General features: G+C 33.9%; 10 protein-coding genes and 1 long non-coding RNA gene across 28 annotated transcripts; 8 read left to right on the plus strand and 3 right to left on the minus strand.

Annotated features, from left to right (window-relative positions):
* Window positions 1-7595: 7595 nt before the first annotated feature.
* LOC143238182 (apicoplast pyruvate carrier 1-like) lies at window positions 7596-22260 on the plus strand. 3 transcript variants are annotated; one of them, XM_076478175.1, is made up of 10 exons: window positions 7596-7729; window positions 11624-11916; window positions 13454-13580; window positions 17560-17687; window positions 18683-18809; window positions 19419-19691; window positions 20069-20191; window positions 20563-20772; window positions 21468-21567; window positions 21815-22260. In XM_076478175.1, exons 2-10 carry the CDS (start codon window positions 11657-11659, stop codon window positions 21907-21909), a joined length of 1443 nt encoding a protein of 480 aa, XP_076334290.1. In that variant the 5' UTR covers window positions 7596-7729; window positions 11624-11656; the 3' UTR covers window positions 21910-22260. The 3 variants fall into 3 exon arrangements, with proteins under 3 accessions (XP_076334290.1, XP_076334292.1, XP_076334291.1); XM_076478176.1 differs by lacking the exon at window positions 7596-7729 and adding an exon at window positions 7738-7761; XM_076478177.1 differs by lacking the exon at window positions 11624-11916 and having other exon boundaries at window positions 7641-7729.
* Window positions 22261-37153: 14893 nt separating this feature from the next.
* On the plus strand, window positions 37154-49603 carry LOC143238168 (glutamate receptor U1-like). The gene is made up of 12 exons (XM_076478159.1): window positions 37154-37323; window positions 38832-38944; window positions 40176-40379; window positions 41851-41994; window positions 43496-43684; window positions 44125-44231; window positions 44877-44967; window positions 45308-45466; window positions 46018-46159; window positions 47653-47886; window positions 48533-48791; window positions 49251-49603. The coding sequence occupies exons 1-12, from the start codon at window positions 37248-37250 to the stop codon at window positions 49504-49506; spliced, it is 1974 nt and encodes a 657-aa protein (XP_076334274.1). The 5' UTR covers window positions 37154-37247; the 3' UTR covers window positions 49507-49603.
* Window positions 49604-54928: 5325 nt separating this feature from the next.
* LOC143240042 (uncharacterized) lies at window positions 54929-135077 on the plus strand. Of its 6 annotated transcripts, none has more exons than XR_013021531.1 (21): window positions 54929-55308; window positions 72347-72436; window positions 73570-73808; window positions 83870-84017; window positions 85204-85407; window positions 86869-87153; window positions 88337-88447; window positions 88959-89003; window positions 94847-94941; window positions 96651-96704; window positions 98059-98113; window positions 102983-103100; window positions 103838-103922; window positions 104417-104613; window positions 112814-112911; window positions 130176-130203; window positions 131290-131338; window positions 132331-132408; window positions 133294-133389; window positions 133727-134097; window positions 134180-135077. XR_013021531.1 is itself a non-coding variant. In XM_076481824.1 (20 exons), exons 1-20 carry the CDS (start codon window positions 55272-55274, stop codon window positions 133808-133810), a joined length of 2214 nt encoding a protein of 737 aa, XP_076337939.1. In that variant the 5' UTR covers window positions 54929-55271; the 3' UTR covers window positions 133811-134179. The 6 variants fall into 6 exon arrangements, 4 of the variants coding, with proteins under 4 accessions (XP_076337939.1, XP_076337941.1, XP_076337938.1 ...); XR_013021530.1 differs by having other exon boundaries at window positions 130158-130203; window positions 134180-134443; XM_076481824.1 differs by lacking the exon at window positions 134180-135077 and having other exon boundaries at window positions 130158-130203; window positions 133727-134179.
* Window positions 135078-139586: 4509 nt separating this feature from the next.
* LOC143240553 (1-phosphatidylinositol 4,5-bisphosphate phosphodiesterase delta-4-like) lies at window positions 139587-195544 on the plus strand. Of its 7 annotated transcripts, XM_076483188.1 has the most exons (20): window positions 139587-139964; window positions 149074-149244; window positions 152465-152741; window positions 156239-156368; window positions 161277-161392; window positions 161819-161888; window positions 162290-162380; window positions 166744-166861; window positions 171418-171503; window positions 173357-173477; window positions 175173-175258; window positions 175734-175816; window positions 179088-179222; window positions 179550-179640; window positions 181090-181269; window positions 181375-181482; window positions 182839-182897; window positions 183300-183435; window positions 184173-184322; window positions 194234-195544. In XM_076483188.1, the coding sequence occupies exons 1-20, from the start codon at window positions 139949-139951 to the stop codon at window positions 194314-194316; spliced, it is 2307 nt and encodes a 768-aa protein (XP_076339303.1). In that variant the 5' UTR covers window positions 139587-139948; the 3' UTR covers window positions 194317-195544. The 7 variants fall into 7 exon arrangements, with proteins under 7 accessions (XP_076339303.1, XP_076339300.1, XP_076339301.1 ...); XM_076483185.1 differs by having other exon boundaries at window positions 179088-179640; XM_076483186.1 differs by lacking the exon at window positions 184173-184322 and having other exon boundaries at window positions 179088-179640.
* Window positions 195538-207011, minus strand: LOC143240556 (uncharacterized). Its single transcript, XR_013021817.1, has 3 exons — window positions 206902-207011; window positions 202202-202276; window positions 195538-199091 (listed from the first exon to the last, which is right to left on the minus strand). It is a non-coding gene; the product is annotated as an uncharacterized LOC143240556 (long non-coding RNA).
* Window positions 206287-211248, plus strand: LOC143240555 (F-box/LRR-repeat protein 12-like). The gene is made up of 2 exons (XM_076483193.1): window positions 206287-207327; window positions 208840-211248. Exons 1-2 carry the CDS (start codon window positions 207182-207184, stop codon window positions 209264-209266), a joined length of 573 nt encoding a protein of 190 aa, XP_076339308.1. The 5' UTR covers window positions 206287-207181; the 3' UTR covers window positions 209267-211248.
* Window positions 211249-215001: 3753 nt separating this feature from the next.
* Window positions 215002-231466, plus strand: TfIIFalpha (transcription factor IIFalpha). Of its 4 annotated transcripts, none has more exons than XM_076482393.1 (13): window positions 215002-215085; window positions 215449-215503; window positions 217381-217430; window positions 219431-219503; window positions 222358-222551; window positions 223088-223258; window positions 224723-224843; window positions 227353-227594; window positions 228085-228281; window positions 228610-228692; window positions 229905-229980; window positions 230839-230926; window positions 231168-231466. In XM_076482393.1, the coding sequence occupies exons 2-13, from the start codon at window positions 215471-215473 to the stop codon at window positions 231370-231372; spliced, it is 1533 nt and encodes a 510-aa protein (XP_076338508.1). In that variant the 5' UTR covers window positions 215002-215085; window positions 215449-215470; the 3' UTR covers window positions 231373-231466. The 4 variants fall into 4 exon arrangements, with proteins under 4 accessions (XP_076338508.1, XP_076338510.1, XP_076338507.1 ...); XM_076482394.1 differs by lacking the exon at window positions 215002-215085 and adding an exon at window positions 215174-215192; XM_076482395.1 differs by lacking the exon at window positions 215002-215085 and having other exon boundaries at window positions 215092-215503; window positions 219417-219503.
* A 5190-nt stretch (window positions 231467-236656) lies between these two features.
* Window positions 236657-244696, minus strand: LOC143240251 (F-box only protein 4-like). Of its 2 annotated transcripts, none has more exons than XM_076482398.1 (6): window positions 244557-244696; window positions 243388-243647; window positions 239655-239941; window positions 237999-238235; window positions 237380-237615; window positions 236657-236947 (listed from the first exon to the last, which is right to left on the minus strand). In XM_076482398.1, the coding sequence occupies exons 1-6, from the start codon at window positions 244584-244586 to the stop codon at window positions 236861-236863; spliced, it is 1137 nt and encodes a 378-aa protein (XP_076338513.1). In that variant the 5' UTR covers window positions 244587-244696; the 3' UTR covers window positions 236657-236860. The 2 variants fall into 2 exon arrangements, with proteins under 2 accessions (XP_076338513.1, XP_076338512.1); XM_076482397.1 differs by having other exon boundaries at window positions 237380-237618.
* Window positions 244697-244805: 109 nt separating this feature from the next.
* On the plus strand, window positions 244806-247682 carry LOC143240252 (large ribosomal subunit protein eL37A-like). Its single transcript, XM_076482399.1, has 4 exons — window positions 244806-244948; window positions 246677-246812; window positions 246999-247083; window positions 247553-247682. The coding sequence occupies exons 1-4, from the start codon at window positions 244946-244948 to the stop codon at window positions 247626-247628; spliced, it is 300 nt and encodes a 99-aa protein (XP_076338514.1). The 5' UTR covers window positions 244806-244945; the 3' UTR covers window positions 247629-247682.
* Window positions 247683-248274: 592 nt separating this feature from the next.
* On the minus strand, window positions 248275-256067 carry LOC143240250 (5'-AMP-activated protein kinase catalytic subunit alpha-2-like). Its single transcript, XM_076482396.1, has 16 exons — window positions 255950-256067; window positions 255390-255531; window positions 254970-255063; window positions 254342-254486; window positions 253330-253417; window positions 252736-252805; window positions 251865-251913; window positions 251473-251578; window positions 251198-251303; window positions 250815-250973; window positions 250689-250719; window positions 250379-250453; window positions 249849-249919; window positions 249378-249443; window positions 249096-249186; window positions 248275-248832 (listed from the first exon to the last, which is right to left on the minus strand). Exons 1-16 carry the CDS (start codon window positions 256056-256058, stop codon window positions 248729-248731), a joined length of 1506 nt encoding a protein of 501 aa, XP_076338511.1. The 5' UTR covers window positions 256059-256067; the 3' UTR covers window positions 248275-248728.
* A 2219-nt stretch (window positions 256068-258286) lies between these two features.
* LOC143238029 (ribosome production factor 1) lies at window positions 258287-276460 on the plus strand. Its single transcript, XM_076477921.1, has 9 exons — window positions 258287-258471; window positions 259919-259975; window positions 260580-260660; window positions 264776-264871; window positions 265418-265571; window positions 266653-266735; window positions 267538-267716; window positions 268630-268756; window positions 275366-276460. The coding sequence occupies exons 1-9, from the start codon at window positions 258313-258315 to the stop codon at window positions 275405-275407; spliced, it is 978 nt and encodes a 325-aa protein (XP_076334036.1). The 5' UTR covers window positions 258287-258312; the 3' UTR covers window positions 275408-276460.
* The last annotated feature ends 11898 nt before the right edge of the window (window positions 276461-288358 follow it).

Here is a 288358-nt window from a genome sequence, read left to right on the forward strand (position 1 = left end):
GAAAGACAAAGAACCACAGGAGCTAAAAACGTATCGTCGTGAAAGAATGATTGACGATATATATATATATATATACACACACACACACATAATGCATATTTACATGAAAATAACATTTTACGATATCATTACACATGTTAGGGTTAATATATTTTAATTTAATCAGTTCTGCACTGTTTATTAATTCATGAAACTTCCTAATGTAAATTATAATTTATGAAAAACAAATTCAATTCAGATTGTTCACTTAATAATTTATTTTATCCGATTACTTTCACCTGAAACAAAATATAAGTTGTTGTCATAAAACCTAAATTTAGGGCAAATTACAATAACTTAATGTTCAGAAGCTAACAGAATTACATGTACTTTTTAACCTTATCCATCACTGGCCTCCTTATGTCAGTTTACTTTATTATCAGATAATATGAAATGTGACGTCATATACTTTGTAGAATGTGTTCATAAATGTTATTGAGTGAAAAGAACAGACAGCCGTTATTACTAGCAGATAGAACTGTTTGGTCTTCAGACTTCTTGTGGGGTTACTACAAGTTCTTTAGACACAAGCAATTTGGGTCTTGGTGTGTTCTAATTCGTCACTTCCTTGGTGGCCACAATGTTCTCTACTCCTTTCTCGTCCAGGTTAGAAACAGTGAAACTTTCTTCACACTTTGGTCGAGAGCATCACGTTCATCCGAGTTCTGCAATTATAAAGTTTAATTTTACCAAACTTTTGTTCGATTGAAAATGGATTTCGTACTTTGATCGATTATTTACTTCAACAAACCCCACTTACAGTTATATGCAAAACGACCTGTAATAACAAGGAGAATAAACTTATAAACAGCGACGGATACCAAAAGTAAGTTATCCCGAACAGGGTGTTAATTGTTAACATCCACAACTGGTATCTGAAGTAAACTCTCCTGAACAAGGTTTTAACTGTTAACACCAACAACTGGTATCTAAAGTAAACTTTTAAACTCTTCTGAACAAGGTATTAATTGTTAACACCAACAACTTATATCTAAAGTAAACTCTCCTGAACAAGGCGTTAATTGTTAATACCAACCACTGGTATCTAAAGTAATCTTTTAAACTCTCCTGATCAAAATTTTAAAATGTTAACTTATGGACGTTAATTTACAAACTATTTTCGTTTCACCAATTGTTAACATCAACTACAAGTTTATTTCATCAGTTAATGAAGAACTTGTAAAATAGAATCAAAACGAACTGTCGTTTCTCGGCACTGAAAAAAACAAAATCACAAACTTGTTTATTTATTTGTGCTAACAACAGAGTTCTTCGGTGAGATAACATCGAATTATTTGGAGTTGGAAGACTAAAATCCGAAGTTAGCTTTTCCATAGTAAATAAAACACGTAGGCTTTCTTTCAAAGAACAAACCAATCTAACATTGATTGTTACCTACCTCAACTCCCTGAGACTTTGGTTCATTCTAAAATAACAAACCCACAAAAAAAACACCGTGTACTCCTGCCATCAACTAAAACACAGAAGGGACTACGTCTAAAATATCAGGATCAACGTAACTGAAACACGTATAAGTATATTAAAGACAAAATATTAAAATGTGAAAATTAGTTGATGCAACAAATACATGAATATAGCATTTAGAGAAAATTTATAAATCGACCCATTAGTAAACATATAAGTACGTTGAGATGAGAAAAGATATATAAATCAACCAATCAGAAAATAAATAGCTACGTTAGCGTGAAGAAATATATAAAATTTACCAATCAGAAAGAAAAACATGAATATATCAATTATAACAACATATACTTTTTTCTGGAACTTTCCCTACACAATTCATGGTGTTAAAAAATAATAAAAGTTGCATAAAAATTTTCAAAGTAAACTTTGATCATCTCACACACTCACACCTAATAATTATTGTATTACTGTCTTGCAACATTTCATCTTTTTTTCAGTCAAATGTCTCAAATATTATTCATAATCAAGTTCTCTCATTACCATCATGAAAAACAAACAAACAAAAATTGTTATATAACCATTATAAACATTTTATACTGTGCATTTATTATGTAAACTCTTTTTAATCCGAAACACCCAGTACACCCTCCCACTCTGAGGGAGACCCAGTCCTCATAACACTAAAAAATAATTAAATTTCTTCTTTTGTTGTGGTATCGCCATTGTTACCTGTTGTATGCCTAACTACAAATATAAAAGTTGTAAGTGGATACTACTGCATATGTAGCTACTATAACCCTAAAACACTAATAATACTAAGTACATCAAGTCACAAATGAAATTTTCTCCCTGTATGTTCAAGTATCTGAATAAACAACAAATTTCATTAAAATTATACAAATTTTATAAAATCTCTGGGTCATGCCTTATCTTGAGCCTTCTACGTATTATAATTGTAGGACTATTAGTTTTATTATCGTTCTACACCAAGTGTGATATTCGTAATCAGTAGGTCTCTCTAGTAAACAAGAAAACTGTCACATCGAGAATATAGCTTATAACAATACAGTGATAAGTTTCAAAAAAATATTCAAGAAATTCTACGAAATCCTGTCCGTCATTTTTTTTGACAAACTTTCCCATCAGACGCAGGCGCAAGATTTTTAAGGTTGACAAAAAACGTTTGTATACTTTTCATTAAAATAGGAATAGCAGCATGTCCTGAAGAAAGTATTCCTATTACTATGCTTTTCTTCTCTGGAAAACACTGGATAAAAAAGTATAAAAAACGAAGTATGTATGTTATTCTTTAAAACCTAAAAAGAGCAAGCGGTAAATTCTGACAAAAAAATGCATAATAGTGTGTGCAGGACTACATCACTGCAGACATAATAATCATATTTGAACCTACGAACCTATGAAGTCCAGAAGTTTGAAGTTACGTTACTATATCAACCCCCTCGCTGGTTCTAAACAAACTACAAGTGGTCGGCTTCATGAGTACACTGAAAATAGTGCCATGATCGTGTACAACGGCAGTCAAGAGTCAGAGAAAAAAAACTATGTTCCTTTTATAGATTCCCCAAAGAATAAACTGAAGTTTCATAAATCTAGACCGAGGTTAATAATATCATTGCAAACGCATGTATGGCAATCGTCATCTAAATCATCTACGAGTTTCTTCCTTTCACACTCTTCATGAAAAATCGAATGCAATAATAATAACAAAGAGAATTGATGTTGCATCAGAGGTTTTATTTGAGCATGTTTATTCATTCTCGAATAAATAACGCAGTTGCACGTTTTGGTCATATATTAGCATTCTCTACTGTTTATGAGTAAATAATTCAGGAAATTTGCTTGTTTTAAGTTAAGCATAAGACTACACAAAGGACTATGTGTAGTCTGTCAGCCATTGGTATCGAAACTCGGTTTCTAGCATTATAAGTCATCGAGACATACTGTTGTCCCACTGAGAACCAGTTATGAAATAACAAATATGTTTAATACATTATTCGGAAAAAAATTAAACAATGTAATGTATTCAATAAGTTTAACTTTTATTTCAAGGAATAATAAATACGAAATATAATACATAAATTTTGAAAAGATTTTTAAAAGCAATTATTATGAATATGATGAATACATTAGTTTGAGGTTATCTTAGTACAAGTTATTTTCTTTCCTAAGATATTTTTCAGTGTAATTATTATAAATTAACATTAGTATTATCAAACAATAATACTAAATATATATTCTTTCTTGTATTGGCTTTAACATTTCATAGGGTGGTTTATTTCATCTGCATTTTTGTATTCCAAATCACTATTCACATCAAGCAATATCGAATCGTAGTTTACACATGAAATAACGTACTTATCTGATAGCACAGCTTGAACAACTTTTTCTAGACAATGAACGCGATATTTATCAGTTTAGCCTAAAATAATATACCTATAACTGACCGTAATAATAAATGTCTTGTTCGTCATATCTGCATGCACAGCGCCTTTTAGAATACTTTTTGCTTACTTAAAACTCGCCATATCTAACTGGTACTGATTGAAAAGTAAACAGATATTCCCCTGCTGTTTCACCAAAACTTGGTGATTGTTTAGAACCATGGGAAATGTGTGACGTCATCGCTTCTGCACTCTTTAGCGAAAGTTAAGTTTGTATAATATTTTAATCAGGAACACCTGAACAAGGACAATGTTTCAAAATAGTTAGACAAGGTTACAAGTATAAAACAAACAAAAACACCCATGCGTAAATTCTCTTGTGATTTTTAAATAAATCTGTGAATCATACAAAGCTTTCGATTTCTAAATTAAAAGAGTTACATATTGCTATACACATATAAAATACTCTCCTACCTCCATTGCAATGACCATAGGTTGGGCGTAAGCACTCACTAGGCCAAAAATGTGAAGGACACCAAACGTGAAAATCCCAGCTGTTAGGCCTGCCTTTATGCTCCAGTACGTCGAAGCGATAGCCTATCTGGCCTTGAAAACCACAAACAATAACAAAATTTAATTGGTACAAACGTACTCTTTAACCCTAAAATGTTCGAAACAGTAATTAGGTTCGTGATTTGCGTCTGTATATCAGGAAATTTTAATCGAAAATAAAACAACTAATACAGAAAACCTAGCTCAGAAAAATGGCCAAATAACTTTTGTGTTTTTGATGTTTAAATAAGAGAAATACATAATTAAAAACGTTGGCGCTTTTTGATGAACTGTTACATTTCTACTATAATACACGTTATTATAATACAATTTCATGCGCTGAATACAAAATAATATGTATTTCTTTGAAACAAACAGAAAGACAGTTCTGAAAAAGGACGATTAAACTTATTCTTGTTCTTTATAGGTTTACAGATAAAAACTTAAATTAATTTACAATGGTTACGAACAAATTTCCAGTTCGAAAAACAATTAGTACTTTTTTTGGCACTCCTTCAAAATTATAACCGAAAAAAAAGATAAAACACCAAATGAACATCAAAATTTTCTTTGACCGAACTATATAGAGTTGTCAAAAAGCAAACAATAGATATACTGTGGGGGATTTTAGACTTTTATCTCTGTGAATTTATTTGGCTTCATAGATAGAGATATTAATATCTCTTTAAGAACGTTATGCAATATATTTCCGAATTCAAGTGTTAATTTCAGTTATTTCTTATAATTTCTCCAAAGAAATATACATATTTTTCATTTCAACCCACGAAACTGAATTAAAATAAACAATATTAACATAAGAATTTAACTCAAACTGAAAAGCGCCTTTACTTTTAATATTGTGTCTTTAGTAAACCTTCCAATTATACACTTAATGATTTTTCAACAAAATATATTCTCATTAATATTCCACGTCAGATAACGAGAGAAAAATATATTTAATCTCTGTTTTACAATGTTCTCAGTTTAAATTTCAAGGGAGTTAGTTAGCATGAAGCAGGACAAGCGAAACATCATGGCTTTACGTCGTCCAACATGAAGATCTAACCAACCTCCAAAATGTACGAAAGATACACCAACGTAAAACGTATACACTACCCAGCTGACTTTTTCATAAGTTACTGTTCCGTCAACTCGGTTTTTCAGGTACGATGTCAAGTATGGATTTAAGTCACCGAAGCTGGGAAATGTACCAAGTCCAAAATGGATCAGAAAGCATCCAAATACAGAAATATACGATCGAACTTCCATGTTCTGCGTTGGATCAGATGTTAAATGAAAATTACTGCAAAAATATATATATATATAAATGAATATATTCAAGTTATTTAACAGAGCACAGATAGCCAATTGTATTGCGTTGTGCTAAGCTCCAAAACAAATAAATTAACAAAATAATTTTAACTTTTAATTATTTCTGCAGTATTGAGTAGTTGTTGTTGATTTGAATTTCGCGCAAAGCTACTCGAGCTACTGAGTGAAGGCAGCTAGTCATCACCACCCACCGCCAATTCTTGGGCGACTCTTTTACCAACGAATAGTGGGATTAACCGTCACATTATAATGCTTGCTCAGCTGAAAGAAAGAAAATGTTTGGTGTGACGAGATTCAAACCCGCGACCCTCACATTGCTGGGTCGATCAAAGTTTATTACTATAACAATACCAACATTTCAGAAAAAGTTGTTGTTGGTTTTGAAAATGAGAAACCATTAGAAAAAGATAAATATATTTTATACATCTGTCTACTATCAAATTCTGTCTATCAAGCTGTATACATCTACCTACTATCACGTACCATGCATCTATCTGCGATCAAGTTCTATCCGTCTAGACCCGGCATGGCCAGGTGGTGTATGTAATAGCCTCCTAATCCGAAGGTCGCGGGTTCGAATTCCCGTCCCACCAAACATGCTCGCCCTTTCATCCGTGGAGCGTTACAATGTGATGGCCAATCCAACTATTCGTTGGTAAAAGAGAAACCCAAGAGTTGGCAGTGATGACTAACTGCCTTCACTCTGGTCTTAAACTGCAAAATTAGGCACGGCTAGCGCAGATAGTTCTCGTGTAGCTTTGCGCGAAATTTAAAAACAAAACCAATTATTTCATAATTTCGTTTTTCCTTGTCATATTGTGCCTTAGAAGTGCCTTACTATAAAACAAACAGGATTAACACATGCCGAATTCGCGTTTTATTCAAATTTCTAACCATTAAATTTTGTTTAAAGTACAACACGTGTCAGCTTCGTTCCGATTGATTATTTTTATCACTGATAGTAAAACTACACGATATATTTTTAAATGTTAACATGAGACGACCTCCCTTTCCCCAAGACTTCACCACTAATATTTATAGAATAGTAAAACACAGAGCTGAAGTTACATAAACTGGTTTTCTGATCATGTAATCCACCAGACGCTAGACACTCTAAACAAACTTCCTAAATTTAACACACAATATTTGTACAAGAGAAAAAACTTACACACTTCACTCAATGTTTTATTAATGTTAACTAGTTATTTATTTATCTTTGAATGTTTTTGTTTAACTACACATAAATAATCTGTAAAATTCACGCGAACTGATTACATGAATACGGTATCGTATTGTTTTTGAATTTCGCGCAAAGCTACCCGAGGGCTATCTGGTCTAACCGTCGCTAATTTGATAGTGTGAGACTAGAGGAAAGACAACTAGTAATCACCATCCACCGCCAACTCTTGGGCAAGTCTTTTACCAACCAAATAGTGGGATTGAACAGTCGAGCGATTTATATGAATAAGTATCAGCTATCACTTCTGGAATTTCAATAATTGTTGGATTGTTTAATGTTGATTTAAATACTAAAACATTCTTTACTGTATAAATTTACGTATTTGATAATTATCGTACCAGTCATAGAAACGTCGTGTCCTGAAAAATAATCTTACTTATTGTAAAAGCTGTAAATTGTATTAAAATATACTTTATAAATAAGTAAATTCAAAAGGAATTTTTGTTGTTTTTTGTTTCGATTCTTTATGAGTCATCTGGGTTACATTTACCTGTTACATTTTATGAATATATTAATCCATAAAAATACATCTGGTAAAAGAACGGTTCACAAAAATTACACGTTGCTCCGTTGTTCGCGTACAGCTGACAAGTTTTGGAAACAACGTTTGGCCTTGAATTCTAAAACAGCTAAAAATATTGCTAACTTACATTATATTACGTCGTATGAGTAAGGACATTAAAGTGTTGGTGAAAATTGTAAAATATATTCTCTTTATAAGCTGGCCTGGTGCTTCCAGGTAAGGACTGAACTTATATGCTCTTAAACATTGTATGCATTGTTTTCTATATGTATACATATACAAGAAACGTCTTAACGTCTGTTACCCACATATCTGTCTGTTCTATCTATTATCCGATACATCTGTTTGTCGATCTATCTGGATATTTAATTTACTTTTGAGTTTACTTAATGATTATAAGTGTTAGTGTATTAGAAGCTACAGTTTTAAGAGTAAAGAGAAATATTAATCAGTGATGTTTTTACATATAAAGAAAAAAATAACTAAAATAGGTATCACGTTTTAATAAATGAGACGATCTTTCACCAAAACTCTTACATTTTATTTTGTAAAGGTTACATATTTGGATGGGCTTGTTGGAGAGTTTTCTTAAAGTGTTCAAATTTCATTCCATGTGTGAAACATAATCTAGTCTTTATATTAAGGTTATATTTATGTGCTGGTATTTTCCTTATTTCGGATAGAGGTATGTTAATATTTCATGTGTATGGGATAGTGCAAGTGATAGGTTTTCTTGTTTTATGGATTATTTTATAGTTTATTTGTTAAACGTGTCTTACCTATGCTTATTAAATTCATTAATAGTTTAAATAACTACTTTAGTAAAGAACTAGTTAACGTTAATAAAACATTGAGTTAAGTGTTTAACTTCTTTCTGTGGTACAAATATTGTGTGTTAAATTTAGGTCTTCGGGAGTGCCTTGCTTCTGGTGGATTACATGATTAGAAAACAAGTTTATTTAAGGTCCGCTGTGTATTTTATTATTCCATGAATATTAGTGGTGAGGCCTTGGGGGAGAGAGTCGTGTCATGTTAACGTTTAAAAATGTATCGTGTAGTTATTTCCGTTTCTAACTATGGATTGTAGAACTTTATGTATGAAATGAAAATTTGTTTGTTCATTTTAACAAGTTAAGACGCAAAACAAATCAACAACAGAAACACGTCATTTACATACAAATATGAAGGCCTATATATATGCAAGTTACTATGATGTATTATTTTATGTGATGTGAGACAAGAGTGGTCAAAGAACCTGATAATGTATTTCCCATGGCAAGTCCAAGTAACTGAAGTAAGTACGGATCTGTATTGAAAGCAGAAAAATAAGAATGGCTGTAACAGTTCTATCAGGTGTTCCTGTTTATTTTGATTCTTTTGTTGGTGTGTTGTGAAATAATTTATGTGATAAGTTGTGTTGCCTAATGACAAGGGGTTTGAGGGAAAAGATTTACGACATCACAACTGGACATAGTGTCGCTACTGTCTGAGCTATCTATTTGTCTTTCTGTCTATCTATCTATCTATTCGTCCCCTCTATTGGACGGCGGTGAGTTTATAGTTTTACAATGCTAAAATCTATACTTATAGTCTCCTCTGTGGACACAGAATATAGTCCAAAGCGACTTTGCTCTAAAACAATCAAAATCTATGTGTGTAAGTGTGACGAGTCGCCGAGTGGCCTGCAATGTCCAACGGAAAAGTCAAACAAAGCGAGTTCGCGCTTGTGCGAACATTAAGCGCTATAGAAGAATATGCATTAGATGAGATACTGGATGGTTCCATATTTGTGTCGAGCAATAAAGAAAATTTAATAAGCAAATCTCGTTAGTGTATAGGCATTTAATCACTGGCGCAGTGACGTAATATTTCCGTAATTACGAAATCTCACGCGTTCCAATTGTTCTTCGATATTTACTTACGAGCCATATTTTGATATCATTTCTTAACAAAAAGGGCAGCTAATCGTAAAAGAAAAGTTGACGACGAAAACTGACAGTTTCATGATGTTTGAACTGTGCAATACTGTTTTGTTCAACAACAGAAGAACGAGATTTGTCTGCTGTGTCATTCGACAGTAGCAGTGGTGAAGGTATCCAATATAAAGCATCATTATAAGTCGAAGCATAAAGATTTCCACAACGTTGTCGGTGATGAACGAACAGCTCGAATTGAATCTATGCGGCGGTCGCTGAATCACCAGCAGAACGTTTTCTCAAAGCAGTCAGCAGATTTAGTTGCAGCATATGAGGTCAGTTACGACATTTCGTTGATGATAGCGAAATCTGGCCGACCGTTCACTGATGGTGATTTTGTCAAGCAATGCATGATTAATGCATTGGAAAAGTTGTGTTTGGAAGCAGTTCGCAAGTTACAGACGGTGGCTTTGAATCCTATGACAGTTCAACGAAGAAATTCACACCTCTCAGCAGACGTGACAAGGCAGCTTACAAATAAAGCAGCCAACTTTGTCTACTTCTCTTTGGCAGCAGATGAGTCGACAAAAATCAGTTCAACAGCACAGCTACTAGTTTTTGTTCGTGGTGTGTCGTCATCGTTTCATGTCAAAGAGGAACTAATCGTAATTGGTTCAATGAAGGGTCAGACAACTGGGTCTGTTCTATTCGAGGAGACAGTACGACTGTGTAGTAGTGTTTCATTGGATTTTACAAATCTGGTAAGCGTGACAACTGATGGAGCACCAGTCATGACTGGAGAAAGTAGTAGGCTGCACAAAAACAACACTCGCAATCATCTGACTGATGATCATCTGGAAGCAGTCTTGCGTCTTTCAACATCAAACATCAAGCCGGACATTCCTAAGCTCGTAGATGACATGCAGCACCATCCATCACACTGACTTTGTGACAGTTGATGTATCATAACAGTTGTTAGAATAATGTGCAAACTCTTTGATGTAATCGTTATTTGTGTGTTCTCAAATGTGATGTCCAACTTGTGTGAAACAACTGTGGGTCGATTTTAATCTTCACTTTTTTGTGGCCACCAACGGTTACAAAAAGTGTGTTTGTGGCCCCTTGCTCAAAATGTTTGTGCACCACTGTTTTAGATTATATCAAACAATATTAGGAAAGAATGTTTTTAAATAGTGTGATCAAATTTTCAATATTAGCTCTTTAACAATTACACGGAAAGAAACATGAGTTATTAAACGATATTTAAGAACACTTACTACAGCAAAAAGAAAAGCAAATTTAATAAAACAATTATAATAATTTTTAAACATTTAACCTGCCATATATCATGTTCAAAAACATGTTTACTTTATACGATATTTTTCTGTCGTTGTTAATCGAAGAGCTACGCAATGGTCTATCTGCGCTCTGTCTGGATCTGGTAGGGTCGGGTTTTATGTCAGGCCTCGTCGTCCCCTCCTCAATACTGTTAATTTTGGATGCTATGGAATTCGGAACTTGACTTGAGGATGACGGTGCTTCTTTTCTAATTAATATTGTTTTTAGAGGACGCAACCTGGTGGCAAGTCTTCAGATTTACAATGTTAAAAATAATTGAATTGATTCCCTTCAGTGGGCACAGCAGATAGTTATGCGGCTTTGCCAGTCAAAACACATACACTCTTTCAAGGACCTAGTACATGAATTTCACCTGCTTACTCTTATATGTAATTTCGAGGTTCCTCTAGTGTTACGTGCGCAAACTGTCAACCTACGGTTACATGTTCCCGCCAAGTTGTCCCAAGTATGTTAAGATAAAAGTGACCCCATAGTTTCACTGATGGCTATTTGTTTAGATAAGGGTACTGAAAGAACTGCCGGTGGGTGTTGATGATTTGATGTACGGCTTCCGTTTCAGAATTATGGTCTGTCATGCGCAGATACATCTATGTGTGGCATTTTGTGTAAAAATGTTGAATTTTAAGTAATATGCAGGAATATTCACAATTAAAAATATGTAATAACAACTGTTTTTGTGTAGAAAACAACAACCTAATATCGAGGATATTCATCACTGTAAAAATAATTAAACATTAAAATTATTTAATAATTTTTTTGTTTTGGAGTTCAGCACAAAACAATACAATTGGCTGTCTGTACTCTGTTAAATAACTTGAATATATATTTTTTCCAGTAATTTTCATTCACCGTCTACCATAAACAGAACATGAAAATTCGGCCATATATTTCTGTATTTGGATGCTTTCTGATCCATTTTGGACTTGGTATATCTCCAACCTTCGGTAACTTAAATCCATACTTGGCATCGTACCTGAAGAACCGAGTTGACGGAACAGTAACTCACGAAAAATTCAGCTGGGTATCGTACACGTTTCACGTTGGATTTTCTTTCGTACACTTTGGAGGTTGGTTAGATCTTAAAGTTGGACGACGTAAAGCCATATTCTTTGGCTTGTCCTGCTTCATGTAAGATACCCATAAATCTTTGCATTTTGAACTAAGAACATTGTAAAACAGACACTAAATATATTTTTCTCTTGTTACCTGACGCGGAATATTAATGAGAATATATTATGTGAGAAAATCATTAAGTGTATAATTGGAAGGTTTACTAAAGACACAATATTAAAAGTAAAGGCGCTTTTTAATTTGATAAAATGTTAAATTCTTATGTTAATAAACTTTATTTTAATGCAGTTCCGGGCGTTGAAATAAAAAGAATGTGTATTATTTAGAGAAATTACAAGAAATAACTGAAATTAGCACTTGAATTCGTAAATATAATGCATAATTTTCTTGAAGAGATATTCAATTCCGTAACTATGAAGCCAAAAAAATTTACAATGATAAAAGTCTACCACTCCCCACAGTATATCCATTTACGTGAAGTTCATCTTTGTAAAATTTGGTACTTGTTTATTCTTTGGACCAACAACGTATAAACATATTTTATAAGGTGTTTTTGTGTGTTTTTCTTATAGAAAAAATCACATTGGAATATCTGTTGTGTCTATTGAGGGGAAATGAACTCCTTATTTTAGCGTTGTAAATCCTAAGACTTACCGCTGCCCTAGCAGAAGACTTTTGAGAAGGAGTGTTGTTCATTTTTATCAGGTTCCCTTTCTTATTGAATGTGATTCGCTTGAAGACTTGTTTGTTTGTTTGTTTATTGGCAACTCCATATAGTTCGGTCAAGGAGAATTTTGATGTTTTATCCCTTTTTCGGGAATAATTTTGAAAAATTGCAAAAAATTACCAATTGTTTTTCGAACTGGAAATGTGTCCACAACCATTTTAAATTAATTACTGTTTTTTTCTGTAAATCTATAAAGAACAAGGATAAATTTAATATAGCGTTTTCAGTACTGTATTGTTAATTTGTTGGTTTTTTTAAAGAAATACATATTATATTGTTTGTTTGTTTTGGAATTTCGCACAAAGCTACTCGAGGGCTATCTGTACTAGCCGTCCCTAATTTAGCAGTGTAAGACTAGAGGGAAGGCAGCTAGTCATCACCACCCACCGCCAACTCTTGGGCTACTCTTTTACCAACGAATAGTGGGATTGACCGTCACATTATAACGCCCTCACGGCTGGGAGGGCGAGCATGTTTGGCGCGACGCGGGCGCGAACCCGCGACCCTCGGATTACGAATCTTACGCCTTACGCGCTTGGCCATGCCAGGCCTATTATATTGTATTCAGCGCATAAAATTGTGTTATAATAACGTTTATTGAAGTACAAATGCACCAGTTCATCACATCAAAAAGCGCCAAAGTATTTAATTATGTATTTCTCTTATTTGAGCATCAAAAATCACATAAAAATTATTTGGCCATTTTTCTGAGCTACGTTTTCTGTATTAGTTTATTTTGTTTTAGATTTAAATTTCCTAATTTACAGACTCAAATCACGAACCTGACGACTGTTTCGAACATTTTAGGGTTAAAGAGTACGTTTGTACCAGTTAAATTTTATTATTGTTTGTGCTTTTCAACACCAGATGGGCAATCGCTTCGACGTACTGGAGCATAAAGGCAGGCTTATCAGCTACGATTTTCACGTTTGGTGCACTTCACATTTTTGGCCTAGTGAGTGCTTACGGCCAGCCTATGGTCATTGCAATGGAGGTAGGAGAGTATTTAATATGTGTATAGCAATATGTAACTCTTTTAATTTAGAAATCGAAACCTATGTATGATTCACGCATGATATGAGAATTTACGCATGGGTGTTTTTGTTTGTTTTATACTTGTAACCTTGTCTAACTGTTTTGAAACATTGACATTGTTTAGGGGTTCTTGATTAAAATATTATCCAAACTTAACTTTCGCTAAAGAGTGCAGAAGCAATGACGTCACACATTTCCCATGGTTCTAAACAAACACCAAGTTTTGGTGATACAGCAGGCAAGTCTCTGTTTACTTTGAATCAAAGTCAATCAATAGTGGAGAAAATCAGTACCAGTTAGATATGGCGAGTTTTAAGTAAGCAGAAAGTATTCTAAAAGGCTCTGTGCATGCAGATATGACGAACAAGACATTTATTATTACGGTCAGTTATAGGTATATTATTTTAGGCTAAATTGATAAATATCGCGTTCATTGTCTAGAAAACGTTGTTCTGGGAGTGCTATTAGATAAGTATGTTATTTCATGTGTAATCTCCGATTTGATATTGTATGATCTGAATAGTGATTTGTAATACAAAATTACAGATGATACAAACCACCCTTTGAAACGATAATAGCCAATATAAGAAAGAATATATATTTAGTATCATTGTTTTCGAAATTATACATATTGTATACATAATAATTGCTTTTAAAAACGTTTCCAAAATTTACGTATTATATTTCGTATTTATTATTCCTTGAAATAAAAATTAAACTTATTGAATACATTACATTTTTTAAATTTGTTCTGAATAATGTATTAAAGATATTTGTTACTCCCAGTCTAGTTTTCAGTGGCACAACAGTCCCCGCTCCACCAACTCGTGGCCATATAAACCTTCCAGACAACATAGACAAGCAACGGACGAATTTCAACGGTCAAAAAACGATTTATCGTTAAATCCAGATATAGCCAGGAAAAACACGAAAAGATATCCATGCAGCTCTAGATCGACGCCGCCAACTTCCACTGCCAGCAACATCTCAAGACTTACTAATCCGAAGAAGACATGCAACAAATCCTACCAAACCACATTTCTAATTTCATGTACACCCTTGTGCAAATTAATTGAAACAAATGGTCATTTTATAATACTTTCAGCATGGCGGCCGGTGTATGCTCGCTGGACCCACTAATTTTCTTTAATACTCATTTTTCACACAGACGGCATCATTAGCTGGATATATGACAAAATTTTGAGAAATATTACGTCATTCGAAATTGCGTTAGAAGGGCAAGGAGACCAGTCAAAAAACAAATTCTTACCAACTCAGTGAAGGAAAAACGGTAACAATGTGGTCTGAAATACAAGAACTGGACACAAGAACAATGGAGGAATGTGTTATTCAGTGACGAGACTCATTTCTTCGTACAGGGTTAAAGAAGTCTGCATGTTCGCAGATCTCCAGGTGAGAAACTTCGAGAATCTCACATCAATCAGTTCGTAAAACATCTCTTGAAGAAAATGTTTTGGGTCTTTTTCAGCTACTATGTTGTCGGAGGCTTACATATTGTAGAAGTTATGATGCGAGGACCACAGTACATCGAAGTTTTGCAGAGAAGAGTCGTTCCAGAATTGAAAAAGAGATTTCCAAATGGATCTGGCATTTTTGAGCAAGATCTGGCTCCGTGCCACACATCAAAACTCGTGAAGAATTTTATGACTACAACGCGAATAAAGGTGCTGGACTGGCCTGGAAACTTTCCAGACTTAAATCCTATTGAAAATCTTTGGGCGATTTGTAAAAAAAGACTTAGGGGAAAAAACTGTACTACGAAAAATAAGCTAATTGAGGCCATAATTGAGGTGTGGTACTGCGATCCAAAAATTAGTAAAGATTGCAGTCAACTCGTGGAATCGATGCCAAAGCGAATTAATGATCTTCTGAAAAACAAAGGTGGTCACATGATGTATTAATTTGTGAGTAATTTTTGGATTTAAAAAATCGTAATTGTTCGTCTTCTTTCAATTAATTAGCACAAGGGTGTAATACAACCACAAGCCAGACACAAGTCACGCAAGCTAAGACTATAGATGCATCAGTGCAAACAGAGTTCAAGATTACAAACACTCGAACGATTTAAACTACAACTACAAGGAGACATGAATCATCTCAGACAGAAGAAATACAACATACAGTGAAAGATCAACCGGTACCATCATATTCATTTAGCCTAAAAAAAAATGCCATACCGACTTAACTCGCAGCCATATTACCCAGATTCCAATACAACCTTGGACGAGAACGAGATGTCATGAACCAACGAACAAGCTAAATATTCTTTTCTACGTTAATTCAAATGCTGTTTTTATACCTAAATGTTCCACCAATCTTGTTTTTCTTTTCCAGCGACTTCCAGGCACAGACAAGGTAAATTAATTCGGCGCTCCGTCCATGAAAGTGGGCTTTCTCGGGGCACTCCCGTTTTCCCCCATAGCAAGTTCTTAGGCATTACGATTTACAGATCCCATTCGTTGACTTGCTTCTTTCCGTTCCTCGGTCACCGGCCTGGACTGCTTTCTCTCTGCCGCCTTGTACCGATCGGACTCCTGCGTTCTCTAAAACCACTCTTACTTCTTCGATATCCATCAAAATAAACTAAACCAAGCCTGATCTAAACCTTTATCTAAACTCCCAATGTTTATATCAAAATTCTATCGCGAGCAGGACGAAGGTGAACATCATTATCCCTGAACACCCTTGAAGTTCATGTTACTGTAAAACTAAATACGGGATTATTGTTTTTTTCATAAACAGAAGTTTGTTTCTTAGCTGTCTCTAAGTTAGCAGTATAAGACTAGAACAAAGACAACTAGTCATCATCACTCACCGCCAACTCTTGGGCCACTCTTTTACCAACACCAACGAATAGAGTGATTGACTGCACATTATAACGCCCCCACGGCTGAATGGGTGAGCAAGTTTGATATGACAGTGATTTGAAACCGCGTGCTTCAGAGTACGAGTCGAGTACCTTGGGAATGCCAGGCAAACAGTGGAGAATGCAAACATATCACCAAAACAAGCAGTTGTTTCACCATTCGAGCAGGCCCACTATTCGGTCAATCCCACAATTCGTTGGTAAAAAGAGTAGCCCAAGAGTTGACGGTGGGTGATGTTGATTACTGTCATCCCTTTAGTCTTGCACTGCTAAATTAAGGACAGCTAACGCGAAATTAAAACACGAACAAACAAAACAAACTTACTCGAGATCAAATAAACATGCTTAAATAAAGCCTCGGATGTAACATCAATTCTATTTGTTTGTTATCATTATTACTGCATTCGATTCTTCTTGAAGGGGGTGAATGGAAGAAACTCATGGACGATTGAGGTAACGATTGTCATACATGCGTTTGTAAAAGTATTATCCTAGGCCTAGATTTATGAATAATCTGAATGACATAACGTTATTTTGTATTAAGAAGAGTTCAGTAGCCAGAGAAATATGTGAAACCTTATATTGCTTTACTTTTGTCTGTTGTGTCTCTCCCAACGTCATGGAGACGGATTCCGGAGTCCTTTACTTTAACAAAGTTTGATAAAAGCCTATAAGTACATGTGAAATTTGGTCTTATTTACCTAATCCATCTCTTCTTTTCTGTTTATTCTTTGTGGAATGTAAAGAAGGAACGTATTTCTTGCTCTTACTGTTGATTGGAGTTGGACACAAAATACAGCACCATTTTCAATGGGTTTCTACCTATGAATCCGACCAGCTGTAGTTTGTTTAGAACCAAAGAGCGGGTGATATGGTAAAGTGACGCCTCACTTCGGGTCTTTATAGGTTCATAGGTTCAAGCATGATTATTATGTCTGCAATGATGTAGGCCTATACAGACTAATACGAATTCTTTTGTAAGTATTTATTGCTCGCTCTTTCATTATGTTTTAAAGAATAACACACATATTTTATGGGGTTTTTTATTCAGTGGTTTCCAGAAAAGAAAAGCACAGTAATAGGAATAGTTACTTCAGGATATGCTGCTACTCCTCTTTTAATGAACTATGTACAGACGTTTTTCGTTAACCCTAACAACCTGGCGCCTGCGTCCGATGGGTAAGTTTGTCAAAAACAACAACAAAGACGGACAGGATTTCGAAAAATTTCTTATATTTTTTAACTTATTACTGTATTTTTGTAAGCTATATTTTCGATGTGACAATTTTCTTGTTTACTAGAGAAAGCTGCTGACTATGAATATGACACTAGGTCATTAACAAAACTAATAGTCGTAGAATTATAGTGCATAGAAGGCTCAAGATAAGGCATGACCAAGAGATTTTATAAAATTAGTATCAGTTCAATGAAATTTATCGTCTATTCAGATACTTGAACATATTGGGAGAAAATGAGTAAGTTCAATTGTGACGTGAGGTACTTACCATTATCAGTGTTTTAGAGTTACAGTCGCTACATACGCAGTAGTATCCATTCAAAACTTTTGTATTTGTAGTTAGGCTACAACACATAAAAATGACCGGAGCAAAATCAAAGAACACATTAATTAATTTTTTTATTGTTATGAGGACTGGGTCTCCCTCAGAGTGGGAGGGGGGCACCGGGTGTTTCGGATTAAAACGAGCTTACATAACAAATACACAATATAAAATGTTTATAATGATAATACAATAATTTTGTTTGCTTGTTTTTCATGATGGTAATGAAAGAAGTTGATTATTAATAATATTTTAGACACTCGTCTGAAGAAAACGATGAAATTTTTCAAGACAGTAATACTATAATTATTAGGTGTGAGTATTTCGGATGCTCAAACCGATTTTGAAATTTTCATGACAACTTTTAACATTTTTTTAATATCACAAATAGTGTACGGAAAGTACCATAACAACTTAAACATTGTTCTCAATAAAAATTTCATGTTTTCTTTCTGATTGGTCGTTTTATGTGTTTCTTCACACTAACATACCTATATGTTTTCAGAAGTGTTTATTTATATAATTTTTCTCGCCCCAGAGTATTCATACATTTGTTGCGTTAACAATTTTTCACATTTTAATATTTTGTCTTCAATATATTTATATGTGTTTCAGATACTTTGATGATCCTGATATTTTAGACACAGTTCCTTCAGTGTTTTTGTTGATGGCAGGAGTACACGGCTGTTTTTTATTTGTAGGTTTGTTACTCTACAGTGAACCAAAGTCTCGTGAAGTTGAGGTAGGGAACAGTTAGTGTTAGATTGGTTTGTTCTGTGGAAAAAAGGCTAACTGGACAATATGTTGTGTTAACTATGGAAAAGCAAACTCCAAATTTTAATGTTATCTCACCGAAGAACTCTATAGTTAGTACAAATAAATAAATAACTTAGTGTTTTTGTTTTCTTTCAATATCAAGAAACTCACAATTCTTTTCTATTCTGTTTTACAAGTTCATCAGTAACTGAGGAAATGAAAAATCTTGTATTTGGTATTAACAATAACTGAAACGAAAATGGTTTGTAATTTAACGACCCTAAGTTAACAGTTAAAACCTTGTTCAGAAGAGTTCAAAAGTTTACCTTAGATACCAGTTGTTGGTGTTAACAGTTGAAACCTTGTTTAGCAGAGTTTAATTTCGACACCAGTTTCTGGTGTTAACAATTAACACCTTGTTCGGGATAGTTTACTTTCGACATCCGTCGTTCTTTATAAGTTTATTTTCAATGTTGTTTCATGTGTTTCTGCATATAACTCTAATTTGGGCTTCTTGTGGTAAATAATCGATCAAAATACCAGATCTATTCTCAATCGAACAAAAGTTTGATGGAAGTAAACTTTATAATTGCAGAACTCGGATGAACCTGATGCTCTCGACCTTAAAACAATCAAACCAAACTGTGAAGAAAGTTTGATTGTTCCTAACCTGGACCAGAAAGGAGTAGAGAACACTGTGGACATCAAGGAAGTGACCAATGAGAACACACCAAAACCCGAATTGGTTGAGTCTAAAGAGCTTTCAGTAACCCCACAAGAAGCCCTCAAGACCAAACAGTTCTATCTACTAGTAGTAACGGCTGTCTGTTCTTTTCACTCAATAACATTTATGAAAACATTCTATAAAGTATGTGACGTCACATTTAATATTATCTAATAATAAAGTAAACTGACGTTATGGGGACAGTAACAGATAAGGTTTTGAAAAAAAAGACATGTAATTCCGTTAGCTCCTGAACATTACGTTGTCGTAATTCGGCCCTAAATTGATGTTTCATAACAATAACTTATATTTGTTTCAGGTGAAAGTAAACGGATAAAATAAATTATCAAATAAACAATCTGAATTGAATTTCTTTTTAATAATTTATCATTCACATCAGAAAGATTCATGACTCAATAAACAGTGTCAAATTGATTACATTAAAGTATATTAACCCTAGAATAAGTAAAAATATCTTAAAACTTTATTTTTATGTAAATATATATGTATACATTTTCTAGGTATTTGGTCAATCATTCATTCGCGACGACACATTTCTTGCTACTGTTGGTTCTGTGTCTTCCGCTTTTCACGCTCTTAGTAGAGGCTTGGTAGGCCTAATTCAACAAAAAACTTCTTACAAGGTGTGTTTATATTCATAACATTAAACAATGTTAATTGTTTCAAAATTTTAGAGGACATCCAGAATATATATTTTCAAAATATTTTCTAACCTGTCTAAATAAATATTTTGTTAGTGTGTAAAATTAAATTGATGGCTGCTTTTTCGTATAGATTTTTTACGTCACTTCTAATGTGTTTGTTCGTAAACGCATAGCTACACAGTGAGTGATATGTATTCCTTCTGCTAATTGCTGGTATCGAAACCCAAATTTACAGTGATAACTCTTACTTACGACTGAGCTATTGTAGGCTTTCAAAATCAACATAATTTATTGTGTTCGATTGACGAATAAATGCATTTTAAATTTAGAATTTCTTTTTTATTTTACAGTCAACTGTTTTAACTCTGTTCGGAATGAGCACGGTGTTGTTATTTACCCTGGTCTCGACGTCTACCGGGGGTAAAGCTATGTTTCTAATATGGGTTTGTGTTTTGTACGTCACCTTTCCGGTCTGTTTTGTTTGTATCCCAGCTGTTAGTGCCGAGGTGTTTGGAATGAAGTACACCATTGTTATCTATGGAATGATTATATTTATAGCGGTAAGACCGTGGGAGCTAGAGCAATAGAATAACTTTTTAACTAAGCCTAAATCACTGCAGATCACATATGAGTTGACGTCGTTTTAATTAACAAAACCTAAAGATATTTGTTTGCTAGTTTTAATCGTGAGATATTTATCTCGAATTCTATTACAAGAAATTTTAACAGTGATTTATCAAATAGCACTTTATTAGAATAATAATAAGTAAAATTAATTTATTAACATTCTCAGTACACAATAGACGTCTTTTCCTTTTAATTACTAAGGAAAAAGAGGAAACAGAGAGATCTTGTGCATTTGACGACGTTAATAACAAACCATTTCTAAGACACTACTATTTTAAAAGGTGTTCTCATTCTAATCAAAAGTTTACTATTCTTATCTTTGTTTGGATTCAACTGGATAAGTGAACTATCAGGATAGGATAGCTCCCGTGGAAACTGCAAAAGCGAAATATTAGGCAAATAAAGTTACGTTCTGGAAGCATAAATCGTGGTTTTATTTGCATTTATAAAAGGATCGAAAACTGTATCAAATATATAGGAATCGAGATATTTTATTTCTAGTTACGACTCGTCTAATTTCCTCATTTTACGTAAAATGTAAAACATATTTATATTGGACAAATTATTTTCATTGTTTTACTTTGGTTAATGATAACGGTGTTTTTTGTTGTTTTTTGTCACAAACTAGGGTGTGTCAAGTATCGTGTGGCCTGTTATCTTTACTGAATCAATACCAATTTTAGGATGGTTTGGAATGTTTTGTATAATGGCAGTTTTCTCTTCTATAGGTGGGTAGTTTATGGTAATATAAATTATAACTTACTATTCTTCGTTTGTGAAATTTTACTATCAGTAGTAAAAAAATAAATTAGAACGAAGCTGGCATGTGTTGTACTTTAAATAAAATTTATTGGTTAGAAATTTTAATAAAACACGAATTCGGCATATATTAATCCTGTTTGTTTAATAGTACTTCATAATTTTGGACTCGAAAAGGTGTAATGATATATACTTGATTTTGTTTTTGGTTTCCAGGTATCCTGGTTACCATTCTGTTTCCAGAAACTAACCAGGCACAATATGGCGCGGAAAAACGTAACTACGGAAGTACTACTTTTAAAGAATATTAAACATTTGTTCTAAAATAAATATCGTATCCCCTTTCCCGAGACTCCCTGGAATCTCGCTCTTTGTTGTGAGCCTTATTAACTCGACGTTCTTTCATTGGAGTAAATTTTACTGATTTAAAATAAGTGTTGAGAGTGTTAAATGTAATTACCATCGAGATATATACAACACGCTGACTAGAATCATCATAATGTCTCAGTTGTATTGGACCAGCGACAGTCATGTTAACTATTCTAATAATATGTGATTTTCTTTTTGTTGTGGACAATGTGTGAATTAAAGATCTCTGCGTCATGTATCATAACTTTTATCGGCTTTCTTCCACTATGTCAATAAAAGTCGCTGTAAACATGTGAATTTGTTCGTTATTTACTGTAAACATATTAATCTTCTAAACCAAAAGTTTTTCAGGGTGTGTCCCTCGTTAGTACAGCGGTAAGTCTTCAGATTTACAACGCTAACATCAGGGCTTCGATTCTCCTCGGTGGACTCAGCAGATAGCCCAATGTGGCTTTGCAATAAAAAAACACACATAAACACAAATTTCAGGATGATAGTAAAACAATTTCTGTAGAAACATAACTACACAAATTGTACAGTATTCTGTTATCTCCAATACGTCAGCGCTCTATGTTGTACATCAATTAATTAGCTGAATTTTTCTCTCTAATTAGGAAAGTTGTTTGCTTTTTCCATTTCGAGCACAGCTACACAAGGGCTATCTGCACTACCCTTCCCTAATTTACAAGTATAAGAAACGTTTATAAATTTCGAACATGACAAACCATTCAACTTATGTGAATTTACTTCGAACGTTAGAGTTTCTACGCGGGCATTAAATATCTTAGTCGGTAAAAAGTCAACTTGTAAGCGACGTGAGGCCAATCAAGAAAAAAATGCTAGCTTGCTTAAGCTAGGTAATATAATATCAATTCAAAATTAATTCGCGTGTCGTGACCCTGAACCGTTAATAAAATAGTCAGTTCTAGATCAGACAGAAGACTCAGTATAATTTGCAAGTTTGTAGAACTTTTGTATATAAATTATTACTTTAAATACCCGTTAATATAAATTATATTGTTGTTTGTATATTAAAATATATTTGTGTTAAGAAATAAAATTGTGTAGAGTCTTGTTGGAAAATATTATAAATTAACATTTAATTAATTTCTAAATTAAAATTAATATTTCTGATATAAACTTACCACAGACAATAAGTACAGGTCAGTCAAGCATAATGTAAAGACGTAGTTGTAGCCATGTGTATCCTGTAAAGCATCTCGAGATTGTTTTAGTGTAATCTCCTCTCGAGAGTGTTATTTGACACAAACCAGTCGGCACGTTATCTCTGCTCAATGTCATAACCACTTCCCGGATTTACAACGCTAAAATCAGGGGTTCGATTCCCCACGGTGGGCTGAGCAGATAGCCCTATGTGGCTTTGCTATAAGAAAAACACACAAACACACACTTAACCACTTCGTTATAATAGTTTTCATCTATAGAGAGAAATCTGCAATGCTAGATTTAAAGTAATTGATAAGACATTTAGTCACCATGGAACTAAACAAGACCAAGTGCTAAGTTCTGTGACTAGACAAGACTTGTTTTCGTTTGTTTGGAATTAACCACAAAGATACACAATTGTGATATGCCCACCACGGGAATCGGAACCCGGTTTCTAGCGGTGTGAAACTGCAAACATGGTGCTCTGCCACTGGGGGGTGCCAAGACTTCTTTGTTTGTAGTTAAGAGCAAAGCTCTTTGTGTCTACCAAGAGGATCGAAACCCGTTTTTAAGCTCTATAAGTTCGAAGGCTTGTCATATATATATATATATACACACACACACACACACATAATGCATATTTACATGAAAATAACATTTTACGATATCATTACACATGTTAGGGTTAATATATTTTAATTTAATCAGTTCTGCACTGTTTATTAATTCATGAAACTTCCTAATGTAAATTATAATTTATGAAAAACAAATTCAATTCAGATTGTTCACTTAATAATTTATTTTATCCGATTACTTTCACCTGAAACAAAATATAAGTTGTTGTCATAAAACCTAAATTTAGGGCAAATTACAATAACTTAATGTTCAGAAGCTAACAGAATTACATGTACTTTTTTAACCTTATCCATCACTGGCCTCCTTATGTCAGTTTACTTTATTATCAGATAATATGAAATGTGACGTCATATACTTTGTAGAATGTGTTCATAAATGTTATTGAGTGAAAAGAACAGACAGCCGTTATTACTAGCAGATAGAACTGTTTGGTCTTGAGACTTCTTGTGGGGTTACTACAAGTTCTTTAGACACAAGCAATTTGGGTCTTGGTGTGTTCTAATTCGTCACTTCCTTGGTGGCCACAATGTTCTCTACTCCTTTCTCGTCCAGGTTAGAAACAGTGAAACTTTCTTCACACTTTGGTCGAGAGCATCACGTTCATCCGAGTTCTGCAATTATAAAGTTTAATTTTACCAAACTTTTGTTCGATTGAAAATGGATTTCGTACTTTGATCGATTATTTACTTCAAAAAACCCCACTTACAGTTATATGCAAAACGACCTGTAATAACAAGGAGAATAAACTTATAAACAGCGACGGATGCCAAAAGTAAGTTATCCCGAACAGGGTGTTAATTGTTAACATCCACAACTGGTATCTGAAGTAAACTCTCCTGAACAAGGTTTTAACTGTTAACACCAACAACTGGTATCTAAAGTAAACTTTTAAACTCTTCTGAACAAGGTATTAATTGTTAACACCAACAACTTATATCTAAAGTAAACTCTCCTGAACAAGGCGTTAATTGTTAATACCAACTACTGGTATCTAAAGTAATCTTTTAAACTCTCCTGATCAAAATTTTAAAATGTTAACTTATGGACGTTAATTTACAAACTATTTTCGTTTCACCAATTGTTAACATCAACTACAAGTTTATTTCATCAGTTAATGAAGAACTTGTAAAATAGAATCAAAACGAACTGTCGTGGCCCGGCATGGCCTAGCGCGTAAGGCGTGCGACTCGTAATCCGACGGTCGCGGGTTCGCGCCCGCGTCGCGCTAAAACATGCTCGCCCTCCCAGCCGTGGGGGTGTATAATGTGACGGTCAATCCCACTATTCGTTGGTAAAGAGTAGCCCAAGAGTGTGCGGTGGGTGGTGATGACTAGCTGCCTTCCCTCTAGTCTTACACTGCTAAATTAGGGACGGCTAGCACAGATAGCCCTCGAGTAGCTTTGTGCGAAATTCAAAAACAAACAAACAAACGAACTGTCGTTTCTCGGCACTGAAAAAACAAAATCACTAACTTGTTTATTTATTTGTGCTAACAACAGAGTTCTTCGGTGAGACAACATTGAATTCATGGAGTTGAAAGACTAAACTCCGAAGTTAGCTTTTCCATAATAAATAAAACATATAGCCCAATTTGGCTTTCTTTCAAAGAACAAATCAATCTAACATTGATTGTTACCTACCTCAACTCCCCGAGACTTAGGTTCACTATAAAATAACAAACCTACAAATAGAAAACAGCCGTGTACTCCTGCCATCAACAAAAACACAGAAGGGACTAAGTCTACACAAAGGACTATGTGTAGTCTGTCAGCCACATGTATCGAAACTCGGCTTCTAGCGTTATAAGTCATCCTGACATACCGTTGTCCCACTGAGGACCAGTTATGAAATAACAAATATGTTTAATACATTATTCGGAAAAACATTAAACAATGTAATGTATTCAATAAGTTTAACTTTTATTTCAAGGAATAATAAATACGAAATATAATACATAAATTTTGAAAAGATTTTTAAAAGCAATTATTATGAATATGATGAATACATTAGTTTGAGGTTATTTTAGTACAAGTTATTTTCTTTTCCGAGATATTATTCAGTGTAACTGTTATAAATTAACATTAGTGTTATCAAACAATAATACTAAATATATATTATTTCTTATATTGGCTATTATCGTTTCAAAGGGTGGTTTGTATCATCTGTAGTTTTGTATTACAAATCACTATTCAGATCATACAATATCAAATCTAATAGCACAACTTGAACAACGTTTTCTAGACAATGAACGCGATATTTATCAGTTTAGCCTAAAATAATATACCTATAACTGACCGTAATAATAAATGTCTTGTTCGTCATATCTGCATGCACAGAGCCTTTTATAATACTTTCTGCTTACTTAAAACTCGCCATATCTAACTGGTACTGATTTTCTCCACTATTGATTGACTTTGATTCAAAGTAAACAGAGACTTGCCTGCTGTATCACCAAAACTTGGTGTTTGTTTAGAACCATGGGAAATGTGTGACGTCATCGCTTCAGCACTCTTTAGCGAAAGAGTCAATGTTTCAAAACAGTTAGACAAGGTTACAAGTATAAAACAAACAAAAACACCCATGCGTAAATTCTCTTGTGATTTTTAAATAAATCTGTGAATCATACAAAGCTTTCGATTTCTAAATTAAAAGAGTTACATATTGCTATACACATATTAAATCTCTCCTACCTCCATTACTGTGACCATAGGCTGGCTGTAAGCACTCACTAGGCCAAAAATGTGAAGTGCACCAAACGTGAAAATCGTAGCTGTTAAGCCTACCTTTATCCTCCAGTACGTCGAAGCGATAGCCCATCTGGCCTTGAAAACCACAAACAATAACAAAATTTAACTGGTACAAACGTACTCTTTAACCCTAAAATGTTCGAAACAGTAATTAAGTTCGTGATTTGCGTCTGTAAATCAGGAAATTTAAATCGAAAATAAAACAACTAATACAGAAAACCTAGCTCAGAAAAATGGCCAAATAACCTTTGTGTTTTTGATGTTTAAATAAGAGAAATACATAATTAAAAACGTTGGCGCATTTTGATGAACTGTTACATTTCTACTACAATACACGTTATTATAATACAATTTCATGCGCTGAATACAAAATAATATGTATTTCTTTGAAACAAACAGAAAGACAGTACTGAAAAAGGACGATTAAATTTATTCTTGTTCTTTATAGGTTTACAGATAAAAACTTAAATTCATTTACAATGGGTACGAACAAATTTCCAGTTCGAAAAACAATTAGTACTTTTTTTGGCACTCCTTCAAAATTATCCCCGAAAAAAAAAGATAAAACACCAAATGAACATCAAAATTTTCTTTGACCGAACTATATAGAGTTGTCAAAAAGCAAACAATAGATATACTGTGGGGGATTTTAGACTTTTATCTCTGTGAATTTATTTGGCTTCATAGATAGAGATATTAATATCTCTTTAAGAAAGTTATGCAATATATTTCCGAATTCAAGTGTTAATTTCAGTTATTTCTTATAATTTCTCAGAAATATAGAAATATATATTTTTTTCAATTCAACCCACGTAACTGTATTAAAATAAACAATATTAACATAAGAATTTATCTCAAACTGAAAAGCGCCTTTACTTTTAATATTGTGTCTTTAGTAAATTTTCCAATTATACACTTAATGATTTTTCAACAAAATATATTTTCATTAATATTCCACGTCAGATAACGAGAGAAAAATATATTTAATCTCTGTTTTACAATGTTTTTAGTTTAAATTCCAAGGGAGTTAGTTAGCATGAAGCAGGACAAGCGACAGACACATCATGGCTTTACGTCGTCCAACCTTAAGACCTAACCAACCTCCAAAATGTGCGAAAGATACATCAACGTAAAACGTAAACAATACCCAGCTGACTTTTTCATAAGTTACTGTTCCGTCAACTCGGTTTTTCAGGTACGATGTCAAGTATGGATTTAAGTCACCGAAGCTGGGAAATGTACCAAGTCCAAAATGGATCAGAAAGCATCCAAATACAGAAATATACGATCGAACTTCCATGTTCTGCGTTGGATCAGAGGTTACATGAAAATTACTGCAAAAATATATATATAAATGAATACATTCGAGTTCTTTAACAGAGCACAGATAACCAACTGTATTGCGTTGTGCTAAGCTCCAAAACAAATAAATTAACAAAATAATTTTAACTTTTAAATATTTCTGCAGTATTGAGTAGTTGTTGTTGATTTGAATTAAGCACAAAGCTACACAATGGGCTATCTGTATTCTGCCCACCACGGGTATCGAAACCCGGTTTTTAGCGTTGTAAGTCCGCAGAAATACCGCTGAGTCACTGGAGAGCCCAGTAATGAGTATCCTTAATATTAGGTTGTTGTTTTCTATACAAGTGCACTTATATTGTTTTTGATTGTTTTTGAATTTCGCGCAAATCTACTCTAGGGCTATCTGCGCTAGCCATCCATAATTTAGCAGTGTAAGACTAGAGGGAAGGCAGCTAGTCATCACCACCCACCACCAACTCTTGGGCTACTCTTTTACCAACAGATAGTGGGATTGACCGTCACACTATAACGCCTCCACGGCTGAAAGGGGCGAGCATGTTTTGGTGCGACCGGGATTCGATCCCGCAACCCTCGGATTACGAGTCGAACGCCTTAACCCACCTGGCCATGCTGGGCCCGTGCAGTTGAAATTACATATTTTTTAAATGTGAATACCCTACACATTACTTAAAATTCAATATTCTTACACAAAATGCTTCACACAAATATAGCTACACATATCCGACTATAATTCTTAACCGGAAGAAGAACATCAAATCAACAACACCCACCGCCAGTTCTTTCAGTACCCTTGTCTAAACGGAAAGCCATCAGTGAGACTATGGCGTCGCTTTTATCTTAACATACTTGCCACAACCGGGCGCGAACATGGGATCATGAATTGACAATTTGGGCACATTTACAATCAGACAACACCCGAATTCTTTTTTTTTAAACCACAGCATAAAGGTTCTTTAGCTAGTTTGTTTCAGTATTAAGTATATTAGTAATCATATAAAGTTCGCTATTTTTTCCACAAGAATTATGACTTTAAATTTCTGATATTCTGCTTCGATTATAGATAAATTGTTAATTATCTTTATTTGTCTAATTATACACGTTATAGGTCATTGTTAAACTTCACGATCCATGTAAACATATGAACTTTTTTTTATGTAAATGTTTATTATGTTAAATATTACATTTTAAGGACAATCATATTCTTAATAAATACACATATTGAACATTTTGCTATTCATAAAATAGAACTTTGGTAACTTTGTTTCGAAAGTAAATATTTTCTTTGTCATATAAAGTGACCTCTAGTGGTTCAGTGGTAGGCTTGAGGGTTTATAACGCTGGGTATGTGGCAGAGCAAATAGCGAATTACGAAGGATGCACTAACTACAAGGAGATCAAAACATGAATCTAACACACAAGTCGAATCCAAACGAGACACACATTCACACTACGCCCTTCTCTAGTACAGCGATAAGTTTACGTATTTACATCGCTAAAATCAGGGGTTCGATTCCTTTTGGTGTGCTCAGCAGATAGCTCGATGTGGCTTTGCTATAAGAAAAACACACACACAAAACCAGATATGAAACAACTGGAAAAAACCCAAAAACACTTATACACGAAGCACTACCACGACCTGGAACACGAACACAGAAGCAGACGTGAAAGAATCTGAGAAAAAACGACAAAAAACACCCTTATATCGACACCAAGCACTACAGAGACCCGGAACACAAACACAGAAAGAATCAGACATGTAAGAATCGACTACATCTTACACACAAAGGCCCAGCATGTTCAATCTTATTATTCGTTGGTAAAAGAGTAGCACAAGAGTTGGCGGGGGTGGTAATGACTAGTTGTCTTTCTCCTGGTTAAGACAAAGATAGGGACAGTTAGCGCAAATAGCCCTCGTGTAGCTTTGCTCGAAATTCAAAATAAACTAAACCACATAATCCTACGAAGCAAACACAATCACAACACCACAACCGAAACAACATACTATCAAATGAGAAAAAAAATTTATAGAAGTAATAAAAAATACTTTATCAGGCTTTGTCAGATAGTACCAAAATCCGCAGTATCGGGACGACTACATTACCCTGTTTACAGCAATTGTCAAACAACTTTTTACACAAGTGACACCAAACATAATGCAACTAATCGTGAACTTCGTTATTCAAAATCCATAACACACAAATACGCAAATAGACCATTCTGCAGCTCTTCGATTAACAACGACAGAAATATATCATTTAAAGTAGACAGATTTTTGAACATGATATTTGACAGGTGAAATGTTTAAAAATTATCACAATTGTTTTATTAAATTTTATTTTCTTCTCGCTGTCGTAAGTGTGCTTAAGTATTGTTTACTAATTATTTGTTTTTGTGTAATTATTTAAGAGCGAATATTATAAATTTGACCATACTATTTGAAAAAAGTCTTTCCTAATATTACTGATATACTCAAAAATAAAAGAAAATGTCGGTTTACAGGAAAATATTGATAACTAGAGAGATAGATAGACAGTTAAACACTTACACGCATAGATTTTTATTGTTTTAGAGCAAAGTCGCTTTAGGCTACGTTCTGTGTCCACAGAGGAAGATATAACTCGAGTTTTAGCATTGTAAAACTATAAACGCACCGCCGTCCAGTCGATGGGACGAATAGATAGATAGACAAATAGATAATTCAGACAGTAGCGACACTATGTCCAGTTCTGATGTCGTTAAACTATTTCCCTCAAACCATTTGCCATTGGGAAACTTATCACATAAATTATTTCACAAGACACCAACAAGAGAATCAAAATAAAACAGGAGCACCTGATAGAACTGTTATAACTATTTATGTTTATCTGTTTTCAATGCAAATCCGTACTTACTTTAGTTTCTTATACTTGCCATGGAGAAATACATTATCAGGTACTTTGACCACTCTTGTCTTACATCACATAGAACAACACGTCAAAGACACTTCCATATATAAATAAGCCTAAATTTTGGCTCATGTGTGTAGATGACGTGTTTCTTCTGTTGTTTATTTTTTTTCGTCTTAAATTGTTAAAATGAACAAACAAAATTCATTCAATACATAAAGTTCTACAGTCCATTCTTGAAAACGAAAATAACTACACGATACATTTTTTAACGTTAAGATGACACGACCTCCCTCCCCAAGGCCTCACCACTAATATTCAAAGAATAAACAACATACAGCGAAGCTTAAATAAACTAGTTTTCTAATCATGTAATCCACCAGAAGATTGCACTCTAAAATAAACCTAAATTTAATACAAAATATTTGTACCTCAGAAAGAAGTTACACACTTAACTCAATGTTTTATTAACGTTAACTGAAGTAGCTATTTAAACTACTAACTAATTTAATAAGCACAGGTACGACACGTTTAAAAAACAAACTATACAAACACTCCATAAAACAAAGGAAACCCCAGGACTTGCACTATCCCATACACATGAAATATTAACATGCCTGAATCAGAAATAAAGAAAATACCAGCACATAAATAGAACCTTAATATAACCACTAGACTCATTTTCTCACCTGGAATAAAAATTAAACTCTTCAAAAAAGCTATATAACGAACACACTCAACCGGCTAACCTTTACAAAACAAAATGTAATAGTTTGCAGTGTTTTACATGGGTGAGACAGTGCGTAATTTGAACACCGGATTAAAAGAACACTAACAACCTTCTTCCCAAGTCCATGAACATATGAACAAAAACACCCTATATTTTCTGAACAAAATATCACCATACAAAAAAAACAAGCTGATATTAACATAAGAAACATCAGAGAAGTCTTGTTAATAAAATCAAACAACCCCACAGTTAACGAATAGCTAGGTACATGTCTGTATGTGTTTGGTCGTTATTTCATCACACTAACCTAATGTTATGAACATCTTTTGTGTAATATATCTCACAGTTTAACATTTATTCAATTTTGTTCATTTATTCAGTTTCTCCATAAATAAATAATATGTAAATTCGTGTAGGTTCATATGAACATGGATAGCTAATCACTTACGATTCTTTAATTTAAATATGTTGTTGGATCGTTAAATATTAATTTTAATGAAAAACAACACAAACTTCTCGTTCTGGAGAGAGATCGTTCCAGTTATTGAAACGTGGTACCTGTTTTAGTAATATTTTTCCTTATTGTTAAAACTGTAACTTGTAATAAAGTAATACTTATAATTATTAAGTAAACTCAAAAGTAAATTGATTATCTAGATAGATCGATAGACAGATGTGTCGGATAATAGATAGAACAGACAGATGTGTGTATAACAGACGTTAAGAGAAACAGATAAACAGGCACTTGTATACGTTTATATATATCAGGTCATCCCACAAGTAATGTCCGAATATTTAATTCAGAAAATGCATCATCATTTCTGTCATTGTAAAAGTCTTTAATGACTAAAATATGTAGTATGGCGTGTATAAAAATGTTCAGACAAATATAACAAACTAACACAACACTTTTTCGTATCATTAATCAAATAAACCCTTAAAAAGATGGATGTGTCTGAAGAGCACATTAGGCATATAATGTTTTATGAATTTAAAAAAAAAACATAGTGCTTCGGAAACTATACAAAACATTCAAGGTGTTTGTGGTGCAGAGTCTCTCAATGAAAAAAATGTAGAAGGTTGTTTCAAAAGTTCAGCTCAGCTGACTACAGCTTAAGTGATGCGCCACGTTCAGGTCGTCATGTTGAGTTTAATGATGACTTGCTGCTGGCTGCACTTAATGAAGATTTGCTGTAACAGTTGAAGAACTAGCACAGAAGCTTAATTTAACCCATTCAACAGTTCACTGTCATCTTCAACAGCTTGGAAAGGTGTCAAAACTTGGAAAATTGGTCTTCCATGATTTAACAGAAGCCAATCTCAGAGCAAAAGTGGACATTTGCACTTCTCTGCACTCTCGTCAACGTAACTCACCTTTCTCGGACAGATGAGTGACTGGAGATGAAAAATGAATATTTTATAAAAATCTTAAGTGCCACAGACAATGGCTCAATACGAGTAAACTGGCTAAAGTACAGCCCAAAATGGACCTTCACTCTAGGAAAGTCTTAATCAGCGTTTGGTGGGATATTGTTGGAGTCATCAACTTTGAGTTTCTGCCACTCAATGTAATGATTACATCAGACTTCTAATGTCAACACTTAGAGCGCTTGAATGTTGCACTGAAAGAAAAGAGGCCTGATGAATAGGCTGCCTAAACAATCTATTAAAAAAAAAACTTGCTTTGATCAATCGTAAAGGTGTTGTGTTACACCAGGGTAGTACACGGCCCCATACAGCAAGGATCATATCTGTAAAGATTGAAGAGCTAGTTATGTGGATAAACTTCCACATCTTCCTTAGACTTCAGAACTTGTCCCATCTGATTATCTTCTATTCCGAAGTTTGCAGAACTATCTTGATGGAAAAGAGCTTGGAACACATGAAGATGTCAAAACTACCCTCTCTACATTCTTTTCCTCCAAACCCCAACAATTTTATAGAAATGGTATTCAGAAGCTTGTGAATCGTTCGCAGGAAGTAATTAATAATAATGGAGCATACATTATTCATTAAATAACATTAAAAGCATTCGAAATATTTTCTCTTTTTCTGAACCTAAAATCGGACATTACTTAAGGGATGACCTGATAGATATCAATATATTCAATGTTTAAAAGTATGTAAGTTTAGTCCTTACCTAAAAGTACCTTATGAAGAGAAGGAATTTTAAAACTTTCACCAACACCTTAATGTCCTTCCTCATACAACGTAATATAATGTAAGTTAGCCATATTTTAAGCTGCTTTAGGATTCACTGGATTTTCAGCTGTACGTAAACAATGAAACCGTGCATAATTTTTGTGAACCGTTTTTATACCAAATGCACTTTTAGGGATTGATATATTCATGAAACGAAACAGGTAAACGTAACTTATGTGTGTGTTTTTTTCTTATAGCAAAGCCACATCGGACTATCTGCTGAGCCCACCGAGGGGAATCGAACCCCTGATTTTAGCGTTGTTAATCCGGAGACATACCGCTGTACTAGCGGGGGGCTAACCTATGTGATTCAAAGCGAGCAAAAAGAATCGAAACAAAAAAGTAAAAAATTCGTTTTGAATTTACTTATTTATAAAGTATATTTTATTAGAACTTACAGCTTTTACAATAAGTAAGATTATTTTTCAGAACAGGCACGACGTTTCTATGACTGGTATGATAATTATCAAATACGTAAGTTTTTACAGTAAAGAATGTTTTAGTATCAAAGTCAACATTCAACAATCCAACAATGTATTTAAATTCTAGAACTGATAGTGTTTACTTGTTCATGTAAATATCAGTTCGCGTGAATTTTATAGATTATTTATGTATGGCTAAATAAAAAACAATCCAAAGATGAATAAATAACTACTTTAGTAAAGAACTAGTTAACGTTAATAAAACATTGGGTGAAGTGTGTAACTTACATCTGGGGTACAAATATTGTTTGTTAAATTTAGGAGGTTTTCTAAAGTGCCTAAATTCTGGTGGATTACATGATTAGAAAACCAGTTTGTGTAAGTTCCGCTGTGTGTTTTTGTTCTAACAATACACTGTTTTGCACTACAGTGTGCATATTGCTTGTCACGTCACTGTGTTAATAATATACTGAAATATGCTGGTGTTATTGCTTGTCACGTCACTGTGTTAATAATATACTGAAAATATGATGGTGTTATTATACTACAATGCGCATATTGTTTGTGAAGTTATTGTGTTAACAACATACAAAAAATGCTCTGGTGTTATGCTGCTACATTGTACCTATTGTTTGTGAGGCTATTGTGTTAATAATATCCCAAAAATATTCTGGTGTTATTATAATCTTGAACATGTACTGTTTGTAATATCATTATATTAGTAAAATACGAAAAATATGGTGTTACTTTTACGGAGTGGGTTACGTTAACACAGTTTTGTTGCTAGGAAACTAAAATATTTCTAAACAACATGGAGAAAATGTAATGAGAGGTTTAAACATATACCTGTTAAACAAACATGTCGCTTGTTCCAGTTTGATACGTTCTCGTGTGTGTGTGATTACCACGGGTTATTTTCGAAAAAGAAAGGCGGTTATTATATATTCAATATATATTAGCATTAAACAGAAAACGTTGGAGACATATTGATTATTTTTTAGTTGACACAGCTGTCTTTAGATTTGTGTGGGCAAATTTCACAGATAATTGTGGTATTACACTCTCACCGCTCAATGAAATGACGAAGTTGTTATCATTAAAAACAATAACAACCATCAGTGTTGTGTAACAACCCTGTAAGTAGCTCTTTCTTTATCATATCCCTATAATCTGACTTGGAATTTGTCCATTTCAAGTTTCTTACGCTTGTGATAATCGAAGTTCCAGGTTGTTTTGAATTTCGCCCAAAACTACAAGAGGGCTATCTGAACTATCCGTCTTTAATTTATCAGCGTAAAACCAGAGGTAAGACAGCTAGTCATCACCACCCATCTCCAACTCTTGGGCTACTCTTTTACCAACAAATAGTGGATTTTACAGTCACATTATAACGCTTCTACATCTGAAAGGAAGAGAATATTTGGTGTGACGGGACTCAAACCCGCGACCCTCAGATTGCTTGGTCGATCAAAGTTTATTACTCTAGCAAGACCAACATTTCAAAAAAAGTAGCTGTTGGTTTTGAAAATAAGAAACCATTAGAAAAAAGATAAATATATTTTATACATCTGTCTACTATCAAATTCTGTTTATCAAGCTGTACGCATCTATCTACTATCAAATGCTATCTGTCTATCAAGCTGTACGCATCTATCTACTATCAAATTCCATTTGTCTATCAAGCTGTACGCATCTATCTACTATCAAATTCTATCTGTCTGTCAAGCTGTACGCATCTATCTACTATCTTGTTCTATCCATCTATTTGTTTATCAAGCATTTTTCATCTACCTACTATCAACTTCTACCCATCTATCAAGCTGTATGCATGTATGTATCTAACTACCTATCAAATATCCTATATATTTTTCCATCTATCTTTCTAGCTATCAAAAAGTTTATTTATATATATATATATGTTTATAAGACAGTTTATATATCATTACGTTTATTTTGTATATGTCAAATCGCCTACATCAAGTTGTTCATATGTCTTTCTATCTATCGAGCTTTTTACTTACGTTTCTGATCTTTTATCTCCTAAATAGTCTATGTATCTTTCTGTATATAACATTCTATCTGTCTTTCTATATGTCGAGTTATCTGTATATCGTTCTGTACATAACATTCTATCTGTCTTTCGATATGTCGAATTGTTTGTGTCTGTGTGTACGACACTCTATCTGTCTCTCTATATGTCGAATTGTCTGTGTCTGTGTGTATAACATTCTATCTGTCTTTCCATATGTCGAGTTGTCTGTGCATCTTTCCGTATATAACATTCTATATGTGTTTCTATATATCGAGTTATCTGTGTATTTTTCTGCAATAACATTTTATCTGTCTTTGTATATATCGAGTTGTCTGTGTATCTTTTTGTATGTAATATTATATTTGTCTTTCTCTATGTCCAGTTGTCTGTGTATCTTCCTATTAATCAGATCTTCTATCCATTTGTCTTTTTATCTGTCTACCAAGCTGTATCTATCCACGTGACTAACCATCCACCTTTTTATAAAGATAAACCTATTATTATACTTATCACGATATTTTTATCTTTTGTTTCTGCCGTTTCCTATCTTGCTCTGCTTATCAATAAAAGTGTTTATAACCATACCAGTCATCCTGAGATACACAGAGAATGTGTGGTTACAGGTGCACGAAGCTGGGGAGGCTTGAAACAGCCCCCCCCCCCCCCCAGCTTGCAATTTGGGAAAAATCATGTTAATTTCAATATTCGAACCATCATAAAATCAATCAACATTCATACATTTTAAAGCGATCAAATTAAACAGTTTCCTGGAGATTACCTCCCGTCTCATGTACTTGTTCCCTAAACTCTATCTTTCTTACTTCGGTAAAACATTCTATAGAATCTCCACCTCCTCTGAAAAATCCCCCCGAATACCGATCGATGTGTCTGATAATTAAACATTGTAGTGTACTACTGTCGAGATTCAGAGACACGCCTTCTGGCAACCTGATTGGCTTAGCTATAATAAGCGATTAGCGTTTTTGTATTATGTTCCACCCATATTTAACAGTTGGAATTGCGACATAATTTTCAAGTACCCGTTCTTTATCCAGCGAGTTGGATATTCAACCAGAGTAACATTCTAGGGCAAAACGAGCCGTCTCCTAGCGACTGAACAATCCTCTAACAGAATGAAGGGACAAATGCTGTTTCCGCTCGTTTCCTTCTGTTTCATGACGACATCAAACTCGTACACATTTTCAGACGGTGAGTTCAAAGTTTTACATTCATGATGTTAGAAAAACTTAAGAAGATTTGATAGAAATGAATAAAAACCATATAACTAGAACCTTTCCGAAAGGTGGAGCTTTCTTCTTTTTCAGGGGCAAACTCTACAAGTATGAGGGGGAGATAAAGGGAAATATTAAAAGTTTTACTCAGTCAGAAGGTTAGTAGACAAGATATGGGTCCAAAATTACAGTGGTTATAACAACATCCGTTTATGTAATCAAGCTGATATAAAGATAATTAGACATAAGAAGCAATGAGGGAGAAGTTAATGCAACTGTATAAACTTGGTCAACAGCAGTAAGTGTTTAATGTGGACTATCCTACGTCACCGGTATCACGTGCTTCTGCTGGAACACAGCGTGGGAAGGAAGTATATGATACCGTAGAATATTATATTTCGCGCTTTAATATAATAATCGGATTAAGGGGCCTGGCATGGCCAAGCGCGTAAGGCGTGCGACTCGTAATCCGAGGGTCGCGGGTTCGCGTCCGCGTCGCGCTAAACATGCTCGCCCTCCCAGCCGTGGGGGCGTATAATGTTACGGTCAATCCCACTATTCGTTGGTAAAAGAGTAGCCCAAGAGTTGGCGGTGGGTGGTGATGACTAGCTGCCTTCCCTCTAGTCTCACACTGCAAAATTAGGGACGGCTAGCACAGATAGCTCTCGAGTAGCTTTGTGCAAAATTCCAAAAAAAAAAAAAAATCGGATTAAGACAATAAATGAAAACTGAGAGCGAGAGAAATTCTTGAGGGGGCTGACCCCCCTATTGACTCTTGGTTCTGTTTTTATTTTGGTAAAACTGAAATAAGCCTAAGGTATTTCAAGTCTGAAGTAAATGTTAAAAAGTGTAAAAGTTTGTCTGACGTGTTTTCTCCCTAGCCCCCCGCTAGTACAGCAGTGTGTTTCCGGATTTACAACGCTAAATTCAGTGGTTCGATTCCCCTCGGTGGGCTCAGCAGATAGCCTGATGTGGCTTTGCTCTAAGAAAACACGTTTCCTCCCTCTCGAGTGCATGCATCGAGATACATATACGTGTTTCTTCGTCCCGCTCTGGTACAGTAGTAACTCTACGCATTTACAACGCTAAAATCAGGGGGTTCGATCCCCTTCGGTGGACTCGGCAGATAGCCCGATATGGCTTTACGTATGGGGTTTCCTCCCTCTAAAGTGTATGCTTGGAGACACATACACGTGTTTCCTCCCTCTAGACTACATGTATGGATACATACAAATGTCTTCCCCGTCTAGAGTACGTGCATGGACACACATATGTACCCCTTCAGACCACTGTCTATCTAATTCTTCTTATGAACAAGGATCATAATTATCCATGTTAAAAGCAGGGAGTTATGGTAATTATACCACACAGCAGGTATTTCTAAAAACGAAACCAGCACCGAGAGAATGATATATGTAAAACAATTACAATGAATTAGTTAACTATTGAACATTTCTGGTTATTGTGTTTGTTTGTTTTTTTCAGCTGAATGTAACTGCTGTGACAAAACTGAATACGCTCCAATGAAGATGTTCGTCGACCTTTCAGAGAGAGTGCCATCTGGCGGTGTTGTTGTGATTTTATTCGACCCACATTGTGGGAAGTTCAATTTCTACTTTATCATTATTTATGCTATTATTTTTTAAATAAATGTGTTCCTCGTCATGAAATCGTTTAATTTATTTTTGATAGATAAGTGCTCGTTTATAGAGTAATTAGGACAGTTCTTTCTTTTGTTCTTTCACAAATAATTTTTAAACAAATAAGTTCTGTTTTCAGTTGTTGTTTTATTCACGAAATCTACTGCAGTAAGTTCAACATGACCCCTAGCGTGGTGCATACGATATTTTAATCATGGATGGTTTCAGCTTATAGGTGTTTTACTGTGTATCAAATCCATGCTTGGTTTAGTGACAACTTACCAAGCTTAACATACCTTTAACCGTTACCACTACCTTTAACCGTTTATTTATTCCCACTTGTTTGTCTTTCCGATAAACGTATGCTCACGTAACTCAGACAGAGATGTTAAATAGTGGTCAGGGATGTAAAATAGAGGGATTTCTTATTTCACCCGATCCGTTTGTCCGTCTATACTCACCGTTTCATTTCTTGGAAATGAATCGTATTATTTTTATATTCTATTGAATGTTTGTGTTTCATTTTATTTTTCTTATATAAAACAACTTATCTGTTTTATTTGTCACATGGGATAAGCTAATGTTGCTGGCAGTGGTTGTTCAGGTCAAAGCTCCTTAATATTCTGCGGTTAGCTGGGAACAGGAGGCGACGAAAAGGAAGTATTAATATTAAGAATAGTAAAATAACACTTAAATTAATTAGCAATAGCCAATGTAGTTTAAACATTGACATATGTTATACTACTTAGTTATTTAGCTATCCTTTCGCCCATCTGTCTATTTTCTCTCTTTCTTCAACTGCTACAACTTAAGGTCTTCTTTGCCCCTAGTAGGCTTACGAACTTATAACGCTTAAAACCGGGTTTCGATCCTCGTAATAAGCACTGATAGCTTTTGTAGCTTTGTGTAGCTTTGTGCTTAAATACAAACAAACAAGTCTTGACACCCACTCCAAGTGGCACAGAGACAAGTTTGCAGTCTCATACCGTTAGAAACCGGGTTCCGATTCCCGTGGTGGGCAGAACACAAATAGCCCACTGTGTAGCTTTGTACTTAATTCCAAACAAACGAAAACAAGTCTTGTCTAGTCACAGAACCACAGAACTTAGCACTTGGTCTTGTTTCGTTCCAGGTTGACTAAATGTCTTATTGATTACTTTAAATCTAAGATTACAAATTTCTCTCTGTAGATGATGACTATTATAACGAAGTGGTTAAGACATTGAGCAGAGATAATGTGCCGACTGTGACCCACGGTCTAGAGTTTGTATCAAATAACGCTCTCGAGAGGAGTTTAAAGAAACTAAAACAATCTCTAGATGTTTTACAGGATATACGTGGCCACATTTATATCTTTACCTTCTGTATGACTGACCTGTACTTATTGTCTGTGGTAAGTTTATGTCTTTTACGTATTACAATTTATCTCGGGCGAGTCTCCAATTTATTATGTTACTGTAGGTTTACGTATTGCGATTTCAAATAGCCAGAAATTTTAATTTTAATTCAGAAGTTAATTAAATGTTAATACGTATCAAATTTATGATATTTTCCAACAAGACTAATACACACAATTTTCTTTTTTAACACAAATATATTTTAATATAAAAACAACAACATAATTTACAATAACGGTTATTACAAATAATAATATATAAACAAAAATTTTATAAACTTGCAAACTGTATTGAGTCTTCTGTCTGATCTAGAACTGACTATTTTATCAACGGTTCAGATCCACGACAGGCGAATTAATTCTGAGTTGCTATTATTACACCTCGCTTCAGCTAGCTAGCTTTTTTTTCTTGGTTGGTCTCATGCCGCTTACAAGCTGACTTTTTACCGACGAAGATATCTAATGTCCTCGTAGAAATACTAATGTCCTAAGTTAATTCACTGAAAGTAAACGGTTTATAATGTTTGAAATATATAAATGTTCCCAGTAGCTTTCCAATTAATAAGCGTTTATCACAATTATAGCTTCCAACGGTTGTAGTATACTGACTGTAGCTGACCAGTAAAATTCTGTTCTCTCTCTGCATCTTGTTATGGCTATCTTTTATGCTGGTTAGGCAAGAGTCTCGAAAATTCACTTGGCAACAATATTCAAAGATAAGCTAGGTCCTTCGTAAAATATATATTATCGATTCTTACACTCGAGAATCTTCTATAAATTTAAAGAACAAACAGAACTTGTGCAATACACATTGCCCCCCAGTGGCTCAGCGGTATGTCTGTGGACTTACAATGCTAAAATCCGGGTTTCAATACCTGTGGTGGGCAGAGCACAGATAGCCCATTGTGTAGCTTTGTGCTTAATTCAAAACAACAATAGCAATACACATTTAACAATATAAGTTACTTGCATTAAGCTGAAACAAACTTAAATCCATCCTAAAAAAAAGTTATTTCCTACTTGAATAATTTAAAACACTTTTGGTTATAATCTAATATTTATTTCACGTTTTAAGATTCACGCTCATTTCCTGTAAATGCACACTCGAATGCCACCTAGTGGTAATTTAAACATTTGTTTTCGAATTTCAAGTTTTTAGTGCAATTCAAGTCTGTAGTAAGTATAATTTATCGATTATAAATCGAAAATATAATTTATTTTTCTGTTATTCTTATCAACCTTAGTAAAGTACAATAAATTGAAGGAGACATAAAAATATAAAATAATTAAATTTAAATGCATATACACACGTAGGATGCGCACGAAAGCCCTCGTGTAGCTTGCGCGAAATTCAAAACAAAACAAACAAAAACGCAGTAGGAAATATCTTTCGGGTATAGAGCTTAGGATTGGTTACCACAACTTTTATTTGATCTTAGTTTTAACGTCAAACACTCTATTTGATTAGATTGAGGATCTCTCTAAAACCAACCCGTGGCTACGTTGGGTGACAATAGGAAACGGGCAGAACGCACCTTTTAATCGTTCTCAACTACTCCCAATGTCTTCTTGTAGACTAGCCACAGTGGTTCGGTCCAGATGTTCTTCTCAAGTAAGTGTTTATCTGGGCTTGAGAGTGATATTGCTCAGAGAATATATTAATGCAATTTATGTCGTAACTTCCTGTTTAATCGTAATGATAAACAATATGTTTTATATTGGTATTTTTTGTAACATTTAAGAAGCAGGCTTTATTCAGTATTAAAATTGTTATTACACTAAATCTTTATAGCTATATAAATATAATAACGCTAACTGTCGTATGTCCATGCAACTACATTGCAGGGTGTGGATAATTCTTCATACAAACTGTCAGTTTTGCGGTTCGTTTTTACCACCCACTACTTCGCTCCCTGTCGGTGGATCTTCACCAAATTTGGCATGATGATTTGTTAAGTCCATGTGGAAATATATGCAAACTTATGGTTTTATTCTTTTTTGTTGTTATTCTACAGTTTTTATGGGCGTTTCTGTGTTGTTTTTGTTGTTTTATTTACAATTACATATAAATGAAGCAACTTTTTATATCCTAAGATAATCTTTCGTTAATCATAAATTTTCATAACTTCATCCAGAGGACAGGTACTTCAGCTAGTTTTAAATATTACAGTAACATCGACTTTTCGAGTTTATATTTGTATGAAATTCCAATCAAAACAAACTACTCATTTAGAACGAAACTAAAAATAATTATCGTGAAGACTATTTCTAAGTAAATACACGTTCCTTACGTTTTTGAACCCTGGTGACATAGCGTTAAGTTACTGACTTACAACGCTAAAATCTGGGGCTCGATTCTCCGCGGTGGACTCAGCAGATGGCCCAATAAGATTTTACTCTAAAAGAAAATACGTTTACGTTCTTACTTATAAATACTGAAATGAATTGATTTATCAGTTGTGTACCCTCTCTATAATGATACTGTCGGCCGTTAACCCAATAATATATATCGCAAGACTCTGTCAGCTTAGGAGATGTAGGAATAGGCTTAAATACATACGAAAATAAAAATTCATGCCAATTAAAAAAAAAAAGTATAATAATAAATAATGAAATAAAAACACGTTAAATATGCCACGATGTGTGTTAATACTTATTAGTAGTAGATCTATCGACCAGTAGGCTGTTTACATTACCTGTTAGTAGTTGTTCCACCGACCATTAGGCTGTTTACAACACCTATCATTAGTAGATCTAACTTACCGTATGGAATATTGGATGACAAGATTGTAATGTTTTCAAACGAAACCCAAAACGTAAGCGCTTTCGAATAGTTGGCTGTTCTTCATTAGTGGAATAGAGGGATCAAAAAGAGAACAGTATTGTTATACACATAAACAAAACCACCTTGTTCTGCTTGCTGTGTTCATTGTGGAGAAACAAACCTCTACTTTTAGCGTTGTAACTTCGTTGACTTACAGTTCTCTTACCGTGGGACAAACAATATTATGTAGGGTTTCGTTTGGCGACGAAATCTAAGCAAATTTAATAAACTTGAGAAAAATGTTTTGTTAAACGTTATTTCGTTTGTGGTGTTTTATTTTCTGTAATAGGAATCGAGTTGCTCCGAATCTTACGTCATTAGAGGACCGGAATCCGGGTTTAAAGACTGCAGAAAAGAAAAAACTATAGGCAGGTGGAAGAAACATTTGAAATTGGAAACCTGGCTTCCTAAAGGATTTTTAGACACCACGAATAAGGAATCACTATCTGGAAAAACACTAATAGTATCGGTCTTAAGTGTGAGTCGTCTTCAGTTTCTACGGACAGTAAACTAATTCCGCTGACTAGTCGTACTTTGACCTCGAGTGTCTGTTTTAAACGGGGTCATCTCTAGTTTATAAGGTACAGTAAAACTAATTCTTCTGGTTAGTCGTAGTTTGACCTCGTGTATCTGTTTTAAAAAACGGGGTCATCTCTAGTTTCTATGATACGGTAAACTAATTCCTCTGGCTAGTCGTAATTTGACCTCGAGTGTCTGTTTTGAACGGGGTCATCTCCAGTTTATACGGTACAGTAAAACTAATTCTTCTGGTTAGTCGTAGTTTGACCTCGCGTGTCTGTTTTAAAAAACGGGGTCATCTCTAGTTTCTATGATACGGTAAACTAATTCCGCTGGCTAGTCGTACACATACACCTATTGTAACTTATTTTAAACAAACTAATTCTGCTTTCTTTCTAGGTGTTGCCCTTTTTTGTAAACAAGCGAAAACCAGGGGGCGAATTAAAACCAGAAGAAGGGATTGACTTTGAGATCCTAAAGACGCTCAGCGAATATTTTGGATTCAGGTGAATTCTTCCTGCTTTTTAGTAGAATCGCTTTAGCATTAATTCCACTGTGGTCAAAAGTAAAGAGTTAACCTTGAAAATCCCTGTCTTTTAAGTAAGCTTTGTTATACAAACTATCTATGTGCCGAATATCTATGTACATAAAATACTCCCACGACTTTCTTTACATAATAGAATTGGTGTTACGTTTCTTTGTTTCACTGAATAGTTACATGAACCTCGATTTTGTAAGTTTTGTTTCATAATCTTTCAATATTTTCACTGATCCATCGAGAGTACACGTACGAGTGACGTACGTAAAATGGAAACACAAAATTCCAGTCACGATTTTAATGTTTTCCATTATTACTGTGGGCTTCCCACCCCTACACTATTTATTTCACGTAAAAAATAAAAGGTTTTATCCGGTTTAAAACGAGTTGTATCGAAGATAAAATGGTTCAAAACGATGCCGTTTGCGGCTTGAGAAGTTAATACCATTTTAGTTTAAGACAAAATAGCAAAAATAAATTTTACTAAATGTTCAATAAACAACATAAACTGCCGTTTTCTGTTTCTTTCACATTCAACATATAAGAACTTTCATGCTATAATCCCTCTCTATATATTTTTTTTCACAATGACATATATTTGTTTCATTTACAGTTATAAGTTATACACCCCTTCTGATGGCCACTGGGGTCACGTTGGACCGGATGGAAAGTGGACAGGAATGGTTGGCATGGTTTATAGAAAGGTTAGAATTTTTCCTTCAGTCAGCATTGAAACTCTAAATTTCGTATGTTTACTTACCCTTATTTACAACAACTGACTTTTGTACTCCGTGATGACGAGAAAACCCACTTGTAGAGAAAATTATATGTTTAAAAACGGCTGGTATGGGTAGAGAAGGCATCAAGTAGAGGAGAGAAACGTTGTTCGCTCCTTTACTAGTGCCTTCTCTATCCATACCAGCTGTTTTTAAATATATAATTGACTTTTGTTCTATAGTTTCCATTGTTACTTTGTTTACCAAGCGTATTGTTTGGTGTCTGCAGTTTACTACGTTAAATGAGTGTATTGTTTGTTGTCTACAGGAAGCAGACATTGCTATCTCCGATATCAGCATGACAATACAGAGAGAACGAGTGATTGACTTCACTTACCCCTACTTCATTGACCCAACCAATTTCCTAACACAAGCTCCTACTGAGAAACCACGAGCACTAGCTATCATTCGTCCCTTCACATACGAGGTAAGTTAATATCGTCAAATACTTCACCTTGTGTTTAACCAGACCCATGAGGTCAGTTAAGAGTGTTGTATACCAGTATATTATGTTAGCAAACGATGTGTGATCCTTTCGGCTGAAACGAGTACAAAGAGAAAATACCTGACGACGCTCTTAGTTCAAGAGTTACTTTTTACCAATACTCTCATGCTCGAGATACGTTCGTCCAACTACTGAGACGATAACGACGCACGTCAAAATTTTAAGACGCGGAATGGCTAGGTGGTTAAGTTGGCGGTAGGTGGTAATGACTAGCTGCCTTCCCTCTAGTCTTACACTGCTAAATTAGGGACCGCTGGCGAAGATAGCCCTCGTGTAGCTTTGCGTGAAATTCAAAACAAACCAAACCAAAATTTAAATATAGAGATGCACTCCAGTAAAAGAAGGCACACGTATTTATAATGGTTTTACTAACCCTGATTCGCAAAGTTAGGCTTAGGTTTCGTTATTGCCAGACTAGTGATTGATGTGATCAATCGGTTCCTTTCTCTGTTTCTTTTTAAAATCATGTCTAGGTGTGGATATCCATTGGTGTGGCACTTCTTGTGACCTCCCTTATAGTCTATTTGCTGACCATACGGAAATCTGAAGAAGAGGTGGACCGGTGGACTATGACACAGGCAGCTTGGTATTTCTATGGAGCCCTAACACAACAAGGTAATAAAACTTCACTGTTTTAACACATCCAAGGTAAGAAATAGTTATTGTCTAATTAATTTGCAACCCATCATTCGGTCAAGTTGTTGTTGTTGTTTTCACCAGTTAATATACGAACTCTATGTTCCCTTCTCAAAATATATCTGAAAGAGGTTGGGCCTTTCTCATAATGCTACAGAAAGTCTATTAAAACTTGTTTTACTTTACTTTCTGAAAACGGCAGAGACGTCAAATAACTCGAAACCAGGACTAGAAAGGTCAACTTCAGGTGACTAACACTGATGTTTGAACTTCTCTGTTAGTCATCCTGGCGAGTCATAATAATTAAAATTATGCTACAAAAAGTCCTTTAAAACTTGTATCACTTCACTTTCTCTCTTTCTGCTGTAAACTATTTTTAACTTTGGATTTAATACTATTTAAGTTTTTAATTCAAAAATTAAACTTTGTTTTACCTTAATTCTTTTTACGAATTTTAATAATTTTACTTTAATTTTAATTTTTTACCAGATGTTTGGCTCAGATACCCAAGTTGTTTTGCGCCATAAAACGCCAAACCAACCAACCTTTTTCGCTTAGCACTGTGACTCGCTGGTGAAGAGGTTAAAATACAGCCTTTCCAGCCTGCAGTTTAAAGTTCGCTACAATTTTATTGATAATGCGTAATAATAGAAAACTAGTTCGAACACTCCGCGTATTTATGTTAGGCTTAACACAGATATTAATGGCATGAGTAGTAGTATTAGCGTTAAACTCGCTCTCTGATAGATAATCAAAATATATTTGTAATCCGGGGATTTGTGATAGCTAAGTCGTGACTTTGACGTGTAATTCGGGGATTTATGTGTATGTGGTATCTAGGCCGTGACGTTTCTTGGTTGTGTGTGTGTCTGTGTATGAGCGCTTGGCTATGCTTACCGCCACTGAACCGAAGAAGATAAGCCTATTATTTTCCCCTTAAGTTACAAAAAATGGCCAGGTGGTTAAGGCACTCGACTCGTAACCTGAAGGACGAGGGTTCGAATCCCCCTCACACCAACATGCTCGTCCTTTCAGCCGTGGGGGAGTTATAATACACGATCAATCCCACTATTCGTTGGTAAAAGAGTAGCCCAAAAGTTGGCTGTGAGTGGTGATGGTTAGCTACCTTCCTTCTAGTCTTATACTGCAAAATTAGGGATGGCTAGCGCAGATAGCTCTCTTGCAGCTTTGCGCGAAATTCAAACCAAACCCAAGTAACAAAAAATCTCGAGTTCATTCACTTGGTGGTGGTTTATAATGAGCAAGATTTTATCTTACTGTAACTTTAAAGAGAATGTCGCAAAAACTGTCGTTTAGAAAAACGTGGAAAAATAGTAATAAAACGTATTTACATGTAATTTGTATAACTACCAGTTTTCAACCCGTGAGAGAATAAGAAAACACAGAGTGCATTTCGTTTGTACAAACTATTTACTTCTGTCTTGATGCGTTTTGATAAATATTTGTCCTAGGCGGCGCTGAAATAGTACCAATTAGGAATCCTGTGAGAGTGATTGTTTCAGCGTGGTGGATCTTTGCTATTATCATCACAGCGGGGTTTAGTGGGACTTTGACGTCATTTATGAACGTTCCTGGTTTGAACCCTGCGGTAGACACAGTGTCCCAGTTAATCAGTCTGGTGAAGGCTGGAACGTATAAAGGGGGAACTAGAGATGGAACGTCAGTCCTAACTAACTTTGAGGCAAGTTCTTATGCTATATGGTATAGTCAGAGAAAACAATCTGGGGAACTTTCAAGGGATGTACGAAACAAAACATTTCTAACGTGAAGAAAAAAGTGTAACTGTTTTCGTAAACAATGATTAAAACCATAAAACAATTTTTTAATTAAGTTCCGTTTATGTAAAACTACTAGATATGTTTCAATGTGTTGTAACTGGTGGTATAACATATTAAAAGTGTGTAATAACTGGAGAGGGACCAGGTGATGTAGCACATCAAAGTCTGTAAGAACTGGAGAAGAAAGTGACAGCTAGTTCTAAGTATACCTGTTATAAAAGCTCACGTCATAACATGAACACTCTGAAATATGAATATATTACAAAAATAGTAAAAATTACTTATTAAAAACTTTAATTTTTATACCAACTTATTTGATCTTTGAACGTTCGGAAAAAGTTGAGTTGATGAAAAAAAAAACGTTGCTCGAGCATTTCTTTTACGTTAGCATTTATTTAGTGCTAGAAAAAAAAATGGTTTCGAAACATGCATAAATCTGAGTGTAATATGCCATGGTGTGTTAAATAGTGTTTGTTTTATTTCGTACAGAAGTAACATTTGGGGAACGACTACCGTGGTCTGAGTATTAAAATTACTTTTATTTAACAGAAAGCGACAGAGGGAGCACTGCATGTGCTTGGACAAGTGATGATCAAAGACAGGAAGGGTACCGTGGTCAAGGATTTTCCTGAGGGGGTTTACAAGGTGCTGAACGAACCGTACGCTCTTATCTTCCCGCAAGCACCAATGGAGGCAGCGATAGCAAGCATCGGGAATGAAAAGTTTCATTTCTCCAGCGACAGATTTTTTTCAGCCTACTACGCAGTCGTGGTTCCTAAAGGGTCACCTTTGAGAAAAGCTTTCGACGACGTGTAAGTATCCATCCGGAAAGATTATTATTATGCATTTCCGTTCAGTGTTTTAATCTCACGTCTAATCTTTCTTGACAGTGGAATATTGGAGAGGTGAACCAGACATATTTCAATAGTGAAAGCTGTGTCACGTGATTTTTTAGTTTAAATTGTCCATTTGTATGCAGCGTCGGTCTGGGGAAGTGAGGGAGGACAGAGTGGCCCCGACGATCTGGGCGAGTTGACGTTTTATTGAAACTGTTGAACCAACCATGTGATCACAACAACCGCTGTTATGGTTACTTCGCCTCTTCTTATATATCTTTGCCTCTTCTATCCATCTGTCACCCTATTTACTTTTCTGTCTGTCTGTTATATCCGCCAAGCTGCGTGTATCTAACTGTTTGGTCACGTACAGTGATTAAAGTTTGAGTTTTGAAGTAGACAGAAATTAATGGTTTGTTAACATTGCTGTTTCAGGCTAACCAGAGTTCGGGAAGCTGGTCTTATTCCAAAATGGAACAAAGATATTCTCGAACGAAGACGTCGAAATCCGTCGGCTTTCAACGAAACGTCAGAACTATCCGCTGGAAGCGAGTCATCCACACAGGAGTCCCTCTCCCTGGACGATATGATCGGAGCGTTCTGCGTGCTGGCGTTAGGATACACCCTTGGTTTTCTTCTTCTGCTTTTAGAATGTATTGTGAAGCAAGCACGAGACAACTCCGACCAATAGAAAAGAAAAAATGTTCTAATAAAGCTTATGACAACTGCAGCCAATATCCAAAGTGTACATGAATCCCAGTATTAAATGTTATTTTTTATCACCGTAACAGATATCGTTGATTGAAGTTCGAATTTTATATTCACCCGTAAGAGAGGCTGGTTTCAGTTCTCCCTGTAAGTCAAGTACGTTTCCCTCCCGTGCTAATTGTAACAATCGTGACCTTATAGTATTTGTAATAGTTGTAATGTAGTAAGGTTGCACATATCTTGGTACGTGTTCCTATTGTTTATACAGTTAATCGTAACTAGAGGCAAATATGTAACATACATATGCTGTTTAACTTAGTATTTAGAACAGTTGAAATAGCCTGTTTCTTTAGAGCAGTGGTTCCCAACCAGGGATGCGAGATAGCGTTCCAGGGGGTGCGAGATAATATTTGTTTTGGCCACCTTCACCTTTATTCTCAAATAAATAATTACTGTAAGGGGTGCGAGAATATATTAAGTTTTTTTTCAGGGGTGCGGGGCATAAAAAAGGTTGGGAACCACTGCTTTAGAGGATGTAATCTGTGTTACTAGGGGAACAGGCGCAGATAGATGTTGGTAAGGAAACAACAAAAGCATTTAGGTAGAACACAGTAGGCCCAGTGAAATTTTAGAGTTGAATATACGTATTACAGTGTTGCAATAAAAAAAATATACGTTTGTTAATAAATTACCGAGTAGCAAGTCTTAGAATTTACTGTTGTCAGAACATTTACTACATATTCATGCTATCAAGTTTGCTTTGGTTTGTTGTTTCTAAAAGGTATACTTTTTGTATGGTCGTTACGTTTAAGTGTTTATTCGAGAGCAAAGCCACATTGGCCTGTCCTCCGCGAGGAAGCGAACTTACCTTTAAATAAAAGTAGATATTTAAATATTGTAATTATTAGTTATTGAATGAGAGCAAGTCAGTAAAAAGATAGATGAAGCTTAAAGTTATAAACATAATTATTAATTTCAATGCGAATATTTTGACGATTCTATTATTTCACTAATATTCATCACTAGAAACTTCAGATTATTCAAGTACTTATTTTTTTTTTTATTGTTTTCTTAGCACAAATGTACATAATGGGCTGTCTGTGCGTGATAATGATGACAAAAATTAATTATTAACCCGCAACCTTTGTGTATAATTGTTGATTCGATAATTTTTATATTTTACGTGTATACTTAGTTCCACAGATATTGAAGAAAATAAAATTTTTGAGTGTATATGATTTGACTTTTTTACATATATATAATACAGTAATGTTTAATGTATGGAACTTACGTGATAATTACGATACACGTTAACGGGATTGATAATTTTATTAAACACCGCAGGACTTTTTGGTATAATTCTGACGTTACTTTGTTCTGTGGGGGGTATTTTCAGGTTTTTACTGGGACTGAATATTTAAATACTACAATTGCTAGCCGCTGAATAAGAGCGCGTGAGATCTGTCCATTGTGACAAACCTCGCGCAGCTAGACTACAAACTTCAGGCCGCCTGTTGATTGATAAACAAACTTCGTGTTTCCCTGTTGCCTAATTGTCCTGACATCATGCTGCTTTGTTGATGAGTAAACCTAATTATCCTGCTCGAAGAGTAAGTTAAACTGGAGTCTAATGTGAGTGTCGCGTCCCATAAAAATGTTTGTGTTTGAAATTTGCGTAAAACTACACGAGGTCTATTTGCGCTAGCAGTCTAATTTAGCAGTGTGAGACAAGATTGAAAGCAGCTAGTCATCACCACCCACCGCCAACTCTTGGACTACTGCTTTACCATCGAAGAGTCGGTTTGACTGTCACGTTATAACACCCCACGACTAAAATGGGCGAACATGTTTAGTGTAACGGGGATTCGGGCCAGCGGTCCTCGAATTGCGAGTCAAGCGCCCCACCCACCTGGCCATGCCAGGGCCCTTAAAATGCGGCTTATAAAATGCAAAAAAAAAAAATAGATTTTTTAAAAAACAATTCTAAATGCAAATTCAGCATGAACAGTATTAGAATGAACTCGAGTCATTTTCTTTCGATGAACCGATTTCATATTCTTGGATAATTTATTTTTTGTTTGTTTGTTCCAGAATTTTTGTACAGAGTTACACAACTGCTCCCTGTCCATACCGTTCCCAGTTTTGAGGAGAGCAACAAGTCAGCAATGCTCGCCACATCCTGGGCTGATCTTATTTGACCGTCGTTCTTATAGCGTAACCATGACCTCAAAGTACGAAGCGCGCTCGAGTTGCAATGAGTTGTGAACCAAAAATCCTCAGATTCACAATCTTTGCGCGCTAGGCCTGGCGTGGTCAGGTGGTTAAGACACTTGATTTATAATCTGAGAGTCGCGATTTCAAATCCCCATCACACCAAACATGTTCGCCCTTTCAGCCGTGGGGGCGTTATAATGTAACGTTTCAATTCCACTATTCGTTGATAAAAGAGTAGCCCAAAAGTTGGCAGTAGGTGGTGATGACTAGCTACCTTTCCTTTAGCCTTACACTACTAAATTAGGGACGGCTAGCACAGATAGCCCTCGAGTTGCTTTGTGCGAAATTCCAAAACAAACAACATTTTATTATGCTTTTATATAAACATTTTTTTTTTACATTTAATTTCTATATTATGATTAGTAACAATTTTAAAAACTTTCATTGGGAGTCATTGTGACGTACCTTCAGAGAAATAAATATAGTTTCTTTGTTACTGAAAAAAAAATGAAAGAGTTAGGAATGAAAAAACGTCTTGGGGTAGAACGAGTTATAGGGTGTAATATTACCTAGTTTAATTTAACTAAATGTCTAGTTAATATTTTATTAAACTTTATGTGTTTTAGTTAACAGATTTACGCACGTATTCTTAGTTCAATCTGAAGTATTTTTGGGAAAACTGATAGCATTAGATATTGTTTGTTTGTTTTTTGAATTTCGCGCAAAGCTACTCGAGGGCTATCTGTGCTAACCGTCCCTAATTTAGCAGTGTAACACTTGAGGGAAGGCAGCTAGTCATCACCACCCACTGCCAACTCTTGGGCTACTCTTTTACCAACGAAACATGTCACACCAAACATGCCCGCCCCTTTTAGCCGTGGGGGGTCGTTATAATGTGATAGTCAATTTCACTATTCTTTTGTAAAAGAGTAGCCAAAGAGTTGGTGGTGGGTGGTAATGACTAGCTGCCTTCCCTCTAGTCTTACACTGCTAAATTAGAGATGGCTAGCGCAGATAGCCCTCGTGTAGTATTGCACGAAATTCAAACAATCATTCGGAAAGATAAAATAAACATTGAAGTAATAATTCAAGGAGATATTTCAGTAATTATTCTTTTCTGTGTTTTTTTTTTCTGGTGCTAATTATCAATAAACTTTCGCTGTGTGCGTGAGAAAGAATCAGCTGTCGAGTCTATAAAGGAAGAAAACAGTATTCTAATATTATATATTTAAAAATGGCTGGTATGTGTAGAGAAGGCACTAATACCAGCTGTTTTTATAAACATATAATTTTCTCTACAAGTGTTTTTCTCGTCATCATGGAGTATTATAATGTCTTTTTGCATGCACATCAAGCCATAACGTGTTTGTTTTCGTTAAAGCCAGGTGTTTTTATGGCCTTATTAAATGTTGCAAATCCTATTGTTGGTAACGATTCGATTCTACAACTGGCAGTAAAACTCGAATAATAATTTGCAGACGTTCCAGTGTTATTTGTTTGTTACATCAAATTGGCAATGGGGCAGGAATGGAACTCTTACTTTGTCTTTTCACTTTCAGCTTAGTGTTGGTCCAGTAAAATAAGTCAATATAAACAAATAAAGATTCTAAAATAATTTTTATGTCTGGAAATAATGAGCCGAAAAGATAAACTTTGTCATAAATATAAAAGACAACAACAAAAGTGTCATAAAAGTTAAATATTAAACTGCTGATTTTCATATAAATATTTTGCTCTTTTTCAACCAATACTAGCATGTTTCGATCATAACGGTAACGAAAGAGGCCAAAATTTCCATTTTAACTATAAAACCTTCCACAGGTATCAGGTCCAAGCTTCCCTCGTTTTCACTTCTGCGAAATTTGGTTCACTTTCAGCTTCAGCCTTCCAAATACATTTTGTTTCCGATGCCTATCCCTCAAATAATTAATTTTTATATTAGTGTTAAGTTAAAGTGAAGACATTACATAACAACTGCACTATCTATTAAAACATGTTTTTTCTAACGTTGTTTTGTGTACTTATTTTTACCATCTTGTGTCATTCACTTACTGAACAACAGAAAACCACAATGCTCACAACTACAGATATTAAATGTTTTAAAGTAATAAAAAGTGCGTGTGTGTTTTCTTATAGCAAAGCCACATCGGGCTATCTGCTGAGCCTACCAAGAAGAATTGAACCCCTGAGTTTAGCGTTGTAAATCCGTAGACTTGTCGCTGTACTAGCGGGAAGGCAATAAAAAAGTGCCCCCCATTAGTACAGCGGTATGTCTACGGATTTACAACGCTAAAATCAGGGGTTTGATTTCCTCGGTAAGCTCAGCAGATAGGCCGATGTGGCTTTGCTATACACACACACTAAAAAAATAGTAAGCATAATATTTTAACGTCCTGGACAGCGGATTCCCAGATGTGTTTTTTTTTTCAATAAGTTATCCTCACTATTATCAGTTCCTTCATTAAGTTAAAAGCACATCGGGGTATCTACTGTGTCCACGGAGGGAAATCTAACCCCTGATTTTAGCATTGTAAATCTGTAGGCTTACCATCAGCGGGGGACGGCAGAGTGATATCAGTGGTTGTGTCTTGTAACTTAAGTAACTAATTTTACTAAGGTACAGACTTTATAAATAATATCAACGGTTATTTAATTGAAATACTTGAAGTGAATAGAATATTCAGGGAACTGAAATATCAGTTGTTTTTATCAGATTCTGTGTACAAAATAATACGAAGTGATGAACTTAAAATTGGGAAAAGCCATACCCAACTCCAGTTAAGGCTATTTGAATTCTCCGATAGGTGATGGGGACGACTGTTTTACAATAGTTTAAGAAATGTTTCATTAATTAAAGTAAAATCTGATGATTACATTTCTTTGTTTATTGACAAAGAACGGGAGTCAGATCTCTTGTTATTCGGTTATTAATTTAATTTTCGAAAATATAAGGACGTAAATTTTGTGAGGTCATATAACTGACCGTAAAAATACAACAACAAAATCATTAGTTAAAAAACAGTCTATGTTATAAACTATCAGAAGACTTGATAACGAAAAAAATACTTTCAACACATTTCTGAGTTTTTTATGTGGTTATCTGACTACGCTCAGTATTGTGTTTTTTATTATCCTGCAATTTCCGTTTCAAGAGGCCCGGCATGGCCTAGCGCGTAAGGCGTGCGACTCGTAATCCGAGGGTCGCGGGTTCGCGCCCGCGTCGCGCTAAACATGCTCGCCCTCCCAGCCGTGGGGGTATATAATGTGACGGTCAATCCCACTATTCGTTAGTAAAAGAGTAGCCCAAGAGTTAGTGGTGGGTGGTGATGACTAGCTGCCTTCCCTCTAGTCTTACACTGCTAAATTAGGGACGGCTAGCACAGATAGCCCTCGAGTAGCTTTGTGCGAAATTTCCAAACAAACAAACCGTTTCAAGAATTTTGCGCATGCGTAGTGATGTTAATACTGTATCTCTCAAAGCCTGTAGTTTAGCATTGTTTCAGTTATTGTTTAAGTTTAACGAAAACATAATTTATGCAAATGATGGGTGATTTGGCAGGAGATAACAAAGGTAAGCGTTAATTATACTTCTGATGGTTTTAATTTGCATGGTAATATTAAAATGTTTTAAAGACGTATTATTTAAGCTTAGCTTGGATGTAACTGTGTAAGCCTAACGTATCCTCAATGTTGGACCAGGCTTACATTGTTAGTTACAAGTTTTTAATTTTATTAAACTACTCAGAATTCTGTGTAAGTTGTAGTACAGAAACTTGAAAAATAATTTTGTGCTAAGCTAAAGTCTCAAGATTTTTCTGCTAAAGGCGTGATGTCATGAGATCGAACAGACCTGAATAGGACAATTTGATTCCTTTCTTCAACAGTGGAAGTTGGGACGATGTTTGCTTGTTGAGCCCAGGAGTGCCAGGTTTCACTCAGAAAATAAGTAACTCACTCACTGAAAATAAGGTCGAAACAAGTTCTATCCTAAAAATAATGTTTTGAAACAACAAGGAAGTTAATGGTCCATCTCAATTGCACCAATCTCTAAATTTAAATGTACTTAAACAATGTTAAAACCAACCCTCAGCAACTTGAGACTTTTTTTTGTGTATGCGAGAAAGATGTTTTGTAGTACACCACGTTTTTCTAAAACATGAAGGAAGAACAGTTTTTTTTTTCATTCATATATTTATTGATGGTGATAAAATCCTCACAGGTAATTTTTGGTTAATAAAGCCTATTATTTGATACAGTGTATGCAATTTCATTCACTACCCGACTCAAAACACTGTTAACAACTGTTCCTTGTAATGATTGACCATGCAATATCTTTAGATTCAGAGCTCCCTGTTACATATGTTGTAAATTTTTTCTTGTAGCTTTGACCTCTTTAAAATCATAACAAAGACAAATGTCATTACCTGTGCGACTTCTTTGTGCAATTTCATCTTATATTATTAAACTATGTTAAAATTAGGTGTTGGTAAGACAAATGCACCAAGATGGTTGTTTTAAGAGAATAACACCTGGCTGGATGCAACTTTTTCTGAGAGACAAAATGTATCACAAGTAAAGGTATTATAGAATAAAACTCGTAGATGTTTTTCTATAGTTTTTCTTAAAATTTCAAAGGTGAAAACTGTGTACTTTATTTTTCGTATGGTATCTGAAGTTCAAAATATATTTTGAAATATTAGAAGTTGCCAGTAAATGTGGTTTGGAATTTTGTGATGGAAATTTTGTTTTTATTTCTGTGAACTATGAATGAAAGCTTAAGTGTTTGTAAATTTACACAATAATATGCAGCTTATAGCCTCTAAAAGAAAAGATTAAATAGTTTTGAAAGAAAAGTTGCCAATTTGAAACTTGTACTTTAATAGAAGCATAGTTTTATCAATTTTAACACACTATTCTCATCTGCAGTGGTCTTATTGTTAGGTAAATTACCTTTATCAGCTTTGAGAAACCACAGGCAAGTGCCAACAAGAGCAGTTTTCCTAAGCTGTGTTTACTTTAGGCCTTATCATTGTGAATGGATAAAGAAAGTCACAAAAATATGAAAAAATATGCATAAATGAATGTAAAGAGGAAATAGTATTTATTATGTTAAATTAAACCTTCTGATTAACACAATAACTTTTGAAAAGCCAACTAGCTTATTCTAAAAGCAGTGAAATCAACAAAACAAATACGAGATTTACAATTATAAAATAAATACATTATTGAGAACTTGATATAAAAATCAGTAATTGAATCTACAACAATGGGAAACAATATTATTTGTTTATGAATTTATGTCAATAAATTTGGAATTAAATTGTAGCTTGTAATCCAAAATTTAATATATATGAGTTATGGTATGTTGAATGTAGTTCTGTTTAAAATTAGATGTTTGTGATGTCAAAATACTAAGTCTATAGTTTCATACAAATTAGGAACTTAAATCAGTAATATTATCAAGCTAGAATATAAAATAAGAACCTTGTATCTTTTTATTTTGCTGAAATATTGGTTATGTACTGAATCAAATATGGTGGCCCCATTCAACTCTTTCCAATTTTTTTAAATGGTCTTTTATATATTCATACTACAATATATAATGTGAATAAGCAATCAACAGTTTAGAATGTCCCCAGAGTGGTTTTTCTCAGCCACTATAATCTGTGAAAAGTCTACCACGTTATTTCAATCCAAGATTTCAGTGAGGTGGGTTGTATCTTTAGTTTGCTAAAAGTTCCATATATTTTTAGAACTTAAATACATCTTAGCTACTAAGGTTAATAAATTATAGTGTAACTCTATGTTATCAGTGTAGTTATTTATAATTGTTTGGTTATTCAACTGTATATATACAAAACTTTAAAAAATTTTGTTTGATATCTTCCACATGCAATATTTTGAAAGGTTGAGAAACCTGTGTCCAGCAACAATTGAGTACAAAAGTCATAGTGAGAAGCGATAATTGTTTGCTTTGCTTCTTGATTTTTTGTTCTATATTTTAAGAAAAATAATTTTAATTTATTTTTATATTGTAATAATATATATGTATATATATATATATAATAATTGAAATGTGACTATATTATAAAATATTAGTCCACTAAATTACAGCCAAGACAGTGACTAAAGGTCAGTTTTATATTACTGGATACATGAGTGGACATGTACCATGTCAGTGCAAGTTATGTAATGTTAGTCAGACATGACTGGAAGGTCAGTATAATAAAAAATAACCAATATATATGTAAATATTTAGTGTTATGAGACTTAAGCTACTTAGACTAAACATTTATATTTTTGTGTTATAATACATAGTCATTCTTGCACAAAAATGCACAATTTATATTTATTTCTTTTTTTTTTTTATGATTGCTACAAGATTAGTCAAGTGACAGACCCAGTATAAGTTATAGAAAATAACAAAATATAAAGTCTTACTGAAAACAAATGTTTGAAATATATTTAAGAGGTTTCAGAGATTACAGAAATAATGTTTAAGATTTTATGGATGAAGAATAGTTTTTTTAATCATGACATGAAATCACTTTGCACTCAGACTAGTAATGAAACACTATTTTCACAAACAATTATTTAGTAAAAATATTTCATTCAAAAATCTGATTTTTTGTTATAAAATACTTGTAATCTCTACTAAAAGTTTTGTGAAGATATATATGCTTTGTTATAGTGCAAATACTTGGTGTGCAAAAATATAGACAAACGTGTATATTATACTGAGCCCATAGCAAAGGGTTAAAAAATAAACTGTATTAACCAGAGCCTAGCTTGTCTTTTCCAAATCTTAAACTTGCTTCCAGGTGTCTCCTGAATATAGCATATAGTCACTGGATTGTATTACCTGCAAACTGTTGAGGAACTCTGTATACTAATGCCACAGTTAATTAATATTTTTTACCATATTAGCATCACTTGCTGAGAATTCCTTTTTCATAAAGGATAGAAACATTGGAAAGAAAAACTTCAATTAAGAATCATGTAAAAATGTAAAAAACAGCAACATTAATGTATTAGATTAATATTTTCATTTCACAGAAGCCTATTTGTGACAATGCAATAAACTATATTATCTTCATAGATAGAGGTTATGGGGTAGAATTACCAAGTAAAGTGAATAAAGGTAAAAGTATGCAACATGTAGAAATATACTTTCATATCCTTCTTTCATCTCAGAGTTCTATATATTTAACTGTGAGCATTTTACTTTTACAGAATGAAATGTTGCAAGGGACAATATTTATATATTGAACCCCTCGGTGTGGATTCCTGTACGTGGTGAGGGGACCTCCCAGGGAAGGTTCTGTTCTATCTGGTTACCTTCTCTGGGATCTAAACATCCACCCACGTGTTTGCCGTGCGTGGTGACCCGTGAAGGGAAGGAGAGGATCCTGGTGGTTGAGGGGTCCAACCCTAACACACCACTTTGGCCTCGAATTCCTGTAGACGGGCAGCCTTTGGGTGGCCCCTTGGGTCAATCGGCTGGTCCACTTGGGCTAGAGTCAACCAAGTACCAGTGTTGGAAGTTCTCAATGGGTGTTGTGGACATTGTGCCTGATGCTGGTGTTTGGGTATAGTGCTCACGAAACCCTGGCATTGCTGCATTGTCCTTGCGTGACTTTGTAGTGCGTCCCCTTGTAGGGCTCCATGGTGGGTGGGGTCAGTGGGTACCGAAATTTTTTCTTTTCCTATGGATCCTCTAAAAATTTAAATAAAATTGTAAAAAAACACAATGGGTAGCGACCACGTCTTGAATACTCAGAACAGCAATCTTCAACATCAGTAACACACGTTACCTCATTTTCTTATATTACATTCTCTTTCGAAAAACCTTTAGGGCAAATGTCCCCTTTTTTTATTCAAAAGGGACTAGAGGGACTTGCTGGCTCTCCAAAATCAGTAAAGAAACTTCAATCTGGTGACATATTGGTTGAAACATCCACATCCCAACACAGTGAACTCCTCTTGAATTCAAAGGCAATTGGGGATATACCTATTGAGGTTACACCCATGCTACCTTGAATTCTTCACAAGGAGTTATTGTTGAAAGGGATTTGAAGAACGTTCCCGAGTCAGAGATTCTTGCTGGTCTCTCCACTCAAGGAGTTTCTGCAGTGAGGCGCATCTCCACTCGCAAAGATGGAATTACACTGCCAACAAATACCCTCATTTTAACATTTACTTCACCCGTGCACCTGCCACCATCAAGGCAGGTTATCTCATTTGCAGAGTTCGCCATACATACCAAACCCTCTTCGATGTTTCCAATGTCAGAGATTCGCCACTCAAAGACATCCTGTCGTGGTTCCCTGACATGTGCTCATTGTGGAGGCAAGGACCACGATGCCTATGACTGTGACATGAACCCACATTGCGTAAACTGCAATTGTTCTCACCCCTCTTACTTTCATTCTTGCCCAAAATGGTTGGAGTAAAAGAGGTGCAGCGCTTGAAAACGACACATAACATTAGTTATCCTGAGGCTCGGAAATTGCTGTCCACAACTCCATCTCGGACATATGCTGCTGCACTTCATTCCACAACTACAGTGGGAGTGCAGACAGATCTTTCTGTTCCTCCAAGGGAATCGTTTTCAAAACAAATGAAAAGCCTTTTGACCTCCGTGGTTAAAAAGGTTGATGAATCGACTTCCACACCCATCTCTGTTCCTCCCATACCTTCCAACAAACCTCAAGATCCACGTCCTTCAGTTTCAAATACAGGCATTTCTTCTGATACATCTTTTTCTCCCACCACAAGAGACAAAACAATTATTCGTTCGGGTCCTCAGTCACTGGATTCCCCTTCCAATAACAAAAACCTGCCCACCCGACCCAGAGCAGGATCCATGGAGGTTGATAGACCTCCTCCGACTAAAGACAGTAAAGAAAAAAGACGTGGTCGTAAACCGAAGGGTTCTCCAGCCACTTCACCTACCCGTTCTTAAAAATGGCCACCTTGATACAATGGAACTGTCGAGGTTTACGTTCTTATGTGATTGCTTCCTACCATCCTGTTTGTCTTTCTTTACAAGAAACATTTCTCAAAACTGCTGATGTTGTCTCCATTCGGCAGTTTTCTCTGTACAGAAATGACAGGTTGTGTGATGGTTGAGTACATGGAGGGGTGGCACTGTTGGTTGATCAACACGTGCCCACCCTGTCTTTGTCACTCAACACACCCTTGGAGGCTGTAGCCATCCGTGTTTCCTTGGGTCATACCATCACTGTTTGTTCTCTGTACCTGTCCCCTGGAAAGACATATGATCAATCAGATCTTGATGCTCTCGTTGAACAATTGCCATCTCCATTTCTAATCCTAGGGGATCTTAATGGACATCACCCCTCTGGGAAGTGCTATTATTGATGGGAGGGGCGATCTGTAGAGCGGATGCTCTCTGATCACAATCTTTCTTTTTCAATACTGGTTCTTCCACTTACTTTCATGCACCTAGTCAGTCCTTTACCGCTATTGATCTCTCAGTTTGCTCCCCTTCATTATTCTCCCATTTTTCATGGAGGGTTGACAGTAATCCACTAGGCAGTGATCATTTTCCGATCCTTTTGAGAGAGACTGGCTGTGGTCGATGCCACCCTACCCGCATGCCCGGTGGGAGCTGGATCAGGCAGACTGGTCCACTTTCACTGCTCTTGCAGAACTTGATCCTGCCATCGTAAATCAGCCATCAATAGACGACTGTGTAGCAGCGGTAACTGACTGTATTACACATGCAGCTGCTCAGTGTATTCCTAAAACCTCAACACGTTTTCCACGATATCCTCGTCCGTGGTGGAATCCTGCTTGCCACTTAGCATGGAAGGCTCAAAAGCGGGCCTGGGATACTTTTCGTAGATATCCCACACTTTCAAACCGGGTTGCTTTCCAACGGGCCCGTGCACATGCTAGGTGGGTAAGACGTCACAGCCAGAAGGAATCTTGGATTAAGTTCACAACCAGTATATCTTATACCACCAGTTCCAAGATCATATGGGACAGGATTCAAAGGTTAATGGACACTACAATTCTATCCCCTCTCGATCTTACTCTCTGATGGTCAGGAGGTGACTGATGTTCGGAACATCGCTAACACTCTAGGTGAAAGCTTTTGCCAGGTATCTAGCACTTCTGCTTGTTCCTCCACCTTCTTGGCCCTCAAGACTCGGGCAGAGCGATCACCTCTTTCCTTTCAAACTGACTGTTTCTTTGACTATAATTGTCCCTTTACCCTGGTGGAACTAAAAATGGCCCTTCATCGGTCTGCCAGTATGTCTGTTGGACCTGATGATATTTATTATGACATGCTGCACCATCTATCTCCTGCTTCTCTTGATGCCCTTCTGATTGTTTTCAACCGGATCTCGCAGGAGAATGTTTTTCCTGATGCCTGGCCAGGCTATTATTTTACCTTTCTCTAAGCCAGGGAAAGATCCCAAGATTCCTTCAAACTACCGTCCAATTGCTTTGACGAGCTGTCTCTGTAAGACATTAGAAAGGATGGTTAATGCTCGTCTTGTTTGGTTCCTTGAATCAAACAACCTCCTCTCGCCCACACAGTGTGGGTTCCGTCGACAGCACTCCACCACAGACCACCTAATTGCCTTGAAACATCTATCAGAGAAGCCTTTCTCAACTGCCAACATCTTGTATCAATATTCTTTGACATAGAGAAGGCTTACGACACAACATGGATGTATGGCGCTTTTGAGACCTCCATACATATGGGTTACGTGGCCATCTACCCATGTTTATTAAAAAATTTTTAATGGACAGGAGATTCCAAGTTTGTGTGGGTTCGACACTTTCCCGTTCTTTTGTACAGGAACTTGGAGTCCCTCAAGGCTGTGTATTGAGTGTTACACTCTTCAGTATAAAGATAAATGCCATCACTGAACAACTCCCTCTCACTGTTGTGAATGGGCTGTATGTCGACGACTTTCACATCTCATGTCAGTCATCAAACATGAGATATATTAAAGCGGTAACTACAAACCGCCCTCAATTGTGTACGGAAGTGGACTCTGGCGAACGGCTTTAATTTTTCTCCAAAACTGTATGCCTGCACTTTTGCCGTCGACCGGGTATTCACCCTGATCCTGAACTTCATATCGGTGAAGTTTTGCTGCCAGTGGTCCCGGAGACCAAGTTCTTGGGGCTTATCTTTGATCGTAAACTGACCTTTATACCACACTTAAAGCAGCTTCGGATCAAATGCACAAGAGCACTGAACATCCTCCGTGTTCTTCTCTTCTACCAGTTGGGGGGGGCAGATTGCTGTTCAATGTTAAAGGTATATCGTGCTCTTATTAGATCGAAACTCGATTATGGATCAATGGTCTATGGCTCTGCCAGACCCTCGGCCTTAAAGATGCTGGACCCCGTTCATCACCAAGGACTTCGACTCTGCACTGGGGCTTTCCGTACCTCTCCAGTTCAAAGTATATACATTGAATCTCATGAACCTTCTCTACACCTTCACCGCTTGCAACTATCTTTACAATATACTTGAAACTTCATTCCTTACCAAAGCATCCCACCTGGAAATGTGTTTTCCTTCCTCGGTGGGCGGTACTTTTTCAGAACAGACGATCTGTCATTGCTCCGTTTGGCCTTCACATCCGGGAGCAATTGGATGAATTGGGTCTGTCCTTGGATAACATTGCAGATTCCACAGGTCGGGCCATCCCACCATGGCTTATTACAGCCCCCAAATGTGACCTTTCTTTCAGTCACCTAAAAAAGGCAGATACTCCAGATTGGAAATACCGTCTTTTATTCAATGAATATCTTTCAAACAATCATTCAGTTCCCATTTATACAGATGGTTCCAAATCAGGTAATTCAGTGGGCTCTGCTATGGTTTGCTATGGGTCAGTAGTTGTGCAGAATCCCTTCTACAGCTTCTGTGTTCACTGCTGAACTGTATGCCATATCTCTTGCCCTGGATCATATTGCAGCTGAGCAGTACTCCAACTGCACTATTTATACTGATTCGCTTAGTTCTGTACTTGCCTTGGAATTGCTACACGCTAGCTCACATCCTATTCTTGCTGATATTCAAACCGACTGGCCCATTTCTCATTAGCAGCTACTTCAATCCAGTTTTTCTGGATACCAGGCCATGTTGGTATTCATGGAACGAGCTTGCAGACATGGCAGCTAAATATGTCTGCTTCAGCACCATCACTCCTATGCCTATTCCATTACATGGACTATGGTGTTGTCTTCAAGGCTCGGCTCCGTGCCAGCTGGCAGTCCACTTGGAATGAGCAACGGACAACAAACTTTTTCAAATCAAACCCAAAATTGGACTTTGGCCATCTAGCTTCCATAAAGTTTGGAAGGAGGAAGTTGTTCTCACTAGGCTACGCATTGGTCACAGTTTTTTAACTCATCATTTTCTTTTATCTGGAACTGATGCACCAATGTGTAGTTTGTGTAACACTCAAATCACTATCAGCCACGTTTTACTTTCTTGCCATCGTTACAATTCTCAACGACGGCAATATTTTAAACATATTTTTTCCCAGGGTCAATCTGTAACATTGGACAGAGTTATTGGTGATGGTGACTCTGTCCACCTTGATAATGTTTTTAATTTTTTAATGGCCATTAACCTTTTTTTAATTGTGGTTCCTTTTTTACAGTTTTAATCTCTCTCCTTCAATTTGACATTGGACAATGGCCAGAACATTAAATAACTCGACACCAGGACTGGAAAGGCCAACTTCAGGTGACTAACGCTCCTGTTTGAACTATCCGCTTGAACTACTCGTTAGTCATCCCCTGAAGTTGTTATTATACTTTTGCTGCATATCATTTCACACTTTTACTACTTAACTTTTAGTACTGGCCATATTGACTCATAACTCAGAACCAGGACTGGAAAGACCAACTTCAGGTGACTGACGGTGGTTTTTATACTTACCTGTTAGTCTTCCTGGTGGGTTACGATCATTACCATTCTGCTACAGGTAGTTCTTTACAACTTTGTTGACTGGATGTCAACATTGGTTTTTACGCCATTTTCTGTTTTAATTGCCGTTTTGCTTTTATCTTCAATTACTTTTACAAATTTTACTCCATTTACTTGACATTTTTATCTTTTACTGGACATTTGGCTACTCATTATTACGATTTTGCTGAGTGTCTTTTAAAACTTTTATTCTTTTACATTTTGATAATAGCTGCTATGACACATAACCCGGAACCAGGACTGGAAAGGCCAACTTCAGGTGATTGACGGTGGTTCTTGAACTTACCTGTTAATCTTCCTGGTGGGTTATGATCATTACCTTTTTGCTAGAGTAAATACCTTACAACTTCTTATACTCTGCCTTCTATCTTAACATTGTAGACTAGGTGTCAACATTGGTTTTATACTTTTTTGTTTTACCTTCATTTCCATTTATGTCTATTACTACATTTATTTATTTATTTATTTTATTTTTTTACATTTTTACCGAATGTCTGGCGCAGATAGCCTCGCTGCTTTGTGCCATAAAACACTAAATCAATCAATCAATTATATATTGAAACTGTTAATGTATATAGAATGAACTAAAGTTGAAATAAGCAGTTTCAGGTAAATGTGGTATGTAATGCATTTAGCTGAAATAAAATGGTTTTTAATTTCAGAAGTTAATTACACATGTGTAATCTTGTATAAATTAAAGTATTAATGTCTATTCTCACTTAACTATATATATATATATATACTGAAACATTAACACCTTTATATATGCTTAAACATGTGCATATGAAAATGTTAACATCTTTAAATTGTCTTAACCATGTTCATGTTAACTCTGTTACTGCAGATTTTCCTTTGGTCAGGGTTGAAAGGGCATTTCATCATATTTATAGACTTACATTCAAAAGTTTATGGAATTACTATTTTATGAATGCATGTCATTAAGTTTGGTACCAAATTCTAGATTTTAATTTAAAAGTAAATATTAAAGAAAGTTTTAACTTCCATTTTTTTTTTTTTTCACATGGAACATTGATTACAGTTTTAGTTCAAATTAGATATTTGTGATTTCTAAATACAAAATTTATTGCTTCTTATGAATTTGAAACTCAAAGTACCAATATTTGCAAGGTAGAATATAAAATAAGAATCTCCCATCTTTTCTGTTTGCTAAGATATCACTGTGTTTAATGAATAAAACACAATGCCCTATCGTCACTTCTTTTGTTTTAAGAACTACTTGCTTACAATCTTTGTTTTATCTGTCGTGTTTATAACTAATTAGAAGCTCAGAATTTCTCTTGTATGGTTCTCCTCAATGTGGATTCCTGTGCGTGGTGAGGGGACCTCCCAAAGAAGGTTTTGTACTTTCTGTTTACCTCCTCTGGAATCTGAACATTCACCTGTGCGTTTGCCATGCATTGTGACCCATGAAGGGGAGGATACTGGCAGTTGAGAGGTCCAACTCCAACACACCACTTTGGGCTTGAATTCCTGTAGATGGGCAGTCTTGAGGTGCCCCCCACCCCCAACAAGTGGCCAGGGTCAACTGAGTGCCAGTATAGGATGTCCTCAACAGGTGTAGTGGATGTTGTGTCTGATACTGGTGTTCAGGTATAGTGCTCACGAAACCCTGGCGTCACTGCAGTGACCTTATATGGAACTGTAGTACGTTCCCTTATAGGGCTCAATGGTGGGTGGGGTCAGTGGGCACTGAAATATTCTTTTTTGTTATGGATACTCCTCAAATGAAAAAATAAACAAACATGACAGCATTGAGAAAAATTCCATTACTGGTAAACGACTGCGCATTGATGACTCTGTAATGTCAAACTCACAACTTGAATTTGTCTCACGATTTTTAATTATACATTCCTTAACTGAAAAACCCAGAAGGCAGATGTCTTCATTTTTTATTCAGAAGAATTTAGAAGGGCTTGCTGGCTCACCTAAATTGGTAAAAAAAATTATGGGCTGGGGAAACAGTGGAAACAGCTTCATCACAACATTCCAAACTCTTCTTGAAGTCAAAGGCCATTGGGAATATACCCATTGAGGTTACTCATCATTCTATTTTGAATTCTTTCAGAGTCAGAGATCCTTGCAGGTTTTTCTAGCCAAGGTGTTACAGCCATGTGCAGAATTTTTACTCATAGAGATGGGATTATGGAGCCGACAAATGTTCTAATATTAACATTTACAACATCACGTCCTCCTACCATAATCAAGGCAGAATATTTGAATTATAAAGTACGGCCTTAGATTCCTAACCCTGTTAGATTTTTTCATTGTCAACGATTTGGTCACTCGGAAACATCTTGCCGTGGTTTGTTGACATGTGCCTATTGTGCTGGTAAAGACCATGAAGCTTTCGAATGCCAACTAGAACTGCATTGTGTTAACCGTAATGGTCCACATCCTTCCTATTTTACTTCTTGCCCTAAATGGGTGGAAGAGAAAGAAGTACAACGTCTCAAGACAGTTCATAATATTACTTACCTAGAGGCTCAGAAATTACTATTCCCAATTCCATCTCAGATTTATGCTGCTGTAATCCATTCTACTACTACAGTAGGAGTCCAGACAGACCTTTCCATGCCTCCTACAGAATCCTTAACAGCACATCTTAATCTAGTACCCTCCAAAGTCAACAAAGTTAACGGATCAGTATCTACTTCTATCTCTGTCCCTACCACGTCTTCCAGTCATTGCCCAACTTCACCTTGTTCAAGCCCGGGTATTTCCATGGAGTCTTCCTCTCTTGACACCCCAAAAATTAAACAACCCATTCATTCATGTCCTCAATCACTGGAATGTATGTCTACAAACTCTGACCTGCCTACTCAATCCAGAGTAGGATCACTAAAGAGTGACCGACCCACATCCAGTAAAGAAAAAAAACAGTGCAGTCGCAATCAGGTCTCCGTGCCATATTCCCCTCCAAAATAAATAAAAATGGCCATGTTAATCCAATAGAACTGTCAAGGATTTCAATCAGATATGAATGACATCAAAGATTTGATTCACTTTTATCATTCCAAATGTCTTTCTTTACAGGAAACATTTTTAAAACCTACTAATACAGTCACAGTTCAACAATACTTGTTATAGCGAAATGACATGTCATGTAGGACAAGGATATGGAGGAGTAGCACTGCTGGTTGATCAACATATGCCCACCCAGTCCATGTCATTGAATACGCCCTTGGAGGTTGTAGCCATCTGTATCTCATTGGGTTGTACTATCACTATTTGCCCTTTCTACCTTACCCCTGGAAAAAATTATCATCCTTCAGACCTTGATGCCCAGAGTGAGTAACTGCCAACCCCTTTTTAATTTTGGGGAATCTTAATGGGCATAATCCCCTCTAGGGTGGTTCTAGTGTTGATGTGAGGGATTGTGCTATAGAGCACATACTCCTTAATCACAACCTGTCTCTCTTCAATACTGGCTCTTACACTTTTTTTATGCACCCAGTCAGTCATTTACTGCTATATATCTTTCTATCTGCTCCCTTTTGCTTTTCTTGTGAGGTTCACATCAATCCACAAGGTAGTGATTATTTCCCTATCATATTAAGAGAGATTGGTCATGGTCAGTACCACCAGATATGTGTGCTTCAGTGGAAGTTGGACCAGTCCAACTGCTTTCTCAGAACTTGATCCTGCCATCTTATGTAAATCATCGACAGATGATTATGTAGCAGTAGCAACTAACTGTATTGTCTGAAAAGCTACTCACTGTATCCCCATAACCTCAACATCTTTCCCACAGCATCCCTGCCCTTGGTGGAATTCTACTTGTTCTGTAACACAAAAAGCTCAGAACTGTGCTTGGAATAAATTTTGTAGATATCCTATGCTTACAAACCGTATTGCTTTTCAACAAGCCTGTGCACAGGCTCGGTGAGTTAGACATCAAAGCTAGAAGGAATTTTGGATTAAATATACCTACAGCATTTCTTCAACCACCAGTTTAAAAGTCATATGGGACAAGATTCGGAAGTTGAGTGGACGGTATACTTCTGCCCCCTTCTATCATAATATTCAATGGCCATCAAGTTGCTGATGCTCAGAGCATTGCTGATACTATTGTTGAATGTTTCTCTCATGTATCTAGCTCTTCAAACTCATCCCCTTCCTTCTTAGCTATTAAAACACAAGTTGAACATCTGCCTCTTTCTTTTTCTACTGATCATCCCTATGACTACAATCGCCCTCTTACACTGGTGGAACTCAAACTTGCACTTTATCGGTCTGGCAATACATCAGTTGGAACTGATGATATACAATATGAGATGCTATGCTACCTTTCTCCTGCCCCTCTTACTATTCTCCTGGCTGTCTTTAACTAGATATGGCAGGAGAATGTCTTTCCTGATGCTTGGTGCCAAGCTATTGTACTCCCTATTTCTAAACCTGGGAAGGATCCAAAGATTCCTTCGAATTATCTTCCCATTACTTTGATGAGTTGTCTCAGTAAGGCCTTAGAGATGATGATTAACTGTTTGTGTACATTTCTGCCACCAACTGGGTATTTATCCAGATCCAGAACTTCGTATTAATGATGTTGTACTTCCTTTCGTCCCTGAGTCAAATTTCTTAGATCTTATATTTGACTGTAAATTAAACTTTATTTCTCATATCAAGCAACTTCTTGTCAAATGTATAAGAGCACTGAACATCCTTCGTGTCCTCTCTTCCACCTCTTAGGAGCAGATCGATATTCCATGCTCAAAATTTATTGTTCCCTTATCTAATCTGAACTTGACTCTGGGTTTATGGTTCTGCCAGAACCTCAGCACTGAAAATGCTGGATCCTATTGACCATCAGGGGCTTCAGCTTTGCACTGGGGTCTTTTGTACTTCTCCAGTCCAAAGTTTGTATGTGGAGTCCCATGAATCCCCTCTGTATATTTGCCATTTGCAACTGTCTCTGATGTATGCTTCCAAACTTCACTCTTTACCACAGCATCCTACTTGGAGTTGTATTTTTCATCCTCAGTGGGCCACACTTTTCTGTATTAGAAAATATGCCATTGTTCCTTTTAGCCTTCGTATTTGTACACAATCAGAAAAGTGGGATATATCTTTGAATAGCATAGCAGTATCAACAGTTCGGCCTCTTCCATCACGGCTAATTACTATCTCCAACTGTGACCTATCTTTGAGTCATCTGAGAAAGGCTGGTACTTTTGACTGGAAATATTGCTCTTTATTTGCTAAACATCTTTCAAATGATCCATCCATTCCCATATATACAGATGGTTCAAATTCAGGTGACTCTGAAGGTTCTGCCATGGTTTGTTACAGTTCAGTTGTAGCACACAGAATCCCTTCTACAGTTTCTGTGTTCACTGTCAAATTGTATACCATTTCTCTTGTCCTGAATCATATTGAAACTATGCAATGTACAAATTGTATGATCTATACTGATTCATTCAGCTGTGTATTGGCCCTGACATCATTCCATGTTTGTTACTATCCTATTCTTATCAATATCCAAAACAAGCTGATCCATCTGTCTCTATCATCTATCTCTTTCCAGTTTTTTAGATACCAGCTCATGTTGATATTCATGTGAATGAGGTAGCTGACAGAGTAGAAAAGTCCATCTGCTCTGGCTCTATCACCACTGTCCCTGTTCTAAACATGGATTATGGTCCAGTTATAAAAACCCGACTATACACCAGTTGGCATTCTACCTGGAGTGAGAAGCAAATTAATAAGCTTTTTCAAATCAAGCCTTCTTTAGCTCTTTGGCCATCTTGTTTCTGTAAAGATCGAGGGAGGAAGTTGCTTTGGCCAAACCACACGCTGGTCACAGTTTTTTAACTCATCACTTCCTTTTATCTGGTACTGATGCACCAATGTGTGGTCTGTGTGGCACTCGTATCACAATCATACATATTTTATTATCATGCCGTTGTTACAACCAAGAACGACATTTTAAACATATTTATAAGTCAGGTTTGCCCTTGACATTAGCCAGTGTCACAGGTGATACTGGTTGCCTCACTCATAGTTTTACATTTTTAAAAATCATTGGTCTTTTTAACTTAAGGTTTTTATTGGACTATATACTGTTTCAGCATGATTTCTTTTACACATTTTAATTTTATTTTGACATGAACCCAGGACTGGAAAGGCCAACTTTAGGTGACTGACAGCAAATTTGAACTTAATGCTTCAGTCTTTCTGACAGTTCTTAATTTTACATATCTTATGTATTTTTACCTTCATTTCCATATACCATTATAGTGTACCACATCTTGTTTGGCACAGATAGCCTAGTAGCTTTGTGCCAATAACCATGAAATACCTACCTCCCTGCCTTGCATGTTTTTCTGCACTTCTTGAAGGTGGGAAATTATGTATTTTGTCTGAAATCTTGAAAGGAAAGGGCAAGTGAAAATGGTGTTCAAAGAAACAATTTTTAAATCCATATATAGTTTAGTTAGTAAATCTGATAAATTACAATGACGATGACCGAAGAAGGTCGAAACATTGTTCGCTCTTCTACGTAAAATATTTTCTCAACCCAAATGAGCCTTTTTTGCATATAAATTACAATAAAATTCTGAAATATTGGTAGAGTAATTTTAACTTTTTTTTTATTTCAAGATGTGTATATAAAACCTAAAGTTATTTGTTTTATATCTTCCAAATGAAATTTGACAAGGCTTAGCATGCCAGGTAAGGTAAGGTGAGAATACAGATCCAATTGTAAGTAGTTGTTTAAATCATTGTTTTCTATGTTTCTTTATTTTACTGTTCTACGTTTTAAGAAAACTAGCTGAAATTTAAGAATTTATTGGTAAATAATGAAAATAAATTTATATATGTAGTGCATTATAACTGAAATGTGACTGCTATGCTAAATCAAAGCCAAGACAGGCGAGTCATATATTATTGGATACAGTAACATGAGTGCATATTTGATGCATCATTGAAACATTGTAATGTTAGTCAGGTATGTGTGGAAGGTCAATAGAATAAAAATAATGCATTTAGATGTTTTATGTTACAAGATTTAATCTATTTAGAAGAAACATTTGTTGTTTAATGTTATAATTTGTATTCATTCTTGAACAAAAAGAAAGCACAAGTTATATTTATTTTCTAATCTTTATGGTGGTTATGAGGTTATTCAAATGTGCCAAACACATACAGAGATAAAATGGCAAAAATAACGAATTAGATGTAAAGTTGTTTTTTTAAAAATGTTTGTGAATTATCTAGATGTTATTAGGAGGCTATTGAGATTTTGCATATGAAATTTGACAATTTTTTTATACATAAAAAATTTTTATTTTTAAAATTAAAATTACTTTGTATGTTGGATAATCAATAGTGGAAAAATGCTTGAGCAAGCCGTTACAAAAAATTCTGGTATTATCAGTATGAAATCCTTGTATTTATCACTGATAATCTGCAAAATTGTTTGAAGAAATGCATACTGTATTAAAAGTTATAGTATGTAAACAAGCACAAAATGGTTATGAGGTTGTTTCTTGTGACTGAACCCATAGTGGGATAGTTAAGGTGGTACTATTTACCTGCACTTAACTGTGTATAGATGAAGACATTTACGTATGTACTTGTACATAACTATGTACAGATCAAGAAGTTAACGTCCTGGATGAGTTGTTGGAGAATGCAGATGACGATGATTTGGCAGCAGAGTTAAATGATGGAGAGAGAAATTCAGGTATGTTTATTTAACAAGTGTATTTTTTGTAATAAAGTGATTATTTTTAAACTATTCATTTTGGTGTTTTAAATTTTATGCAGTGATTACACTTTCCCAGATTTGTTAAACCACGGTGAGCTACTTGTGTCCTTTTATTAACAAAGATTTCAGTTTATGTGAGTAGACCAAGGTGGATGTTTTGTTACAATATGAAAACCACTGGTAAAACATCATGGCAATCCAAAATAAACAGAAAATAAGTTTGAATCCACTTTCAAGGATCATTTGGACAAACACCTTAAATCAAGTTTGAATTTGTGTAAACTTTCTCAGCATGACATGAGAAAAGAATGTTCTTGTTTTACTGTTTTTATTGGTCATTTGTTTTGTGACATTAGTTCTTAATGTTGTGTATCTACAATTCTAGGATTCTTGCAGTAAGTTGTTTAGTAAAATATTGATTAAAAATTAGCTTGAAGATATAAAGACATGAATTCATGAATGATTTTAAATTAAAATTTTGTTTTATATGAATTGGAAGTAATCTTACTAAATTTTTTCTTTAAAAAACAATCACAAAGTAATAAACTTAACAGATTTTGTTAGGTTTAAGAAGTTACTTTTGTCTTCTTGCAATCCACCATTTCCCAGCCTTTTCAAAGAGTAGATCAGGCTGCTGTTAATTTCTCAGATGTTTAGTGATATATAAGGAAAATGTCAAGGCATTGAAATGTCTCAAATAAAGTAAATTAAAACAGGAGTTAGTGAAAAAAAATATATTGAAGGAGAATGTCTCTTTTTTTTCTAAGTGTTAAATACATTCATAATTTTATATTAAATGGATTTCTTCTGTTGTGCTCAAAAGATTTGGAATAATTTGTTGAAGACAAAAACAGATTCTTATATCTAGTAGAATCTGTAAAGTGTTTTGTTTATAAAATCTAAATGGAGAAGAAAAGGAAACTTTGCATCTTCGTATATATTTGTCACTAGCTACTAACTATGATGTAGAAAGTTAAAATTCCATAAAGACTTGGTTGGTGGTGAAGGATGCTTGTAGTAAAATGTATACATGTTTCTTGGTCAAGTTCATACTGGAATGATCAGTGTTATAACACATTAACATTTTTTTTTTTTGTTTCCTTATTCAGAGAGTAAGCAGCTGTTTACCTCTGCTAAACCTGTGAGACACACAAGAAAACCTCCAAGTAGAGCTCCACCTAAGTCAACTACAAATTTGGGGTTACATTCCAGGTCACAGAAAACAGCCCAGCCAGTTGTGAGAAAAACTGCTGCAAGTTCTGAGGCAGCACAACAAACTAAGGTAACTGAGAAACAGTTGCCTGCTAAACCAACCAGACTTGCTTCAGTGCCCCTGCAAGTGGATAAGGTATTACTTAATTGTTTAAAAATGTTATTGAAGTTCAGTGTAAGAGATTATCTTTTATGTATGTGTCATATAATTTAGAAAGTACTTAATTAATTTTTTGGAGTTGTATGTGTGTAAATATGCTAGTAATGCATCTGTACACACCAACTGCACTGATTTACACTTTCACCCATCCTTAATTTCTACACAGCTCTTGGTATACCAGTAGAAGTTGTTGTTTATATTCTCAGAACATTTGTTTTCTTTCTTGAGAATTTTACACTTAGTCAGAATTATGCATAATATGTATAATAATGACTTTGTTTTATATATAATGTTACATATGGGTCAAGCAATGATCAGTGATTATCATGCTAGACTAAACTTTTGTTGGTCCATTTTACACATTCCATTACTACAAAAACAAGTAGTTCTCTCTATTTTGAAGCTGTGAGCACATTATAAAGTAGCCCAGGGGTTGATGGTGGGTGCTGTTGGCTAGCTATCCTCCCTCAAGTTTTATCAGTTCAGAATTAGGGATGTCTGTCACAGGTAGAGCTTTAGTAGCTTTGTGCCAACATCCAAAAACAAAAATAGTATGTTTCTGTATATTGATAAAAACATTAGGGTATACAAAATATGACAACAGTATTATTCTGTCAAAGGAATTAGAAGCTTATGAAAAATGTTTAAAAGAGGAAAAAACTAATCTCAGTTGAAGAAGTTTTTAAATATTTAAAGATAAAAATATTAATTATAAAAGGTGAAAGCATAATATCTAATTTAATTTACCTCTTTCTCTTGGCTATGTTTTTAAGCACTTACCACAAAGCAACTTTTAAGTTTCATGTTAAAATTGCTCTTTGAAAGTTGTGATTTACAGGTCTACTGGTTAGTGGTTGGACTGGAATTTTGAAAGAGGTGAAACTTCCTTTTATGGTCCACTTTCAGATTCCAATCAGAAGGCTAGGAATACTGTTGAACTTTCATTTATATATATTATAATCTAATTATTACCACTGCTATTGTTACTGATGTTTTCCATTTAAAAATGAAGTATTATCATTAGCTGTGCTTCCTGTTATCAGTGTTGTAGTAGCCATATTGTTTATTGTAGACATATGTTGTATTGAAAAGATTAACTGTAGCTTTTAAAATCTCAAATATTGTTCAAAGAAAGGTTTGTTTGTTTTGTACCTAGATGATGATATTCCATTTATTTATCTGTAGGGGGTCAGTCATGTCCTAGTGGTTAATTATCTGTAATGTGGATCTGATGGTTTATGACTTGTTTCACATTGAGGCTGTGGGTATACTGTAAGGTTGGTGGTAAAACCTAGCTGTTCCATCAAACTGGAGTAACCCAAGAATTGTTAGTGGTTGCTGTTGACTGTATGCCTTCCTTCTAGCATATCAATTCACAACTAGGAAAGTGCAGATAGAATTCTGTGTGAAAATTCTGAAACAGATTTGTTCTTTCTGTTTAAACAACTGCAGTCATATTGTTTTCTAATTGGTTAAATTAAACCATATGTTGTAACTTTCCTCAGATGGCTACCATGATTTTGGGTAGATAGTGCACTTGTTGTTTTTAAATTGAGTGTGAAACCCAAATAGTGAGTGGTTTATCATGTGGCTCATTGTGAACATAAGTGTTCGCTAAAGACTTGCTAGTTGTGTTGTCAAGACACCTTTAGTATATCTTACTTCAGGCTTGTGACAGTTTCACAACATTTTTTCATGAACATATAAAGTAAAACATGTAGAACCTTTTTACTAGCACACAACCATTCACTGCCCCTAAGTTTATTTCCTTAAGAATATAATATAGTATGTATGTACATAAATGACTGTTGTATTTCTGGTTTGACTAGGCACACTTACATGTTCTCTGAGCAAATGATAGAGAAAAGGGTTCTTTATTGGTAGTATTTTTTGTTGTGTGTGTGTAGTCATTTCTCGTCTCTGTTCTGTTCTATGGAGCTTTAAAGAAACATCAATTTCCAGTATGGAATATTACTTTCACTCACATGTATAGATATTCGTCATCAGTACTGTAAAAAAAAAATTTTTCTTGTGACTTGCACTTCCATGAACTTCATGATTATTGTGGTTCAAATGTCTTGCATGTAAACCATTATGTGACAATCCACCATCAATAGGTGTGCGACACACAGTCATGATGCAATTCAACCATACTATCACTTCTTAGTCAGTGCTGTAGTCAAGATGTATTTTGGTTGTGCTATTGTAATACTTTTTTTTTTGTTTCTGATACAAAGTGGGAAGATCATTTATGTCTTTTACTACTATTTTATTTTTTAAAGTTTTTAGTGATTAGTTTTATTTGAATAATTTTCAAATTTTCATCATTCTGTGATGAATATCAAAGATTCTACAACATGATATCAGCACAATTACACAGGCTTTAAGTAGGGGAGCTTGACTGAGAAATTCTCGGCCTTAATTTGTTGGGAGGTGGAACATTATCTGAGTTGACATTCTCTCTCAGCAGTGCTCAACATCCTCATGAATCTGCTGAATCTGTTCACACTGATGAGGATTGTGGTAGCATTTTTTCTCTACCTGATTATGCCATCCCTTCTAGTGACTTCTTGTGAAATATGATAACCTAACTCAGCCTTTTAAGATGTATTTTCTCAGTTTTTTTTCATTTCCTTGATTTCTTACACTCCTTCCTCCCGTTGTTGTGTTTTGCCTCCTTTTCTGTTATGGTTCATGTTGAGTATTTTGCTTCTCAGTTGCTAGCTGATGCTTGCATGCCTTGCTTTTCATGTGCCATAGATCAATTTGCTTAGGCTTACCATCAAGCAGATTATCCCTTTACTGATTCACAACAGTTAGAATCATTACTGCCAGCATGGTGGGCTGAATCTGACAGTCCTGTCTGTTTAACCCAGGCTAAGTTTTCTTCCTTTATCTTACTCTTATAACCAGGGGCATAGATGCTGGGGGGTGGGGTGGAGAATATATATCCCCCCTTTATTTTAGGTGGGGGGTATGGTGCATACAATCATCCCCCCCCTACAGTTTGGCCTGTTGAATTGTTTTATTGCATCACAGGTATACGAATTGTGTGCTTGTTCTTGTGATTCTCGTGTTCTTACCAATCGAATTACATAATTAGGCCTAGATGTAGGCTTTTTCAGTAGTCGAAATGTACATCTTTAATATAGGTGTGCTTCTAAGCTTTTCGATCTAAGAGATAGTTTGTAAGTATCAGTCAGTATGCCTAACTATACATGCAAGTATTGTGACAACAAGATTACTCTGTAACTGCATGTTTACAGCTTTCAGGTTCATGTAATCAGAGATTACCAATTTGCAAATTGAACAGTCCACATAAGTGGTTGCAAAAATCATCCCCCCCATTGGGTGTAAAAAATTTACGTCCCTGCTTATCACTCTCCTACAGTATTTGCCCACTATGCATTTTCTTTCTGAGGCATTCCACGAATGTCCTGAAGGGTTTTCAGGGGATAATTTCTCCCCTTTTTGGCTTTATCCCTTTGTTGTCAGGATCTTCTGCTGCTCAAGGACTTGTGGATAGCTTCTTTCCTTCAGTGGTATATTTTGGAGAATAGTCCTAAAACTTTGGAATCATTTGTGGAATGTGTGATTCAACATTTGATTCTTTTCTTCTTAGTATCTTGTTTGGCATTCCTTGAGCCCTTGTAGTCCTCTTTTCCTATTTGATGTCTGATATCCTCCAGTTTTTACCTGTATTCTCACTAGAAGTTACAAGTTTTATTGTATTTATCAATGCAGGTTTTAGCCTTTCCAGCATAGCCATGACTATTCTGTTGGTTCCAGTCCCTTGAGCCTCATTTGGTGGATTTTGTTCCACAGTAATTTTCTACCAGTTATTAGGTTCTTCAGGACTTGTCTTCTATTTCTTTTCCCCACTCTCATTATCTTCATTTCCCATATCCTTTCCTTTACCTTGGGATTTTACTACCATTCAATATTTGTCAGAAGCAGTCCAGACTCTTCCATCATAGTGAGCTAACAAATCTGTCACCCATCTGTCCCCAGGATTCTACTCCAGGTTCTATATGGTCCCAGAGAAAACTAGGGGCTAACGTCCTGTGTTTGATCTGTTTCACTTCACTCAATTTCTGATTCTACCCCATTTTATTGTGGAGTCCTTTTTCACTCTAAGGTGTTTTTTTTTCTCTGGGATTACGAATGACCAAGGTAAACATTTCAGATGCCTATTTATACACTCCTGTTTCTCCTTGGTACTGATGTTGTCTTTGGTTTGTTCATCACAAAAATGTATACCAGTTTCATGCCTTGCCCTTCAGTTTTGCTTTAGCTCTGTATGTCTTTTGTAAGGTGGTCAAAGCTTCTCCCCAACTTCTGTCAGCTTATTCTAAAATGGAGTCTTTACATCACACAATTTTTCTTCCATCAGAAGCTGCTTGAGTGGGTTGGATTATGAAGCTGGAGAAGTCTTTCTTGTCCCCTACCCAATATCTTGTCCACTTTAAAGTTGTTTTTTGTTGTTTTATTTAACTTCCTTTCAGTTGGACCCAACCTTCTCCTCAATTCCATTCAATAGAGCTTTCAGTTCTTCACATCCTTACTGCTACTGCTTTTACTGCTCATGAGATTCTTTAGTTTTTAGGGACATGGAATTCTCTGGAAGCACTTGTACACTTAAGTCAGGCACATATTCAGTCTTTTCAGTGGAATCTTTCCAGAGAACCCTTGCATTACCCTTCCTCCTTCCCTTGTTGACAATCTGAATTGGTGATTGATCAAGACCCACACATTGTTGGGTGTACTTCTTTCTCCTCACCTGTATTTGCATCTCTTTACTGATGCTTCTTACATGGTTTGGGGGGGCTTGGGTCAATCAGCAGGAGGCTTTCAGGCAGTGGTCTATGTCTGAGCAATCTTGCCCTATCAGCACTTTGTAGCTTTTGACTGTGTGGTGTATCACTTTTTTCCTATAGTCAGGAATCAACTTGTCTCTATCCATTCATACAATTCTCAAGTGGTTGCTTATATCAACAACCAAGGGGGCATCTGTTCTCATTCCCTTTGCAGCCAAACTTTGGATCTACATTTTTGGTGCTTTCAATCTCATGGTAAATTGTCTTTCAAGACCTCACAAAATTTATCCCACTTGGTGGTCCCTCAGTCCTCAGGTTTTCTGGTGGCTTTGCTCACAGTGGGTATTCCCCATCTGGATACATTTGCCATTTTTCTTAATTCCAAGTTACCTCGTTTTTGGTCTGTGGTTTCTCATCCACAAGCTGTAGCTGTTGCTGAATTCAGCCGAGATTTGACTAACTGATACCTTTTTTATCCTCTCATCTGTTGTCTTCCATGATTTTGATCATCCATGCCACTCCATATTAGGTTATTTTGTTTTCTTTTTACTACCTGGCATAACTCTAGCCTCCTTGATTACTTTGTACTGGCTCTTTGTTGCCTCCTCCTCCACACCACTTGTTCTGTGTCAGCCTTGTTTAATAGTATGTCTTTCCTGACCTTCCTACCCTCCATCTTCTTGCCTGGCATTTATCATATTCTTGGCAAGGAGGTTTGGATTGCTTCAGCAGGTCACTTCCTTTTTAGCTTGGTCCATTTCCCCTTCCTCATTGGTGGTTTTTCTCAGCAAACAGTTTTACCTTTTGTTTCTCCTAAAAATGTGTGCATGGACTTTTGGTGCCAACATGGTATTCACCCTGATCCTGATCTCCGTCTTGGTGATGTAGTTCTTTCCGTGGTCTTTGTGGCAAAGTTCTTGGGTCTTATCTTTGACTGTAAGCTGACTTTTATTTTACACATCAAGCAGCTACGAGTAAAGTGTTTAAAGGCACTGAACATGCTTCATATCCTTTCTTCCACTTTTGGGGAGCAGATCTATGTTCTGTGCTAAAGATCTATCGTGTTATCAATTGATCGAAACAGGACTGTGGGTTTTGTTCTGTCAGGACCTCAGCTTTGAAGATGTTGGATCCCGTTCACCATCTGGTGCTTTCTGTACTTCTCCAGTCCAGTCTCGTGAACCTCCTCTTTACTTTTGCTGAAAGCATCTTTCTTTACTGTATGCATTAAAACTTTGATCTGTACCACAACATCCCATCTGGTGTTCTATGTTCCTTCCTCAATGGGATATTCATATTTAGAATAGATGGTCTGCCATAGTTCTTTCTCACCCCTGTACCCAGGCCCAGCTGGCTGAATTGGGTCTGTTCTTGGATGATGTTGCTGTTTCCATTGGTCAGTCCATCCCACCATGGCTTATTACTATCCCCACATGTGACCTTTCTTTGAGTAATCTGAGGAAAACAGATACTCCTGACTGCAAGTATCGTCTTCTGTCTGCTGAACATCTTTTAAACCATTATTCCATTCCCATCTACATGGATGGTTTGAAATCAGGTGATTCTGTAAGCTCTGCCATAGTTTGTTGTGATTTGGTGGTTGCACACAGGATCCCTTCTGCAGTTTCTGTGTTCACTGCTGAATTGTATACCATTTCTTTTGCCCTAAATCATGTAGAAGCTATGCAGCACACAAATTGTTCTATTTATACCAACTTGCTTAGTTTTCTACTGTCTCTGGAATCACTTCACATTAGTTCTCACCCTGTTCTTATCGATATTCAAAACCAAGCAGCCTATTTTCCTTTATCGTCTATTTCTATCCAATTTATATGGATACCAGGTCATATCAGTATTTGTGGGAACAGGCTCATTGACACACAGCTAAGTCTGTCTGATCTGGTGCTATCACAACTGTGCCTATCCCATATGTGGACTACAGTCCTGTATTAAAGGCTCGACTCTGGACCAGTTGGTAGTCGACTTTGAGTGAGCAATATGATAACAAGCTTTTTCAGATGAAAACTCACTTATTGTTCTTTGGCCATCTTGTTTCCATAAGGATTGGGAGTAAGAAGTTGTACTGGTTAGGCTATGCACTGTACACCTAACTAATGTTTTTAAATTTTTAAGGACCATTGGCCTATTTAATTCTATTTAAATTTTCCATCTGCTATTTGAAGTTTCTTTAGTTTTATCATTATTCACTTTTACATTTTACAAGGATTTTAGTTTATGTTTTTTTAATGGTTGTTTGGCACAGATAGCCCAGTTACTTTGCACCAAACAACTAACCAATCTTGACCTTTTTCTCTCCTTTGACTCTTATCAGTTCAGTTTGGTTTTTGATTTGATTAGCTTATTCCTCCTTGTTTCCTTCTTCCAAAATCTGTTCCAGATGTCATCAGATCAGGCACATACCTAACATCTGACCTCCATCTATTAGAGGAATTCTAGAAGAGACATGTGGAGTTCTCAGCATATGTTCATGTGGCTGTTTCTTCCTTTTCCAAATATCATCTTCCACCTGTTGCCATCTTTTAAACTATGGTGAGAGTGTTACCAGGTGAGTTATCTTTTTATTTATTCATAGTAATTTAACATTATACTTTTCAATTTCTTTCAGAATACCACTCTGTGGTTGAATGTTGCATGTCCAAGTATACTCAATATATTACAAATCCATACTACGTGGCCATGATTCTATCATGGTCAAAAATGCACACTATTGAGATCAGGTGTTTCACAAGATCACTTATAGGTTTTTATCTCACAATATGTTTGCTTCATTAGTGAGCTCTTTCTGGACTGTACAAATTGACTTACGTGATAAAGCAGAAGTGGATAGCTGCCCATTCTTGCCACCCTTTCAGTTGAATAAATTGGGGGTGTTGTGCTTTTCAAAATAAGATTTTCATGGTCACCCATTGCATAGTTTCCAGTGTTGACATTCTTAACTTTTTACTGTATTTATCTCTCTCTCATTCTTTTAGTGGAGTAATGGAATTCTTACCACTTTCCAGTTCCAAGCCATTGGGGTGGTGGACCATTAAGGTATCCTCCTGAATGTGATCTAATGCTAATAAATTAATACATAACATCTATTCAGTTGAAAGTAGAGTAGTGGTGGTGTTCTGCTGGCATAGGTGGTACTGATCCTCCATTCCTGTAAGGTTGGCTGTGAGGTTTGATGTTATGCCAACTACTGTGATTATCTGGAGGGTGTGGATGCTTATCAGTTATAGACAGTTCACTTTTGTGTGGTGATACACAGAAATTAGTAATGTGCTTTTATGCTGTACAGTCCTGTTTGAGGAGATGATGTTGCTTTGGATTTGGTCCTTTGCATTGCAGTTCACTCCTTCAATTGGGAAACCTCATCTAAGCATGTGTTGTTGTTTTCTGGTGATTGGTTTTGGATTTCAAGCAAGACCAGTAAACATAGTGGAGTGCCTATTGGATTGAGTTTTAGTATGATATGAATTCTCCTAGGGGCACATCTCTTACTTCCATCATTACAATGTCTGGTTAGTTGTGGATTACACATGGATGCTCATTTCATTGATCAGTTTGTATAATATAAGCTTTCATTCTACTGAATTTTAGGTGGAGATGGTGTAAATACTGCTACCCCTCCTGCCTTGGATGAGATGTTTTGTTACTGATTCTGCTTGGTTTTGAACTGAGGTAAATCTGTTGCATGCAGGTTAACTTTCACTAGCTACTATATATAATGGAACACATCTATTTACCCCAAATTACTGTCTGTAGAGGATTCATCTACAAGGTCTCTTCAGCAGGATTTAGATTATGATTCATTATAGTTCAGATTGCATACTGTTTTCTCTTTCTTTTGGTTGTGTTCCTCCACTTTGTGTGCTGATGTCCACTTTACACTGGGCAAAGAGTGTACAGAAGTGATGCAGTCTCCCATATATTATCCTCTATTAAAAAGATTATCAGTATAAGGTGTACTTCATATTTTACAGAAGAATGCTTCTTTTTATCACTCACACTTATCTCCACCTTTTAAATATGGAATTCTAGATATATATGTGAGAAGAGATAACATATCGTACCAAAAGTTATAATTTTCCAATGTTGAAAATATCTACATTGTGTATTTACCTCCTGTCATACTTCTTACTTGTCCTCCCCACTGAAAAGTAGTGTTTCTTTTTCTGCCTTATCTTGAAGCAATAATTTTATAGAATTGAATAGAGGGAGTCACATGCATCAGGTGGGTGTGACACATGATAATTTGAATGCAAGACACAATTGAATCACAATAAACATGGGTTGCATGTGAGTGAAAGGCTTGTGGCATGCAAAAAAAAAAAATGTTTTAGTGTATTGCAGTACTGAACAAGAATAGCTATATATTTTCAGTATGGGAAACATAACTTGTATATTTAAAAGTAATAGTTAAACTGTAGGTGCAGATAGTGTGAGTACTCAAAGAGAATTTTTGAACTTCATGTAAAGGTTGAAGAATATGACTCTATTTCAATTTATATGTCATTAGATTTTGTGCAAATAGATAGAAACTATTAAGATACCTCCCCAGTGGATATTGTAAATCATGTTATTCAAGATTATTTAAATTGTAAGTTTATTATACTATCTTATTGGAATAATGCTAGACAAAAATATTTGTTATTGTTTCTGAATACAAGTAAAGAGGTTATTTTGATTACAAACAGGTTATGTATATTTTACCATTATTCATACTCTCAAATTAATTTGAAATATCTTTCAAAACCTGTACACAGAGTACAGTATTTCTTCAGGTATAAGGATCAAGCATCTATTACCAGAACTTTTGTTATAGAGGAATATAAATGTCCTCATAGTTCTTTGTGTGTGGTATTAAATCTACTATTAACTAATAGATTAATAGTTTGCATAGACAAGTATGCAAGTTTATGATCCACATCATTTTCTAGCACCAAGAAATGAGCTTAATAAGTGAAGTGAACTCACGAGGAAGGAACAGTTTAAAACTTGTAAGGGTAGACAGTAAAAAGAAATGGCATGTAAGAGAAAGTCTGTTATCAGTAGCTGCAGTTAAGATTGAATGAGAATGGTGTGGTTCATTTATTAGTAAATCTAAACATGTAAGTTGTACCATGACTATTTCTTGTGTAATTGTTTTGTAATTTTTGCTACATTCTTGAAAATAATATTGCTTTTTTCAGTAAACTAAAAATTAATTTTTAGACAAGAAGAATCGTGAGCAGAAAGCCAGTAGCTAGTACTGAGAAACAAGTACCATCTTCACAGAAGCCGAATACAGTATCCGAAGCTAAGATTTCCAAACCTGTAACTGGAGTGGCTAAATCTACAATAAAAGTTCCAGAAAAACAGAGTAAGATACTTTAATATAATAGTGCTATTTGTGCAGTATATTTTTTAGTTCCTTGTACAAAGTGATGCATTATCTAAAATAGAACCTGGGCATGTGTTGTCCTAGTTGCCAAGATAAATTGTTCACAAGACACTTTAAATTACTTTTTGTGTGTGTCCAGATCCAAAGCTGTAGGTAATTTTTGCAGTTTTCAACTAAATTCCAGGGAAAATGTAAGACTTATGGACTTTCTATGAATACTGGTTTTACGTTTCACTCTGATAATTATGTTAGATCTTTCTGCCACAACTTGTGGCTTTTATGTGAGTGTTTACCTTTCATCCTGATAATTGTGTTTAGATTGAAACAGTAATGTTTGTTGGATTGGTTTTTGATTGAACTTGTTTACTTTATGATAAAAAAAATTGTAATATTGGATCTTATTTAATATTTTAGTATTCTTAGGTGGGCAGTTAAACTTTGTTAATAAAAATGATGCATTTAAGTATAAGTTTGAGCTGTTTTCTACCTTATTAAAACTGTTTTTCAAAATTTTTTTGTCAATACAAACCTTAAATTACAGAAATAATAGTATGTAAGTTCACATGTCGTTTTCACAAGATAAATATATACTGGCATGCCTCACACAAGCTGTTTCACAAATTGACTGTTGGAACACCACATACCATTAGACAAGCTGATTCACAAGTTGGCTGTTGGTACACATCACACTATCAGACAAGATCTTCCACAGGTTGACTATTGGAACACACCACACTGTCACAAAGCGGTTCCACAGGTTGACTATTGGAACACACCACACTATCACAAAAGCTGTTCCACAGGTTGACTATTGGAACACACCACACTGTCACAAAGCAGTTTCACAGGTTGACTATTGGAACACACCACACTATCAGACAAGATCTTCCACAGGTTGACTATTGGAACACACCACACTATCACACAAGCTGTTCCACAAGTTGACTATTGACAAACACCAACAAGTAAATTCTATTTGCTCTATTTAACAGTCTGCAAATTTCCTAAGATTTTCCATTTGTTTGGTCTAACACTGGGCTTATTTGATTGAAATATACTGTTTATTCATTTTAACTCTGTCCTTATGTTCTTGGAAATCATTTCAGATGAGTAAATTAAAGAGACAAATTGATTTGACTAAAATGTCTTGTTGATTAACTTTCAGCTGTTCAACCAGTAAGAAAAGTAGTCTCTGCAATCAGAAAGTCACCTGTAGCAAAGACTGTAATTAAACCTTCCACAACAACTTCAAAGGAACCTGTTGTAAAGAACGTGGAGAAAAAGACCACAGTTCCAGTGAAACAGGAGATTAGAATTGTGAAGGAAAAAGAGACAAAAAGTAATACTAAACCACAAGAGAATGAAAAAAGTAAAAAGTCATTTTATTATTCAGTAAATATTTAATATTTACAGTCATAACTTAATGAGTTGTTCATTTTCACCTGAATAGTTGGTTGTAAACTAGTTTTCTAAATGTTCATATCACGTGGAAAATACAGATAGACAATAATAAACTGTCCTACTCTTCTGTCACTGATAATTATTATAAATCTGTAGGTCAAGATTTATTGCTCTTGTTTGTTCATCCATTAAGACAGATTTTATTCAGGTATTTGGTAAAACTTCATTGGGCTGGCTGACATGTTTGTAACTAATAGAAAGGGCAGATTCTTTTGTAAGTGGTAAATTTTTTATGCCTTCACTCTTTAGTCTGTGAGGATTACTTGGTTTGTGTTGATTGGAGCTGGTTTTCTGTGTGAGGTAAAAAATTGATAAATCTTTTTGTAGAACTAGTATGTGACTACACCAGAATTAATGCTGTAGTTACAAAACATATAAAGTATAATATTGGTAAATATATTTGTAGAACAAGCATGTGAGTAAACAATAATTAGTGCTATAGTTACAAAATACATAAAAGTATAAAATTGATAAATCTGTTTGTAGAATAAGTGTATAACTAAACCAGAATTAGTGCTATACTTATAAAATACATAAAATATACTATTGATAAATCTGTTTGTAGAATAAGTGCATACCTAAACCAAAATTAGTGCTGTAGTTACAAAATACATAAAGTACACAGTTGATAAATCTGTTTGTAGAATATGTGTATAACTGAACCAGAATTAGTGCTATAGTTACAGAATACATAAAATATACTATTGATAAATCTGTTTGTAGAACAAGCATGTGAGTAAACCAGAATTAGTGCTATAGTTACAAAACACATAAAGTATAATATTGGTAAATCTATTTGTAGAACAAGTGTATGACTAAATCAGAATTAGTGTTATAGCTAGAAAATATAATATTGATCAATCTATTTGTAGAACAAGCATGTGAGTAAACCAGAATTAGTGCTATAGTTACAAAACACATAAAGTATAATATTGGTAAATCTATTCATAGAACAAGTGTATGACTAAATCAGAATTAGTGCTATAGTTACAAAACACATAAAGTATAATATTGGTAAATCTATTTGTAGAACAAGTGTATGACTAAATCAGAATTAGTGTTATAGCTAGAAAATATAATATTGATCAATCTATTTGTAGAACAAGCATGTGAGTAAACCAGAATTAGTGCTATAGTTACAAAACACATAAAAGTAAAATATTGATCAATCTATTTGTGTAACAAGCATGTGAATAAACGAGAATTATTCCCGAAGCTGCCAAATATATGTAAAGTTAGTTATTGGTAAGTCTACTTGTGTGATTAAACTAGAAGTGGAGGTACTTTATTGTAGATGATATTTTAATCTAAGCAGTTTAAACTGTAATACATTTTCATTAAGGAGTTTCTCATGGTTGTATTATTCTAGCATTGTCTGTCAAAATGAAAACACAATCAGTAGTGGAGAAGAAAGTTTTTCCCAAGGTAGAAGAACCAGGAAATGATGTTCATGGTGACAACCTGAATGTGACTGTCAACTCTGACGAACTGAATGAAGAAATAAAGGATAGAGAACAGTCCACCAATTTAAACAATGATGATGACTCAGACAGTGAAGATTCCATGTCAGAATGTTGTTCCTGTGAAGATCATGATGATAACAGTAGTACTGTTTCATCATCTGGCTCAGAATCAAATTCTTGTTCAGGATCAGGTAAGAGAAAACTAATACTTTTATTTTTTAAAAGATTAATTTGTAATGTAAAATATACAAAACCCACTTTTAGTAGTTTGTTGGCTTTGAAGTAATATCATGTTTACAGGTTAATTCAGTTGTTGTAATTGATTGAAAGATGGTTTACTCTTAAATGAAAAGTGGTACAAATAGAGAATAAAACTGGTTACTGAACCATCTCAGAAGAAATATTTAAGAATTAGAAGAAATACTAGTTATAAAGTTTTAAGCAAGAAACTTGGAAAGTTTTATTGTATTTCCAGTATTGTAGCTCTTCAGTATTTTACAGTTTATCAAAGCTCTTTCCACTAGCACAGCATGATTAACTGAATCTGATTGATAAAAAATTTTTAGTGTGATATGTGAAGAAATTTGTGTTAAAGAGGATACTCGTTGGTTGTTACATGATTGAACAAACTGTCCTTTCAGTGAAGCAGGTCTTGATTACACTGATTATTGTTTTGTTCTACTTGCACTGATATTGTATTTTCTAATGGCTACAAGTCCTACTGACATTGATCATTCTCTCTTCAGAGATTGTAAGTTATTGTCTGGTGTATTTTTTCACTTCAGTTGTTTTTCTTCTTTTCTCTCTTTTTTTTTTCTTCTTCTTCTTCTCTCTCTCTTTTTGTTGTTGTTGTTGTTAGTAATGTCACCAGATAAAATTAGCTGTGAAATGTGTATAACGTTACATCGATCTGTAACTAAATGTTGTCTCCTCAGAAAAATGAAAGATAAAAGGTGTCAGAAAGTTTTTATGAAATGTTTGGAGAAGAAAGAAACTACTTATAGGAGAATGGTGTTATAAAAAAAAATATTTTTTTTATAATACAGATACTACGGTTGATTAATGTCACTATTGCAGTTGACATGAATGAAACACTGTTATTTGTTTCTGTGAGTCTTGGTTTAGCTATCAGAAATATGTACTGAATAGCTAAAGCTACTAGATTTTCTTAAAAAATAATTTTTGTCACATTATACCAGTGTGATAAAGGTACACTTTCACTTGAAGTTTTTGTAGCTGTGATGGATTGAAGTTGACTGTCTAGTTATTCTAATATAGTTTTACAGTAATGGGTTTTTTTCACAGATAAAAATAAATCATGTTTTAGTTATTTTTGGCTTTAGTTTTTAACTTGATTATAATGTTATCTTTTAGAGTTTGAAGAAGACGAGAAAAGAAGTGATATTGTGAAAGATAAGAGAGTTAGGGCAAGGAAAAGGACGCACTCTCCAATTGTGTTTGAAGAAAAGGAAGACATAGGGGAACGTAAGTTGATTTTCCTGATCTGTTGTTCCTTTCTTAAAGAAAGATGTTGGATACTGTGAACATTTTAGAGTGCACTGGTGGTAACTTTTGTTGAATTCTTTACATTTCAAGATAATTCTTCATACCTAGATGTAACTTAAAATACATAAGAATAACTTATAAAAACAGTGATGTGTTGATAAAATTTCAGAAAGTAATTTGAGATTTATAAAGCTCTTGTGTATCCATTATCAATTACTGACACCAAAATCACTGTTTTGTTATGAACTCATTGTTTCATTTATATCAACATGAAGTTTAAACTACACCTAACGAGTTTTTTAGGTTAATAGTTTAATATTGAATTTAAATTTCTTCTGATGTTTATTAACAAATATTAGTGTTTCATAACAAGAATAGTTCAGATATTGAATACAGTTTGGTTGAACTAAATTAAATATTTCCTGAAGTTTCTAGAAGTGTATTACATCAGTCTTTTTGGGTTTCAAATTAAGATAATGAAATTTTTCAGGGAGTCCCAAAAGAGAAAGAATCTCTTCATCAGTAATTAAAAAAGGTAAAGTTGTTTTTCTCAAATAGAAGTTAGTACAAGATTCATATTTAATTACACTTTATGTCAACTTGATTGCTCTCTTGCTATAAGGTCGGTCTAATTTTGTACTTGTTATAACTTCCATACTATAATACATCTTATGTATCTTACAAAATTTGACAGGCTTTTAAACATTAAAATCTATTGTACACAAAAAGGTTTTGAATGAAACATTTTTACTTAAGATTTTATATATGCTATTCCAGGTGTTAAGTGATTTCTATAGAAAGATTTAAAATATTTTTCTTTAACTCAAAAATTTCAAATTTTATTTACATGAACTCAAACTACCTAAAATAAATTTCAAATTTTTTTCTTTTAATAGAACTTTATATTTTATCTGTAATTTTCTATACTCTGACTTTGTACAAGGTTGGTCAGTTTGACTGACATTGTAACCACCAAGAAAAGAAATTGAAATAAACATATATTACCCTTGTTTTCTGTCTGAAATGACTTCAGATTGTTGCATGAAACATATTTGTTTATAATAAATAGCTTTAGGGCCCGGCATAGCCAGGTGATTAAGGCACTCATGTCGTATTCTGAGGGTGGCAGGTTCGAATTCCTGTCACATCAAACATGCTCACTCTTTCAGCCATGGGGACGTTATAATGTGACAGTCAATCCCACTATTCATTGGTAAAAGAGCAGCCCAAGAGATGGTGGTGGGTGGTGATGACCAGCTGCCTTCCTTCTAGTCTTACACTGCTGAAATTATGGATGGCTAGTGCAGATAGCCCTCATGTAACTTTGTGTGAAATTCAAAACAAACCAAAAATAACTTTACACTCAAAACAGTATACAACTATTTATACTTAAACTTTATTGTTTTACAGCTCTTTTAAATCCTGACTAATTACTGTTTACACTTTTATAAGTTGTAAATCACTTGTAAAACATGTAACTCGTGTAACATTATTGAATTACATTACATATGAGCTACTTGCGAGCTTGCCTTGAGAAATAATTGTATGTTATTATTAATCATTTCACCTAATCTAACCTTAACTAACATAAACATTTTCCTATTTGTATCTTGTAGTTATTTTTATAACAATGAATAAAGAATACATGTGAAATAGAAGATTGCCCCTGAAAAAGTAAAGTCCACCTTTTGAAAGTACTTGGGTTATTAGGGTTTCTATTTCAGTATTATCAAGACTTTTTGAACCTACATGTTTTTAGAATATCATGAATATGAAATATAAGAAATATAGTACTTATCTAGGTCATCTTTTTCTTTTCTTTTTTCTCTTTGTGTGGATTCCTGTACGTGGTGAGGGGACCTCCCAGGGAAGGTTCTGTTCTTTCAGTTTACCTCCTCTGGAATCTAAACATCCACCCACGTGTTTGCCGTGCATGGCGACCCGTGAAGGGGAGGAGAGGATCCTGGTGGTTGAGGGATCCAACCCTAACACATCACTTTGGCCTTGAATTCCTGGCGGCCTTCCTTGGGTCAATCGGCTGGTCCTCTTGGGCTAGAGCCAACCAAGTACCAGTGGTGGAAGTTCTCAACGGGTGTTGTGGACATTGTGTCTGATGCTGGTGTTTGGGTATAGTGCTCACGGAACCCTGGCGTTGCTGCAATGTCCTTGCATGACATTGTAGTGCGTCCCCTCGTAGGGCTTCATGGAGGGTGTGGTCAGTGGGTACCGAAATTTCCCTTTTTTTTATTATGGATCCTCCAATAAAAAATATAAATAAAATAGTGAAAAAACAGTCAATAGGTAAGCGACCACGTCTTGAAGATTCTGAGCAGCAATCTTTAACATCTGTAACATCTGTACCCCATTTTCTTATATTACATTCTCTTTCAGAAAAACCTTTAAAGCAAATGTCCCCTTTTTTATTCAAAAGGGACTAGAGGGACTTGCTGGCTCTCCAAAGTCAGTAAAGAAGCTTCGATCTGGAGACATATTGGTTCAAACATCCACATCCCAACACAGTGAACTCCTCTTGAATTCAAAGGCAATTGGGAATGTGCATATTGAGGTTACCCCTCATGCTACCTTGAATTCATCATGAGGAGTTATTGTTGAGAGGGATTTGAAGAACATCCCCAAGTCAGAGATTCTCCACTTGAGGAGTTTCTGCAATGAGGCACATCTCCACTTGCAAAGACGGAGTTACACTGTCGACAAATATCCTCGTTTTGACATTTACATCACCACGTGCACCTGCCACCATCAAGGCAGGTTATCCAATTTTGCAGGGTACGGCCGTACATTCCAAACCCTCTTCGATGTTTCCAATGTCAGAGGTTCGGCCACTCAAAGACATCCTGTCGTGGTTCCCTGACATGTGCTCATTGTGGTGGTAAGGACCACGATGCCTATGAGTGTCACACGGACCGACATTGTGTAAATTGCTATGGTTCCCACCCTTCCTACTTGTGTTCTTGCCCAGAATGGTTGGAGGAAAAAGAGGTGCAGCGTTTGTAAACGACACATAACATTAGTTATTCTGAGGCTCGGAAATTGCTGCCTGCCACTCCATCTCGGACATATGCTGCTACAGTGGGAGTGCAGACAGATCTCTCTGTACCTCCAAGGGAATCGTTTTCAAAACAAATGAAAAACCTTTTGACCTCCATGGTTAAAAAGGTTGATGAATCGAGTTCTACACACATCTCTGTTCCTCCCATACAGTCCAACAAATCTCAAGGTCCACATCCTTTGGTTTCAAATATAGGCATTTCTTCTGATACATCTTTTTCTCCAACCCCACGATGCAAAACAATCATTCGTTCGTGTTCTCAGTCACTGGAATCCCCTTCCAACAACAAAGACCTGCGCCATCGACCCAGGCCAGGATCCATGGAGGTCGATAGACCTCCTCCGAATAAGGACAGTAAGGAAAAAAGACGTGGTCAAAAACAGAAGAGCTCTCCACCCAATTCGCCTACACGTAAATAAAAAATGGCCACTTTGAAACAATGGAACTGTCGAGGTCTACATTCTAATCTGGATGATATCAAAACACTGATTTCTTCCTATCATCCTGTATGTCTTTCCTTACAAGAAACATTTCTAAACCCTGCTGATACAGTCACCATTTGGCAGTTTTCTCTGTACAGAAATGACAGGCTGTGTGATGGACGAGTACATGGAGGGGTGGCACTATTGGTTGATCAGCATGTGCTCACTCTGTCTTTGTCACTCAACACACCCTTGGAGGCCATAGCCATCCGTGTTTCCTTGGGTCATACCATCACTGTTTGTTCTCTCTACCTGTCCCCTGGAGAGACATATGATCAATCAGATCTTGATGCTCTCGTTGAACAGTTGCCATCTCCATTTCTAATTCTGGGGGACTTTAATGGACATCATTCCCTCTGGGGAAGTGCTGTTATTGCTAGGAGGGGTCGCTCTGTAGAGAGTATGCTCTTTGATCACAATCTTTCTCTTTTCAATACTGGTTCTTCCACTTATTTTCACGCACCTAGTCAGTCCTTTACCACTATTGATCTCTTGGTTTGCTCCCCTTCATTATTTTCTCATTTTTCATGGAGGGTTGACAATAATCCACTAGGCAGTGATAATTTTCCTATACTTTTGAGAGAGACTGGCCATGGTCGATGCCATCCTACCTGCGTGCCTCCGATGGAAGCTGAATCAGGCAGACTGGTCCACTTTCACTGCTCTCGCAGAACTTGATCTTGCCATCGATAGACGGCTGTGTGGCAGCGGTAACTGACTGTATTATACAAGCAGCTGCTCAGTGTATTTCTAAAACCTTAACACGTTTTCCACGATATCCTCGTCCGTGGTGGAATCCTGCTTGCCACTGTCACACTTTTCAGTATAAAGATAAATGCCATCACTGAAAAACTCCCTCTCACTGTTGCAAACAGGCTCGATGTTGATGACTTTCACATCTCATTCAGTCGTGAAACATGAGGTATATTGAACGGCAGCTACAGATTTCTCTCAATTGTTTACTGAAGTTGACCACAGCAAACAGCTTTAACTTCACTCTCTCTAAAACCAGTTTGCGTGCACTTTTGCCGCCAACAGGGTATTCACCCTGATCCTGAACTCCGTACCAGTGAAGTTTTGCTGCCAGTGGTCCCTGAGACCAAGTTCTTGGGGCTTATCTTTGACCGTAAGCTGACCTTTATACCACACTTAAAGCAGCTACGGGTCAAATGCACAAGAGCACTGAACATCCTCTGTGTCCTCTCTACTGCCAGTTGGGAAGCGGATTGATGTTAAAGATATATCGTGCTCTTATTCATTCAAAACTCGACTATGGAGTTCTATGGCTCTGACAGACCCTAAGCCTTAAAGATGCTGGACCCCATTCATCATCAAGGATTTTGACTCTGCACTGGGGCTTTCCGCACCTCCCCAGTTCAGAGCTTATATGTGGAATCTCACGAACCTTCTATGCACTTTCGCCGTTTGCAACTGTGTTTATTGTACTCTTCGAAACTTCGCTCCTTACCAAAGCATCCCACTTGGGGATGTGTTTTCCTTCCTCTTTTTCAAATAAAACATTATATTGGGCCTTGGCCGTCTAACTTCTGTAAGGTTCTGAAGGAGGAAGTTGTTCTAACTAGACTACGCATTGGTCACATTTTTTTAACTCATCGTTTTCTTTTATCTGGAACTGATGCACCAGTGTGTAGTTTGTGTAACACTCAAATCGCTGTGAGCTACATTTTACTTTCCTGCCATTGTTACAACTGCACTATTTTAAACATGTTCTGTCCCAGGGTTTGTCTGTAACATTGGACATTGTATTTGGTGATGGTGACACTGTCCACCTTGATAAAGTTTTAAGTTTTTTAATGGCCATTAATCTTTTTAACCTCATTTAAGAGTTTGATATTTATTCATTACACCTTTTTAATCGTGGTTCCCTTTTCAGTCTCAATCTCTCTAGTTCAATTTGACATTGTAAAATGGCCAGAACATTAAATAACTCAACACCAGGACTGGAAAGGCCAACTTCAGTTGACTTACGCTGCTGTTTGAACTACCCGTTAGTCATCCTGGCGAGTTGTTATTACACTTTTGCTGCATGTCATTTAACACTTTTATCACTTTACCTTTTAGTACTGGGTATAATGACACATAACCAGAACCAGGACTGGAAAGGCCAACTTCAGGTGACTGACGGTGGTTCTTGTACTTACCTGTTAGTCTTTCTGGTGGGTTATGATCATTACCATTTTGCTAGAGAAAGTCCTTTATAACTTCTCTTACTCTGCTTTCTCTCTTAAGATTGTAGACTAGGTGTCAACATTGATTTTATACTTTTTCTGTTTTTCAATGATGTTTTGTTTTACCTTCAATCCCTTTTATGTATTTTACTACATTTAATTTATTTTTACCTTTTTACTGGACATTTGGCGCAGATAGCCTCGCTGCTTTGTGCCATAAAACACTAAATCAATCAATCAATCTTTTTTTTTATACTAATGGTAGCACAACATTAAATAATTTTTTCATGAAATTAAATAATGCAACAGTTTTTTGGTTTTCTGTATGTTTCAAGAGCTTTTAAAACACTATCTAAGCTTATCAACTTGTTTCCCAATTATCAAGCTTGAACTAAAAGTGAAATTGATAGTTCCCTTTATGGAATACATCATTTGGTTCTCTGTTGATTATAAATAATGTATGTTTTTTTCTGCATTAATTTAAATGTTCTCTCTCAGTTTACAGACATTTGGTAAATACTAGTTAATTAGTTAATTGTATTTATCTTTATAGACTTCTAACTGCTCTGTATAACCTGAGTAAGATTACTATTTTTTCCCCTTCTTCTTGCATTAATTTAAATATGTTCTCTCTCAGATTACAGCCATTTGGTGAAGTATTTCTTCCGGGGAGCAAGGTTCTTCCTCATGAAAAGCAATAACATAGAAAATGTTGTATTGTCAAAGGCCAAGGTGAGTAGTTCAAACTTTATTATAGAGAAGTGTAATTGAAAACTGTGAAGTATTTGTTTCAAAATAAAATTGAAAACGAACAAGATTGTATATAAAAATTAATTCTTCTTAAGTTCCATGCTTATTAGTCAGAACCTTGTTTCTTTTCTGCTTGTTCCAAATGTGATGCCACTGAATACACTCCACACTTTCAGTTGTTGGTAGGTAACAAAAGTGACAGTCAGTTTGATTCCTTGCCCATCATGATGACGAGTGGTGCTGACTGACTGGCAACTGTGTTACCAGTAGTTTACATTTAGAGACAACTACTGTCCCTCCAGTCGCACAGAAGTATATTTGCTGACTTACAACATTATCAGGTTTCAATAAGTATGGCAAGCAAAGCACAGATAACCCATTATGTATCTTTGTGATTCATTTTATAACTGCTTTTGAATCATAGAAGTCTCTAATTGATGCATATAATGAGCCATTCAGGCTCAAAATTCCAGTTTTGTTCATGCTTATTATTAAACTGATGCATAAGTACCAATTAACTGCCATATGAGAGGAAAATTCCAATGAGGACTATTGATTGATATTAGAGGTTTTGGGCTACAACTAAACAAAAATTAACTCTAAAAATTTTGTACACACTTTGATACCTTTCATGTGTCATTTGATATCATTAAAAAGCTTGGGGCAAAATTTATATGATTTAAAAATTTTTCAAGACTCGTATTTTGTAAAGTTGTTCAAAGAGAAAAATTATACTACTGAATTTGAAATTGATAAAGAAAAATGTGAAAAATACATATGATTTTTGTTCTGGTGGTGCTTCTGTCTTTACTAAATACTATGCAATTTCTTTCTTTTCTACTGGTATTTTTATGTTTGCCAATAAACTATGTAGAACTACAATGAACATCACCTGTTTTTCAAGATGTATGAAGCAGAATGAAGTGAACTACATTTTACTGGTGTACAACTTTAAGAGTATCACTGCTGTGAAAATAGATGTTCCATATGTTCATTTAAAAACCATTATAAACAAGAAGCAACAAACTACAGAGTCATTCCTGCTGTTATTTTTCTCTTTGCATGTTCTTGTGAGAAATAGTTCCTGAGATTTGATTTATGTGATACCATTTCCATTTGGAAGCTACAGAAATATTTTCTATAATGCAAATTCTGGGTTAGTTATCCCATTGGTCTAAGTGAATTACAGTCTTAATACATTACTTTTTCTTTTCTTTTTTTTTTTTTTTTTGCAAGTTATGTAATGAAATCGGTGGATATGCTAAATATAATTGCAAAGATAAATATTTTAATTAACATGTAACATATTTAAAGTGATTACATATTTAAAATACAACTTTCTAAATAACAATAAAAGAAACTCCATGTTCCACTTGAGTAATTCTAAATGTGTGTTTTTTTCTCTCTGTGGTATGTATGGTTATATTAAAAAAAGCTAGAAAAAAGTTTGTTTTAAAAAAATACTTCAGTACATTTTTAAAGCATTAAGATAATAATTCAAAACTTTGAATTGTTTCAAATATAAAATCAAATTGTATAGTTACCTTCATTAATTTAAGTTTGTGATGTTGTGAAACTGGATATGTTGAATGAACACAACTAAAGAGGAATTAGTTAAGTCGTGTGTGTTAATGACAGCGTATGTACTTCTTTGTGGATGTCTAAAGTATTATTATTGTTATTTGTTTCAGGGTGTTTGGTCTACTCCACCTCAGAATGAATCTAAACTGAACCAGGCCTTCAAGGTTTGAATTACTTGTGATGCTTTGACAGTTTTTTCAAGCTAAATATCATAAATTCTGTTTATCACTTTTCATTTGTGTGTGCAGAGCAGATTGAGAAAAAAAAAAGCACTAGTTATATAAAGTGTAACTTGTGTATTTAAAGAGTGATAGCTATATAAAGTGTAACTTGTGTATTTAAAGAGTGATAGCTATATAAAGTGTAACTTGTGTATTTTAAGAGTGATAGCTATATAAAGTGTAACTTGTGTATTTTAAGAGTGATAGCTATATAAAGTGTAACTGTGTATTTAAAGTGATAGCTATATAAAGTGTAACTTGTGTATTTAAAGAGTGATAGCTATATAAAGTGTAACTTGTGTATTTAAAGAGTGATAGCTATATAAAGTGTAACTTGTGTATTTTAAGAGTGATAGCTATATAAAGTGTAACTTGTGTATTTTAAAAGTGATAGCTATATAAACTTGTGTATTTTAAGAGTGATAGCTATATAAAGTGTAACTTGTGTATTTAAAGAGTGATAGCTATATAAAGTGTAACTTGTGTATTTAAAGAGTGATAGCTATATAAAGTGTAACTTGTGTATTTAAAGAGTGATAGCTATATAAAGTGTAACTTGTGTATTTAAAGAGTGATAGCTATATAAAGTGTAACTTGTGTATTTAAAAGTGATAGCTATATAAAAGTGTAACTTGTGTATTTAAAGAGTGATAGCTATATAAAGTGTAACTTGTGTATTTAAAGAGTGATAGCTATATAAAGTGTAACTTGTGTATTTAAAAGTGATAGCTATATGTGTATTTAAAGAGTGATAGCTATATAAAGTGTAACTTGTGTATTTGTGTATTTAAAGTGTAACTTGATAGTTATAGCTATATAAAGTGTAACTTGTGTATTTAAAGATAGCGATAGTTATGTAAAGATGTAACTTGTGTATTTAAAGCTATGATAGTTAATGTATTTAAAGAGCGATAGCTATATAAAGTGTAACTTGTGTATTTAAGAGCGATAGCTATGTAAAGTGTAACTTGTGTATTTAAAGAGCGATAGTTATGTAAAGTGTAACTTGTGTATTTAAAGAGCGATAGTTATGTAAAGTGTAACTTGTGTATTTAAAGAGCGATAGTTATGTAAATTGTAACTTGTGTACGTAAAGAGCGATAGTTATGTAAATTGTAACTTGTCTTTATAAAGAGCGATAGTAACTTGTGTATTTAAAGAGAAACATAATAATCTATTATAGTTTAAGAAGCAAGTAATGTTTAAGATACTTTCATATGTACAGGAGTTACAATGTATTTTTTTGTATTTCGATAAAATTTCCTTATTTGCATCAGTAAACATTTCTCTATTTTAGGAATCAAAAAATGTTCTCTTGATATTTTCTGTGAAAGGAAGTGGTAAATTTCAAGGTAAGAAATGCTCTTGGTGACACATTAACAAGAAACATACATATTAGGTAAGTAAATAGTATTAATACTATAAATTACAAATTATAAAGGTGATAAAATCTGCACTATATAAAATTATGAAAGTTAGCTTAAGAAGCAAGATGTGTATTATGAGATTAACAAAAGAGAAACAAAAGTCATCTGTTGCCATTTCTTGACTTTATTCTTCAACTCATATTGGGAAGCCTTCTGTTACTGTAGCATCCAAAACCATTGGGGATATTCTATCTACCAGACATAATTGAAATTCAGTTGAACAAGTTAGCTGTTACAGAAGATCATGTTAAGAGGCAAGTGCTTTGACACACAAGCCTTGACTTCTGCATTTTACTCTGCATCTGTTTGTGAAAAGGTAGTCACCTTTAACATAAAGTACAGGTGTTAAAATAACTGTAGTAAAAATAAATCATTTAATATTATATGTTTGACAAATTATAATAGTTGTAGGACGTTGTTTTCTTTTACTGAGCTCTTAGTTCCATTCTTCTTTTCACACACACTTAAAACTAGCTGCCTTCCCTCCAGTCTTATAATGCTAAATTTAGTAATGACTAGTGCAGATAACTCTTGTGTAGCTTGCTTGAAATTCAAATCGAAAACCATGTACCCCTTTAAACACTTTTCTGCATAAGTCACTGTGTTACATTCAAAATTGTATTAAATACCTTTACTATTGATGTATTTGAATAAAATTAACATTATCATTTATGAAATTCTTTATTTAAAAAGAAACCTTTAAAAAATCTACTTAAAACTTCAAATATATTTTCACTTGACCCACAAGCTCTGAAAAGTCTCTACTTTAGCATTTCATGCTAGTTGTGTAGATCTGTCTAAACAATAATTTTGTTTACATACACTATTGATATGTACATCTTGAAGTTCTCTGAATAAATGCAGTTGAAATAAGTAATAAATTTTCAATGCTGACTGGTGCTATCATCATCATCAATAGATTTGTTTGAGGTTTACAGCATATATGTTAAAAGTCACATGCATGAATATAGTCATTAAGAAGAGCTCATTTTACTGTATAATCCAGCAATAGATATTTTGAAATTGGTTTATAAGGTCTTGTCATGGATTGCATGTGACTGCCTGTGTTACTATTATTGGTTACTAGATCAAGTATACACTACCAGTTGTTTCTTACCTAAATATGTTACCATTAGAGATACACTTCTGTTGTATTTAGGTTTTACTATTATACTTTAGTTAATTATATATTATTTATGTTTTAAGATGTATAATTGAAAGGTTTAAACATTTTTTAAATATACTTCATACTTTGCATCATTTCCTGAGGCTTAAGATAGTACACAGTGCACAAAAACTTTGCCGAAGGTCTGCCACAGATGCTGTAATAAGTTCTGCTGGCACCATTGACATGTGTCAAAATGAAAAGTAAATGATAAAGGAAAGAAAAGTAAAACATTAAAAATTAACTATATGGATAAAAAGGAAGAGACCCAAAATTACACATGCAACAAAAAGATTTTTAGGGTTATTTTACAAAAAAAGATATTTACTTTTGATATTCATTAAGGAGATTCTAGAGGCTATGCAATAGAAATATGAAAACTATAAGAAGAAAAGTATTTTATATTTGAAATTAAAATCACCTTGCACTTAAACTCTGAATAGTTTGAGTACAAATAACTACTATATATAAATAACATTTTTCATTAGAAAGATGTAATTGAAATAATATCATTCTTTGTGTTCAAGATACCTGTGAACTTCAACAAAATCTCACCAGGTTTTGTGAGGATATTTCAGAGTTCTGTATGTGTTGTTGCATAAATGTTCTTTCCCAGTTGAGCAGATGTGTTTCACATCTGCCTGTGTGGAAATGGTTATTTAAATAAATAAAAATTATTTAGTGGAAAAGTGTCATTATTATAAAAAAGTAAGCTTAAATTTAACTAACATTGCATTAGAAAATCAGAAAAATTCTGATTGTTAGAAGAAATTGTCAGCTTTTTGGATGTTAATAGTCTGTTTGGTGCATTATTTCATTAAATAAAAATTATTTAATACATTATTACTGTTAGTATAAAAGTAGGGTTAAGTATGATTATATCAAGAAATATGAATACTCAGGTAAGTACTGTGTTTCTTGTTTTTTATGTGTATTCTTTAAATATCGTAAAAGTAACTAAATTGCAGAAACTAGAAACGTATCAGGTAAGATCGTGAATAACAATAATTCTTCACAGTATAGTCATGTGAGCTATTTTTTGCCATGTCATCTACATTTTATATGGAAGTATTACACAGCTCAATTTTAATAGTCATCTGAGACTGAAAAGTTCCTAGGATGACCAACTTAAACCCACGTATTGTCTGATAGATGAGTAGTGTCCTGGAATGGATTTTTACTTCAAACAGACAAATTCAAACTCAAACTTTTAAACACTTTCTCCCTTTCAATTATACACATATAAGCCTAAAGCTAATGTTAAACAGACATGACCAATCTGCTCTGTAAAATACTGGAAACCTAACTACCATGAGAAAAGCAAGAAAATCCACAAATTAAACAGAGCATAATGATAACTTGCAACAAACTTTTATGAAAGTTTGACCAGTATGAAATGGAATAACAGCAAATAAGGCTTGCATTGCCTCTCTCCAGATCAATAAAACTACAAGTATGAATGATAATACATACCAGTTGTGTTTGTGTGTACACATGCAGAGCTTGAGCATTGTGCACATACTATAGTATTGTAGTGTGTGTGAAAGTTCCAGTGCAAGTCTAGTTGTAATAATGAGTTTCCTTTATGGGCAGGCCAAGATTATGTTCACTTTTAAAAGTTTTACTGGTCATTGACTGTTTGTTTCTTTAACATCCTGTGTAACATTAACATGGTTTGAACCTATTTCTTCCAGCATAATTAAATTTTTCAAGTATTTCAGATCCAAAGTTGTCAACTAAACATTAATTTTACTTTTGGATATAAATAAGATATAAAGACATCAAAATTTTTGTTAGTGTGTCTTTTATGGTTTTTTACATCAATATTGTCATGACTAAATCTTTTTTAAGAGTCTATGGACAACCTGGAAATTTCCTTAAAATTGAGCTGTGAATTATTAGTTGGACACAGTTCAAAGGACACAAAAGCAGCATAATTAAGTATAAGTGTATGTATACAGTTATGATCTTTAAACTATTTATGATAAACAATTGGAGATTTATGTTACAATCTACTGTCAATTTGAAAAGACAAAATGTTAATTAAACTTTTCAGTTTGGTCAGTTTTGTCAAGTACATTGAGAGATAAAATAGAGAAAATAACAGATAAAATATAAAGTTTTACAGAAAAAAAATTAAGAAATAACAAAATTTACATACCTTTCAATTTTTTGTCAAATAACTTTAAAATATTTTATTGGTTATATTTCCAATTTAAAATACTTTCCTTTTAACATACAATTTATTTTTAATGTTTTATTTCCATCTCAACTCATGTCAACAGGATATGTAATAGATGTTTAAAGTAATAGTGTAATGAGAACAGTTATCACTTTAGTTATCCAAATGTATAATATCACTTTATTGAGAACAAATGTGTTTTTAGTAGAAATGTTAATGTAGCTTTGTATTGAGAACAAACATTTCTGTCTTTGTAGAAGTCTTTAATGACTAAAATATATAGTAGGACATGTATAAAAATGTTTAGATAATATAATAGTTAATGAAATAAACCCTTATGAAGATGGATGTGTCTGAGAAGCACATTAGGCATGTAATGCTTTATGAGTTTAAAAAAAGGCAATAGAGCAGCAGAAACTACACGAAATATTCAAGGTGTTTATGGCGTAGAATCATTCAGTGAAAGAAGATGTTGAAGGTGGTTGCAGAGGTTCAGATCAGGTGACTACAGCTTAAGTGATGTGTGACATTTAGGTCATCCTTGATGAAGATTGTGCTATAACAATTGAAGAACTAGCACAGAAACTTGATTCAACTCATTCACCATTTCACTGTCATCTGCAACAGGTTAGAAAGTGTCAAAACTTGGAAAGTGGGTCCCCCATGATTTGACAGAAGCCAACCTTAGAGCAAGAGTGGACATTTGTACTTGTCTGCACTCTCGTGAACATAACTCACTTTTTTTGAACAGGTTAGTGACTGGAGATGAAAAATGGATATTTTATAAAAATGTTAAGTGCTGCAGATATTGGCTCAGTGCAGGTAAACTGGCCAAAACACAGCCCAAAATGGACTTCCACTCAAGGAAAGTCTTGTTAAGCATTTGGTGGTATATTGTTGGTGTGATACACTTTGAGTTGCTACCACTCTATGTAACGATTACATCAGATTTCTATTGTCAACAGTTAGAGTGCTTGTATGTTTCACTGAAATAAAAGAGGCTTGCTTTGGTCAATCATGAAGATGTTGTGTTACACCAGGATAATGCATGGCCCCAGACAGTAAGGATTACATCTGCAAAGACTGAAGAGCTAGACTGGGAAAAACTTCCACACCCTCCTTATTCTTGATGGAAAAAAGCTTGGAACACATTAAGATGTCAAAACTACCCTCTCTACATTTTTTTCTCCAAACCCCAATAATTTTATAGAAGTGGCATTCAGTAGCTTGTGAATCGTTGGAAGGAAGTAATTAATAATAATAGAACATACATTATTGATTAAATAACATTAAATGTGTTTGAAATCCTTTACCTATTTCTGAACCTAAAATCAGACAATACCTCAGGGGTGACCTGATAGTACAAATGTTTAATGTAGCTCTGTATTAAGAACAAAGAGATATCAGTATGTATGTAGCACAAATGTTTAATGTAGCTCCTTTCCAGGGTTTGCTCGTCTGTCTGGAACTTCTAGACATGATGGTCCTTCTATCCAGTGGGTCCTTCCTCCTGGACTCAGTGCCAGAGCTCTTGGAGGAGTGTTTCATGTTGATTGGATCTGTAGGTAAGGGTAATTAATTAGTTTCTGTTTATTGTGCTTTGATCTTTCTGTCATGTCTATTTGTCCTTGTTTTTTTAGTTTTCTGTGTCCTAATTTCGTTTATCAATAGTTTATTATTGTTTTCTGTATATGGAAACTTGTACTCTTTTGTGGACACTTATGATTAATGGTTGTTGTTTTTTTTAATCCTGAGTGTGTTTTGTTTAACAACATAAAATTCTTAAAATTATTTTTTCCATGTCATATTACCTATACAATGAAATTTATGTATCTTTAGATTTGTTTACTTAATCCTAACCCCAACAAGGTTGAAATAATTATTTGATGTAACTGTCATTTTTCAAGAATGTTCAAACAAAGCCATATGTATGTATATTTTTGTCTAGATTAGCTAAATTATCAGGCTAAATCTGAAAAAGAACATAAAATAATTCTAGTCTTTTAATAAAATTTTAAGTTTTGAAATCCAGCTGTTTGGTGATTTCTGATTTAGATAAATATTTCATGACTGCTTATTTAGTGGTTGTTTTTATAATGATGTATAAATGTCTAGAGAGATTAAAAATAAAAGATCTGTAAATTGAAAAATAATCTGACTAAACATGATTTTTTTGGCATTATTTTGATTTTTCTAGAATATCCCAGTATCTGTAACATCAGTATAAATCAATTGTGTTTTGGTTTCTTAAACTCGATATCCTTTAATTTTTATAATTGAATATAATATTTCCCATTTACAGGCATGACCTTCATTTTACCAAGAGCCAACATCTATTCAACCCTTGGAATGAAGGAAAACAGGTGAAAATAGGACGGGACGGGCAGGTTAGTTGGAATTTGTTTTGTGAATCATATAAAAGTTTTTTTTTTCCAATTTCAGTAAATATTGGTCCTCCACTGGCACAATGGTGTATCTGTAGACTTACAACACTAAAAACTGAGTTTTTATACCTGAGACAGTTGTATATGCATCAAACTGCTTGTGGCTTTGTTGATTAAAGAGTTATTAATAACATACAAGTCACAAAATGAATAACAAAAATACCGTCAATACTGCAAGTAATACCATTAATATTGCTGTTCTCCTATTGGTTTTTACAGAGAAAATAAGTAGTTTTGCATTGTTATTTGTCAGTTTTTTATGGAGAGTTGTGACAACGTAGTATATGGACCTCTTAAGTATGAAACAGTGTTAAAACAAGAATGTTAGTTTAAATGCCTGAGACATAACGAAAGCTGATGATACTTATACTAAACTTATAATTTAGGATTTTATGTTTCTGTGATGGCTATTTGTATGTGTGTTATTTACTTACCAGGAAATTGAGCCCAGAGTTGGAGAAGAGTTGTGTCGACTGTTTCCTGTTGATGAACACATTGATCTTTTAGGACCATTGAGACGGATGAAGCACACCAGGGTACGAGGTTCTCGAACATCGAGGGATTTTTACCACAAAGATTATCGTGACAGAAGAGATCACCCTTCGTCAAGGAGAAGTTCACATGAGCCCATGAGGTTAGACTTAATGCCAGTGTTATGTTCAGGGGATCCTGCACCATGGGCTGAGATCAAGACATGTGACATAAAGCCACAGTGCCATTGTTGTGAAAATTCTTTTATCTTCTCTTTTACAACAAGTTGGTCCTTTAGAGACCAGGTGGTCAGGTGAAAAAAAAAAAAAATGACCGTAATCATTGAGCATTTCTGACCAAAATGTTCTTTAGAACCAAACCCAGTTGTGTGGTTATTATTTCTACTTCTCTTTCTTTTTTATTTTCTTTATAGACTACAACACCAAGTGATTTCTCTTTTTGTCTTTTTTTTTCTTGTTCCAGAATTTACCTTTTTAATATTTATTAAATAAAGATTTTTCTTTTTTTCTGCTGAAAGGGTTTTTGGAAACATGCAGCTTACTTCACTTTGTCAACAGTAAAACAAAAGCATGTGTTTAAGTTACATTTTGTTACTCTCCCTATCAGTGTGTTTCTGGTGTTAAAAATTTAGTGTTTGCCAAGTGGATATTTTATAGTGATATCAGCCTGATATGTGAAAGGTAAAAAAAAAAAAGAACTCTCAGAGGACGTGTTTTCAGAGACATCACATGTCAGTTGAACTAAGTTGTGGGAGGGAGGGCTTTCACTATTCTTTGTGAGAAATTGGAACCTTTGCAATATTTTAAGGGCCACTTTCTGTACCTATCTCCTTCACAGACTGTTGTGTGTGTTATAGGAAAAAGAATCTTTTACACAAATGACTGTGAACTGTGTAAACAAGATAAGTGGTTATAAATATGAAGAGTGAACTGCGTTTCAGCATGACGTGGACTAGACTTAGGCTTAAGTGCTGTGTTTGATTAAAGGGTAGGTTCTGTTTATATTGTACTGTATTGAGCCAGTGAAGCCTCTCTCATGTTCAAAACCCATAAAACATATTCAGTGTTTCATTTTGTGTGTACGTGGTATCAAGATTGGAAGAAGTAACAGACTTTGGATACTTGATCTTCTTGGACTTAGAACCTTCAAAAAGTAGGTAAACATTTTGTTTCTTCTGCTAAATAAGTGTTGCTCAGGTCAATGGATTTATCAATGAGACTTTTCTGAGGTTAATGTTACAGAGAATTTCACTATATGGCTGCTCTGGGGTTAGTGTTACAGGAAATTTCACACCAGTGCTGTTCTGGAGCTAGTGATAATGAAATATATATAATTTTAAAATTTAGAAAGATGAAAAAACAGTTGTTATATTACAGGCTCTTGTTTGTTATACCAACTATGTGCTGTAATTACCAGTGCAGTACTGTACTATGTCTGTTAGTTTTGTTCATAACTGATATCTGTTTAAGCCAAAAAAGAGAGAGTATATTGTGGCATAATAGCCTTGACTCTTTTATTAGTGTTTGTGTAACATTTTTGATACCAGCAGTATGTAATTTATACCACAGAGTTTTCAAGAAAATCCTTTACTCTTGTTCCCAACCCATTGGATGAGTAGTTGTTTGTTTTTTGCATATCTTTTCTTATATTACAAGAAATGAAAAACATGGATAGGTGTGTAAGGAACCACACAAATTCCTGAAATTTCTGTGTACATCTAAACATTAAAACAATACTGTATACATAACAGTTTAATTGATGAAACCTTGGTAATAAACGTATTTAAATTAATACAACAGTATTGTTACATTACCTATGTCTACAGTAGGAATACCTGTAAAGTCAGACTATTAGTTATAAGGAATAATACATAATGAAAATTAGAAAAAAGTGCATGCCATTTTGTATATATTAACTACCATTAGTATAAATCATAAGCAATGTTACTGAATATTACAAGTCATAAAATATTTGATCAAATATGTATAAAAAGCTTAGATGTAAAATATGGTACACATCATTCTTCCAAAAATTGAGTAACATTTAAGGAAAACAAAGGTTTGTTGATCCAACAAAGCTGTCCTATCCATTTTTTTTAAATATCAAATCCGGCCCTGATATTTTAAAATTATTAAGCTTTACCTTAAATTTACTGCATTTGCTACATTCAAAGAAACCATTTCCAAAGGCCAACCAGCCTCTTAGTAAAAACATTTGTAAGATGAAGATGACTTCTTCCTTTCCAAAATTTACTTCTTTGCCCCCATTCTCACCATTAACTACAAATATATTCTATTGATTCTATCATTTCCTATAATAATAATCACATTCTATCTAACTCTTCTTTTCTCAAAAGACAGATAATCAGCAACACCCTATACTTTAAGCTGTTTACTGACCACTTCTTATTGTACTTTGGTATAACTTTAAAAAAACAACAGAGGTTCTGTCACTGAATCCTGTTTGAGGGAACTGTATTAAAACAACTCTCTTCCTTCTTATGTCCAGCCATATGTCAGTCAAAGGCAATAACCCTAATGCCCATAGAGATTTTTTAATCAGACTTGTCCAATTCTTTTTGAAAATCCAGATTCACAACATCTATACCTTTGTTCTAATTGCTACAATTAATATAAAACTAATAATTGTCTGGAGAAGTTCTGTGACCTTCTGGAACATAAATAATTATCTCCAAAAGTAAAATAGAATTTGAATGAACAAAGTTAGGTATCTTAGAGCTCATATAATAGTTTGTAATTAATGCACTTAATAAATAGTCCACTGTTGATTTCATAGCAGTGTGAGAACTACAGAGAAAAAAAATAAATCCTTAAGTTTTATTCTACTTTTATTTTGTGTTGTTGTGGCTGGTGGAACAGTGAGAGACAAGTATGTTTTCCTAATATTTTATTCCTTGTATTTGTATGTTACGAGTTATTTCATCCTTACACGTATGAGTAAAAGCTAAGGTCTGTTTAATTTTCCAACTTTCAAAATCCTTAGATTTGTTACACTACTTAATTTATTTCAGAAATGTTGATAGTAAACACTTCAATTTTATACCAAAACTTTGTGATTTTGTTAGCAACTTAAGTATTAGAAAACTTTGGAAACTTAAAAAATAACAGGTATCAACTATGTCTGTGCACAGAACTTTGTGGTAATTTTTCCCAAGAACTGTCATGTAGTATCTCATACTAAAACATGTTAAATTTTATATTAAGAGAAATAAACTTACTACGAGCTGTCATAAAATTGTACTTTTCTGTATCTATTACTGTTTACAATTAAATTTAAGGAAAAATAATAAATATGAAAATTGTTGTTTCACTTACTTAGTTTCTTGGAGTACCACTTTTAAATTTTCCAAATAGTTTTTTAAATTTACTTACATTGTATAATTTAAAACATACTATATAGTAAAATGGCATTCTTGCATCACTAGTGTGTTCATATTTATAAGTACAACTGTATACATATTCATGATGTTAGAAAAACATAAGTTCAAGACATCAGTTTAACATAAAGGTATGATACCTAACATTTTAGAAAGGTGAACCTTTATTCTTCAGGGCAAACAGGGCATATATTGTAATTATGAGGATTTTTTCTTAAATCTATAGATACCAAGAATATGAACTTATGACTGAATTGTTACAAATGTAGTTAACTTGTTAGAACTGTGTCATATTGAATGTGGTTAACATTTAAGAACTGTGTTGCATTGCTGTTAAAATGTATATTTTATTTGAATACAACTCTTACATTTCTTTTTATACTTAAAACTTAGAATTGGTTAAATTAGTGTTAAAAAAGGTGTGGACAAGATACGAATGAGCTTGCAACTCAAAAGAAAGAGATCAGAACTTGGATCCAAACTGATAGCTACATTTATAGCATTTACAAAATAAAGTTCATTTATTTATTAGCCAGGCCACATTTTTCTGTTCAGTTTAGGACATGATGGTGGGTAAAATAATGTACACAATATAGCTAACAAATTAGTTAACTAATGAATGAATATTTACAATAAAATTCTTATCAGTTTTAATTTTGTATGTGAAGTTAAGAGTTCAGTAGAGTATATCCAATGAGAATGCGTGATACCACATCAGATTTTCATGCAATGTACTGCATTAAGTAGAAAATTGAACTGTCTCTCCTGTTAGTAACGTGTTGTTTTGCTGCATGGCACACGACTGTATTTAAGTACTAAGCTTTTCTTGCATTCTTCTGACTTAAGTTTTAAAGTAATGTGATTTTTTTCTAATCACTTTGTCTGGTGAAATTTTTTCTTGGCCAGTATTTTGTTAAAATGTTAACTTCTGTGCTTTTTCTGGGCTCTTTTTCTGGATATATTTGTCAGCATTCTTTCTCTTGTGAAGAATTTGTCTTTTATTTTTTTCTTTGGTGAAATATTTGTGTTCTTTACTCTTTCTTTGGTGAATTTTTTTTTCTGTCTCTTTCTTCAGTAAAGATTCTTTTTTTATATACTGTTTGATATCTAGAGTTCAGTCAGAAGTTTGAGCACTTAAAGAAAACTAACACTTAAACTGATTTACAAAAAACAGATCACCTGTTCTGATCCTGACACCACAATACAATAGTATGTTGTTTGTCAGCCAGTCACTAGACATTAACCCTTTTATGTCTGGCACCTCATATAAATACTTTTCTCTGGAAGTCAAGGTACTACATTTAAAATTAGTTAAACACTTTTACTATCTATCTATGTGAATGAAATGAACATTGTTATTTATGTTGTGATTTGCAGTTTTATGTTATCTAAGTTTTAACTCTTTCATTTCAAAAGAAATGTTTAAAACTGCTTAAAACTTCAAATGTATTGTCATGTGACTCACAATCTAAACAATAAGTTTGTTTACTTACACTACTGACATATACATTCCAGACTTTTCTGGATGATTGCAGTAATAACAAATGAATTTTGTTAACCACTGGTGGATGCCTCATCCATCTTACTTACATGTTTGAGCTTTATAGCTCACATGTAGAAGTTACACACACGTGTATATAGTCATTAGAAAGAGCTCATTTTACACTATAACCCAACAAAGGTTATTTTGATATTGCCTTACAGTGTTCATCATAAGATAGATGTAATTGCCTGTAGTATTGTTGGCTGCTTGACCAGGTATACACTTTATGTTGTTTCTTACCCAAATATGTTTAGAGATACAGTTAAATTGTATTTAGTTGTACTTTTATGTTGTAGTTAATTATGTATTAATGTTTTAAAAAGACATAATTCAAAGATCTTAAACATTTTTTAAAATATTTATTATATCTTGTGTCAGTTCCCAATACTTAAGATATTGCACTTTGTCAAATTAATGTTGATGACGGCTCGTACATCTGTGCTGAATATATTGTAATAATTGTCTGAAAGCACTGTTGACTTGTGCTGAGATGTATAATGAAAGGTAAAGAACAGGAAAAACAAATGCAAGTTAACTCTGTGAAAAGGAAAAGACCTGATGTTATTAATATAACCAAAACAAGATCTTTTAAGATATTCTACAAAAAAGTAAGAAGTATATACATTCTATTTCTTAATTGTAAACATTTCATTACACTATTCATTGATGATATCTGCATTTAGTGATATTATTGAGAAAATGAAAAATAGAATACAAATATTTACCTTAAAAAACACTTTTGATATTTATTTAGGAGATTCTAGAAGCTATTCAATGGAAATATAAAAAGTATAAGATGAAGAAAAGTGTTTCTGTACTTAAAATGAAAATCACTTTGTACTCTATTTATTAGACTTGAGTATAAATAACCACAGCAGATTAATAACATTTAAAAGTAGAAATACTTAAAAGATGTCATTCTTTGTGTACAAGATATTTATAGTCTTTAATAAAATCTTGCCAGATTTTGTGAAGGTACATTTTGAAATCTCAGAATTATAGTGTGTATTGTTGCATAAATAAAATTTCTAATGCAATTCAATGCAAATTCGAGAGGCCAGTTACAAAAGGGATTGTTTAATGTTACGTAAGGGACACTTAACATTTCAGTTTGTATTATCATGACACCATTAAAATGTGTGCATTCCATGAAACATGAATAGAATATTGCAGTCTGTGGACTACAAGACATCATGACATATGAACTTCAAAAGCAAAAAATAAAAATTTGTTACTCATAGTTTTGGTTTTGTTTACTGATGAAACAGAACACTTTCAGGGACTCTGTGGAAGTACATTTTTCATAAAAATTACATTATTGTTGGTTTTGTTTTGCAAGTTAATAATTTAAAATAAAATTATTCAACATTTTTAATTCATGTAAGTTGTAAAAGTGTTTTTCATTTCTTAATAGCCAAGTTTACTTTTGAATATAGATTCAGATTTATAGAAAAAGAACCGAGTGGTGGGACTTAGAGATTGTACAGTTTATAGATGGTATTTTGTAAAGGATGCAAAACAAGGTTTTATTTTTAACTCAGATATAAAATAAGGAACATTGTGTTATCTGGAATTTTTATTTCAGTTGTATTTTAATTAAAATTCAAATAAAAAAGTGAAGATCAAAATTGAGGGAAAAAAAAGAGCCAAAGTTAAAACAATTTAAATATGAAAATTTGCTTGATTGCAGTTATGAAGACTTTGATTACTCATTTATCGTTAAAATGTTCAACTTTGACCTTTCTGATCAACAATGTAAACATAAATAAGTATTTTCTAATAGTTTTTTGCAGTGGAGTTTTGAACATTTCAGAAAACTAACTAAATAAAATTATATGAATTTCTTTAAAGCCAAGACTAGATACTGTTTAAGTATGTTGTAGGTTTCATGCAATTTTGTTTGTATTTCTACTGTCAATGACACCCATTTGGGTAGGAAGGGATTAAGATTCATCTTACTGTGTTATATCCTATGAACAAAAAAGTGCTTTCTCAGTCCAGTTTTGTATCCCAGGACAGAAATGTTTGTGTTAATGCAACTAATAATTACAGATTATCAAACATTGTTAGATATCATTGTATCACATACTGTTAAATACTGGTAGACATTGTACCACAGATTGTTAAATATTGGTAGCCATCATACTACATATTGTTAAATACAGATATACATTGTACCACAAATGGTCAAATAGTGGTAGATATTGTACCACTTATTGTTAAATTAAGGGTAGACTTTTACCATATATTGTTAAATAATGGTAGACTTTGTACCACAAATGGTTAAATACTGGTAGACGTTGTACCACATATTGCTAAATAATGGTAGGTATATTCATGTGATGAATTGTAATCAACAGTTTTATATAAACTTGTAGTGAAGTGTTTTCATCATTCATTTTTATGCTGGAGCTTTTGCAACATTTTAACTTCATCTGTGAAGTCTGAGAACTGAATTAGTTGTCCTGAGTTGTTACCAGGATATTATTAAGCTGCATCTGTAATCCTGAGTTGTTACCAGGACATTTATTTCATCTGTAGGTAAGGCACCTTATTGTATACCTGTAATTATTGCCTAACATGATTGTATGTGTACCAGACTTTGTTAAGATGAGCTAATTGTAGTTTTGTCCCTATTTTAATAACTGCTGTGGAAAATCTGAGAGGGGCTTCATGGCTCGTTACACATACTCTGTTGTGATTTTTAGATGGCCAAACTGTATTAATTTAAATTTATTTAGATATTGAACATTTATTCAAATACAGTTCCAGAGTGTGTAATGGAAGTTTCATAAATAGCAGAAGAAGGAGCTCTTTTCCTTAGTGTTTGTAGTTTTCCAGTTATTTTTGTGTATATAGATCATAAAGTATATTTTGCTGGTTTTGGTATATTTTAAAGAGTGAGTTTAAACATTTGCACTTCATACTTAAAAATGCTTTTAAATATTTTCTGAAATAAATGTTTTTCATCAATGTTTGGAAAGAGACCACCTTCAAAATGAATTATGAAACTGAAACCTATTTAACTGTGCTGGATTGTGGATAGTCCACATTAGGTCTGGGGTTTATTAATTTTAAATGTACGTTTTTTTGGTTTTTTTTTAAGATATTTCTTTTAAATTCCTGAACAGTTCTGCAAATGAGTACAACTACTACTGGTGACAAGAATCTTGTGAATCCTGCTGATTTTCATGATTACTTTTGTGGTAGTTTGATAATACCAGCTTCTTGAAGACTCACAATCTGATGTTTAGTACTTTGTGTAAGAAAAATTCTGGTTTCTGTATTTTTTGTATCCGTACCAGGCTGAAAAGGTCATCATTTATATTTTTTTTTATTTCACTTGTGGTTAGTTCTCTTCTGAATTTACTAATATCTTTTTGGTTTCTGTTTTATAATCAGACCACATGTGATATTTCAAAAGCGACAGAGGAGGTATCGTGAAGTGTTTGACCACCGAGGACCAAGACCAAAATATCCCTGCCGGGATTTCAGAGAAGGTTTTTATATCAATATTTGTTGTTTTTATGTGTATTTATACCATGTCTAAAGCAGGAGTCCCACAGCTATCAGAAATATCTGGCCCAAAATTCTGTAATCATCTTTTTTTTGTTTGTTTTTTAATATGGATAACATCACTGGCAGTTTCTGGTGAAGGTTTGTGTTCCTTACTACAGTTTATTTTGTTTTTTTACAGTTTTTAAAAATTCACACAATGCAGTTAAGTTCACTGATTTACTATTCAGTTTATTATGTTAGATGGGTAGTGTGTAGAGAACACAACACATAGTCTTCTTTGTTCAGTTTACTACACTAAGTGGGTAGTACATAGAGAACAGAAGGTATAGATGTTTTTGTTCAGTTTATTATGGTTAGTGTATGGACAACAGAAGATACAAGTCATCTTTGTGCAGTTTATATGTTAAATGGGTAGTGTGTAGAGAACAGAAAATGCAAGTCTTTGATTGGTTTGTTATGTTAAATGGGAAGTGTGTATAGAACAGAAGATATTGTCATCTTTTGTCAGATTATATTAAATATGAAATGTGTAGAGAACAGAAGATATAATTGTCTTTGTTCAGTTTATTACGTTAAATGTGTAGTGTGTACAGAACACAAGACTCAAGTCTTCCTTATTCAATTTTTTATGTTAAATGGGTAGTGTGTAGAGAACACAAGACTCAAGTCTTCCTTGTTCAGTTTATTATGTTAAATGGGTAGTGTGTAGAGAACTGAAGACAGAAGTCTTTGTTCACTTTATTATCTTTTGTGGATAGTTTGTAGAGAAGAGATGGTACAGCTTTCTTTGTTCAGTTTATTATGTTAAATGGTCAGTGAGCAAAGAACAGAAGGTATGGACTTTTTTCTTCTGTTTATTATGTTAAAAGGGTATTGTGTTGAAAACAAAGGACATAAGTCTTTTTTGATTGCTTTTATGTTAAAGTGTAGTGTGTAGAGAACAGATGACGCAAGTCTTTTTTCTTCAGTTTCTTATATTAAATATGAAATGTGCAAAGAATAGAAGGTAGTCTTCTTTACTTAGTTTATTATGTTAAATGGGTAGTGTATAGATAGAGAACAGAAGGTGTAGCATTCTGTGTTCAGTTTGCTATGTGAAATTGGTACTGTGTAGAAAATCTGAGGTATAATTGTCTGTCATGTATTATGATAAATAACGAGTGTGTAGAGGACAAAAGACATAAGTCTTTGTTCAGTTTATTATGTTAAATGGGTAGTGAGTAGAAAGCAAGTTATAGTCGTCTTTGTTCAGTTTATTATGTTAAATGGGTAGTGAGTAGAAAGCAAGTTATAGTCTTCTTTGTTCAGTTTATTATGTTAAATGGGTAGTGAGTAGAAAGCAAGTTATAGTCTTCTTTGTTCAGTTTATTATGTTAAATGGGTAGTGAGTAGAAAGCAAGTTATAGTCGTCTTTGTTCAGTTTATTATGTTAAATGGGTAGTGAGTAGAAAGCAAGTTATAGTCTTCTTTGTTCAGTTTATTATGTTAAATGGGTAGTGAGTAGAAAGCAAGTTATAGTCTTCTTTGTTCAGTTTATTATGTTAAATGGGTAGTGAGTAGAAAGCAAGTTATAGTCTTCTTTGTTCAGTTTATTATGTTAAATGGGTAGTGAGTAGAAAGCAAGTTATAGTCGTCTTTGTTCAGTTTATTATGTTAAATGGGTAGTGAGTAGAAAGCAAGTTATAGTCGTCTTTGTTCAGTTTATTCTGTTAAATGGGAAGTGTGTAGAAAGCAAGTTATAGTCGTCTTTGTTCAGTTTATTATGTTAAATGGGTAGTGAGTAGAAAGCAAGTTATATTCGTCTTTGTTCCAGTTTATTCTGTTAAATGGGAAGTGTGTAGAAAGCAAGTTATAGTCGTCTTTGTTCAGTTTATTATGTTAAATGGGTAGTGAGTAGAAAGCAAGTTATAGTCTTCTTTGTTCAGTTTATTATGTTAAATGGGTAGTGAGTAGAAAGCAAGTTATAGTCGTCTTTGTTCAGTTTATTATGTTAAATGGGTAGTGAGTAGAAAGCAAGTTATAGTCTTCTTTGTTCAGTTTATTATGTTAAATGGGTAGTGAGTAGAAAGCAAGTTATATTCGTCTTTGTTCAGTTTATTCTGTTAAATGGGAAGTGTGTAGAAAGCAAGTTATAGTCTTCTTTGTTCAGTTTATTATGTTAAATGGGTAGTGAGTAGAAAGCAAGTTATAGTCGTCTTTGTTCAGTTTATTCTGTTAAATGGGAAGTGTGTAGAAAGCAAGTTATAGTCGTCTTTGTTCAGTTTATTATGTTAAATGGGTAGTGAGTAGAAAGCAAGTTATATTCGTCTTTGTTCAGTTTATTCTGTTAAATGGGAAGTGTGTAGAAAGCAAGTTATAGTCGTCTTTGTTCAGTTTATTATGTTAAATGGGTAGTGAGTAGAAAGCAAGTTATAGTCTTCTTTGTTCAGTTTATTATGTTAAATGGGTAGTGAGTAGAAAGCAAGTTATAGTCGTCTTTGTTCAGTTTATTATGTTAAATGGGTAGTGAGTAGAAAGCAAGTTATAGTCTTCTTTGTTCAGTTTATTATGTTAAATGGGTAGTGAGTAGAAAGCAAGTTATATTCGTCTTTGTTCAGTTTATTCTGTTAAATGGGAAGTGTGTAGAAAGCAACTTATAGTCTTTTTTGTTCAGTTTATTATGTTAAATGGGTAGTGAGTAGAAAGCAAGTTATAGTCGTCTTTGTTCAGTTTATTATGTTAAATGGGTAGTGAGTAGAAAGCAAGTTATAGTCGTCTTTGTTCAGTTTATTCTGTTAAATGGGAAGTGTGTAGAAAGCAAGTTATAGTCGTCTTTGTTCAGTTTATTATGTTAAATGGGTAGTGAGTAGAAAGCAAGTTATATTCGTCTTTGTTCAGTTTATTCTGTTAAATGGGAAGTGAGTAGAAAGCAAGTTATAGTCGTCTTTGTTCAGTTTATTATGTTAAATGGGTAGTGAGTAGAAAGCAAGTTATAGTCGTCTTTGTTCAGTTTATTCTGTTAAGTGGGAAGTGTGTAGAAAGCAAGTTATAGTCGTCTTTGTTCAGTTTATTAAGTTAAATGGGTAGTGAGTAGAAAGCAAGTTATAGTCGTCTTTGTTCAGTTTATTCTGTTAAATGGGAAGTGTGTAGAAAGCAAGTTATAGTCGTCTTTGTTCAGTTTATTATGTTAAATGGGTAGTGAGTAGAAAGCAAGTTATATTCGTCTTTGTTCAGTTTATTCTGTTAAATGGGAAGTGTGTAGAAAGCAAGTTATAGTCGTCTTTGTTCAGTTTATTATGTTAAATGGGTAGTGAGTAGAAAGCAAGTTATAGTCGTCTTTGTTCAGTTTATTCTGTTAAATGGGAAGTGTGTAGAAAGCAAGTTATAGTCGTCTTTGTTCAGTTTATTATGTTAAATGGGTAGTGAGTAGAAAGCAAGTTATAGTCGTCTTTGTTCAGTTTATTCTGTTAAATGGGAAGTGTGTAGAAAGCAAGTTATAGTCGTCTTTGTTCAGTTTATTATGTTAAATGGGTAGTGAGTAGAAAGCAAGTTATAGTCGTCTTTGTTCAGTTTATTATGTTAAATGGGTAGTGAGTAGAAAACAAGTTATAGTCTTCTTTGTTCAGTTTATTATGTTAAATGGGTAGTGAGTAGAAAGCAAGTTATAGTCTTCTTTGTTCAGTTTATTATGTTAAATGGGTAGTGAGTAGAAAGCAAGTTATAGTCTTCTTTGTTCAGTTTATTATGTTAAATTGGTAGTGAGTAGAAAGCAAGTTATAGTCGTCTTTGTTCAGTTTATTATGTTAAATGGGTAGTGAGTAGAAAGCAAGTTATAGTCGTCTTTGTTCAGTTTATTCTGTTAAATGGGAAGTGTGTAGAAAGCAAGTTATAGTCGTCTTTGTTCAGTTTATTATGTTAAATGGGTAGTGAGTAGAAAGCAAGTTATATTCGTCTTTGTTCAGTTTATTCTGTTAAATGGGAAGTGTGTAGAAAGCAAGTTATAGTCTTCTTTGTTCAGTTTATTATGTTAAATGGGTAGTGAGTAGAAAGCAAGTTATAGTCTTCTTTGTTCAGTTTATTATGTTAAATGGGTAGTGAGTAGAAAGCAAGTTATAGTCGTCTTTGTTCAGTTTATTATGTTAAATGGGTAGTGAGTAGAAAGCAAGTTATAGTCGTCTTTGTTCAATTTATTCTGTTAAATGGGAAGTGTGTAGAAAGCAAGTTATAGTCGTCTTTGTTCAGTTTATTATGTTAAATGGGTAATGAGTAGAAAGCAAGTTATATTCGTCTTTGTTCAGTTTATTCTGTTAAATGGGAAGTGTGTAGAAAGCAAGTTATAGTCGTCTTTGTTCAGTTTATTCTGTTAAATGGGAAGTGTGTAGAAAGCAAGTTATAGTCGTCTTTGTTCAGTTTATTATGTTAAATCGGTAGTGAGTAGAAAGCAAGTTATAGTCGTCTTTGTTCAGTTTATTCTGTTAAATGGGAAGTGTGTAGAAAGCAAGTTATAGTCGTCTTTGTTCAGTTTATTATGTTAAATGGGTAGTGAGTAGAAAGCAAGTTATATTCGTCTTTGTTCAGTTTATTCTGTTAAATGGGAAGTGTGTAGAAAGCAAGTTATAGTCTTCTTTGTTCAGTTTATTATGTTAAATGGGTAGTGAGTAGAAAGCAAGTTATAGTCTTCTTTGTTCAGTTTATTATGTTAAATGGGTAGTGAGTAGAAAGCAAGTTATATTCGTCTTTGTTCAGTTTATTCTGTTAAATGGGAAGTGTGTAGAAAGCAAGTTATAGTCGTCTTTGTTCAGTTTATTATGTTAAATGGGTAGTGAGTAGAAAGCAAGTTATAGTCGTCTTTGTTCAGTTTATTCTGCTAAATGGGAAGTGTGTAGAAAGCAAGTTATAGTCGTCTTTGTTCAGTTTATTATGTTAAATGGGTAGTGAGTAGAAAGCAAGTTATATTCGTCTTTGTTCAGTTTATTCTGTTAAATGGGAAGTGTGTAGAAAGCAAGTTATAGTCGTCTTTGTTCAGTTTATTATGTTAAATGGGTAGTGAGTAGAAAGCAAGTTATAGTCTTCTTTGTTCAGTTTATTATGTTAAATGGGTAGTGAGTAGAAAGCAAGTTATAGTCGTCTTTGTTCAGTTTATTATGTTAAATGGGTAGTGAGTAGAAAGCAAGTTATAGTCTTTCTTTGTTCAGTTCATTATGTTAAATGGGTAGTGAGTAGAAAGCAAGTTATATTCGCTTTGTTCAGTTTATTCTGTTAAATGGGAAGTGTGTAGAAAGCAAGTTATAGTCTTCTTTGTTCAGTTTATTATGTTAAATGGGTAGTGAGTAGAAAGCAAGTTATAGTCTTCTTTGTTCAGTTTATTATGTTAAATGGGTAGTGAGTAGAAAGCAAGTTATAGTCGTCTTTGTTCAGTTTATTATGTTAAATGGGTAGTGAGTAGAAAGCAAGTTATAGTCGTCTTTGTTCAGTTTATTCTGTTAAATGGGAAGTGTGTAGAAAGCAAGTTATAGTCGTCTTTGTTCAGTTTATTATGTTAAATGGGTAGTGAGTAGAAAGCAAGTTATATTCGTCTTTGTTCAGTTTATTCTGTTAAATGGGAAGTGTGTAGAAAGCAAGTTATAGTCGTCTTTGTTCAGTTTATTATGTTAAATGGGTAGTGAGTAGAAAGCAAGTTATAGTCGTCTTTGTTCAGTTTATTCTGTTAAATGGGAAGTGTGTAGAAAGCAAGTTATAGTCGTCTTTGTTCAGTTTATTATGTTAAATGGGTAGTGAGTAGAAAGCAAGTTATATTCGTCTTTGTTCAGTTTATTATGTTAAATGGGTAGTGAGTAGAAAGCAAGTTATATTCGTCTTTGTTCAGTTTATTATGTTAAATTGGTAGTGAGTAGAAAGCAAGTTATATTCGTCTTTGTTCATTTTATTATGTTAAATGGGTAGTGAGTAGAAAGCAAGTTATATTCGTCTTTGTTCAGTTTATTATGTTAAATGGGTAGTGAGTAGAAAGCAAGTTATATTCGTCTTTGTTCAGTTTATTATGTTAAATTGGTAGTGTGCATAGAACAGAAGACATAAGTCTGTTTTAGTTTATTATGTTAAATGGGTAGTTTGTAGAGAACAGAAGGTATTGTCTTTTTTGTTCAATTTATTATATTAAATGGAAAGTGTGTAAAGAACAGAAGGTATAGTCTTATTTATTTAGATTATGTTGAATGAGTACTATAAAAAGAATAATTTATAGTGTTTGTTCACTTTATTATGTTAAATGGGTAGTGTGTAGAGAACACAAGGTATTGTCTTATTTTTTCAGTTTATTGTGTTAAACGGGTATTGTGTAGAGGACAAAAGGTGTAGTTCTCTTTGTTTAGCTTATTATGCTAAATGGGCAGTGTGTAGATAACAAAAACATAATTCTTTAATTGATTTATTATGTTAAATGGGAAGTGTGTATAGAACAGAAGATATAGTTATCTTTTATCAGATTATATTAAATAGGTATAGAGAACAGAAGGTACAGTTTTCTTTGTTCAGTTTATTATGTTAAATGAGTGGTGTGTAGAAAACAGAAGGTATAGTCTTTATTTATTGTGTTAAATGGGTAGAGTGTGGAGAAGAGACACAAGTCTTATTTGTTCAGTTTAATTTGTTAAATATGAAATGTGCAGATAACAGAAAGAATACTTTTTTTTAGTTTATGATGTTAAATGGGTAGTGTGTAGAGAACAAAAAGTATAACCTTTTTTGTTCAGTTTATGATATTAAATAGGTAATGTGTAGAGAACAGAAGATGGATGTCTTTGTTCAGTTTACTATGTCAGATATGAAATGTGCAGATAACACTAAGTATAGTTGTCTTAGTTCAGTTTATTATGTTAAATGGGTAGTGTGTATAGAAAAGAAGATATAGTCCTATTTCTTCAGTTTTAAGTTAAATGCGTAGAGAACAATTTACAGTCGTCCTTGTTCAGTTTATTATGTTAACTGAGAATTGGGTAGAAAACAGAAAGAACAGACTTTGTTCAGTTTGTGATGTTAAATTGGAAATGTGCAGAGAACAGAAGGTATAGTCTTCTTTATATAATTTATTATATTAAATGTGTAGTGTGTAGATAACAGAAGGTATAGGCTTTATTCAGTTTATTATGTTAAATGCATAAGTTGTAGAGGAAAAGAAATGTCTTCTATGTTCTGTTTATTATGTTAAATGGGTAGTGTGCAGAGAACAGAAGGTATTACCTTATTTCATTGTATTATGTTAAATGGAAAATGTACAGAGAACACAAGTATAGTCTTCAGTATTTAGTTTATTATGTTAAATGGGTAGTGGGTAGAGAATAGAAGATATAGACGTCTTTTTTTTCAGTTTATTATGTTAGATGAGAATTGCATAGAAAACAGAAGGAACAGTCTTCTTAGTTCCATACATGGACTATGGTCCTGTATTTAAGCCAGGAGGCAGTTGACTTGGAGTGAGCAACGTGAAAACAAACTTTTCCAAATAAAACCCTATATTGGACTTTGGCCATCTTGCTTCCTTAAGGATCAGAAAGAGGAAGTTGTTCTAACTAGACTATGCATTGGTCACAGTTTTTTAACCCATTGTTTTCTTTTATCTGGAACCGATATACCAATGTGTTGTCTCTGTAACACTCAGGTCACAGTAAGCCACATTTTACTTTCTTGTCGTTACGACTCTCAACGATGGCATCATTTTAAGCATGTTCTCTCCCAAGGTTTGTCCATAACGTTAGACAGTGTTATTGGTGATGGTGACACTGTCCACCATGGTAATGTTTTTAGTTTTTTAAAGGCCAATACTATTTTTAATGCCATTCAAGTTTTTAAATTTATACATTACACCTGTCTAATATGGCTCCCTTTTAAAAATCATTAAATAACTCGAAACCAGGACTGGAAAAGCCAACTTCAGGTGACTAATACTGCTGCTTGAACTACCTGTTTTTCATCCTGGCGAGTTATTACTATAATTTTGCTACACGTCTTTTAAAACCTTTTTATTACTTTCCTTTTTTTAAATGGCCATAACATCAAATACCTCTGAACCAGGACTGAAAAGGCCAACTTCAGATGACTGATGGTGGTTTTTGTACTTACCTGTTTGTCTTCCTGGCAAGTTATGATAATTATAGTTATGCTACAGAAAGTACTTTACAACTTGAATTACAGTAGTTTTTCTCTTAATGTTGTAGACTAGATGTAAACATTGGTTTTATGCTATTTACAGTCATGTGAAAAAAGTTAGGACACCATATGAAAGCCTGTGTATTTTTGTAATATTTTTGGATATATAGATATTTAATCTCAATTTTAACAATACTGAGAGATTATAGGAATATAACTAAACAATTAAAACTGAAGAAAAGACTTTCCAAGATCTTCTGTAAATGTAATTCTACAAAAGTGCATACTCTAACTGAGGAAAAAGTTAGAATACCCTCACATTTATTCCCACTTAAAATGGATAAATTCACACACAGGTGTATCACACCAGGTGCACATGATTAGAAGATTGTTACTCAGCATTTTGAATGAGGCTTGCCCTATTTAAACCTCAGACAATTAGTTTGGTGTGCTCCTGACTGTTGAAGTGAGAGTGAGCACCATGGTGAGAGCAAAAGAGCTGTCTGAGGTCTTCAGAAAGAAAATTGTAGCAGCTTATGAGTCTGGTAAGGGATTTAAAAAGATCCCAAAATATTTTGAAATCAGCCATTCTACTTTCTGGAAAATAGTCAACAAATGGAGGGCTTTCAAAACAACTGCCAACATGCCCATGTCTGGTCATCCAAGCAAATTCACCCTGAGAGCAGACCGCAAGATGCTAAAAGAGGTCTCCAAACACCCTAACGTGTCATCACGGGACATACAGAAAGCTCTGGCTACTGTTGATGTGAAAGTGCATGCCCATACAATCAGAAAGAGACTGCACAAGTTTAACTTGCATGGGAGGTGTGCAAGGAGGAAACCTTTGCTCTCTAAGAGAAACATCAAGGCCAGACTGAAGTTTGCCAGAGAGAATGTAGACAAAGACCATGACTTCTGGAATAATGTTCTTTGGACAGATGAGTCCAAAATTGAATTATTTGGACACCAGAACAGAGGACATGTTTGGTGTAAACCAAATACAGCATTCCAGGAAAAGAACCTCATACCAACTGTGAAGCATGGAGGTGGAAGTGTCATGGTTTGAGGCTGCTTTGCTGCAGCAGGACCTGGACAGCTCACAATCATAGAATCCACCATGAATTCTACTGTGTATCAGAGGGTGCTTGAGGATCATGTGAGATCACCTGTATGAAAATTAAAGCTGAAGCAGAACTGGTCCCTGCAACACGACAATGACCCAAAACATACCAGTAAATCCACCAAGGACCAGCTAAAAACTAAGAAAGGGAGAGTTCTGGAATGGCTGAGTCAAAGCCCAGATCTTAATCCCATTGAGATGCTGTGGGGTGACATGAAATGGGCTGTACATGCAAGAAACCCCTCAAACATTTCACAACTGAAAGAATTCTGCATTGAGGAGTTGGGCAAACATTCTTCAGACCTATGTCAAGACTGGTAGATGGCTACAAGAAGTGTCTCACTGCAGTTATTTCAGCCAAAGGGGGTAACACTAGCTATTAGGGGTAAGGTGTCCTGACTTTTTCCTCAGTTAGAATATGCATTTTTGTAGAATTATATTTACAGAAGATCTTGGAAAGTCTTTTCTTCAGTTTTAATTGTTTAGTTATATTCCTATAATCTCTCAGTATTGTTGAAATTGAGATTAAATATGTGTATATCCAAAAATGTTACAAAAATACACAGGCTTTCATAGGTGTCCTAATGTTTTCACATGACTGTATGTTGTTGTTTTTTTTAAACTTTGTTTCATTTTACCTTACTTTCCTTTCATGAATTTTACTAAATTTACTTTAATTTTAACTTTATTATCGGATGTTTGGCACAGATAGCCTAGCTGCTTTGTGCCATGAAATACTAAATCAACAAACCAATTAAATGGGAAATGTGCAGAAAACAGAAGGTATAATCTTCTTTATATCGTTTATTATGTTGAATGTGTAATGTGCAGAGGACAGAAGAATTAAGTCTTTGTTCAGTTTATTATGTTAAATGGGAAATGTAGAGAACAGAAGATATAGAATTCTTTGTTGAATTTGTTATATTAGATGGGTTGTGTGTAGAGATCACAAGATATCGTCATCTTTGTTCAGTTTTTGTTAAATTGGTACTGTGTTTAGAAGAGAGACATAAGTTGTCTTTGTTCAATTTATTAAGTGGGTAGTATGTAGAGAACAGAAGGTATAGTTTTCTTTGTTCAGTTTATTATGTGAAATGGGTAGTGTGTAGAAAACCAAAGGTATAATTGTCTTTCATTTATTAAGATAAATGAGTAGTGTGTAGAGAGCAGAAAACATATCTTTGTTTAGTTTATTGTGTTAAATGGGAAGTGTGTTCAGAACAGAAGGTATAATGTTATTTTTCATTCAGTTTATTTTGTTAAATGGATAGTGTATAGAGAACAGATGACATGTCTCTTCATATTATCATGTTAAATGGGACGTGTGTTTAGAACAGAAGGTATAGCCTCATTTGTTGAGTGTGTTATGTTAAATGGGTAGTGTGTAGAGATCAGAAGATAGACGTCTTTTGTCAGTTTATTATGTTAAACGAGAATTGCATAGAAAACAGAAGATATAGACTTCTTTGTTGAATTTATTGTGTTAAATGAGTGGTCTGTAGGAAACAGAAGATATAGTCATCTTCGTTCAGTTTATGTTTAATGGGTAGTGTGTAGAGAACATGGTATAGTCGGCTTTGTTCAGTTTATTATGCTAAATTATGTTAAACTTGTAGTGTGTGGAGGACAGAAGACATAGTTGTCTTTGTTCTGCTTATTGTGTTAAATGTAAGTGTTTAGAGAATGGAAGATTTTATTTTTCTTTGTGAGTAGGTTTGAACTACTGAATTGTGGCCTGAATCTGGCTCTTTTGGGCAATTATTTTAACATTTTTACAATAAGGTAGAAGTGGAAAACAGTTTTTACTCTCCACATGATAATATTCATGAAGTTTTCTGTTTCAGTCAGTTTTTATTCTTGTAACTTTATTAGGTTTGTTGATACAAGAATTCTTGTGTACTTGTCTCAATGAAGTTACAGTGGAGAAATATTTACCGAAATAAAACATTTTTTTATTATCAGTATCTGGAAAGTAAAAGTACGTTTGTAATTTTATTGCCAAAAATATCAAAATTCTTTCATGTGCTCTGCAAATTCTAAAAATAGATATACGAACAGTTGCTCACAAAAGTGCTGGAGAGAAAATATACATATTTGTGTGTTGTGCGTCCCTTGGGGATACAACTTGTCAGCTCATGAGTTTTGTAGTAAGTGTCACATTCCTTAACCCTTTTGCAATTTGTCACGGATCAAAGGCAGTGTCATCATGTTTGTTAACTTGCATGCAATATTTTATTGAACTTCTATTTTATGAATTGACATCAGTATGTTTGGAATTATATTGTAGATTGCAATTCAAATTTTAATATTACATGTAAATTAATTTTGTAATTTAAAAATAAGTATGAAAAGAACACATCTAAATATAGATTTTAGTGAATCACATGGTATATAGAATGCAGCACTGTTTAAAATTAGATGTTTATGATGTCAAAATGGTAATTGTATAATTTTGTACAAATCAGGAACTCAAATTACTAAATTATAGAAAATAAAATAAGAACCTCGTATCTTTTTATTTTGCTGAGATATGGCTTATGTACTGAATCAAACATGGTGGCCCTGTTCACCTCTTTCCATCTCTGAAAACAGTCTGTTACATACACTTGCTTCAAAATATGGCATGTGAGTAATTAACATTTTACAATGTCCCCCTTGTAGTTTTCTCAGTCATTTAACAGAACTTTGAAGCCATCTTGTTCTTTTGAACCAAGATTTCAAGGAGGTAGGTTGTGTCTTTAGTGTGCTTGAAGTTTTGTATTTTTTTAGACCTAAATACAGCCTAGTTACTTAGCTTTATAAATTATAATGGAATTCCATAGTATCAGTATTATAGTTTATGGTTTTTTGGTTATTCAACTGTATATATAAAACTTAAAAAATATTTTGTTTCATGTCCTCCACACACAAAATTTGAAAAGGCTTAGCAACCTATGTCCAGCAGCAACCAGGTTCAAAGAACATAGCTAGAAGAGAGAATTATTTGCCTTACTTCCTTATTTATTGTTCCATATTTTAAGAAGAATAAGTTCAATAACTTATTTCTAAATATTAATAACACTATGTAACACAGATTTTGTTCCTGAATAGTAGGCATTATTTCTTAATTGCTTATGTTGTAAAATACATAAAACGACCATTATTCCCTTCAAATTAACCTATTTTCTGTGTAAAAAGAGGCAAATTTGCATGTTTTCATTTACATAAGGTCTGAATAAAACAACATATGAATTGAGATTTACATGTATTTATACTAAAATTATACAAAAATGAACAAAATTTTTTAGAAGTGAGTAGTTTTTCGAGACTTGTGACTGTAATGTAAATCATATTCACTTATCAGCCCCCAAATATAGTCTCAGCATTCGACTTTGTTACACCAAGATCTCTAATGAAGCCATTGGGGTTTTTTTGGTTGGGGTAGTATGGGTTTCTCTCATCAGCTGCACCTCTGAAATTGTAATCTGGATCTTCAATGTTACCTCCTTTTCTGATTTGCTGCTCTCTTCTGAGGATGGCTGCTTTCTCTCTGGCAAAGAGGGTACAGGGAGCTCAGGGTAGTGTAGCACTGGGGAAATGGATGATGGAAGATCCAAATACATGATAGCAGATGCATTCTTGCCAGCCCAATGTTTGGAAGGGTCCAGCATGCAGAAGTAGCAGTTGCTTAAGTGGTCAGTGAGTTCATGCCAAATTTTTGGATTAGCAAACTTCATGTCTCTCTTTTCCCCTCTGTACCATCCTACAAAAGAGCAAAATAAATTTATTTCATCCACAACTAATGTGTAAGAAGTTTATGCAAAATATTTTATATGTGATATTTTTTCTGTAATAGTGAAAATTAAAAAAATAAAAATGTTTAAATTTTAAAAGATTTAAAGTTTGTATAATATAAAATCTTACTAATCAAGCAAGCAAAAACTATCTGTCTTATCTTCTTGAGGTTTTTTGCAGTGCTCACAGGTAAAATGAGGTGCCCAAGGTTTGTCTTGATCCCTGCATGCATGCCAAAATATGCCTTGTAGGCTTCACACATTTTAGCAGATGCTGTCACAGAGTACTTTTTCGCTCTTGTCTTGATAAACTGGCCACATACATAGCAGAATACATCTGGAGAATGCTTGCAGGTTCTTGATGCCATCTCTGATAAAATCAGATAGGTCTGTGTGTTCACTTAGGCAGCTAGAACTAAACTGAAGTGGTGAGCACCTGTATATATATATATATTACTGTGGAAAGTTCTAGAAAATTCTAAAAGGTTCTTGAAAATTCTTGTAAATTCTACAACATTATAGAAAGTTCTTGAAAATTCATGTAAGTTCGAGAAAATTCTCTATCAGCTACTCAGCACTGAATCTTCCTGGAATGTTCTGGAAAATGGGTAAATTTGAAAATTTCATTAGCCAGGTCACAAAAGCAAAGTTTGAAGAGAAAAATAGGTCTTTTTCATTTACTTTAGGCATAAGAAATTGGGAAATACGTGCATGCCATTTTTCCGCTGAAATGCGGATTTCCGCGGTTTTCAAACGGCCAACGATCACCCACGAGATTCGTGTAAATTTGATGACAAAAATATGAGCAATTTAGGGGCTGGGTAGGTGGTTTTTGAGGAGAAATCGTATTTTTTCAATGTTTATTGCAGAAAAAAAAAAATCTGACCGCCATCTTGGAGGCAGTCTCGTGGTGTGGTATAGTGTGCATACCAGACGATAAAATATTCTCTACGCTCCAAAGAAACAACAGCGATTGAAATGTTTAAAAGGAAAGATGTTCATTTTGATCCTGTAGACAAGAGAATGTGTAAGGACATTAGATCAGCAGCTTCAAAGTATACCTCAAAGCTGAGGGAGAATCAGAAGAAAAGGGCAGAAAGGCTTGAGGCCTATGGTTCTGTGAAATCTGGCCCAGCCACCTTGGCTAAAGAAAAAGTCCAGAAAGCCGCAGAGGCACAGAGAGCTGCCCATTCAGAGAAGGAGAGAAAAAAGCTTGGAAGAGAGCACTGGAAACCCTTGTCTCAAAAAAAGAGGAAAGTAGCCAAGATTGATTAAAGGAAATTAAGTTATTTGAAATTTGACTGTAATTTATGCAGCAGAGCAGAAGTTGATATCAGTGACTGAAAAACATTTTATTATTATCTGCAGCATACAGTGCCAGTGGTTTATTTTAAAGCATATCATTAATTTTATTTTGAAGCAATGTCAAAGCTTTCCTTGATTTGCTGTTTCAGTTTGTATTGTGAAAGAATGAAAAATATACTGATATTGAGGTACCAGTAATTTACTGACAAGATTGTATAGATGAACAAGTTTTACTGTAGGTAGTCATGTAGAGTAATTTTAAGTAATTTGAAATTTTAATGGAATACATGCAGCAGAGCAGTAGTTGTTGATGTCAGTGACTGTACAAAATTTAATTTCTGAGGCATATCACTGATATAGTAGTTTAATATTGAACCATATCAGTAGTTGAATTTTTAAGCAATGTCATAGCTTTCCTTCATATGCGGTTTTAGTTTGTATTGTCAATTTGTGAAAGAATGGAAAATTCACTGACATTAAGGTACCAGTAGTATTATGACAAGATTGCATAGATGAACAATTTGAATTGTAGGTAGTCATGATTAGTCAAAAGAGTAATTTTATGTGATTTGAAAATTGTATGGAATATATGCAGCAGAGAAGTAGTTATTGGCAATGACTGTAAAACATTTAATTGGCAGCATACCAGTAGTTGATGATGATGATGTTATTGATGACAAAAAGGATAATAATGAAATGATTTGTATTTGAAATATTTACTGAGTTATTTGGCTTTATTAACTCGTATTACTAATATATTTTGATTTAGAAAAAAATTAAACTGAATAAATAGCAAATAAACAATCTTAAATTTCATTTATTTACTTTTTATTTTATTTGTTAATTTTAGATATTTTGATATATCTTCTAAAAAATGAATGCAAATTAAAAGAATAAATCAATCTGCTAAAAACTGTAAATGAAAGTTATAGTTTTTTCTTTAATGTGCAGCATATTTAAATATTTTTTTTAATTTCATGTTAATGTGTTTTACTTTAAAGAAAAACTTTTCTTTAATGTGCAGCATATTTAAAAAAATTTTTTTTTAATTTCATGTTAATGTGTATTACTTATGGCTTGAATATTTTATGGTCATAATATAATTGATCAAAGGTTAGGATTTGCTGTCTTTAATGCAGTTCTTCATCATGATTTTATTTATTCATTTAACTTCATTTAGATATCAATTATTTAATTTTACTGTATGTACAGTTACGACAGAAAGTGTTCGTACCCTGTCCCAAGTAGTTTTTTTGCTTATAACTTAAAAAGTATCACAATTAGGCTAATAGACATATGATATATTATAAATGTTATACCAACATGCATCTACATAAATTTTTATGTAAATTAAATGACAAATAAACTGTTTATAAACAAATAACCAAAAATAGGAAGAGCAGAAAATGTTTGTACATTTCAGAACGTGTGAAAAACTAAAAACTGATATTTCCGTAAAAATTTTGTTTTGTTTGGCAAATAAACTACATTATACCATTCCATAACTAGACACTGGGTTCATAATTATTGGAATTTAGCCAGCAAAAAAGTTACTTCCGGCAATTTAGTGCCTTCTCCACCATTATCTGCTTGGTCATCATGGCAAACAGGAAACAAGTGTCCAGTGATTTAAAAAACTGAATTATTGTAAAATACAAGTCTTGTGTGTCTCTTTCCAATATTGCTACACAATTTAATGTGCCCATATCTACTGTTCAAAGCATAATTGCCAAGTTTAAGCTTACAGGATCAACTGCTAACCTCCCTCATTCCGGACGCCCCACCAAAATTCCAGGGAGAACCAAGAGGAAGGTTCTCAGAGAAGTTAGTAGGAATCCTCATTTAACACGTAATGACATGCAGAAACTGGTAAGAAAAACTGGGGTTGAAGTAAACACCTCTACAGTTATGAACATGTTACACTCTCCTGGGTTCAAAGCATGCCGTCCTCATAGAACTCCATATTTAAAGCCTGTTCATTCAGAAGCATGTAGATAAATCCTTTACCTATTGGAAGAGTATTCTTTGGTCAGACAAGAATAAAATTGAGCTTTTTGGCCACAATGATGTTTGCTGTATTTTCCGTAAAAATGGGGAAGGAAATCTTCCAAAGAACATCGTCCCTACAGTTAAACACAGAGGTGGCTCGATCATGCTATGGGGTTCCTTCAGCTCTTCTGGTGTAGGCAGCCTTCACCGCGTCAATGGAATCTTGAAAAAGAAGAGTACGTTGATATATTAGGCACTTATATCAAGAATGATGCTCAAAACTTGTGGCTTGGGCATCGTTGGATCTTCCAGCACGACAATTACCCTAAGCACATATCAAGATATGTGCAATCCTGATTGCAGAGGAACCATATAAGCATTCTGGAGTGGCCATCTCAGTTACCCGATCTCAACCCAATTGAAAACGTTTGGCATGAGTTGAAGACCAGGGTTCATCAGTGTCATCCAAAAAACTTGCAAGGGTTAGAGGGCTATGAGGAGAGATTGCACTACACAACTGACCATTAAAGTAGATGCACGAACACTTTCTGCCCCTCCTATGTTTGGTTATTTGTTTATAAACAGTTTATTTGTCGTTTAATTTACATACAAATTTATGTAGATGTGTGTTAGTATAATATTTATAATATACTACACTTTCATTATCCTAATCATGATTCTTTTTAAGTTATGAGGCAAAAACTATTCACGACGCAGGGGTACAAATACTTTGTCATAACTGTATACTCAGGTTATAGTACTTTTTATAAGTCTTTGTTTTGTTTACTGAGAATAAAATTGTGTGATTTACTGACTGTGTAACAAAGTAGTAAACATTAATAATTGTAAACAATAAATTTTTAACAAAATATTTTGCTTCCTTCTGTTTCACTTTCAAACCTTTATTATTTTATAGATGCTTTGTTTGTTCCAGGATTCATGAAAGACTCGAGGAAAGAGAGGTAAGTTGTGTTGTTATTATGTGTTTACTTTGTTTTATTAACTACGTACTTCGTGTTTAATGAAAACAAAAACTAATTATTAAACATCAGTTGTCAAATCTGAAGTACTTTATATGCAAATATGCAAAAATCTGAAGTACGTTTGTGTTTTTTAACTGTTGTGGTGTTTGGGTTGTAACAGTTCCTGTCTAATGCTATTTCTCCAAGTGTTAAAAGAATGCAACTATTCTTTAATAATTTAATCATGAATATTCATTCTAATGTTACATGAAAAATAATATCAGGCCAAATGAAAATTCTTTAAAAACATGTTTTGACAATGTCCACATATACAGTCCAAGTTCTCTTATTGCAACGAACTTTTGATCTAATTTCTAGAGTCGTCATTATGCTGGAGTGGATCAAGAGTCAGCTGCAATAAGAAAATATTTAAATTATAGGTATATATAATATATATCAATGTGTTGAAAATTTTTCTACAGTTTACTTTATATCATAGAACATTGCAATTTATGGTAGGAAATATCATTAGGGAAACATATTACTTATATATGCTTATATTGCAGAACAGTATTTTATTTGGAGTAAGAAATCTTATTGAGGGAATATTTGAACTTGCATTGCTGTAGTTTTTCATTAATAAAAGGCAACCTGTGATACATTTTGCTTTGATTGAACACCTGGAAATGTCATCCTACTCCATGCCAAAGCAACAGACACTGTTTTTAACAGTGATCACTAGTTGTGTATTTCTTGTTTGTCTTAATGAGAGGATCTCACCAATGAAACCTAGTACATAGTGCTACTCTGATGTTATAATAAATTATTAGAAGACTAACTATTGAATATTAGTACTGTATATCCCTGTTCTTTTGATTTTTGCAACTCCTAAAAGATATTTGAAAACTATTTAGAAATATTTTTTTCAAAAATTATATTATCTTTGTTTAGAATAAGGTTCTGTATTATTTTACAAAAATATTAGTTGTTGTCTTCCTTGTAATAGCTTGAGTATGCAAGTAATTTTAAGTGGAAATGGAGTGCATAAAAGTTTACTTTGTGTTACACGTGACCTTATCTTTACAGGCCTCCTGTAGACCGTTATGGAATGAGAAGAGAGATCCTTATGAATGGAGTAAGTTCATATATGTGCCTATTGAAAAAATGTGGCATGGTAGTGCTATTTGTAAAACAAGCTGTAATAGTTTTATAAAAAAACAAAGTTTTGATCCTATAGGCTAATCACAGGTTATAGATGTGTTGTGACACTGCTCTAGTCATGCTGTTATTGTAGTGTTTTACAGTAAACACAGGTTATAGGTGTGTTACACCACTACTGTAATTATGCTGTTATTGTAATGGTTTACATAAACTTTCAGGATATAGATTTGTTACATCACTACTGTAGTAATGCTGTTACTGCAATGGTTACATAAACTTTCAGGATATAGATGTGTTACATCACTACTGTAGTCATGCTGTTATTGTAATGGTTACATAAACTTTCAGGATATAGATGTGTTACATCACTACTGTAGTCATGCTGTTATTGTAATGGTTACATAAACTTTCAGGATATAGATGTGTTACATCACTACTGTAGACATGCTGTTATTGTAATGGTTACATAAACTTTCAGGATATAGATGTGTTACATCACTACTGTAGTCATGCTGTTATTGTAATGGTTACATAAACTTTCAGGATATAGATGTGTTACATCACTACTGTAGTCATGCTGTTATTGTAATGGTTACATAAACTTTCAGGATATAGATGTGTTACATCACTACTGTAGTCATGCTGTTATTGTAATGGTTTACATAAACTTTCAGGATATAGATGTGTTACATCACTGCTTTAGTTATGCTGTTACTGCAGTGGTTTACATATAGCTCTCAACTGTGTTTTTCGAGAAAACTGTATAGAAACTGAAGATTATATTCTGTCTTAGGCTTTTCTAAATTACGTGCAAGATACTGAAACTATGTATTTTAAATTTTGTCTCTGTAGTTTTCTAAAAAAAAACATGAAAGAGACTGAAATTATCAATTTTTCATACTCTCTTAACATTTTCTTAATTATGTTTAACAGAGTGAAACTGTGTAGTTTCTTTTTGGTCTTTAGGGTTTTCCAAACTACATGCGAGAATATCATCCTCACCCTGAGAGACCTCCTATGCCAATGATGCCATTTGGAGCAGCAGTAAGTGTCTAGATTTTTCAGACTCTGAGAGAGAAAGTGGTACGGTAGGTCCAACTTTCTCTCCACTTTTACACATCTCTCTCTTTCCAAATTTAACTTAGTGTCTATGTTATTCTCTTCAAAGAGATCTCCAGATAACAGTATTGACTTATAAAGAGTTTTATCTGTAGTAATTACTCACTCTCGCTTCCTTGGAACCTAAATTACGTAGTGTGCTTGAAGAATGTAGTGGAATGTTTAGTTTTATATACTTTGGATGATTACTACATGAAATGTGTGCATTTGTAAAAACTGTCAGTCACTAATTTTTCAGGCAGAACACTCACCAGCACATCTAAAAAGCACAGGGTATTCTTATTATTTTGAAAATTAAAATTTCTTCCCTTATTTACAAAGCTCAAAACCACATTAAAGTTATCTCTTGAGTATCCTTCCATATCACAAAACAGTTGACTAAAAATCTTTTCCAACATTGTTCTTATTTAAACTTTTGGAATTACTTTCAAAATTATTAAGTCACATATTAAATAATTGTACTTCAAAAAATCCCCAAGGGATAGGATCTGCCATAAGACGTTGGTTAGGGCGACTTACTTGTAATCTGTAAGTCACAGGATTGAAACCTGGAGCAGAACATGCCCGTGCTTTTAACAGTGATGCCATTATATTATAACAGTCAATCACATTGTTTTGTGAAAAGCAGCCCAAATATTAATGGAGGATGGTGCCTTTTTTTAATTCTGTTGCTGTAGTATAAATCTGACAAAATATCTGTTTGTCCAAGTAAGAAATGGTATTTTAAAAGTAATTCTAAACTGTTTAAGATAAAATCTTTATTAAATTAGTTCCTCATTTTTTTTATATTTATTTTATTCCATCTTTCAGCCTCCATTCCCTGTAGATCCTTCTACCTTCTATGATCGATCTTTCCATCCTCCAAGTTACATGCCTTCTCGGGGTAGAGGGCTGGACAAAAAAGCTGTGAGTAGTGTACGTTTATCTTTGGTTTTGTCAAGCATTCTAATGCTGTTACGAACTTTAGATGTAAAGATTGGATTAGCTGTGAGTAGTCCAATTAAAATTATTCTTGTCTTTGAAATATCAATCTTTATCAGTAGCCTGCAACCAATAAATCAAATACCAAAAGGTTACAAAGGTCATCTGGATAAATTTTGGTGTTTTCCTTTCTATGTGAGCTGATCAGTTTAAGGTTCTTAAAGATTTCTGAGCATGTAACATAAACCACTTGAGTGGGCGTTTTTGGTTGTTTTTTTCTGAAATAACGTACAACAGATAATTATTTTACTCAATTTTTCAGTACGAACGTTCAGTTGATGATTTTCTAAGACGAACAGCACGTCCTCCCAGCAGAGGAGAAAGACGATACAGAGATAGAAGATGAAGAAAGTCCTGTGAATGAAGACTTGTGTTGCCAACTGTAATACACATATTCTTTTCTTTATTATGGCATGAAAAGAGTAAAAGCCAAGTAACCAACAAAACGTTAAAGTAAAGTGTGGTTTTAGTCCATGGAAGTACTTGAATGTGGTGTTTAAGACAGGAAGTGGACATCAGAAATAACAAGAAGAACAATAAATGTTTACTTTAAACTATGCGTTTTAGAATCCCCACATCGTTTTTATTCATTACTAGGTTTTCTGTCTTTACCCAGCTGTATTGGTAACAGAGGTAGAGTACAGATATACTTGTATTTACATGTACAATACAGATTCTTTTTTATAACATAGGTAGAGATATAACTGTAACAGAGGTAGAGTACAGATATACTTGTATTTACATGTACAATACAGATTCTTTTTTATAACATAGGTAGAGATATAACTGTACAGAACAGATGCTCTTGCAAAAAAGAAAAAAAGTGGAGTGCAGGTATACCACACAATACATTTTCGAGTTAACCAAAAAACATAGTTTGCAATGGGGTTTTGCATTAGTAGGTAATGGTACTGTATGTTTTTTACTAACCTGTGTATTCTCTGTGTAACCCTGTGCAGTCTCATCTCATAGATTGGTCGGCTTGTTGTGTGCATAAGAAGAAAATTTTAAATTTAGTATTACTACTGTGGAACAATAAACAGTTTTTATTGTGAGATTACTGTTATGCAGAAGGACCAACAACATAAACAGGTTGTAATCATGGTGTCTTTGAATGGATTTGTCAGTGATGAAGAAAGTGTAGATGTAAGAGGTGTAACAGTCAGTTCCTTCTGGTGGAATATTGCAGAACCTAATTGCTACCAGTATCAATGTTAAGTAGAAACTATAAGTAAATGAAAGCAAAAATATGACACACAAGTTTTTATGAGCTGGCCATAAGTCCTTTTCAGGTATCTTCTATGAATAAATTTAGTGTATCATATATATATATATATATATTGCCAAAACCTTTTTAGTGTTTTTTGTTTAAAACAAAAAAATTGGTATACCAGTCAAATTCAAAGACATTTCTGAGAGTATTGAGATGTACTTGTTATTTTATGTAATTGCATGCTTGTCTATGTAGTGTTTTGTAACCAATTTTATATTTTAAATCTTTGTGTCTGTGTTATTTCACATACAGTAGAACCTAGTCATGACTGACTGTAGACAGCAAGATTGTTCATGCTAGTGAAATAATTTAGATATTTAATAAAAATAAAAGCCTGTTATGTTCAGTTAGTAGCATTTAGGTTCTTGGAGTAATTGGAGTAGGTGTCAACTTTGAGATCTTCAAAATATTTACATCAAAAAGCATTTTTAACTGACTTGTGGGTTTGTACTATGAAATATGATGATCTTGGTCGAGAACGGTCATAGTCCACAGTACGACTCTTAGTAACATCTTTTTTTCATGGGTGGCACTCAGCTTGGATTTAAAATCTGTATATCTAGTTCTGTCTTGTGTCTCGTGATGACAAGAAACCCACTTGAAGTTAAAACGTATCTTAGGACAGCTGGTATAGTATTAACACTTTTACCAAAATAAAGCAGAGAACAACGTTTTAATCTTCTCTTTGTTAACCTGAAGATGACTAAAGAGGGTTGAAACGTTGTTCTCTGCTTTATTTTGGTAAAAGTGTTAATACCCATACCAGCTGTCCTAAGATACATTTTTCCTGTCATGTATCCATTCTAACCAAGTTCCATTGAACAAGGTGTATTTTTCAGAACAAGTCAGCAGTGAACATGTGGTGTTGCCTTCTTGAGTAAGTAAAAGATAGAAATACTAAAAATTGCTTATAAATGTTGAAGATGGAAAGTATAGAAAGGCTACAATTTCTTTGTAATGTTGTGAAAGAGATAATTATTTTATTGATTTTAATAATGTCATGTAGAAACACAGTATTATTTCTTCATAGATACTAATGTAACTTTGTTCTTGTTGTAATGTGCACAATTGTCACTAGTGGCTTGTCTGTTTTTAAAATATGCTACATTTTTTATATGAAGGTCATTGTGTCATATTTCAGCAGGACTTTTGGTTATAGACTGTTTCTTCACTGTTCCTGTGTGATTCTTGCTGCACTAGTGTACTGGTCCATGGTCTGATAACATTACTACTTATTAACAATGATAACAGTTACTGACCCACATAGTTGATAATGCTACCAGCTAAATATTACTTCCAATTAACATTATTACTGATTAACAATTATGCCAGTTACTGCCCCATATAGTAAACTATTATACCAGTTAATACCACTACTGATATCAGTATTGATTAACAGTGTTACCAGTCACTGCCCCTACAAGCTAAATATCACTTCCAGTGGACATTATGATGCTGAATGTTTTTTTTTAATGTCAATACTGGTTATCATAGAGATTAAGATTTTTTGTGCATATGCAGAAGACAGATTCATGCACAGTATATATTACACGAGTTCACTGTGATACTAGTTAATCAGGCCTAACTGGATTCTTTAACCAGTGAGAACACAGTAGCTACTGTTCAGGGACCAATGGACCAGTATGTCAATCACATTGTTGTTAGGGAAACAGAAAAATATTGTTATTTTCATTGTGTTGTTTTTATGTTCAGATTTTACATCTAACTATCTGAAGTAAAAAGGACTTTGCAAATCAGATTGGTGGTCTTAACAGTACTGATGTGTTATCATGTGTTTATATTCTTAAACAAAAAAAAACTTTTCCACTGATTGTATAATGACCACTTGACACTATATTGTTGGAAAATAAATTATTCTATGAGACCTTTGCCACTAGTAAAACCAGTGTTTTTGTGTGTATTTCTGTACAGGTTTTTCATAAATTTAACTTTTGAGTGTTGGTGATATGTATCTCAATCAGTCTGAAATTTAGTATAAGGAAAAGAGGCTGTAGTCATTGCAACGTAAAATTAAGGCATAGATTTCCACTCCTGTTTTAATAGTTATCAACTTAGCGTGTTCCTCTAAATGAAAAGAACTGTCACTGCTTAAAAGTGATTGAAAGTTCAAAATATTTTTAAATATTGGTTTAACCTGTTAACAAACTGAACATCAGTCCTGTTTTGTTAACAGATATAAAGAGTTTATGACTAATAAAATTTCAGTGCTAACTGTGTAGACTAGCGTCGTTCAACGGAACCGGATGGTTTGGTTTGTTTTGAATTTCGTGCAAAGCTACTCGAGGGCTATCTGCGCTAGCTATCCCTAATTTTGCAGTGTAAGACTAGAGAGAAGGCAGCTAGTTATCACCACCCACTGCCAACTGTTGGGCTACTCTTTTACCAACGAATAGTGGGATGTACCGTAACTTTATAACGCCCCCACGACTGAAAGGGCGAGCATGTTAAGTGTGACGGAAATTCAAACCCGCAACCCTCATATTACGAGTCGAGTGCCTTAACCACCTGGCCACGCCAGGCCAGGGGCCGGATGAAAGTCCCTTTTTAAATAATTTGTTCAATTAACTTGAATATTTTTTTTTGCTTGCAATATATATTAGTAAGATATTCATAGTTCAGAAGAACACAAAACAGTAACATTTAATTAAAGACTAGTTTGTTCAGCATCTTCCTTTCATGTTTGAAATATATTCTCTGCTTAAACGTTCTATTCAACGGTCACTAAAGTTACTTATGGTTCCTTTAGTTTCTAATACCAGAGAGTGCAAACTGTTGTCAAGTTCAACTGTGTTTGTTCCGCAATTTGGATGGACCTTTAGAGAAACACAGGAAAAAGGTTTGAAGTTCAGCTGCTAACAAGCTAATTCCATTTGATTTACAGAAAGACATTCAAGTGCCAGAATGCTATGTTTTATTTATTTATTTCACAGGTTTAATACATGGAACACGTTAGACAAAATTATTGCGTTTTGTAAAACGTGTGCCACACACATAGGTGGATCTTTCTCAGTTAAATAGTAAAAATGCTTTTAAATCCTTTCGCTGTTATTAGACGTCACTGCGTTAGAAAGGTGGTGTAATGATTGTTGGTTAAATTTTTAAAGACAAGTAAGCCAGAAAAAAAAATGATTATAATAAAAGATGCTAAACGAGATCCCAAGTCTTGCTTCGGTATGTATATGCAGTTAAACTTATATACAGGGACCCTAAATTATCTTTTCTATTTTAAAATTTAATAATTTAAAAAATACATCCATGTAGTTTTTAACATTTTGTAGCCCAACTCAAATAGTTTTTATTGGCATGTCAGTAAATTTATACGTGTGCACCATTAATGATTCTCAGCATGCCTAATCGAAATTCGATTTCTGGTCACGTTCACTGTAGCATGTCCACAATTAAAGTAACGATGACATTTGTTACTCTTGGCTTTAACTCCGTGATGTTTGCTACAGGTGTGAGATATATGGTATCCTTAACATACCCCCAAGAAAGAAGTCTAGTGGAGTTGTCTGACGAACACGTGATTGGCCAAATCATTAGATTGAGTTTTTTCTAGAACTGTTTCTATTTTGCAGGGTAGCACTATTCTCTATAATGAAAACAACAACAACAACATAACAATAAAAGCTATTTCAATGGGCTACAGAATGTTGAAAACTAGCCGATTGTATTTGTTATTTAATTATTAAATTTTAAATTTGAACCACCCTGTATATAATTTTAATATAAACAATGTACTTAAACTAATCGTGTTATAAACAAGTACCATATACTGTGGACGTTAGATGAGAGTTTTTCAAAACGTTACACAATGGGCTATCTTCTCTGTACCCACCACAGGAAATTGAACCCTGGTTTATAATGTTGGAAGTCTGTAAGGTTACAGCTCATCCACTATAGGGATGGATATTGTAAACTGATAATTTCACCTAAATAGACGTTTTAAATACTAAGTATTCATTGAAAATATTATGTTCCCGTGTTTAAAAAATTACATCACTTTGTTTGTTTAGAATTTCGCGCAAAGCTACTCGAGAGCTATCTCGCCTGCGCCAGCTGCCCCTCGTGGTGCAGTGTAAGACTAGAGGGAAAGTAGCTAGTCATCACCACCAACTCTTGGGCTACTCTTTTTACCAACGAATAGTGGGATTGACTGTAACATTATAACGTCCCCCATGGCTGAAAGGGCGAGCATGTTTGGTGCGACCGGGATTCGAACCCGCAACCCTCAGATTATGAGTCAAGTGCCTTAACCACCTGGCCATGACGGGCTTTATATCATTTAACTTGAGAGGCTTTACTTATGAAGCCCTAGATACCGTCGCTGGAGACTCTGTCTCTAACCCTCAGACCACCATAAATTTTAAAAACTTGGCGCTTATGTGTGATTGCATGACTCGTGTTGAAGGAAGTTACGTGAGCCAGTATAAACCGATTAATTGTAAATCGTGAACTATCACGAGTCTTTTTTGACGACAAGACAGAATCAATGTAATACATTCCCAACATAAGTGGTTTTAAAGACCATTTCTAAAATGACTTGTACATGTACTGCTTTTTTGTTGTTGTTGTTATAATTATAAACTTTCTTTTGTTTGAACTTACACAAACACGGGAGGAAAAATGAAATTGCGTAACTTTTTCGATAATAAATAATTTCTTTTCATAACCTCGACTTTAACTGGAATGTATTTAATTATAAAAAATATGATAAAAATCTTTAACATGTGAATATATATTTATTTATTTTCTTAAAATACCAATAGGTGATACAAGTTTAATGAAACGTTGCTGGGGTCTAAGTCCAAACCATTACAGATAAAAAGTGAAATTGCTAGGTACGAGTTTGTCGTGGGTAATCAAGTAGCAAATCATGTTTTAACGATGAAATCTGTCGAGTTTTATTAATTTTATAGGTGTATTTTCGCATATATTTCATAGCGTTTGGATTGGAAGTGTTGTGATTATTCAAAACATTCTCAACTGTGGAAAGAAACTTATTATTAAGTGTTTAATTTCCTTTCAAGAATGTGTTGGAATAAAATCTAAATTAGGCTTACGGCCAACTAACGCACTTAATATCTCAATGAAGTCGGGTATTTAAGCCCAAACTTGTTAAACTGAGTTAACGTAATTGTATTAACTACGAATTTTAGCCTCCTTTCCGACAAAAGACTAGAATTAAAAATGAATGATTCCAATGGTAAGTAATAGTTTTAAGGATTTAACTTTTTACTGTAGAACATTGAAAATAAAACCTTATTGAATAACTGGCTTCAATGACAAATAAATTGTTGCGATTATTAAAGACAAACGTAATATGTAATGTTGACTGGAACTACGTTTAAAGTGAGCCGAATTCGGCCCAGTGGTTGGCGTGCCGTGCTGGAAAGCGATAGTTCGCAACCCGTTGCCACAGAAAATGATTAAAAAAATCTACCTACGCTCTGAAACTTGGAGTTATGGGTGTTTATTTTAAGAGTGAAGGCTTAATCTCACAATAGTAATTCTAGAGTCGTCTTCCCTCAGCTCTTGAGTAGCTTTGTACGAAAGGAACGGGACTTATGCTTTGAATTTTGTACAATATCTATTCGAAAATGAAATTTTTGTTCCATGCAATATTGATATTGAAATAATCTAAACTTTTGTGTTTTTAATGTAAAAAAGATGTTAACTTCCAAGTTTATAAATGATTAATTAATTACGTAAACGTTTCGACTTCTGCCTCCAATGTAACGTGTGTGCTACAATAGCTCAAAAGTAAACGTGTTAAAAGTTAAAAGTAAACAATTGAATTGTTCCCCAGGCAACTACGCGTGGCAAACAAAAGAAACATTTGAAATATTTTTATAGTATAGCACTTCTATAATTTGTGTGTTTGATTATGAAAGTTCTTACAAAACTGCTCAAACTAGCTCTCTCCAGTTATGAACTGTAGCTAACAGCACCCACTCAACTTTTGGCTACTCCTGTCTGTCTGATCAAAGAATTAGATGCGTGCAAAAATAATTATAATTGTGTATTTGTGGGTTTTTCAAACGAAAGCCACATTTTAATTATTCATCCTGATGCGTCTCGGCATGATGGTGTTGCAATATATGTATACATTACGTTATTTGGACATTAACTTGAGAATAATTAATAAGAGTATTAAAATAAAAATAAATATTGTTGCGTTACTTACGGTAAAAATCTGTTGTAAATGGTTTGAATGTAATTAACAAAAATTACAATTCCTTCTTGAAATCAGTAGTTATCCCAAATATATATATATATATATATTGTTTCTTGTTTTCAAAGTTCATGTGTCATACAAACAACCGATAAGGAAAGCAAAAGACAATGTGTTAAATTAAATTTTCTAAATTCAGTTCGACGAGGCCTTTACTTCAATGTCATCAAACCGACTATAGTAGTGGCCTAGACGTCATTTTCCTGAAAGGAGCCAAAGGCCGTTTGAATGGGTCATCTGTTTTAACAACTCGCACCATAATACTGTAGTGTGTCGTCTATTAGCCAGTCAGTAGATACTAAAGTAACGTTACATAAAGGACGATTAACATTGCAAGTTGTACTGTTGTTATATCAGTAAAACGTGCTCATGACAAGAAGAATTACACGCTCTGTAAGCTACAACACAGTATGACATTATACCAACTTTTCTTGATTTATAAGAAAAACTTCAAGTCGTATTCATAGAAGGGCAGTTAGTTTTTCAATCTACGAGTGCGCATGCATATTTCTATCGTAATTCGTTTTTCATCCAGATTATGCATAATTTAATAGTAACATATGACCATAATTTGACGGCGTATTACACACAAAGTGCTCTTAAGTTATGAAGCCTCCATAATTTTGTACGAAGTTTCGTGCATTTTCTCTACCCCGCACCGATCAACGATAAGTTTACGGTACGCAAACTATGACACCTCAGCACCACAGTTAAGCGTGCTAACCCAATGGGCTGCGGCAAGTAATTTGAAGGAAACACTACATTCAAATCAACAATAAATCGGCGAATATCCCATTTATCCTCAGTGCGTATAGTTCTATTGACTGCTGTGTGGGGGCGTATTGTATTGTCTATTTCTTTTTCTCAGTCCTTAATCTATAAAAATACTGTATTACTAATATTACTTAAATATTAAAAATTGTAGTTTTGGTATGTTAAGAAATGCCAACAGGGAGATTTTCGTTCCTTGTTAAACGTAGGTGAAACTGTGTGCAATATATTTTTTAATGAACCTTCTCTCCAGTCCTACACATGAACAACAAACACCTATTGATATAAAGTGCGCTAAAATTGAAAAATCCTAATTAAACTACAAAAAGTAGAGTTAAATAACAAACAGCATATAGGGCAATCTATCTCTAAAAAATAAACTCAGCAATTGCTTCACCAATATTTGACAAAAATATTTAAAATATATTTACTTTTGAAATACAGCTTTTCATTTATACTGACTATTTTTTTTTCAAAACTAAAAAATTGATTGGTTTTGGGTCTAAGAAAAAAATTAAATTGAAAGGGGACGTCGGTTTACTAAAGTTTCAAATCTACTGCCAAGCCTGACATGGTCTGGTGCAACACCTAGAAAACACGTTCAAGACACATCATGAACCAGACATGAACAGATACTTTTATAATACAGTCACAAACTTTATTGATCAAAACAGAAGCATTTTTACACCTAAATTTCCAGTCAACACTATTACACACCAAGAAAAACAAAAGACTGGAGCACTCATCATCTGATAAAACATATCACTGTAACAGAAGTCGTAACTGCTATTGACAACACAAAAAACAAAGCCCCTGGAAAAGATGGTATTCAAGCTATCCTCCTAAAACAAGGCACTCAGAGATTATATGAACACCTAACAGCGTTATTTAATCTCTCACTATCAGCTGGATATATCCCCGTTTCTTGGAAGGAAGCAATAATATTAATGTTCCAGAAAGAAGGAAAGCCAGCGAATAAACCAAACAACTACCGCCCGATTAGCTTAACCAGTTGTATTGGCAAAGTATTAGAGATGATAATTAGTAATCGTCTGTCAGTTTACTTAGAAGAAAATTCAAAATTACCAGAAATTCAAAACGGATTTCGAAAAAACCGCCAAACTACAGACCACCTGATTCGACTTACAGAATCAATTACCAACAGCTTCAACAAAAAAGAACGCACTGTAGCTTGCTTTCTCGACATTGAGAAAGCATTTGACACAGTGTGGCATAACGGCTTACGACATAGATTGCTTGAAATGGCATTACCCCAGGAAACTATTCGCTGGCTGTCCAACTTCCTGGATAACAGAATGTGTAAAGTAAATGTAAATGGGGCCCACTCAGGGTCCTTTTCACCTGAAGCAGGAGTCCCGCAGGGAGGGGTTGTTAGCCCTATATTATTTATCATGTACGTTAGTAATATGCCTCTGTCGGACCTAAATTTAGGTTATGCATCACAGTTCGCTGACGATGTAGCGGTCTGGAAAAGTGCCCCCACTCCGTCAATAGCAGCAACGAACCTACAACCAGTCCTAAATAACATCGAAGAATACTGCCAGAAATACAGAATCAAAATTAATATTCCAAAAACCCAAGTCATAGTATTCAGCAGACTGAATAAGCTGAAAAAAATCCACCAAAACTCTATATGAATGGATCACTTTACTGACTGCTACTTCTGCTAAATTTCTAGGTCTAACCTATGACTCAAAATTAACGTGGCTACCACATATTAAAAATGTACTGATACGAATCTGGAAAAGAGCAAACTATGCAAGAAGTCTATCAGGTAAAATCCAAGGAACATCACCAGACAACATACTTAAAATCTACAAAACGTACATTAGACCAACAATAGAATATGCATCACCTGCCTGGATTAACATAGCACCCACACATGTACAGAAACTTCAACGTATACAAAATTCTGTACTAACTTCAGCATATAAAGTACCACGTAGCACCTCAACCACATTCATGCACAAGTATGCAAACATAGATACAATAGCTGAAAGACTCTTGCATAATTCTCTAAAATATTTCAATAAGAATTGGCATAAAAATGACTTAATGTGTGATCTCGACAGATACCACGTACATGATGTAAATGGTCCTAAATACCTCTCCCCTTTTAACATATATTTAAGAAATGTAACACAAACTGGCCACTATGCACTAGACACTTAGTCCTTGTTTCTTTTTATTATTATAATTATTATTTTCTTTTTAATCATTATTATTATTATTTTATTTTATTTTTTTTTTTTTTTTCTCTTTTTGAATTATTATTCAAGTATTGAATAATAATAATTATTATTACTTTCTTTTTGTGTGTGTTACTACAAGTAGTAGTAGCATTCTCTCAATCGAGAAAAAGGAGAAAAATACAAAAAAAATATATATATATGAAAATACCAAAAAAAAAGAAATGAAGGAAAAAAAAAAAAAAAAAGAAATGAAGGGAAAAAAACAAAACAAAAAAAACTTCTTGTTCGTCCATGCATGGACTGAGCCCTGAAATGGGCCTGAGTATGATGTCATTCTATTACTCTGGCCCAAAGCTTAAAAAAAAAAAATAAATAAAATAAAAAAAAAACCTAAAGACAGACGTTATAATCGTTCGGGAGGGAGGAAGAGGTCAAATGTACCTGACCCTCCTGGGTATTTAACAACATCAATACCCAAATACCGACACAGTGAAACTTGGAACTTGGTCTGGTGCAGAGGGCGCTAGACTCCCAATATGCAGGTTCGAATCCCTGTCACCGAAGATGCTCGCCTCTACAGCCGTGGGGGCGTTATAATGTGCTAATCAATCTCACTCTTTGTTGATAAAATAGTTAGCAGTGTGGGTGATATCCTTTAAGGATATCACTGCTAAATTATGAACTGCTAGCGCAGATAGTCTTCGAGTAACTCTGCCAAATATTCAACAAACATAACTCCACCACTTGTGTGTGTCTCTAGTATTAATAAAGAATGATTGGTTGGAACAATGAATTGTACTTTGTTACCAGAAGCTTCCAGATAATTTATTACTTTTTATGTCGTTGCTTACATTTCCAACTTACATATACATGTATTTGATTTCCTCACCACTGGCCTATTTTATAATAAAGTAAGCAGATATATTTAACCAAAATCAGGAACTTGACATGGGAGGGATATTGTCAGTTAGATAAATAATACGCTCTATCGTAAGGCTTCAGACACTCGCCTATGTTTGTAGGTCAACGTCAGAATCTGGGTTTCGATATCCGTGGTGGGCAAAGGACAGAAAGCCCATGTGTAGCTTTGTGCTTAATTATAAACACACAAAAGTCATTAGATGTGGTCTGAGCACGTGGAGAAACATGGCCGACTCAAATGCTGATCTAAGCCACCGAGTCATATTCGTTTTCTAGTGTATACAATGAGAGATGGATTAGTTAGAAGAATGTTTTTACAAGTACGTATTAAAGTCTTAAATTTTACCTATTAGTTTATGAACCAGTTCGGTATTAACCTCGCAAATTGGCCTGATCTAGTCACCTTATTGTATTTATATAAATATAATAGTTGTATGTCCATGTAACTATGTAACAAGTTGTGAATTTATATTCACCAAAATTGGTATGAAGGTTACTTAGGTCCACGTGGAGTACACACATTTTCAGTTTTGCGGTTTTATGAGCATATTTTTACCACTACTTTTCCTCTTGTAGATGGATCTTCAACAAATTTAGTATTGAGGTTTATTGGGCCCCTGAAAGTAACTGAAAAGTTTTGAGGTTTTTATAGTTTTTATTTGTGGATAGATCTTCACGAAATTAAGTTTGTCAGGTCCATGTGGAGATATTTGCAAATTGCGGTTTCACATTTTATGTGTTACAGTTTTTTATGGTGGTGTTGTTTGTTGTTTTTTTTTTTGGGGGGGGAGGGTCCAATTACATGTAAGGGAAGCAACTTTTCATGTCCTAAGAGAACCTTTCATTTATCACGAATTTACATAACCTTCGTTCCAGGGATTGGTACTCCAGCAATAATAAAAAAAAAAAAAATGTCTAGAATACCATGACCCTACGTATTATTTTGCATTTACCAAAAGTCTCGTGCCTTTAATATTCTTATATTTTACGTTTCTCTGCATAGCCAACTACGATGGTCTGTTTATTGATAATACCACCTCAGTACCTTCAACTTAGTCCCAGGTAAGCATACTCTTGAAAGAGTTAACAAATATGTTTGGTATCTTATCTTTAGCGTATGTCCTTATAATCTCAGGCCTGGCATGGCCAAGCGCGTAAGGCGTGCGACTCGTAATCCGAGGGTCAGAGTTACAGAAAGTTCCTTGCACGTACGTCACCAAACTATTGCGCATGCTTATTGTTAATCGCAAACCTATACAATGGATTACCTGCACTCTGCTCAACAAGTGCATTAAAATCCTATTTTTAACGTTATAAGCCTTCGGATTTACCGCTTAACTTCCGGGTACTGTAAATTTTGAAGGGCAATAAACAGTTGATTTTCCTGTTGTGTTTATTTTTCATAACTGATACTTATCAAAAATGTTATTTAAAGTAGTGTATAAGAATACTTAATACACATTAAGGAAAAACTTTATAATTATTTCAAAGCATTCATCCTTACCGTTTGGTAATTTGACGTTGCAATGGAGAGGTAATATTCACAGTGTTGATTGTCTATGAAAGTTGGAATTATAAGTCTATGCTTGAGTTATTTAGGCGTTCAACTTCAAAACCTTAACACGAGTCTGTAGTTAATTTTAAGGCATTTACACTAAGCAACTGTTGCGATCATTTTAAAGAAATTGCTTAGTTTTTTTGTATAATGATTTGATTACAATGTGTTCATTATACTTTTGTAAATTTTGTTCTTTCATTATCGAGTTCTTTTAAATAATCTGACAAAAATTACTGGGAGTAAAAATAATAAAGTGGTTTATTTTTTAGATAAAATAGTTGGAAATTTTATTCACCCTAGACGTTTGTAAGTTACGTTACCAGTGACGTTCAACCCTCTTCAAAAATTTAGAACTAACGTAAAATTAAATCAGATTACTGAGACAACCTAATTTAATAAGCACGATCGTTAAACGTATATCTAAATATTTTATACAATGAATGGTTCATTTATACTTGAATATATATATTTAAATATGTGTTAAACACTTCACGACAACTTCGTATTTATAATCTGGCTTCAAATGTTCGAGAAAACGATATAAGCTTAGGAACTTTCTACACCTATCTTAACATTAATCGCCCTCTAGTTAACAAACAAAACATGAAAAATATAATTTACAACAATGTCTTGTTTTTACAGCTTCAGTTGTAAAGATTTGTCGTTAACTATAAACATGCTTATCAATTTATTAAAACTTGAGACACTGTGCTATATTTAACATAACACATATAATAAGGCATCTTGACATTTGGAACCGACAATTTTTTTTTCTGTCTTATATCTATCATAGTAGAGCAGTCTTTGAAATGTTTGGTTTCTTTTTAATTTCGAGCTACCCGTCCCCAATTTAGCAATGTAAGAAAGAGGGAAGACACCTAGTTATCACCACCCACCGACAATTATTGGGCTACTCTTTTACCAACGAATAGTGGGATTGACCGTGACATTATAACGCCCCCACGGCAGAAAAGGCAAGCGTGTTTAGTGTGACGGGGATTCGAATCCAGAACCCTCGGATTACGAGTCGAGTGCCTTAACCACTTGGCCATGTCGGGCCACATCTCTGCCTTTCTACATACACTTGATTTTTCCTTCCCACTGCAGTATGTATTATAACAAACGACAAGTGTACTTGTTACCTAGTTGATTAACTTTTTGTTAGGATTGAATTATCACTTTAACCCTAGAATTATGATATGATCCATATCCTTCTGGCTTTTTTAAACGAACTCTTATGCATCAAATTTTTTGTGCATCCATGATTTGAAATTTTGTTTGTATGCCAGGATGTCATATGAATCACAAATTAAATTAAACCAAAATAGTTTGTTTTTTAATTTTGCGCAAAGCTACACGAGGGCTATCTGCGCTAGCCATCTCTAATTTAACAATGTAAGACTAGAGGAAAGGCAGCTATTCATCACCACCAACCGCCAACTCTCGGACTACTCTTTTTACTAAATAATAGAGGGATTGAACACTGTGATGACATTACAACACCCTCACGGTTAAAGTGCAAGCATGTTTGATGTGATGGGGATTCGAAGTAGACGCTTAGATCCCAAGTCGAGCGCCCCTAACGACCGGGCCACAAAAAATGGTATTAATGTTGCAGTTAGCGCCAGTATTACTGGGATCACATATTTATTTTCCATAGAAAGTGAATTTTTCCACAAATTTCATTTTGTATTCAAATTGTGTATTGTAACAAGCGAAATAAAAACGAGAAGAAATCCTCAAAAGCTGCAGCACATTAAATTATTTTAGGCAGGATTACAGTAAATTAATGTATGAAACTTCTTTCCTTCTTTTTATTAACCGTATTTTTGTGCACCAGCAATACCAAACATGGGATGCACGTATACCCGATTCAGTTTTATTACTCATCAGGATCTCGACCAACCCACCCTCAAATTGAATTTCTTTAGGCAGGATTAGAATAAATTAATCTTTCAGACCTTGGGCATAGTCAAATACGTCAGCCAAAAGGGTTTGTCCTCCCAAGTCCAAAAGTGTAATTAGATCTAAAATCGGTCAAAAGATTACAAAACTATAAAAAGTTGTTCTCAGCACAAAAAAAATCAAGACCGTTCTATGAGTCACTATGCGGCGGTTAAAAATCTACTAAAAATGTTGAAGAATATGCTAGAGAACAGTTTAAGGGGTAACTGAAAAAATAATTTTCCATAATTTAGGGATAATTGACATGGTTATTGGGCCCGGCATGGCCAAGCGTGTTAAGGCGTTTGACTCTTAATCTGAGAGTCGCGGGTTCGAACCCCCGTCGCACCAAACATGCTCGCTCTTTCAGCCGTGGGTGCGTTATAATGTTTCGGTCAATCCCACTATTCGTTGGTAAAAGAGTAGCCCAAGAGTTGGCGGTGGGTGGTGATGACTAGCTGCCTTCCCTCTGGTCTTACACTGCTAAATTCGGAATTGCTACCGCAGATAGCCCTCGAGTAGCTTTGCGCGAAATTCAAAAACAAACAAACAAGACATGGTTATTGGATAGTAAAGTAGAGGATAATTGGTTGGTTAGATTAATAAATATATTATTTAATTATTAAATTAATTCAATTGAATTTTTAATTTGTAGTTTTCTTCTTTTTTTCAGAAAAACTTTCCTTAAAAGACATTATATTTTGTGTAGCCAAAGGAACCGTTTTATTTAAATTGAGATCCTTGGATAAGTTCTATCGACGCCGTTATTATGTGAACCTGCAGTCCCAACGGCTGGAATACCAAGGTTCCAATAAAAGTTTTTTTTGTAGAAAGACTGAATTCAGTAAGTGTTTAATGTCAAAGTTATAGCTGAACAGCTTTTTTCATTTATCATTGTAGCAAATGTTGGAGCTTCAGTTTGCCATGAGAAGTTTTAAGATGGCAAGATTGGTAGAGTAGTACATGGTACATGAACCTTGAAAACAATTGTGTTGAATGTTAGATATACAAGACCGTTTAATGTAAGAGGTATTATTTAGTTAATTTAGTGATCTGTTGTTTTAACAATTATTTAGTTTCCATAACATGAGTTTTAAAAGCTAATTATTTTAAAAGTAATATTTATGAAATTTTATTACATAACTGTAAGAGTCGTGTGTTGTGTGTGTAGTTCAATTATTGTAGTATTGTTAACATCATCTTTCTTAAAATCTCCAAGTTTTTCTTGCTATGTGAGTATTATTATATCGTAACGTCTCCTTGTTCGTCAAACGTTCTAGGCGTCAGTTGGGTAATATGTATGTATGTATCTATATATATATATATATATATGTGTGTGTGTGTGTGTGTATATCTAAGTGAGTGTAAGTCAAGAACACTTCAGTCAGAAGAAAAGAAAAGAAAATATGAAGTTGACCAGTGTGTGAATGATTAGTCTAACAGGTGATTTCTCTGCTGTCTTACACAACTGTTTTGTAATAAAAGAGATAAGAAAAATAACTTGTTATGTTAGTTTGGTTCTAAAGTAACTCGCCCAGCCCGTTTGGACTTACGACGAATAATATATACAGTTATTTAAAGCTCTGGATGGAACTGTGGTAAACATAACAGGAAGTCGGACAAGGTTAAGTTAGTGAAAGTGAAGTCAGATTGTGTTATTGTTAGTTTAACCATAATGGGTGATAGTTAAAGTGAAATTCATAGTTAACATAGATAAGGAGAAATGATTTATCTTGTCAAAAGGTGGTGCAAAGTAATTGAACCCGCCTGTGTGGAATTTGACAAAAAGGATACAATTAATTAAGGTTCAGGATACAACTGCGCTAACCCACGAGGTAGCGTAAGCGAATTCTTTGCTGATACTATTGTGCTAAGACTAGAAAAAAGTAATTTGTTTTGTTTGTTGGATTCTAAAGTAATTCAATTGGGCTGTATGGACTTTTGACAGGCAAAGATAATTATTTAGAGTTTAAGATATAACTGTGATATCCATAATGTAAATATTTTTGTACATACGTTTGATTTGTTTTGAATATATTATTTTGAAATAAATGGATTATGTGCTGTCTGTTTATTGTTCAAATTTATCGCCGATATATCACAAACACCTGCTGTAAAAGAATTATTGTATACATAAAATCTTGACATTGAATTAGCGAGAGAAACCTCGCAATTGTATTAAAATGTGTATTTAAATACTTGTATTTTTTATCTACAGCTGTTGTTGTTGTTAATTTGAATTAAGCACAAAGCTACACAATGGACTATGTGTTCTCTGCCCACCACGGGTATCGAAACCCGGTTTTTAGTATTGTAAGTCCGGAAACATTCTGCTGAGCCACTGGGGGCTTATCTAAAACTATTGCACATATACTGACATGCACTTGCAAATATTTTGATAGTTATAATTAACTTTGTCATTGCCAACTCTTCTAACATGATGAAACCAACATAGTAATAATATTAAAACAAATATAATTATGATAGATTAGAAAGAACTGGTTTGATTAACTAAAAACCAGCCCCAGTCTTCTAACATGATGAAACCAACATAGTAATAATATTAAAACAAATATGATTATGATAGATTAGAAAGAACTGGTTTGATTAACTAAAAACCAGCCCCAGTCTTCTAACATGATGAAATCAACATAGTAATAATATTAAAACAAATATAATTATGATAGATTAGAAAGAACTGGTTTGATTAACTAAAAACCAGCCCCAGTCGAGGACACCTGTTAGATCAACTAAAACTAACTCCAGTAGAGAACATCTAGCTGACCAATCAAAAACTAGCACAAGCAGAAAGAATCCAGGAAACAATTGTTATAATTTTGTTTTAGAAATGCTAGTTGCTAGCTTAAACAACTAATCATCAATTTAACCCATAACCTTAAAATACAATTGTTCCTCGACATATAAACCATTATAGATAGGACTAAACCAGATTGTTCAACAGGAAGAGGTAACAGTTAATTTCGTTATGCATGTTCTTATACTTTTAATTTACTAACGTTTTAATATTTAATGAGATCAAGAAGTATTTGGGTATACTTAAACTTTGGGTTACATTTACTACACGTTACAGCTTTTACAATAGGGAAGAAATATTAAAGAAACAAACAAAAGGTTACTATCACCAGTGTGATCATTCTCAAGAACAAGTTGGTACGAAGCCCGACGTGGCTAGGTGGTTAAGGCGCTCGACTCCTAAAACGAGGGTCTCGGGTTCGAATCTCCATCACACCAAACATGCTAGACATTTCAGTCATGGGGCGTTATAAAGTTATGGTCAATCCTACTATTCGTTGGCGGTGGTCGGTGAGGACTAACTGCCTTCCCTCTAGTCTTACGCTACTAAATTAGGGGCGACTAGCACAGATAGTCCTCGTATAGCTTTTCGTGAAATTAAAAAACAAACAACTTTGTACATGAGAATGATTGCAACAATGAGTGTTTCTTATAGCAAAGCCACATTGGGTTATCTGCTGAGTCCACCGAGGGGATCGAATCCCTGGTTTTAGCGTTGTAAAGTCGTAGCATACAAATGATCAAAATATCGTGTTTTTTCTTCCGTACTGTAAAACTGTAATTTGTAATAAAATAATACTAAACTAATTCTAAATGACATTTGTGTAAAATCATCTGTTTACAATTAAAATCAATACAATGTTAAAATCATTAGATAATAAATAATTATTAAAAACAGGGATGTGCCGTAAAAAGGCTCTAAAGATGTTTAGTTATCCTGAAGATGCTGTAATTGGACACCGATATTTTTAGTCTTATTTAGCACAAGTACTTGTTTTTGTTAATGACTTTTACAATTGAAAATAAAGTGCTTCTAATAATTAGTAAGTACACTCAAACTGAAATAATAAATTGTGAATATTTGTTTAGAGATATCCTAGTTCTAGTACTTAAGTTTGTTTTCGTTTGACAGTACTTGTTTAGATGTTTAACTATGCTACTAGAATTAAGAAAATATTAGAACCTGAAAAAAAATCACATTTGTGTGCTTTAAGTAGTTAATTTTGAAACTTAAGGTGTATTTCTTCCAGTTGATGTACACGAGATTGAAGACGTACGAGATGGTTGGGCCACAGATCTATTTAACATCGTTCAGGCTCGTCAGAGACGACAGTTACATGTCAACTTCCGTTCCAAACGTGTTCCCTCTTTGAAAGAAGAACTGTGTTTTTCCGTCATCTATGGCCCAACTCATGAGGTGCTAGATCTTGTAGCCTGTAATGAAGAAACTCAGAAAGGCTGGGTTCGAGCCCTAAAACATTTGATGGCTTCCTGCAAAAATGATAGGAAGGAAGAAGAAATTAACTGGTATAATAAAAGTGATTAGGTGAAATATAAAATCTTTCGATTCACCACTTGTCAATGAATTATACTGGTCTTGTGAAATTCTGCACAATTTATTATTCAATTTGTCAATTCTCGCTTAGTTATGGAGAATTCTGCTTTTCGTTAGTAACCCTGGGTAAAGACGAAGCGAAATAATAAGAGTAGACATTTTATTGTGGTATACTGTGTATTACAACTAGCCAAGATGAGTTTCGTATTTTTAGTACTTTGAACAGCTCGTTGCTACACGATTTAGAAGCATAAATTAATAGCACTGTTACTAAAAAAAATTTAAATAATGGAATTCCTGTGTAAATGTAGGACACAAAATATCATTCCTCAACACTTCATCACTATAAAACATATTTTCTGTTATTTTCATTTGTCTGGGGTTACTGATGAAAGATGGACCCCCACCCAAACTAGTATAACTGAGCGACAAGTGTCAACCTGAATGATAGGTTAGGCTTTATATTCTTTTTAAGTATGGAAACTAAGCTTAAACCTTTACCAATTTGTTATATATAGGGTATAGTCTGCTTCTAACAGTTGAATGCAGGAGTTCCATATAAGGTTGGTTTGTGGCAGTTGATTACGTCTTGCAAACATTTCACGTGTACTGCAGTCAATGGGTTAAAATCAAAAAAATTATCTTTTTATTTTCATTTTTAAGCTGTATTTTTAGCATAGTTCACTGGTTGTGTCTCCATGGAGACGTACTGTTTCTCTGTTGTCTCATCTCTACCTGTTTCCTATTTGTGTCTCTGCAGGGACATACTGTTTCTCTGTTGTCTCATCTGTATCTGTTTACTAGTTGTGTCTCCACATACTGTTTCTCTGTTGTCTCATCTGTATCTGTTTACTAGTTGTGTCTCCACATACTGTTTCTCTGTTGTCTCATCTGTATCTGTTTACTAGTTGTGTCTCCACATACTGTTTCTCTGTTGTTTCTTCTGTATCTGTTTACTAGTTGTGTCTCCACATACTGTTTCTCTGTTGTTTCTTCCTTCTTTCTTATTCTATAAACATTTTTTTATTGACTACCATTCTTTCATTTCTTGATAGAACAACTTGAAACTTGGTAACATTACAACTTGGTCTAACATGCCTTTTTAGGTCACTTTAAGGATTTTATGAGATTAAAGATCAAACTCAGAAATTTATATTCTGGGCTCCTGGGCAATTATATTTACAGAAATCAAGATGAAAATTTACACAAATACACATTTTAATGTTCATAAATCTACAGAAAAGTTTGATTTGGGAGTTCAGAGTTCACAGAAAAGCCAAACGTTGGGGTTTGTGTTCAATTACTCAGCCATAATTTTAGTAATTTATGTTGGATTTGTGTATAGATAATTTGATACCTATAATGGACAATAATATACAAAAATGATGGGCTTGACCAGTTTTAGTTATATAGAGGGGCAGTGTGAATATGCAACAAGATGTTAATTGTAGGGGGTTTTGATAATTATTCCATTGTGTTTCATGCCATGTATATAGGATTTGCTACGACATTTTTACACTATCCATACATATGTATGTATACAAAAATGTAGGATATGCCCATTTTTGGACATTTTAGAGGGAAAGGAAAGTTAAATAAACATGTACTTTTAAGAGTTTTGGCCAAGAAATTAGATTTTTTTTACCATTGTACATGGAATTTTGTACAAAGATACTTTATAAAACCAAAACAGAGATATCGACAATCTTGGAATTTTTGTCTCTTACTCAGTTTTTCAGCAAGAAAACACAACATGAGATTTTCACGCACTACTTGTTTGTACTTCAACCAACTTTCATGGTATTTGGTACAAAAATACCTTATGCAATTACTAAGCATTGATGTAAACAGTTTTTGATTTTTCATGATTTTCTGGTCTCATAATTAATTATATCGGGATTGTGTGGTGGAGTTTTTGCATTTGCCTGCAATGTTGGCTTTATGTATACATCTGCATTTACTTGCTGTTTTAATTATATTAAGGAAGTTTGCATGTTTTACTAAAATAAAAAAGATGTTTTACTGCACTAATAAATGTGTTTAAAATTGTCTAATTATGTCAGTTGTTTTTAGCTTTGTGTACATGGTTTTAAATACAATTATTTGTGGTTTTTAATGTTTTTTGTTTTTTTAGGAAAATATTTTCAAAGTCTCCTGCTGGGATAGCATTAAATTTTCAAATTTACAATGCTAAAATCAGGAGTTCCATTTCTCTCAATAGACACAGCATATAGCCCGATGTGACTTTGCTATGAGAAAAAAACACGTGTTTTCAAAAAGAATCTTGAGGTTGCCCCAAATTGGTGATCAAGTTTTTTTTGGGTTATGAGGTTTGATGGAACTGATTTGCATGAAAATTGGTATTAACACAAGAAGTCATTCAAAACAATAATCTAAAATAAGATTTTGTAAAATATCAAATTTAAGTTCCAACAAAGATGTTTTGTAGGTTCTCAGGATGGCTGCATTGATTTACCAAAAAAAATTGTAAAATCAAATAAGGGATTGTTCAAAGTAAGTCATTAAATGTATCAGTTCATCCTGTAAGTAATGTCCAAAAATTTAATACAGAAAGTGCATCATCATTTCCGTCTTTGTAAAAATCTTTAATGACTAAAATATGTAGTAGGATGTGTATAAAAATGTTCAGACAAATAAAACAAACTAACCCAACTTCACTTTTTCAGATTAATCAAATAAACCCTTATGAAGATTGATGTGTCTGAGGAGCACATTAGGCATATAATGTTTTATGAGTTTAAGAAAGACAACAGTGTAGCAGAAACTACATGAAACATTTAAGATGTTTATGGTGCAGTCTCTCATGTATTTTAACTTTTATATACATCTAACCATAAGATTTCTAATATGAAAGCTTAACTAATAATTGGTATATAAAAAGGTGCTGATGTATTTAGTTGGAGATTTTACTTGTTGTTAATAGAAATAGAATTGCATATTTCAGTTGTCTTCAGGTAAGCATATTTGAATGTTCTAAGTATATGGATAGAAAAGTTTCTCTACTATCTGTGGTACTCATGGCATTTTTGACTCTCCACAAGTAATCACTGTTAATGTAGCTTACCTCTGATAAATGAAAAATCTTAAATATTTCACACTTAAACTGCTGGCTGAACTGTAAGAGGCCTGATCTTTTGAACATCTTACACTTAATTAAACATTAGTGAAAGCATAACAGACTTGGTGTTATTTACATTCATGGATCAATGGAATATTATAAAATTTACGGAATTCAGTGATATCCTAAATCCCAGAATAGAACTTCATGCTTAATTTTCACATAATCCCAGAATAGAACAGGTTGAACTTCGATGCATAATTTTCACATAAAAAGTTGCATCTATGACAATAAGAAAAAATTAAATATTTTATTGTGTCTTTTTATTGATGGTTAAAGTAACCTGTTTTGAAAAACTATATATAACAATTTTGATTTTTTTTTCTGTAGGTGGCTGAAGGAATGCTTTAGAAAAGCAGATAAAGATAACAATAGATTCCTTAACTTCAAGGAGTGTCTTGAATTATTATATCAGATTAATATTTCCATAGAGGAAATTCATGCAAAAATTCTTTTTGATGTAAGTTTTTAAATTATCCTTCTTGATTGGTACAGGAATATGAGTAAGAGAGAGTAGAATATTGTTCACTTGAAGCACAATGGAAAACGTAGTATGTCCTTGCTTATTTATCTATTGGATTCATTGATTGTTGTGTTGGTAATGGGAGTTTACTAAAGAGTTTCTTATCTGCTCAGTGGCTTCAGTGTACTTGTCTGCTTTCAAATTTTTAATTTCTTAATTGTGTTAATTTTGACTCTAAACGTTCTTTCCTCATATTTTATGAAGTTAAAGATGTTGAAATAGAAACTCAAATATTTTAGACATCTTTATTTATCCAGAATGTTATGAGAGAGAGACAATGTGTGGGCTCGCTGGACCCACTGATTTCCTTTAATAGTCATTTTTTCACACAGACAGCATCATTAGTTGTGTTTTGCAGTACAGTCGATCTATTTTTGGAGATATATGACGAAATTTTGAGGAATATTACGTCATTCAAAATTGAATTAGAAGGGCAAGGAGACCAGTCAAAAAACAACTTCTTACCAACTCAACGAAGATAAAATGGTGCCAATGGGGTCTGAAATACAAGAACTGGATGCAAGAACAATGGAGGAAGGTGTTATTCAGTGACGAGACTCATTTCTTCATACAGGGTCAAAGAAGTCTGCATGTTTGCAGACATAAATCAGTTTGTAAAACATCCCTTGAAGAAGATGTTTTGGGGCTTTTTCAGCTACTATGGGGTTGGAGGCTTACATATCGTAGAAGGTATGATGTGAGGATTACAGTATATTGAAGTTTTGCAGAGAAGAGTCGTTCCAGAATTGAAAAAGAAATTTCCAGATGGATTTGGCATTTTTCAGCAAGATCTGGCTCCGTGCCACATGTCAAAACTTGTGAAAAATTTTATGACTACAATGCAAATGAAGGTGTTGAACTGGCCTGAAAACTCTCCAGACTTAAATCCTAATGAAAACCTTTGGGCGATTTGTAAAGAAAGACTTCAGGGAAAAGACTGTACTACGAAAGATAAGCTAATTGAGGTGTGGTACCATGATCCAAAAATTAGTAAAGATTGCAGTCAACTTGTGGACTCGATGCCAAAGAGGATTAATGATCTTCTGAAAAGTAAAGGCAGTCATATCATGTATTAATTTATGAGTAATTTTTGGATTCTCAGAAATAAAATGCAAAAAATTGAAAAAATTGTAATTTTCCATCTTGTTTCAATTAATCTGCACAAGGGTGTAGATGCCTAATGCATTATTTAATCCACTGCACCCTGTGCTTTGGACCGCAGTTCCACCTGTTTGAGGTTCATAAGCACATCTTGGCTCAGTAAGCCAAAGATATACTGTACTGCAGGTTGAAAACGACTAAAAGGTTACGTAAATATTATATATATGTCCCCATCATAAGAGGCCTAATTGTACTCATTAGTTTGTTGACCCAAGCTGTACTGACAAGTCAAAATTGTAGTCTACAACAGAGGGTATCGTGAATCAAAGACTGTATTAGGTCTCTACGTCAAAGATTATATTTTAAATTTTATCTTTAGTCAAAAGAAACGAGATTTATAATATAATCATTAAACAGTTATAATATTTAATAATAAATAAAGTGCAGTGACAAAATGTTATTCATACATCTAAATTAATTTAGGTTACTATACAGCAAGTTACAAGGAACTAAAAAATCTCATAACTGCTGTATGAAATAGATATTTGAGCTTTTTTATATTTGGTGCATTTTCATAATTTCAATTTTGTCTTTGAATTTTAAACCCAGTCTTTATTTAACTTTAGTTACTGTATGATAAACAAGAATTATCTTGACGTGTTTCCTGACATATTACTTGAAATGCCTGTCATTTCACTGCTCATATGATTATTTAAAAAAAAAAGTATCTATTATTTCATATACACAGAGTCTAATATGGCACACCTACTCCTACCTGGAGTAAAAAAAAGAAAAAATCCATCACTAACAAGGAAAGTCTACAATTGTGGCATTGATATCTGAAGTGAAAATGTCTTACCAAACAAATGAATTTTTTTTTATATTTGAAGTAAAAATGTATCCTTAAACAGAAAAGTTGATAATTGTATTGTTGATATCCAGTGAACAAGCTTACTATGAAATAGGGACATTTATAATTGCATTGTTAATATTCATTGTACAAACTTATTGTTGCATAGGAACATTAATAATTGTATTGTTGATATCCAGTGAACAAGCTTATTGTGAAATAGGAACATTAATAATTGTATTTTTGATATCCAGTGACAAAGCTTATTGTGAAATAGGGACATTTATAATTGTATTGTTCATATTCATTGAACAAACTTATTGTTGCATGGGAACATTTATAATTGCATTGTTAATATTCATTGAACAAGCTTATTATGAAATAGGGACATTTACAACTGTATTGTTGATATTCAGTGAACAAGCTTATTGTGAAATAGGGACATTTTTAATTGTATTTTTGATATCCAGTGACAAAGCTCATTGTGAAATAGGGACATTTATAATTGCATTGTTAATATTCATTGAACAAGCTTATTATGAAATAGGGACATTTACAACTGTATTGTTGATATCCAGTGACAAAGCTTATTGTGAAATAGGGACATTTATAATTGTATTGTTCATATTCATTGAACAAACTTATTGTTGCATGGGAACATTAATAATTGTATTTTTGATATTCAGTGAACAAACGTATTATTAAATAGGGACATTTATAGTTGCATTCTTAATATTAATTGAATAAGCTTATTGTGATATAGGAACATTAATAATTGTATTGTTGATATCCAGTGACAAAGCTCATTGTGAAATAGGGACATTTATAATTGCATTGTTAATATTCATTGAACAAGCTTAATATGAAATAGGGACATTTACAACTGTATTGTTGATATTCAGTGAACAAGCTTATTGTGAAATAGGGACATTTTTAATTGTATTTTTGATAATTGGTGAACAAACTTATTGTGAAATAGGGATATTTATAATTGCATTGTTAATATTCATTGAACAAACTTATTATGAAATAGGGGCATTTACAACTGTATTGTTGATATTCAGTGAACAAGCTTATTGTGAAATAGGGACATTTTTAATTGTATTTTTGATAATTGGTGAACAAACTTATTGTTAAATAGGAATATTTATACAGCGCCTTGCTAACATATTCACCATCTACCAATAATGTCACATTTTGATGAAATACAAATAATGTAAACAGTTGTTTTAATGAACTTGTTTTTATTGAAAACACTAATGACCAAACTTGATACTATTGTCTATGAAGGAGGTTGAATGTCAACAAAATTTGCAAATAAAGTACATACATTGAACTTTGCTGATTGTCTGAGTACTGAATCCCTAAAGTAGTACTTGGTGAAAGTACCTTTGACAGTAATAAGTGCTGTGAGTGCTTTTTGGCCAGGTTTTGGATAGCTTTGCACAATGAGATTGGGCAAAAATTACACTTTCTTCCTGGGAAAATTTCTCCAATTCTGGCAAGCTTTTTGGGGATCACTGATAGACTGCAATCTTCAAATCTTGCCATAAATTTTCCATTGGATTTAAGTCAGGACTTTGACTGGACAACTCCAGGACATTCATTTTCTTCTTTTGAAACCACTCCAGTGCAGCTTTGACCTTGTGCCTCAAGTCATTGTCCTGCTAAAATGTGAATTTTTGACCCAATTTTAGATTCTTGGCTGACTTAAACAGGTTTTCCTTTATTTTGCACCATTCATTTTCCCCTCAGTCCTGACAATGCTTCCCAGTTTTTGCTGATGAGAAGTGTCCTTGTGACATGATGCCAATATCATATGCTTTACAGTTGTGATGGTTTTGTCTGAATGATGTGTTTGGATTATGTCAGATGTAATGTTATGAATTTAGACTATGAACCTTAGTTTTTCTCTCATATGACAACCAAACCTTATGCCACATGTCTGCAGTATCATTTACATGTTTTGTTCCTACCTCAATACAAGATATGAGATGATTCTTTTACAGTAATGGTTATACAGGCCAGCTTTGTTTAGGGACCAGGATATTATCGATGTATAAACACTGACTCCCTTCTCAGATATGGAACTTTGCAAATATTTCAGAGTCACTGTTGGCTTTACAGGGGCATCCCTAACCAATTTCCTGTTTCTCCAACTGCTTAGTTTGGAAGGGTGGCCTGACAAGTAGTATGAAGCACATTCCACTTCTTAATGGTAGGTTTCACCTTACACAAAGGGATAATCAATGACTTATCTTGTAACCATCTCCTGATCTGTCCTCTACCACTTCATCCCTGACTTGTTTGGAAAGCTCATTGATCTTCATGGTTTGTTTGTCATATCACTATGTGCATTTTGGGTTGAACAGAGGCATTTACTCTGAAGCCAAGTTAAATCACTTTTATTACACAGAGACAGAGACCACTACATTAGTTTCTGACCTTTCAACCTAATCTTTTGCACGTCAGCAGCAGCTGACTTAGGATTTCTATAGTAATGGAGTTGAATACTTATGCAATTGAGAATATTCTAATTTATCTTTGAAAACCTAACTTACATAATATAAGTGTTTTTAAGCTCTCTCAGTTTATAGTAGATTGTGTAAATTCTAATTTTCAAGTGCCATTTGAAAGTTTCATGATTGCAAGTTCGGACAGTTACAAAATGTGAAAACTTTGCAGGAGGTGGATACTATAGCAAGGCATTATAATTGTATTGTTGATATTTGATGAACAAACGTATTGCTTAATAAAAATGTTTATAATTGTTTTAAATTAAAATGTTTGTAATTTTACTGTTTACATTTTAAAGCAAACACACAACTATATAAATAGTTTTTTTTGTTTAGTTTAACAAATTAATTCTAATATTTTTATTTTGTTTCTGCTAGGCTGCAAATATTGAAAAGAGTAAAATTAATGGTGAAGCTGCCTTGAATGCTGAAGGATTTGTGAGATTATATAACAGTCTTATGAAACGTTCAGAGTTGGATAAACTGTTTAAAAAGTACGTAATCTGCTGGTTTAAAAATGCAGGTTTTTATTGTTCCTTTAAAATCGTCCATCTTTGTGTCTTGTCTCATTTTTACTATTGTCACACCTTTTCTGTTTCATTATGTATGTATTTTAACATAATTCATGGTTTTGTTTATAGCATTAAGTACTCTTTTATGTAAATTATTTGTTTATTTTTTATATAAAAGATTTGTGTCATAAAGTACATATGTTAGAACTTGTATGATGACTAAACTTCAGATAATAGGGACGTGAAAGTTAATAAAAAGTTTAAGAAGTATGCCAGATCAGATTAAACTATATTATTTGGAAACATAATGTATATATATATATCTTGTTAGTTTTTATAAATTCAGTGTATGCCACAACTATTCATTGAACGTTTAAGATGAAAACTAGTTTTTCTTGTAACATCCAGGTACTCTGTGAACAAGGCATCTATTATGGGACCGGAAGAACTGTACAGCTTCTTAACAAAAGAACAAAAGGTATGGTATGCTTAAAGCTTGTTTTACTTTATTTCAGAAGAACATTATTGTTCTTTCTTAGAGTTATATTGGCTCTGTTGTTTAATATTTAGTTCTGTAATTTTATTCTGACAAACTTTGTGTTTATCAGTCTTGTTCACTGAAATATATGTGCAAAAAGAGAGAGTTTGGAATTATTTTAATAATAATTATATGTGATAGTAATAACAAAGTATTGCTACCCCAAGATATACCTAGTTCTGTGAGCATCATAAAGGCATTGATTTGAAGTGATGTACAGTTTTAAGATTATATATGCCTGTATCAGTGTAGCAGTTGCAAAGTGTTTAATTAAATTAATGTCTCTGATAGCATTTCTCATTTTGAAGGATTCATGTAAAAATAATTACTATTCTGAACAGATGACGAAAGTAACAGAAACATACTGTAAGGCTTTAATAGAGAGGTTCGAACATAACCTAGAGCAACTGCCAGGTTACATGTCCATCACAGGTAAGGTTGATTTGTTTAATAAGAAAGTTTTAACCTATTCTAAACAGACAACTTACAACTACCTATAGCAAATATCAAACATAAAGCTGCATTTTTCTTGCTTCACCCAACTGCCGAGTCTAATGTTGTATTGTTCTCGCTTCACCCAGCTGTCGAGTCTAATGCTGTATCATTCTCGCTTCACCCAGCCATCATGTCTAATGCTGTATCATTCTCGCTTCACCCAGCCATCATGTCTAATGCTGTATCATTCTCGCTTCGAGTCTAATGCTGTATCATTCTCGCTTCACCCAGCCATCATGTCTAATGCTGTATCATTCTCGCTTCACCCAGCCATCATGTCTAATGCTGTATTGTTCTTCTTTACTCAGCTCCTAAGTTTTTATACTTGAAATTTCCAGTACTTGAGGAAACTTCATAATCACAGAATGGAGGGAAAACAAGACAGTTGCATGTTTCACAAATACATCATTTATTACATACCACCTTGGTTTCACCAGTACCTTATGAAGACTTTACTGGTGAAACCATGGTTATAATAAATGATGCATTTGTGAAACATACAATTGTCTTGTATTCCCTCAATTCTATAACATTTTCTCATCATGTTTTTCTATGATATAGGTAACTTATTTTTATATTATTTTAAGTGACAAATTTATGTAGTGTAAGAAATAATAAAAAGTACATGAAGTGTTGTTCAGAGGATTACAAGTTGCAGACACAGCTGTTCCTCTAGTTTGTTTTGTCAACCATTTACCAAGGTGTAGTTATTGATTTTCATAGGTTACATAATTAACAAAGTTGTTTTAGGATATACAAAAACTACCTATATTTTTATATAATTAACCTTTTTGTGACAGGTCAAAGACCATGTCATCATGTTTGTTGACTTGCACTCAAAAGTCTATTGCACTACTATTTTATGAATTTATATCAGTAAGTTTGGAATTATATTGTAGATTGTAATTCAAACTTTAATGTTATATATAAATTAAATTCTTAATTTAAAAGTAAATATTAAAAGAACACATTTAAATATAGATTTTAGTGAGTCACGTTGGTATATTGAATGCAGTAATATTTAAAATTAAATGTTTGTGATGTTGAAATGGTAATTCTATAATTTTGTACAAATTAGGAACTAAAATTAACTAAAATTGCTAATATTATTGAGCTAGAATATAAAATAAGAACCTTGTTTCTTTTGATTTTGCTGAGATATGGTTTATGTACTGAATCAAACATGGTGGTCCTGTTCGACTCTTTTCATTTTTTTAAACAATCCCTTGTATATTCTTACTACAGTATATGACATGTGAATAACCAATCAACAGCTTAGAATGTCCTCTTTTGTGGTTTTCTCAGCCATTTTAATCTGTGTAAAGGCTACAACATTTTTTAAATACAATTTAATGAAGATTTTATGAAGATAGGTTGCTTCTGATTTCTTACATTTATATGGCTCCCACCCTATTTCAAGGCTATCTTCTGGATGGACATTTTTTAGCTAGGTCCCATTAAAATTGTATGGTGGATTTAAACAGATAGAACTAGAATACACTTGAGGTTGTATATTCACACAATCTGTGCTATTGACCTAACATCAAGCTGAAATTTGCCATGTATGCCAAGACATGTTTGTTTGCATATGTTTTTGTAATTTGTATTATAATTTTGATAATCCAGAATTTATTTTAAATTTTTATGTTATTAGCTAGTTTAATGTTTAACATAAATTTGAGATATATAGGCAACCAAGTAAGTTACGTTACTGAAACTAAAAGTTAAAACAAACAACAACTAGAGTTGCATTACATCAGTGGTTCCCAACCAGAGGTACTCACACCCCTTGGGGGGTGCAAGATAACTTTTTTTTTGCCACATTTACCTATATTCTTAAATAAATAATTACTGTGAGGGGTGCGAGAACATTAAAATTTTTTAGGGGTGCAGAACATAAAAAAGGTTGGGAACCACTGCATTACATGATTGTGAATTAGCCATAAAGAGCATGTAGTGGCAATTTCTAAAGTGAAACCCATCTGTGCAAACTTCAACTAAAAGAAAACAATTACCATGTTTTTGGGGGTATAAGATGCATTTTTCCCCCAAAAAAGAGGGATCTCAAAATCCCTCTGCATCCTATACACCGAAAGTCAAAAAATGTTATGCTTCCTTAGGCATACTGTACCTTGTAGAGCAAGGACTAGAAACTAGTGAGATAAACCTCTACACTTCCCTGGGCTTGTTTTCTTTCTCTCATAGGCTAAAGAAAATGGGTTATTATGGGAAATAACTGCAGAACAGTGTTCATTTAGAGGGCCTTTTCTTTAACTTAAATTTGACATTGTACTAACAATACTAGAGTCATATCCATAAAGAACACAATAAAAACATATAAGTTTGGAAATTGACAGTAATTATGGGAACAAAACTCCACACGAAAACCAAGACAGCACAGAGGACACCAGAAGTGTTTGATAATAAAATGTTAATTCCATACATATATAATGAACACAAGAAAATCAACAGATTTTGAGTTGTCTCACATTATTAATATTGATGAGGTACCACTAACATTTGTTGTTCCAAGAAATAAAACTGCTGACAAGAAGGGCACTACGAGTATACCTATAAAAACAAGTAGGCATGAGAAAACCCATTACAAAGAACTATTACCATGCTGTGTTAATGGCTCAAAACTTCCACCAGTGGTGATATTTAAAAGAAAGGTCTTGCCAAAAGAAAAGTTGTCAAGTGGTATTCTTGTTCATGTCTATCCCAAGAGATGGATGGATGGATGAAGATGTGATGAAGTCATGGCTAGAGAAAGTGTAAGATAAATGTCCAGGTGAATTACTGAAAGCTCTGGCCTTGCTTGTGTGGGATCGTTTTAGAGCACATAAGACTGATGCAGTTAAGAAAAAAAATTGCCCGAATGAAGACTCAACTGGTTGTTATACCTGGTGGGCTAACAAGCAAATTACAACCACTGGATGTATCTATCAATAAGTTTTTCAAGTGCTTCATGCTTGAGGAGTGGAACAAATGGATGCAGATGGTCAACTACGAAGTGACTCCTACCAGAAGAAGGAAGAGCCCAAGTATTCCAATTGTGTGTGAGCAAGTGAAAAGCTCAAGGGACAGAGATAAGATTGAAATTGTAATAAAGGCATTTAAGAAAAGTGGCATAAGCAATTTCCTTGATGGTAGTGAAGATGGTATCCTGTTTGAGGAAAGTGGTGACTCAGGTGAGAGTGAATCTTCAGAACTTGATTTCGGTGACAGAGAATGCAGTAACAGTGATTTTGAAGATTTTTGTAATGAATGAATAATGTTTTTGCAATGAATATATGGAACAATCTTGTTTTATTTCGTTTTAACACTGCTTTTAAAGACTTTGAAAGGGATTATGGCAAGTAAGTTTGTTTTTTTTATTCCTTAATGTTTAAAAGTACCAAACCTTTTTTTCTTCCCCAAAGTGTGGAAACTAATAAAGGTATTTTAAAAAAAATGTTTGTGAGCAATTGCTGTAATGGCACCAAAGATGATATTGTATGAGGACAAGTGAGAGTGAACTTTCAGAACTTGTTTTCAGTGATTGAGAAGAAGATTTTGAAAGTTTTCATAATGAATGAACAATGTTTTGATGTAAATGTGTAAAACAACCATATTTTATTTTATTATGGACACTACTTTGTATTCTAAAGAATAATAAAAGATTATGCTGATATTGAACAATTGAATAAATGATAACTGTGAAAAATATTTTTTTCCCTGCTAAGTGTTGCTGTTAAGTTTCACAAATAATTATTTATGTATTTATAGTAAGGCTGTGACAAGCAGATTTTCAAACCTTGTCATAGAAAGTAGCCTGTAAAACAAGTAAAGTAATTAGATACTGCTTTTTTTATTAATTCATACTATTTAACTAAATTTATCACATCTTTCAGCCACTAGTCAGTTACCATATGGTTGAATGTGGCAGCAGATTAGTAGTTAAAGGATAGGATAGAACTATTTTGTAATAAATTATAGAATCAAAGTAGAAACTAATTAGTAACTAAACTTAGTTCATTGTATAGACTACTAATAATAGCTGCAAGTCAGTTTTTCACAAACTGTGGATATTAACCCTGTTTATAAATCACCTGCACTGTTCTTTCTCAGACTGTTTGAGTAAGGAATTTAATTAACACAAAAACTAAAATGCTGCTATGAGACTCCTCACTCCAAATTGTTCCTCATTATGAGACTGAAAAACATTAGAGTGAACATTACCAAAATATGTTTATCACTATTGTAAAGTATTGCTAGCTGTTTGTATATTTATTAACAGTAATCTGATGCTGTCTTCTAGGATTCCAAGAGTTGTTGTTGTCACCTACCCAGGACATCTTTAATTATGAACACAGAACTGTCCATCAGGACATGACCCAGCCACTGTCACACTACTATATATCTTCTTCTCATAACACGTAAGTTTCTGTGTGGGTTGTGTTGATAACCAAACCAATGTCTATCTACTATGTGTTTTCTTCTCATAACACGTAATTTTGACAAGGTGTGTAACTTACTTCCATTCACATGCATAACTATTCTCATTCAATACTGTTTTCTGGTTCCAAAAGTGATTTTGCATGGCCGTAAGCCTTTCACTCCCACGCACCCCTTGATTCACATGGTTTAACTGATTCTTCCATGCAAGTTATCATCCAGTAAACCTCCACCAGCAGTAGTGCCACATGTTTATGTGGTTCTCTGTGTGCTACTCTACCCAACTATCACTTCTTATTTGGCAATGCTTGTGTGCAAACATTTAATTTGTTCTCTCTTCAAATTTTTTATCGTATTTTCATATAAATTTATCTTACCAAGTTTACTATTTATTTTTCATTTGCATTTGTGATATTTGTAAATCATTCCAAAGTGTAAATATCTTGCATTTCTACCCAGTTACAGAACTTAATACTTCATTACAAATAATTTTTAATACAAATTCCAAATTCTATGTTACCACTTCAGAGGTTATATTTTTTATCAGCACATTTACTCAAGATTAAGATGGCAGTCATCATTTAGAAAATTATTAGTCATCTTCTGTGAGAGATTGATTGCCTGCTGAGCTAACCTTTGTCAGGCCTCCACATAAGTTTGGAAACCCACACATTTTGAAATATGGACTGCCAACTTTGGAAAGATGAAGCATTATTTTGTTATGGTTTTTGAATATTTTTATTGTTATTATTGTTATCTGTAGTCATTGGGGCTCAATAACATTAATTTAGATTGTTCAATACTCATAGTTATGTTCAGGTTTGAAATTAAAGCTTAGTCATATCCTTTGTTCTATAACATGAGATTAGGCTTAACGTGGGTCTTTTAACGTGTTATTTCAAAATTTCTTGTAATTCCTTTTCATGGTATATCTTAATTAGGTTAATTATATTGTCAATACACATTTATTTAATTTTACAAGATAATGTCTTTCATTTTTGTTTCATTTCCAGTCCTTGCCATCTTTATTCATGTTCAATGCCTGGCATTTTCCCATCCTTTAACTGTCCTACCTAGGCTACGGGCTTTTCCATTTATTGTATATGCTCAATGCTTATTGGAGTTCTGGTTTGATTGGTTCTACCTCAATCACTTCTTGATTCTTCCCAGTTTTGAATATGTAGGCTTTGATCACAATCAGGCAAGCAATTTCTGCAGGAATGAAAATGCCTATGATATACATTCTTATTTTCCATTTCTCATGGCATTGTATTAGTTTTTTTCACCATGTGATTTGGTATCAGTTTCACACCTTGCCCTATGGACTAGTTTCAGTTCTGTATGTCTTTTGTCTGGTGATCTGTATTTTATTTGACTTCTGCATTTTGGTGGGTTTTTACTTACACCACCACTTGGATGTCTGGCTTCAGTATGCTTCTTCTACATGGGCTGCTTTTTTGTGTGTTTTTTTTTATTTCGTGCAGAGCTACACAAGGGCTACATGGGAGCAGTAATAACATACTTATCTGCTTCTTACAAAGCAGCTTAGGTGGTTTGATTTTGCAGTTGGATAAGTTTTTTCCTATTACCTACCCAACAATCTTGGCTATTTAGGGAGTGTCTTTTTCAATACCTTCCTCCATTAGGACCATCAGTTCTCCTTCTCTAATACATTTAATGAACCTTTCTATTATCCATGCCATTAAAGCTCACTACTGCTAGTAAGGTTCTAATACATTGGGGGATGTGGCTTCTATGGAAGAAGTTCTCCAATTGGGTCTGACACATTTGTTAGCTAGCTATTCAAGAAATGTTGCACAACCTGTGGTCTCTTGCTAGGGTTCCTTTGGATCTTCCTCTAAACCTTTCCTTCCTTTGACTATATTTACATATCCACCTCACTGGGTTTACTGATTTGTTCCCCTCATCTGAATTTGTTTCTCTTCCCTAATACTTATCTCCAAAATTGGGGTGTGTGAATCGATCAGCAAGGAGGCTTCAAGACAATTGTCTGTTAATGAAAGGTCTTATGATGTTAACACCTTGGCACTTGTAGCGATCCAACTTCCTCTTGTCCAGATTTGATTAATCATGTTTCATTCTAACTATTTAATGGTGGTGGCTTTTTTCATTTGCCATCTTCCACCTTTATTGTTTATTGGATCTAGATGGCCTTCTTTGTCCTGTATGCTTCAATGCATTCAAAGCTTCTTTCTGTTAATTCCATTTCTCAAAGTTTCATTTCCATATACCATTCTTCTGTTAGTGTCCCTCCCCTTCCTCCCTTACCTATTGGGTTCAACTTATGATTTGATTGATCTTTTATTTCTTGTCTCCTCCTTTTCAAAACCAGTTTCTTGTGTCTTCATTCCATTCAGGCACCTTACCTTTTTCATGCATCTCAACTCCATTGTCCACTGCAGTTACTTCATAGAGCACAGGGACTACACCTTATTTATTAATCTCCCATTGTCTGCTTTGGATAGCTGTTTTTTCCCTCATCAACTGGATAAGTATTCCTTCTTTTGTTATTATTTTTCAGGGACTTGTCCCATGTTTTGACCAGTTTCCTGCTCTGTGGTGAGTGATGCCTGAACAGGTATACTCCAGTCATATAGAATTGTACTAAAGCCATGTTGACTTCACTTTCTTAATTTCTCTGGCTAAAAAATCCACACTGTTCATTACAGTCACATAAAATAAAGATGGTCCACAAGGTTGTTTGTAGATTATTCCTTGCAATATATTTGCTTCATAAATATTTCCATTTTGGACCATACTAACCCATGGAATTCCTGGGAAAAGCATAAGGGGATTGCTGCCCATCCCTTAGATTAAATAAACCAAGTTTGGATTGCTTTTCAAAATAGGGTTTGTGGTCACCTATACCACTGTCTTCAGTGAACATTTCACAAGATTATCCACTATTTTTTCTCCCCATTTCTTCTGATGGAGTAAGAGGGTCCTTACCACTTTCCATTTCCAAGCTGCTAGTGTGGTAGATCATGGAGTGCATATGTGATCCTAAGCGTGTATGGATGTCAGTTCCCAATGGTTGAGTTTTGGATTTAGATCTGAACCAATTAACATACATTCTTACACATTTTTAGGGTTTTACTGATCTCTCACTCAGTTCAGCTTGAGTGCACTTCCTTAGTGTTGTGGGTTAAAGTAGATGCACTTGTTGGTTGCTCCACTTCTTCATCTCGCACTACCCCTTGATGTCTTTATACCACAGAGGTTACTTTGTTTCTGTTCTGTTCCCAAATCAGTGGTGGGATTTTTCTCTTCAGTCAGCTGAACTTCAAATGAAGATTATATAATCCTTCTTCCTTCCCTCACGTGGATTTCGGTTCCCAGTGGTTCGCTTCTGACATTATAGTCCTCATTCTATCTCCACATGGATGTTTGTTCCCAGTTGTCAAGTTTTGAATGCAGTTAACTTGCCACATATGATCATTTGCTATAGCCACTCTACATCTTGGGGCATATTCCTTATTTTACCCACATTCTGTTCATCAGGGAGATAAGGATCACCTTTTTCTCTCCCACTGGGATATGCTTCTCAGACTTTTCAACCTGGACCTGTGTCAGATATTTTCCACATTTGGACAAATAATATACCTCATATAGAAGTGGTTCAGTCTCCCACATATAATCCTCTTATCACAAGGTCCCCTTGTTAATGTCCTTCAGACACATTTAAGGATACTTTTACTTTTTACCTCATGCTAGTCATTCCACTTATTCAAACTGTGTGTAAGCAGAAGTATGGTAACTTCTTAGAAGTTATAATTTTCCTCCACTGAAAGTGTATATCCAACAGGTACTTATTTCCACTCACACTGCCGAGGCCCTCTGCTAGTACAGCTGTAAGTCTACAGATTTACAGTGCTAAAATCGGGGGTTCAATTCCCCTCAGTGGGCTCAGCAGGTAGCCCAATGTGGCTCTGCTATAAGAGAACACACACTACCAATCCTTCCTTCTCACTGCCTAAACTCAAAGTGATAGTTAGGCTTAATAACTTAGAGGAGGCCACATGGGTGAGTGACACTACTATTGGTGGACGTTTGTCACATGATAATTTGCATGCAATAAACAGTTAGACCATGTGAGTAAAAGGATGCATAAGAATGGAAGGCTTGTGGAATGTGAAAAAAGTTTGCAATTAGAGGGCAGCAGTAAATTAGAATAGCTTTATATGTGAACAGAAGTAAGTAACAGTCAGAAATACATTTTCTGTGTAGGAAAATTTTAATGTTTCTCTGTGTGTTCTGATGATAACCCAGCTACTGTTTATCTTCTCCTCATGATACATCAAGTTTCTGTGTGTGTTGTGATGATAACCCAGCCACTGTTGTGCTACTGTTTATCTTCTTCTCATGGTACATCAGTTTGTTTGTACATTTTATTGATAACTAACATGTATTTTATGTATGTCACAAACATGTTTCTATATAATTCCAAATTTTAAATTATATTAAGGTACATTTTATGGCAGTAAATAATGCTATTTTTTTCATCAAATTTTCTCAGGTACTTAACCCAGGGACAGCTCATAGGCGAAAGTAGTATTGAAGGGTACATCAGGACTCTTCTTAGGGGGTGTCGATGTCTTGAATGTAAGTAATTTGTTCACAAAAGGATTAGTTATTTAACATTTTAGTACATATAATGCTACTCCAAACTTCTGAGATGCCTCAAAGGTTTAATCACAAAGCATGTTATAATTTCATATTGTAATTTTGAAATACAGCAAGAACTGGTAGCTGGGGTCAAATCTTTTATTTTTTTTTAATGTCAAAATATCATTCACTACCAACTAAACACACATTTCATGTTTTTTTCTAGCATAAATATGAACTTTAACCTTGTCATTATGAGTAGGTTAAAGTGCTAATGCCACAACAATTTTAGTTACATTCGAAATTTTATGAATAAATGTGGCATCAGAGCATAGTTAATAAATGAAATTTCCATATTGTGGAAGTTTTTTCTTAATTTCATAAGGAAATATTTTACAAAATCTTCAATTGCTCTTAGTATATTAAAATTGTTTTCAAGTCTTTCCTCTTCACTAATTTATTTACCACCACTCTGTGAATTATGGAGTTTAACATAGAATAGATAACTCATTATAATATTGGTATTATTAAAGCATTGTCTGCTTTAATCTCTTTTGTTTATGGAAACATGAAGTTTAAAGTGAAATCCACTCGCCGTGCCTAATTGTCACAAGCTCTCTTTCACAAGTGGCTGGTAATTACCTCTAATGTTTTATATTATAACCAATATCAAGAAAATGTTGTAAAGTATCAAATGACATGTTATATTAGATTCTTTTCCATACAGTGTATTGTCTATTTTAAAAGCTTCCTTCTAGGTAACCAGATAGAGAAGTTTATAGAATTGATTTAAAGTTCTTATGGGATAGTTAGAAAGCCAATTACAATAGTTACAGGAAACTATTTTCTCTGTGTGTGTTATTATTCAGAATTTTCGTGTGCATTATTTAAATAAATAAAAATTGTTTAGTGTACTGGTACCATCAGAATGGAAAAAAAAAAGTGGGCTTGAAATTCATCATTAACTGACAGCAAAAACATATGTTCTTTATTTATTGCTATAAAAATAAGTAAAATGTAAAAATTAGAAAGTTATATTAGATAAAGTAATGAAATTTTTGTGGTGGAAAAAACTATAATTTAACATGAAAATCACTTTATACTCAGGGCAGTCAACACTTTTATTTCATATATTCATAGATAAATATTTAGTAAAAATGCTTCATTATAAAGAAAATTATTTTTTTGTACAAGAGACTGTAATGTCTACTAAAAGGTTTCTAAATTTTATAAAGATGTAAGTAATATATCAAAACTTTGGGGTTTCAAGATTGATGTAACCCACAAACTCCATGTGGAAAGAGGTAAACAGACATTTTTTGAGCCTTGTGATACAGCATGTACCTTATATTATGAAACAGCCAATATGATTAATTCATTGTACTGAAAGTGACATTTAAGTGTACTTGTCAGTGTATATCTATAAGAAATACAAATTGTGTTTGTAATAATATTTATTCCAATTGAACCCCAGTAAAAATCTGTGATATTAAAACTCACTGCGTCAGTGAATTCTAATCCCACAAAATATGCATCTGAAAACACGGTCATGAACGTTGGTCCTCTGATGATGAGGTGATTCCAGTCTTGTTAAGTTCTACTGAGATCTTAAAACATAGTGAGTCTGAGATCAGGCGCAGCCATCAGTACAAGACTCAGCTTTAGGATCTTTCCAGAATTGATATAATGAGCAAATCCATAGTATGTATTTATGTAATTATAAACCTACATTTTTTAGAATAGATGCATGGGATAGACCTGATGACGATCCTATGATGTACCACAAATTTGTACATAAACTGGTCTCATAAAGCAGGTTAGTATAATTATAAACCTATTTTTTATTACAGTGGATGTATGGGATGGACCTGACGATGAACCTGTTATATACCATGGTTATACATTTACTACCAAGATTCTTTTCAGAGATGTGATAATTGCTATAAAGACAAATGCCTTCAAATCATCCCAGTAAGTATATTACTTGAATATTTTGTTGAATTAGAGTTTATAACTAAGTATGTTTATAAATAATAACCAATAAACAACAATAACTAGTGTGAAAACATTTAACAAAAACAACAACCCATTCTTATAAAAATTAAATTTTGACAATAAGGAATCCATCAAGAAAGTAAGTTTTGAGACATCTTGACATCTTCTATTTTGTCATCCCTGCTACAAGCAGTTACAGAGATACAAAAGTGTGTGTGTGTGTGTATAATATACCATATACAGGGTGTTCAGAAAGTCATTGTGCACTTATATATTTATTAACAGACATGTTTCAATATAGAATACAGGAGGTAAATATGAATGACAATTATAAACAGTGTTCAAAGTAACCCCCGTTGGCATCAATACAGGCCTAGATTCTTCTTATTTTGTTTCTAAACTGCTATCAGTTGTTGGCTTGAAATAGACTGAATAAAATATGATTACAAAACTGCACAGTGACTTTCCAAAAAACTCTGTAGAACAAAGAGGTAATATGGCTGGGTATTGCTTTACAGTCTAATATAAATATCTTGGTTACCCAGAGTGCTGATTTAAGGCAAAGGCTGTTTTCCTTAATCAAGATAGCTTGTTTATTTTGCATTTATTGATATTAAGTTCTTTGTTTGAAATTACAGTATTTTTTATGGATATACCATGTTTTTTGAGTTGCAATGATGGTAAACATGGGAGGGTTTTTAATTAGGTTCACCAAATCTGGTTTTCACATTTCTGCCTATTTCTCTGATGTAAAATTCTGAACAGTTCATTGCATATTATTTTATAAATGACATTAGAATTGTGTGCTTCTATGTAATTTTTATTTAATAATGATTTTAGTTTAATGCCAGGTTTCTGGGTGATTTGGATTTTAACAGGAATTTTATGTTTGATGGCAAGTTTTCTCCAATTAAATGTTACAAAGAAATCATCAACTCTCAAAATCACTGATTTATCTTCTCTTCAGTACCAGAGTGGGAACTACACATTGCATCATATTGAGTGCACTTGTATTTGTGCTTGTTTACAATACCATGTTAAAAAAATGACTTGAAACATTTTAGGTGAAATCAATAATTATCTACATAGGAATCTGACCAGTATTGGTGAGATTAATTACAGTATGATGGTATTTTTGTTGCCCAGAAGCTCAATGTACAGATCTGTACTTGCCATCAAGTCCAAGAGAGATATGAAGATTATTGTGGGCTCTGTGACCAATAAATTTATGAACTTGCAAGCAATTTGGTACAAAATTTGCTTAAAACTAAGAAGTCCACATGTATCTTATAAGAAACTTTGGAGTTAATTATGAACCCATTACAGGCAAAATATACTACTTGCATATTTTAATTCTCTCCATAATAATATTTCTTTCAAATGTAAATAAAGTGATAACCCAATTGTGTTCCACTTTAGATTCAACTGGATCAGTGAACTAGTAGAAAATCAATAACTCCTGATGAAACTATAATAGCAAAATGTTGAGCTAATAAATTTGCGTTTGTTCTGGAGGTAATATAAGTCATTATTTTATTCATGTTTTTAAAAATGTTTTTGTAATGAAATTCAGTTTAGATTAAACAAAACCAAGAATAATGTTTCTTATAATAATAATAATAATGTTAAAATCAAGAACAAAAACTGAAGTAAATATTCTGTTTTAAATAGGTATCCAGTTATTTTATCAATAGAAAATCACTGTAGTGTTGAACAACAGAATAAAATGGCCAAACACTTAGTTAACATTCTTGGAGGTAGGATGGCTTGCAAATTATGTAGTAGGTTTTTGTTTGTTATTCTATTCTAGCAAATATAATCTATTCTATCTAGATGTTGTAAGAGCAGTGTCAGAAAACAGGAAAAAGTGATGTTAATTTTGCTACAACAATGTCTGCAAACAAGGGGGAAAAGATAAAATAATAATTTAATTATGTAAGATACTGTTCTACCAGTCATACTTCTAAAAATACAAGAGTAAGGTTGAACCTTGAAATTACTGTAGATTACTCAAATTGTTTGGGAAATGAATAAGAAATTTTATTAATTGAAAACTTAATAGATGGAAATCCAAAATGTTTGTTGTATGCAGAAGTAGAAGTAATAAAGGGCATCTCTGTATTTTAATAGCAGTTTAAGGTGAATGTTTATATCAACACTAGTATTCAAGTTTAGTTGATTAAATAATAATATACAATATAGATAAAGATCTCTCACTGACTTCTTTCTCAGATTATCTGTATTGTACCCCAGTGGGAGAAGATGAAAGAGTACTTCCATCTCCACATTCACTGGCCAGAAAAATCTTGATAAAGGTGAAATTTTACCATTGTTTGATACCCATATCTAAATAGTATTATTAGCAAAGCCACATTACAGACAGTGTTGTGTGTGACTCAGAATACAGTCATAGTGCTAGAGTATTAAAATTTGAATAGAATCTTTCATATATTTATAATTAGCATTGCAATTTTTTTAGTGTTTTACATATATTAGATTTAAACAATATTATCATATCTTCTGTTGCATCAATGAAAATAATAACATTAGATTTTTGTCTGAATCATAATTTTATTACTGGAACAAATGGACTTTATTCCATGTATCAGTGGTATTTGTATGAATTAGAGAGTTTTATTTTAAGTAAAGTTTCTTTGTAACAGATCTATTAGAGTGAATATAACTATTTGGGTTTATTGCTGGTACTGTTCACTAGGTCCTTCTCTCTAGTCTATTAGTTCAAAATTAAGGTAAATTAGAATAGATAATCATTGTAGCTTTATCCAAATATATCTGAAACAAATAAAGAAACTTTATAATATCAGAACATATTCAGAAAAGGCTAATCTCTTGTTTAAACATTTAGAAAATTATCTGATTCTCTGTATACTTTGACAGTATTGTATACATCACAAAGTTTAGATACAGTCTTAAGTTTTTCAGAAAAGTCCAAACCCTCTTATGTTACTGTGACAACATTAATGATGAATTTCTAAACAGATTTCTGGTTCTTTACCTGTATGTTTTTAACCCATCTTTATGTGTGTTTGAATCATATGAGTATTCAGTGAAAAAACTTCAAGAGAAACAAATAAGAAACTCACAGCCTGTTAAAGTTCAAAGTCAAAAATATTTCTCTTTTTTTCTTTTTCTTTTTTTTAACTTTTAATGAGAAAGAATCTCCATCAAAAGTAAGTGCAGATTCAAAGATAAAGTGTATTGTTGAATGTAATTTGAGACAGTTGTGTGGGTGATTAATTGATTAACACACAAATAAGGTTGAAATTAAAATAGGTTGTTTTATTATGTTTCTTACAACTTCTTGTGTAAAATAATCTGTTATTATTTTGTTGATCAGTATTTTTATTGGATATACAAGAGTTATTATTTTGTTTTCATAACAGAAATGTTAAAATAAAATTATTTTAAAAGCAATAACTATGACAAGTTTCATTATGTGACTTTGTGTACATCAGAAGTTCTGTACCCAGCTTAATTGTTGAACTAAGCTTTTTGTAATAAATGTTTCACATAATGTGAATATCGATGTTACCAGAGAGCCAGACATTTCTAGATTTTTTGGTCATATGTTATAAATATGTGCAAATATAAAATGCAAGAAAGAAGCTAAAGTAATTTAGTGAAAGTGATGTTAGACTGTGTGATTGTTAGTATAATCATAATGGGCAACACCTAAAGTGAATTTCACAGTAGTATTGTAACAACAGAGGTAAAAAAGAATGGAATAACATAGGCCTTCTTAAAAGTTGTTTTGGTTTTAATAACAGATTTTCCATAATTCAGCTACCCAGAGTTTGATAATAATATTCATTTTTTTTCTGTCACATAGGGATGTTTTTACCCATCAGGAAGAAAAAAAGCTCTTATTTAGATCAAATCATTATTATGTTTACTATGATGAACATTTTTTATTATTGTTACATTTATTAACAAAAATACAAAAAAACTAAAGAAAAGGGAAAAATATTGGTGTCGAATGAATATGCATCTTCACTGATCCTGATTTTTTGTGTGTGTGAAATCTACATATTTTAATGTCAGAATTACATGTTGTGTTCCTTTATGTATTGCATTATGACGTTTTTGAAAAATCTGAACATGATGGAGAAAACTGGATATCATTTACAAATTCAACATACAGGAATTACTTTCAAACATGTAAAAATTTCAAGAAAATAAAAGCATTACAGGACTGTGTAACTTGTCTTGTCAGAGGGTGTTCTAAAGTAATTGAACCCACCTGTGTGAACTTTAGCTGAAAGAAAACAATTATTTCAAGCTCTGGATACAACTGTGATAACCAATAGTATAACAAAGTTTTCTACATACGTTTGACTTGTTTTGAATATATTAAGTTAAAACAAGTGGACTGTGTGTTGTCCACTTATTGTTGACATTTATTGCCAACAAATTGCAGACACCTGCTGTAAATAATCCTGAACCTTGTACAAACACTGACAGTTTTCTATACACTGTTTAATAATGACACACACATGAAGTATATAACATGACTCATATTCAAACTGAATTTTCTGTGTGTGTGACAAAGTTTGTAACATCGACACACTTCATCTGCATTAAAGCTACCACACAAATTATCTGTGTTTGTTATTACATTTATGTATTGCATAAATAAAACAATGACAGAATTCCTATAAAAGTAAAAATGGTCAGAACCTGAAAAATTAGGAGAAGAAAATATTAATATTAATAACTAGAAGCTTTGTTATTTTTTTTTATTTTACAGGATTCTGAATATAGATTTTGTGCTGTTTTTGTTTATTTTTGTAAGTGTTGTATCTCCAAAGAAGACTGATTTATTTCCTTCTTATCCTACATGATTTATTTAACTTGTCAGTAATGTAGCCATTGCATTTGCAAGAAAGATTGTCATTTAATGGCAACTTGCAGGAATGTCACTTGAATGGAGGGAAGGCAACCAAAACACTAACACCCAATTATGGGGGGTATGGCAGTTTGTGTAAAACATTTTCTAGGCAGATTGACAAACACACACAAATTATACCATAGTGTAAGGCCTTCAGCTGAAATGCTGGATCCACACAAGGTCATATTTCTTTGCACCACCCATCCCCCAGCATATTTTTGAAACAATACTCCTCTTGTTGAATATATAATTTGTTAAAATTATAAATAAGAAAGACACAATTTGAAGCTGATACACAATTAAAAACATTTTTTAATTCAGGTCAACCTGTGACCTATAAAATGTTGGACTCTAACATGTTTCAACATTTACCTGACTCATGATGACATCATGGTAAACATTTTTATTATCTGTTGCTACAGCCAGATTTTTAGATGTACACACTACAGAAAATCATTTGTTGAAAACTGTTACAGTTCAAGATTTGCTAATGTATGTTGATTACATTTTAATTAGTTTGAACATGCTTGATGGTGTCACCAGATAGGATTGTACTTTTATGTACTGTTGCACTAACACATTTACATTATGTGAATTCCTGATATAAGTAGGACATTTTTAAACAGAAATATAAAATAAAGTGTATGACTTACAAAGGTAAATATGTTATTTTTTAGGGAAGAAAACTGACTGAAGAAAATCTTGAAGCTTCAGAAGAGCTGTTAGAAGAAGAGGAGAAGAGAGAAGAGTTAATAGAAGTGTCACGTGTGTATGCTAGTGAAAGTACCACACAGCAGAGTTTAGTTCGAAAGGTCATACCTTTTTACACATATCATTTTGTAACTGTTGCACAGGTTGTTTATTTGACAAAAATAATAATTTTTACTTCTCTTACTGTTGATTCTAATTCAGGTCTTATTTCAGGTGCAGTAACATTGTGTGAACAAACTTTCTTTAGTCTAGATTTGATGCATTTCATCATTGTTATTACTGTGTTAACAGATATTCTTCAGCTAAGTGGTTTGTGTATTTCATTTATAATTACTACTGTGCTAGTAGGTTTTCTTCGACTCTCTGTTTTGTTTCAACATTGTCACTATTGTGTTTACAAGATAAATGATTTAGTTTTAATTTTACAGAGTAAGTCATACAAACTAGACAAGGACTTTTCTGACCTAGTAACTTACATTAAAGCTGTGAGATTTCATGGATTTGAAAAAGCCAAGTGTTGTAAGTATGAACTGTATTTATCTTCTACAAGCTGATGTACCCATCAATGATGAAGAATGTTTAAACTTAATTAAAACAGTGTAGCATAACAGCAGTCATATATTTCAATGTAATAACTTGAATGCAAACTTTATTTCAAAATTTCAATTTAATAAGAAAACTTCATAAAAAACATTTGTAGTCTTTTCATACACCAACAAATAAAGATCTTGAGGTGGTCCCACCCTCAAACACCCTACATGCCATCGACCATGAGAAAAGCATAGTTGTTTGAAAAACAATCAAGCAACTTTCATACTTTGAGCTCAAATCACTTTAGAATATTCAATATCATCTGAAGCATCAACCTACCAAGTTTGTTTGAGATTGACTGAATAGGCTGGGAGTAACTAACCAACAGGTTTTACAAAGTAGTTTAGAATTAAGTTCAGTTCTGACCCAATTGGGACACTCCCTAATAGTTCACGGTGTTTATATACAAATTTAGGTTGAGATTGGTCCAATAGACTGAGAGGAGTTAGGGTGCAGATAAACTGACATTAGACAAAGATTGTTGAAATGGTTTTAACTTGTCTCTGAAATAACGTTACAGTTTTCTATATAGTGATTGTTTCTGAAAGTTACTGGTATTGGTTTATAGAAATGAAAAAAATGTTTATTTTTTGTTTATATATATATTCCTTTAATCAATTTCTGAACTATATCAAGATGTAAGTTTGTTTTTAACTTTTAGATAAAAAACTGATTAGCTATTCATCTCCTCCTAAATGAAAATGAAACCTACATACTATGGAGGTTAAAAAATTTTACTAGCTTTTAGCATATGTTTTGTGTTTCAACACTTCTTCCAAGTTCTTCATCACAGCTATCAACTGTACTCTACCAACTCTGAAGTTTAAATAACTGAAACAGTATTGATAAGTTACTTTTCTTGATGCTGTTTTTATTGTATTCCTCTTAATGAGAAACACCTTAAACATGCTGAATCTTAAACAGTCTCTGTTTTGAAAGTTTTATAGAAATATATAAATTGCAAATGAACTGCAAAGGTTTTGAAGTATAACACCTTGATCTTTTGTGTTGTTTGGTCCACTGTTGTATTTGGGATATTTGTTAAGGTTTTGACAGTTTGTGGATGCTTTACACCAAGTTCTCACTGACAACCTAATAAATAAAACAGTGAAACACCTGTAACAGTAAACAGAAGAACTTTACCTACAGGTGATTTCAAGTATTCTAGATTAGATATTTAGCCTTGGAAACCTCACTGAAGTGTGATTGATAAAAATGCTATATGGGTCCTCATAACTTATTTTTGCATTCATTACAATGTGTACTTGTAACCAAAATTAATAGGTTTGTTTCCGTGCTCTGTATCTGTTTATAAAAACTTAATATATATATTGTGCCAAGCTGTCTGTGATTAGGTTTGTCAATTTGTTTCTTTAGGGAAGTTTTATGAAATGGCTTCTTTGAGTGAAACCCAAGCACAGTATCAGATCAACAGTGCTGGAAAAAAGTTTGTGGAACATACCATGAAATACTTAACAAGGATCTACCCCAAGGGATTACGGACAGGATCAAGTAATTTCAGTCCCCTGGCTTTCTGGAATGTAGGATGTCAACTAGGTAGGATCTTTATGATAAATTGTGACTTACATTCAAGTCCTTAATTAGTAGCCCAATGAAGGGGTCACAGACCTAATCAAGAATGTCTGTTTTTTTTCTTTGCAGTTGCTCTTAACCATCAGACTTTTGATGAAAATCTATACTTGCATGAAGCTAAGTTTGCTTTGAATGGAAATTGTGGATATGTTTTAAAGCCCCACTTTCTAAGAGATGGTAGGATCTTTAAGTAGTTTAATAACAGAAAATTTGTAGTTATAAAGGTTTTGTTGTTTTTTCTTTTACCATAATTAATTTTAAAAGTAGAATTTAACTGGGTGTATATTTAGACTGTTCTAAGGTCTATATGGTAAACGTTTCTAATTTTTCTAAACTGATTAGTTCAAGCTCCAGTCAACAATATCATTGTTTGCCTTTGGGAGGGATCTCTTTGGGTTTTTTATTTTATAAATGTTATATGTTCCCTTATGTGTGTGAAATTGTTATTGTACATTAATTCTGTGTAGGAACCATTCCCACTGTCTTGGAGTTAGTAGGAATAAAAGTAACAGGTGGACTTGGGGTGCCCTGAGGAATGTCCTTATCTATAGTTACCCCAGGGTGTTTTACAAATCTGTTATCGTATTTTATGTTTCTGGGTTTTGGATGCACAGTTTTTGAAACTCTGTTCATAACTCCACTCAAAAGCTGGTGGAACCAAACTTGACACATATATTTTATAGGCAGATTTCCTAACTTTTTTTTGTGTGTATGGGGGGGGGATGAATCCTCTTTGTGGTAGGTATAAAAGTAATTGAGGATGATGGAGAAGTTTGATCTGTACTTTGGGGACTTTTGAGAGCCATGCAGGTGACCCTTGAACCCTGTAGAAAAATGAGGTATTTTATGCCAGTACAATTAACATGAAAAGATACTGTGTAGCTGTTGTGAACTTTTCTAATGATGTATAAGAAATGCTGCAATATTGTCAATATACTTTTAATCTGTTTCTAAAGTGCTTTTAACAGCTTTTCTTGGGAGTTAAGCCTCTTAATTACCTAAGTTAGGCTGCAGAGTCATACTTTGTACACAGTTTAAGATGTATCTTGTTTCTAAACAATACAATTGTTCAGTTATACAATATCAGAAATAGTTGTACATGCTTGTTTGAAGATCAAAATAATAATTTTCCTGTCTCTTTCTATACAAAATACACTTCTCTTTTTGTGCTCTTTATTTCTCCCTATCCCTTTTTGTCACTCTTCCACCTTTCCTTGTATCTCTTTTCTCTTGTGTAAACCAAACAAACAATACTCTTTGTATTTTATCTTATATTGTCCAAGTTTGCTATAGAAATATAAGTTAATAGTTTCTTCATTATTGTACTCAAGGTTTATGTTTTCTAAACGAAAATGAACAATATTTACCATATTAAAATGATGTTTTCTGACTCATGAGATTTGAATTATAATCTTGGATGGAAGCAGAGGCTTTAATTATTTATGTGAATTTTGATTGAAACATTCAACTGATTATTGGACTTATCAAACAGGACATGGAGAGTAAAATACTGTTATGTCTTTTAAATTACAGGAAGTTTTGATCCCTCTAACCTGAAGGAAAATCAGTACAAGAAAACCTTTACAGTAATGGTATGGTTCTTTAAAAATAATAATACTTACTTATTTCAGGTTAGAAGTAAAAGTGTGAACAGAAACCATAACTTGCAGAAAATAACCATCGTCCATTTTAAACTCAAGTTTCATTTCTTATTCACAAATTACACACACAAAATAAGATCTGATTAAGACAAAAATTGGAAGATGAACCCTTTAAACTTGTGGACGATTATGTTACCAAACTGTGTTACACTCGCACTTCTGAATAGTTAAGCTGCTTATACAAGAAGGCTATTAATTAAAAGGATGCATTGTTTTGAGAAACATTGAATTATTCTGTTTTTAAATTAGTTTACTAAGAACTGTAGGTATATTCAATCCTCACAAATAACTGTCTATACATATTTACTAAATATTTCAACACTGTGAAACTAGGTTATAAATGGTCAGCATATTCCCAAGCCTGGAGAAACTGCGACTGGAGAGATAGTTGACCCTTACGTCAGCATCAAAATCTATGGACATCCTGTAGACAGCAATAAAAAGAAAACAAGTGTTGTGAAGAACAATGGTTAGTGATAAGTACTGAGGTGTAATATTAACATGTGGTTAGTGATGAGCACTGAGGTGTAATGTTAACATGTGGTTAGTGATACGTACTGAGGTGTAATGTTAACATGTGGTTAGTGATACGTACTGAGGTGTAATGTTAACATGTGGTTGAGTGAGGTGTAATGTTAACACTGAGGTGTAATGTTAACATGTGGTTAGTGATACGTACTGAGGTGTAATGTTAACATGTGGTTAGTGATGAGTACTGAGGTGTAATGTTAACATGTGGTTAGTGATGAGTACTGAGGTGTAATGTTAACATGTGGTTAGTGATGAGTACTGGGGCATAATGTTAACATGGAAAGCTGTACTGGGGCATGATGTTTGATATGCTGTGTATATTGTTAATGTTTAGCCTAATATTTAAGACTTAAATTAATTGTCAGTTATTTAAGTGCAGGTAATTGCAATTAATTAATTATATTAGAATAAAATACATGTTTTTTTACAGAAAGAAAATTACCTCTGGTATAATTTATAAAAAAAAATTTAAATTGTACAAGTGAAAAAGAAATTATAGAGGTCCTAAAAAACTAGCTACTTACAGTGCGTTATTCACTGATAATCTGTGCTGTGAAAGCCCAATGAATACCTAAATCTTAAAATGCCAGCTACTTGTAATATTTAATGATAAATTAAAAGATTACCCATACCATTTACTGTTAATCAAGATGGTGAATTGTTATTTTCACCCAGGTTTCTTTCCCATTTGGAATGAGAAGCTTACTTTTGATATCCAAATGCCAGATCTTGCTATTGTTGTATTCACTGTAAAAGATGAGTGTATGACTGGTCGAAACTTCAGATTGGGACGTTATGCACTCCCTTTTAACTCAATCTCTGAAGGTAAGCTATAATTAAGTCTTTTTAGCAAGGACAAGTTGTCCATGTAAACAACTAAGAGTTATCTATCTGTTAAAGATATCTTTCAAATATTTATAGTAAGGAGTTGTCTTCTTACAAGACAGTTTGTAGTCAAGAGTCTATCTTCTCATTCTCTACAGTATTATGAGGGGAAGTAGGCTTTCTTGTCAGTGCTTATTCTTTTGGTCATGCTCATATGGTTTCCCTCTCGGTGTGGATTCCTGTACATGGTAAGGGAACCTCCCAGGGAAGACTCTGTTCTTTCAGTTTACATCCTCTGGGTTCTAAACATCCACCAACATGTTTTCCATGTGTAGCGACCTGCAAAGGAGAGGAGAGGATCCTTGTGGTTGAGGGGTCCAACCCTAACACACCACTTTGGCCTTGAATTCCTGTAGACGGGCGGCCTTTGGGTGGCCTTCCTTGGGTCAATCGGCTGGTCCTCTAGAGCCAACCAAATACCAGTGTTGGAAGTTCTCAACGGGTGTTGTGGACATTGTGTCTGATGTTGGTGTTTGGGTATAGTGCTCACGGAACCCTGGCATTGCTGCAATGTCCTTGTTTGATGTTGTAGTGTGTCCCCACGTAGGGCTCCATGGTGGGTGGAATCGGTGGGTGCCAAAATTTCCCTTTTTTTATTATGGATCCTCAAAAAAAATTAAATAAAATAATAAAAAAACAGTCCATAGGTAAACGACCACGTCTTGAAGTTTCTGAGCAGCAATCTTCAACATCTGTACAACCAGTTGTACCTCATTTTCTTATCCAACATTCTCTTTCAGATAAACCTTTGGGGCAAATGTCCCCCTTTTTTATTCATAAGGGACTGGAGGGACTTGCTGGCTCTCCAAAGTCAGTAAAGAAGCTTCGATCTGGTGACATATTGGTGGAAACATCCACATCTCAACACAGTGAACTCTTCTTGCATTCAAAAGCAATTGGGGATATACCTATTGAGGTTACACCTCATGCTACTTTAAATTCATTATGAGGAGTTAGTGTTGAGAGGGATTTGAAGAACATCCCCGAGTCAGAGATTCTTGCTGGTTTCTCCACTCAAGGAGTTTCTGCAGTGAGGTGTACCTCCACTCACAAAGATGGAATTATGATGCCAACTAACATCCTCGTTCTGACATTTACATCACCATGTCCACCTGCCACCATCAAGGCAGATTATCATAATTGCAGAGCACAGCCACACATTCCAAACCCTCTCAGATGTTTCCAGTGTCAGCGATTCAGTCACTTGAAGACATTGTGTCGTGGTTCCTTAATGTGTGCTCGTTGAGGTGGCAAGGACCATGATGCCTGTAAGTGTGAAATGGACCCTCATTGCATCAATTGCAATGGGTCTCACCCATCCTACTTTCGTACTTGTCCTAAATGGTTGGAAGAAAAAGAGGTGCAGCATTTGTAAATGATTCATAACATTAGTTATCCTGAGGCCCAAAAGTTGCTGTCCACTACCTCATCTCGGACGTGTGCTGCTGCACTTCATTCCACAACTACAGTGGGAGTGCAGACAGATCTCTGTGCCTCATAAAGAATTATTCTCAAAACAAATGAAATGCCTTTTGACCTCCATGGTTAAAAAAGTTGATGAATCAACTTCAACACCCATCTCTGTCCCTTACATACATTGCAACAAACCCCAAGATCCACATCCTTTGGTTCTGGGTACAGGCATTTCCTCGGATACATCTTCATCTCCCACCCCAAGATTTAAAACAATCATTCGTTCACGTCCTCAGTCACTGGAATCCCCTTCCAACAACAAAGACCTACCCAATCAACCCAGAACAGGATCCATGTAGGTCAATAGACCTCCCTTGAATATGGACAGTAAGGAAAAAAGACATGATCAAAAACAGAAAGGCTCTCCATCCAATTCGCCTACACGTAAATAAAAATGGCCACCTTGATACAAAGGAACTGTCGAGGTTTACATTCTAATCTGGATGATATCAAAACTGATTGCTTTCTACCATCCTATATGTCTTTCCTTACAGGAAACCTTTCTGAAACATGCCAATACAGTCACCTTTCTGTGGTATTTTTTGAACAGAAATGACAGGCTGTGTGATGGACGAGTGCATGAAGGGGTGGCACTGTTGGTTTATCAGTATATACCCACCCTGTCTTTGCCACTCAACACACCCTTGGAGGCTGTAGCCATCTGTGTTTCCTTGGGACATACCATCACTGTTTGTTCTCTCTACCTTTTGCCTGGAGAGACCTATGATCAATCAGACCTTGAACAGTTGCCATCTCCCTTTTTCATCCTGGGGGACTTTAATGGAAATCACCTCTTCTGTGGAAGTGATGATATTGATAGAAGGAGTTGCTCTGTTGAGCATATGCTCTTTGATCACAACCTTTCTCTTTTCAATACTGGTTCTTCCACTTATTTTCATGCACCTAGTCAGTCCTTTACTACTACTGATCTCTTAGTTTGCTCCCCTTCATTATACTCCCATTTTTAATGGAGGGTTGACAATAATCCATGAAGCAGTGATCATTTTTCTATAATTTTAAGAGAGACTGGCCATGGTCAATGCAACCCAACCCATGTGCCCCAGTGGAAGCTGGATTAGGCAAACTGGCCCTCTTTCACTGCTCTCACAGAACTTGACCCTGCCATTATCTGTAAGCCATCAATAGACAACTGTGTGGCAGCAGTAACTGACTGTATTATACTCAATGTATTCCTAAAACCTCGACACGTTTTCCACTATATCCTCGTCTCTGGTGGAATCCTGCCTGCCACATGGAACAGAAGGCTCAAAAACAGACCTGAGATAGTTGTCGTAGATATCCCACACTCTCAAACTGCATCACTTTTCAGCAGGCCCGTGCACATGCTCAGTGGGTAAGATCTCAAAGCCAGAAGGAATCTTGGATTAAGTTTACAACTGGCATATCTTTTACCACCAGTTCCAAAGTCATATGGGACAAGAGTCAAAAGGTCAATGGGCAATATAATTCTGTTCCCCTCTCCATTTTGCTCTCTGGTGGCCAGGAAGTAGCTGATACCGGGAGTATCAACAATACTCTCAGTGAAAGCTTTTGCTGGGTATCTAGCACTTTTGCTTCTTCCTCCACCTTCTTAGCCATCAAGACTCAGGCAGAGTGATCACCTCTTTCCTTTCGAGGTGATTGTGTCTATGACTATAATCATCCCTTTACACTGGTGGAACTCAAACTGGCCATTCATTGGACTGGCAGTACATCAGTTGGACTTGATGATGTACACTATGACATGCTACGCCATCTATCTGCTGCTTCTCTTGCTATTCTTCTGATTGTTTTTAACTGGATCTGACAGGAGAATGTTTCTCCTGATGCCTTGCACTTGACTATTGTCTTACCTTTCTCTAAGCCTGGGAAGGATCCCAAAATTCCTTCACACTACCATCCAGTTGCTTTGATGAGCTGTCTCTGTAAGACCTTAGAGAGGATGGTTAATGCTTGTCTTGTTTAGTTCCTTGAATCAAACAACCTCCTCTCGTGCACCCAGTGTGGGTTCTGACGACAGCTCTCCACCATGGACCACCTGATTTGACTTGAAACATCAATCAGAGAAGCCTTTCTCAAATGACAACATCTTGTATCAATATTCTTTGACATTGATAAGGCTTATGATACAATTTGGAGGTATGGCATTTTGCGAGACCTCCATATATATGGGTTACCTGGCCATTTGCCCATTTTTATTAAAAAATTTTTAATGGACAGGAGATTCCAAGTTTGTGTGGGAATCACTTTCCCATTCTTTTCTACACTTTTCAGTATAAAAATTAATGCCATCACTGAACAACTCCCTCTCACTGTTGCAAATGAGCTTTATGTCAACGACTTTCACATCTCATGTGAGTCGTTGAACATGAGGTATATTGAGCGGCAGCTACAGACTGCCCTCAATTGTTTACTGAAGTGGATCACAGCAAACGGCTTTATTTTCTCTCTCTCTAAAACCGTTTGCATGCACTATTGGTGAAGTTGTGCTGCTTATGGTCCCTGAGACAAAGTTCTTGTGGCTTATCTTTGACCCTAACCTGACCTTCATACCACACATCAAGCAGCTACTAGTCAAATGTATAAGAGCACTGAACATCCTCCGAGTCATCTCTACCACCACCTGGGGAGAGGATTGATGTTCTATGCTAAAGATATATCGTGCTCTTATTGAATCGAAACTTGACTGTGGATCACTGTTCTATGGCTCTGCCAGACCCTTGGCATTAAAGATGCTAGACCCCATTCATCATCAAGGACTTCCACTCTGCACTGGGACTTTCTACACTTCCCCAGTTCAGAGCTTATACATAGAGTCTCATGAACCTTCTTTGCATCTCTGCTGTTTTCAACTGTCTTTACTGTATGCTTTGAAACTTCGTTCCTTACCAAAGCATCCCACCTGGGGTTGTGTTTTCCTTCTGTGGTGGGCCATACCTTTTTAGAACAGATGGTCTGCCATTGCTCCTTTTGGCCTTCATATCCAGGCAAAGTTGGATGAATTGGGTCTGTCTTTTGATAATATTGCTGTATCCACTGGTTAGCCCATCCCACCATGGCTTATTACAGTCCCCAGATGTGAACTTCTTTTAGTTATCTGAGAAAAGCAGATACTCCAGATTGGAAATACTGCCTTTTATTTGTTGAACATCTTTTGAACCATCCTTCCATTCCTATTCATATAGATGGTTCAAAATCAGGTGACTCTGTTGACTCTTCCATTGGTGGTTGTATGCAGAATCCCCTCTTCAGCTTCTGTGTTCACTGCTGAACTGTACGCCATTTTTCTTGCCCTGGATCGCATAGAAGCTAAGCAGCACTCAAATTGCACTATTTATAGTGACTTGCTTAGCTCTCTACTGGAACTGGAATCACTTCATGTTGGTTCACACCCTATTCTTGCCAATATTCAAAACTGACTGGCCCATTTCTCTTTGACATCTACTTCTATCCAGTTTTTCTGGATACTGGGCCACTTTGGTATTCATGGGAACAAACTCGCCAACACCACAGCTTAGTCTATCTGCTCTGGTACTGTCACCGCTGTGCCTGTCCCATAAGTGGACTATGTCTGTAGAAGAACAAGCTTTTCCAAATAAAACCCTGTATTGGACTTTGGCCATCTTGCTTCCATAAGGATCGGAAAGAGGAAGTTATTCTAACTAGGCTACGCATTGGTCACAGTTTTTTAACTCATCGTTTTTTTTTTATCTGGAACTGATGCACCAGTGTGTAGTCTGTTTAATACTCAGGTCACAATAAGCCACATTTTACTTTCTTGCCATTGTTACGACTCTCAACAACAGCACCATTTTAAACATGTTCTGTCTCAAGGTTTGTCCATAACGTTAGACACTGTTGTTGGTGATGGTGACACTGTCCACCTTGGTAATGTTTTCAGTTTTTTAAAGGCCATTAATCTTTATAATGCCATTTAAGTTTTCTAATTTATACATTAGACCTTTTTTAATCTGATTTCCCTTTTAAGAACCACAGTCCATCTAGTTTGATTTAAAATTAGAAAATGGCCGTAACATCAAATAACTCAAAACCAGGACTGGAAAGGCCAACTGGAAAGGGTGACTAATACTGCTGTTTGAACTACTCATTAGTCATCCTGGTGAGTTATTATTAACATTTTGCTACATGTCTTTTAAAACTTTTATTGCTTTACTTTTTTAAAATGGCCATTACGTCAAATAACTCGGAACCAGGACTGGAAAGGCCATCTTCAGGTGACTGGTTTTTGTACTTACCTGTTAGTCTTCCTGGAGAGTAATGATAATTACAATTATGCTACAGGAAGTTCTTTAGGACTCCTAATCCTGTAGTTTTTCTCTTAACGTTGTGGACTAGATGTAAACATTGGTTTTATGCTATTTATGTTTGTTTTTTAAACTTTGTTTTGTTTTACTTTAATTTCCTTTTCTGAATTTTACTAAATTTACTTTAATTTTAACTTTTTACCAGATGTTTGGCACAGATAGCCTAGCTCCTTTGTGCCATAAAATACTAAATCAACCAACCAACCATATGCATTCTCTTGAGTGGGAACTCTCCTATGAAAGGAATTTCCTCTTGGATCTTCCAGTTGCCCTTCCTGTTTCCTGTGTTCAATACTATGTTAGTTGATCCTCTTCCATCTCCTTGTTTGGATCGACATCTTTTTCAAGAATGCTTCTCTCAATACACAAAAGATTTCCAGTACTTGGTCATCATCAGAATCTGGACTTGATTTGTTTTGCCACATCTCATTTCCTCCATCTTCTGTAGCAGATGGTGTTTATTGTGCTTTCTGACAACTCCTCATTGGTCTCCTACATCACCAAGCAACAGAGTACCAAATCTAGATCTCATTGTTTTTGGATGTTGGAACTCCTTTTCTTGGCACAGGAGCACTAGATTCATTTATTAGCTTGCCATGTCCCAGATGCTTTGAATTTCATAGTGAATTATTATTGGTCCCTGGTGGAGTGGTCCCTAGATCCTCTGGTTTTCCAAGGGTTTTGCACTCATCTGGGTACTCCCTACATTGATGCATTTGACATTCATCTCAACAACAAACTGCCATGGTTTTGGTCTCCAGTTGTATATTTTTATACTTTGGGAGTTGATATCTTCCTGCCCAGTTCTCTCCTTTATTCAAGCCACTCTGTGTTTGGTATTTTTAGTGGTTCCATATTGGCCAATATTGGTTCCCTGTTCTTGAACCTCAGCAGATGTTATTTCTTCTATTTCTGTAACTCTTTGTCAACCTCATTTGAATGTCCTTCATCACAGCAACCCCACCCTCTGGCTTTGTTCTTGGTTTTTGTCACATCCTTTGTGAGATGCATGGGTCTCACATGGCATGTTGCTTCTCCCCTTTTATGTTTTGTATGTTCCTTCATATTTTCAGTTTACCAGTGCTTTTGGTATGCTTTTCATCATTGGTTTATGTGGCATGTTTTTCATTCTTCCCACCCTTTATTCCTCATCTTTCTCACCAATTTTTCACGACTTTTTATTCAGGGCCTTTCCTTGTTGACTGTTTCTGACTATCAAACTTCTTTGTAAATTTGATGGACTGCCAATTATGAACTATCATAAGTAAAGCAGAAAGGAATTTCTGCCCATCCTTGCTACTCCCTTGATTGATTAAATTTGGAATGGTCTTTTTTTTCTCAAATAGGGTTTTTACAGTCACCTGTTTCACTTTTTCTGGTGTGTAGTTCTTCCAGAGTCACCACCACCTTTTACTCTTCCTTCCTTAAGTGGAATTTGGAAGTCCTTAACACTTTTCTATTCTCAGCCACTTGGGTGGTTGACCATGGAGACTTCTTCAGGAGTGTAGCATACATATAGTACCATTATTTCTCTCCACACTCTGTTGAGAAAACAAAGCTGGAAACCCTCTCTTCATCTCCTTTCTAGATTACTGTTCCTATAATTGAGACTGATAGATGCCCTTACTCTCATCTCCATTATTGCAGTTGCATGTTGCATTTTTCATACTCTCACAGCTGAGTTCTTGAGACTTTGTTCACCTTGTAATGCTTGTTATAGTATATATGATGTCCTGTTCTACGGTTCAGCAGATGTTCCACATCCTACTCATAATTCCAGATGCATATGGATTTTCTTCCCTACCCTTATGGTTGAGTGGATCTTGTCCTTTTCCTGCTCATAAATCTTACTACCTAATGAATCCCTGTTGTTATGGTTGAGATTCACACGCTGCCTTATAAACCCAGTTTCAGTTTGGTATACTTCTACAGTTCATGTTTACTTGTGGTTTGGGTTTGTCTATATCTCTTGTTCATGACCTGCTCACCTTACCTGTTGTATATTGTCTATACGCCATTGATTCTTCAGCACTGTCTTCAACCTTGTATTATTAAAGATGGAAAGTAAAATCTCATCTTTCATTTGGTGTTGGGGAAAGTCTTGCTCCAAGGTTTTCTGAGACCATTCATTATTGGTTGGTACTCAATGCCATTTGTTTCACAACACCTCACTTCTTCAAGGGAATACCTTTACCAGTAATAGTTCAGGTCCCCCTGGTGTGTACTTTCATTCAGTTACTGATCATATCTGATTGATTCCCTGTGGATGCTTTCCAAAGTTACTCTCTTATTTCTGTGTTACACCCGTTCTTCCACCTACTTAATGTGGGATTCTAGCTTTTATGTGAAAAGAGGTATGTACAGTATAGAAAGTTATTTTCCTAAACTGCAAATAGATTTTCAGATATAAACTCAACCCTCTTATACATTTCCTACCCACATCCAAGATTTTTCAATTTCTCTGATGTACCCAACTTCAAAAGTGAAGTAAATGAAATGTAATACAGAAGGAACCAGCTGCTCCAAGAGTGTGTGTGGTGCTCCTATTGGTGGAGAATGATTGCATGTGCCATACCTGCTAAACAAGAAGTTAAACTGATAAGTATAAAGGCTAGGGTGTCAAGTGAGAATATGTTTTTAATATCATTAGAGGACAAATGAATATCGAGAAAATCATTCACATGAGTAGAGGTAAGTATCTATTGAAAATCTATTTTCAGTGTTGGAAAATGACAATGTAAAAAAAGCAGGACAAGAAAATATCCTGTTAAATAGATCAAATAAATCACATGAAATATGAGTGTTAAAATGTTACAGACAGAGATACTGTAGTTTACATTCAGAGGTACCATAGATTACAGAGAAATGTGTTGTGTGTTACAGACAAGGATACTGTAGGTTACATTCAGAGGTACTATAGAATACAGACAAATGTATTCTATGTTACAAACAGGGATACTGTAGATTACATTCAGAGGTACTTTAGATTACAGACAAATGTTGTCTATCTTACAGACAGGGATACTGTAGATTACATTCAGAGGTACTACAGATTACAGACAAATGTACTCCATGTTACAGACAGGGGTACTGTAGAATACAGACAGGGATAGTGCAGATTACATTCAGAGGTATTATAGATTACAGAAAAATGTACTGAAGATATTACATTCAGAGGTACTGTAGATTACAGACAAATTTACTCTGTTACAGACAGGGATACTGTAGATTACAGACAAATGTACTCTATGTTAGAGACAGAGATTCTGTAGATGGCATTCAGAGGTTGTATAGGTTACAGACAAATGTATTCTATGTTACAGACAGAAGTAGTGTAGATTACATTCATGGGTACTGCTGATTACAGACAAATGCACTCCATGTTACAGATAAGGGTACTGTAGATTACAATCGGAGGTACTACAGATTACAGACAAATGTTCTCTGTTACAGTCAGTGACACTGTAGATTACATTCAGAGGTACTACAGACTACAGACAAATGTATTCCATGTTACAGACAGGGATACTGGAGATTACATTCAGAAGTACTTCAGATTACAGACAAATGTACTCCATGTTACAGACAGAGGTACTCTAGATTACAGACAGGGATACTGTAGAATACATTCAGAGGTACTACAGATTACAGACAAATGTACTCCATGTTACAAATATGGATACTGTAGATTACAGACAAATGTACTCTATGTTACAGACAGGAATACTGTATATTACATTCATAGGTACTATAGAATACAGACAAATGTACTCTATGTTACAGACAAGGTACTGTAGATTACATTCAGAGGCATAGTACTAGAAATAAATATCATATTTTTATATCTTTTTTAAGTTTTTATTATAAACTAAATAGAAGTATAATTGTTATAGAAGTTTAGAACTACAATTACTTACTTTCAGGTGTTGTTAGAAAAATAATAATGCATGTCATGATGTTTACCAAGATAAACTGTTTAGATTCATTCATTAATGGTTTTTTTTGTCTAGACTTTACTTTGAGATTATTATAACTGTTTCTTATTATATCTAGGTTATCGTCACATTCACCTGGTTGATGATCATCACTCTGTCATCATCTCAGCAACCCTCTTCATCCATGTGAAAATAGAATAGAACTGAACACGATTCACAAGGTGACAACTGAGTGTTCCACAGGATTGTCGCATCACCAAGCCATTAGCATCCTTCACTGAGTTACAATATAGTCTACACATTTCACATTGTGTTTCATGAATATAAAAGAAGATTAGCTCGTGTTCTTGAAGTGTACAGGAAGCTTTACCCTGTTTCATATATGAGTGAGAAATAAATGTTTTATAATTAAGACTTATAATAGTAATTTTATTTTTAAATTTTCTGATAAAGTTTGTCACTGACATTGAAAGAGGTTTTTTGAATACGAATAGATTTCAAAATAAGGATGAATATTAGTTGTGTTAAAATGCCACATATTGGAACAAATTGCTGCGTCAAAATGCACTTGTGTTACTAAAAGCAACTGTCCCACTGTATAGATTATTTCAGACTTTATTGTTTCACTATAAAGTTAATATTAGAAGTTGTACATTTTAAAACTAAGTTGTTAAGTACATAATTCCATTCAAAGTCTTTCTCATCTTTACTGCCATGGATGTAGCATGTATGTCAGTATGTGACATCTATTGAATAACACCACAAATAAATATCTGTACAAAATTTCACAGTATGGATATCCAAGATTCATACTAATAGAAAAATAATTGTTGTATGTGTAACAGCCATTTCCTTATAACAGAACACAGTTTTAATTAAAAGTACCCTCCTCACAACAAGAACACAACTATCACTTGGACGGTATATAAGAGTTTGATTATATCTTTATTGATGTTATTTCTAAATGTAGTACTGAGAAACTGGTGTTGTTAAAAACTGTTACTTTTTCAGTAAATGGTACTACTTCTAGTATATAAAACATTACAGTTCATACCAGTAAAATTTATGAACATTTTGAGCTCTGTACATTGAATCATTTTGATGTAATGAAATGTGTGTGATAAGAGAGCAACTCTGAACACACTTCCTGTGCACAACTTCCCAGCAAAAAAACTCTTTACAGAAAGAGCTTTAAACTTTTTTTTATTTTCAGTAAGGTATGAATACTACAATTGGTAATTACTAGCATGAACAACTGTCCATACAATGGCGTTTATGGTAGTTTTTACAATTTTTTTATATTCATTTGTATTATTTTGAGCTGATACATGTTTCTCACTTTCCACATAAGTATGTTATATATTGTTAAGCATGTTACAAACTCAGTTTTAAGCTATATACATAACTTTATGAACAAATAAAAAAATTTTCTGAACAATATATTTCTCTGTTGTTTTTTTCTTAATAGGATTGAATTAAATCCAATTAGAAGTTTTGGTGAAGCATTGAACCTTTATAAGGTTATACAGTAATGATACTGGTGTAAGTGTTTAACAGGTAATGACAAAATCAGCTTGTATGGTTCTACAGTAATTATACCAGTATAGAAAAAAACAAAAAACTATTCTTACCTATGAAAGACCAACTCACTCACACCACAACTATACAACACCCCCAAACCTCACAAACCCAGTTGTACACTACGACCCATAATGTCAACCTATGAATCATTTAACTACAACCTCGGTAAATGCATAACTTGGGCATTTTCTAAATATGTAACATCAGCCGGCTTCTTTTTCTTTTAACTTTAAATCTATTCTTAATCAACTAAATCATATAAAGTATTAATGGCCAGTTTTGATGTAATCACACAAGTCCCAACCAGCCCTAGAACTTTATATCTAAGACCCTAACCCATTGATACACATCCCCAGCAAACCTTATAGAATTCATTACCACCAAAACTAACTTTATGTTCAATGACTAAAACTACCTACAAATAAATGGCCTAAGTGTGGGGAATCCCATATCACCAGTTCTAGCCAACATTTTAATGACACAGACTGAATCTCAAGCGATCGATTCAACTTTACACCCACAACTATACTGGTACAGGTATGTTGACGATACAATTGCTAGATTCACATCTACAGAACACACACTTAGTTTTTTTCAACTATTAACTATATACACCCTAACATGAAGTTCATCTGTAAACAGGAAGAATAACAAAATAACATTTCTTAACGTCAATATCACAAGAACCCATACACAAATCAAAATGGAAAACCACAGAAAAATCACCCATACTGAACTATACATTCCCTGGAACCAAAACAAAAACTCAACATATTACAAAACCAAATAAACACAGCCACAGAGCTATGTTCACCTGATAAAATTAATGATGAAATCAACAAAATAAAACAACACTTCATCAGCATCAACAAATTTCCCCCAAAAACCGTTGAAGAAAAAATATACACACACGCACCTAGACAAACAACAATAAATCCCATGATACGACAAACTACAAAACTGCTGCATGCCATACATTTCCATCATCAGTGAAAAACAACATAAAACACAACATTCCAGTAAACACCAAATGTACTCAAAAACTATGTAAAAACTACACTGACAAACATAACATCAAAATTATTTATAAAATACAATGCAACAACTGCCACGACTTCTATATAGAAGCAAGCAGAAAAACGGAAACTGGATTGAAAGGGAAAAAAAAAAAACACCTTCACACGTTTTCGAACGCTGCAACTCAAATAAACACAACATAACCATAGAAGACACCCAGATACTAAGTAGGGAAACAAATGTAAAATCAAATGATCCCTACTTATACAACAACTAAAACCAAAATTAAACAAATATAAAAGAACACCTTTATACCTATACTAATTAATAACCTAACATCTAACTGCAACGCCCCCTACAATCCGGTACTTGTTTATACTCTTGTCCCTAAGACGTATGCCCGGTAAGTCAGTTGCAACTCTGTCTGTTAACTTGAAGATAACTTAGGAAAGTTAAAACGTTGTTCTCTGCTTTATTTGTAAAAGTGTTAATACCCATACCAGCTGTTCTGAGATACATTTTTACTTCAAGTGGGTTTCTTGTCATCAAGAATTTATACCTGGTGATATCACTTGTAAATCACTCTGTGAGCCAATTCTCACATTGCAATATTACACTGTAAACCCCTTTCTAAACAAAACAGCGCCATCTGAATTGACAGTGAAATTAACTTACTGAATGAATAATTTCAGCAAATTAAAAATTAGTTTGTGTTGTTAAACCTGTTTCATATCGTTTAACTTTTTGTTTATATTACAATATATATTCTTGAAAGAATAACATTCTACACTGAAATATGAAATGATAATCCATTGGTTAATTTGTTTGGTGTACAAAACACTCACTGTACTGTCACTTACTGTCTGCGTTTTAGTGTAACGCTCTTTAAGAATCTGTAACTGGAAATTTCAAACGTCCAATTAAAGAAAAATGACAAATTTTGGTGTTTTAAAATAGTTTTTTTTTCTTTGTATTAAAGTGAAATAATGGTGCTTCGATTCAACAATAAGTCCAAATAATTATGCACACGTTATTTAATGTTGACACTAGGTGGCAGACCTGTTTTCCTTGAACTTTGTAGCAACAATACAAACAAGGTATATCGGGAACGCCTTGATTATAACTTATCTTTTTAACACTGATGCTCCACAGAAGAACCCGTTTTACAGGGGAGTTCTAGCTTTCCCAGAACTTGTCATTTACTAAACTACAAGGTGTTCAGAAAGTCACTGTGCACTTATATATTTATTAACGAACATGTTTCAATATAGAATACAGGAGGTAAATATAAATGACAATTATAAACAATGTTAAAAGTGACCCCCGATGGCATCAATACAGGCCTGGATCCTTCTTATTTTGTTTCTAAACACCGCTATCAGTTGCTGGTTTGAAATAAACTGAATAAAATGTGATTACAAAACTGCACAGTGACTTTCCGAACACCCTGTATATCTAGTAGAAGTCTAGATTTTCATCCGTACGATATTGCAAAATATTGCCTGCACTTTAAACTGTAGATGCGTTACAAAAGTGGCCGTTAGTTTCTTATCTTAGATTGTAAGGCATTGCTGACTGGCTGCCTACCTTATGGCCAGTAGGTCAGAAGTAAAGACGCCAGGAAATAACTTGGTAGCCTTGCTATAAATACAATACTTTGAGTCAATTAAATATGATATATTGATGCAAATATATTTTTGATCATTTATTACAAACTGATATGATCAAGTGAAACTTTATCAGTTTCAATAACTGATAACAGGTAAATAGTCGAAATGATGTTATAAAATTAATAGTTGAATTATAGACGACTAACACTTTACCTTTCCATAACATGTCCATTCACTAAAACGTATATAACAAGCAACACTTCACCTTTCCTTAACGTGTCCATCCACTAAAACTCATATAACAAGTAACACTTTACCTTTCCTTAACGTGTCCATCCACTAAAACTCATATAACAAGTAACACTTTACCTTTCCTTAACGTGTCCATTCACTAAAACTCATATAACAAATAACACTTTACCTTTCCTTAATGTGTCCATTCACTAAAACTCATATAACAAGTAACGCTTTACCCTTCCTATACGTATCGATTCACAAAGACCGAAATAGCAAGTAACAGTTTATTTTTCCTGAACGTATTGATTCATAAAGACCAGATACGCTCAAGTATTTTTAAAAATCGATATATATATCGCAAGGAGACTCACGTTATTAGATGTCACAACTTTCATAAAAGCGCTCACACGCTGTAAAACCAGAAATAATCAAGACATCACCATTTGAAACTCAAATGCAATGCAGAGTAGAACACCTCGAAACTGGGTTTAAACATCTAGAGACGGACGGCTTTCTTTCTAAAGGGTTACCCTAAAAAATGTTGAAAAAGTACGGAATTTCACTACGTGCTAAAAAACAATAGACATGCTAATAACTAGGAGAAAACCTGATTTATTACACAATTTGACACATAAGCCATTTTCAAAAGTGAATGGACCCTATGTAACTATTTAATAAATGTTAAACCTCTGATAAATCACAAATATATTGTCTGTGGATGTAATGAACATGACAAAAAATGATACTGTTTATACCCTAGCTTTAACCTAACGTAACACAGAAAATGAATATAACATACCCCGAAATGAAACGATAGATAAAAACAAAGAAAGAAACATAAAAATAAGAAAAATGACAGAAATAATCGTTACAATACTAAATAGATGTGTCCCCTACCGGTATAAACCAGAACAACGGACAGGCCTAATTGAATACTGTTTGAGATACATTTATTGTGCAAAACAAAAACTATATTGATTATAATATTAGAATTTAACCTTAATATTTCCTTAAAATGAATTAGAATGTAGTTTTGTATGATATAAATTAGCTCAGACTGATACACTTGATTTGTTACCTGAATTTAAAAAAATATATATATTTATATTTGTTATAGTATATTTTTGCTTGTTATGTAATACTAGTGTATATCCTGACAAAAATAACTGCCTCCTCCCAGAAGCAGAGCAGTGTTTCTGTGGACTCACACCGCTAAAAACCGGATTTCGATACCCGTAGTGGGTAAAGCACAAATAGCGAATTGTGTAGCTCTGTGATTAATTCGAAACAAACCAAATCAAAAATAACTGGGTAAATACTACCACCCCCATCCAATAGTATACTCTTACCTCACATTTCATAGTCGATTGAAATAATAAATAAATTTTGCGAAATGAAGCTTAACCAATAAAGTGGCAGAAAAATGAAGTCTAGGCAGTAATATACCTGTAAATTCATTTGTGAGACAATCAAAATTAAGTTAGTTCATGTACTGAATTCGTGGCATATTCATAGCATAATTATTGGTAAAAATCAATTAGATTAACATCTTCTAATACACAGAAAAACCGGTGCGTTCTAGTAATATTACGTTCCAGCAATGGGTTTTATTGTAATGTTACTTAGCAATAAAAGTATGACCTATACTGTTATTGTTAGTCTATATACAGAAAGTATAAAATGAAAAGTATGGTCAACACAACTGGAAAAATAGTTGATGATTTACTACATTAGGATCCTCGTTGATTACGGAAGTTTGTTTGTTTTACATTAAAATCGTTGATGATATAACAGAAAATATCTTAATTCAGAAACGATTTAAGTTTAAAATTGAACTGATACTTTAAATTTCATGATCAATTTTAGACAAGTCTAACATGTAATGGATTTAATATTATATAGCTATTTTAATGTCTATGTTTGTTTCAGTTTAACATATATTTAGAAATGCACGTAACTTATATTGTTAAATGCGTATTGCGAAAATCCGCCTGTTCTCCAAATTTATAGGAGATTCTCGAGTGTAAGAATCAACAATATATGTTTTACATTGCTGCCAACTAAACATTCGAGAACTTCGTCTAAAGTTTATAAATCGACGCGTCAAGAGACAGTTTTCGTCATATTGTTGGTTTGCTACAGCTAATATAATATAAACCTCGGAAGCTATAACAGTGATAAACGCTTATCAATTGGGAAACTATAGATATTTGACCAGGAACGTTTATAGATCTCGAATAATCACAAATACTTCAACTTCAGTGAGTTAACTTCGTACGTTAGTATTTCTACGAATACGTTAGATATTTTCATACCACATAGAAGATTCAGTGTTGTTTGTAAGTTTGTTAAACTTTTGTATATAAATCATTATTTGTAATAAACATTATTATAAATTGTATTATTGTTTGTATATTAAAATATATTTGTGCTTAAAAAGAAAATTGTGTGTGTGAATCTTATTGGCAAATATCGCATATCGGCATTCAATTAACTTCTAAATACAAATCAAAATTTCTGGCTATTTGAAATCGTAATACTTAACATAATAAAATCGGGGACTAATCTGTGATAACTTATAATACATAACAAACCTGATCAGTGACATTATAGCTTATCCGGGAAAATATTCAAACATAGGCCTAACAATACTGTCAATAGACTAATTCTCAAAATTACATAAAATATTATTTTTTTCCAAGTGGCCTCTTCCAGACCAAAATCCTTGAGCTGTTAATGTTATTGTTTAAGTAACTAATATTTTGCTATTAAAGGTTGACGCACGGTGAATTTTTAGAACAAGTCTGAAGGGAAGAACCCTACATGTGAAAATATCCTTGTATCTTTTTCTCTGTTGGTTTGTTATTGAAGACGCTACTGAAAGTAGTTCGATGAAAATAACTTTGGTTATATTTGACTTACCTTGTTCTTGTAAATTTTAGCTTTTCGTCACTGGTCTCTCTTTTTACCCATCTATCTAGTTTTCTTTCTCGATAAAATAATAATAATAATCCGTTAGTTTCATGTTCGCACAACTAAAAGTCACTTTAAAATACGTACGTTCTTTGCTAGATGCAGAAGTAACTCAGACATAAATTCGGAACATCTACTACGAAGTATAATAGCCTTGACTGCGTCTTCTTTCTAAGTTACTCTTTTATTATAATGTATGATGCAGTATGAAAAAATCCATCGAAAATTTACGGACTGTTTTGCCCATAGTCATGACTCGTAAAGTGCGATTACGTCTGGATAATATTAGGGCTTTCAATAATGGCGAAAGATAGAAATTATCACCACTAGTCAAAAGAATATACATAATTCTTTATGAAAGAAATTTTTTTCAACCTTCAATACTTATAAATACAAATAAAATCTAAAGCTGTCATTCGTCATATGAACTGTTGTCGTTTTCACGGATTTAGACTATTCAACTAATTTCAATAAATTGGAAGCAAGACTACATTTTTCATTTATTCTGGAAATGTGTTTGCTGTTACGTGCATTGTTACATAGGGGGTCAATCATGACCCACAGGGATATCTTAGTAATAAAGAATTTACACTTTGAACCAAAATAATAAATACTCGAAAAAAACTCGAAGAACATGAGCATAAAAACATACTAATTATAATACATACTTAGGCCTATTTTAATGGCTCCATCCGGATGTGTATATACTTTGTAAGCCTAGAAGTGCTATTTCTAAATAAGCCCTGTAAAAGTCGAACATATTACATATATGTTTTTGTGTTCTTTCCAAAGACAACACTACTATTAGTTCCACAAACTAATGGTGGAAACAAAATATTATTTCAATGATATTTTAGGGAGGTATAATTTTGACAATGATATCAATACGCAAACTCGTGGATCAATCACACGAAAACAATTTCTGTAAAAAATACGATGGTAAAGACAAGGAACTATGTCTTTACAAGATATCTAAATACATGCTGGTTTACGTTAGTGAAATATGAAAACACTGGATAAAAGTTTATATTCATTAATTTTAATTACGAACAACGGAAATGAATAACAATATAACAAAACACTGACATGTTCCATAGTTTGCAATGTAAGATAACAATATACAGGGTGACCCGTAAGTCCCTTACCCATCCATATGTTGTTATGTTATATTCAATGATACTAACGATGAGTTGAAGGCAGCTGTTACCGCGGCATTTGGAACAATAACCCCTGCTATGTTGAGGAAAATGTCTCACAGAATATGGCGTAGCATAATATTATGCAGCGAGAATGAAGGACAGCACATAGATACACTGTATACATAAGATATATGGATGAGTAGGGACTTACGGGCCACCCTGTACATTACTAAAGTACAAACACAACGATTCGTTCTGTAGTGAAACACACACACAATGTAATATTAGTCTGAAAACATTCTCACGAGATAGCACTGATTATTTCGTAGATAAAAGCACCATACAACCAGCGATATTAATTTTATCCATTGTCATCACATAACAATCTTTAATAAGGAGGTAAACATCTAGGCTCAATTGTTTGTAGGAGGTTGTTAAAAAAGTTTAATGAACCGTTATTCTGGTATTTTTGTTGCCCAAGGAATTAAATCTTCATCGGGAAAAGCTACCCTGTTTTCAGTGGTTCTCAAAGAATGATATAAGAAATTATGCTATTTAATTTCTGTGGTGCATGTTGCCGTGTAGAAAGCACATTAATACTAGAAATAAATAACCTTATAACACCAAAATGTTTATTTAATTCGACACAATGTTTCGCTTTAAAGCTTTTTCAGAAGCGTCCTCTGAAACACAAACAGAAACTTACAGTACAAAGCTTCAAATTGAGATTTTGTAGTGTTTGATTCGGTTTGCTATTGATTGTCTAAACAAAAACCAACATTTTCGTATTATTATTTCTAGTATTAACATGCAACAATGTTATCCAAAATATTTCATTAGAAAACAGCAAACAAAACGTAATGTTAAACCTAACATACACTGATTTCAAAAATTAATTGATAAATAAACTGCAAATGATTGTGCGTAGGTTCGTAACACAATAGTGGTTGAACATGTAGGATAAAAGAAAAGGAGGTTCGAGAAATATTACGTTAAACGGCTAAAAAATTAACCTATGTAGGTTAAAATTAGGAATGGATTCCAGTTCATTTATATTACACTCCTCTTTCTTTGTAGGCTATATTGTAAAACCAAACAAAATGTGAGAATTATTAAATTATTGTGTGGTTTGGTATTGAACACAAAGCTACACAAAGGGCTGTCTGTGATCTTCCCATCATGATAATGCGTTCCACCAAGTATGTGTCTTGTTAAACAAGTAACGGTAACCTGTCTGTACATCGCCATTCATAATTTTGAACTGACAGGCGAGACAAAATACAGTTAGTCAACTACTCCCATCGCCTACTTTGTAGCTTGGTTGTATTACCGAATAATGGATTTCGCCGTCACTCTTATAACGTACTCAAAGGCCTAAAGTATGGAGCGCATTTTTTACGTTAACATATTTCAAAATACAAACTCTTGGAATCAAAGCAATAAAAAAATCTAAAAATGAAAAGAAGTAACTATAACAATTAATAAATTATTATAGATTAATAATCCAAATAATTGTTCATTCGACATAAAGTATTATGCACTTCTTTCCCTACTCTATGCACAAATTTCACTGCATTATAACTTTTCTAAAATAAACTTGACACTTTATGGTACTCAATATAATATAAAAACTGAATTAAACATTTTTATTATTACAATACTACTTTCTTCTGTAGGTCTGGCATGGCCAACCGCGTAAGGTGTGCGACTCGTAATCCGAGGGTCGCGAGTTCGCGCCCAAGTCGCGCCAAACATGCTCGTCCTCCCAGCCATAGGTGCGTTATAATGTGACTGTCAATCCCACTATTCGTTGGTAAAAGAGTAGCCCAAGAGCTGGCGGTGGGTGGTGATGACTAGCTACCTTCCCTCTAGTCTTACACTGCTAAATTAGGGACGGCTCGGTGCAGTGGCTAACAACCTACTCACTTAAATACTTGTTGAAGAATCGGCAAGCGATTGTGGCCCTATGTTCCTAGATGGAATCTAATGGTGATAACTAACTAACTAACTAACTTTCTTCTGTACTGATAACCAATCCACTGCTGTTACTCCTTGAAATTTAACAGCCCCACAGTGAAACGGCGGTATGTCTGCGAACTTATACTGCTAGAAACGTGGCCTCGATTCCCGTGGTTATCCGTGGCACGGATAACCTTTTGTGAAGTTTTGTGTTAATAACAAACAAACAAAAGCTAATTTGATAATATAAATGACGGGTTAAGAGAGCCAAATGAAAAAAACAAACAAACTGTGCCGAAGCGTTTGACAGGTTTTTAACCATATCGTTTTGATTATGTTATTTCAATCATCTATGTTTCATACTTAGTTGCCCCTAGTTGTGGACTTACAACTCTAGAAACCGGGTTTCGATACTTGTGGTAGACAGAGAACAGATGAATCGTTGTGTAGCTTTGTGTTTAGTTATAAATCATCTTTATTGATTTTTTCTGGTATCTAATTCAATATTAAAATATAACGAAAATTTATATAGTTTTGTTGTTTGTTTTTAATTTCGCGCAAAGCTGCACAAGGGCTATTTGTGCTAATCATTTCTAACTTAGCAGTGAAAGACTGGAAGGAATGCAGCTTGTCATCACCACCAACCTCCAACTTTTGAGCTACTCTTTTATCAACGAATAGTGAATCTGACAGTCACATTATAATTCCCCCACGGCTGAAAGTACAAGCATGTCTGGTGTGGTGGGGAGCCGAGCGCCTTAACTACCTGGCCATAATTTATACAGACGGTGTTAATACATCGTTTTTGTCATATAACATGTTTGTTGGTAGTTAAGCGCATAGCCATACAATGGACTTTCAGCGTTGTACCACTAGAAAGCCATATCATATGTAACTTTAATAATATTATAATTTAAGCTGATGTTAAGCCAAAGCACCCCAAAAATATCATTTTTTACATTTACTGAAATGAAACCTAAAATGCGGCGTTTCTCACAAAATTGGAATGAACATTTTCAGTGATGAATGGTCTATTGATTAATAGATACTTGAAGTTAGGACCATTTGGTAGTTATCCAATATGGTGGCTTTGTTTGAAGTTAAGCAAAACTACAGAATGGGCTATCTGCACTCTTCCCACCACGAGTATCGAAACAAGGATTCTAGCGTTGTAAGTCCGTGGATATACCGTTGTGCCAATGGTAGGCTGGTATGCTTAAATCATTACTTTATTATTGTGTTTATTATTTTATATATATTTACAAGTTAGAATATATAGTATTGTATATATCTTGTTTGAAAAATATCAGTTTTTTGTTTTTTCGTTTTTAATTAAGATACAAAAATTAACTTATTATATGAATGGGTTGAACGTTATTTTTACATAATTTATCTGTCTCTTTTCCTCTACACTCTGGTATAATACGAGTTTAATGGGAAAAGTGTAAGGTATTAAGGTTTATAACCAGAGTTTAATTATATTCTATACATTAAGTAAGTCCACCAACTGTTGGTCATAAATCATACACGAAATTCTATTCAATGAATTTATTTCAAATGTTCGAAAATCATTAATAGGCGTTTGTAAGTTAATTCCTCATATTTCCCTCCCTCTGTGCTCGATCGTCCGGGTTTTGATAAAAGTCCAAATTTTCAGTGAGTCATTTTTCTCGAGAGATAGGTAACCTTTAGATTAGGAAAAATACCTGAGCCATCTCAATATGTATAAGAATCAGTGTCTGTTACCGATACGGCGTTACGATTTAAAGTGATATACTTGGATCATAAATGTGAATATTTGTACTACAACTTTTTTTATGAGCGAATGATCAAAATCAATGTGCTCAGCTACATATTTCGTTTAACCTTTAATGTACGCTCTTCTGTTAGTGTAATTGTTGTCCTATAAAGTGATGATATATTTTTTAAACAGTTGAAAATTATGTTTCGTATAAAATATATATATTATTTGAAAAAATGTAAATTTATTGACATTTTAGTTTCCATACAGTAAAAATCCACTTCCATGTATTAACATCGTCAAAAAGAGCACAGCCATTAAAAATTTTAAAGCAAATTTAACCTATGTATTGACATACTCTCAGACACTGGTTACCTTTTTAGTTTTGGGCACATTTTAGTTCAAAATTCCACAACTATCTGAGCTACACTCTAGGTTTTTAAAAAAGTATTGTAGAGAAATAGGAAGGATTGCGTGTGGACTAGAAAAAATTGTTAACATTAATACGAATAAACCTAAAGATATCTACCTGTATATAAGGTTTAATTTTTCTTCACTTCAGGCGTGAGTCGGCGATATTTCGTAACTTTAGTCTGTTCACTTAGTAACCAAATTGTAGTTCGTTGTATTACTACTACCAGTATTGCAAATAACGCAAGGCTTAAGAAATTAACGTTCGGTCTTTCAAATTACTTCTACTGAAATTTAAAAAGCACTAGCACTAGTAATATTAAGGCAGTAGACAGTAACTTGAGTAAGGTTACTGTTGTACCTGTGGTGTTGAAGAAAGATTGCAATTATACCTACACATGGGGAAGAGGAGAAAACTCGATAAAAATACATCAGGTTACGAACTAGCTTCGGTAGCAATTTTGTGTGGACTTAGCCTTCCAGATTGTATTCTACTAAAGATTTTTCGTTTATTAAGTTTCAAAGAACTCTGCAGTGCTGCTAGGTAATTACTGTTATTGGTATTATTTATGTTTATAAACGTTTGATTGCGTTGTTAGTTCAGTTCTTTTGCAGAATTTACCATTTATTATGTAATAAATAATTAAATTAAAGCCGTTTATAAGGTCATGGATACCTCTAATGATCTTTTTGGTAACTTGTAGACTGAATATTTACACTCAATGGAGAGAGTGGTGATTTGTGAAATTAAAAGTGTCTGAAATATAAAATGCTTTCATTAGCAATGTTAAATATAAGATTTATTAATAAATGCTGATATACTTGTATGTAGTTAATTTAAATAAAAAGTTTAGTTTCATTTTACTAGTAAAATCAGCTGTTTTACTATGAATGAACCTTCATGATATAACATTTAAGTACAATGCTAAATTAAGTAGCAGGATAATTAAAAACCTTTATCATATAAATATTTTTGAAGCATTACCTTAAATTTACTACATCTTCAGGTAACCTATTCCAAAACTCAGTTACTCTTTTTATGAAAAAATAAATAAAAGTGCCTCAGCTGAATGTGATGTTACCCTGGCAAAATTTATACTTGTGTAACCTATTCCTTTCATTCTCAATGTTAATTATGGAAAAAGATGATAAATCAACATACCAGTTCCAGTAACAATCTTAAACACCTCAATCAGGTTCCTTCTAACTCTTCTTTTACCACAAGATGATTTCTGAGATTTTAACATGACTTTGATAACTTTTACATCTGAGCAGGTCCTCCTCTGAACCTTTTCCAACAGCTCAGTGTCCTTGTTCAGCCCAAGATTCAATAGTACTCTAAACATGATCTAATCAGAGACCTACACAATGAAATTATAACTTCGTGAGACTTGTACTAAACATTTCTGTAGATACAAACTAAAATTCTATTTTCACTAGCAACAGCACATGGATGGCTTAAGGGACTGGTCAAATGTTACACCAAAATCCCTTTCTTTCATGACACTGTTAAGGTTATTTCCTTCCAAGTTATATTTTAGATTATGATAACTCTCGTGCAATACCTTACATTTATTATAATTAAAACCCATCTGCCATTTAATCATCCTACTCACTAAATTATCTAAATCCTTTTGCAAATCAGCAGCATCCTCTTCATAGCCAGCAACACCCAAGACCTTGATATCATTGTTTAGTTTAAACAATTTTGTCAAACTGATATAGACTTTATCATGTTTTGTATAAATATGTACAAATTATTTTCTTGCATAACTTTTGAACTATGAATAAGCATGTGGCTTAAAAGACAGTGAAATTGTGCAGAACAGTGTTGTCATGGAATCTCAAATAGAGCCCCTTTCAAGAAGGAAATACAGAAGTGAGATAAGTTTAAGAGATTTAACTAGAAACAGAATAGCAGTAATTCCTTTTAAATTTACACAGTTTGACTCTGTAACTCCATTTTTGTTAATTGTGATATAGCACATGTAATAATATCTTCTAACTTTCATTCTCTGTGTGTGTATCTGTTAATTTTGTTCTGTTGTTTTTGTAGAGTTTGTAAGACTTGGTACAGGATAGCCAAGGATGACAGTCTTCGAAGAAAAATAGATGTGAGAGACACTTCTCTCACTGTAAACCAAGCATGGAAGTTGCTTCGTCATCATGGGACCTCAGTCCTCTTTGATCTGCGTCTTCGAGGATTTCTTGCTCGGCAAAAACAGGGTAAGCCAGGAGGGAAAAGTGAGACCACCACTCAGGCTTTTTTACTAGCTCTTGCTCGTCGTTGTCCTCGCCTTCACAGACTGACATTAGAAGAAGTCTATTTGCCAAAATCCAAAGTTACCAGTAAAGATTTTCCACAACACCTTCGGTATTTAAGTCTGAAAGCATCACACTTTATGCCTGACAGTTTTCTTTCTAGTCCATTTTTTTCCAAACCTTGTTTGTTTGGACCTTTCTTTTTGTATTTTATTAACTAGTCATGATCTTGATGTCATCGCAAGATGCCAAGCTCTACGTGTACTCAACATTGAGGGAAACTATCGCATAAACAGTGGTGGAATCAATCATCTTCAACCAATCTTAGGACAGATTCAGGTTCTCAACATAGAAAGTACAGAAGTAAATAATGTTGGTGTCTCTCAAATTCTGCAGCAAGGACAGTCATTGGAAGAGCTTTTTTTAGGACATTTAAAACTAGATGACAGTCCCATTTTGAAGGTGAAAAGAAGTTGCTTGTCGTGTCTCCGCACACTCTGTGTTATCCACACAGAGGTTGGTGAAGTGGGACTTGTTCATTTGGTTTCGCAAGTGCCTTCGCTAAGACTTTTGTATGTAAATTCAGAGATTGAACTGGCTTCGATACAAGAAAAGATTGCTAACACTTCACCAGCTTCTCGTGTCGAACATTTTGGGAAAGATGGTTTTCATAACCGCTCCATCTGGGGCACGAGCTGTGGACACCCACTTAATTACAAATGTAGCAACAATTAAAGGTAAACAGTATCTTAAAGAATAAACAACCTCAGGCTGTGCAAAGAAGAAAAGCTTCAAGTTTTCTTGTCAGTATAAAAAATTACTGTAATTTCAGACTAGTTGAGCTTGCAGACAGTGTTTAAGATGTGTGAAGCACTATACTACAAGAAAGTGGAAATGATTAGTGGTAACTTTTTTTTGAGAACCTTATACTGTGTTGGATAAAAATGCACATTCAGAAATGATAACTGAAATACTATATAAGGACCCAGAAAACATAAAATTAAAGGAAGCAGTTTTTTTGTTGTTTTTTTTACTGTTCAAATTAATGTAATTGATTTTGTTGTTAAACATTGTTTTCAAAGTTAATAGATTTGACATAAATTTGTTAAAGTAATAAATATCTGTGATATATATATATATATATATATATTTTTTTTTTAAATATTGGTAAACTACTCAGCTAAATGAATTGGACTGGTATGATTTCTTTCCTGTTCTGTGTGTGTTCAAAGACACAATAAACATCTAACCTGACTTCCTTTTTGAACTGTGAATTTTGTTTGTCAGTACATATTAGAAATGTTGAAGTCGCTGTGTAAGCACGTTTTAGAGTTTATGGAGCTTGTTAAATAAATTTAAATATTGGTAGGAGTTTTCTGAACCCATGCTGTAGTAACATGCATAGCATAATTTATGTTCTTAAACTTCCTTGGGAATGTGATTTACAGACAGACTAATATTGGGTTAGTGAAGTAGAATCTTTATTGTTCTAATGATTGGCTGGTCCTCTGTTCCATGTATTTATATTTTATAGAGTTTGCTCGTTCAAATAGTGCCACACCTATTGGAAACATTGATATATCCCAAGTGTCATTTTGTCTCCAAGATGGTTCTTTTGGACATGATCCTGAGTGTTGTAGTAGGACGACCACATTTTGATGTGTTGGTGAATTTCATTAATGCAGTACATTTTTCATAAGGTTATAGTTTGTTTTGTTTTTATAGCAGTGCTTGCTGGTAATTTTAATTTAAACAAAGTTGTGAGTCAAAACAATTAAATATTATTTAAAGAAATATTTTCAATCAAGGTTTTATTTTTACAAAAATGTATCTAATTTTTTGTGTATTATGTAGTCTGGATATAATTTTTTTTGACACAAGTTTGTATTCACATACAAAATATAGTTCTTCTCTCCCTAGAGGAACAAAATTACTTTGTAATTAATGAGAAATGTATAATGATGTATTGTTATTCCTATTAAATATTTCTACTTCCTGTAAAAATGAAAATTAACTCTGAATTTTGTTGATGGTTAAGCTTAATGTGTGATCAATTATGCAAAACAAACTGACTTTTGTACAGTGTTTTAATTAATACATACAAGTTCTTGTTGCTGAGTGTGCTGTTGTAGTGCTTGCCTTTTTTCTTTTTTTTTTCAACTCGTGAGTCTTGCTGACATTAAACAGTTCTTAAACCTAAAAAGTATTCTATTTTTCCCCTAATTTCATGCATGTTATTATGTGTTACTGATCATCTTACTCTATTTGTAAAATGTTTCATTACAACTTCAAGGGGGGGAACTATTTGTTATTTACACAACATACTTCTCTCATCATTAGAGTAAGATATATAGCAACAAAAGTATTTAACAGAGTGTGAGGCTAGAGGATTGGTTAAATATATTTACATTGAAATGTTTCTCCTTAATGGGCTTGCAGAGAAAGTTGGTTTAATTTGGTGTAGAAATATTTATGTTATTGAGAACGTGAACTTAAGTACAAGAGTGTCACTAAGAAATGAGTAATAAGGAAAAAGTGTGATCAGTTTTTGGTGTGTTTTTTTTCCCAGGGGTGTTCAAGAACAGGTGTCCATCTTTATTAGCCTTTGAAAGCATGTTGATTTGAAGGATGTGAGTTTCCTTTATTTGGTATAGCATGGGACAAGCAAAAGTGAATGGAGAAAGATGTATGTTTTATAGTGAATTAAATCTTTTCAAGGCCCTCAAAGGTCAGAATATTATCTGTTCTGCTGGTGGATAATATTTCCTTAGTTCAACAGATGAGCTATTTAATTACATAATTTTATAGGTACTAGTGGTTGAGGTCCAAGTAGTTGGTAATACTTAATCTAGTGGTAGATAACCGAATGAGTAATGTCAAATTTGAGATTCTGGTTTGGAGAATTTCCATTCATCTATCCATAGTCAAGATTTTGGGGTTTAGTTTGTGGGAAATAATGGAAACACGTTGAATGATGAAAGAAAAGATGATTATGAATAGTAGTTGGTCATTGGAGGTGAGATGGAATTGTTTAGCTTAGGTAATGTTTGATGATATGTTTTCTTTTGATTACTGATCTTTTTTTTTTTTTTTTTTTGTGGGTGGTTATTTACGTACTCAGACCAAAGTACTAAATATCCCTTTCATCGGTTTGGGTTATATGTACCACCATGAAATCACACTTATTTAAAATTCACCATATCTATCCTGCCACCAGGTTTTTTTTTTTCATCAAAAGACTAAGTTTTTCGCTTGCTGATGTAAGTTACAAGATGATAAGATTATTTGCCGCTGTGGAGCATTTTGAATCCCATATGATTAAAGTGCTGCCATCTTCTGGCACTTTTATTATGATAAAAACGCCAAACGATATACAAACATCTTTGAAGAACTTTGCTCACTAATTCTTTGGTTATTTTCAAAAAATGTGCAAGGTTTTTCTTGTTACGCGATCTGTCGAACTATATCTTATATTAAAATAAGAGTTTTGAGACAACTTGCCCAGGAAACGGAAAAATGTTGTTCATTTGTAATAAAATGTTTTACTATCCATTCGAGCCCTTTCGAAACTTTTATTTTCTTAAAAGTGGATTTCTCATTATCAAATCTCGTATGAAAGTTTTAAAGTTGTGTTTTCAAATTTATAAAAGCTGATTTTCTAATAAAATTATTTTTTCTCCGTAGGAGAATACTAGTAGATTATATATGTTGTAAGTAACTTGTAACTTTTGAAAAGTGTCTTTATCTTGTTTTACCAACTAAAATCATTTTCCTTAAGTAAATATCAAACTTATAAAATTGTAGGTAGATGACGCCTGTATAAGAATCGAAGAAAAGTGTAAGATATAGAAGTATGATTATCCTGTAAAATAATTTGCTTGTTGCTTTCTTTGAAAATAAAATTACTTACTTCTTTGTTTAGCTGTATTTTCCCCAATGTCTATGTATTTATGATGATTAATGTAAACAAATCGAACTGTAATTATCTACATTTTAGAAACCAATACATTAATTTGATAAAATGTTTGACTTGTATCTCTTTAGCTCACATCAGTATGATTGTTTGTGTTTTTTGGAGTAGAAGTACACAGTGGGGTACTCCTAATCTGAGGGTCGCGGGTTTGAATCCCGTCACACAAACATGCTCGCCTTTCCAGCCGTGAAGGCGTTATAAGTAATGATCAATTCCACTATTCATGGGTAAAAGAGTTGGCGGCAAGTAGTGAAAACTATCTGCCTTCCCTCTAGTCTTACACTGCTAAATTATGGACGGCTAGTGGAAATAGCCCTCGTGTAGCTTTGCGTGGGCCTAGCGCGTTAAGGCGTGCGCTTCGTAATCTGAGGGTCGCGGGTTCGCGCCAAACATGCTCGCCCTCCCAGCCGTGGGGGCGTTATAATGTGACGGTCAATCCCACTATTCGTTGGTAAAAGAGTAGCCCAAGAGTTGGCGGTGGGTGGTGATGACTAGCTGCCTTCCCTCTAGTCTTACACTGCTAAATTAGGGACGGCTAGCACAGATAGCCCTCGAGTAGCTTTGTGCGAAATTCCAAAAAAAAAAAAAAAAAAAGCTTTGCGTGAAATTCAAAAACAAAACACAGCGGGGTTTTTACACTTCAAACTCTGATATTGTTATCTGCAAGTACGTAAACTGACGATCGATGATCCACTGGGAGACTCATTAGTAAAGTAGCACATGTAAATGGCATATTGGAAATTACATAAAAAAATTCATTTTAAAATGAAATGGTTGCTTCTATGTGATTATAAAATACACAATTTAATATTTTGGGACATTTCAGGTGTGTTATCCAAGTACACTGATGTACGATAGAAAACTTTAAAAGTATCCACAAATATGGATTCAGAGAATAATCTCATACTCTATTAACAAATTTCAATAAGTAAACAGATAAAAATCTTTGCTTGCCCCACTATGTATCGCATACTTACCAAGCTTTTAATCACATTGTTCTTTAGTGAATATACTGGCTGCTGTGAACTAGTCTTTTTTCCTTTTTTTCATATTCCAAGCAGAACAAATATGGAAAATTTTGGTTTACCACCGAAAATTCAAACAAAACGTTAAAGTACAGTATACCAGAACCGCATATTTAACTGACTATTGCCAATAACAGAAGAGTTTTAACCGCTACCAATCTGTACAAGTATCTGACTTGTATCTTTAGATGAGCTCGCATCTCTCCAAGACATTAGACACAAAGCAAGAATGATAAGGCTTTATCTGAGTAGCAGGATTTCTACATATGAACGGTCTTTCGTGATTCGGTTAAGAAGAATATCATACTGCACAGCACTATTTTACCGGAAAATATATCTAGTTATAGAAAGATGAAATTCATTTTGACTTCAATCGTTACAAAAGCGCAACTTAATATATATATATATATATAGACATGCACACACTCAAAAATTCTTTTGAAACTTCACCAAAATATACTTTATGATTTATTTGAAGCAGATCGTTGTTTTACAGTTTTGTTTTGTTTTTCACAAATTATTTGGCTAATAACAAATTCATCCTTAAACACCTCGTGCCTCCCGCTAGTATAGCGGTAAGTCTACGGATTTACAACGCTAAAATCAGGGGTTCGATTCTCCTCGGTGGGCTCAGCAGATAGCCCTAGGTGGCTTTGCTGTAAGAAAAATACACAAACACCTGGGGCCTAGCATGGCCTAGTGCGTTAAGGCGTGCGCTTTGTAATCCGAGGGTCGCGGGTTCGAGCCCGCGTCGCGCTAAACATGCTCGCCCTCCCAGCTGTGGGGGCGTAAAATGTTACGGTCAATCCCACTATTTGTTGGTAAAAGAGTAGCCCAAGAGTTGGCAGTGGGTGGTGATGACTAGCTGCCTTCCCTCTAGTCTTACACTGCTAAATTAGGGACGGCTAGCACAGATAGCCCTCGAGTAGCTTTGGCGAAATTCCAAAACAAACAAACACAAACACCTGGTGTCTAAAATCAGAATTTAACGTAGCCTAGTGGTGACATGTTGCGATGAAAATGAGTAGTTGAACAGCCTGAAGTAAATAGTTAGTTTTGATACGTATAATTCAGTGTAAATACTTTGAAATTTTCGTTTATTAATCTGTTGCTCGCTTTATTACATATTATATCTAAAAATTAAAAGTGGTTAGTGATAATGTTACATTTCATTTGGTCAAGTAATGAAGTACTATAACATTTTTACATGTTGATACCGTTACTATTGTACCAATTAAATAAATTTAAAGATGGTAATACGCTCGTTCAAGTTGTTGTGACGTTTTTATTATTTGTGCGATTTGTGTTAGTCATGCTATTACTGAGGAAAACCGTGAGTATCATAATCCAAGTTAATTTCTCAACTAAAAAGTGCTTAAAGAAATAAACGTTTTTATCTTCGCAGGATTTCGATATCAAATAAAAACATGTCCGCATCTTCTACAAGTACACCTCAACAGGTAAGCTTAACTAAAATTAAAAAGTTAAACTATTAACTACTACCAGCTTTATACCAAATTACTTAAATATAAATTTAAAAGAATTAGAAAATGAAATTAATAAGTGGAAGTAAAAATAGAATTAAGGATAGTATTTGTAGAAAAATTTCATGCTAGATTACCTACTGGTCATTGTGACATCCAAGAAAAATACCTTTATTGCAAGCTTGAAATATTCAGATTTATCTAAAGACATTTGATTGAGTAGCTCTAAAAAATGTAATTTTTCATAATACATAATATAAAGATGTAGATTAAAAGTAGTAATTAAAAAGTTTGAATTAGTTAACCTTAGGTTCCATGTTTTAAGTAAATTTATTTATGAACTTCTAAAGGCAAATGTGATTTGTCAAGTGCCTTTTAAGTTATATTTTAAAAATAAGCTATTTCTTTTAAATTTACATCATCTCTATTGCCAACGAGCATTAATGTACATTTAATGTGCATTTCATACTTGTTTATACGAGTATGAAATATTTTATGTCTTTCATAATAACATCAACTGTACTTTATTTGAGTTTTAATTGTTAGTTAAGTGAAATAAATGCAAGAGATACTGTATACATTTTAATGTTAAAACTAGCATAAGTATAATAGAGTGTGCATGTTACAAGTAGCTAAGAATGGTGCTCAAGTCACTAGACACCTAACATTCCATAATTTCATGATTATGAATGTCCATAATCTTCTGCTGTCATTCTTTATATAACTTGTGCTGATATAATAGTTTTTGGTATTATTATTTATTAATTTTTTCTTATTCTTCTCATGTTAAATATTTTCAATATTCAAAAATTGAGACTGCTAATTTTTAACACTTGGAAGGTCATATTTGAGCCAGCTGCTGGGTATCTAATAACTGTATTGAATTAATTTATTAAAACCCTGTGTCTTATTCAACATGAGTTTACATTGCATGGATTGTGTGTAAACAGTGTATTAATAGTGTATTTACAAGCTGCCACATTATATCGTGGTACGCCATAGAAGTTCTGAAATACAGTAGTTGATGTTACATGATCATCACAGTGATTGTTTATCTGAGATGCAATAGTTAGTGTTAGAGTACAGTGTATTTCTTATCTTAGATACAATACTTAACAAGATAACTAGTGTGCTTTTTGTCTGAGATATAATAGTTAACATTTCATTTTAGCTACAGTGGGTTTCTTGTCTCTTGATCAAGGAAAGCCTGAGGCAGATGCCACAGGGGCAGCTACACAAAGCCCAGTACTTTCAGATGTTGTACAATTAAACAAGGAACTTTATAATTCATATTTGATTCATGTTTGTCTCTGTTGATTTTAGCTACTGTTGCTGTTGTATGAAGAATATAGCCAAGCAGTGTTTGTTTATTAACAGAAAAGCCACAGTTCTTAAACTTCTATTGAACTGGGAAGATAAAAACTATTAATCAGCAGGTTAAGGACTGCTGGTATTCCATACAGCAGACAACAATGTATAACAGCTTTTATAAATTGTATACTGACTCAGAAAAAAATGGCAACATAAAATACTTGGAAATCATGTTGTTTGTGTTTCTTGGTGTATCATGATGTCCACCAGGCTTTTGTTTGTAATCTTTGGATATATATATATAGAATAAAATAATGAATCATATATGTTATGAGGTATTTTATTCTGAAACTTTTTTATAGTTATGTTGTTATATTGCTTAGGAGGTTATTCATGACCTCAGAATTGTTCATTAGTTTTCCTATTTTCAGTCCTGTATTCTCAAATTTGTGCAGGATCCAACATCTTTCTTGGGCCATTGCTGTTCTTGGTTTCAAATTTACACTTGTTTTATGTTTTTTCTTTAATTATTTGTTTCACAGGCAAACTCGTCACCACAAGTAGTGCAAGAATTTATTGTTCGTGTGCCACAGTAAGTTGTTTTTGTTTCCTCTCTCACTTGCAGTATTATTTATAATTACATGAAAACGAGGAAGTGTACTTGATGAAACAGTAAACACATACACCGTTTTTATCATTTTAATTTTTCTCTTTCTGTTGACTAATCATTTTTCTTTATGAAAAAAACCCTCAAAATTAGAAACCAAAGAAAGTGTCTGTAGTATTATAACCAGTATAATTAATCAGCCCAAACTCTGACTTTTACTTTATGTTACTCCTGAATTATTAAATTGTTGAAATATGAAATACTGTTAGAGGTAAACATTCTATCAAAGTGTTGTAGTTTTTTTTGTTCTAGTTGTAAATCAACAAGTGTTTGTTTGTTTGGAATAAGTATATGTGGTGCTTAGCTTCTTGCTTTGTGAATTAGAAGATTCATAGTTGTCAAAACTCTTTGGTACAAAAGTGAGCTCTTTCATGATGACAAGAAAACCATTTGAAATAAAAATGTATCTGAAGATAACTTAAGAATGTCAAAATATTGTTCTCTACTTTATCACACTTTGAAGTAGTGAGATCATATCACAAGATTATCACACTGTGAGGCCCAGCATGGCTAAGCGTGTTAAGGCGTGTGACTTGTAATCCGAGGGTCGCGGGTTCGCATCCCCATCGCGCTAAACATGCTCGCCCTTTCAGCTCTGGGGGCATTATAGTGTTACGGTCAATCCCACTATTCGTTGATAAAAGAGTAGGCCAAGAGTTGGCGGTGGGCGGTCTTACTGCTAAATTAGGGACGGCTAGCACAGATAGCCCTCGAGTAGCTTTGTGCGAAATTCAAAAAAAACAAACAAACAAACATCACACTGTGAAGTAGTGAGATCATATTATGAGAGTATCACATTTTGAAGTAGTGAGAGCATATGAGGTCTGTTCAAAAAATACGCGGACTGTTTGAATTGCTTGGTTCCAGGGGAATCCGCTTGGTGTTGCTAGGTTCGCACAGATCAGCTGATTACGATGCCATTTCCCGATTGCAGATATCTTCATTTATGTATTAGCTACGTGGTTTTAAGTGAAGTGCGATATTTTCGTTTGGCAGATTTCAGAATGAGTGACCTGAAGGAGCAACGACTTGCTGTGAAATTTTGTGTTAAACTTGGAAAATCTGTGACTGAAACTTTTGGTATGCTTAACACGGCTTACGGTGATGTTGCTATGAAGCGTACGGCATGCTTCAAGTGGTATGAACGTTTTAAGGATGGTCAACAGTCCATTGAAGATGATGAGCGTCCTGGACGCCCTTCCATGTCAACTGACGACCCACACGTTGACAAAATCAACACCCTGGTGCGGGCAAATCGATGTCTGACTGTCAGGGAGCATGCTGAAGAGTGTGGGATATCAGTTGGATCTTGTTACAAGATTTTGACCGAAAAATTGAAGATGCACCTCGTTGCTGCGAAATTTGTGCCTCAGGACTCGAGAGTTTTTGGCCAAACACTCGATCACTGTTCTTCCCCACCTCTACTCACCTGACCTTGCTCCTTGCGATGTTTTCTTGTTCCCCAAACTCAAAAGACCCTTGAAAGGAAGAAGATTTGAGACGATTTCCGAGATTAAGGCAAATGCGACGAAGGAGCTGGAGGACATTAGAAAAGAAGCGTACCAGGACTGTTTGAACAAGTGGAAACACTGTTGGGATAAGTGTGTGCGTTGGGGAGGAGAGTACTTTGAAGGGGTCCCAGACCTGTAACTTCTAAATAAAGTTCATTTTGTTTTATGACGTCAGTCCACGTATTTTTTGAACAGCCCTCGTACGTATTACGAGAGTATCACACTTTGAAGTAGTGTAGATAGAATAATTCAATGAAAAAGATTTAGAAAGTCAAAATGTTGTTTCTGTTTAAATTTTATTATGTTGAATATTTCTGTTTCTGTGATCCAATAACATTATTAAGTGATATTCAGGAAACTAGTTTTATAACATATTTTCAACATTACCCTTGATGTACAGTTTGTTTAATTTAGAAAAAGAAAGAAGAGATACAGTGTGATGAAGTTCAACTCATCTTTACAGGTGGACGTTTCAACGTGGACACATGTAAGTCAGGTCAACTAATGTGGGATTTGTTGAATTACTTTCTCTTCTCGATACTGTGAACCCTATTATCATGGTTAAAACCTTTGTGTGGACTGTTTGTGAATGAAATCCCCAACCTTTCCTGGGGTTCTGAATATTGTAACATTAAAACTGTTAATATTTTGGTAAAGACTAGATAAGGAGTTGACCTATTTGTGATGGTTTATCAAATTACAGAAACAAACATGATAAAATTCCTGCAATTTTAATCTATGTGGTAGGACTTAGGTAATAAAAACAAATGATAAAATGTCTGTACTTGTAACCTGTATTGCAGGTGGTATTTTTATGGTATGTTGCTATTAATAATAAATTTGCAGTATATGTGCTCTCTGGCAGAGATGAGTGATCAGTGAAATTTGCTAATTGACTAATTACTGGGGGTCATTAATCTGTTATATTCAAATGATCGGTTGTTCTGACATGAAAATATTTGAAATAATCCAAAATGTAGTGATAATCAGAAACACTAATCAACCAACTTTATCTATTTAGGCCTAGTTCTTTTGCACATATCTAAAACTTGAATAGAATTTGATTATACAACTTGTATATACTAATAAGTTTGTCAAACTCACCAAAGAAGTCCCTCTGCTGTACAATATTTGTGATTATTTACTGATCAGCCCTATGTGGCTAATGGATATGTTGATAACCAGAAGAAATCACAGATCCTCCATATAAATCTTAGTGTCGCTGTTTACTTTTGTTGGCGAAAGACATTAGTCAAGGAGAATTGTGTGAACACATCTAATAAACTGGATAAATTAAAGTAGCTTTTAAAACATTTTATTGTAATGACTGATGTACTTTATGTGTTATAAAATGTGTATTCAATAACTAATTTAAATCATTTTTTGGTGTACCAAGTTTATGAGAAACGACAAAAGGTACTTCAGTGCAAAAAGTGTCTCGTGTGTCAGTACTAAATTCTTGTTTTATATGCATATTTTATTTATTGTTCTCTATTTTTTAACAAAAGTAACTAAAAGGTATGAAGTAGAATTTTTTTAGTGTAGGTAACAAAATAATTATAAGATAATTTGTTTAAAATATCATAAGCACAGTGGATAGGGAATATGAGTCTGTGATATAGATAAACATTAACTCTGTGAAAACATTTAATAGGCTCCAGTTATGGGGTTTTTTTTCATTTGCAATAACAGGCCCAAATGACAGCAATAAAACCATGAGTTAAAAAAAAAGCAAATGTGGAAATGTTAGGAGCTGAGTTGTCAGAACAAATAATTCAGAATTTTTTACTATCTTATAAAAAATTATTGATTTATTTAATATCTTTCAACACTTCTTTTGTTGTATATTGATTTTGCTACAATTAATGTTATGAAAGAGGAAGTAAGAGTAAAACAAAGATTTACAGTAAAAACCTTTTGATATTCATTTAGAAGGTTCTAGAGATTATGCAAATGAAATATGTAAACATGGAAATCATATTTTGCTCAGACTTACCTATTAATGACTTTGTAAATTCAGGGACAAATATTTAGTGCAAATACTTTTGGTTTTGTTTTTTGTGTACAATATACTTTCAATGTTTACTGAAAGCTTGCCAAATTTCATGGAGATGCACTTAGTACATTTAGAATTATAGTATACGTAGTTTGAAGGTTACACTGTTGGTCAAACTGACCATACTGATATGAAACGAGTTACACTAGGCAATCCTGAATTAATTGAAAATAATGAGAAATCATAATGGAAGTATTTTGGTTACTTGGATAGTTAGAATAATTGAAAATCTAAATTTTGATTGGTTGGTTGTTTTATGTAGCACCAGTTGGTGTTTATATAATATTGTTAACTGTCCAGCTATGATTTCTTAACTGAATTCTGATTGTTCTTTCCTAGTACGCCTGTTACTCAGTGCTTTTTTTTCCCCACACTTTTTATTCAGTGCTAAATTTTACACCTAAATAAAGTTCATACACAGTGCTCAGTTTTATATATAAATACAGTTCATACTCAGTGCTCAGTTTATAAATAAAAAATAATAAAAATAAAAAAATGCAATTTTCAATTGTTAATTAACATTTCACTCAATGCTTTTAAATACATTCCTGTTCTTATTGCTCAGTTTTATTCATACTAGCTCTTATTTCTATTGTAAACTTTTGTTTTCTAAGGGTTTTCAAAGAGAAACCTTTTGGTGACCAAATTATTCCAATGGTTTTATTTTTATGCATTTTACTTTGCCAAAGTATTCTTCTATTTTTTTCTTAAAACATTTTGGTCAACCATAAAAATACTAAAACTCACAAATACAGTAGCTCCAAAACATTTGTAACATTTTGGTGAAAAAACTTACACATCATTAAAAGTATAAATGGCTAGCTTATACAGTAGATGATTTATAGATGTGAAGTATATCTGGTTGTAAATATTTGTTCAAAAGGTTTTGAATTTTTAATAATAAAAAGTTTGTTTATAAATAATTACCATTAACATACAGTTAACTTCTTGCTCATTTTTGTTGTTTTCTTTCATATTGGGTGTTTTCACAAACTGATATAAACAGGTCTGTAGGCCAGCAGTTAGGAGCTGCAACTGTGATAAATATACAGTTCTTTTCAGGGTTTTACTGGATCCAGGTTTCTAGTTTTGATTGATGTAGTAGCAAAGTTTTGTTCGGGTAACCTTATTTTATACTAGTTTTACTTCAACAAATTTTAAACACCAACCTCTACTTATGTTAGGCCTGTTTTTGTACCTGCCAGTTGGTTGCAGCATGATTATGATTTAGCTATGGATTTTTTTAATATAAGACCTAAAATCTGATCAAAATGTTTGGATCCAGGCAAAGATGGAAAGAGAAAACAATATTAAGGAGTTTAAAGCGGATGAGGAGATGCCTAAATATGGAGCAGGAAGTGAGTTTGGCAGGGATCAAAGGGAAGAAGCAAGGAGAAAAAAATATGGTATAATTTCAAAGAAATACAACCCAGACGACCAACCATGGATGTTGAAAGTTGGAGGAAAAGGAGGCAAAAAGTAAGTCAGCAAGAAATAGACTTATTTACCTTACTAACCCATCCAATCGAGATATTTGTAGCCATTTTTAAGCTGTTCTATCCTACCTTTTGTTGACCATCAAAAGTGCTTATTACAGTTGAATATGTTACTTTACACACCACTTACATTGGTGGTAACTATGTGATACACCCCCTCAACTTGTGTAGAAAATGTGGAGATGATGTTTGGATATCAGATCTAAAGTCACTCCATCTGGGGTTCTAAGGGTACATTCCAGTTTAATACCAATTGACACAATAATTTGCCGATAGTTATATGAAGACTTGCATACAGATGTTGATCACAAATGGTTGTGGATATAATTGACAAGAGAACTGACCTGAGAGTTTCTAGTAGGTGTTCAATCGTGAGTAAGAAATCAGGAGAAAGCATTGTATTGTTTCCAAAATGTATCTACATTATTCATGTTCCTTATTTTGAGATTTTTCAGGTAGTTTCTAATATGCAAGTCACTGTAGCCATAAAAGATTCTATAGGTGCTGCTTGTCTTTTAGATTTAAAGGGATTCGTGAAGGAGGAGTTACTGAAAATGCATCGTACTATGTCTTCACTCAAGCTCCAGATGGTGCCTTTGAAGCTTTTCCTATCCAGGAATGGTACAATTTTACTCCCATCCACCGTTATAAACCTCTGAGTGCAGAAGAGGCTGAGGAAGAGTTTAACAGGTCAGTAAAAGTACGTGAGATGAAATTAATTGTTCTTCTATTGTTTTTGTTATCTCACATTGCTGAACATAAACAACCATTTTGGCAGTAAGTTTACATTGAAAACATTATACAAGTGCCTGTCTTTTGTTGTTACTTTTAAAGAGCAGCAACATAATGTCATAGCACAGTCTTACAACATGATATCATAACACAATGTTGTATTTCCACCCACAGTTCAAAGCTTTAGTTGTGAGGAAACTGCCAAGAAAAGCATCACAATCTCTCCAAGTCCTTCACATGTGACCATTAACAAACTGTTCTTGATGGATCAAATGTCTGTTTAAATTAGATGGTGAGAAAGCAGCTAACTGTTTAAAGGAAATTGTTGTTATGTAGCTGAAGATACAATGTATTTAGTCAGTACATATGCATATATATATTTGTGTGTGTATTGAAACAATGGCTTTTACATCATTTAAATACCAAAATAAACTTTAAACAAATTGTGATTTCATAGCTATTGACACTTTTTTGAAAATTTGAACTTGATACTGGTTAAAAACAGTAATAGTTTTTATGTTTTTTGCTATACACATGCCACATGTGAAATTATAATATAAATGTGTGTTCGGAAACAGAACCATGTAATGTTGTGTTCTGAATATCAAAAATAAAAAAAAGTCTTCACACTGACAGTGTTATACTGCTTCTCTGTAGAAGGTCAAAGACTATTTCATCTAGGTCGTGTCATTTGCTTAGTTGTTTAACACAGACAAATTATTATTTCAGGTGTATCTGGAGAGCTTAACATTTCTTTTTTATTTAAAACTTAATAGCCACAGTTTGAGTGTAGGTGTGTTGTATTTGGACCACTTTATCAAATGGATAAGGACTGGGCAAGACTAGTGGTCAGCACATCGAGCTGCAGCTCAAGCCGTGACATACACCCAAGTACACTTTATGCTTTCGGCTGTTGTGGCATTTTAACACTGATAGTCAGTACTGTTATTCATTAAGACTGTGTAGATAGGCAGCAGCTGCTGGTGACTGGTTGACCTATCTCTAGTCAGCAATTCTGGATTAGGGATAGGGACTCTGATGTACCAGTTTAGTCCATGTGCCATGTAAGGTGTTATTCAAGTTGAAAATATCACCACTCCTTGTGGAACTGTATTAAATAACAGAAGTTTGTGTATTTGTTGAAGAATAAAATAGAAAAATATAGAAATCATTTAACAGATAGTGAGAAACTTCTCTTTGCTTCATGATGAAAAAAAAAAGAAACAGTTACTATCTCATTGACTGGACTGCCTACATACTATTTATAAAATAAATAAAAATAAAACCTATAATATTGTACTTTACTGTTGGACAAATGTGAACAGTTAGAAATAAAAATGCTTGCATTGTAACTTAATAAAGTGTCAACTCACACAAGTAATTTTACTCAGACTAAATATACACATCTGATTCTTCCTCTAGACGAAACAAAATCTTAAACTATTTTAATCTCATGAAGAAGCGAAACAAAAACGAAGATGATGATGACAAGGAAGAAGGGGAAAAAAAAACTCAGACAAAAGCTAAAGGCAAAAATGATTTTGTGAGTAACTATTAAGATTGTAGTGTGTAATTATTATTGATAAACTGTAATCTGTAAAAACAAATGTTAGTTTTGACACAAAATGTGTGTTATGAATTGGTTTTGATGGACACAAACCTTTATTCTTAGGATAACAAATTTTAAAGTACATGTTCAGCTGGTCATAAAAGTAGTCAATTAGTGCATTCTCTGTTTACAGTTTGGCATTGATTGTCATTATGTATATTTATATGTGTAAAAACAGCTGATATGGATAGAGAAAGCACTATGTAGAGGAGCAAATAATGTTTCAATCTTCTTCAGTCATCGTCAGGTTCACAAAGAAAGAAAGAGGTAACTGACCGATGTTTGAAGGCGGCTGTGTAACTGAGTATAGGAATGTAGAGGGCATGCTTAGATGTTGGATTATATTTATTAATATAGGTATAAAGATGTTCCTTTGTATTGGTTTATTTTGGGCTTGAGTTGTTGTATAAATAAGGCTTCTATAATTTTGCATTTGTTTATGTTTGTTTCTTTATTTAGTATTTGGGTTTTTTCTATGGTTATGTTGTGTTTATTTGTTTTGCAGTGTTCAAAAACGTGTGAAGGTGAATTTTGTGTTCTTTGAATCTGGTTTCCATTTATCTACTTGTTCCTCTAATATAGAAGTTGTGACAGTTATCACATTGTATTTTATAAATAATGTTGGTGTTGATGTTTGTCAATGTAGTTTTACATAGTATAGACCTTAGTTTTGTGCCTTGTTTTTGAATAAATTTGGTATTAACTGGAATGTCATATTTTGTTACTAGTTTTTGCCAAATGTTGGTTATTTTTCTGCTGATGTTGGGAATATATGGTATGCAGCAGTATATGGTTTCGTGATTTTCTAAATCATGGGTTAATATATATGCAGAAACGGCTCGTTTGGGTTGAGAAAATATTTTACATCACTGAAATCATGGGGTATATTTACTTTTGTTAGTTGATTTTGCTTTTTGTCTAGGTGTGTGCATATAATGTTTTCAACTATTTGTGGAGGAAACTTGTTGATGTTGATGAAGTATTGTTTTATTTTGTCTAATTCATCGTTAATTTTATCTGATGAACATAGTTTTATGGCTGTGTTTATTTGGTTTCTTAGTATGTTGAGTTTTTGTTTTGTTTCATGTGCTGAGTCCCAAGGAATGTATAGTCCAGTATGGGTGATATTTCGATGGATTCCTGTTTTAAATTGTGTATCGGTTCTTGTAATTTTGAGGTTTATAAATGATATTTGATTGCTTTCTTCCTGTTCACCTGTGAAGTTAATGTTGGGATGTATAGAGTTAATGTGATTGAAAAAATTAAGTGTGTTTTCTGTAGATGTGAATCCCGCAACCGTGTCATCTACATATCTGTACCAGTATAGTGGTGCATGTAATGCTGTGTTAATTGCTTGTGTTTCATCTTGTGTCATAAAAATATTGGCTAAAACTGGTGATACTGGATTGCCCATGCTTAGGCCATTTGTTTGTATATTGTTGTGGTTGTTGAACATGAAGTTTGTCTTCATTGTGGTGAATTCTATGAGGGTTTCTAATTGGTTGCTGGGAATGTCAATTGATGAGTTAGGGTCTTGGATATAGAGTTCTAAGGCTGTCTTGCAGGCTTCAGTGGTTTGGACTTCTGTAAAGAGGGATATGACATCAAAACTGGCCATTAAGGCTTTATGATTAAGTTGATTTAGATTAGACTTGAAATTAAAAGTGTCTTTGATGAATGAGCTGGCTGATGTTACATATCTGGAGAATGCCCATGCTATGTATTTACCAAGATTGTAATTAAACGATTCATATGTGGACATTATTGGTCATAATGGACAATCTGGTTTATGAGGTTTGGGGATGCCATATGTTTGTGGTGTGCGTGAGTCGGTTTTACGTAGGTAGGAATAAAGTGTTTTTGAAATTGTGTTGGCTTTTTTCATTTTTAGTAGTATTTTGTTTAGTTGCATTTCATGTGTCTTTGTTGGATTTGTGTGTATTAGTTTAAATTTGTTTGTGTCTGATAGAATGTTTTTCATTTTTTGGATGTATTCATTCATGTTCATTATGACTATAGCATTTCCTTTATCTGCTTTAAGAATTTTATTGTTTTTGTTGTGTTTTAGGTTTTTAATGGAATTAATGTCTCTTTTTGTAAGGTTGTTTTTTTAGTTTTCTATTTTGTGAAATAATGTTGATGGTTTTTGTGAGAAAAGTTTTTGAAAAAAATCATTTAAGATGTATTTAGGTGTTTCTGGAAAATATTAATTTTTAATTTTTCCATGGAAGTTTGGCTGTTGGATGTCAATAGAATTGTCGAAGTTGTCTTCTTTCTGTTGGTTGTTTTTTGTTGTTTTTGTTTTCTACATAGTGCTTTCTCTATCCATACCAGCTGTTTTTATATATATAATTTTCTCCACAAGTGGGATTTTTTGTCATCATGGAGTATATTTATTTACTATACTTTTGAGTTTCCAATGTCTTTTTCTTTTATTTAACAGAAAATTTCTGATATGGATGACTGGGTGAATGATTCTGATATAGGATCTGGAGATGAAGATGATGACGATGAAACAAAAGCAAGCGACAATGAAAATTCAAAAAAGAAGAATCAAAAAAAGAAAGAACAAAAGAAAAAGAAGAAAAAGAAAGAAGACGAAGACTCTGAAGAAGAAGCTAAAGAAGAAAGTGATGAAGGAGATTTTGATGATCGAGAAGTTGATTACATAACCAACTCATCAAGGTACTGTTTATTGTTTATATCTAAAGCTATATTTACCAACTCATCAAGGTACTGTTTATTGTTTATATCTAAAGCTATGTTTACCAACTCATCAAGGTACTGTTTATTGTTTCTATATAAAGCTATATTTACCAATTCATCAAGGTACTGTTTGTTGTTTATACCTAAAGCTATATTTACCAACTCATCAAGATATTGTTTATATCTAAAGCTATATTTATCAACTCATCAAGGTACTGTTTATTGTTTGTATCTAAAGCTATATTTACCAATTCGTCATGGTACTGTTTATTGTTTATATCTAAAGCTATATTTACCAACTCATCAAGGTACTGTTTATTGTTTATCTGTAAAGCTATATTTATATGCTTATGTTATGACACTGGTTACAGAATATTTTAATTATTTGGAAATGCTACAGTTGTTTATCTTGTTGTAAGACATTAGGAAAAAATTGATAGATTTTTAAACATTTCTTTTGGCTCCATAGCTCAGAGGCTGATTTTGAAACAGATGTAAAAGCCACTCAGGAATTAAAGGGAGTTGAAGATGAAGATGCTCTTCGACAGTTGGAAATGTCTGATGATGAAGAAGAAGAGGAAAAAGAAGGAGAGGAAGGAAAAGAAGGAACCCAAGAAGAACCAGTACCAGAACCTGAGAACAAGAAAAAAGTTAAAGAGGACAAAGGTTATATGATTTACATTAGCTTTAAATGGCAGTTTTACATGGTTATATGGCTTTGTTTAGTTCATACGACTTAAATCTAAATATCGGTCTTACATGGTTATATGATTTTGTTTAGTTTACACAACTCAGAGGTAAATCTCAGCTTTACATGGTTATATGATTTTGTTTCTTTTATACAACTTATCTCAACTTTAAATGTCAGTTTCACATGATTGTATGGTTTAGTTTAGTTTACATGACTCATATCTAAATGTCAGTTTCATGAGATACTGGTTTGAGTTCTTTCTAATCCCAGCAAAAATTTCAGCATGAATATTTTTTATTTTAGTTCAGTCTTCTGGAGAATCAAGCCCAGACTCCTCTGACTCAGATTTTGATGATTCCAAGTTTCATTCAGCAATGTTTATGCAGGTATGATGTCAAACCAGAAAACATTAAATAATTTACATGTGTCATGTTTCTAATTATATTGTTTATGTAGAGTATAAGGTCTGAGCCAATAGTTATTGTGCTTCTGATGATATTATGATAACAACAAGGAGTAAAGCACAAGTGTTTAGGGAAATATTTAGTTGCAGCCTTGATGAAATACATGAAATGTTGGGAAAAGATTACTATAAGATTATCCTTTAATGATATGACCACTAAAAGAATTTTGGTGTTGAGTTGATGGTTGAAAACGGGATATCATAAAAAAATAATCAACATTAAACGGAAAGAGGTAAACGTGTGCAAGGTCAATAGTTCATAACTGTAGGGGTAATTTCCAACGCTTTTCTGTTGTTTTTTTTTTTTTTTTGTAAAAGAAAGCCATTTGTGAGACAAACAGGTTCCATTTTAAGCAATTTTTTTTGTTAAACATGTGCACAGGAGGCATTTGTTTGATGTGTTAACCACAGTTCATTGTTAATAAAGTAATTTATGTTCAGTGATTAACAGGACAACCACAGAAGTGACAAATAACAACATTTTTAATGATTGTTTCAGAATAAACACATTCCATTTTCAGAAAACTCCTACAGTGAATACAAAACTATAATTACAGATAATAACCCAAAGTCTGAAGAAAATTTTTTGTACTGTGATAAACATTTATTGAAAGTGGCACCTTTGAGATTCTTGGGAAATGATTGTGTGTGTGTGTAAAACAGATTATTTTTGATATTGTCTTATAAACTTAAGAATTTAAAATATTGATTGTTAGCTAAAATTTTATGGTGTAATTATTGGTATAACATAAAAAAGTAGTTTAATGAAATGTGCAAAGTAACTCCCTAAAACCTTGCAACATGTTCAGAAAAATGATATCTGTTTGCAGATGTTTTAAGTATTTTATGGGTGAAAATGCTAGGATATTTTGTGAGGTAGTGATGATAATTCTGTACAATATGGTAATATAAACTTTTTCCAACAGTGTGGACCAAAGTCAAGGTGATTTCATCACATCAGTGTCTTCTACTTTATGTTTCATTTTTTAGTTTAGAATGCTAATGAATTTTGCTGGTACACGTTTTTCTACTGTGATTGTGTCTTAACTTGAATCTCATAATATGAATGTGTGTTTTAGAGTACTTTTATTTCTAGTGTATCTCATTTCAAGATCTATTTTTCATGTGTTCGCAGAAGTCCAGACATAATGGATCAGACAGCACCAGTAGCAGCAGAGCCAATACCCCAACATCTGATACAGTTAAATACTGTAAGGGAGTGTTTATGAAACTAAGTTTGTAGAAGACAAAAGCTCTTAAACTATGTATATTAGTGTATTATTGCAATAGGAATGTGTGTTTTAGCAAGTTTACAGTAGTCGTGATATTAGTTTACATTTACATTACAGTTAGGAAGGTATGTTTTTTAAGATTACAGGTAATTGTATCTTATGAATGTGGTTACTAGATTATATTTATAATTCATTCCCAGTTTGCTGTACGGATCATAAGTATACAAACGTGAAAGTATTTTTACTTTTTTACTTTTCTAAATAAACAGCAAAATACTGTAGGCTTTAGCACATGTCAATGGTTAATTCAAGTTATTATGTAGAAAATTCAATGAAAAATGAGTAGTTGTAATAAGAATGGACTTAGTTAAGATGTTTTAACAGTAGACATAGTAAAGATGTTTTAACAGTAGACAGTGAAGATGTTAATATTGGTTTTAGTAAAGATGTGTTAACTTTCAGCTGAACTGTACCTGGAATACACGTGTACTGTAAAGAATTACCTAAAATATAAATTCTAACAGTATTTATTTAAAGGTACAAAGATCATAGTCATGGTTTGAGTTATACAAAGTATACAATAATCATTTCACACTATAAACCTTACAAGACAGTCTAGACATCATGTAGTGGTTGGATGTGAGGCAACTGGTTTATTTTTCTCTCTTACATAATACTGAAGTATGGTATACAACTTGTATATTTATATACTGGGTGAATTTCCTTTAAAATGAAACCTAGAAGTTCGATTTTCAAACTTTGTGTCATGTTTGTCCCTAATCACAGTCACAACATAAAAAATCAAATAAATTGTTCTTTCACTTCTAAACGTTTTAGCATCAAAATCTGCTCAGAAGAGACGAGCTGGTGACCCAGGGGGTACATCAGCTAAAAGACACAAGTTGGATGGCTCTAGTTCATCAAGGTAAATGTAGAAGTGTATTAATCCATCCAGATAAAAGAAGCAACTTGGATGTGAATAGTCTTTAAGTTTTAACAGTTTTTTTATGGATGGGTAACTATTGTAAGTTTATACATATTTTTGTTTTAGTAAAAACAGAGTTATTAGCTTGAGAGAAGTTAAGAGCAAATTATTGACATGTTTTAAATAATTTAATTATTTTTTTAAGATGCTCATTTAATTTAATACTTTTTGCATACTGCAGCTCTGAGGGGATTACTGAAGATGCCGTAAGAAGATATCTAATGAGAAAGCCAATGACCACTACAGAACTTCTCCAAAAATTCAAGAGTAAAAAGACAGGGCTTACTAGTAACCAACTGGTTACAACCATAGCCCAGATCCTAAAACGGTTGAATCCAGAGAAACAAACAATAAAGGGAAAGCTGTATTTATCTATCAGATCTTAAAACTATGTGCATTAATTTTTACATCTCAAAAAAAAAAACAGCTTTTGTTTTATATGAAAGTCGTGTAAAGTAATAAATTACACTGAATGTTTCATATATTCTCTCTGTCTCTCTTGTTATAGAGTAAAAACAGCATGCAACAGTTACATGGTGAATAAACAACCTGCGGTGACCAAATAAGATGTTGTCCTTCTTGTAACACACAGTTAACTTATGGATTTGTGGTTTGTGCAGTATTTGAAAAACTTGAAGTTTGAGTGCTCAGGTTTTATTCTGGTCAAGTTGCAGAATTAAAAATGCAACTTTTTTTTTTTACCAAAATGGCTTAAATTTCTCTTAGAAAGAAAAAAGATTCTACTTTTCAATTTTTATTTTAATGAGTTATACCTTCTTTTAAAAACAAATTCATCATTGAGACATTCTTGTACCCACTATTACCATGGTGCATAGTTTCCCTGTAGAATGTTCTTGTATATAATAATAATAATAATAAAAAAAAAAGCTTTGTTATTCTATGGGAGGTTAAGGGGCCTAGCTAAATCCCTTGCAGGACCAGGGCAGTGCTCTAGTAAAGATTTAAGAGAGAGAGGGGTCCAACTCAGAATATATTTAGCAAATTTGAAGATTTCAGAAGTTTTTGGTTGGAATCCTTTTTTTTGTAAAATTTGTGATATTAGACAAAAATTAATGTGTGTTCAGAATCTAAATGTTTAAAAAAAATTTAGGTAAAAATTTGTGGTTAATTTGTTTGAGCTACCCAAAAAAACTGCAGTCTTTCTGAGCATAAAATATGTCTGAAACATAACACTGCTGCATTCCCAAACACTCAGGCGTTAACTTTTTACTCATCAATTTTTCATAGATAAAAATTCTGAATACGTCTTAGCTTTATAATCAAGCATTTAGAACTAAATGATCACATCTACAAATAGAGCAACAGATGAAGTGTGTTACAAGTCTGTTGAGTACTGTATAATTTGTATAACCTCGTGTATATTTGTTAAAACAGAAGACATTATTAAAGGTAATACCAGTGAGCTGCTCTTCCAACATATTTGCAGCTATTTTGAGGTCTTTTCTTCAGTTGACTGTTCCCTCACATAAATGCAAGGAATGGTGCTCAGTTTTTCCTGATTTCTGTTAGAGTTGCCTGCAAGAAGTGGAATGTTTGTTATATATCATATTTTTGAGCAGTGAATTTTCTCTGCCTGTGAGCTAACCTTAATTAAAAGAGAGAGGCTGGTAACAGGGTGAAATCTATTACTGTTTATTAAGGAACACACAACATAATCAAAACCAAGTTGAAAACACTTGAATAAGACCTTATGGTGTGTGTGTTAGCTGGAGAAAGTTCTGTCTCTTTCATCAACTAGCTCTATCATTTCTAGTGTGTGTGTGTGTGTGTGTGAAACAAATTGAATGCATTTGACAAAGTGTATATCTTACTCGGATACTTTAGCAGAATCTTGGTAAGTTTGTATATGTCTAAAAATGTATGAAAATCTGCTAAACTTCTCAAGGTTCTGCTTCTCCAGGCACCCCTTGAGGTGGATTCCTGTACGTGGTGAGGGAATCACCCAGGAAGGGTTATGTTGTTGTATTTTGTTTTTTCATACCTCCTGTGGGATCTGAACATCCATCCAGTTTGCAGTGTGTGTTGGCCCATGAATGGGAGAAAAGGATCCTGGTTGTTAGGGGTCCAACCCAAAACACCACTTTGGCCTTGTATTCCTGTAGTTGAGCAGACCATCAACTGGTCCTGTTGAGCAAGTACCAAATATCAGCGTTGGGTGTCCTCAGCAGGAGTTGTGGACATTATATCTGATGCTGGAGTTTGGGTACAATGCTCACGAACCACTGACATTACTGAAGTAGCCTTGTTTGGCATTGTAGTCTATCCCCTTGTGGGATTCCATGGTGGATGGGGTCAGTGCTATGGGCTAATTTGAACCAGGTTGACTGGCTTTCTATTACCTCTCTTGGAAATCAATCCTGCTGTCACCTGCCTACCATCTGTTAACGACTGTGTGGAAGCAGTAACTGATTGCATTGTTCTATCAGCTTTTCATTCTTGACATATTTCCCACAGTACCTTAAATGTGGTGGTCTCCAGTCTCCCAGTAGGCATGTAAGACCTGGGACACCTTTTGCAAGTATCCTATTCTCTCAAACCACATTGCTTTCCAGCAAACCCATACCCATTCTATACAGGTCAGACATTAAAGCCCAAATGAATCTTGGATTAAGTTCACAATTAGCATCTCTTCTACCACTAGTTCCAAAGTCATATGTGATGAGATTTGAAGATCACTGGGAAGCATGCTTCCCATTCTCTTTCCATCTCGCTCTTTAATGAGCAGGAAATTGCTGATGTACAGAGCATCACCAATACTCTTATTGAGAAGTTTACTAACTTTCCAATACTCCTGTCTTCTCCTGCTTTCTTGACCTTCAAGTCTCTGGCAGGGTGATTGCCTCTTTCCTTTCATGCTGATCATCTCTATGACCATAAGCTCCCCTTTACATTGGTGAAATTCAAGTTTGCTCTTCAGTCATCTAGCAGCACATCAAATAGATCTGATGATGTTCACTATGGGATGTTGCACCAGCTTTTTCTTTTTTTGGTTGTTTTTAACTGGATCTGGCAGGAAAACGTTTTTCTTGATGTTTGGGACAAGGCACATGTCCTACCTTTTTCGAAGCCTGATAAGAATCCCAAGATTCCCTTCAATTATCCCATTGCTTTGACCAGCTGCTTCTTTAGGATTTTAGAGAGGATGGTTAATGCTTGTCTTGTCAGGTTCCTCAACTCAAACAACCTCCTCACCCACCCAGTTTGGGTTCTGTTGACAGCACTCCACCATGAACCACCTGATTAGACTTGAAACACTGATTGCAAAAACCTTCTCAGATCTTGAGAAGGCTTATGATACTACATGTAGATACAGCATTTTGTGGATCTGCCATTCCTATGGGTTGCATGGCCATTTGCCCATTTTTATTCATAATTTTTTACTCAACAGGTAATTCAAAGTCCACATGGGTTTGATCTTTCCAGTTCTTTTCTACAAGAACTTGGAGTCCCTCAAGGCTTTGTCTTCAGTATCAAGATCAATGCTCTCATTGCACAACTTTCTCCTGGTATTTCAAATTGGCTCTATATTAATGATTTCCACATCTCGTGTCAGTTGTTGAGCATGAGGTTTATTGAGAGGCTGCCCTCAATCACTTTGTGAAGTGGACCATTACAAACAGTCATTATTTGCAGGAACAATCTTTCTGATGTAGCAGCTAAATCCATCTGCTCTTGTGCCATCACAGCCATGCCTATTTAATATGTGGACTATGGTCCTGTATTAAAGGCTCAACTTCAGACCAATTGTCATTCGACTTTAAGTGAACAACGTCATAAACTTTTCCAGATCAAACTTTCTATTGTTCTTTGGCTGCCTTGTTTCCTTAAGGAGAAAGTTGTCCACACATTGTTCATAGTATTTTAACCTTTTCTTTTATCTGGGACTGATCTACTAATCTGTGGCAGTTGTGACACTCAAGCCACAATAACTTACATTTTAATTTGTCATCATTATAACTCTAAGCAATAGCACCATTTAGACACGTTTTATAAAGGTTTAGCCCTGACATTGAATGGTTACACTATCCAATTATATTTGAGTGTTTTATCTCAATGTATTTTTATTTTTGCAGTTTGACACTAGAACCATTTATTTCTACAGTGATCTCTTTTAAAGGAAAAACACATGTAATGAACTTTGGTGACCCCTGCAACTCCATGAATTGCCAAGATGGAAGAAATGCAATACTTAATTTGAGTGATATCTATTTAAAAGACATGTGGCATGAAAAATTTAATAAGTTTTTGAACAGCTTATCACATATCATAGGAACTTTTCTCCTATTAGAATTAAAACATTTCTTTTGCTTTGTTTCCTTCTGACTTTTTAATTTTACTGAATTTCCCCCTATATCTGATGTTGCTGTGTTTATTATTATTTTCTTAACTAGTTGTTTAGTACCAAGGAAAATGGAAATTTTGATGCAATTTCTTTGTTGTACTCACTCACAATTACTTTGTATTGTTTCTCTAGATTTCACTGCTTTTTACCAATAATTATGCTATGAACATGCCACAAATTCATTTCACAAATGATCTTAATTTTGACTGGCTCACAGAAGAATTTACAGACACTTATCTTCCTCAACTGCACTTTTCCGTCTGTTTTATTAGTCAAGTTTGATTTCACAGATTCTTTACATAGGTTAGCTACGAAATGTGAGGTTAGGGTATATATACTATGGAGTAGTAGTACTGTTGAATACCTGATATGTGTTTATAGATGTTGACCATTTATTTACATGTTTTAAACTGTGACCAGGTGGCTACTGGTGGAATTATAGTTTACTTATTTACACACAGTTACAGTTTTGCTTGCAAAATGATCTTCAGGTGTGATATAGTTGACTCTTGGAGTTTAGAAACTTGAAATAGTGAACTGAAACAACAAATAATTTAAACCAGGTGCTTCTGTCGAACTAGCTTGGTTAACATGAACCTGAAACATACTGTTATAATGTTAAACCTTGTCCAAGCTGGCAAGGTATGAATATAATTAATTATACTTGTCATAAGTATGAAACCTATTATATTTTTAATACTGTATTCCCAATCTGTCCCTTTGGGATTTTCAAGAGTATAATAATAGTATTCCAGTTATGAAAAGGCATCCACACCATAACAAATGTTGTAATAAATGGCATGTACAAACAATGTTCCAACCATTGCTGTGTTTGTTGTATCCAATACTTGCTGGAAGAGTTCTGGATTGAGTGAAAGTTTGTCAAGCAATGAACGTGGCAAACATAGTGCAGTTGGAATGCTATTGTTATAAATGTTTCTAGTTCTTGAAAAAAATCTCTATAGAGACAAAATAAAGATTGCATTGTTAAAAGATACAATTGACCTCATACTGACAAGCATTGTTAGTGTATCTTATAAAAGATACAATAGACCTCATTACTGACAAGCATTGTTAGTGTATCTTATAAAAGATACAATAGACCTCATCACTGACAAGCATTGTTAGTGTATCTTATACATAGTTCAAACTGTTATTGTATGGGTGACAATATTTAGAAATAAATGAGTTGCAACAGATTTGTTCTTATAAGCTTTTCTGTTTGGAGTAAACCTATCACCAACTGCACACAACAGTGGTACAGATTTGTAAGTTGTTTCAGTGATTAAACCACAAGTACAAACTGATAATGGGTAGTTGTCCTTTTTTATTAAATAAAATTGTGATGATTTAACCTATATACAAGTCAATAGTTATGTGACATAAAATTATGAGACTAGTTTTCAAAACATTAAATTTGCTGATGCACAAAAGTACACCAACATGATGTAATTAAAAAAGGTTTTCTTATTTATATGACATTTCCTTTATTATACAGGATAAAAGAATTACTATGTAGATGTTTTACTAATGTGGGCAAGCATCCAATCGAGACCTATTGTAATGTTCTTCAAGGTTGAAACATCAGTGTGAGAAATCTGTAAAAAAACAAGAATTTTCATATGCCTTTTATATTTTATCTGTAATAGATAACAGATGTAGAATCTATAGTTCTGCCTTCAGAGGGCTGTACTTCCTATGCATGCACCTCACACTCCAACATCAATAAAAATATATTAAATGGGGCTTATTTGCATACAAAAAGTTTAAACAATACAAACTACCTATAAGTTAGGTAATGAAATGACTAAATCTGTGTGAGAGAAGTACTTGGTGGATATTAAGAAAGATCTACACCAGTACTGTAAACTCACTTGGTGGCTTTGTACAGTATTAATGTGTATTGTAAACTGAGAAATTGTAACATATAAAACCCACATAGACATTAACATTTTATGTAAAAACCAATTTGTATCTAAGTTCAATACCTGTCCAGTTTAAAAGCTAGAGAAAAAAACAGTGGCACTTACATGCCAAGGATTTTTATATCTACAGAGATTTAACTTTGACAGTAAGTCTTCCCAACTCATCCGTGGATGGGTAGCATCTGGCACACATGCTAAAACTAACAGTGGAGGAAGAAGGCTCTGATGAAAGTTTGTTAGGCCCGAGCATTCAGAGTATAATGCTTGATCACGCATATCTTCTTGACACGTCAGGGTCGAGCTCAAGTCATGGAGAAGCACATGCAGATCAGCAAATAGTTCTGCTATGAGACAGTTGCAGAATTGAGTCTCTTATCAAAACATGTGAAAATATAATCAGGAAATTTAATAAACACAGAAGTTTCCATTAAATAGTTATGTCTTGACAATGACATCATTTACCAACCACAGAATAGTTAAGATGAAAGGTCTTGAAATTAAAAACTACAACATCAAACTGCATTAGTAGTGATTTTAGTCACAGCTCAGACTTTTAATCCTGCTTGTACTTGGTAGTGACTATTAACATGTTTCTCAATTACTTGAATTAAAACAACTTACAGGAGTTTTTAAAACTGAAATGTGTGTTAAAAACTAGTAGAGTTTCTGTAAATTGCAAAGTTATATCTATAGTTACTGCATGTTAGCCAAGAATATAACTCACCTTCTCTCTGGCAAACACGCTGTCTTGCATCAATAACGTATATGATTGCATTAATATCCTCCATTGTTTCTTTCACAGAAGGTACTAAGGTCCACTGACCATTAGTGCCATCCTTTTTAAAAAGTTTGTTCTGCTCCAGAGAATTCCCCTGATGTCTCTCTCGTATGGAATAAGTGTTGGAATAAAGGGTAACAAAGTTAAGCCGCTTTCCTTGACATTTCATTAGTAACCCTGAACCTGCATACAATAAACCTTGATACAATTAACAACTATACAAGTAGGGAGATGAAGAGCTAACAATTTCTACAATAATAGATAGAGGCAAGATAAAATCATACAGCTAAGCTTGTTACACATGAGCAATGTATTTGATTGTGCATTGTTCTCAACAATTTATAAAATCAAAATCATATTTTATATTGTAGAATTAATAAAAACATGATACTAATATCCAGGGCTTTACTTTTGTAAACAGTCTTTTCACTGTGGTTCCTTAATCCTTTTCAATTAATGGATGTAGCTTACTCAAATCAGTTGCTTCTAGAAACGTCATTTCTTTTGCTATCCATACTCTCAGTTAAAATTACGTTAATTAGATGACTCGGGTGCTTTACTCTCAAAATGAGAGTCAAGGGTTTGAAAAGCACTCTTGCTTTTTGACTTGATGTTTTTCCCCTCAAGTCATTAAAATTGCCAAGCTCTTTAATATTTTCTGAAAGAAAATTCCAGGATAATAATTTATTTTAGAATGATGCTTTTTCAGGTACTAACTTTTACCTTACATTTATCCAAAATAATCTGATACTGTAGTACAAGTTAAGATGATGTGTTTTGGGACAAAATGGGACCTTATTGGCTCATCTGGACTGTCCTATCCTCTTAAACTAAACTAAAACTATTAATAAACAAGTTTTAAAAATCTTAAGTTCAGCCCTTATCATTCATATACTTATCAATCTTTCTTTTAAACTCAGGTTTACTGTCTTCACAATATCTCAAGGCAAACCATTCTAAAGACCAACCTTTCTGTTAGAAAAATAAAAACTACCTCAGCTGAAGATGATTCCTGTCCTGACAAAGTTTATATTTATGTACTCTAGTTTTCTATTCTCATTGTTGAGTATGAAAAAAGATAATGCAGCAACAATATCAATTCCCTTAGTTTTAAACATCTCAATCAGTTCCCTCTAACTCTTCTTTTTTCAAGAGGAAACAATTTAGGAGAACTTAACCTCTCCTCGTATGACATCCACTCCATCTCAGCCATCATTCCAGTAACATTTCTATAAACCTTTTCCACCAATTCAATGTATTTCCTAAGATAAGGAGCCCAAGACTGGACAAAATGCTCCAAATGTGGCCTAACCAGTGACCTGTACAATTAAATTATAACCTCTTTAGACTTGTATTCAATAATTCTGTAGATACAACCTAAAACCTATTTGATTTTATCACTAGCAAAACCACATTGCTTTTGGATGACTTATTATATTTATCAATTATTACACCAAGATCCTTTTCTTCCATGAAACTGCTATGGTTATTCCCATCAAGATTATACTAATAATTCGAATTATTATAACCCACATGCAATATCTTGCATTTATTATAATTGAAACAATTTACAGTTTATTCGCCCAACTCACTGAAACTTACCTAAACCTGGCTTAGTACCAGAACACATCGAAATAGCTTCAAAAATGTTGTTCCTGCCAGCCAGTATTTTACTGGCTATACATTTTGTTTGCTTAGAATCCAAACCAGGTCCTAACATAACAACTTTGGGTGTTTTTTCAATCTTTGATTCTGTTTCATATGTTTTAGGTGTTAATTTAGAGAACTGTGTTAAGGTTTGAAACCACGACAGCTTGGGCTTCAAATCTCTGAATTCAGTTTTCATTCTTCGACGTTCTTTATTTATCATTGGACTGCATACATCAAATCTAAAACGAAAATAAGGATAATCAAATTTTAAAAATTTATGATGCCACAAAGCATGAAGTTATGAACTTATAGTTACTAACTGAGAAGCTTTTTGTTCAATGCCAAAATTTGTTCACTGGGCTGTAGGATGAGAAAACAGATTCAAAATTTGACTTATGTGCCTCTTATTTTGACATGCGTAATGAATAAACTGAGTGTGAAAAAAAAAAAGTAAACATTAAGCCTAACATGACACACACTCACAAGGGAGGAATAGTCTTTTGTTTTTCGTCAGTTCAAGACTTAAGGTACAGAACCATGGACAGTCAGATGAATCCCTCTTCAGTTCAAAATACATTTTAAAGATTCCAGTCTCTACTGCAGCTGTTTATACTGTATTTAAAACATATTATTTTTGTATGAGTCTTGATAAAATACAATTATGTGTAATTAGAAATCACAAATATTTTCATCTTAGTTTTTCTACTACAGATTTCAGAAGAAAAAAATAAGTATATAGACTAGCATTTCAGATCTACCTGTTGTTTTCTATTGCTACTAAATATTAGGCCTATTGGCTTATAAATTTTCTCTACCAAAACTTCCCTAGAAGTGAAATATCCAGAAAAGTAAACAAATAATACTAAGATTGAATCAGAAAAAAAAAAGTCACATTATTGTGTCCTTAAGTTAACACAGTATAAGTTCAGTAAATATATATAAATGTTAATAATATATTAACCACTTAAATTTAGAATTATTCAGATATAAATAAAAGGATACTGCATTTGGAAAATAATCCTCATTTAAATTAACAAAAACCTGCAAAAGCAGTAACTGGTTGGTTGTTTGGCATTTATCGGCACAAAGCAAATGGGCTATCTGCACCAAACAACCAATGAAAAAGTGAAATATTTAAAAAGCAAACATGCTAAAATGAGACACAGTTCAAAATTCAAATTAAAATATTATATAGAGTTCTAAAGACCAGTGACCCTTAAAATTTAAAAACACAACTGAGATGGGCAGTGTCACCATTGCCAATGACACTGTCCAACATCACGGGTGAACCCATGGTAAAAATATGTTTAAAATGGTATCATCTCTCTCGATTGTAACAATGGCATGACATGAAATGTGGGCTATTGTGACCCAAGTATCACACAGACCACACACTGGTGCATCTGTACCAGATAAAAGAAAATGACGAGTTAAGAAACTGTGACCAATGCATAGCCTAGCCAGAACAACTTCCTCCTTTTGATCCTTATGGAAGTAAGACAACCAAAGAGCAATAGAAGGTTTGATCTAGAAAACCTTGTTATCATGTTGTTCACTCCAAGTCGACTGCCAACTGGCATGGAGCTAAGCCCTGAATACAGGACCACAGTCCATCTACAAGACAGGCAATGCAGTGATAGTACCAGAGCAGACAGACTTAGTTGCAAAGTCAGCAAGCTTGTTCCTGCAAATACAGACGTGGCCTGCTATCCAGAAAAACTGGATAAAAATAGATGAAGCAATTCCAGAGCCAATAGAGAGCTCTGAGAGTCAGTATATATAGTACAGTTCATGTACTGCACAGCTTCTATGTAATCCAAGGCAAGAGAAATGGTGTACAATTTCACAGTGAACACAGAAACTGCAGAGGGGATTCTGTGTGCAACAACCAAGTTATGGCAGAGTCGCCTGATTTCGAACCATTTGTATAAATGAAAATGGAAAGATGGTTTGAAAGATGTTAAGCAATTAGAAGGCAATACTTTCAACTGGGAGAACCTGCCTTCTTCATTTTACTCAAAGAAAGGTCAAATTGGGGGATGGTAATCAGCTATGGTGGGATGGGCTGATCAGTAGATACAGCTATGTTATCCATGGACAGACCCAATTCATCCAACTATGCTTAGATTTGAAGGCCAAAAGAAACAATGACAGACCATCTATTCTGAAAAAGAATGGCCCTACTGAGGAACAAAAATACAATCCCAGGTGGGATGCTTTGGTAAAGATTGAACTTTTGAAGCATACAGTAAAGACAGTTGCAAACGGCAAAGACATAGAGGAGGTTCATGAGATTCGGTGTATAAACTCTGGACTGGAGAAGTGTGGTAGGCCCCTGTGCAGAGCCTAAGCCTCTGAGAGTGAACAGGGTCCAACATCTTCAAGGCTGAGGTCCTGGCAGCCATTGACTAGAGAATGTTCAGTACACTTGACATGTAGAATAAAGGTCAGCTTATGATTACAGATAAGCCCCAAGAACTTTGCCTCAGAGATCACAGGAAGCACAATTGCATGCAAAGGTAAAACTGTTTGCTGTGGTCCACTTTAGTAAACCTCATGCTCAATGACTGACACAAGATGTGGAAGTCATCAACACAAAGACCATTTGCAACTGGAGGGGGGAATTGTCCACTAATGGCATTATTCTTCATAATTAAAAGTGTAATACACAAGACACAGCCCTGAGGGACTCCAAGTTCTTATGGGAAACAACAGGAAAGTGTCAAACCCACACGGACTTGGAATTGCCAGTTTATTAAAAATGCTTAATAAAAGTGGGTAAGTGGCCATGGAAACTGTACAAGTTGAAGTCTCGCAAAATACCATACTTCCAGATTGTATCATAAGCTTTCTCAGGGCAAAAAATACAGAAACAAGATATTATTGCTTAAGGAAGGCTTCTCTGATTGACATTTCAAATCGAATCAAGAGGTCCATGGTGGAACGCTGTCGTCAGAGGTTGTTTGATTCGAGGAACCAAATGAGACAAGCATTAAAAATCCTCTCTAAGATCTTACAGAGACAGCTCATCAAAACAACTGCATGGTAGTTTGAAGGAATCTTAGAATCTTTCTCAGGCTTAAGAAGGAGTACAATAGCATGGCATCAAGCATCATAAAAAATTCTTCTCCCAGATACGGTTCAAAACAACCAAAAGAATAGCAAAAGAGGCAGGTGAGAGATGGCACAGCATCTTATAATGAATATCAACAGGTCTAACTGATGTACTGCCAGACTGATGAAGAGCAAGCTTAAGTTGCACCAGCATAAAGGGGTGATTATAATCACAGAGATGATCAGTCTAAAAGGAAAGAGGCAATTGCTTTGCCCCTGTCTTGTTGGCTAAGAAGGTGGGGGATGAAGTAGATGTGTTAAATGCACAAGGAAAGCTTTAGCCAAGAGTACTGCCAATGCTCTGAGCATCAGCAACTTTGGGGCCATCAGAGAGCAAGACTGAAAGGGGTACAGAATTATACTATCCACTAATCTATTGAACCTTGTCCTATATGACTTTGGAACTGGTGGTAGATGAGATGCAAGAGATGTATTTAATTCAAAATTCCTTTTGGCTTTAACATCTGACTTTCAGAGCATATGCACTGGCCAAGGCAGTGACTGTACTTCCAGTAACTTTAGGAGGATTTAAAATGCTAGATTCTGAGATGTTACATACAAAAGTACTTACAAAATGCGGCTGTAATGAAAGACTGGGTCATGAATCACACATTTCAATTCTGTCTGGATTTCAGCACAGTTTAACTCATCTCGTATCAACTCTGGTGTCTGTGAGAGGTGAGTGATGCTGAGTATGTGGCATTCTTTTAAAAGCAGCTTTTTCCAGTACAGTTCATCGTTGATAACCGAGTACCACCGCCAACAAACACGTAATATGGTGTAAAGTTCTCTTACAGATAAAAATGAGAATATATGGAGAAGTAGAGAGTCCTGATAAAAGAATACATAAAACATCGTGAGTATCTCTAAAAATTATACTTCATAAATATCACTTTCAAAATAATGATATAAAATGGCTTATCTATCACATACTGTCCAGTTATTAATAGTCTTAAATTGATTAGAAATTATACTTTCCATTTTCTTCAACATTATAAAATAATACAAATGTATCAGTAAAAAGTTTGTATAGTATGGTCCAGAAATAAATAACTTAAACTATCATCTACTTTTTCTTTTTTTAAAATAAGTACAGCAAAAGTGGCAACAGTAATTCCCATTTCACTGACATATTTTCTTTTCTTTTGTATTTAGGGTTTTTTATGTTAAAAACTGGGAAAATTTTTCTCATTAAACAAAATTTATACAATTTCTAAATTTCCTTTAATTCTGGTTCACCCTGTATTCTCAAGATGGCTGGTATGGTTATTAAAACTTTTATTAAAATAAAATTACAGTTTTAACACCCATACCAGCCGTCTAGAGAATACATTGTTACTTCAAGTGGGTTTCTTGTCATCGCGAATTAGGTTCATCCTGTAGATGAGTATCTATGAAAGACATATAAGAATAGCATAAACAAGAATACCTCATTTAAGTTATTAAACATTCATAATTATGTATGATATATTTAAACAGTTCGTAGCAAGATATGGAATTCATATTTGCACGTTGTTTCTATACTGCTAGTATTATTAAAAATTACTATATTATGTGAAAGCAAACTCTAAAGACGGCTAACATGAGTATTAAACCTTTAATTAAAATAAAGTACAAAATAACGTTTCGACCTTCTTAAGTCATTTTAACTGTAATTTTTGGTCAATATCATTTTATGAACCAAACAAGATAAAACAACTAGAAGCAATATACTAAGTTAACATGTATTATTTTACTCACAGGTAGGTTTTGAAAACTCGCCATTTCCATATTGTTGAAGGCTTAAGTTAAAAAGCACCTGGTACTAGCAGTAGTATTATATAAAGTATAAAGAACACGTATTTAAAGGCGTTTCTGAATGAAACGTTTACTCTTTTTACAAACTCACTGCTGACGCGTATATACAATTTCGCAATACGATGGAAATTTATATGCGTCACTTACATCTTGTCTAAACTTACAACTAAACCTAAACCATCCTCCCGTAACTTAGTTACGTTATGTTATGATATAACAGATATCTACCTTTGCCACAAATGGAATATCAGCGCCGTCTAGTGTCAAAAAGTTTATTACACATGTGTCAGAGATTATGCGATTTCTTGAGCAATTAAACTTACAGCAAGAAAATGGTGAGATATTTGTATTAATTTTAATCTACCTAAATCTTCACGTTAAACATATATTTACAGAATATGGTTAAAGCATATTATTTCAAACAACATTAATTTAAATATTTGATAATTAAATATGTCCATTAAGCATTATTTAGTTTATGATGGTAATAGTTTACGTTTCCCTCGTATTTATCAAGTTTTCTTTAGTTTAGCCTAAGTTAGGTGTGTGATGCTGCAATAACCGCGTGCGTTACATTAACAAACTCTCTATGACCTTTACTTCCAATATATATTAGCAGTTATAACAGTGGTTACTGGAAATATGTAATTATATCACAGTTCAATATGCGAGTTGATGTGTAGTTGTTAAGCCTAACCATTCATTAGTGTTAGTTTAACTCTTAAACTGTGGTAATATAGCAGATCGCAGCATCAGTTGATGATGGTTGCCGTTTAAAGGTTAATACTTCAGTATTCGTGTGTGGACTAACTAACCGAAGTGTTGTGTAATGGTTTTCCACGGTCTTTATTAGCATTTATAGTATATAGTATATTAACATGGCACTTCAATCACATTATGGAGTTTTATATTTTGACTATAATTTAGTACTTAAGTTTTTATTGTGTAATAAAGGGATATGAAATACACACTCAATAGTTGCACACAGCACATGAAAAATGCATATAATTATGTGCATATTAAATTATTGTGGAAGGCTGAGAATAATAGTATGAAAACTTGTCACTTTCTTACAATAAATGTTTATTTGTACAGGGTAGAGCTGGATCATTAGTAATATTTGGTATGTAATTGATGGATGACCCCTTTAACAATTGATTATTTAATATAGTGTGTATCTTTCCTCCATAGTAAGACAGTTGGCAGTAGTTGGTTTGGTAAAATATGTTAATTACTTGGATAGAGTAATTAAAAATAGCAATAATTTGGATCACAATGTTCAGTTAATGGATTATATTTGTGATTAATCAATTTAGTTTTGACTTCAGGTTGAACTAGAGGAATAATTGATTTAATGATCATTTTATCACTCAATGAAATCATAAATTGAACAAAATGAAAATTACATAAAAAAAAAAAAAACAGTTAAATTTTGTGGTATAGTGAAGGCCAAGACTTTATGGTTGTAGTCAGTGGCTCAAAGGATGTCCACCAATAGCCTCCCTCTATCTCTCCACCCACCCAAGTAATAATTGCTGCTGTTTCATGGGTTTATCAAGCATGCAGTGTTGTTGTATCAGTACCAGATGGTTTCAACAAATTATTAATGTTACATACCTTCAAGGTTAACAAAATATAACAAAAGGTATGAATATTTCATTAGTTAGAGTAGAAAGACAGGTGTATTAAAAGACTGACATGCATAATTTTGGTTTCATCGTATAAATATTGCCTTGTTAGAGTAAATGAAATCAGATGGCTTATGCACTGTAAAATTTTCTTGCTGGCAAGTATTATTTCTAGCATTATGCTGATAGGTTGAAAATACTTTTTAAAGTGTATTTATGATATGTTGAAGCTTTGGAAGCCTATTTCTTTTTGAAAAATTATATAACTAACAAGCTTTAAAGTTGAAAATACTGTCTCTTTTGGTTTGTGAATGAGACAGGTTGCATCCTTTGAGTGATTAAAGGTCATTTTGGTAATTTCTTTGTCACTGAATGATCAGTTGTGATTAACCATTTTGAGTTCAAGAAACAGTTTTACTTTTCACATATGAACAGACTAAAGGAACATCCAGTTTTGGTAAACGGCACAACAAGACACACACCTTATGTCGGCGTTGTGGACGCAGTAGCTACCATATACAGAAATCCAGATGTGCCCAGTGTGGTTACCCAGATAAGAAGAAGAGACATTGTAAGTACTTCATCTTGATGACTCTTTATAATATAAAATATTGCCTGCATTTGTAACGGAAGTTTTCGTTGATGGTGAAATAAGATAACTTGCAAGTAAATAGTGTATGGATATTGTGAATGATAAGGTGGTTTTTACATGGTTTCAAGGCTATAACTATACTGTTATCTGATCCTGTTTTATCAGACAACTGGAGTGTTAAAGGCAAAAGAAGGAACACCACGGGAACTGGACGACTTCGCCACCTCAGAAAAGTCTGGCAGCGATTTAGGTTTGCATTTTTGTTTTAAGACATGCATGTCAATCATTTGTTTTGAATGAAACATCTTACAATTAATAGAAGGTAAAGGAACTATTTAGTTAATACTTTCAGAGTTATTTACACAATTTCCAAAACATACTTACCTACACTGACTACAACTGTTATTCAACATCAGCCAGAAGAGTGGGTGGAGAAATTTGTATATTAGATATTCCCAAGGGCATCTAAAGTGGGGTATGCAAGACTAAAGTTGAAGAATGACTATTGTCAGTGAAGGTAAGTATTATTGGAAATACTTAGTTTAAGAAAATGTTAACTACCAAGATCTGGTACCAGTTGAGAGTGCAAGGGGTTCGTGGTACTCAGAGATCAGAGTTAAAATTAATTTTTCTGAACTGCTGTGTTAATTTAAAAAGTTGTTTTGGCTGATGAGCAAAGTGTTTTTTTTACCTCTCCTCACAAATATTTTTCTTTATAGGAATGGGTTTAAGGAAGGAATAAAACCCAAAACAGTGAAGCAGCCCGCCTCTGCCCACACAACGCCCTCTGCATAATGGGAAACTTTCCAACTGTAGTTTTGATGGTTAAAAATAAAAACTTAACCAAAATTCCTTGTTTATTTCTTATTCAGACAAAATGTAAAACACAACTTGTCTTTTTGTTAACCATAGTGGCAACATTTTACTGGGATAAGCTCCGTTTGCTGTAGTTAAACACCTGTACTGTCTAAGCTCCGTTTGGTGTAGTTAAACACCTGTACTGTCGAGTTTAAGCATTTAAAACATCATGGAATTTTGACAGCTTTTAATGTTCAAGTTGAGCACGGGTTTACTCGAACTTTTTATTTCATCATTTTCTACATGTCCACTCCACCATCCTTAATTTTATTAGAGGAAGTTTGGTTAGCAAATACTCCTTATGGGGATTGTTGATAGAAGACAACCCTATTAAAGTGTAGAATTGCAGGTTTAGGCACTTTAAATGCCAATTTTAAATACCAGATGAGTTTGTTTATCATCTAAATGTTTCACTAAAGACAACCTGGAAGTAAGAAGTTATATATGGTTTTGATTATGTGTAAAAAAATTTTCAAAAAACTAATATTTCAGATTACTAAATTTGGTGTCCATATTCTGTTATAAAAACAGAAAGTTCAAAGTTAAAGTCCTTGTACAAATGATGTAGTCAGTCACACAGAACTCATGTTTTGTTCCTTATTTTATTCATATACAAATAAAACAAACCAAAGTGTAGGAAACGTTACAATAATAGCAGTATAGATATTTTGTATAAGACAGTTAAAAGATTTTGTTACATAACTAAACAGACCTTTAAACACCCAATAATTAGTATTCAACAAGTGTTGCCTACTTTTTTATAAATAGAATGAAAATACATCAACTGTTTAGAAAACTACAAACTATTAAAATAATTCAGGAAGTATTTAGTATTTAAAGGTAAATGCACAAACATTGTAGCAAGCAGTTTCTGTATTGAATAGCAATTGCTTTCTTTGTTTTAAAATCAGAAATAAACAGTCCAGTTAATCAGCAGTGTCCATTGCCACACAAACAATTACAGTTTTAAAAGTATGAAATGGCATAGTTCACACACAGGTCCAGGAAGTTAAATACATGTTGAGATGGTGATGTTATCAGCAAGCAAGTTTGGCAATGAGATTACTACACAACTCAAAGAAGTGTATAACATGGCGACTCTCGTTAGTAGGAAGGGCTTTGGTAGGAGTGCCTGCTTGAGCTGGATAGTTAAAAACAGTGCTTGTTATTTAACATTTACAGATAAGACTAAATTAAGTTTCATTTGAGACAAGCTATCCACAACAGTTTTAAACAGTTAAAATGTTTAATTAAAAACAAGAAGTTCTATTACATTTATATTCAACCCCTTAAAGTATTTAGTAATGCAGTAGTTGATTGCCTCTTTATTGAAGAAGGAATATTTATAGTTAAATTACTACAGGCTAGTAAGAAATATCCTAGCATTATTGGTGAATGACTTACTTCTGTTCACATTCTCATCAGCATCAAACGATTTAAAATCAAGAAGGCAACTGTTATAATCGACCAGATATAACTGAAGGCTCATCTTTATCTGTTATGAAAAGATTAGTTTATTAAGGAACTCCGACAGGAAAGACTGGATTTCAGTAAGTACACAAAATTGGGAAACTTGTTAAAAGTTAAATTCACTATAAACTTAAATTGTATATACATTGAAATGATATAGTATATGAGCTTACAGGTAAGATGTAATTTGGTAGAATGTTTGAAGACTGAACTCACATATTTTGACGTTGAGCAATCGAGTTTACGAACACGGACACAAAAAGGAGTAACGATCTGCCATTCCTAGAAAACATGTGCAAGGCAATAAAGTTTGTGTTAACACTTCATTTACAACTAATGGAATTAGGCCTAAGTAGGACTAATCTTAATTGAAATTACCAAAGTTGTTTAAAAGAATTTAGTGTATTTACAATTGTAGTACAAAATTTTGCTAGATACAAAAAGTAAACTTTTGCATTATAAAATGGTTGATGCAATAAAGTGGATAGATGTATATGCAGTTACTTTCATATTATGTATAGTAACAGTATATTGAAATCAGACTTACTCAAAAAAATTTGCACTTCTGAAAAATTTACTTATAGTAAATAGTATTTAAGACAATATTTAAACCGTGTGTACTTTCTTTTGTAAGGAGTACAAAATCTATGGAAAGCCACACTATTAAAATAGAGAAAACAATCTTACCATATCTAAAGCTTTCATGGCCTGAAACACTTCATTCATAATGTGTAATGGTTTACTTCGCGATCTGATACCTGAAATAGACATGTCCCATGAATATGGCAAGTTTGCTTCATCACTGCTGAAGGGAATACACATTAAAGTTAAAGAATAAAAATGTTAACTTCGGAAAGATTAGCTATTTCACATAAAAATTGTATCAAGATGCATTTACTTAAAGTTCCATCATATAAAACTTGGGATAAAAGTACTTAAGTAGACATTCACAAATATAAGTTCTAGTTTTGTAGAACTATATGTGGATAATTAAATATCCTATTTAAAAAATCACAGAAGTAAATAGCTACTCTTATAGCTTTATAAAGGGGAGGATAATTACAAGAAAATGTTGATTTGAGGTAGTATAAGAATATTTCATTAAAATTATGGACTAATAACCAATAGGAAAGGTAAATGCAAGGTGCTCAAGGAAAGGAGTGGTTAAGTACCACATTTAAAATGTGGTTGTACATCATTTACCCACTTTATCTTACCAAGATGCCATTTTCCTTTCTTTGATGATGTGTCTGTAGCACTCCCACTTGGACCACTTTGACAACGATGTCGTCCTACAAACAAACCAAGAGTTGGATTTGAAGAGGAGAGAAACCCAGGATTAGAAACATTTTAGTCATACAGTTGTAACTCCCTCTAACTTAAGATATGCACTTGTTTAACTTAATTCTAATAGAGTAGTTACAAATAGTGCACTTCAAGACAGGAAAGGTTTGTACAGTTCAAGATAAGATGGACAAATTCTTAAAGTTTAGCACTTAATTATTTATAAACAAAGTTAAAACTTACCTTTTAATTGTTCAGGATGAGGTCTATCACTCTGCAAAAGAAAATGAATTGAATTATTTATTCAACATTAAATTTTATACACTGGATGATAGAAGCAAGAGTTGTAGAGTTCAGGTTTCTACTTACCTCAGCTACGGGGCTTGTGGGAAGGTAGAAGTCTTTCATATTAGGTCTTGATTCAAACCGTTTGTTGTCTTTCAGCAGGTAATATGCAACAGCAAGTTCATTATGAGGATCAGTACTCAATAAGGAGGAGTGAACTTCCTTTTCCTCAACTCCAAATTTCTAAGAATAAAATAGTATAGATGAAATAAGAATATTTTTAACATGAGCAAAGTGTTATGCAATTTAAGAAAGGGAAATAAAAAACAGCTAGTGTGATATAATAGCCATCTGCTAGAGCATCACTTAACTGGGTTGAGACATTACAGTACATAAATTACTATTATTTGAAACAATATAGAATAGAAAAGCAGCAACATGTTTTCACAATGCTAAAACATCATTACCTCACAAACTTCAGAGACAGCATTTGTGTCTATAATTGAAGTATCAGCTACAATGGGTGAAGGAAATAAGTATGGAGGAAGGTCCTTCTTAAACCATTCATGATTTCTAGAATGATGTTAAAAGTCATTTAGTCACTAAATATAATAAAGATTAAGCAAGCAAGCATATTGAACAAAGATCAAGTTAGGGTGAAGTACAACAAAGTAAATAAGAACACTTCACCAAGTTATTACATACAAAAACACTTGTTTCAGAAGTAAAATTTGTTACTTACTTTATTTCCTCCATTTTTATTCTTTTCATAGAATCCACGATCAGCATGGAACTTAACAGGTTGGTAATAGATTTGCCGAGGTATTCGGGAATAATAAAGGATCCAGCTAAATAAGTATACAAGATAATAGCTTAATGTTTTAGATAGCCAGAAACAGATGTGACTAACAGACATTTAAAAAAAATAAATTCAAAGTTAACCAAAATATAGTCTAAAACCAGCTCTAGAGACTAGAAGAACTCGGGAGAAATTAGGCTTAAGACTATGGTTAAAGAATTTATAAAGTAAAATAAAACTGAAATCTAATATTAGTGGTATATATATATATATATATATATATATATATATATATATATATATATATATATATATATATAAGGTTAATAACTTACATTTTATTTTTCTGAAAAGAGTTGGAAGATGTTGGTCATCAAATGGAAGCTGGAAAGAAAAATTGTAGGTTTGAGTTTTATTGAAAAAAGTTTAGTTAGAAAACATGTTACAATCATAGTAAGCATATAGTTAGGCTTGTCTAAGTAACTATTGTTACTGTTTATTACAAAGATAATAATACGAAATAAATTTTAAGAATTGTGTTCACTTTCTATTAATCTGCAGTTGTTTAGAATGAAATTGGACAGTTGATTTGTCAAGTCTAGTTACTACCTGTAAGCATGAAGTTGTTATTGCAAGTCTACTACTGTCATGTAGTAGTAGTAATATCATTTCAACTAGATAATTAGAATATTAAATAATTTCTAATTAGTTTTAATTAATGTAGTTTACCTCAGTGGAAAAGTTCATTTACCCATTAACTGCAGTGGTTGGGCTAAAAGTCAGTCTAGGTTTTTTTTACCTTAATATAGCTATCCAATCCAATGTAGAAAATTAGTGTGTGTTATTCATTAATAGGGATAACAGATTTTACCAACTGCCACTTTTTAAAAAATGGCAATAGTTCTGTTTAATAATTATAGCTGCAAAAATAATGGTTATACAATAACTTAATGCTTAAGTAAATAGATATTTAAAACAGTTGTTACAAAATAATCATTGCTGGTATTTAGTGTTTAACTAACTAAGAAATAAAGATGAATACCATTGGAAAGTTATTAAACAGAAAGGAAGTCATTTTAGAAGCTTAATTTAAATAAACAGTGATGAATTAACATAATTTAATTTGGTTACTGAAAAAAGTTAATAATGACAATTATTAATTAAATATATAAAATAAGTTTTAAACTTAAATGTTTGCTTTCATACCACTCCACAGACAAGAGCAAAAAGAACAACTCCACAGCTCCAAATGTCCACTTCAGGACCAGCATATAACCTGTTATAATTAAACTTTGATGTTTTTAAAGAAACATTAATTCATTCTACTCAACTGATTTTATAATTCTGTGGAAAAAAAAATGCATACAATTTAACTTAAATATAATAGTTTTAGTTTTGTTAAATGAACACTAAAGATTCTAAAATGACCAACATATCACAAGGTACATTTTAGTTTACGGTTAAAATACTTATTAGAAGGGTAATCTAACCCTAAATGTAGTATAAAGTAAACTATAGGTAATTACAGACATGTTATGTAGTATCAAGATCACATCATTTAAATAAAACAGAGGGAATTAAAAATAAGTAAGACTTGTCAAAGTTAAGTAAAAAAGTGCAATTTAAGTCTGTTAACATAAGACATTGATGAATAAGGTAAACATTTTGTTGGGTTAAATGAAGTTGCAGTCCCCCACCACCACCACCACCACATGAATGTAAAAAGCACAATGAATATGATAAGAGATGCAATGTCCATACAAAGTTTGTTTTTAAACTAGTGGAAATTGTTTCACTTGCATTCCAGATACCACTTCAGGAGAGGCATAGTTTGGTGATCCACAGCTAGTTTGTAGAAACTCTCCATCAAGCATTATGTTTGAGAGACCTATGAAAGAAAAAGATGAAGTTTGCAATTACACATTTATCAAGTTAATAAATGAAGAAAAAAAACGAGTACTACATACAATTTGCAAAATCAAATATTAATTTCACTTATTTTTAAGATTCAGAAAGAATACAAGAGATTCATGTGGTGTGTATATAATTAATAACAATTTTTAGTTATCAATTTAAAACAATATTTTATAGACAATGTATGCACCTAAATTTTTGTACAAGGCTTAGAGTTACATGGGTTATTTGTAACATTCATTCCTATATGAAGTACATAGTAGAGTTTAATAGTTACGCTTTATTATCTACAAGTTTGGTTAGAGTAATTGGTGTAAGTGCTCCAAGTACAAGATACATAGGAATGAAAAGTTTGGTATCATAAATTAACTTTCAGTTTAAACGTTTTGGTTCCAATCTCTAAAGAAAGATCAAAGAAACATCAATATTCATCGCATTCAAAAAGATATTTCTTTATATTAGATACTTCTGTGGTTGGTTGACTTTTTGTTTTAAGTAAAAAGGTAACATTTCCCAAATACATTTCATACTTTTATCTCAAGTATAATTTACAATGAGAGACATTTATCTGTATTTGCAAACAGGTTTATTAAAGCAAGTAAAAATACTTTAGTGCACAGGGTGCGATATTAATACAGCAAATAAGTGATTGGAAATTAGTTACTCATCTAGAAGTACAATATGTGGTGTGATTTAACATACTTTAAATAAGAAAATTTAAACTCTTTGAAAACTTCAAGTGTAAAGGAACATTAATACTTCATGTACAATATATTTAAATCCTACATTTAAAAAGAATTAGATGAAGTCAGTATTAATATTTGTTATGCAAATACCTTTACTAATATGTCAAGAAAAGTTCCATTGACATGGTTAAATAGAATTTGTATCAACTTACCAAAGTCTGCAATCTTAACATTAAGATTGTTATCTAACAAGAGATTTTCTGGTTTTAAGTCCCGATGTACAATCATGTGTCTGTGACAGTAATCAACTCCAGAAATGATCTGCTGGAAGAACTTACGAGCCTCTGTCTCCTTTAGCTGTAGGTAGTACCAAAAAAAACTACATGGATTACATTATAATTTTAACCTTTTACGTCAAAATGTCTGAAACTGTTCCAATTTGATATGAGAGTGAGGAAAGTTTAAGTTTAATTTGTTGAAAGTATATAGAAAGATAAGAATTGCTATGGTTTAATGTTTGGAAGTTAAAAGTATAAGAAAACAATTTGAAACAAGTTACAATACACTAGAGGTGGCATTTGTCAAGTAGACTAATTTAATAGAATTCACTTTCTTCTAACCACTCCATTTAATTATTATTTGACAAAAAAATGAAGTGGGATTTCCTGTTCAGGCATACTTGATTTTGAGAAGTCACTTATTAATGAATGCAAGTTACATCTACCATAGAATTAAAATTGTTGATTAGAGAGTTACTTTAGATTATCGTTTCTGCTAAAGAATGTACAAGGATTTAGATAAAAGTTATTATGGCAGTATTAAAAAGACTTCTGTACTTACTCTTCCACGCTTCCTGATGTATTCAAAAAGTTCACCACCTGGAACATATTCCATTATCATAAAGATGTCCATTGGAGTACTAATCACCTGGTACCTGCGAGAAAGAAGTTAAGCCAAAATTACACTTATAACAAAATTAAATCCAAACAGATTAACCACATGATCTTGAAAACTAATTGTTGAAAAGAAGTTAGGACTCAATACCAAGTCATCTTATCTACAAAATGAAAACAAAAAATGAATTTTAAAGCAAAGATGTGGCAATCCAGATGAAAGAAGAAACTTTTCTTTTTTGTCTATAGAAGTCTAGGCTTGCGATGCAAGTTTAGATAGAATAATTGTACATTTAACAGATTCACGTTATGCGTTGTATAGTCAGCGGATAAAGCACTTAAAACAAGTGGGAAGCAAATTACTTACAGTTTGATAATGTGAGGATGATGAAAAAGCTTGAGATGAGTAATTTCTTTACTAATCTTTTCGGCAACCTCCAGATGTTTTATTTTTCGCCGGTTAAGGATCTTAACGGCTACTTTATGACCAGTGATCTCGTGCGAAGCAACTAGGGTAGAAACAGTTTAAACTCTCAAATAAAACTTGCAATTTAATAATGTGCGAACCAGTTTAAGCTGAAAGACATGAAAATTCTAGTCACAAGTTAAGTATTCACTTGTACAAGGAGGTAAAAACACTTGACAGTGGAATACGATAATAAATGTAGATATCATAAACTACTTTAAGATACTGGATTATAAAAACTTTAAATTATATACAATTTACTCGATACTTTTAATAGTAGCGTACAGATAAATAATTACGCCAAACTAACTGTTAAAACAAATTACAGAACGACAGTGAAGCTACATTTGGTTTATATTACTGCAGGAGCAATCGGATAGAATCGCACATCTAAATAGTTTTTTGAACTACACAATATAACTGGTGGTCGGAAATCAAACGTGAAACTTATTTTTACTTACTCTTTACTTTACCAAAGGACCCAAAACCTAAAGTTTCTCGAAGTATATAAAACCCTATCTTCACCACCGGTTGCTCAAAAAATCCTGCACGCCGACTTTTTTCTGCCATTCTTCTTTTCTTAATAAATAACACAAACTTAAAAGAATATTCTATCCGCTAATATATATATACTACACAAACTAGCCTCAATGCATTAACACTATACGAAATTATTTTTAGTCTTTAGCGTTCCAAATACCAATTTTAACACGAATTAAACAAAATATTAAAACATACTTTATTTTTCAAGGTATATGTTTGATAATTGGATTTTAGATTATCTATTGTTAATCATAATAACGCCGTCTATAATGACTAGGAACACATCATTCAAATTGGGGTACGTCAACTGAGTAAACTTTGAATTTCTCAGGTTAAAAAACGTTGAAAAATCTAATAACCGATACGTCAGTTACAATAAAGAAGCATTAAACCCAAGTTGTTTTTTGATTTATTGAAAAATTTCCATCATTCAAGTCATCACTGAAAACGTAAAATAATAATAATAAATTTGAATTTTATTCTGAAAGCTTCAAATAGTAGAAAGAAAATTAACTTTCATGTTTAAAAAATAGAGCAATTAATTTCATATTAACACTTCGTTGTTGGAGTTTAAATGTAAGGTTACTTTAATAAAATAAAACAAATGTTATAGATTATCGACGTAACAAAAATTGCATTGTTGGCTTTCATTAATTTTTATGTTAATTTTTCTATTAATCTCGCATAAGTCTGTTTTAAAAAAAGAATACAAATAAAAGCTCTTTTTATTTTACTATTTTAGAATACGTGTATAGATATTGTTTCCATCATTAGTAATTTTTGCGTATTTTTAATATTAGAGAAGGAAAAAATTAATATGTTGTTTGAAAATTCATTTATGTACGAGGGCTGTTCAAAAAATACGCGAACTGACGTCATAAAACAAAATGTACTTTATTTAGAAGTTACAGGTCTGGGACCCCTTCAAAGTACTCTCCTCCCCAACGCACACACTTATCCCAACGGTGTTTCCACTTGTTGAAATAGTCCTGGTACGCTTCTTTTCTAATGTCCTCCAGCTCCTTCGTCGCATTTGCCTTAATCTCGGGAATCGTTTCAAATCTTCTTCCTTTCAAGGGTCTTTTGAGTTTGGGGAACAAGAAAACATCGCAAGGAGCAAGGTCAAGTGAGTAGGGGGGGTGGGGAAGAACAGTGATCGGGTGTTTGGCCAAAAACTCACGAGTTCTGATGCACAAATTTCGCAGCAACGCGGTGCATCTTCAATTTTTCGGTCAAAATCTCGTAACAAGATCCAACTGATATCCCACACTCTTCAGCAAGCTCCCTGACAGTCAGACGTCGATTTGCCCGCACCAGGGTGTTGATTTTGTCGACGTGTGAGTCGTCAGTTGACGTGGAAAGACGTCCAGGACGCTCATCATCTTCAATGGACTGTCGACCATCCTTAAAACGTTCATGCCACTTGAAACATGCCGTACGCTTCATAGCAACATCACCGTAAGCCGTGTTAAGCATAGCAAAAGTTTCAGTCGCAGATTTTCCAAGTTTAACACAAAATTTCACAGCAAGTCGTTGCTCCTTCAGGTCATTCATTCTGAAATCCGCCAAACAAAAAAAAATCTCACTTCACTTAAAACCGCGTAGCTAATACACAAATGAAGATATCTACAATCAGGAAATGGCGTCGTAATCAGCTGATCTGTGCGAACCTAGCGACATCAAGCGGATTCCCCTGGAACCAACTGGAGCCGCGCAATTCAAACAGTCCGCGTATTTTTTTAACAGACCTCGTATTAAAAGCACGAGCAATGAAACACTAAATTATACTATACACATTTGTTTCTGGTATTTTTTTCTTGTTGTTTAATGACGATAATTTTAGAATAGTGATTTAATATTCTAAACACCAATAATCACAAAAACGACCATGATGAGTTGTTTTCTACTTTAAATCCTGTTTTTTGTAATAAGCTTCGATGAAGACTGAAGATTCAATAAATCACTGTGTTCGTTGTTTCAAGAGTAGATGCAAAAAAAACCACTTTCTATGGTTGTACTATGTAACTTTATTATTATCAAAGTATTAAAAACTAATAGTATTATTAAAATTCCATGACTAACTGACGATCTGTGTTCCATATTGTTTCTTGATTCGTTGAAATATAATATGAGGATTAATGATAGTCAACGCTCTAATTTTGTTTTCAAACAATATCTTACACAAAATATTAAATTTAATAGAAATCACAATTTTTAAATTACTTGCAGAAATTCTCTAATGTTATAATTATGAGATGACGCTGTTATTAAAGAGAGAAAAATGGCGTCTCTCTTATGTGATAGTAATGTGCCGGAAAGTGTTAAAAATGCAGACTTTCAAGAGGCGGATTCATCTATACTAAAAACAAATATATCAAAAATTAGAAACAAAAAAAGAAGAATGGTTGAATACATGAAACTGAAGAAAGAAAAACAAAAAGTAAGTAAAATTTAAGTTATGTGCTAAGTTTTGTTTAATAAAAGTAAGGTTAAACATTTAGTGTAAGCCTACCACTGTACGTTATTGGATATTTGTTTCTAGGACACAGTGTACTGCATTCTAGGTTTTTGAGTAACAGCAGTCGTAGGTTGTGTTAGTAAGTTTGATCACGTAATTATGCGTGATCCAGAAGTGAAGCATTTTTCAATAAAAACTATCGCATATGAACTGCACAGGTTCAGCTGAAATGCTAAGCGTAGAGAGTTTTTCTTTATTAACAATATTGATGCCAGTATGTTACCTTTATTATAGTTAGCGGTTATTATGGAACATTAAAAATTTTTATCAGGCTATTTCATATGAAATGTCATATTTTCAAACTCACTTTATGTTTTTCTTATTTCAGAAACTGAATCATGTTTATATTGATATTGTCACAATGAATAAAATTGATATTCACATAATCTTGTATGAGTTCAACCTTGGTCAGAATGCAGCAACAGGCAGCTCGTAATATAAATCTTGCATGTGGTGATGGCACAGCTAATAGGTGCCTGGCACAGCAATAGTTAAGGAGATTTCACTTTGGTATTATAAGCCTTGAAAATGAGCCTTGGGACTGCCTTCAGATAGCAATTAATGAAGAAGAATTGAAGGGTTTAGTTGGATCAGATACCCATCAAACTGTGATAGAACTTACTGACAAACTTAATGTTTATCATTCAACAGTTTCCCAACATCTTGAAACAATTGGTAAGGTGAAAAATGAATAAATGGGTACTTCATGAATTGACTGAAAACCATTAAACAAACCAAGTTGAAATTTGTTCTTTACCTTTTTCTCACAACACAGATGACCCATTTCTCCATAAAATTGTCACCTGTGATGAGAAATGGATTCTATACGACAGTCTATGACGATCCATTTACACTTTGAAGACTTCATTTCACCAAAGGATGTCCAATTCTTTAAAGATGGCATTTATAAACTTGCATCTTGTTGGCAGAAGAGTATCGAGTCTAAAGGAGCTTATTTTAGGTTAATAAATTAAACAACAAAAAGATGTGTTTGTTTCACATTTTCTTTCAGAAATCCAACATTTCATATGCAACAGCCTGATAAGTTCTATTACCATATATTAATTCTCTTAAGTTCAGCTTTCCTCACATTGTTTTGTCAAATGTAATTGAGTTGTTTTTTACTGCATCTCAGTTATAAATATGCATGTACAAATATGTTGTAATTATTATGGTTTATGAAATATTTGAATAAAAAGTAATGCTAATAATAAATTTTCCAAATGTTAGTGAGGTAGAAATGCTGAGATTAGGGTAATGCTGCCTTATTCCTAATTATTTCATTAGAATAATGCTGTGAAATATCATATTTGGTAACATTTTAATGCATTTCTCGTGTGTATATAATAATGTTAGTATGTTTATGCAGCTGAAAAGAAGTGCAAGAAAGAAAAGACAGAAGGAAACAAAAGTTCTTGGAGATGCTGTAAGTGATTTAATGATTATAAACAACAAATGTCTTTTTTTTTTTAAATATATTTGAATTACAGTTTTGGAAGGTTTACTATCTTAAAATATTCATTATTTAAAATCATCTTTATGATATAAATAACATCTTGGCTACTGCTACATTTTTGTATCCTATTTGGTGAAATGAGCCTTGGTACTCATCAAAAGGCCTCATTGGCAATGGATAGAGCAAGTGTGATGTGGTTGATGGCATTATTGCATTCAATCATAAGCTGTTGAAGTTATTAATATTTTGAAGATCCATACCGTATGGCCCTGCATGGCTAGGTGATTGAGATGCTCGACTCGTGATCTGAGGGTCACAGGTTTGAATCCCTCTTGCACCAAATGTGCTCGATTTTTCAACTGTGAGGACATTATAATTGAATAGTCAATTTTGCTGTTCTTTGGCAAAAAAGTAGCCCAAGAGTTGGCAGTGAGTGGTGATGACTAGCTGCCTTCACTCTAGTCTTACATTGCTAAATTATGAACAGCTATTGCAGATAGCCCTTCATGCAAAATTAATAACCAAATGAAACCATATAATATACTTGTCTTTATATTTATTGATTTATTTTAAGGCTCCACCGAAGAAAGTTCCAAGGACCATTGAAAACACTCGAGAACCTGATGATACGATGGTTGACCCACAAGATGAAGAAGTAAGTGTTTATGAATTGAAAGCTATTCAAGTGTAAAATTGAATGACTGAGTATCTGTGACTGAGCAGTTTTATTTTTTAAATCCTTTTAAATATTTTTTTATTATTATTGACACAAAATTCTGAAATTCAAAATAGTAGTACTATTTTTTTAAGAAGCACTACAAATGTTTCTATAATTTTGCTGGATAATTGTCTTGTTTAAAAGTTCAATATAAATGAAAATTGGCAGAACCATGTTGTAAAAACAAAACTGTGATGACACTTGACAATTTGCCACTGATTAACTGGCACTGTCAGGTTACAAAAGTATGAAAATTATTTTTCCACATCGTTAGTTTTATTCCTAGAAAAGGCATTGGGTAGGCTTCTAGGGGATGATGCAAGCTAAAATTTTTGAACAGATACACATACCCTTTTAACAGGATATGTCCTTGTGACCGTGGCTCATATTTTTCACTAATATCTCCAAATATATTTGCAAATGTAGCTGTTTGGTGCATTTTCAATAACATGCTAAACTACTTAAGTTAGCACCCATGAATACCAGTTTGTCCATTACTACCTTATATCAATATATAATTATTCAGTATCATAGAATGCAGAGTTTAGCTATTTCATTGGATGAAATTACTTCGCTGGTTGTTTCCTATAACAATAACTTCCACAAAGTTCAAAAACTGAATGGGATCATGGAAATGAGAAGAATATTCTTCATGTATTCACAAAAAATAGAAACGTCAGACTCATAAACTGCATCAATATCGACAGAAAGTGAAGTAAGAAATATGAATAACGTAATAGCTCTAAAAAATTCATAAAACAATTCGTTTTCCTCGGTCCAGGGAAGTGAAAGTAAACTTGACCAGTGAATGTTTCAACGTGTCTGGTTAGCAAAATTTCATTGGCTGACTTATAACTCAGATTTAAAAAATGTTTTATAATTTGTGTATTGAACATATCCATATGGATTTGTTTGAAAAAGGATATTGCAATTTTTGGACCTTCAAATTGACTATGCATACCACAGGAAGGGATCACAAACTGTGTGTGATAGGTGTAGCAGTATAACAAGCTATGCCAACACATGTAGAACAAAGTTTGAATAATAAAGAAATATAGTGTATGAAAAGATTTACCTCTAATTAAATGTGAAAGTATGACATTCTTCATATAGAGACATGGTGTCCCTAACACAGATAAAATAAATGTCTAAGAAGGGTATTTATGCATCTTTGAACACAGCCAGTGAAATATTGTCTTCAATAACTTGTATGATAAATCATGACATGACAAAAAACTGAAGTGTTTACCAATTACAAGCATGTTAACTGATAAGGGTAGTGACACTAGAATGGAAAAACTTGTATATGTTTGTGTGCTGAATCTAGAAACATTTGAACTAAGTATCATGTCAATGGAAAAATGGTAAGGTTAGAGATGGGAAAGGTGCTACAGTCTCAAAGCCTATTTTGTAAAGTTTAGAAGAGAGATGGATACCACTTTCAAAGGAAAGGTGTTGGGAATTGATGGTGAAAATGTAATGACATAGGTAAAAGAAGGTATGACTGGATAGCTTCTAAGAAAAACCTGATGAAAATTCTGTCTTAAATTATCATTGCAATTCACATAAATTACCACCAGTCAGCTTACAGGCTACTAGGGAGATACCTTACCTTAAGGCAGACCTGGACATATATTTTTACATCTAGGAGCTAGGTGTGTCTAACTTCACTGCTATTTGTACATAGAAATGGGGGTTATGTATATTTTTTACTTTCATAATAACAAGTGCATGCTAATAATCACACTAATCAGTGATGTCGAGAAAACCCACTTGTAGAGAAAATATGTATATGACCAAAGAAAGTCGAAACGTTGTTCGCTCTTCTATGTAAAATATTTTCTCAACCCAAACAAACCGTTTTTGCATATATAATAATCACACTATATCAATAACCACTTATAGTATTTGAACTAAATACCATTGGTCACGTCTAAATATATGTACAAATTGGTTGCATTGAGAAAAAGAATAAAAACAAAATGGTACACAATTATTAATGTATTGTGTGACTGATCACTTCATTCCTGAAGAAGTGTTGAATCCACCATTAAAATCCTTGAAACAAAGTTTGGTTTAGGATTCATAGAATACAAAAATTGTTCTAGACTTCTAAGAGTTTAGAACTATTCTAGATTCAATTTATATTTAACACAGTCCTACACATGAATAAAGTGAAAGAAAATACTAGGTGCCATGGTGATCCAGTGCTCAGGATTTGTCAAGACCAATTGCAAGGAGTATTGAGAGATTTAAGGTTTCAGTAAATAGATGTGACAAGTTGAAATAAACACATCAGCTGCTAGAAGAGTACGACATCAAGGTAAAGGAATTACATAAAGGTGGATTTCCATCTACAAGATACCAAATACATGCTGAAAGATATACTGCCTATTATCACTTGAGTTGTGCCTGATTTTTCATAAAAAGGACTTGGATGTATCTTTAGTTCAGACAAATACTGATCACAGTGCAAGATCACTGAAGAAGTGTCAAAGATATTGAAGAACAGGATGAACATCAGTCTTCTCTTGACATCATCTAATTGAAGAAGAGAGTGGGCTTGTGTATGAAGAGAATCATGTTATTTCCAGGGGTACAAGAACCATTAAAGTACATTTATATTTATAAAGAAACTTGTGAAAAAAATGCAATTAAAAGTGTTCGCACAGAATTCAGATTATGTATGTAATGGACGTAGTTGGAGTGAGAGCAGCTGCACTTCTGCGAAAGAATGATCTTTCAGATTTGGGTTATAACAGAATTGAGACACTGATTAACCACTTTGGAAGTTCAAAAGGACATAAGCATGATGAGAGTAGGTCCAGAGAAAACAAGAATGGAGTGCTAGTTACACAAGAGACAAGTTCAATGTGCCACTGGTATTGATTAATTTAACTTGCAAGGAAAAATAACCACACTTGTTAAAGTTAGCTGTTATTGCAGTTACTGCACCATCCATACTGTTGATTGTGAAAGTTGTTTTAGTGTCCAGATTATCATTAAAATCTCCAAGCACTGTAAAGAGTTGGTGAATGAATAGAGCCAGATACAAGGAGCATATTCAAGTAATATGAGGTTTACAAGATAAACATGGAGTACAAGAAGTTAAAATGGAGAGTGGTAGTGACTGTTTTTTAACAGTTGGAACTATTCAGTATTGTGTATATTGAGTTAATTTGAACTGTTAACATTTAATCATGTAACAAGTAGCTGAAACTGACTTGTATATATGTTGGTTTACAGCATTTTCACTTAAACACAACCATTATCAGAAATGAAATGATCATAATCTTGTATTCATATGAAGTTTCAGTGGTTAATGTATCTGCTACAATTGATTAAAGCAAGACAAACATGGATTTTGATTTTTTAAAGAGATTATTAAATTTAAATCAAATGGCTCTAATTTTTTTCCCTGAAAGAGCCATATAGCCCCATTATATTTCATCCTGTAATGAGTATTGCAACTTACTTCACAAACTCTTAGTAATAAATAAATTTGAATTAATGCAAGAGTGTTATTATATTGCTTTTGTCAACAGTTTCTATAACAGTAGAATATATAATAAAAGTTACAAAAAGCTGTAAACCATTTTGTATATATATACATACATTAACTACCATCTTTGTTTGTAGTAGCATTAAAATAAACCGTAATTTATGTAATAGTGAGTGCATGGGATAGTCTATAAACTGTGCTGTGAAATCATAATGACTGTATATTAGAAAAAAATATAAAAAATATGATTAAATACACATGAGTTTAGGTGAAAAATGTGTCATTTCTGAGAACATTTGACTGCAAATACTATTGTGTTCACTGTTAGTATTTTGTGTGTGTTTTGTGGAAAGTGGTAAGTATATTTATAAGAAATACAAGGTTTTTGTGTTTCATTCATAAGTTCTAGGTACTGCTAATGTTGATTTATTTTTAGTTTCTCTTGGGTATTAATTTCACAAGATTTAATATATTTATGTAGAATGTTTCATTGGTTTTTATACAAATGTTAATCAGTAGATCTTAAAGTACATATATATTTTCTCTCTAGGTACAGTTTGATGAAGCCACAGATGAGATGGCTACATATTTCAACAGAGGTTACATACCAAAAGTTTTGGTAACTTCAAGTGACAACCCTCACACTGTAAGTCTCATGTTGGTAAACATTTTATGTCAAATAAAAATTTGAAATGTTTGAAAAAAAAAGTGTTAAAATCCAGTCTTAAACATATTACCTCTTAATACCTCTTTGAAAAAACAATTATGTGATTTTTTTCAAGAATCTGTTAGAAAGATTTTTAATGTTTTGTCCTATTGTTTGATCTGTGTAAAGAAAAAAAAGTGAACACAAGAAAAGTTGATACTTCTTACTTATGGAAACAATCTATCTACATCTCAGGATTATTTTTTGGCAAACAGATTTATTTTCCTCCAAATCATTACCTTTTGTTTTTTAAAATACCAGTGATCACAAGATAATCCATAGGTTTGGAGAGGAACATTAAAAACTTAACTTTCTCTATTTATTCATGGAGGAATCTGAAATCTGAGAATGATGTTTTAGCCAGAATCTGATGCATTTCTGTGATCAATATTTTATATTCTTAAAGTTCTAATAAACTTGTTTTGTTACATAACTTTTGTTATCCTAAGTTTCAAGCACTCTGAACTTGAGTCTTTCTGATTTCAGAGAACAATTCGTTTTTGTAGAGAGTTTAAACAAACCATTCCAAATGCTGAGTTTCGGTGGAGAAACAGAACAAGTGTCAAAAAGATGGTTAAGGATGCTATAGAACGAGAATTTTCAGACATTGTTGTAATAAACGAAGACAGAAGACATCCTAGTATCCATTTGCAGCTTCCTTTTATGTTTATCATTTATATATGTAAACTTTTATTTTAATTAGCAAATACACTTAATCAGCATATGAATATTTTGATACACTGACCAAGTGTTTATACAGTTTAATTTGACACATTGATCAAGCCTTTATACAGTTCAATTTGACACATTGATCAAGCCTTTATACAGTTCAATTTGACACATTGATCAAGCCTTTATACAGTTCAATTTGACACATTGATCAAGCGTTTATACATTTCAATTTGACACATTGATCAAGCCTTTATACAGTTCAATTTGACACATTGATCAAGTCTTTATACAGTTCAATTTGACACATTGATCAAGTCTTTATACAGTTCAATTTGACACATTGATCAAGTCTTTATACAGTTCAATTTGACACATTGATCAAGCCTTTATACAGTTCAATTTGACACATTGATCAAGCCTTTATACAGTTCAATTTGACACATTGATCAAGCCTTTATACAGTTCAATTTGACACATTGATCAAGCCTTTATATAGTTCAATTTGACACATTGATCAAGCCTTTATACAGTTCAATTTAACACATTGATCAAGTCTTTATACAGTGTAATTTGATGCACTGACCAAGTCTTTATACAGTTTAATTTGACGCACTGACCAAGTCTTTATACAGTTTAATTTGACACATTGACCATGTTTTTAAATAGTTTAAAATTGATTGAAAGTGTTTTCTCAGCCCAAACGAGCCGTTTTTGCATATAAATTTCTCAACAAGTGGGTTTCTCGTCATCACTGATTTTCCAATCAGTTCTTTAAGTATTTGTAACTTGAAACATAGACCAAGTCTTTATTTAAAAAAGAATTTTAATATATTTACTATGTTTTAAACACAGCTTAATTTTGATGTAATCACCACATCTTGTATAGTTGATAAAATAAAGCATATATCAGATTTACATGAGATGCTAGTTTTTAATTTATAAAATAAATAATTTTACCAGTGAATCAATTTGCAAAATTTTAAATAATTCTTACTGAAAAAGCAAACATTTTAATTAGTATATTAGAAAGTGACTTAACATTGCTCTAGATGGAATGTTATTAATACATCTTCCTGAGGGGCCAACGGCTCATTTCAAGATAAGTAATGTGAAACTGTGTCAAGAAGTTAAGGTGAGTTTCTTCTTAATTTTACTTTCAGATTAATGCATAAAAGATATTTACATTAATTCCTTAGAATTGTAGACATACAGCTTAAAACTAAATTATAAGACAGAGCTGGTTGATAAGTGAAATTTGCTGATTGATTAATTGTTGGGTTCCATAACTAATTATATTTAAGTAATCAACGAGATTTGAATAGTTGGAGTAATTGGAACCATTAGTTTTCAGTTAGTTCATTTTTATGAGTTATGATGCTAATTCATTAAGCTGTACAACCTTGAATTAATCAGAAATAATAATGTGTGATCAAAATGGCAATATTTAGATTACTTGCATAATTGGAATTGTTAAAAATAGTAATATTCACAAAAACTAATTTTGATTAACCAGTTATATTAGGTGAAACTAATTAGTCTAATTGATAAAAAGTTTAGAGATGTCTTGATTTGGCAAAGTAAAAATGTACAAAGTTTTGATAGTATCTTGTCATCCTTGGGTACCCGAGGGACATCCTGAAATACTTTTATTTTCTTAAAAGTTGTTTCCATGTTATTAGGTTTCAATGTTAATTTCTCAGTTGTATCAGATTTATGTTATAGATTCACACTAAACATTTTGGTTGGCCATTGCATACTTAAATGTTTAAAATATATATATATATATATATATATATATACACATAATTTTGGAACATTATTTTGTCAGCTGTATCATGCACTTATGAACTAATTGTTCAAGTTAGGTTTTTATTTGTCAGATAATTTCTATAGCTAACTTTCTTAGTCTGTCTTTCTTGGTTATAAAACAACAGCATCGTGCCACTTGGAGCGAGCACCGTCCAGAAGTCATTCTAAACAATTTTAATACCCGACTTGGTCATACCGTTGCTCGTATGTTAGCGTCCATCTTTCATTATGAGCCTCAATTTCGTGGACGTCGAGTTGTCACGTTTCACAACCAACGTGATTATATATTCTTTAGGCATCACAGGTAGAGCTTAATTATTTTGGAGCTTATAAAATACAGTGTTTAATGTAAAAATAAGTAATTATAAAATAGTTTAAAAATTGGATTTAGATAATATTATTATTCTTAAAACACAGCTGATTAGTCATTTTAATTTTTTCCATTGCTCTTATGATGGCAATGTGTTATCACGTTCCTGCTTCATGTCTTTTCTTTGTCGTAAATGTTTTGTAAACTTATTACAGATTTGAACTTAATATAATTTAAAATGAACAAAATTCTTTTAAGATGTTTGAAAAGCTTATACACTGTAAAACAAGTTATTAAAGTTATCAAAGTAATTGAAATAGTTCAAACATGTTGTTTTGTCTCACAAATAATATATTAATCATTGTATTAAAAACAAAAAACAGTTCTTCTCTAACCACAAAAAGCACTTAATATTTTGTGGTCCAAAATCTACATGATTGAGAGTAGTAAACTTTTTCAGTATTATAAGTCTAATTAAAGACATAACCTTGAAGTAGTCACTCAGATTTTAGTTTCTATGTTAGTGTTGTTCAGGTGATTTAATTGTTTGAGTGTAAAATAATAAGAGCTAATGAACAATGTTAAAAGCCTCATTTGTCTTAACTTTGTTTAACGAAAACTGGAGTTTATTACAGTATTTTTTATAAAAATAAATAAAATAACGACCACTGTCTCTCATACTTAGATTAAACTGGATTAGTGAACTAGTCGAAAATTTATAGGTTTTGATGAATTTGTAATAGCAAAATATTGAGCTGATAAAGTTACATCCTGGAGACATAGGTCGTTATTTTATTTATGATTAATATTAAAAACATTCCACCTAGTGTTGGATTTTTTTGTCAGTTGACTTATTATCCTCAAAAGTTTTATTTTGAAATGATAATATTATTGTATTGTTTTTTAGATATGAATTTAAAAATGAAAAATGTGCAGCAATACAAGAAATTGGACCAAAGTTCACACTTAAACTTCGATCTCTCCAGAAAGGCACCTTCGATTCAAAGTTTGGAGAGTATGAATGGGTATTGAAGGTAAGGTTGAAATAAGTTTAAAACTTTATTGAACTTTTATGTACCTTAATAAGTATGGTTTATTACAGACCCACATGATCATATAACTGTATATTTTATGGAATTAATTGGATTGTTGATATAGTATGTAGACAAACTGTCATGTGGAAACTAATAGTTGGAAGTTGAAAAATCAGCCTTAGCACCTTCAAAATAAAAGAAATGTCATTTTGAATAAATATCCTCTGCAGGTAGTGCCACTGGTTTAAAAGGTATTGATAACATATAACAAAGGTAACAGTGAGGGTACGAAAACTTTAAAACCATAAAACAAAATCTAACACTATAGTGTGTAATCTGAATAACAGTTACAATTAGATTGTAAATTAAGCAGTATATATTTATACATGTATGTGAACTGTTACTTTCAACTTGAAACCAGTACAAAGATAACAGAGTACTAAATATGTTGTGTAAGGAATTTGTGGATATAGTATATGGCCATATCATTGTGTTGTAATCCAGACACTGGTAACCAATTTGCAAGTCAAAGTATTTAACTACAAAAGGGGTAACACAAGAAGGTTGTCAGCAAACGTGTGTTGTATGGATTTCAGTTGTTATAAAAAGCTGAACAGATCATTGATAGTATTATAACTAAATGAGATTAAATGTTGTTTTTAAGGAGTTCCTCTTTATATGAGCTTCATAGAGGTAAGAACTGTCCAGAGCTCTAACAAATTATTGTGGATTTGAATAGGGTACTTTCTTTTACTCACAAGATTAGCTCTTCCTGTTTGGTGTTGCCCTCTGTAGACAATTGATTTTTTATTATGTATGTCAAAAGCTTTCGGCACCACCTTTCCCCTCATTGGAATCAAATGGTTCCAATGCATTTCTCACTACTCCACCAATAGAAGCATTGTACATTATTGTGATGCATGTGCCTCTACCAAATTGTCACCTCTTGTTTGGCAGTGTTTGCAGTCAGATGCCTTTCTTTTTTGTCTTGATTACTGCTTTAAATTGCCTCAGTTATTGAAGTGGTTTTATTTTAATATACTTGAGAAATATAATGACATCCAATGCACTTATCCTTCTGGTCATTTATATTCATTCCAGTTGCTTTTTTTGACTGGTATAACATGAATCCCAAAGTTAATGACACCATTTTGGATGTCTGACTTTTGGCAAACACTTTAAAATAGGGTATTGGTGACCTGCTGAGAGATTTATTGGCCTTTCTTAACGGGAAAAATGAATGTTAGATGGGTCCACCTTTATCTCTAGAACTTGCCCCACTTCTTCCTGAAGACGTTGAACTTGGGCAGGCTAACGAGAACTTTGATCACCCATTTATACCTAAATTTACATTTCATGAGGGTTCTGTTTGGCCTTCCACGTTTTTTGTTTTTTAACTTCTTTTGCATTTGTTTCTAGTGTCCTGAGTCCTTCATTATTGTATGGTTATTCTTTCCAAACCTTTTTGGTTTTCCCCTCATTTCCTGATATTCATATTTATGCTGACTTGTTTGCCTCTGAGTTAGGCAATGGTGTTAGTGTGTCTTGTCCCCTGTGTGCTTCTAATCAGTTATGCCTTGGCATTTCATAGGGCTGGATGTCCATGTCTCAACCAAGAAGTATTGGGTTCAGTTTTACCTGTTTGTGGAGCATGTTCCCAATCCCCATTAGTCTTCTCCATGCCCAATGTTCCCCCCTATGTCTTACCCTCATGTCTCTTTTGCATAAATTTTCCACTATCCATTTTCTGTCTGAGGCTCTTCACAGAAATCATGAGGGATTTTCTGGTAATTTCACCTCCACATTAGCTCATTTGTCATCTTCAGCTGTGTCTTTGCTAATGTGGTTTCTCATGTTGTTGGGACTTTTGTGGGCCATGATATCTCAAACCCATTTACCTTCTCATTCTTTTTGTAATTTCCGTATGACTGTTTTTAAAGCATTTCAATTTTGATATGGACTTGGAGTCCTTGGCATCTTAGATGACATCTGCTCAACATTGATCTACTCTTTCACATCTGCTCCCCTTTTTATCATAGTCAGAGTCGAGTGTGACACTGAGTTGGCTTCCTGCCCTTTCCCTTTCCAACCATTACTTGTCCCTCCTTCTTTAGGTGCCATGATTAGTCATTTTTCTCAGTGACTAAAGATACTCTTCTGACAATTCCAGTGACTACATGGCAGTTTCAGATGCAGTGGGAGCTCAACTTGAAATTTTCATTCATTGGTGGCATCCTTTCACCACTGATGTTTAGGTTCTTCAACTTTTGTCAGAAGGACTCAAAATTCTATTTCTTACCCCAGGTACCTTATCCTCTTCTTCTTTTCAGGATCCCATAGCTTGCCAACATCTATGAGGCAATACACGACCTCCTCACCCCCATAGACTATCTAACCTGTTCCACATCCCTTACTTCTATATTTGTCGTTCCCACAAAGACTGGGGCCTGCAGGCCTGACATTGATTTGTTATGTTTCAATCATTTTGTTCACCTCCCATATTTCTATTTCTACATGGATGAATGGCTATTTTCATCCCATTCTGGACATTAGTCGGCCAGTCATGCTCGTCAACTCCTTCTTCAAGCTGCTCAGGTGGTCTGATTGATCAGATTGTAGAAGCCATTCTTATGTCCTACCCAATACCTTATGCATTTCAGTGCCCTTTTTAATGCTCACCTCAGTCAGATCCAACCTGCTCCTCTCCGGGTTCATTTTGTGGTAATGTCAGTTTGCCACATCCTGTCTGCTCCCTCACTTTTTGCAAATGGGTTTCTGTCACATTTGGTAATATGGTCTCCTATGACATCTCTAACCTGACTCAGCTGTGCACACATACACTCCCTTTAATAAACTACATGCTCAATACAACCTTGCTAGAAACCTATTCAATGCTCCCATTATGATTTCTCCTTCCCTTGTAGCAGACTCCTGTTGTTAACTGGAGAAGACTCGTACACTAGTGGATGTACTACTTCCTTTTCCCCATCTGGGTTTACATTTTTTTATGGATGCATCCTTTCATATCTGTGGTGTGTGGATCTACCACCAGTAAACTTTGGGTTATTGGTCTGTCCACAAACAACCTTTTCGTATTGACATCCTTGAACTCCTGACTGTTTATTGTGTTTTGATTCACTTTTTTCTCATTTTCAGACATTGCCTAATGAGGATCCATTCTGACAACTTAACAGTGGTAGTCTATATCAGTCACCAAGGTAGCATCTGGTCGAGACCCCTTTATTTCATGCTTTGAATCTCCTGCAGTGTATTTATTTTATTGCATGTAATGTCTCAAGTGCTTTCAACCTCAGAGCACATCATCTCTTCCACCACTGTATGATTTCCTGTCAGAGTGGTTCCTTCTTTCTTTTGTTTTCAGATGGCTTTGCTATATGTGGGGTTTTCTTCACATAGGTGCTTTTGTCACTGCTCTCAATTCCTGTTACCCTCTTTAGATCCCTAGTACCTCATCCTCAGGCTTTAGCTATAGATGCCTTCAGCCAGGATTGGTCCCACATATTTCCTTATTCATACCATTCAGTGCCAGCTCCTTCTGGTCACTTCTGACTGGCTGGCTCATTAATGGTTTCCTCATTTACTCTGACTCTGATTATTTCCTCCTATTCCATTTCTCTTGTTTCCCATCCTCCTTCATTAACCCAGTCATTGGTTCTGCATCATGCACTTCACATCTTTTGTCTTCATTCTTACCTTTTGTCTGGTCCTTGATAAGGAGATCTGGTTTCTTTCATCATGTTGCCTTTCATTTGGCTTGATCCATCTGTCCTTCCTCCATGATTATGTATCAGAGTATATGAAAGGTCTTTGCATGTGGACCCTCGCTCGTGGACTTCCTACTGCTCATCCAACTTTATCTGGTGTTTTCAAATTCCTCATATGGCTTTTCAACTAGTGTTCTTTCATTTCCTTAGTTTCAGGTTACTAGACATTCTTATCCACATCTCTTCCATTTGTCCAATTACTACAGGATTTTTTCTCTTGTCATTCCTTCCAGATTCTTCAACTTCCTAGAAAACCCACTATTCTGGATTGGTATGTTAATGTGATAGTCCATTCCCTTTCTTAACCTCTGTTTCAACCTATTTCCTTGTATTCTTTGTTTTACCTGTCTCCTGAGATGTATTTCCCTCTTGTTTTGACCTGTGGATATTGGTGGTCCAACTTATTCATCATCAACATTACACTAACACTCTACCAACAAACCTATTTTCTCCTTTATTCAAATTGTTTCTTCCTCCTCAAAACCTCAATGGCTTGTGGGGTTAACTTCTCTTTTTTCTTTTCTCATGTCTACTCCAGTATGTATCTTAATAGACTTCCATATCCTGTGCATTCCTTTCATTATTATAATGCTTGCATGGCTTCCTTATGTGGTTCCTGTACTTGTCTCTTTCTCCCATGGCAACCTTCTTCTTCCAGGGATTTTTCTCTCTGTACCCTTACCAGTTGGGTTTGTCTTTTGATCCAGCTGACTTTTTATTCCTTGTCCTCTTCTTACTGTTTGTTGTCTACACTCATTGAATATGACACCTAACTTTTCCCTTGCTTCTCATCTTTGTTGGCCTTTTGAAGGAAATCCCAAATTCATGCATGTGGGTCAACCCTAACACATTTATCTGTTGTTATTTCCATCATATCATGGTTTCGAATTCTTCAGATTTATGCTCTCCATCTGTAGCTGTATTTTAGACATTGATTTGCCTTTCCTGATACTTTATTTTCTTTCTGGGACCCATTTGTGATCCATTTTTTACATGGATCCTGTTATGTGGTGAGTGGTATCTGGCCAAGTATTTTTAACACTAAATCCCCACTGTATGTCATGTTGATTAGTGTTTACTTTCCATTGTTCTGCACATTCACCTGTGAAATGGGGTGTTTCACTAGATTGCTTTTAATTGAATAACTTTGTGATGATTTGCTTTGTAAGTATGCTCATTCCAGAAAGTACCACCCATGGATTGCATGGATAAAGCAAAAGGAAATAACTTAATAAATAAGTTTTTAATAAATCGATATGGTCTGTTTTTCACAGTAGGGTTTCATGATCATCCATTGCACTCTCTCAGATGATAATGTTACTCCAGACTCTCCAATAAATTTTCATTTCCCTCTTTTTCTGATGAAGTATGGGATTCCTTACCACTAACCAGTTACAAGTTGCTTGGATGGTTGACCATGGAAACATCCTCCTGAATGGGTTCCACTAAAATATGGTTATTACCACTCAGTTGAGATAAGGGCAATGATTTGCTTCTTTCTGGATGATGTGGCTTCCTAATACAATTTACACAAACACTGGAGCTTAGCTGTTGAAAATGCAGTTCATACCTTCAGTTGGGAGCAATGTCCTGTTTTTGGATGTGGGGTGAACCAATCAACACAAGTTTTCATACAGGTCTGTCTATCTTCCCTTGATTTTTTCCATCTGTGTTGTGGATTACAATGGTATGTGGGATTGTCCCAGTTCTGTCCTTGGCTATCTTTCATTCTTTCTTTTTATGGGGATGTTGTTACCATTTTGATGATTCTGGTACGTTTAACAGTTAGGAAAGATGATTGCATGTAATAGACATCCTTTCCATACCAAGTTTCAAATTCATAGATGAATAGCTCAGAACTAATCCTGCATCATATCCAGGAATTGGTGAGGTTTTCAATTTCCTGGTTCTTGGGTTTGAGGTGAAATCGGTATGATCCTCATCCTTCCCTCTCTCAGATATTGATATCCCACAATTAGTTTTGGATGTAGTTGACTTACCTTACCCTAACCACTCTGCATCATAAGACTGTCTCTTATATGGAGGTATCCTTTATATTCATTTGGGAGGTTACATCTGTTCTTTTGTTGTACTGATACCTCCTCCTAGTCAATGTTGGGCTCTAGCTAATCTTGTGAAAAGAGGGAAGCACCATATTAGAAGTTATAATTTTCCTATAATAAAAAGGTATTTTCAACAGGTACTTCCCTCTTCTAGCACTTCATACCCTTCCTTCCCACAGAATTCTAGTGCTTCTGTCATCTGCTAAACTTCAAAGTGATCGTTTGGTAGAGGTATATAGAGGGAGCTACATGCATCACATGAATGAACTGTGCTCCTATTAGTGATTTATGTGAGAAACATGCTGGAACAGGGGTGTTTGGAAGGCTTATGGCATATGTAACAAAAGGCTGTACACAGAGAGCAGCACCAGATGTAAATAACTAAAATTGTGAAAAGAGGTAAGTACCTATAGGAAGTACATTTTTATTATAGGAAAATCATGACTTTATATTACGATCTCGTATTAAAATTCACTGTTCTTTTAACTTATGTTTTATTATAGTTTACTTGTAGAAGCAGTGAAAGACATAAGCCTGATCTCTCACTGTGTTTGTATTTTAAGGGATAGATGTGATAATGGCCTGTGAAAGCACTGACAAAACTGAATCTGTAGAGATTTACTTTCTAAAGTAGAATTTTTTGCAAAGTGAAGCATACAGTGACAGTAAAAATACGTTTTTACTTTCTATAACTTTGTGGTTTTTAAGTGTTCTTTCTGTTTGTTGCTTCACAACAAGCTTGTGTTTTATTTTTATTACAGCGTCATGAAATGGAGACCAGCAGACGACGTTTTTTTCTATAATAGAAGATGGATGGCTTTTTTACATCTTGTATCATTTTTTATAGCTCATCAAAAAAATAAACTAAGTTATTCTAGAAGATGAAAATATTACAATACACTTGAAATAATTATTATTATAAACCAGTAAACAAAATCTAAAGTAATTAGATTACATTCAGTGGGCACTCTTGGTAATATCTTAACAAACTGATACAACTTAGGATATTTACGTAAATCCTTAATCCACATGTAAATTCAACAATTCAAGCAATCTTAATAGTGAACTATAATTTATAAATAATTTTCAACAATGCATCAATTAAGGTGTAATAAAGCTAACTATAAATAAAACTTGAAAAGGTTGAGTTTAAGCTGAATAAAATTATAACATCATAAGAGCTGATGAAGAAACTAACAGAAGGTTAAATGTAACATCCTGAGAGATGATAAAGAAACTAACAGAAGGTTAAATGTAACATCCTGAGAGATAATAAAGAAACTAACAGAAAGTTAAATGTAACATCCTGAGAGATGATAAACTAACAAAGTTAAATGTAACATCCTGAGAGATGATAAAGAAACTAACAGAAGGTTAAATGTAACATCTTGAGAGATGGTAAAGAAACTAACAGAAGGTTAAATGTAACATCCTGAGAGATGATAAAGAAACTAACAGAAGGTTAAATGTAACATCATGAGAGCTGATGAAAAAACTAACGGAAGGTTAAATGTAACATTGTGGTGGTTCACAAAGAAAGAGATAGAAAAGCTTATGAAAAGTCAACACACCCAAATATAATTCCAGATGTAAGTGATAAAATCAGCTACCAGTGTATTAGTACCAAATTAGGTATGAAAATTGTTGTTTTTTGTATAAACTACTTAGTATAACTGACCTTATCAATACAGTATGTTAAGTTTTTCCAGCAAACTAAGGAAATAAACAGGTATGAAGTGTTAAAAGTAACATGTTCCAAGAAGAAAAATTTAATTTTGAACCAATAACACAAATGCAAAAATTTTAAGTGTGAATTTAGCCTTTGTTGTGATTAATAAACAATTATGTTTTGAAAATTTGTTATTAGCTGATTGTCCCACACATAAAAATATCCAAAATAACATTTCGCCATAATCGTGTTCTCCTCACTGTTGAGTAATTTCAAGACAATTACTTTGAGTAAATAAAAAGATTAGAGTCTTAACCCTTTTAGCACTGAATAAAAATTAGAATGTTTGGCATGGCGCTGAATATATATTTTTGATACTTCAACTACTTACGGTATCAGTACTAAAAGCATGATATCTCAGCAATAACTCAACAAAATTGTCAGTGATTGTACCCAATACTATATATGTTAAATTTAATACATAAGACACCCTGATACACAACAAAAAAGTACCATGTAAAGCACAATAATTTATTATAAATTGTATACAATTTGTGTAGCAGCCCATTGATAGTCTTTGTGGGTATGATATACCTCATGGCATGGTAAAAAGCACATGGGAGATTGCACTGTTTGCAGAAATAACTATGCTTTCTTTTCCATCCACCTGTGTATTTATCGCTGCAAACAGTACAATCAGGTTTGTGTTTGTTGTCCTCATATTGTTCAATACTATGTCTTTCCACCAAGCGCTGACCTTTATCAGTACTTGTTCTTCCTTTTCATTTGGCTTTGGTGATATATCCATCCAGCAAATTTTGAATAATTGCTCTCTGAATAGTCTTGGAGATACTGGGTTTTCACCGTTGGTCTTGCAGTCTGCGCAATATATTATATATCCATTAACAAGAACTAGCCTTGGTCAGTCAGTTTATGCAATAAGTTATATGACCCTAACTACACCATGTGCTTACCTAAAGCGGGGGCAGGTTCCAGGCCACGAATGTCTTCATTATCACTCTCATCCGTTACAAGTAAGCTTTCATTATCATCTGGCTCAAACTCTTTGTCACTCTCTTCATCGTTACAAATAATATCGATTACTTCTTTAGTGGTATAAGCTTTTCCTTTTGGCATTGTAACAACGTCACAAGTATCAACAGAATATGCAAGAAGGCATCTTCTAAAACAATGAACAGGCTAGAAAACAAAAATCACATGACCTCCAATTTAAATACGTGCTGGGAATCCCAAGAAAACAATGAATACACGTGGTTCTAGCCTCAAGTGGGTCTACAGGCCTGTGTGATTATGATAATTAGCCACGAGGGTATGTTGTTTACATCTTGTTGACGAAGATCGCCTGCCACGCTGAGCCATCAAGTCGACTGTGGTCGCTAACTGTGCCGAAAGGGTTAAAATCAATGTGGGAAATATATAATTTGTTTCAATTATACTCCAAACATAGGGTATCAAGAAATATTGTGGGTATATCCATTTGGAACTTGCACTGAAATTAGTTTTCTAAGCATATGAACTCCCTTATACATACATCTAGTGTGATACCCAAATTAATTTTGTTATATTGTTATACACAACAGAACAAACGTTGTTGTTAGTAACTGGAAGAGTAAAAATAAATTGCTTTCATCAGTAAAATACACCAAACATGATATTTTTTAACTCCTTTATGTGAGGGGAATATACAGAGTGCATAATGCTTTACCCACTATATATTTAGGTTTTATCACATGCAGATGGTTAGGGTGGTTTTGAGATGTATTAGTCACAAATCAACTTTTTCTTTTCCTGCAAGAAAGTCCTTAAAAGTAAGATTACATAACTGGTGTGTTTCTCTTCAAATAACATTCAAATGGTGTGAGTGGTGGTAGTTTTAGGTTTAAATGACTGATAAATTATGAAGCTAAATCTGTGAGTGTTAATTAGGGGTCTGTTTATAAGAACAGAAAACTTTGGACTTGGTGAGATGCATGTAAAGGAACTTGCAGAATGGGTAAAGGAGATCATTTTAATTCAACTCCTTACACATGCTCTGCTTTCTTAGTACGATGGCACATTATAATAAAAGCTTAGGTTCGTATCTTAGAACAGCTGGTATGGGTATTAACACTTTTATTGATAAGGAGAGAACAACATTTTGACCTTCCTAGGTCATCTTCAGGTTAAGAAAGAGAGAGTTTGAATGTGACCATTGCCAGACACATCTTATAAACGAGAGTATAAACAGGTACAGGACGGTAGAGGGTGTTGTAGGTTGATGTTAGGTTATTAATTAGTATAGGTATAAAGGTGATCCTTTATATTAGTTTAGTGTTGGTTTTAGTTGTTGTACAAGTATGGCTTCTTTGATTTTGCATTTGTTTTGTTTGTTTCCCTACTTAGTATCTGGGTGTTTTCTGTGGTTATGTTGTGTTTATTTCAGTTGCAGTGTTCAAAAACATGTAAAGGTATTTTTTGTGTCCTTTGAATCTAGTTTCCATTTTTCTACTTGTTTCTCCTGTATAGAAGTTGTGGCAGTTCTTGCATTGTATTTTATAAATTGTGTTGGTGTTGTTTGTAAGTGTAGTTTTACATAGTAAGGACTTCAGTTTTGTACTTAGTTTTTGAATAAATTTGGCATTTACTGTAATGTTGTGTTTTGTTATAAGTTTTTTTCCAAGTGTTGGTTGTTTTCTCGCTGATGTCGGGAACATATGGTATGCAGCAGTATAAGGTTTTGTAGTTTGTTGTATCTTAGGATTTATTGTTGTTTGTCTAGATGTGTATAATTTTTTACACAATTTTTATGAGTAAATTTGTTGATATTATGAAATGTTGTTTTATTTATTTCATCGTTAATTTTATCATAGTGAACATAGTTCTGTGGTTGTGTTTATTTGGTTTCTTAATATGTTGAGTTTTTGTTTTGTTTCGTTTCATGTGCTTAGTCCTGGGAAATGTATAGTTTAGTATGGGTGATTTTTCTGTGGATTTCCATTGTGATCTTGAGGTTAAGAAATGTTATTTAGTTATTCTTCTTGTTTACAGATAAACTTCATGTTAGGGTGTATATAGTTAACATAGTTGAAAAAATTAAGTGTGTGTTCTGTAGATGTGAATCCAGCAAATTTACTGTCAACATACCTGTACCAGTATAGTGGTGGGTGTGAGGCTGAATTGATTGCATGAGATTCAATCTGTGTCATAAAATTGTGGGCTAGAACTGGTGACACTGGATTCACCATACTTAGGTCATTTATTTGTAGGTAGTTTTAGTCATTGAACATAAAGTTAGTTTTGGTGGTAATGAATTCTATAAGGGTTGCTGGGGATGTGTATCATTGGGTTAGGGTCTTAGATATAAAGTTCTAGAGCTATCTCGCAGGCTTCAGTGATTGGGACTTCTGTGAAGAGGGAGATTACATCAAAACTGAGCAGCAATCGTCACCATCTGTACCACCTGTTGTATTTCATTTTCTTATATTGCATTAACTTTCAGACAAACCTTTAGGGCAAATGTCTCCCTTTTTTATTCAAAAGAGACTCGCTGGCTCTTCAAAGTTGGTAAAGAAGCTTCGATCTGGTGACATAGTGGTGGAAGCATCCACATCTCAACACAGTGAATTCCTCTTGCATTCAAAGGCAGTTGGGGATAAACCTATTGAGGTTACACCTCCTGCTACTTTAAATTCATCAGGAGGAATTATTGTTTATAGGGATTTGAAGAACATCCCAGAGTCGGGGATTCTCGCTGGTTTCTTCGCCCAAGGAGTTTCTGCAGTGAGTTGTATATCCACTTGCAAAGATGGAATTATGGTGCCATCTAATGTCCTCGTTCTCACATTTACATCACCATGTCTGCTTGCCACCATCAAGGCAGGTTATCTTAATTGCAGAGCCATGCATTCCAAACCCCCCTCCGATGTTTCCAGTATCAGCAGTTCAGTCACTTGAAGACATCATGTTGTGGTTCCTTGACGTGTGCTCGTTACAGTGGCAATGACCATGATGCCTATGAGTGTGAAATGGACCCTCATTGTATCAATTGCAATGGCTCTCACTCGTCCTACTTTTGTTCTGGCTCTAAATGATTGAAAGAAAAAGAGGTGCAGCATTTGAAAACGATTCATAATATTACTTATCCTGAGGCTTGAAAATTGCTGTCCACCACCTCATCTCGGACTATGCTGCTGCTCTTCGTTCCACAACTACAGTGGGAGTGCAGACAGATCTCTCTGTCTCTACAAAAGAATCATTTTCCAAACAAATGAAAAGTCTTTTTACCTCTATGGTTAAAAAAGTTGATGAATCAACATTCCAACAAACCCCAAGATCCACATCTTTTGGTTACAGATACAAGCATTTCCTCAGATACATCTTCTCCCACCCTAAGGTGCAAAGCAATCATTCGTTCACGTCGTCAGTCACTGGAATTTCCTACCAACAGCAAAGACCTGCCCAATCGACCCAGGGCAGGATCCATGGAGGTCGATAGATCTCCCTCGAATAAGGACAGTAAGGAAAAAAGACGTGGTCGTAAACAGAAGGGTTCTCCACCCAATTCGCTTACACATAAATAAAAATGTACACCCTGATACAATGGAACTGTAGAGTTTTACCTTCTAATCTGGATGACATCAAAACACTGATTGCTTCCTACCATCCTGTATGTCTTTCCTTACAGGAAACATTTCTGAAACCTACCGATACAGTCACCTTTAGGTGGTTTTCTTTATACTGAAATGACAGGCTGTGTGATGGACGAGTGCATGAAGGGGTGGCATTGTTGGTTGATTAGCATGTGGCCACCCTGTCTTTGCCACTCGACACACCTTTGGAGGCCATAGTCATCTGTGTTTCCTTGGGTCGTACTATCACTGTTTTTTCTCTCTACCTGTTGCCTGGAGAGACATATGATCAATCAGACCTTGATGCTCTCATTGAACAGTTGCTGTCTCCCTTTTTTATCCTGGGGGACTTTAATGGACATCATCCTTTCTGTGGAAGTGCTGATATTGATAGGAGGGGTCGCTCTGTAGAGCGTATGCTCTCTGATCACAACCTTTCTATTTTCAATACTGGTTCGTCCACTTATTTTCATGCACTTAATCAGTTCTTTACTGCTATTGATCTCTCAATTTGCTCCCATTCATTATACTCACATTTTTCATGGAGGGTTGACAATAACCCACGAAGTAGTGATAACTTTCCTATAGTTTTAAGAGAGACTGGCCATGGTCAGTGCCACCCGACCCTTGTGCCACAGTGGAAGCTGGATCAACTAAACTGGCCCTCTTTCAATGCTCTCACAGAATTATGTCAAAGCCAGAAGGAATCTTGGATTAAATTCACAACTGGCATATCTTCTACCACCAATTCCAAATGTCAGTAGGCAATGTAATTCTGTCCCCCTCTCAATCTTGCTCTCTGATGGCCAAGAAGTATCTGATACCCAGAGCATCGCCAATTCTCTTGGTGAAAGCTTTTGCTGGGTGACTAACACTTCTGCTTCTTCTTAGCCATCAACACTCAGACAGAGCAATCACCTCTTTCCTTTTGAGCTGATTGTCTCTGTGACTATAATCTTCAAACTGGCCCTTCATTGGACTGGCAGAACATCGGTTTGACCTGATGATATACACTATGACATGCTGTGCCATCTATCTCCTGCTTCTCTTGCTATTCTTCTGATTGTTTTAAACTGGATCTGGGAGGAGATTGTTTTTCCTGATGTTTGGTGGCAGGCTACTGTCCTACCTTTCTCTAAGCCTGGGAAGGATCCCAAGATTCCTTCAAACTACCATCCAGTTGCTTTGACGAGCTGTCTCTGTAAGACCTTAGAGAGGATGGACAATGCTCGTCTTATTTGGTTCCTTGAATCAAACAACCTCCTCTCGCCCATCCAGTGTGGGTTCTGACGACAGCTCTCCACCATGGACCACCTGATTCGACTTGAAACGTCAATCAGTGAAGCCTTTCTCAAATGACAACATCTTGTATCAATATTTTTTTATATTGAGAAGGCTTATGATACAACATGAAGGTATGGCACTTTGCGAGACCTCCATATATATATGGGTTACATGGTCATTTGCCCATTTTTATTTAAACAAATTTAATGAGCAGGAGATTCCAAGTCGAGTGGGTTCGACACTTTCCTGTTCTTTTCTGCAGGAACTTGGAGTTCCTCAAGGCTATGTTCTGAGTGTCACACTTTTCAGTATAAATATTAATGCCATCACTGAACAACTCCCTCTCACTGTTGCAAACGGGCTCTATGTCGACTTTCACATCTTATGTTGTTAAACATGAGGTATATTGAGCAGCAGCTACAGACTGCACTCAGTCGTTTACTGAAGTAGACCACAGCAAACAGCTTTATCTTCTCTATTTAAAACCGTTTGCATGCACTTTTGCAGCCAACATGGTATTCACGTATTGGTGAAGTTGTGCTGTCTGTGGTCCCTGAGACAAAGTTCTTGGTGCTTATCTTTGACCCTTAGCTGACCTTTGTACCAGACATCAAGCAGCTATGGGTCAAATGTACAAGAGCACTGAACATTATCCGTGCCCTCTCTTCCACCACATGGGGATCAGATCGACGTTCTATGCTAAAGATATAATGTGCTCTTATTCGATTAAAACTCGACTATGGATCACTGGTCCATGGCTCTGCCACACCATCAGCCTTAAAAAGCTAGACCCTATTCATCATTAAGGACTTTGGCTCTGCACTGGGGCTTTCTGCACTTCCTTACTTCAGAGCTTGTACATAGTCTCATGAACCTTTTTTGCCCCTCTTCAATTTGCAACTATCTTTACTGTATGCTTCGAAACTTCGTTCCTTACCAAAGCATCCCACCTGGGGTTGTGTTTTCCTTCTGTGGTGGGCCATACCTTTTTAGAACATATGGTCTGCCATTGCTCCTTTTGGCCTTCGTATCCAGGCATAGTTGGATGAATTGGGTCTGTCCTTGGATAACATTACTGTTTCCACTGGTCAGCCCATCCCACCATGGCTTCTTACAGTCCTCAATTATGATCTATCTTTAAGTCATCTGAGAAACGTAGGCATTCCTGATTGGAAATACTGTCTGCTATTTGCTGAACATCTTTCAAACCATCCTTCCATTCCTATTTATATAGATGGTTCGAAATCAGGTGACTGTGTGGGCTCTGCCATGGTTTGTTGCAGTTCGGTGGTTGCGTGCAGAATCCCCTCTACAGCTTCTGTGTTCACTGCTGAACTGAACGCCATTTCTCTTGTCCTGGATCACATAGAAGTTAAGCAGTACTCAAACTGCACTATTTATACTGACTCGCTTATTTCTCTACTGGCCGTAAAATCACTTCATGTTGGTTCACACCCTGTTCTCGTCGATATTTCTCTTTAACATTTACTTCTATCAAGGTTTTCTGGATACTGGGCTATGTTAATATTCGTGGGAACGAGCTCGCCAACACCGCAGCTAAGTCTATCTGCTCTGGTACTGTGTCTGTCCCATACATGGACTATGGTCCTGTATTCAAGGCTTGGCTCCGTGTCAGCTGGCAGTCGACTTGGAATGAGCAACGCAAGAACAAGCTTTTCCAAATAAAACCCTATATTGGACTTTGGCCGACTTGTTTCTATAAAGATCGGAAAGAGGAAGTTGTTCTAACTAGGCTACGCATTGGTCAGAGTTATTTTTTAACTCGTCGTTTTTTTTTTATCTGGAACCGATGCACCAATGTGTTGTCTCTGTAACACTCAGGTCACAATAAGCCACATTTTACTGTCTTGTTGTTACGACTCTCAACGATGGCAACATGTTCTGTCCAAAGATTTGTCCATAACGTTAGGCAGTGTTATTGGTGATGGTGACACTGTCCACCTTGGTAATGTTTTTAGTTTTTTAATTTATACATTACACCTTTTTAATGTGGCTCTCTTTTAAAAATCACAATTCATTTTGTTCGATCTGAAATTAGAAATTGACCGTAACATTGAATAACTCGAAACCAGGACTGGAAAGGCCAACTTCAGGTGACTAACGCTGCTGTTTAAACTACCTGTTAATCATCGTGGTGAGTTATTATAATTTTGCAACACGCCTTTTAAACATTTTTATTACTTTCCTTTTTTAAATGGTCATAACATCAAATAACTCGGAACCAGGACTGAAAATGCCAATTTCAGATGACTGACGGTGGTTTTGTGTTCTTACTTGTTCGTCTTCCTGGCGAGTCATGATAATTACAATTACGCTACATAAAGTCCTTTACAACTTGAATTACTGTAGTTTTTCTCTTAACGTTGTAGACTTGATGTAAACATTGGTTTTATACTGTTTATGTTTTTTTAACTTTGTTTTGTTTTACCTTAATTTCCTTTTATGAATTTTACTAAATTTTTAACTTTTTACCAGATGTTTGGCACAAATAGCCAAGCTGCTTTGTGCTATAAATCAATCAAAAGATGACGCAAGAAGATTGAAACGTCTTATCAATAAAAATGTTAATACCCTACCAGCTATTGAGATATCACATTACTTTCTGCACCTGTCTTTGCTGATATACAGAGGTGACATGTATTTTAGTGGTAGGTTTCTTACCTTTATTGTTAGGATAGATTCTAAACAAACTTTGCAACTGAAATATTATCACAGAGAAAAGGCAGCACAATGGAAAAAAACTTTCTTACAATTTGTTTTTTTTTCCTTTTTATTCTAGACGCAATATAACCTGGTAAAGTAGAACACATGAAAAACAGTTGTCATTTTCATAAAGATAGGAAAATATGACAATGTATTATGAGTGCTGGATGTCTGGTTACATGGGTTTTAGGTAGTTACATTTTCAAGAATTGTAAAAATCATACAGGAGAAGTTTTTAACCATTGTGCAGTTAAAAATGGACTCTTAAGAAAACTTGATCCTTAATTATGACAACCTGAGGGCTAATTAAAAATCTAACGGAGAGTTAAATGTAGCATCCAGAAAATTCACACACAAAAAAGAAATTAAAAACTTATGAATGAAATCAACTGCCAGTATATTAATACCAAATTAGGTATGAAAACTGTTGTTTTCCCTATGACTTCTTTAAGTAAAAAAAAACTTCCTTACCAATATACAACTTGAAGAATTTTAAAACAGCAATATTTATTTCTACAATTGAACTAAAAAACAGAATAGGTTTATTTAAACAACCAAATTTACCATTGATAGATAATATGTATTTGTCTCACATCAAAGTAATTTTATTTTATACCGAATTGTCCACATATTTTAATTTGCTTTCTCATTTCCTAGTAGAGCATCGGAATATTTACAGGCTCACAGTGCTCAAATCTGGGCTTCAATTCCCTGTGGTGGACAGAGTGTAGATATGCCGTTACGTAGTTTTATGCCAAAACAAACTTTGCTCTTAACGGTTTTTGTGTGTGGTTTGGTTTGTTTAGAATTTCACGCAAAGCTGCTCTAGAGCTGTCTACGCTAGCCATTCTTAATTTAGCAGTGTTTGACTAGAGGGAAGGCAGATAGTCATCACCACCCACCACCAACTCATGGGCTACTCTCTTATCAACGAATAGTGGGATTTATCATAAAGTTGTAACGCTCCCACGGCTGAAATGGCGAGCATGCTTGGTGTGACAGGGATTCGAACTCGCGACCCTCAGATTACGAGTCGAGCGCCTTAACCGCCGAACCGTTGTATGTGTGTATAATGACATGTGAATTCCCGACGTTCTCTATACGGTGCAGAGGCCTGGCATGGCTAGATGGTTAAGGCATTCGACTCGTAATCCGATGGTTGCGGGTTCAAATCCCCGTCACACTAAACATGCTCACCCTTTCAGCCGGGGACATTATAATGTTACGATCAATTCCACTATTCGTTAGTAAAAGAGTCGCCCAAGAGTTTGCGATGGATGGTGATGACTAGCTGCCTTCCCTTTAGCCTTACATTGATAAATTAGGGACGGCTAGCGCAGATAGCCCTCGTGTAGCTACCAAACAATACATGATGTAGCATGCATTGGAAACATTTTAATTCTAACACTCTTTTTAATTTATAAATTATTTACCTTAACATAATAATTTAAAATTGATTAAGAGATAAAGATTTTAAATGTAAAATATGTTACGAGGAGTGTGTTAACAGTTTATTTTATTCATAAGTTAGAAAAGCCTAAAATTAATGTACAGTTCTAAATACAGAATAACCCGAATTAAACCATCGCGAAGTGTTGAAATGGCTGAAAATGTTAGGGTATACAGTAAATTTGTCACATTTCGATGAATAAATAAGTGTGTCGCTACACTAACATTGTTGGGAGCAAACTGTTTGTTTGTTTTTATTTCGCGCAAAGCTACACAAGGACTATTTGCGCCAGCCATCCCTAATTTAGCAGTGTAAGACTAGAGAGGAAGCAGCCACTCTTCACCACTCACTACCAACTCTTTGGCTACTCTTTTATCAACGAATAGTGTGATTGACCGTTACTTTATAACGCCCCCATGGCTGAAAGGGCAAAGATGTTTGGTGTGACGAGGATTTGAACACGCGGTGCTCAGTTTACGAGTCGAGTGCCTTAATTACCTGGCCATGCTGGCCCGGATAGCAAATTGGCCTTATTGTTTTAGTTCCTTGGAACCGTAACTTGACAATTATTATTTGTTAATTATTTTTGTTATTTCTTTCCAGAGACGAAACTTTCATAAACACATATTAATATATACTTGATACGACTAAAATAATAATTTCATATAAATTTACATAAAGTAAAATATTTCCATTTTAGAAGACAAATTAATAACAATGAATCTGTTTTTCATAAATATTTATCAACCGTCATTTTATCTTATTTACTTATTTTATTTCTCCAATCAATACCTCGGTTTCAACCAAACCATCTGTTTAACGTTATTTTTAATATAAGCCATTCCCAATGTGCGATAGTAAATGAAAGTAGTAGCATTGTTTTTTTATTTTATTCCTTTGGGTGTAGGATATTACAATGAATCGTCATGCAGTGGCTTAATCATTTTCAAATTTGTAATTGCTATTTAAAAGAGAATAATAAAAGATCTTGAAAGGTGGCGCTTAGCATATTTGCCAACGTATGTGTTTTAAGTGCGTCTGTGTTAATATGTGGTAGAAAATATTCATATATTTTCAAAATAGATATTTATTTGAAAGTTGTAGATTAGAATTAATACTTTTTGAATATGTTTTCAGCTCGACAACCAGTTAGCCCTAGTCCAACTCGTACGAGTATCAAAGAAGCTAATGGCCACTTGCTCCTTTTACACACAAAAGTTGCCGAGTTAGAGAAAATTGTGAAAGAACAAGCCGATTGTTTGATAAAAAAGGATGAACTTATGTATGCTAAAATTAACGAGGTCTCAGCACTTAAAGATGTTGAAATAAAGGAATTAATAAAGAAACTTGAATCATATGAAGGACAAATCACGCAACTGGAACATTCGTGTAAAGAAAAAGATGCACAAATCGAAACATTATCACAACGCTGTGTTCAGTCAGAAGAAGTGGTATCGTTCGTTCCTGTAGTTGAGAAGCTTCTAACATCTATGAAGAAGCTTTCAGTTTCGGGTAAAACTGCTTGTCAGGCGGTTTGCAATAATCGTCCTAAATCTCGCGTAAATCGTTTCCACAAACCTGAGCGGAGAATGGCAGGAAATTATGAGAACAGTCTGATGAATTTTCAACATAATTCTGACAGTAGCGACGCTGTCGAAGGGCATCTCGGCATTTCTAAACATAACCAAGCGCTGACTGATATTAAAATTGGGAGAAGTTTCAAAATAAACAGAAACTTTTCCATTTCAGAAGATGAAGGAGACAGCGGTGAAATGCTTTAGCAACTAGTAATAATAGTATTAATACAGTTTTTTAATTGACAGCTTGTGAAAAGTAAAAATAAAATCACTGTCTGTGACAGTTAAATTTATTACAATTATAAGAATGCTTATATGGTAGATGAAACTGATTTTTACTTGGCCATTATCACCAGAGACATTTTGTACAGAGTAAATATTTATGAAATAGGAATAACTATGTTCGTCTGCTAGCATTTAAT

This window comes from Tachypleus tridentatus, chromosome 13 (assembly GCF_004210375.1).
Source record: "Tachypleus tridentatus isolate NWPU-2018 chromosome 13, ASM421037v1, whole genome shotgun sequence".
In the NCBI taxonomy this organism is placed as follows: Eukaryota; Metazoa; Arthropoda; class Merostomata; order Xiphosura; family Limulidae; genus Tachypleus; species Tachypleus tridentatus.

What these genes read in the sequence shown, in the direction of transcription:
- LOC143240251 (XM_076482397.1), bottom strand. Translation starts at nt 244,586, where the DNA reads ATGGAAATGGCGAGTTTTCAAAACCTACCT. An exon ending in TTTCATTACAGCCGCATTTT is followed by an intron (nt 239,942 to 243,387) that starts GTAAGTACTTTT and finishes TTTTCGTTTTAG; the next exon opens with ATTTGATGTATGCAGTCCAA. An exon ending in TGGTACTAAGCCAGGTTTAG is followed by an intron (nt 238,236 to 239,654) that starts GTAAGTTTCAGT and finishes TATTGTATGCAG; the next exon opens with GTTCAGGGTTACTAATGAAA.
- LOC143238182 (XM_076478175.1), top strand. Translation starts at nt 11,657, where the DNA reads ATGAAAATTCGGCCATATATTTCTGTATTTGGATGCTTTCTGATCCAT. An exon ending in AACAAAAAACTTCTTACAAG is followed by an intron (nt 20,192 to 20,562) that starts GTGTGTTTATAT and finishes TTTATTTTACAG; the next exon opens with TCAACTGTTTTAACTCTGTT. An exon ending in GAATGATTATATTTATAGCG is followed by an intron (nt 20,773 to 21,467) that starts GTAAGACCGTGG and finishes GTCACAAACTAG; the next exon opens with GGTGTGTCAAGTATCGTGTG.
- LOC143240555 (XM_076483193.1), top strand. Translation starts at nt 207,182, where the DNA reads ATGGGGAAGAGGAGAAAACTCGATAAAAATACATCAGGTTACGAACTA. An exon ending in GAACTCTGCAGTGCTGCTAG is followed by an intron (nt 207,328 to 208,839) that starts GTAATTACTGTT and finishes TTGTTTTTGTAG; the next exon opens with AGTTTGTAAGACTTGGTACA.
- LOC143238168 (XM_076478159.1), top strand. Translation starts at nt 37,248, where the DNA reads ATGAAGGGACAAATGCTGTTTCCGCTCGTTTCCTTCTGTTTCATGACG. An exon ending in TTTTATTCGACCCACATTGT is followed by an intron (nt 38,945 to 40,175) that starts GGGAAGTTCAAT and finishes TTTCTCTCTGTA; the next exon opens with GATGATGACTATTATAACGA. An exon ending in TTGGCATGGTTTATAGAAAG is followed by an intron (nt 44,968 to 45,307) that starts GTTAGAATTTTT and finishes TGTTGTCTACAG; the next exon opens with GAAGCAGACATTGCTATCTC.
- LOC143240250 (XM_076482396.1), bottom strand. Translation starts at nt 256,058, where the DNA reads ATGGCAGAAAAAAGTCGGCGTGCAGGATTTTTTGAGCAACCGGTGGTG. An exon ending in TCATCCTGAACAATTAAAAG is followed by an intron (nt 250,454 to 250,688) that starts GTAAGTTTTAAC and finishes GTTTGTTTGTAG; the next exon opens with GACGACATCGTTGTCAAAGT. An exon ending in CCATGAAAGCTTTAGATATG is followed by an intron (nt 249,444 to 249,848) that starts GTAAGATTGTTT and finishes CATGTTTTCTAG; the next exon opens with GAATGGCAGATCGTTACTCC.
- LOC143240042 (XM_076481823.1), top strand. Translation starts at nt 55,272, where the DNA reads ATGCAAATGATGGGTGATTTGGCAGGAGATAACAAAG. An exon ending in AGGAAGTGGTAAATTTCAAG is followed by an intron (nt 98,114 to 102,982) that starts GTAAGAAATGCT and finishes GCTCCTTTCCAG; the next exon opens with GGTTTGCTCGTCTGTCTGGA. An exon ending in GAGAGATCCTTATGAATGGA is followed by an intron (nt 131,339 to 132,330) that starts GTAAGTTCATAT and finishes TTTGGTCTTTAG; the next exon opens with GGTTTTCCAAACTACATGCG.
- TfIIFalpha (XM_076482393.1), top strand. Translation starts at nt 215,471, where the DNA reads ATGTCCGCATCTTCTACAAGTACACCTCAACAG. An exon ending in ATCTGATACAGTTAAATACT is followed by an intron (nt 229,981 to 230,838) that starts GTAAGGGAGTGT and finishes TAAACGTTTTAG; the next exon opens with CATCAAAATCTGCTCAGAAG. An exon ending in GATGGCTCTAGTTCATCAAG is followed by an intron (nt 230,927 to 231,167) that starts GTAAATGTAGAA and finishes TGCATACTGCAG; the next exon opens with CTCTGAGGGGATTACTGAAG.
- LOC143238029 (XM_076477921.1), top strand. Translation starts at nt 258,313, where the DNA reads ATGGCGTCTCTCTTATGTGATAGTAATGTGCCGGAAAGTGTTAAAAAT. An exon ending in TGAAGAAAGAAAAACAAAAA is followed by an intron (nt 258,472 to 259,918) that starts GTAAGTAAAATT and finishes ATGTTTATGCAG; the next exon opens with CTGAAAAGAAGTGCAAGAAA. An exon ending in CGAAGACAGAAGACATCCTA is followed by an intron (nt 265,572 to 266,652) that starts GTATCCATTTGC and finishes ACATTGCTCTAG; the next exon opens with ATGGAATGTTATTAATACAT.
- LOC143240553 (XM_076483185.1), top strand. An exon ending in TCTTAACAAAAGAACAAAAG is followed by an intron (nt 161,889 to 162,289) that starts GTATGGTATGCT and finishes TATTCTGAACAG; the next exon opens with ATGACGAAAGTAACAGAAAC. An exon ending in CCAGAAAAATCTTGATAAAG is followed by an intron (nt 175,817 to 179,087) that starts GTGAAATTTTAC and finishes GTTATTTTTTAG; the next exon opens with GGAAGAAAACTGACTGAAGA.
- LOC143240252 (XM_076482399.1), top strand. An exon ending in AGATAAGAAGAAGAGACATT is followed by an intron (nt 246,813 to 246,998) that starts GTAAGTACTTCA and finishes CTGTTTTATCAG; the next exon opens with ACAACTGGAGTGTTAAAGGC. An exon ending in AAAGTCTGGCAGCGATTTAG is followed by an intron (nt 247,084 to 247,552) that starts GTTTGCATTTTT and finishes TTTTCTTTATAG; the next exon opens with GAATGGGTTTAAGGAAGGAA.